Below are 274,348 nucleotides of genomic sequence, written 5' to 3'. Positions count from 1 at the left end.
CAATACTTGCGCAGCAAATGGTTTCGGTATTCGGGTTCACGGAGTAGAAATACACTAGAATTCACTTCTAACATTTTTTTTCAAGAAGCTCCGTAGCTTCCCTTTAATAATAGGCTCCGTGAACATAAAAAAACAGCACCAGAGCTAACTCTGGCCATCTAGGCATACACTGCCGTGATTGTGGGTTCACCTGCCATCCTGTAAAATTTTAGGTAGGAATAGTAACCAATTAACTAGAGAAATTATCGAAGCTGAACATATCGCCAGGAATTATAAAAACTGTATTAGTACACCATCTTTACACCTGACAGAAAAAAATAAAAAAAATTTAGGCGTCAAGGAGATCGGTGCGCGTGATTCGGGAAAGTCGGTAGTGCAAGAGGTAGAAGAAGACAAAGTTTATATAAAAACGAGTTGTTAGTCCGCGCGGTTTGTTTGAATTTCGCTTTATTTTTTGCGTGTAAGTAGTGAGTGTTATTTGCTTTAGTGCGCTGTAGTGTGTGTAAAAATGAGCAACCAACTCGCCCAAGCTGCTAAGTTAACGGGATAACAGCCTTAACCAGTCTGCTAATCACCAAGCGAAACTGTGTTATTTACATTGAAAATAAAGATAATAATGGTTTTATTGACCACACTGCTATTGTAGTTTTGAAGCCGTTTGAGAATAAGCCAGTTAATAGCAACTGCAAAACAGAAGTACGCGTCGAAATGTTGACCAGAATTTTTTTCCTCTGCTGTCGCCTAATACCAACAGTAAACGAAAAAAAAAAAAAAGAAAACATTGCCGCCAGACGTACCCGCGGTGATTGGCGGCGAGTGACCCATTCGTTAGTGCCACCGCGCGCTTATCTAGATAGCGTACGCTTTTGGTAGCAACGCAGACGGCGTGCTGTTGAGATAACTGCCACGACAACCTCACCCTTGAACGTATGATTTTGGGAAATAATAACTGGGCTGCTTTAGAACTCAGATATAATACGGGCGACAAACACGCGTTAACTAAGCGATTCATTTGCTTTCCTCTGCCTGTTTTCGCCTTTGATTTTCGCGAATTGTTTTTGCTGGTTTAAACTCTCATAGCGGCTGATCGCCTTGCGAAATGTAATTTGGAAGAATGAGATACACAACCAGTTATAATAAACGTCAGTAAACACATTTTTGATTGAACAACCAACTCGCCTTTACAGTTACCTCAATATCTAATGTCCATGTAGCCATGTACGGGGGAGGTGTTTTTAAAAGTTCTTGACTTGACACAGAAGTGAAAGCACAGCCACAAAACTTCAGTATAACGCAAGGGTAATTTTAAGATTCCCGCCACCGAAAACGGCGCCTCCGCACCACAAGGTTATCCTGTGGCGGCCGCTGGCAGGGGGCAATTCTCGCAGTCGAGCTGAAAGGAACAAAGTGAAGACACGAGCACGAGCGGTAATGGAAAATTTTTCTGGAACGGGCCTAACTTCGGCAGGCGTCCACCAAGACATTATGACGACGTAGGGACAGGACGCCCCATCTTACAGCACGGTGAAGAATTGGGCCACGCAATTCAAACAAAAACGGGAGAGCCTCGCATCGAATACGGCCCCCACCTCGGAAGACCTGTGGAAGTTACCGCACAAGAGAGCAATGATCATGTGCAAAATAAGGTAATGGTAGACCGCCAAGTAAAAATCCGGACCGTTGCACAGGTCACGGGAACCTTTAAAACAACAGTTTGGCTCATGGCCTAACATCTTGACATGGGCATAGGTCTTCATCAGTTGCGTTCTAAGATTAAATAACGTGTGACCAAAAACACACGCGCTACACCACACCCAGTGAAAATCTCGAGCTACTCAAGTCAAATCGCGTTGGTTTCCGTGCCAGATTTGCGACTGTGGATGAAACTTGGGTCTAATATGTTCAACCCGAACGCAAATCCCAGTCCAAACAGCCGAAACAACCCTCCTTCCCACCGGTGAAGAAGGCTCGTTCTCTTCCATCACCAAGCAAGGTGATGGCCGCATTTCTCTGGGATCAGAGGGCGTGCTTCTCATCGATTACCTTCAGAAAGGTCTTTTTTTATATATAGAGGTTGCACGTGGGTATTTGACGCACGGTAAGGGAAATCATCTTCTTAAAAAATGACCGCATCTCAACGTGGTGAATGATGTTGATTGGGCGAAGCTCTGGTGGTGCTGATGATACTGATTTTGTTCATAGGTAGTGCTGATGGTGCTGATTTTTAGCCCCAGCTCTTGAGTTACTACCACCTCTCAGAGCCCCCTACTCGTCCCGCAGTCGTGGCCGAGTGGTTAAGGCGAGGACTAAAAATCCATTGGGGTCTCCCCGCAGATGTTCGAATCCTGTCGATTGCGCAAACATTTTTTTTCTTTTTTAATACATATGGGATGGCAGTCCATGTGAGCACGGACGCCGGACGGACAAGGCTAGACCCTAAGGAGCTTTGCCCCTAAAAAATCGTATTTTCCTTTTGCGCGCAATAAATACGATCGTTTTTTTCGATAATACCGTAGCAACATTTTCAGCATGTATTGATTTATTTTATTTTTTTTCATTTGCGGTAGGTTTTTTTACACAACCTTAATACGAAAAAGTAACACACAAAAGTGTCGTTGCACAATCAGTGGTTTCTATCGTAGCGATCGTTAAGCGAGATTACTCCTTTACTGGCCGAGTTATTAGAAGCGAGCCGTTAACAAAGACCATTGCGAAAACCCGTTCTCAGACCAGTAAAGCGTTTCTTGTAACCCCCGCAAACGTTATAAAAAAAAAACAACGTCTTCGTCGAAGAAGACTGGCTTGGACGTGACCGGAGGCAAAGTTCTTGTGGGTGTAACAGGGCTGTACTAAAAAAAAAAAAGAGTAGCAAAAACTTGCGACCAAGTGAAGTCTGACCATACCGTTCTTCTACAACCAACCTGACCAGTCACTCGCGTCATTTTTACTTTCTGCCCTTTCTACAGTGGAGCAACTTGAGAAGCAGTCTTTAACTAGAGGCGTGTTCCTGCTATTCGGTGCATCTCTTGAGTTTCTTTTTAAGTTTTTTTCAAGCGCGGTAATAATATGATTAAAACTCAAAGAGTTAGCTTGCGACCACATATTTAGCGTGCATCAAAGCGATTCGCTCTTGTTGTATGCACTTTACTACATGTTCTCTACAAAGTATCCGCGAACGTTGTTTTCATGCTAATAGCACAAAAATAGTTATATCACGCCACGCATTCTAAACTTATGCCACTTAAAATACTAGCGCGTTGCCTGCAGTTGGTTTGAAACACGCGCTTTGCTGTAAGTCGACCTTTTTATAGAAGTGTCATACAACATAGTATTAATATATTATATGCAGCTCGCAGAAAAATATTTTTATTAAAAGTGTTCTCCGAAGATTCTTGCTTTTCTCGGTGGTTGCTCTGCTTTAAAATTGGCTAAACACTGAAAACGTACTTGTAACGGACTGGCTAGCTAAGATGACTAACTTGTACCTAAAATAAGATTTTAAAAAATCCCGCTTTTTTGTATTTATTATTGTCGTCTTAGCTTAAACTTTGTGCTGGCAACAATACAGAGTGACGTCACTGGCAGGCAAGTTCACTAGTTTGGCGACAGAACTTTCTCCCAAGACATTGCGAGGAGTTAATTGTGCGAAATTATTACTGTGGAAGCTCACCTTAGACTCGTTTGCTAGAACGAAACAAATTCGCACGATACTTTGCACTCTAGACTGCCTGTTCGAACTGCCAATCTGTCTGCGTGTGTCCTTACGACTCCAGAAAGAATGGAAATATCTCAACGTTCATTTGGGCGCCGATTTTATTATAAGTTTTCTAAAAGAAACTTCTTCAATTTATAAAATGCTACGTAATTGTTTTCCGTGAAGAGTACGAACCCCGGTTATTCACGAAGTGTTTTCAGTTTGTCTAACTCAAGTGGCTTTTGAATGCTTAACTGAAGGGGAGGTTAGTGGCATGAACATAATTTCCGCTTAATGCGCGGTTGCTAATACGCAACCCTTGGAATGCCTACATATCTTCTTTTTCTGGAAAGCAGGCGGTAACCGACCACTGATCATCACGTTCTGAAAAAAAAAAAGAGTCTGTGAGTTCATTACCTTGCGAAACAGGGAGAAAGGCAATAAGAAATACACTCTTAAAAAAGGGTGTAAAAGTGTGTATTGTTACACCCTTTGTTCCCTATAATTAGGGTGTGTACTTTCCGGTGTTTATTTGTGAGAAAAATCGGCGGATGTTTTTCGGTGTTTATTTATTTTCAAAACACCGGTGTATTTCGGTGGAACGTCTCACGACGAGGCTAAAATCGGTGATTATTGGTGAAAAAAAAACGATTAATCACAGACAAAGATTTCCAATTTTATTCACATAGTTCATACACTTCTTCTCTAGGAAGCAACTATTTCTCACACTTGGTTATTATAGTAGATGCAAGCATACTTTCATGCTTGCATCTACACGCAAGGAACGTGCTGCCGTCATGGCAGCACGTTCCTTGTGGTTCGCAACCCGCATTTATGAAAACGCACGCTCCTGTACGACACGGACGTTGGCAGTGTCCTTCCAGGAACCACAGCAACCTCTAAATACATGGCTTGCACCGACATCACTTGGCCAGACACGATGAGGAAAAGGCACCCTCCACTGCGTTAATTTGTCCACAAAAGTGGGGCATGGGAGACACTATGGGGGAAGGGCGTATGAGAGCTTAGCTTCCACTGCGTTCACTAGACGCTTTTGACCCCCAGAATGGAGGGCGGACTGACGCCACCTGCAAGCCATATATAAACACTGGAAGAATGCAGGATCCACAAGATAACACGTTTGACGAACCTCTACGGGGAAAGGGTTTCGCTAGGTCTTAAACTAGCAACGACCGGTGTTTTTCGGTTTTAACCAGGGCGAAAATATCCAACCGCCGGTGTTTTTCGGTTTTAACCGATTCTATATTTTCGTCACCGACGGATGTTTATCGGTGTTTTTCGGTTAAAACCGGAAAATGCACACCCTACCTATAATACACCCCAAAACTCCGATTCGACGTACAGCGCCCCGTAGTCGAACAGACGGCCCCAAGTTTTACGAGCGGCTTGATAACCGTGGGGTAAAACTTATTAAAATAGCTAATGTACGATTTACTGACTACATAAAAAAAATAATCGGGGTTTTCTTGGCCCCGCTGTAAAAACTCAGTGTTTTCTTTCTGTGGTCTTTGATACGTACCTTAGCTATTTAAAAAGTTATATCGCACCGTTCTCAAGGCTTTCGTAAAATTTGGGGCCGTATGTTCGATCCTAGGGCGCTGTACGTCGAACAGAAGTTTTGAGGTGTATCATATGGGACAAAAGGATGTAAGGTGATACCCTCTTTTTTAGAGTGTAACAAGGGAACACTCCCGGCGAATGATGATTATGTCTGAAAAAGTATGTACCTAGCAACAATGAGCAAGCGTAACGTCGTGATCAGTAACACCCCACAGATCGCACTTCAGGCCATACCACATTTGTGAAAGTGACGCGCTCCGCAAGGTTGCGTGATCTGCACCGTTTCATGGTGTGCAGGGAAATAGACACGCTGACATTTTTCAAGAGTATTTATTTCATAGGTTTGTAACGGTGTAGCTAGGGCTCCGTGTTTTTGTGGTTTATTTTTTTCAACATATTCTTTTTTTTTTACGTCAATGGTATGTGTTGGGCGAAAGATAGGCGCAGCGATCAGACAGCAGAGTGCGTCGTTAGCTTGCTGCGCCCATCGGAAGATGGCACCTTAAGGTTCATCCATCGCTAACTGTTTCTTCTGCGAACACGCCGGCCGTTGACTTTAGCGAGTTTGTTGGTTTCAGTTTTTTTGTTTTTTTTTTCAAGAAAACTAAACATTTGAATTTCAAAAGGTGCAATGCACCACCTTCGGTGAAAGGGGGTGTATGGCACCTTTCACCGAATGTGCATTTCACCTTCAAAAAGTTCAATGCACATTCGGTGTAAGTTTGAGCTTTCTATGCGCAGGCGCCGATTTTTCCGGCTTGTTTTGCAAAGTCAGGTTCACTGGGTGCACCATATCTATATATTATAAGCTTGTTCTTTTCGACTGTGCGGGACACGGGATTGACAGAGCTCTGTGGTGTTCCTTTCCGTTGCAGCTTCGATCCTGTACACGGCGGTGATTCGAGGCAAGGTGGCGCTGCCGTGCGACATCACGCCCCCATCGGCGGACGACGCCGTCGCGCTCGTGCTCTGGTATAAGGACGAAGGGCCGGCGCCTATCTACACGTTGGATGCCCGCCGGGGCCACGTGGACCAGGCTCGGCAGTCGGCCGTCAGCGAGCTTGGCGCCCGGGCCTACTTCAACATGATGAACCGGCCGGCGTTTCTGCAGCTGGACCCCGTCGAGGAAGAAGACGCCGGCGAGTACCGCTGCCGGGTGGACTTCCGCAAGGCGCGCTCCGTGAACACCGTCATCAACCTCAAAGTCATCGGTGAGTCTGTAGCTCTTGCTGGATGGGCTGGTGTTATTAAAAAAAAATGCTAAAGTCCTCAATAAAAAGAAAATTAAACTGTCAATGCAAGCGGTTTGAAAATTCTGTTTTTTTTCAGTTTTATTTGGATCTTAGTACCGGGTCGTTATTCATAATAATTATTTCAACGTCCCCCCCCCCCCCCCCCCCCCGCATGCGTGAAAATCAACTCGTGTATTTTTTTTTTTTTAAATATAATGCATGCTACGTTTACGTTCACCCAAGTTAAGTGCAATAACAAATTTAATTGAACGAAAAGCTACAGAAGTCCGCTCCAAACTTAGATTTTTTTAAACGTGCTTTAGCTTCCCTTTAGCATGGAATGTGTTATAGTGCTGACACCTAATCGTGTCTTGTTTCGCACTCCTAAAACGCAAAAAAAAAGAATGCGGGTGTTAGTCGGGTGTTGATACACCGATCCTCTCATCATTGATTGGATACGAGTACTGCTGAACGTCTTGCTTGAGTAGATACTTCCTCGGAGTGCAGTGAGGGCCAGTATACCCATACCATACTGGCAACCCCTCTAACATGCGCTACATGTATGACTGTCTCAACGCTCAAGCATCAGGCAAGTCTCTCTTTCACACCTCCCTCCCAACAACGCTTTCCCGCCTGAACAGAGTGGGGCAACCCTCCCAGGCTGCTTGAAAAAAAAAAAAAAGAAAGGGGAGACCCCCCCCCTCCTCTTTCTTCCTGTCCGGCACGTTGAAATCCTGCACGGGCGAAAAGCGCTAGACCACCAAAACAGAGCTGCGGTCACGGGAGTAACAAATTCACGTTTTCTCTTTCGCTGTCCCTGGCATCACGTGACGAAAAATAAAGTGACGCTCTACTTTTAGTACAGGCTAAAACAGTAAGCTCCGGGCTTTCGGAAAGAAAGAACAAAAAAAAAAAAAAAAAAAAGAGCTACGGTACATTACACCGACGAGTTGAGGTGGTTTGAGAGCTTGCTAACTTTTTTGTTTTATTATAACTAGCGACGCTGAAGATTTTGGACAAAAGACAGGTCGAAAACAACTACGTAGAGACCTAGCAAGTGACGCGTTGCTGCTGCGTTGGGTATATTAAAGCGTCTAAGAATGTGATAGAGCACTGAGCATCTAGCTCGGGTTTGCATCAGGTTTTACATTAACCCTGCCTTTTCGACGATTGTTCGTAAAATAAGCGTTCTTTTTTTTGCTTCTAACAGTTACCTTTAAATAAGGTTAATATACCATAAAAATTCATAAAAATGTGCCTGAAAGTTAACAACGTTATGCAATTAACCACGAACTAAATAAACAAAGTTTAAAAAAATGAAGGATTTTGTGCAGTTTAATATGATCCTAAGCCCCTTCTTTAAAGGAAATTGAAGGGCCTTCTGTGCGTTCTCATCTTCGGGGTTTACTACGGTTGATGGAACGCCATTTCATCAAAAACGCGTTTTAGAGAATGGGCACGTTTTATCGAAGCTCGGTTGAGAGAGCGCGAACCCTCAGTCCAGACACACCGTTTATCGAAAAAATGACGCTGTTTGAAAAAAGGCTTCCTTACCTCGCGCGTCTATCTCTGGGCTGCGTTTAACCCTCCCCCCCGGGCCCCCGTCATTTACGATGCTTCGCGGCGACAGTCTACGGCAGTTCATTAAAAAATGTTAACTCACCTGACCTATCCGTACGTGCCGCTTCGCGGTGGCCAATTTCGCTAAAAGGAGGCTCATCTCATTTTCTCTAAACTAACTTTCTCTATACAAGGATTCAATAAACTGGGGTCGGTAAAACGGCGTTTGCTAAAACGAGCTTTTTTAAACCGCATGCCTCCCCGTTCTCATTGAAAATAATCGCAAATCAGCTCGTCATCTTGACTCTTAGCACGTCAATCGGCGTGCGCTGGTTGGCCGATATTTTACAAGAGTGCGGTGTGAAGGCTTTTTAAGTGTTCAGGAATAAAGGACATCACCCTGTACCTCCATAATCGTCGAATGTTTTTATTATTATTATTATTTTTATTATTATTACAATTCGAACGTAATGCTAGAGCGACACTACCAAAAATATGCAACCTAATTTTTTTTTTTTCTTTTTAAAATGATTTCGTTACTAAATAAATAACCGTGAAGCTGATATGCACAGAGTAACTGTAAAACTTCCATGACATGTTTTGACTCTGGAAAATTATTTTGCAAAAACATGACGACTTGTGGTGACAATAAATTATTAGGGGTGCTTCGGCAGCGAACCTGAAATTTTCACCATGCATTCCGCAGTGTTCAGTGTTTCGTGTTTCGGGAAAATGATATAGTTTATACAATAACTTTCACAATAAGTTGTTCTGATTGATGTCTAACGCGCACTAGCAAGTGACATTCTAGAATAACTTTGTCCTATAAACCGCACCTTTCCCAAAAGGAAATATTTCGTATCGTGATTCGACGTGTGCCACATGAAAATATATGGAGCATAATAAACCATATGAGACTGCATTCTAATAAACTGAGGAAACGATAAATGATAATGGTCCTAGAAAGCCAATATGACTTTAAGGGTCAGGCACGTGATGCCGCGGCCTACTGCGTTTGAACGTCACCTTGTTGTCACGTGTCTTTCTTTGACGTTCTTATATACATACTGGGTGAGTAGCTTCAGCCGTTTGCCAAGTTATGTTGAAGCGGAGCATCGCTTCCCGTAGCGGACATAGAATGCAACCGCTCCCATACAAAGGAAAGAGCGAAAGATGCCTCGTTGATCAAGGTTGGATTTCCAATAGTTGTTCTCAGCTGGGTCATCAAGTACGATACCAATGTTCCCAGTGTCATTGCATTCGGAAAACTACTGTAGGCCGCAGTTCATAATAGTACACGAAAATAATCTTCTGAATTTTTTCTATGGCTCTCTCGATAGTTGCAATACTAAAAATCTAAGAGCAGAGAAGAGAACCAGATATTAAACATTCCTTATTTGCACCAATGAGGCGGTACTTACACCCAGACTTGTACCGTACGCATTACAAGTAATCAAATTACTTGTAATCGATTACTTTTTGGAGTAATTTTGTAGTCAGTTGATTACTTTTATTAGGCAGTAATCACAACAGTAATCTGATTATTTTTTGAAGTAATAAAATTACTTCTAACCGTTACAACTTTTCCACGGGACCCCCCCCCCCCCCCCCCCCCCCCCGGGGCACACGCCTTTTTTTTATGAAATGACAAAAATAAAATGTAGGAAACGAGGTAAATCTCTTCCCATGTACAGTTTCTGTGGAATGTCCGAAGCCACAGTGCGTGACAAAGGCCATTCAGGACGAAGTTTGAGGAAGCAGAATGTAGCTTTGTGAGTCCTTCGTTCAAACTAGCCCCCTCACGCACACACACACACATACAGAAATAAAAAAAATTAAAAAAAATCCTGCTTAGGGTACCTACTGGCAGCCCGTAGGAGAACCAGAACCGAAGAATGCCTAAACGGATGCAAAATATAACAAAGGCAGTTGAAATATTTCCACATTCCCCCTACTTGGTCTTTGTGACAAGCAATGTTTCGAGTTGAGAAGTGGTCGGGGCGATCTTTTCCGTTAATGGATACTACACATTATCCGTTTCAAATCCTGGAGCTGCTGCTCTTTTGTATAACATTCGAGCTCATCCACATGTGAATAATAAAATGAGCGACGCAAACTTTGAGCGACAATTCTTGCTCAAGCTTAACAAGATCTAGAACCCCCTCCGCTCTCCCCCCCCCCCTCCCCCCTTACAAACACAGACTGGAAAACGTCCAAATCATTAAACGTCTTCAAACGATTTCTATGTTTGCGTCAGCATTGTGAAGGTGCAACGACCACGAAGAGGGAGCCAGTTTTTCTTCTTCAATACTTGTGCAAATGTGAAATGTAGGTTGGAAGTAGTTCATTGTTATGAGCGCTAAAGATGAGTCTTCACACAATAAAGTAATCGGAAAAGTAACGATTACTTCTTTAAGTAATGTCCAATTACTTTTGCCGTCGAGTAATCAAGTAATCTAATCGAATACTTTTTAGCCAAGAGTGATAGTAGTTGTAATCGATTACTTTTTTTTAGTAACGTGTACAAAACTGCTTACACCCCAACATTCGCGTTCATGCCATATCTATTTGGTTCGTATCCCATATTTAGGTGTGTTCTCTCAGACAGGCAATTAGAGGGGGTATTGAAGATTTTATGACATAATGTAAAATGCATGTTTGGTACGGAGATTACCTTATTGGAGGCACATTAATGAACTGCGTTTTGGGTTAGATTAATGGTACAGTATCTGTGTTTTTATAACTTGATACTTTTCCACGGTGGGTAGCGGGGGAGTAAGGAGTGGCGGAAAGAGTTCTAAAGGAACGCTCTCTTTCAAAACGCAGCATATAAATCATACTTGAATTATAGAGGGGAAAAAAGACGGAATAGATTAACCACAATGTCGATCTCGTATTAAAAGGTACGGTCGAGCAAGGAATAGATATGGATCCTCTCATTCCTCATTCTCCATGAAGCGACTTCATCGTTTGCTCATTCATCATCGTTTGGGGGTTTCCATTAAAGTTTAACGACGGTAATCGGAGACGCAGCCATCCGAGCGGGCGAGAATATTCGAGAGGAAAAAAGTACCCTAGTCGTCCGCAACTCTTTATTCCTACTGCGTTTGGTTCATTGTTTAATGTGTATAAATGATCGAATCTTCCATTATAAAAGACGGAAAATGTGCAATAAATCAAGTGCGAGTAACCTTTCATAAATAATCAGATTTTTTTTTTTTTTTGCCGGAGCAGGAAATATTACCATTATCGAACTGCACTGTGTATCATAGTGAACAACATTCTTCGACTACGAAAGCACACGTTATGTAGTGTATTTTATTTATTCCCAAAATAAATACTAATGGCGCGTTCACACTGGAAGCGGATCCGCGGTCGCGAAGCGGATCCGCACGTTCTCAATCGCAAAGTGACTAGGATCGAGCGGTTGGAGCGCGTTTTTGCCAACCGCTTTGGGACCGATTTCTCCCAACCACTTTCACGAACCGCAAAACGGCAACCAATTACAACACGACGCTGACGTGACGTCAGTGACTTACAAAACACGATGGCACCTGCCGCTAGTGAGGCGTCCAGGCGCTGTAGTCCTAGCGTTGTAGTCTTAGCTTTTGACAAATCAACGGAGAAACTTGATGTTCACGTCCATCACTTGAATCCCCCGCGAAAAGAATTCACTCGGTAATTTTAACGGGCTTCGCACCGGTTATTTGGTTCTGGTAAGAGTTTGTTGATTATTCCAGGTGCCACAGCCCAAGTTTGTTAATCTCTGCCTGTAGAACGTCGGAGCCCGCCCCTGATCGACCGAATCGTCAGCTTTTGTACCCACTAGCATAGTCGCGCGAACTATTGAAAGCTTTCGACACCGTGCATGACCACCACAAAGGCCGATAAATACGTCGTGAGCTTGATTGCGTAGCCAACGTACCACCGCGGAGGGGGCAGGGTACCTGCGCTAGCTCGACCTGTAACGTTTACAACTAATAAAATAAATAAAGGGAAGCTACTCAAGGAATAAAGTCTACGTACCAGACAATTCAGAGGTATTCCATACGGCGTTTATTTGCGCTTAATGTCAAACAAATAGTAGACTCGATCGACGAGCGAGTGACGAGAGGAGAGCCCGCCACCAACGAAGACACGGCCGGCTAGCACCGAACACATTCCCCCGCACCACGGTCCACCCCACCTCTCACAACTTTGAAAATGATAAGAGCGAACAACAACGAGGGGGAAAACTGGCCCTTTATTCTGAAAAAAAGGTCAGCTATTCATGCGGGAAGGGTCCACTTCGAAGAAAATGTCGGGGGCATCCTGTTCTGAGTCAGCATGGCGCGCCTAGCTGGGCTTTGTTTGTGGGCGAAGTCGAGGGAATCACAGGCGAGTTTGGCGGGTCCATGCTTCTTTTTTCGCTCCTTGAACTCGTGATGCGCGCGAACATCTCGGAGAAAAATATTCCGAGTGCCAAAATAGCAAAACTTTGGCTTTGGATCTTAAACTAAAGTGGATTTTGGATTGTCAAACATGGTTGCCAAACGCAAGTCTCAAAAGATCACGCGTGATCGCCGAGAAACCGCCAACCGCCTCTCGGTGTGTCTGAAGGCCCATACGCACATTCGCGTTTGAGCGCGGTGCGTTCTGTAGCGGCAAGCGGACGCGTTGCGTTGCGAAGACCGCTTGCGCCAAACTTGTACGCACAGTTGCGTTGACGCGCAGTCAGCCGCAGTCAAGAGCCAATAAGAACGCGCTATCGTCGCTAGTGGCTCACCAATAGTAAGCGAAATCCAAGGCAACATGGCGGCGCACAGCGACAGCGTCGAAGTGTTTGATCTTGGGACAATCTCGCCGGCTTCCCCGACGTTTTGTCAGGCTTGAACCATCGCAGCCTTGGAAAATACAGTCCCCACCGCTCCCCAAAACGAAAAAGCAAGCACTGCGACCTGCGAACCGGATACGTCTCGCCGAGTCGGCCGGGTGGGGCGAGCGAACACGTCACCCCCTCTCCTCTTTCGGCTTCTGATTGGTCGAACGCACCCGAACGCACCGCAACGCTTCGGAAAGTTGAACAAATCTCTACTCGCTTGCGTCGGGCTACCGAGCGTTGCGGGGAGGCGCGCGTCGCTCCGCAAGCGACCGCGCCTGGCCGCAAGGATTCCGGAACGCACTCAAACGCGTTCAAACGCGAATGTGCGTATGGGCCTTGAACGGGGTCGCTCGCGAACCGCATCCGCGACCGCTTCGCGAACGCGGATCCGCTTTCAGTGTGAATGCGCCATAAGGAAGGCTATGGTACACGTTTCTGTCCTCAGCCTGTTTTTCTCGAAGACGAAACAAAACGGGTGGGTTTTTCGCTAAACAAGGCAGTCCGTTTTTCAAGGTTTGGGGACCTTGCCAAAAAACATCGGGCATTGGTTTCACAGTAGTACTTAATACTTTGCTGTATAAAAGAAGCTACTAGCATTATGGAATGTGTTGTTGGATTGAGTTTCGATATCTCATAGAAGTATAATATTAAGAAAGGAAACACATCAAACTGTATACAGGTTTGGGTGAATTTAAGTATAAAATAAAGTTTAATTTCTTAGTTGCATTCTAGAAAGTGTAGATTTAACTTAAAAGATAATGAAAACATGTTTTTTCAAAAGCTGTGAACTCAGTTTAACTTTATAACTAATATCAATTACTTTCGATACACTAAGCTTAGTGAAAGTCAGCATCAGCAGTGTGTCGTTATGATGACTTGAGATAACACTTTATTCTAGAAAACCCTAACAGTCGCACAAAACGTATAGCCGACGTGACACATATGTTTTAAATGGGTTACTTCCAGCGTGCTGCCCGACCTTTTGGCCAAATGTTCTAGCTTGAACACGAACTTTTGTATGTTTTTTTTACTGTGATTGATTGATTGATTATTAGGTGTTTAATGGCGCAAAAAGCAACATAGGCCATGCTGCGCCAAAGAAATAATTTAAAAGACTCTATAGTAAAAGGAAGGAATTACTATGCAGAGGATCTATAACTGGTGCAGGTAGCCAGTTTTTTTTAAGAAAATCTAAAATATCACCAAAAGGAACTAAAGGTTCATCTCCCAGTAAGAAGGCTGGATGAAATGGAAGATATCCAGAAAGTGAAGGGAAACTTGTGTGACGTTCTTGATAAAAACATTTGCAGTGCCATAGAATATGCAGTATAGTTAGCAATTCACCGCAATGCTCACAGACTGGGCTGTCCTCACCACAAAGAAGATGTCCATGGGTGGCACGTGAATGTCCAATTCTCAAACGACACATTAAAACTTCATGGCGACGATCTCTATGGTGCGAACTCTCCCATACCTCCAAACGTGGTTTGATGACATGTAGCTTATTATTTATTTCTTTGTCCCAGTCTTGCTGCCAGGCATAATAAATTGCTTTTTTAAGAACTGGTTTAAAATCTTCTTGAGGCAGCTGAAAGGGTGTTTCCAGAGCATCCTTAACAGAGGCTGCTAGCCTATCTGCCTTCTCATTACCTGAAATTCCCACATGGCTTGGTACCCAGCACAGCTTGATATTGTATCCCATTTGGAAAGCCAGGTTTAACTCTACCCGTACTTGTTGCACGAGCCGATTCTTAGAATCATTGAGAGAACAGAGAGAGAGGATAGCCCTCTGGGAGTCCACAAACAAGATAGCTTTCCTGATGTTGTTGCCTAATATATATTCAATGACCATGAGCACACCATAAAGTTCTACAGTAAAAATGCTGGCAACAGAGTGAAGCCGTCGAGCTTTTACAAAGTGTTATGAATATACAGCTGAACCGACAAAGTGTGGAGTTTTTGCACCATCAGTGAAGAATTGTGCATGGTCCTTATACTTAGCTTGCAAGGTCATAAACTCTTGCTGAAGGACCAGTGGTGCAACAGTTTGCTTATTGTATTTCGCTAGTGACCAGTCACAGGTATAGTGCACCGCCTTCCAAGGAGCAATGCTTCGAACTTTCGTCATCAAGCTACGTTCAGGAAGCGCAAGCTGCAGGGATGCAGACATGAATTGAATGCGGAGGCTTAAATGCCGTACTATACTTGGCTTGTTCTCAAAAAGACGTAAAAAGGAGATACCTGCAAACAACGGAAGGATGGGTGTTCAGGGTCTGGTTTGACTTTATAACTATAGCATAGGCTGAGGAACGGTCTTTGCTTTTCTAGTGGCATTTGGTACGTCTCTGCATACAAACTCGGGACAGGCGACGTTCGAAAGGCCCCCGTGGCAAGTCGAAGTCCAAGGTGATGCACGAGATGCAGCATTTTTAAAGATGACGGTCATGCGAGCCATATACAACCGCACCATGGTCGAGACGGGAACGAACCAGCGAGTTGTAGAGTCGCAGGAGGCACCTCCTGTCAGAACCCCAGGACATGTGTGCAAGCACCTTGAGAACATTGGCAGATTTAAGTCATTTTCGCTTCAGTTCTTTTAGATGGGTCTGAAAAGTGAGCTTCTTATCAAAAATAACATCCAAGAATTTGTGTTCATGCCTAACGGTTACGTCAGTGCCATTCATCTGCAAGCTGGGATCTAGCGACAACCCTCGACGTAATGAAAAAGGCACGCACACTGTTTTTTCTGGTGCAAACCGGAAGCCAGTTTCATCGGCCCACTTACTTATCCTATTTATTGCTATCTGCAATTGGCGCTCCCAAATTGACAAGTTGCATAAGGAGAAAGCGATCTGGACATCGTCTACGTACAATGAATAAAAAACTGATGGTGGTGTAACTGCAGCGAGGCTGTTGATCTTAATTGCGAACAAGGTAACACTCAAGACACCTCCCTGTGGGACGCCGTTTTCCTGTGTAAAAACATCCGAGAGCGTGGATACCAGGCGGACCTGAAAGAAACGGTCTGTCAAGAAGTCTTTTATGCAACGCAGCATGCGACCACGAACACCGCGCCTATATAGGTCCTGAAGTATTCCGTACCGCCATGCCGTATCGTAAGCTTTCTGTAAATCAAAAAAGACAGAAACGCAATGCTGCCGGTTCGCAAAAGCCTCACGCTCGAAAGTCTCCAACCGGACAAGGTGATCTAAGGTTGAGCGACCTATTCTAAAACCACACTGTTTTTTATCGAACATTTTTTTTTGTTCTAGAATGTATACTAGTCTTCTGTTTATAAGCCGTTCATAAGTTTTTCCTAGACAACTAGTCAGTGCTATAAACCGATAACTTGCTGGTAGGGAAAGATCTTTGCCAGACTTCAAGATGGGAATGATGTGTGCTCGCTTCCAGCACTGTGCAAAACAAGAAGCTTCCCATAAATGATTAAAGAAAGACAACAAATTCACCAAGGATTCAGCCGACAAGTGCCTCAGCAGTTCATAATGAATCATATCTGGACCAGGTGCTGACTGCTTCCTTAGTGCAAGGGCTAATTCAAGCTCACACATTGTGAACGGCCGGTTGTAACCAGTATCACTTCCAGAGAAATCAATATGCTGTTTTTCTGCCAAGGACCTGAACTTTTTAAATTTAGTAGAGTAATTTGAAGAACTGGAGACTTCTCGAAAATGATCAGCAAGAATGTCAGCCTGATCTTTTAGTGATGGGGATGATGAAGGAAAAAGGGGGAGGCCGAAGGAGTGATAAGTACCCCGAATTTTCTTAACACGATCCCATACCTCTTTTGCAGGAACAAAACTGTTTAGAGAGGATACATATTTCACCCATGAGGTCTTCTTGGCTTGTTTTCGTGCCCAACGAGCTTTTGCTTTACACTGTTTGAATTTGATCTTGTTCTGAACAGTCGGGTACCGCCGAAACCGTCTCCAAGCCTTATCCTGAGCTTTAATGGTGGTTGTACAGTCCTTGTTGCACCAAGGCTTGCATTTCTTGGGAATATTTCCAGAAGTTCGGGGAACTGACAGAGAAGCAGCATTTATAATATTTTCAGTAAGGTAAAGAGCCGCTTCCTCAGGAGACATAGCTAAAAATACAGTGGGATCGACGACTGCCTCCAGAGAAAATAAAGCCCAGTCGGCTTTATCTAACTTCCACTTGGGAGCACAAGCTCGAAGAGAAGGAAGGGGTACTGAACTTCCTAAAATTACAGGAAAACGGTCGCTACCAAAAGGATTTTCTAAAACCTTCCCAGAAAAACAAGGAAGTAAAGTAGGTGATGATATGAAAGATCAATGGAAGTAAAATTATTATGAGGTGCACTAAAAAAAGTTGGTTGTCTCTTGTTTAAAAGGCAAAGGCCAGATGACAGTAAAAAACGTTCTATGACACCACCACGAGAGTCTTGACGAGCACTGCCCCACATGGGGTGGTGTGCATTAAAATCTCCTAAGATTAAAAAAGGCTGTGGGAGTTGGCCCACAAGCCCTTGCAGGTCATGTAAATGCACTGGAAGGTTTGGTGGAAGGTAAAGCGAAACAATAGTAATTAGGCGGTCAAGCAGAACACGAACCGGTACTGCCTCTAAGGGGGTAGCGAGAGGGACAGGCGCACAGGCAATACCTCTCTGCACAACCACAGCTACTCCACCAGAAGAGGTGTTACAAGAAACACGGTCTTTTCTAAAAACCTGATGTCGCCGTAGTACCTGTGTATGTGTTTCATTAAGATGAGTCTCCTGTAAACAGATGGCAGCAGGCTGGAGCTCATCGAGAAAATTTGACATCATCAATATTACGAAAAAGACCACGGCAGTACCACTGCATTATACCTATATTTTTTAACCATTTAAAACAAAATATGTATAACATACAAATTATATTAAAAAGCTATATTCCTTACGGTTTAAAATCTATTTTCACACACGGTGCACTTTGTTTTTGTTTTTTTTTTTTTTTTTTTTTTTGGGGGGAGGGTTATTCTGTTTCCGATTAGAGTCACCGGAGGCAGAGGGGGTGGATTCTGATCTTGAGAGGAGAGCCTCCTCATCAGATCTCGACCCACCCTCGTCCATGGGCTCGTCTGCAGCTGCTGGCAGCTGGCCCTTGGAGGTCGACTGCCTTGGCACTTCCTCAGGCTTCCTCTGGGGAGCAGAGGTGTGGGGCGGTAGGCCCCGAGAGGTCGAAGCAGCTGGTTGAGCAGGAGACGACATCTCCTGTTCTGGGGTGGATGCTGGCAAAGCAGCATTCACCTTGCGGTTCAGAGGCGGTGCCACCGGCGCCGCTCTCGGGGCTTTAGAGGGGGACCGTGACGGGAGATGCAGGTCGTCCGAAGACGTCTGCATTCCCATCGAAACCACTGGCCGCGCTGGTCCCTGCGCACGGCCTCGGCATAAGACCCTTTCGATACAAAAGCAAAACGCTTCTTTGCCTCAGTGTAGGTAATGTTTTCAGTAACTTTTAATGTAAGAACTTCTTTGTCGTCTTTCCACACAGGGCAAGATCGAGAGTATGCCGGGTGGTTTCCACTAAAGTTCGCACAATGAGGCTCATTATTGCACACATCTGCGACGTGCTCCTTGCTGGAGCACTTTGCGCAGGTTTCTCTTCCCCGACAGTTCCGTGACCCATGGCCGAACCTCTGGCACTTAAAGCACCGTTGAGGGTTCGGCACATAAGGTCGGACCCGGCATTGAAGGTAACCTGCCTTTACAGTCTGCGGCAGAGTGGTGGAGTCGAAAGTCAAAATTATACGTTTTGTCGTCCGTTCCACACCATCACAGCGCATAGTGATCCGTCGTGCATCTATATCCCCTTCACTAGAGAGGCCCTCAATGATATCTGGCTCAGGTGAGTCAAGCAAGTCATCCTCAGAAATGACCCCTTGAACACTGTTCAGTTTGCGGTAAGGACTGACGCTTACTTTGTAGTCGGAGACAAGGTTCAGTTTAAGGAGGGCATCACTTTGCTGCTTTGTGTTGACCTCGACAAGGAGATCATCAGATCCCATCTTCTTTGCATTGTAATTGGCGCCAATAACACCCTCAAGAACTTGGAGACCAGAAAGGGAGAAAGTTTGCCAAGTGGCTTGTCACCTTCCGAGTGCATTACAAGAAACCTCGGGAATTTCTGCAGTACAAAAGATTCTTTCATCGTGTTCAGTGCTTCGGTGCGGCCCCTTTTGGAGGGCCGATCAAAAGGTTTCAGTTTGGAACCCATATGAAGGGGAAGGTTTTTCGGAAACTGTGGTGCACCGCCCACCACCGAGCCCAACAAGGGAATAGGTAACGCTCCATAACAAGAATGGCTTGGCTGAAGACGTTAGGCTATTAGTGCTGCCCAGTCTCTATAACCAAGAGTGATTCTGGACAAAGTGTCTGTCGCACACCCAAGGTTAGCCCTTGTCGCCAAATGAGTTGAAAAGGAAAGAAGAGAAATGAGAAGAGTGAAAAGAAGGAGAAGACAAGGGTGAAAGTAGAGGGGGGATAGGAGAAGTGGCGACTAGACTGAATCATCCTGGCCGGGCTTTACCAGGACTTCCGTCTACGAGAAGCAGGGGCCGAAGTGGTGTATCGCCTCACCAGGGGGGCCCCGAAGGGTCCAAACCTACCCGGGCTCGGTTCACCACCAGGATGCCCTTTTCTCCGGACACGGGAAAGCCACGCACAGCCAGACGTGGGCGGGCGAACCCGCATGGCTCGGGGTCCGTGGAGACGCCACTCTCCAAACACCTGCTTTCACAGGTGCCTCCTGCGGTTATTTTTATTTATTTTTTTTTACTGAAGTTCTTATTATTGTGATCATACATCGGTACAAGACGATACAGTCACAGAACAGATATAGTATTGGGATTCGGCGTTTTCAGTTTGAACCTATATAACCCTATCAAAATGTTTTTAAAGGTCATATTTACGGAAGTCCGGATCGGTAGAGGGGGGGGGGGGGGGTGAAGTCACCACTTAACACCTTCTTTTATAGGTGCGGTGTTGGGATTTGTGTGTGTGTGCGTGTGTGTGTGTGTGTGTGTGTGTGTGTGTGTGTGCGTGCGTGTTTGTGTGTGATATGCTAATTTTTTATTATTTTGTACAATGCGGTGATCGGTTTTGGCGCGCCAGTTCTGCCTTTTTTTTTAACGTAAGGGTTAAGCAAAGTGGATGGTTGGGCCAGTTTGTTCATAGATATGAAATGTAAATTTCTTAAAAAAAATACAAAGACAGAGGCGAAGAATTTACAACACGAGGAGTAAATCGGAAAGCACATGCCTAATATAGGCCTCCAACAACCTGTCAGTCATCAACCTGTCATTCATTAATCTTCACCTTTATCCCGTATTTTATAAGCGATTATGAACCGCCCTGCTTGTTCAATCTTTGTGTCGAGCCAAAATCTTAATGTCATGCAACACAGGCGTGCACGCCATCTGCTACAATGAATGGCGAGATGATCAGTTGCGTAGCTTACGCAGGCTCACGGGCACGGTGCTTAACGCATCTGCCAGTATGACGCAGCAAGAATAAGGTATTTCTTTAAAAAAAAAAAACTCCCGGGGCACACTCAGCAAATTATTTTTGTGTTTGCTGCAGCAAGGATCAGACTAATGCCCGGGGTTGTTCATTTTATGGAAACGTCGGACCATCCGACAAGGGAGCTGAGAAAACCACAGGAACGTTGAAACGGTGGGCCACTCTTTTTATATTATGTGAAACTAGGTGTAAGCAAGGAATAACCGCTGCACTCACATCGGGCCTCTCTCGAGCGGATTTACGTGTTTCTCTGAGCCCTCTTAACAAGCTTTCGGTTACCTCGGTTAAACACCTTTGCGTGAAGCCGGCCTCTTGCAGTTTTGCGATCTGACGCATAAAACTTTCCTGAACTGAATGGTCGCAAGCTTTTCTGAGCAGCTTCTAAGCACGTTGTGGCGAAACTCCTTTTGACTAATTTAGAGTCAACCGACACATGCCGAAGGATAGACTTTTTGAATCTAGGATAAGCCCAACATATGCGCTTTTTAAGGAAACTAAATTTAATATCTAAAATTCGTAACTTTTCCTTAAAAGTGAAAGGAGACCGTTCGCCCATACCCCGAACCCAAGCGACATCTCAAGCATCACATCTTCCGGGGATACTTCAGCTGCCTCGCTAAAAATGAGAAAATCACCTACATATAAAACGTTCATGATCTGGCCATCGTCTCCCGGCTTTCCTAAGATGGCGTTGTCGCAGTCACTTAGAAAAAAAAATATCGCAGAGAACTAGCGCCACGCAAGACACAACACAAAAGCCCTTTCTGTTATCTGAGGCTTTCAATGACCATTTTGTAAGTATATCGAGCACCAAGGACAATTTTAATTCTACTTTTTGTGATGCGAGAAACGAGGCCTCACTATATTTAGAACTAGTTACCGACTGTGAGGTAATTTCTCTCACTTTGCAATTAAGAAATAGCGGGAGCTGCGATGTCGACGGCATCCAGATAATACCAGTGAAGTATGTTTCTGATTTGATAGCTCCATTTCTATGTCATATTTTTAACCTGGCCTCTGGTAACTTCTGTATTTCCAAAACGCATGCAAATAGCTAAAATTTCGGTCTCTATAAAAAAGGAGATCGAAACGAAATGGGAAACTACAGACCCATATCCGTACTACCGGTATTTTCAAAAGCACTCGAAAAAGTGCTTCATGTCCGTTTGACAAATTTCACGAATACAGACTGATTACGGATTCGCAGTTCGGTTTTAGGACAGATCATTCAAGGGAAGCTGCATTACTTGTGCAGAAAGAATTTATTTTGCAAAGTTTTGAAGAAAGAAAAATAGCTTTGGCAGTGTTTCTATATTTTAGTAAAGCCTTTGATTGCCTCGACCACGAAATTTTACTAAAAAAACTTGACATTTATGGCATTTGGGGACACGCGTTACAGATTTTTAGGTCTTATTTAGCGCATCGAGCGCAACATGTTTGCCTGAATGGGAATTTTTTCTCTATGAAACCTATACTTTGCGGTGTTCCTCAGGGCAGTATATTAGGTCCCCTCCTTTTTAACCTCTATGTTAGTGACGTCGTCAACACTAACCCAGACGTCAAATTTGTAAATTACGCCGACGACACAACGCTACTTATTTGTGTCGAGGATCGCGACGTGCTAGTGGACACTGCAAATATGACGCTGTCGAGATTAGAAATTTGAAGCCGGGAAAATTCATTAAAAATTAACAAAAACAAAACTAAAGCTGTACTTTTTCGCACGAGAAATAAATCGATTGGAATAATGAGATATATTACTCTTAACGCAACCCCAATTGAGATTGTGAGCAATTTAAAAGTTTTGGGAGTGATCTTTTCTGAGAATATGTCCTGGGATAATCACATAAATTATATAATTCCCAAACTGTCACGAATAACTGGATTGATAAATCGCCATCGATCAATTTTTGCCAACGAATGTGAAATTACTAATCTACAATTATCTGTTTCATTCGTATTTAAATTATGGCCATCTTGTTTGGGGCTCAACTACCTTATCGAACCTTGAGAAGATATTTTTATTACAAAAAAAAAAATACTGAGGTCCATCGGCGGCGTCTCGTTTGACTCCTATACAGCTGGTCTGTTTAGGGCTTTCCGTGTTATTATTATATACAATTTATACAATTATAGACTTAGTAATATGTTTAAAACGGAAAACAATAGAAATTCAAGTTTTCTTAATAATTTGGTTAATATTTATCTGAAAGAACCGGTTTACCCCGCTCGTCATGCACACCTTTGGGAGATGGTGGCTCGGAGAATAAATTACGGTTCCCAGATAGTTCGATATACGTTGCCTAAATTGCTGAACCAGTTAGAAGAGAGTGAACTGGAATTGAATAGAATATCACCAAAACAACTTGGAGAATATTTTATAAGCTTAGATAGGTAAATTAGCAATGACCTCATCTTTGGTGTAATATTTTTATATATTTTTAATATACATATATATTTATTTCTTTTTGCTTAGTACGTATTTTGCGCTTCTATAGTGTCCTCTTGTTTCACCTTAAACCAGGTTTTGGTATAGAATATCTTTTTTTGTATGTTTTATTTTTTCTTCTCCTGTGCCCTTGCTATTTCGCCTATGTGGGAGGTCGAGGACCTTGTCAAGCTGTACTTTACAGCTTTTTTTTTCGACCTCTGCCATCAGTGTTGATGGGAAATAAACTTACATACTTGCTCACTTATTGTGGACAAACAAGTCCCCCTCAAAGGCAAAATACGTGTAAGATATAAAAAAAAAGTTAAAAGTTCCAGAAAGCTTTTGACACTCACGCGACAGGAGGACCGAAACGCAAAATCTCCGTTTTTATCGATGCATTTCATAACGACACACACAAAAAAAAAATAGATCATACGATATAAAAGGACAAAAAAAAACATAAATTTTCAGCATCTGCTGAACACGCACTGTGAAACCAAAGCGCTCCTTCCTCCAGAAATCCTATTACACACTCCGCATTCCGAACCAAGAATAGATCATACAGCTTCAATGTTCTAAAGTGCTTGCTGGAAAAGCTAGACATCTGTACCTGCCAGGAGCCCCTTTGCGTTACAATCGCTCCAAAGGAATTCTAAAATTTCGCCGTTTTGGCGGAAAAGAAAATGTTCCGATACAGTCCAATGGGCGATCGAACGCTTTTTTCTAATCCCGTCAAATTCAATTCACCTCACAACTCTGTTGCACGAGGCTTAACTTTAGACAAGGGTTTTGGGGTTAATTTTTTTTAAGTTCTTCAGTGCTTAATGTGACCAATCATCAAACATATACCACGTCATCACCACAAAGCCGCCTTGCTTTTTGGAAATGAGGAGCTTCAGATCGTTATCCTTAAAGTAGTTGACGATGTGCGTAGTCTTCTATCCCTCTGTAGATTGGCTCGGCAGGACGTCGACGATATCAGTCACACGCCTCTCCTTGTCCACAGGAGACGCTTTTTCAGCTATCCCTCTTAAAAAGGACAACTTAGCTAATTTACGCAATTTGGGTTCATGGCAGAACTTAGATAACTTTTCCTAGGCTGCCTCGATGTTCAGCGGAAGAACGGCCCTCTTGAAAATAGACTCCTGCTGTCGTGTGGTGCTTTGCTTTTGAGCTCTAAGAACCGTCGCCCTTTCTTGCTGCCACAACACTTCAGTCTACTGGGCTCACAGTAGATTGGGGGTGGTGATTGATGGGGAGGCAGTCGCAACGACGACAGCTAGAGGGAATAGTTTATTTACATCATTTCACAAAAGCCTGTGGACAAACGGATACATACCCCTCCCGTGTGGCCTGGCGGCAGTGCCACCCAGGCCTGAGTTGTGCTCCTCACCAGACACGAATCTGTTTTTTGCCGGCTGCCCCCCAAGAATACAAGAACATTTGAAGAAAGCTACCAGAAGAAGCAGATTCCTCAGAACACTACACGACACACGCCGAGAAAGACAGCTAGAAATGCGCTTCGCGCGATTCTGTGCGCACGCCAAGTGCACTGAAGCCAAGAGCCAACGTTATCGACGACAATGGCAAATAGTAGGTCCGCACTGTAGCGTCATTCCTTGTGAATACTCCCAACTTAGTTCGTTTTCCCCAGAGTTCCGTTTCAGTGATGATATTAACACTGTAAAATTTGATTGACTAGCTGCGTGTGGATCCAAGTAAATCCGCTTTCTATGCTGAAATCAACATTTTTGCTAACGTATGGCACCATGGTAACATTTCTTTTAAGGAGAAAGTTTGGCTTCGAGGAATCATCGTCGGAACCAATTATATAGGCGCACGTTTGGAAAATACTTAGTTCGATGGGTTTTGAGAGCATAGGCATGTGGTTTTGCAACGACGTTTCGAGTGAAGTCGAAGAAAAAATACGATAATTTTATGCTAGGACAGCATTCCCCATATTCACCATGGTTAAATATTGAGCTATTCAGACGTTCGCAATTGATGTCTCACCATCAACTACAAAATCCCTGTTGCATCGCATACTAGACACGTTCTGATTTATTGGAACATAAATATATTTTATATCTGTTTTCAGCGACGATGACACTTCATGTACATTGAGCTAATATTTATATATAATGCTCGAGTAAAACTCAAGTCGGCAGCTTTACGTATTTTCCGCGTTGTATGATGAAGGCGATTATGATGTATACGCGATGTGCTTATGTTAATTCGTGCGCGAAGCGTATAATGCGCTTCTGGAAAAACAAGACAAGAGAAAACAACAAGAACATAACATAAAAGCAGCCGACCGGTCGTATAGGCACGGTGGATGCAAAAATAAAAAATAAAAACAGACTGCAAATGAAAGCCCGGCATTGGCGGCGCACAATGTGCCTGTCACAACAAAATGCGCGTATACGTTAGGATGAAAAACCATCCCCGGTGTAATTGATGGTGACCGACGTCTCGGACTGGCAGCAGCGGAGCCCAGCGCCACAGAAGAGCGGAATGCCCACTTCTCCCTTCGCTTGACCCTCAGACGCTGGCGCTGACGGCGAACAACGCAGGCACGAGAGGCGAAAACAAAATAAAGCTGCCAGAGGGGAATCAGGATCATTAAGGTCGAGCGCTCCTTGCGCTTTTATAGCTCCCGCGGCGAAAGAAAGATACACACGCAAGCGGGAGCGGGAACAGCGCGGAAGGCAGTTATTGCTCTCTTTCGCTATCTGGCTATATGGGCGAGGGCTGGGGCCCTGCTCTAACGACCTACGCGATGATTTTGTTTCTCCAAAACCTTCACTTCGAGGGGCAGAAATTTTCAAGGTTTCCGTCGGACAAAGAAACAAGAAGGCGCCGTACATCCGCAATTTTCGGCCATCTTGCTCCGTTCGCACGTACCGCACGCAGCTATTCCACCGCAGCATGTTCTGGTCGCTTTGTTCTCTATCCAGCTATGCGCTTCCTGTGCGATCTTTTATTTAAGCATTTTATGTTTCAATTCCTCGCGTGCGTGTTGTGTCAGATATAAGTATTTTTAAAGTTTTTTTTCTCCTTTTATTTGGTTAGTTAGTTGTTCTCGTTCGCGATCATCGTGTGCGTGTGCGCTTTGAAACGCGTGCCTATTTGGTCTACAGCCTGTAAAGGTTGAAAAGATTGCTATGGTGACGGTGACATCGAAAAAGAACCAAATACGAGCAAGAGTGACGCGTGCGATCGCCGGCGTCTGACATTATCTCGTTCCTTCCTTTGTCGCTACCATCGTTCCCGCGGCGGCTCGACATCATTAAGCCGGCATTACGCTCCGTGAACTTTTCGTTGTACACACACGAAATGAGATTTTCCGTGAGGCTGCGCAGCTGAGAATTTGCTGTCGCCGGACTTTCTTTTGTGTGTAGGCCTGTTTCGTGCGCGCACGGGTGGAGGTGAGAGCGGTAATTAAATTGCCGCGCTGGGTTTCAGCGTCGCTTCCCTATTTTGCCCCCTCCCCTCCCTTCCTGTCTGTTCCATCTTTCCTGGGCGGCTAGCAAACGTGAAAGTGGAAACCCAGGAGCCTCGGGTCTCATATTACGCGCAGCAGGCCCAGCTCTGGAATCGCGGAGAGTACCGCCGAATTTATGCGGCGCCAATTACATATTCACGGCGGCTTTCGATTCGTCTCGGAGGAAACGTCACACCGCGTTTCATTAGTTTCCGTCTGTGGCAGGTCGGGAATGTTAGCCTGGCACGCCTTGGCGCCGCTTTATTCGAACGTCGCCTAAATGAGAAAGGAAGATTTCTACTCCTATTCTCCGAATTCTCGACAAGGCCCTGAACCGAAAAGAATACCGGTTATTTTTATTTGTGTTTTTGTTACCTAGGAGCGCTTCACGTTATTCCTGAGGTGACCTCAGCAATTTGATCTTCTGTTCCCATGACAGGCAGAAGTGAGGTCACCCTGCCTCATTAGATGTCGAGGCAATCAACTGTGTCCGCGGACAAATTAATACAATAGGGAGTTTTAGAATAACGTACGCAATTTTAGCGCACGCTAGCGCTAAATTTAGCTCTTGATTTAGCGCACGCGACGCAAGAGAGTTTTAGAATAGCGTTTCTCCATCGCGACGCAAAAAAGCCCAAGCATCTCGCGCTTGCGACGCCACCAAGATACAGTAACAATTTTTACTTCACACACAAAATGTTGTAACTTCCGAAAAAAAAAAAGCTACTTGGTCCAGAGTAGCATTTTAGATTTATTTAAACATGAGAATGCGACGCGAGCGGTTGACCGATCGTGTCCGCTTGCGTCGCATCGGCAAGAGAGGTTTCGTGTACTGACCTTCGCACATCGTACCTTCGCCGAGAAATGTTCGCGCGTCGCAAGCATCAAGTTGGCGGTGATCGTTGCCAAACCGAGTCCCGTATTGAAAACCGCAGTCGCGAGGATGCCGCTGACCCCGCACTCACGACGCCGCCAAAGCAGCCGCCAACATAATCCCTGCAAGCCGCCATTTTTTTAACTCTGCTAGTCTTGGCTTTAGCCAACTTGTCATCACGAATCCTCCTTGGAGGAGCGCAAAGACTCTGCGTACGCACGCTATTTCGAAGAAATAGCGCACGCTAAAATTGCGCACGCAAAGCGCAAAACCTGGTTTGCGTTCGGAGCATGGGCAGTGTCGACGACGCTATTCTTTGCGTGCGCAAAGCTTTAGCGTGCGCTATTCTAAAACTCCCTAATATTGTGGCTGATAAATATTTTGGGTCATTCGGTACAACTTAACTTTTAGACGCACAGCCAAAAAGATAGGTATAAGGCAAAAAGCCAAACTAGGCGCATTTGTTACTGAATTATATCAGCAAAAAAGTGCGCGCTATAAAATCGATTCAGCAGTGTCTAGTTATTGTTGGCTAAACCCTGTTTAATACGTTTAAACTTATTTTTTTTAACAAAGGAGCATATCTTTTTGTTTACACAGTCTTTGCTTTTATGCATAATCTTGAATGACTCATTTATATTTGTAGAAGGCCCTCTTTTCTGCTTAAACAAAACATGATTTCGTGAAACAAGGGATCTGTCATGGGAGTCGCGTACAGAATCCAGTTACCTAAACTGTTCCGACTGGAAGGTGTGTATTGGCGCGCAGCTGAGTATGCGGCCGCCACACAAGTGAGCCCGTCTGGCAATCATGCTATACCCTGTTGTGGATGTCCACGTGTCCCGGCGTCAGAAACGCTGCGTGACACTTCTCTTTTAGCTTGCGGCACCAAAACGGCGACGGACGCAAGGTCAACGCCTTCGATGACGGCTTGTGCTGCGAAAGCTCGAACACAAACAGTCCTCGCTTTGGTCCGCGCTAATCCTGGGATATGCCGCCGAGGTTTCGTAGACCTGCTGGCTTGTCCGTGATGAGCTAGCTCATGACCACGTCATACCCATCCTTGCCCGATCACTGAACTTGTTCCGGAGAATAGTACCCTGCGATAATGTAGCTATAACTTCGAACTCTGTTTTTTTTTTTTTTTTTTAATGAATCTTTGTATGCAGAATGGTGAGAAGACGGACGGTTGTACAAGGAATCAGAATAGCCGAGTGCGATGCTCATGTACAGCGTGGCAACACGTAGTACTAGTTAAATGCAGGCCGCTAGCAATAACGTTTTATTTATTATTGTTCAAGTCAGGGTGTCAAACCGAATCCGAACCGAAAACCGGATCAAAACCGTTATTTTTGACCGAACCGGTACAAAACCGAAACCAAAATCGAACGATTCCTACTGAACCCGAACCGGAGCAAAGTTATAATCTGATGTGGTGGTTACCGGTTCAACGAAAGCGGTTCAGGGCCAATTGTGTCAATAATAGACCCTTTCCGAAATTCAGTCTGGCCACTTCAATAGCTATCATCATTGTCATCTTGACGATGCTCAAAAGTGCGGCTGGCCACATTGTACGAGGGAGACGCCGCCAACGCCGCCATGAGCATGTACGGCATCGCGAGTACGAGCACTGCTGCTGCTGGCAGTCTAACAGTCTCGTAGACCACACGTTTGTTGCTCATTTCAGACTTCCAGCTCGGTCGAGGACTGCGCCTGTGGCAGCATTAACGCAGTTGTCGATGTTACAATCGTTCACTACGCTGTCTTCAGTTGCGACTGCGTGGCACATGAAGTCAGCGGTGAAGTCTTCCATAGCGTTGACAGTGGCGATTTCGCCGCTTGCATTCTTCTGGCTCGACGCCCCAGGTGCCGCGTGTCCACCGGTCAGATTGGCGAATGCGTAGCTTTCCTCTTCACTAGCGGGTTCGCTCACCGCGTCTTGTCTGCTTGGATCGGCGATTGCGTAATTCATCACTCCGGCATCAGCGGCGGAAAACTTCGGCGTTGACGGCGGCGCCTGTCGTACTCGTGGTTTCTTTCTGGGCGGCCTTTTCGCGACGTTGAAAGCGAAGATGCTCGGCAGTGCTTCCTGTCTGAGGTATCGACGTTTACTAGCGACGTTTGGAATGTAGCCACCCTCTCGAAAGTGTCCTGAGCAAATCTTAGTGTACTTCGTAATGGAGAAGTGCTTGCCTTCGTCACGTTTTATCGCAACAATCCATTTTTTTCGGAGAGCGGGGTCGGATGGGATGGCGAACAAAGATACCTCTAAAGAAAAAAGTATACAAATTCGCGAGAGGTCACACGAAATGCCCGAATGTTAACGTTATCTCAATTCCCCAAGCCCAGCAACATCGCTTCTGTTAACAAAAAGAAAAGGGTGCAGGTGCATGCTCCCTTCCGTCACGCTAGCGCTTGAGAAGCAGCACGAGACGGCTTATATCATTCCATGCTACTAATCTGGCGGGATTCCGCGAGCGCACCGCCCAACCGCGAGCCAGAGGCATCCTGGAGTCCTTTTTGCTTACACAGCGGCACACAGTAATGAAAAGGCATCGCAGAAGTAGCGTGTGGCGAAGTATCAGCCGCGCAACACTTTCTGTGGCCGCAGTGGTGTCGGTGGTGTAGCGCACGTTGAGCAAGCGCCGATGCGACCATACATGCTTATGGCGGACGCACGCCGCGCCACGCCCACCTGCGAAGCTTCGCAACCGTTCCGGTAGATGGCGCTGAATTTGTAAAATAGTCTATTGGTCTTAATGGGAAAAGTTGCGGGCCTATTTTTTTTTATATTGCCGAGACTAATCTTACATACTGTCAGATAGTTTTACATTCCGTTTTTATTGCATATGTAACAAGAAATATACCATAATAAAAAGCAGAGACACAGAGAGACCGCGTAGCCAGAGAGCTTGCTCAGTTCCTGTCCTTACTTAGGTATCTGGAGATCTTCAACTTTAAATTCTTTCTTGAATTGACCCTGGCGGCGCGGTAGCGGCGCCGGCGGTTTCAAAGCACTCCCTGACCGCTTGGCTACGGAATGTCCAGGTGTCAGAGGGGATTGTGCCGCTCTAGGCACGGAGGCCTACGCGTCCGCGAATGTTTGACCTAAAGATGAACCGCAGTTGCAGTCGGTGAGCCATTTAGCCAATCGAGCACCGAAAGTGCGCCAGGTGACCTTCCGCTTGAGTGCGACACGCTGAAGAAAGGTGGGACCCCGCTGCATCGGCAGTATACTTTGTGGAGTCGCCTCTGGTTCATTTCAATGAAAAATAATTTATTCTTCAACGTTACGCGGCGATGTTTCGCTGACGCGCCGCTCCTTGGAAGGAGGCCGGGAGGAGGAAAGGGGGGGGGGGGGGAGGGGGGACATGAAAATGTTTTTTTTTTATTTGTTTATTGTTTTGCTAGGTTTGTCAGACCAGCGCTGTCAGCAAGTCGGCTGTTCAACTACTTTGTCACTTTTGCTTGAAGTCCATTTTCATCGTCTTCAACTGAGCATTCGAGAAACGTCGTTCGCTGTTTTGGCATAAACGGTGACTGTTATAATATGATCACGGACTCAACGTAAATAATTCATGCTATGTAACTAATTATGAGTTCCTCAGACCTGGTTATTTGCACAGAGCGTTGTTTGTGACAAGTCAAAATGTCAAGAAAAATCATAGCCACGAGATCTTTAGAACTGCGTTTTTCTGCCGGAACCATAAATCGCTGTCAAGATGTAGGCATCTTGCATTACACGTGCGTATAACGTGTCCGGTCATTGACACATCGGCCAGTCTGGCCGATGTATACACGACCACAGCTTAAAACGGGATTCGATAGACTACCCTAACTGCCCACTCGTCGTACTTGTTTCTGTGTTTTACGGCACATTTGTTTTCTCTCGTTCCCCTGTGAGCCACTGTGGGTCATAGCTTCGACATCTTACTGGGCGCCAAAAACAGGCAGCATGTCTAAATAACACGTGCGCGCAAAGCAAAAAAAGAACAAAAACATAGAGAGTGCAAGCAATCCAGCTAGAGACCGTTTTACTGCCTGCAAAATCACAGCCCAGCATGTGCATGTTCGCCTCTTCGGAAATCGAGCAAATCACGCGCTATACGCCCAAACACAAAAGATGGCACCGCCCACAAGCTCTTTTTTGGAAAGGTCTATAGAGCCATCCCGAAATTATGCCCTCGTCTGGCAGAGTTTGAGATACTGCAGAAATGCGTGTGCAAAAGACACTCTAAAAAGGGAAAGCCGATCGCTTCTGCATAGTTCAGTTAAGAACAGTATTATACAATTAATAGCCTTGCCACATTAATGTTTTTTTTGTTTTTTTTTTGCGCACGTCACCGTGAAGGGTGTTCAGATCTGCCTGAAGAGGGAGTAGTTTTGGGATGGGGTCTATTGCAAGTATTTCCTGCTCAGAAAAGACTGCAGGAAGTACTCGGTCAATATCCAAAAGTCGAGTTAGGAACCGGTTCGAACCGGTTCACGCTTATTAAAACCGGTAACCGGAGTGATATTAGGGAGTTGTAGTAGACCGTTCCCGCAGCCCACTAAGCACCCGGATAGCGCTCGGTAATACGCCACAAGACCTTGAACTATGCAGATAAAGCTGGCGGCGCGCATGCGTAGCTGCGGCGTTTTCTTCGGAGATACCGAAGCGGAGGAGAAAAACGAGCTACTAACCTCCCTATTGTGTGCGCTACCCTAAACCGGAACCGAACAGGAACAAAATGGAATGCTACTGAACCCGAACCCGAACCGAACCAAAATAATGACCGGTTCGACGCCTTCATTCAAATTATGTCGACATACTGCGTGATGTGACGCTAGGCAAAGTTTCGAACCGAAATATTTGTGGGTTCGGTTCGGGTTCGGGTTTACTCCTTTCGGTTCGGTTCCGGGTCAGTTCCGAGGAGCAAAAAAATAATGTTTCAAACCGGTTCGAACCGGTTCGAACCGGCTTGAACCGCTAAATTGAGAATATATTTTCCGCGTTGTTCTGGCAACAGACACTATTTACGCCGTGAAACGATCAACTATGTAGTTTCTTCTATCGTCCGTGCAAGTGCCTTCTGCTTTCAGGTACCAAAAAGTTCGTTGTTTCTTTCAGGTTCTTAAAATTCAGTTAACAAAATTTAATTACTTAGTTTCGACGCAACAATAAAATAAAACCTACATTAACGTACACAACATCGTGTTCATAGAACTCAACACCTCTTTGTTTACAAGTCACATGTATTTTACCTGAATCAAAAGTGAAATTATGATCGTGTCCTTGTACTAAGAAATTTATTACAGCATATAAATTCTTAAAATGGGCACCTCGTGGTCATATATATCATAAAATACCGCTTACGAAATACGTTTCGATATATATATATATATCTATGGGCCACACAACTGAGCTAAAAGCAATGAAATTTTCAAAATGTCACGAAAGGTTTAGGACAGTCTATATTCAGTCTATATTTTATATAAACGCCGGGCAGCAATCACAATGATTGTTTTTCTAACAAAATATTGTTTACACTCTTCACCGCGATGCTTACGGCTAATCATGCAGGATGGAGTAAGATAATTTGCTCACCCTAATCTGTACGCACCTCCGCATTCAGACCGAATCTGGGCCAAAATAGCGCTTGCCCAAGTTTCTTATAGAGGATACGCCGGCATAGCCTGGCTTTTGAGTGTTGTTCTTGAAAGATGCCGATCAATTTAATTTGCAAATGAGCATCACCTTTGCGTATTAATTATTTTAACGGGATAGCGTCAAGGAGCTCATGTCGCAGAAAATCCGATGTCGATGGCGTAACTGGAAAATCCTGATTGTTCGATAGGATAGTGCCGTCACAGCTACGTTCTCTCGCGCAGGAACGTCAAACAACCCACAGTGTTCATGTGAAACGTGGCATCACCCGTGGAATGAAAGTGAATAAAACATGACATGGTAAGGCAAATTAAAGGTCGCCGTATGTCTGAAATGGTTTCACATTATAAAGTAATTCCTTTTCCTTAACGAAAACAATTTAAGAATTTTAGGCGGGATTTGAACCCACAATCATTCGGTTGCGAGTCAGACAAGCTCCTGACTAGGCCACGCAAGGCACGCTTGCACGGCAAATGAGTAGGCAATCCGAACGAGGCCCGTTAACGCTATCACGTTCCACTTTTAGAGGAGAAGCTAAAGCGTCCTTCAAGATTTTTTTTGCTAAGTAAGACGAAGTTATAGTTAATAAAATACTGCCTCGGGAGGCTAATGTTATATTCAGTTTGACCTGCAGTTGTTTTGGGCCCTCACTTTACAACTCTCTGCTTTAACAGTCATGCGCTCTAACATTTCTCTAGGCTGCCACATATCATCGCGAGACTGCTGCTATAAATACTGCACAGCTTCACAATTAGGACATCTATTGCTAGTGTTGCGAACATCGCATTGCACCCGTAAGCTGAACTTTTTAACATGGTATGTAAGTGACGTCATCACACTATTTGCTGGTGGTCATTGGGATTTCTTCTTGCTGAGAACATCAAATTAAATGGTGCAAAATGCACGCTGCGGGAGGTTTATGCTCAATGAAATCCAAGTATTTGAAGGGCAAGTATTATTATTCTTAGTGCACCGTCTTGAGAAACGACGCGAGCGTCTGGCACGACAGAAACGCGATTTTTAGCAAGAGTGTTCTTGCGGACAAAGTAGTTTCCGGGGCCACGCCTTTTGGTCTCCGCCGACGATACGGGGAAGAGGAAGCTTTACAACACAGTCCGTTTTTGAAACAAATTTCCCCGCCCCCTTTTTTTCCCGCGCACACACACACGCACGTAAACTTTTTTTTCTTTTTGTTGCTCCTTCAAAAAAAAAAAATTGTTATTCCTGAGAAATTGCCTCCTCCGTTTGGGTGTGTTAATTGGACAAATATATTTGTCGCTTGTTAACAGCAACCCTCCATTTTCTTTATTTTGCACCCGGTGAAGTTTAAGGAGGTCATAAAACGATATTGGGTTGGAATGTTCACGACGTTTCAGAGGCGCCTGTCCCAAGTATACTCGCACAGACCGCCACTCATTCAGAAGCTTCTTTGTTGCGGTGAAATTGCGAGGATAAAATGAGACTATTTTTTTAGTCTTGCATTCGCAAAGATTGATGAAGTAATTGTGGGATCAAAACCACCCGCCTGACGAAAGTCCAGCGCGGCTCATGGATTGGACACGAGACTGCGTCAGCACTCGACTTCGGCTCGTAACAATCAATGCCTCGGCGGACACTCGTGTAGTGGCTCGTGTCCAAACACTGCGGTGATGAGAATAGCTGATCTCTAACAATGCCTGGAGCTCACCACACGTTTCCTTCCTTTCCAACCCCGGCACTTGGGTTGTGATTAACGTTGGAGGCGCAGGATAGACACCACGCCACGTGGCCGCTTGTTCTGGTTCCGAGTTGAGGGATGAGCTATGCTCATATTTCTCAAATTTGTTTTGGCGACATTCATTGCCTAGAAAGAAGAGCTAAGTCAAGTTTATCCAGGCATTAACGTTGGGGAGTGATTCCAGATAGCATTTAGTGAGGGCAGAAAAATCGTTTTAGGGTTCATTTAAACAAAATACAGAGGTGGTCGAAACTTGGGGAATAACTTGAGAACGACGCTCGTGGGAGACTTGGAGCAGCTGCCAAAGTTCGGATGTCTCGCTGAGGTTACTAGGATCTTCCATTTATTGTTTTTTCTCTTTAATATTCCTCCCGTACACACATGTAGCCCTATGTAAAGTCATATTAAGAAGTCTCATATAGTCATTTCAATACTTCTATTCTCGGAGATATCTTTCCGGCGCAGTTCAGCAACAACGAAAGAATGTTCGGGTGCCTCAAGGATGTCAAATTGGTCGTGCAACATTTTTTGTACTTTATATATACTGTTACGGAGTAAGTAACCCCTGACATTGATAGCTTGCGAAAACATTCATTAGGTTTCTGCTCCACACAATGAGAGCTGCAGAAAAAATAAAGGAAAGAGACATTTGTCGATCCCCTCCTAAACTCGCTATTTGAACTAGCGGCCACGTGACCTGACCTTCATCAAATACCGTCAGCGTTCATCCTAGTCATGCACTAGGTTTTGGAAAGCAAAAGCTTGGGCTCAGCTTCAGATATTGTTAGAGTTGGGCAATTTTCATATTTAATTGAACATGAGCCGTTACCCGAATGTTTGGCGATGCTGATTGTCATGAACCCGAGCACTCGACCGGGGGCAGGGATGGGCAAAATACATGCAAATATGTATCGAAATACAAATACAAAATACTTCGTCAAAAATGTATTTAATTACAAATTTAATTATATTTCCAAAAAAGTATTTAAATATAAGATACAAATACAACCAAATGTATTTGGTCCCCTCCAAATACATTCCTCAAAATTTGCGTCATCAACTTCAGGGCACAACGGGTTTCTAGGTATCTCATTTTAATTTTGTATTGCACACTAGGGAGTTACTGTGCGAGGCTCTAGTAGCGTAGTAGAAATATAATCACAAAAAAAAATGTAATTAGCTTGGACGTAATAAGTGAAAAAAGTACAGATCTTCAAGCAGCTTTTTTTGTCGATGACATTTTGGTATAGACCAACAAAGAACCAAGACGACCAAGACGCGCAGCACTAGCTAGATAATTTTTTTATTGTTGCATCTCGCACCAGTTATGAAAATCTGGACGACCCGCACATTTAGAATGTTCCAGGCAAAAATATGGATGGAAATCAGGCTGGAAAGCATCACAGGTTCTCACGGACACTTATCTAGCCAGTCTGCCTGTGAGCGTCGATTTCGTCACTATTCTTGCCCTGGACTAGCACCGTAATCACAAAGTCACTAAACGTTTGTGCTTGATTGAGAGACACTGCATTCGGTGCAGAACGTAGTTTTCTTCCTGCTCTGGACAGTGCCTTTAAAATAAAGCCGGAGGAGAAAAAAAAAAAAAGCCCCATGGCCGAATAAGGCTGGAGACCATATCTTGCATCCACATGCATAAAAACATGTATTTTTACCCACAAAATTGTATTTAATTACAATTGTATTTGAAATACCCACGTATTAGTATTTAAATACACACGTCAAATACATTACCCAATTTGTAATTAAATAAAAATGCAAAATACACAAAGTATTTGAAATACGTATTTCAAATACTTGTATTTGAAATACTGCCCATCCCTGACTGGGGGTTATGAAAATCGCTTGCGTCACGGTGTCACGTGACTCTCGGTGCGAAACCGTGATGTCATGTTACGTCATGTTGTCAACACGGTCAATGCATCTAGTGACTTCCTCAAATTAAATCCAGTTGACGCAGTGAGTCACGTGACGTCACGGGGTCACATGTCATTACTTGACAGCATGTATTAACACCATGACGTCATGTGACAATGTGACACATGGTTAATCATAGTGCCAATACAAGCGTGCCACGAGAACCTACAATTTATTATACATTGCAATTTTGTATATAACGATTTGACCAATGGATAGAAATACAGCTGCCAATTTTTTATTCCTATATATTGGTTGTGTGATACTAACAAAAAACAAAAACATTGCCTTGAACCGTTTTGAACCGGTTACCGCTATATATTTTTTCGGTTTGGTTCAGGTTCAGTTCCAAGATGTCGGCGAAGATCGCTTGGGTTCAGTGGCGGTTCGGCTAAAAATAACCGTTCTGTTCCGGTTTTCGGTTCGGTTGGGTTCCGGTTCGACGCCCTCACGCTAAGTAGTCAAGGGTGCAGAGTTGGCTGGGCTTGGCTGCCGAGCTGACAGAGCTGCCCGTAGCTTCGAATGGGAATGCTGGTGTGATTATCCTAGCGTATCCCATTAATTTCTTAAGTATGTCATTATGCCTTTCTCAGAAAAATATTATGACCAAAGGTCCGCACTTTTTCTTTACTTCAAGTAATGATAGCAATGCTAGTGATATTTATTTTGGTTAAGGAGAGTCGCTTCTCCGCTTTCAATTCACTGTAGACACGCAATAAAAACTGCGTTCACGGTTCACGCTTGTCATACGAGTGGCAAAGTCATAGAAAACTGCCACAACTGCCACGAAGGTTTTCGTTTAATGACAAAAAATCATTATCAAATATTTTATGTTGTTTTATCTTAAACATTAAACAAAAAAGGGTGTTTATTAGGACCTGTATTTGAGGCATGTTGTATGCAAAATATTTTTTTGAATATTTACCCTTCAAAGCGCAGGTGTTAAAAAAGCAATTATAGAAATGCACATTCTTGTGTTGTCTTAAGAGACACAGGATGGGGCAGTTAAATGTAAAATATACTTTGTTTAATTTCGAGATATTCTAGATACTGACTCTTCAAATACAATGCTTAACATGCCATGCGATTGTGAACCATTCCACAAGAACGTAAGCCGATATAATGTATGCACACTAGGGGAAAATGTAAAAAGGAGGTGAAGCGAGCGCGTGTTTCCAAAAGCTGCCGACACTATCTAAGAGAAAAAATCTGAACAGTAACGACGCTATTTTATGCACGAGTGTCATTGCAGCAGCTGTTCAATTTTCGTGATCACTCCCTGCTCGACGAATTAAATGTTGAGTTAACTCTGATATATACTGTGATTTTAGATAAATCTTGAGGCGTTACGCTGCAGAAAGCGAGAGAGAGAGAGAAAGAGCAATTCATTCAATCGGATAACAAAGTTGATTACTCAGCATTTCGGTGTTTGTTAACTGAGATCGTAGGATAATGAACAAAATCTTAGTTTATAATTTGTGTGTATTGTAGCATTTATGTATTTTTCAGCTGTGAGCCAATCAGTAATCTCAAACCTGCTTTTGGGAGCTCGGCCGTTCTGCTGGCTGGAAGAAGACTCCGGTCCCCATTCGCTGTATTTGAAGGATCGCAAAGCAATTTTTAATGTACTAAGAAAGGCTACCTCATCATTTAATTTATTGATGACGCCTATAACCAAAGTCAAAACGATATCACCATCTCTGCTGTACCCGTTTGAACCCTGCGTTTATTATAACCACAAGCATCGGTTTAATCTGGGGGCTCGAAAATTTCTCCGCGAGTCCATGGGAACAGCGCTAACGCATTATAGGAATATGGCGAGCCGTAATGACAAGGTGGCAAATAGTTTTTACCACAGCATCATCACAAACCCCCGTGAATCGAATTATTCGCGCTTACGGCGATGATGGAGGGAGGATTACCGATGTCCTTCATGGAAGGCGACCAATGGCTACTACAACAGATCAAGATCAGTGGGTTTTTTTTTTTTTTTTTGCCTTCGTCGGTGACCTTTTCATCTCTGTAAGAAAGGTGAAAGAAACGTTGGGGCTGGACGTCTGCTGTTATGTAATTCAAAATCAAATCGCTCAGTCCGGCCTGAGAAGCCGCACAGTGGCGCAAAAGCCCCTACTGACGGCAATTCAGAAGGAAAGAAAGCTTGCAGCTTGTAAGCACCCATGAAGGGGGCTGCTGACATATGAGCCACCGTGGTGTTTTGTGACGAGGCTGCCTTCACGACGAAATGGGACCAGCAGCAGCGAGCCTGGCGACCCTACTCGTGTCTGGATGTTATTTTAAAATAACATGTTTCTACTGAGGAGATACGTGACAGTCATTTTAAATATAAAACCCAGAGCATATCTTCCCTTTTTTTGCTTTCACAGCTATCAGTCCCGCTATATGCAGGAGGTGTTTGCTGGTGGCCGCTGTACGGTGAACGTGTGGGGCGGAGTATCCAGGGATGCGCTAGGTCCCCTCGTTAGATGTGACGGAGCTATGACATCTTCAACCTAATACGACATCATCAACAGGGATTTGATCCCCTATGTTCTTGAGGGTTCTTTTCCAGACGGTTGCTTCACGTATCAGAGTGACCTAAGCCCCTTCATCTCTCCCGTCCCGTTCGGAACCACCCAGAAGAGCTCGCCGCAGGCTGTCGTTCAAGCAAAATGGGGCCACCTCCAAGACATGCCATGCTTGCTGGCAAAATTCATTGAGTTTCTTTCAAGGCAAATATGCACAGTGATTGAAGCAAGGGAGGTTTTTCAATATATTAAAATATTTGGAAACGTAAAAAAAGCAATATTCTTGAATATTTGTTCCTGAATTTTTTCAAGGAATAAATGTTTTTGGATTTGGTTCACTTCTTACGGTTTGTATTCTATTTATTATGGTGCATAAAAAAGACAAGGCCCTTAAAACCATGAAGTATAGAAACAATGCCTAATATATTGAAAGACAAAATATCGCAGACATTAGTATATATTTATTAAAACAAAACATAAAATTCTGCACCCAATAGGACACGCTTTTTCTTACGTAATACTTCATACCAAGAGTATATTTCGTAGTGTTGAATAATGCACTCGTGACGAAGATAAAGGCAAAATAAATCATGATATTGAAAACACCGTAGCTTTCTATACAACACAGATTAAAAATGGGTACTAATTCCTTTACCGACGGCTGAATCCCGATTGCTCACACACTGATGGCTCAGCAGGACGACCCTATTGGATGGGCCACAGTCGCTTTCTCTATTTGGCTGTTCTTGAAAACTGCAAACTTCAACTAAAGTCAGCCCCAAATAAGCACTGAGTCAGCAACTGCTGCCTGTCTGAGCCATGGGTGTCAACAAAGGACGAACAGCCGCTCATATTTTGGACACCCGTTTCATGCCTAGTTTTAACATGGATCGTTTGATAGCGCTCGGTGCTTCCGACGCCACGCGCTAGCTTGTCTATTTTCATACTTTGCCCGACTGTAAGTACACGTATTTTCTATATCGGTTCCCTCAAATCTAAAAAAAGTGAAAGCCGTAACGCCGAATTGGAGCGCAGCTCTTGAGGAGGAGGAGGGAAGGGTACTGAGGGGAGGGTAAATCCCTCCTCCTCCTCCTTTTCCCCCTCCTCCCCTCATTCTTTAATATGCTCCGGGGGTCACCTGACCTCGGCGGAAGGGGTCACGTGACCTCGAGGAGGGGGCCACGTGACCTCGGGGGTCAAGTGACCTTGGGGGGTCACGTGGCCTGGATGGGTCACGTGACCTTAGGGGTCACGTGGGGGTCACGTGACCTTGAGGTGACCTTGGAAGGGGTCACGTTACCTCGGGGGGTCACTTGACCTTGGGAGGGGTCACGTGAACTTGAGGTGACCTGGGGGTCACGTGACCTTGGGAGGAGTGACGTGACCTTGGGGGGTCACGTGACCTGGGAGGGGTCATGTGACCTTGGGGTGACCTTGGTTACGCCGACGGCGGTGCCGCTCAAGCGGCCGGAGAAACTGAGCGCGGCCACCCCTGGAGGTGGAGTTGCCGTAGGCCAACGACGTAAACAGCATCCAAAAACGCCGGAAACCCCCCACTCGACCGACCCAATGCATCGGAGCAACGCTTCTGCAGCGGTGCCCAACAGTCTCAACCCAGCGTTCGATCTTGCTGTTTCGCCGCCATCGATGCCTACGACGCTAGCCTCTTTCTATATTGTTTTGGGCACAAGTTGGAACAAATTAAACATCTTGTTTGCTTCTGTTTTTGTCGCGTCCTGAATTGTCATTTGTGACAACATTTTCTTCCATTGGAGTTGTTCTTCTTGTTTGATTACAATTTCAAGACTGTTTTTGTTTTTATTGGACAGCTTATGTAATACATTTCCAGGTAGATATCTGCAAAATATAGGATTTCTTTCTCCAGTTGTTTAGTATATTAGGCAAAAATGGTTTACTTGCAGTTGACATTGAAATATCGCGAATAACGAGTTAAGTTTTAACTGCAATCAGGCTTTTTTTTTCTTCGAACTCTTATTTTCGCCTATATTTGAGGATCTGATTAAAATCTTATTTTCTAAATCCGACAATTCTCAGGTGTTCATATACCTCCCCATTCCTTATCTTCATTTCAAGTTTTCTTTTCTTCTGTGCCAGGGCAGTTTCTTTTTATCCTTGTTAGACTATATTTTTCGACGCCTGCCGTAAAACGAAGTTTACCAAAATCTTTTTTTATATAACATTTTACGTTTTGAGTTGCTGGGGCAAAGTCCATACTACTGTACCCGACTACCTCAAAAACTGAAGAATGTCGTCAGCCTTCTGTTAATGCTTAAGAATTCCGAAGAAAGCCTCATGGAACGCAGGAAATAACAGGCATGGTTGGCCCCTAAATTCTGAGTAACGATAGACAAAAAAAAACTACAATGACCACAGTTTTATTTTACATTTTGCTTTCCTTGCACCGAAAAAAAAAAGAGAATAGGGTGAAGAGTTGGTCACAAAACCCGGGCATATTACGTGAGCTTGTACTGCACATCGTGGGGTAGTCCAGTAATGAGCCCACATGGTCCGCTTCACCACCGAGAACCTTCTCGCATTCTCATATATCTACGTATGATTCTGATGGTAATCGCTGTCTATGATTTTATAGCTAGCGGCGCGGATATAACGCCTGGCTCTCTCTGCAGTTGGCCTAGAGTTTTAAAACGAGGCAGTTCTTGAGACGAGCATCAACGAGGAAAGGCAAAATCACTCGCTTCAATTTGTCTGGGAAAAGGTCGAAGGAGTAGAAATAGCCACGGAATGTCTTTTCCCTTTCCTTGCCGCAAGGCGTTCACGTGTCTTGCTTCTCGAATCGTTCCAAAAAAAATTAACGCGGACGAACATTGAGACCCCGGTACTGATCGCGCCAAGCAACACGTTTTTATAGTTCTTGCCATGTACTTCCTGCTTGTTTTCTTCGCTGACTCTCAGTCGAGGCTTCGCGCCGTGGACGTGGTTCGCTTATGAGCGCGCGGGCGTGATCAATAGAAGCCGGGAAAGCCGAAAATCTTCTTTAGTTGAATGGCACATTTCAGAGCCGTTAGTAGTTTCCCAATCTGGTGTTGTAAACTCGCGTTTTTTTTTTCTCTCTCTCTCTCTTTAACTGACGGCGATTTTGAATAGTTCGGCAAATTTCTGCTACTCTTGGAAGGAACCGCCAGCGAGAGAAACTTTAAAAATGTCTGAACCACTCCGCTCTTCCGTGTTGCCTTTCCTAATGCGAATCTGCAGAAATAAAATCTAATGATCGCAGAGGCTTTATTTTACGAGCTCTTTCTTTTCGTAGCTCAAAGCCGAATCAACGCGTATTCAAAAGTCGTGTTTATTTTTCCAAACAAGAACACCTGTGCAGTGTTGTTACATGCATACTCACACGAACCGCCATATGTTTTGCTATGTCCCATTCACATTGCGAATCGACAGTACTGAAGCATTCTTCGTATATTCGTACTACCAGATCTCAATAAATTAAGTTCTAGTTTTTGTAAGGAGTGTTGAGAAGCTGCGCGGGCAGACTCTGAGGGCGGGGACGCCTGCAAGTCGAGCGTTGACTGAACCAATTAGGGGATAGAGGAGGCCAAGCTAATGGGTTTTATCTCCCCTGCACTCTTTGAACGCGTTCGAACGCCAAACGGCGGCGCTCTGCGTTCTAAAGCGTGCGATGAGAGTAGCAGCTTTCCGTCTACCGACTAATTATTCCACTCATTAGTCAGCGTTTTGGCGTCTCCGGTTGCTCTCGCTTCCTCCGCTCCTTCAACCTCAGCCCGCCTTAAAAGGAAGCCTAGTATAAAAAAAAGAATTTATCAACGTAACTTTAGTTCCAACTGCTCATATCCAGCAGAAGAACAGTTATTGCTGGTGAACTGAAGAGCCCTGAATAGCGAAAAGGTGTTCACTAAATCGCTGTTAAAATATTGCACCCAAGAAGACAAATACTGCTATGCTATTTCACAATGAATGTTCCTTTATTTCTACCATGGCCATTGCATGAACTAACTGTGGCAGTACTTGATAATTGTGTTAACACATGTCTCGTTAATTAGGGCATTTAACTATCGTGCCACTTTAGTTTGCAATGTATAGTTGTTCTCTCAAATTTAAATTTCTGAAGACACGTTGTAGAGAAGAAATTTTATGTAGATCAGGATGAAAATTATCAAAAATTGCCATCTTGAAGTTTTTGCTGTTAAACAAAAATTTCTTTAAAAAACGAAATTGAAAAGTGACCAAATAACGTTTTTTTTATTTCATCCATGAAACACATTACACGTTTACATGTGCCTGCGAAATCGCGCCGGTGCACGTAGACGGGTATAATGTGCATTTATTTCAGCGCCAACAACAAGAAAGTGAAAAATCAAACAATGAAACGACGGCCATAACCCTAGTTAAAGTCCTCCCGGTGGTGTGGGAGGCAGGTTCCGCTTCGATGGTCTGGAGCGTGGTGGCACGAACGTCGCTGAGTGACGGGTCGACTCACTGCTTGCAGAGAACTATGTGCATTTATTTACACTTTAGTTACGAGTCCCAACTTGGGAAATCATCCTGCCTCGTCTAAAGTTTCGACCCCCGTCCCCAATTTCGCTCCGTCAAATCCAAAGTACGAATCCCTCAAAATCCTCTCCGCGCTCTTTTTGTAGGTCCGTGGGGGCCTCCTTTCCCCTCAGGAACCGACCAATCTCTTCAAATTCCGCCACTCCCACGTGGTACACTGTTCTCCAATGGTCGGCGAGCTGTCATCCTGGCGCCCTAACGGTCAAACTTAAATTCCTCGTAGAGTTGTTCTCTGCAATTTTCCCAACCTGACTGGCGCCAACCGCTAAGTTATTGCATCGGGCAAAAAGCGACAATTTTATACAAAGCGGCAAAACCCTCTGCATACACGCACATTCCGTTATAAGCCACAAGCATCTTCCAGCGCGGGCTCTTTCGGTCCCGGTCCGAGTAGACCCCCGAAACCCGAGACGCTTCTTAACGACCGCGGGGGGGACCGCTCCCGCGTCGCGGCCGCTGTGGCCCCGCCGACCCAAACGTAGAAAGCTAAAAAAACACAATGCCGACGCAACTCTGGAAAGATAAACTTTCCTAACCAAAAGAAAACACGTTAATTAATAAGCAGGACTCCTAAATACTTAACTACCCTCGTCCACTGATTTTTGGTTTTATAATTTTTCAGCCTTTCTTTCTAGTGATCAGCCATGTCAAGGTGCTCAATAGTGCATATTCACCGGTAGTATATTTGTGGGCTCGTGGTATACTCCTTCAAGATTGGTAAATGTTAAACCTTTTTTTGTGATACGGAAATAGTAGGTACAATTAGGAGCTTTAGCAGATCACGTTTTGTGGAACAGCATAAAATTAGAAATTGAGGCTGCAGTTTGAATTCTGTCAGAATATAGGGCGTTTAAAAACGGCAACTAAAAACTTCCTAAAAAGTTTAATTTTTTAACAAACTAATTTCGGTGCAACTGTTGAAGCAGTGCTCTTATTTGTTACAAAACCATTAAGCTAACAATTACTTAAAGCAGTGCGTGTAACCCTATCTAAAACTAAACTTGATCCTAATTTGAATCAATCGGTTTAGAAAAATCTTAACTTATATTGGGGGTATCTTATGCTCTTCGCAAAATTATGGAATGCTTCCTAAGCATAGTTTACGGTATTAAAAGCTCTCTTGCAGATTTGGTTTTTCTACTCCTATTGCATTAGCCGCCCTACCCCTTGCAATTATTTCCTTTAACCCCTTTGGTGGGGGTATACCACCTTTCTTTAGCCAATTGAAAATAATACAACTATCTTCTAGTGAATTAGAGTTATTTGGAAGCGCTCCACATTTTTTCACTCTAATGCTGAATGTAATGCTTCAAAATTACGGGCTTATTTGTGTTAAAACCTCAAATATAATCATTATATGCCAGCTGATACTAATAAAACTAGTATGTTCAAGTGTTCTTGTGATATTTACGCTACTGTTGGTTGTAGCTAGAGTAAATTGCGGCATCTAATGTTTACGGGCCGCGTTCACACGGAAATTTCAAACCCAAATAGTGTCACAAAACTCCACCGTGAATATTATAATATTATTATTGTTACAAGCACTGAAAATAACTTGTAATATATAACCACTTTCACGCGATCCAAGTAATACGAAACGATCAAAATCGTGGGTCAAAATGATTGGATTACACCATTTTGAGACAAAAGCGTAAACAAAACCCAATATCGAACTGTCGAAAAGGGGCTGAACAAGGCCTCTCAAGCTACAGGTTTATTTTCGTTGGCAAAATCAAAATATAGAGCACCAACTCGTCCTCACCTACCCCACTTTTGCGTATTTTACAAGAATCATTTATTTCTACCTTACAAAAAAAAAAAACAGTATAAATTTTCGCTATCTGGATTATGGAACTGAAAATCAAACCAGAATTCTTTCTGGAAACCTGAAATGCAGAATGGAGTCAGAGGAATATTTTAGGAAGCATGAAATCCAGATAGAATTCAGATAGATTTCCAGTTTCATAATCCAGATAGCGATACATTTTGTTGGGTTTTTAAGGTGAGATACTGAACCTGTTCTTATCTCTCTCTAGTTAGATAAGGAACGAGGCAATATAGATTGAGCGTAAGTTTCGCGGTTTTTCAAATATCTGCTGAATAATAAAATATTTAAGCTGCGACCCTTCAAATCTCGCCGACACAAATGTTTTTTTTCCTTTATATTATTTTATTTTAACCAATATTTATGTGGTGCTGAGGCACAAAGTATTCTAAGATTAGATTAAAATTATTTATTAACTTGGAGTTCCACAAGAAAGCATTTATTTAAACCTTGATCGATTCACATGTTCCTACCAGATGAAATTATCATAAATGTCCGCATAGCTTGGAAAAATACATTACAAATATTTGAAGAAATATTTTTAATATATTACGTCGTATTCTCTGGTACACAACTACTGTAATTACCGCATTCAAGTGCATGCCTTCATTTTTGCCTAATTATATTTTTTTATTATACTGCTGTCTGAAGGTTTTAACATATTCATGCTTAACAAAGTAACAGCATCGATGCGCTCAGTGTCGAGATTCAACCAGCCAAATTTCTATTAAACTTTTTAGCCTCATTATTTACTTTTATATTTAAGCTTTCTTTGGAATCTGGAGAGCTTCCTATGAACATGCAGACAGCCCAAATAGTGTTTTACAGAAAGGGGGTGTTTTAGATAACATTCATAATTTCAAGGCAATTTCCGTACTTCCGTTAATTTAACCTTTGAAAAACAAGTCCTTACAAAGATTCTCTCTCATCTTGTAGAACTTCTTTTTTTTAATTCCCGACTCAAAATTTTGGCTCCGATGACAACGACTTTACTTGGTTTGCTTTACTAAAAGAAAAACAAGTAATATAAAAAAACATTAGTTTTTGATATCACTTGCAATATTACAAGTAATATTACATTAAACCGCTGGTATATTTTTAGACTTTTCCAAAGACTTCAATTCCATAATCCGTAATATTGTCGTAGCAAAATTAGAATACTATGGTATAGGCGAATATATATTAAATTTGCTAAAATCATAGAGACCCTAACCCGATTTGTATCGATCTCAAACTTTAAATCAGATATATTAGAAATAACAAATGTTCCCGAGGTAGCATACATGGCCTGTTACTTTTTATAGTTTATATAAATTACACTGTAAAGGTTTTCGATGACCCTAAAATCTCATTTGAAAAAAATTGCGTTGACACTGTATGTCTTTAATGGTCAAGATATTTCTTTACTGGAACAAAATGTAGCTGTGGGCTTGACAGAAATTAGACAAATGGACCAAACATAACCTGAAGTTGAGCACGCTAAAAGCTACTGTGATTGTATTCATGAGTAGGAAAACAACTATATTGCCGCGCGCCAAGTAGGCAGCGCGGCCGTAGCCTAACGGTTATTGCGCTTGCCTCCCACGCGAAGGGCCAGGGTTCGATTCCTGGCCGCGGCTATGCATTTTTGTTGACACTGTAATGTGATGTTCTTGTGAAATCGAGAACCGTCTAGCTGATTCGAGGTCAGAATGTTCTACGCGTCGAACCTTCTACGTCGAATGCTCCAGAAGCCAACGTGTGTACAAAAGCGGCTCCGCGGGCAAGCCGGAGTCAGTTTCGCCCCAGCGTTTGACTCTGCTGCTACGCCGACTTCGACGCCCGCGACGCTCTGTTATTATCTTTTTTACCCTTTTATTTTTGGCACAAGTTCGCCACATTAAACGTTAATTTCTTCCTGTTTATTTATTGTTTTTCTTAGTCACCACCGTGACAATATTACCAAGTCCTGTGATTTAGAATAAGAAATAACTAAAATTCACTGATTATATTAGAAGTTTTGGTGTCTGGTCTGTAAATTACGTGTACAGGAGTTAGCACGTCGACTGTTCTTTGTCCAATTTGTTTTAAAAAGGGTTTACTAGCAAATGTTAAATTGTTGTTACAACATTCTCTTAACCTGTCCTTTATATCTTGTTCGCCGCTGAATTATTGTAATTTATTATGGAGGTAAAAAAATCAAAACTAACATAAGCAAAATGCATATTTCACAGAAAAATACCGTGCGTGGTATTGCTAATGTTTGATATTATGACCACGCCAAACAGTTGTTTCTATATTATGAAATAAAACCTCTTCAATATAGCTGAGTATATACTTACTGTAACGTACACGAATTCATAACAGGTTACAAAAATATTTTTCCAACAGCTAAAGAGTTTGACCCCCCCCCCCCCCGCTCTCTAACCGTGATATCAACTCCGCCCTAAAAAATATGTTTGTTTTGCCATCGAGCACCCCGGATTTTAACCAGGAATTAAATCTTTATTTAACTTTCATATTAAGTTAGTTGTTCAAACATGGTGGTAACATCAATGCAATGAGACCGTCGGAAGTGCGGAGACTGTTGTCAGTATTGTTTCTCCTGTATACTTATTTAGTAAACAATATTAGTCCGAAATAAATCTCTTGTGTCACATATTTGCTTTCTTGGCGTTTTTTTTTTGCATTACTTAATATTGCTTCATATTGTGTGTTATTGTATAGACGAAGTGACGTACCATTGTAGAGCACAGCTCTTAGGCGCCCGCTTCTGGCAGGAGCGGTGTCGCCGTCCGCGTACGCGTTGCGTTATGGGACGGTTTCCATAATGACGTCATACGTGATGTCACGTGTGACGCCGCGAAGGTCACGAGTGATGTCGCGAAAGTCAGGAGTGACGTCACGAAGGCCACTCGTGAACGACACGACCTTCAGAGTGACCTTTACAAGGCCTTTAACAGTGACCTTTCGAATGGCACTCGTGACCCTCGTGGCGTCACACGTGACTCGTGACATCAAGCAGGCCACGAGCGACGTCACGTGTAGCGTCATGAGTGACGTCACGATGGTTACGTGTAACGTCACGAGGGAGGAGGGAGGGGAGGAGAAGGGGAGAAGGGAGGAGGTGGAGGAGGAGAGGGAGGAGGATGGAGGAGGGGAGGGAGGGAAGGGGAAGGGGGAGAGGCTACCCTCTTCTCCGTACCCTCTCCTCCGCCTCCTCTAGAGCTGCGCTCTAATTTGGCATTACAAGGACTTGTAAACGTCTTTCATTTTCTTGTATTCTATTTTTATGTGTTCTTGATATTGTCGGCTGCTGCTGTTTTTTGGAATCGCTCGGACAACCGTCTAGCTGTTGATGTAGCTTGTTTTTTCTTTCAATTCTGAAACAAATAAATATTGTTATTATTATTATTATTATTCACATTAATATTATTATTCGAAATTTACTTTCAAACTATGACTTGCAACGAAAGTTTTACAGTAGAATGAATAACTAAGGGTGTGCGAATAGTGGTTCGAATCTAATGGCGCTGTGTCATCCCCAGCATCTATACTACAAACAGAACCGAAAGGTGTCGGTTTCCCCTAGGGATTTGAAAGGTTTAAATGACGCAGCGCCCTTTGATTTGAACCACTATTCGCACACCCCTATAAATATCATAACCACGCGTCTCAAATTAAACGGTTGTCATTTCTGTCAGACAAGTATCTCAAATGCATTCTTATAGTACACACTATACATATATCTGTCGAAGTGTTTAGCGGGCTGATAGGGAAAAATAGAAATAACTTTTATAAAATTTGGTTTATTTTTAGTTTTTCTGACGTGTATTTATTCGTTTGAAAGGCGCGTGCATTAAATGTCTATTGAAAATAATAGTTTGTGAGTTGTGACAAATGTCAGAGTAAGCTATTCTTAAACAATAGCTTTGCTCTGCTAACAGCCGTATTTTATAGAATAATCGTAATTGCAGCTCCTTAGAAATTCCGGGTGCCAAAAGCTGTGAAGGCACACTAATAGAGTATTCATTGTTGATTCAATTTTATACAACCCTCACTTTTGCACCTTTGGTTATGGTCTCGCGTAACCTACACTGCCTTTGAACCGCTGGCATGGTCGCTCAACAACTTAAACTAGAGCAGCAATAAAAAAAAGTCGATTCATTTGACGGGATTCAGTTAGCATAATTTGTCATTTCTAGAAGTAGCAGACAAGTTTAATTGTAATCACAAAATGTGATGAATGCGAGAGTCAATCTAGAAATTTCCTCGAGAGGGAGTGCACATGATAGGATCGTCTTAGGCAGCAGGTTTACATAGTGCGGCACCTTATCACAAACATGTATCCTCAGGATTTTTGTAGATTTTCTCTTGTAATGAAAAGGATCATATTGCTACTGCTAGTGTAGCGTGAAGTTATTATATAATACGCTAACCTAAGCCGTAAAACTTGTTAACCCCTAATACGTTTTCTAGAGAAAGTTCAAGAAAATGCCATGTCACGTTTGTGCTAACAGCATGGCGCAGTGCACTGTGAGAATGCGGAAAGTACATCTGATGACCGGGCATGGAAACCACCGCTCGCGTATCCCAAGCACAAATTAATTTAGATTTTTTTAAGCCACATTAACAGAGACGTAGCGCTATGGTATGAAAATTTTAGGGAAAGCGCGTAGTTAGGTTTTTCTTATGCGTGTCTTTTCCAACAAATTAATTACAGATAGCAGCAAAGTCAGACGTAGAATTTTATTCACCGTTGGCTTTATCCAGATTTCAGGGTTCTAAGGCCCTACGTTTAATTATTTAATTGCTGGGTTTCTTTCTTGAATCTAGTGGCTGTAGTCTGAAAGAATATGTCTGATGTCGGTGGCTCAATCTTCGTTCAGTTCGCATATTCCTGGAGGGTCCAGGACTAAGTTCTTATCTTTTTGTCATTTCCTCTTCTTTTTTTTGTGGACATACGGTGTTAGTTCACTGCCCGTTCTTATCCTCATCATGAATACAGTTTGGTGCCTTTAGAATCCGAATAGGATGGAGTCTGGTTTCTCAGGGAGTGTGCTCTGCATCTTTCTTTGGGTGTTTCTTGGCTTTGGTCACGACGGTGTTTGGGTTGTTATCGTTATAATTGTTTGATACGACGGAGTATTGGTTATCCCGCAGCGACTGCCCAGCAGTGTCGTAGGTGATGACGCGAATATACACTTACGCGACATTGTTGAGGACTCGTTCCCCCGGATGTCGGAGTGACCGGGGATTCATCTAATGACTGCCGTTATGCCGTGTTTCTTGAGAGACTTGGTGGCTCTCTGCATCATTCGTCAGATTCTGAGACTGATTGTCAGGTTTTATTTTATGCCCTCATGGTGTCTTGAGTGTTTTTGTAAAATATGTACCATATTTCCACTTATACTTTACGGATATCGCCCCGAGTACTGCCTACGCTTCCGCTACCTCTGTTACGTCAGAGTCGGTAAGATATGCACGTGGACCCTTCTTGATTAGACGGAAGGCTAAAGCTGAAATTACTTTGTTCGCTAGAGCGTTCATGTAGTAGGTGCTACCTCAGTATCCTTACAGTACTCTCAACCACTCGCTCTTATTTGTCAAAGTATTTATTTCTCCGTTTCTGTGTACGTAGAACCTAATTTCTTTGGAATGGGCAGGGGCGATAATATGTTCATGCGTTTACATAGCGGTAGTTTCTCAGGGGAGTCCTTCGCATTCTCCGTATGTTGACTGAGCAAGCTCTTTATGCCTCCTCAGGTTGAATTGTTCCTCATTTTGGATTTGATGTATTTCCTCTCGTTTCGATCGTAGTACCCCGAAAGTCGGAAAAGGAACGTATATATGCAATTCCTCCAGCTCTACATATCGCGGGACCTCTGCAGTCATTCTCATTGCATTATTTAACAGTACATCTAGTTTTTCCAGCATTGTTTGATTGAGGCAATGACATCGGGTCTCGTTCTTGACCATGGAAATCTCTAGAATTTGGGACAATGTTCAGAATACTGCTTCTCCTGCTCCTCCGAATTTGTGGGCGGTCTCTCAAAAAGTCCCGTTCCTAGTTTCCAAGTCTTGATAATTTTTCGAAACCATGCTGTGTTCCTCGTCATTTCAAAGAGTTTATTGTTGAATGTGAGGTAGACCTTTTAGGGTACCCCGTTGCCGAATATCGTTTTGCTTGTTTTTTGCCAGTCAGCGGGTTAAGCGCATCCGTTGGATGTAGGAATTTATTCTGTCCAGTCCCTTTTGGATGATCACTCGTTGATCTGATTGGTGCCTTTTGTTGGGCCAGATGGTTATGTCGTCTGAATATGCTGTGCGTTGAAGGCCTCCGATTTTCTAGAGCTTCGATGGCAGAGGTACCATGACGAGATTGGACCCAGGTAGCACCGAGTTCTGGGAAAAAACTTGACTTTCGTCTGGGAGTTTAGGGCATTGAAAAGCCCGGAAGCCAAAGTACAGCCAAACCTGACCTCCCTTGGCAACAGTCTGGGTATTTTGGCCCTAATTCGCCAAACAAGTGCCAAACTTAGGCTTCACTGCCTGGTAGTTCGGCTGTCTTCTGGCATCTTTAGGCCTAAATCGCCTAACAAATGCCAGATTTAGGCTTGCTGCCCGGTAGTTCGGGAGATATTTAGCATTTTTGGTCCAAAATCGCCAAACTAATGCCAAAGTTAGGCTTAACGTTTTGACAGTTCGGCTGTCATCTTGCACATTCGGGCCACAATCGCCACAAATGTGCCAGAGTTAGGCTTACTACCTTGTAGTTCGGTTGATATCTGGCATCTTTTGGGCCCAAGTCGCCGAACGGATGCCCAAGTTATGCTTCGCTTCCCGATAGTTCGGCTGTCATCTGGCAGCTACGGGCCAAAGTCGCCAAACAAGTGCCAATGTTAGGCTTCGCTTCCCGATAGTTCGGCTGTCATCTGGCAGCTACGGGCCAAAGTCGCCAAACAAGTGCCAAAGTTAGGCTTCGCTTCCCGATAGTTCGGCTGTCATCTGGCAGCTACGGGCCAAAGTCGCCAAACAAGTGCCAAAGTTAGGCTTCGCTTCCCGATAGTTCGGCTGTCATCTGGCAGCTACGGGCCAAAGTCGCCAAACAAGTGCCAATGTTAGGCTTCGCTTCCCGATAGTTCGGCTGTCATCTGGCAGCTACGGGCCAAAGTCGCCAAACAAGTGCCAATGTTAGGCTTCGCTTCCCGATAGTTCGGCTGTCATCTGGCAGCTACGGGCCAAAGTCGCCAAAAAAGTGCTAATGTTAGGTTTCGCTTCCCGATAGTTCGGCTGTCATCTGGCAGCTACGGGCCAAAGTCGCCAAACAAGTGCTAATGTTAGGCTTCGCTTCCCGATAGTTCGGCTGTCATCTGGCAGCTACGGGCCAAAGTCGCCAAACAAGTGCCAATGTTAGGCTTCGCTTCCCGATAGTTCGGCTGTCATCTGGCAGCTACGGGCCAAAGTCGCCAAACAAGTGCCAATGTTAGGCTTCGCTTCCCGATAGTTCGGCTGTCATCTGGCAGCTACGGGCCAAAGTCGCCAAACAAGTGCCAATGTTAGGCTTCGCTTCCCGATAGTTCGGCTGTCATCTGGCAGCTACGGGCCAAAGTCGCCAAACAAGTGCTAATGTTAGGCTTCGCTTCCCGATAGTTCGGCTGTCATCTGGCAGCTACGGGCCAAAGTCGCCAAACAAGTGCCAATGTTAGGCTTCGCTTCCCGATAGTTCGGCTGTCATCTGGCAGCTACGGGCCAAAGTCGCCAAACAAGTGCCAATGTTATGCTTCGCTTCCCGATAGTTCGGCTGTCATCTGGCAGCTACGGGCCAAAGTCGCCAAACAAGTGCCAATGTTAGGCTTCGCTTCCCGATAGTTCGGCTGTCATCTGGCAGCTACGGGCCAAAGTCGCCAAACAAGTGCTAATGTTAGGCTTCGCTTCCCGATAGTTCGGCTGTCATCTGGCAGCTACGGGCCAAAGTCGCCAAACAAGTGCTAATGTTTGGCTTCGCTTCCCGATAGTTCGGCTGTCATCTGGAAGCTACGGGCCAAAGTCGCCAAACAAGTGCCAATGTTAGGCTTCGCTTCCCGATAGTTCGGCTGTCATCTGGCAGCTACGGGCCAAAGTCGCCAAACAAGTGCCAATGTTAGGCTTCGCTTCCCGATAGTTCGGCTGTCATCTGGCAGCTACGGGCCAAAGTCGCCAAACAAGTGCCAATGTTAGGCTTCGCTTCCCGATAGTTCGGCTGTCATCTGGCAGCTACGGGCCAAAGTCGCCAAACAAGTGCTAATGTTAGGCTTCGCTTCCCGATAGTTCGGCTGTCATCTGGCAGCTACGGGCCAAAGTCGCCAAACAAGTGCCAAAGTTAGGCTTCGCTTCCCGATAGTTCGGCTGTCATCTGGCAGCTACGGGGGAAAGTCGCCAAACACGTGCCAAAGTTAGGCTTTGCTTCCCGATAGTTCCGCTGTCATCGCAGCTATGGGCAAAAGTTGCCAAACAAGTACCAGAACTACGCTTACTGCCTTGGAGTTCGGCTGATGAGGTGTTTGATGTACGCGGGTGGTCTTCATCTTAATTAAATAGAAATCAAGTTTTATTCGGCTGACAACGCTATCTTATTTTGGGTGTCTCTTGATTTTTCCAGTCCAAAAGTTGACTGAATGTATTGACGCGGCTGGACGAGGCTTTGCAAACGCAAATTGTGCCGGATGTTGTACTCGCGCGTAGGTACACACGCCAATATCGGGACGCGCCATGAGACTGCTTCGACAATAAAGCGCGTTTACACCAGCGATGCGATCTAGTCGCGCGATAACTTTTATCCCAAAAGCGACCATCGCGGGCAAAAAGCGACTCGATTTGAGCAGTCGCTTGCTGACTTGACTTTTTGCGATGCCATCTGGTCGCGGAGAGGCTGAGCCAATCAACGGCGTTCGAAGCGAGAGTTTTCGAGAAGCGACCTGCCAACGAAGGCGTTGGACTCGCTCATCGCGCACGCTAGATTGACCATATAATTACTTTATTTTTTATTTTTTGCGATGCCAATTAGTCGGATCGCGCGACTGCTTACATCCCCGGTATGAATCCGCCTTTACAAAAAGTGTCGCCATTGAGCTAGCACTGCGCGAGACTGATGTGCGCACGTCTAAACAAGAGATATCATTATTAGGCGGCGTATTGCAAAAGCGAGCGTGGCTCTGTGCGCGTCTTGCATTGTGATTGAGCAGTGTAAAATCCTAGTGATAACAAAGAGCGAAACCACAGGGGCTCCGTGGCGCGGCTCCCGCATCACACATGGGGAATGAAAATGAAATCACGGAACTTGTACTATTTTAGCGTGTTGGTATTTTTTAAACATTTAGCAAGTGGAGATACAAAAGGGACGATACAGAGAGGACAATCTCAACTTTAACAACATTTATGTTCGGCTTCAAGTTCTAAGCCCGCTCGCTCCGTGGGAGTACCGGAAAGGGACATCTTGGGGAAGGAGAGGAAGCGACGACCGACTCCGAGAACATCAAATGGATGCCAAAAAAGCTGCTTCGGATTTTGAGCACCCGATCGTCATTCAAGAAAGAAAATGTCCCGGCTGCGCTCTTAATTTCGTCGGCACAACAGCCATGGGAGGCCACAGCGAGCGAGTCGGGAGAGAAATAATTGAGGCCTATCGGATGGCGACAAGCCCGCAAAACAAAAGCATTTTTTCCGTTTCGCTCTCAAGAAAGGAGATTATCTCTCTGAGGCCCACAATAGAAGCCGAATGTTGACAGACTAGGCAAGGCGACAAGGTCACCGGCAGAAGTGGCGTTTCCTTCTATGCGTTGTTGATTCCCCTTCGACCTCGCCTTTTACGAATCCTCCCCACCTGCTTTCGTGTCTTCCTGTGGCTGTCAGCAAAGGCGACAAATCAAAAGGGCTGAGCGAAACACGTGACCCGGCGTGATTTCTCTACGCAGGACGCGTAGGACAAAAACGTTTGGACGAAAATTTGTCACGTGACTTTCTCTGTCGCGCTGATGGTATCTCTGTGGCTGTTGTTTTCACCGTTTGCATAGTTATAGAAATAGGCGGGCCACGTAGGCCCGGTTTTTTCGAACTGCGCTCTTCAGTGTTCTGTTGCTTTCGTGGGTTGCAGACGCGGCCATGCTTTTTCGTCGTAAACAGTCGGAATACGTCCATGCCAATTTTTTTGGCAACAGGCATTTTTTTTTCACCGGAGTTCGTGGAATTCTGGTGATGTGTTTGTTGGACACGCTTCGACAAAAACTGCTCTTCGCCGACGACGTGACGTCAGTTGCATGTGTGCAACCTTCTTTTTCGAGTGTGTTTGTGGGGTGCCCTGAGTTGGATTATCCATCTATCAAGGATTACATAATATCGCTCTTTTATTAGTAAGTACACTGCAAGCATGCTTCTGATAGTAGTCCTGCTTTCCTCTCAATCTCCGCGGTTTTTTGTGTGATGAGGTTTGCTTGGCATGAAGACATGTTAATTCTATTTTATAATTTGTTTTTCGTTTTACAGAGAAGTGTGACCTTTGTAGATATGTCGAGAATACACTCTGTGTAATGATAGTGGTTTAATAAACTTCTGGGAGCGATTGAAAAAAATTGTTTGTCCGTATATGCGATTGGATATGCAACAAATGATATGCAACGTACACATACTTGCACGACGTTCGGCGAATGCAGAGCAGATGCATCGTAGTGTATTCACACAATATTGCGCGAATGCTAGGCCGGGGCAGAACGGCTGTACGGCAACACCTGCCGGATATCAAACAGTGGTACAAAACTGGACATCTGAGGAATATTGGAACCGACTTTCGGTTGGTACTGGCACGATACTGCAAAGTATTGCCGGGCTGCTTGGGAACGGAGGTGATCATCTGACCGTCTTGTTTCCAAGGCTTATTTAATTTCATTTTCTTCTGGGGCGCGTGAAAGCACTTCTGTGACACACCAGAGATATTCTAAACTTGGGCAGGCCTCTCGGCTTTCTTTGACACTTTTGGCACTTTTTTTTGGCACTTCAGTGGGTAGCCAGAGAAGAGTCAAACTTCGGCATGCCCCGAATCGTCAAATTTAAATTTACTGCGGCAGTTATGGCTCAAATCTGGCACTTACTTTCGCACAACTGTGGCGGACCAGAGAAAAGCCAAACTCTGCGTGGCCGAAATACCGAAATTAGGCGTTGCTTTGGTAGTTATGGTTTAAGTATGGCACAACTTCGGCACTCCTGTGGTGTACCAGAGAAACACCAAGCTTTGGCGTGTCCGAAATACCCAAATTAGGCGTTGCTCTGGCAGTTATGTCTGAATTATGGCACCAACTTTAGCGCTCCTCTGTCGGACCAGAGAAACGCCAAACCTTGGCCTGCCCCAAATTCCCAGATTAGGATTTACTATAGCAGTTATGACTTAAGAGTGGCACCAACTTTCGCGCTCCTCTGGCGGACCAGAGAAACGCCAAACCTTGGCATGCCCCGAATTCCCGGATTAGGATTTACTATGGCAGTAATGGCTCAAGTAAGGCACCAACTTTGGCACTCCTCTGGCGTACCACAGAACAGCCAAACTTTGGCATGCCCTAGGATCGCCCGACTAAGGCTATAGTTAGGCACCGTACTTTGGCGCTGATGAGTGCCATGGTGCAAAAACCTAACTGCGCCAAAGTTGAGCCCTTATGTTTGCCAGACCTTTGCCCAAGTTGGGCATTGCTCTGGCGTGCTACCTGAGGGTATATGTTGGGTGACAGCACCGACACTTGAGGTCGTCAATACTATTTATCTTGACCAAGCGCATATATTGTCCTATTTTATAGCATATCGACTCACTTTTGAAAGCAGTTTACGAAACTACGGGTTTTACCCGTGATTCCTTCTCTTTTGAGGCTGTTTAAAATCACTTGATGGGGTGAGTTGTCAAAGTATTTCTTGTGATGTGAAGGCGTAAGCAGTATTACTTAGAAGTGGGCCGTAGAAAAGCCTGTACCCACCTGGACGATTACAAACACAGCAAGGGATTTGCGTTGGAGTTACTTTCGGGCCCATTGACCCCCTTAAGTATGACGTCACTGCTCCAAACCAACTTTTGCTAGGGGCGTTGCCATAAATAAACACATGAGATTAGATTTCACTACGAAAGAACGATCACTAAAAATCAGTCTTGAAATGCAAATGTCTAAAATAAATTAATAAAGAAATCCTCGATTTTACACTTACAATGACTGAAGTTTGCCGAGAGTCGGTTGTTGCTGAAATATATTTCATACGGCAACCTCCGGTCCTCGATCTCAAGAAGCCTGCACTAGGCGACGGACGTATGCGCAATAACTGTACGTCGCCTGTAGGTTGCAGTTGTTATAATAGCTTGCATAATGATACAATCTTGATATTTATTGGAAGCATGGAAGGTCTAGAAAAAAATTCATCACGTTTATAGATCTAAAAATGTATTTGCGTGCGATACAAAATACTGTCTAAAGAAGATAACTAGATGCATGGAGATCTGTCAAATATACCGCGAGAGATCCACCCGTTAAGTGCATGATATCAAAGCAACGTCAGAATGTTTTTGTTTTTTTTACAGTTGACGTGGAGTGTGATAAAAGAGGAATTAGTTTAACTCTGATGTGATTGGTGTGAAACTCTAAATTTTGTATTTATGCTCGCAATATGGGTGTGTGTGTTTCATACCTCTACTTACCCTTACACTGAGAAAAAACAAAAGTTGCCCATACTTCCGTTTTCAGCAATACCCCAAATGGCCACAGAAATAGGTAAATACGTGAAGTAACTTTATACCTGTTACGTAGAGTTTGCTTGATCATAAAAGTATGCACCGATAAACATTTGGGCCGTTATAACTTTTAAAATTTTGCTGGCCTGCATGCACTACGACGTAGAAAACCCCACGTCGTCATCGTAACTTACCACCATTACGCGATTCGTGTTCACGGTGTATAAACAAACACTTGTCAAATATATTGCGGAAACAATGCTCCACAGGCAGGCGTTCGCGCTCGTGCACCACGAGCCTCGATTAAAGCTGTGCATGGGCACGCCTTGCTTCCCAAATTCCACTGAAATTGGAGCCCGACAATAGAATTTTTATTCCTCGTCACCAACTTAATTTATCGCAGTCGCATGCTTCATCAGAAAAGACTACATGAACACACGAACACATCGTAACGTCTGCTAGCCAGGCAAATCCGGTTGTGGAACTTTATTACGGGTTCTAATCGTCGCAATGTGACATTGAGATGACAAAACAGTTGTGGCAAAAAGATATTTAGAATGCTCAATATCACTAAACTCAGCGAACAACGTAGGAGACGTTTGAGAAAAAAGGTTAAACCCGTACCGTAACTAGGCAATGAGCACAAAAATCAACTTTTCAGACAAATTATAACCTCGTGCCAAGCTCCAATGCATCTGTTCATATCAACGACCCTAGCAGCGGATTGTTTGGTTCACATCGCCATCTTGTGTCGTCATCACTTGCAGGGTCAATTAGTAACTCCAAAAAAACTGCAAAATAAAAACAAAAGGAAGCTGCATTGCCATCATTATTCTTATTATGAGAGGCGCATAAAAGGGCAGAAAGCAGCAAGGGCCCCGAGCCGTGTTGTGAATAGAGCTGTAGTGCGTTGTGGCGGAACTCTACCAAGTTAATTTAGATGTAATAAACCCCCAGGTCCTAAATATGTTTGTATATAAACGGCATGTCAAGTACTATACTTTTTTGGTAACCCAAGCGTGATAACCGCTTTTTGGAGAAGCACATCTAACAAAAAATTACAGGAAATGCAAGACATAATTTATTATCCTTCATTTCGGTCCATGAAAATAGATTGTATACATTATTTTAGTTTTGTTTAAGTGCCAAATAGATTTTTCTTTTATTTTTACTCTCAAAAAAAGTTACTCGTTTTTTTTTACTGTATAAAAAGACATTTAGTGTACGTTTTGAGCTTGCCGTAAACGGCCAATATTTATTTAATATATAGTACGAGGACTGGTGATTTCGTAGCATATAAATGGACTTCACGATTTCCCAAATCAATGAAAGAGGGCTAACGGTTATAGTATCGGTGGTCGAACCTTTAATCTGAAGTGAATGGCAACCGCACCGAGAGCATATAAAATGTAGACACAAGAAAAAAGAGCTGAAGCGTACATCCATGAAATGTTGTTAACTGTTTTTATTGCTACTGTAATCCCTTGGGAGTGCGTTGAGGTTCACACCCCGCTGCCAGCGAACACGCCAAAACCTTCAAAAAGTCAAAAATATGATCATTACTTCTTGCTATGTTCCTTCCTAGTAATTTAAGAATATTGTAAACAAAAGGCAGCAACGCACGCGCCTACAAATTTCTGAAACTAAAAAAGCCTCAGCTTCCGGAGGCCTCTCGCAATCGTGAAACACGTTCAGTTTACTAAGCGACAGGTTGCGATTATTTTCTGTTTAAAAAGCAGCGAGTTTATCTTTTTGCTCTTAAAGCACATTGCAGAAGTAGCTGAATTGTTTGGCATGGTGGTAGAAAGACCTCAGTAACTATAGTGCTTCACGCTTTCGATAGTTTTCCTAAATTTAATTCTTGAAAAACACTTTTTTTTATCTCATTTTAGGAGTAAAATATCTCCATTCTAGAACAGGAAAGATCGATATCGATTGACATGCGCCATTTCTGAATTACAAAAAACAAAACAGGTTCAACTTCTGAACGGCATATCAGTCGGTCTAAAATCCCCTAGCATGGAATATATTTTTCTTTTGTTCTTCAGAGCGATTTTGGTACTATTTAAAAATAAGTATTTGAGACAACGTTATTGAGGTACAGGTGAACTCAACATTTTTTCTGTCTAAAACAAATTTTACTAAAAAAAACACTTTCTCACCCCGGAAGAAAGTTTGGAAGAATTGAGCATAAAGTTATTCCTTTAAGTAGGTATTGTGGAGCTCGGAAACCAAACAGCATTAAACAAAAACGAAAAGAAAGAAAAGTATCCTCAAATGGAACGTTGACCTACATTATGGTGCAGTTGGATAGCTCACGATGTTTTTTCAGAATGTCTCTATAGTCGCATAGCAATCTGTGCAAGGGACATCTAATTTAATTTCTTCTTAACTATGTTGACCCTCAAAATACGTCGAGCAAAATGTAATGGGAAGGAAATCTCATATATTAGCCCCTAGGATGTTTATATTCATAAAATATTTTTTTCCATTTTCTGTTTGTGTCAGATAGCACATATATGTGTTTCAGTCTCTTTAGGTACTACCATGTTGTTTGATATGTCGTTTTCAATAACGCGTACTGAGTGAAGTCTTGAGATGACTACTGTGCACGTCAAGACTGCTTGGTCCTGCTTCAGACGGCGTTGCCAAGCAACGTTTCTTCTGGGAATTCGGAGACTAGAGGCGTCATGGACGGCCACAAGGGTAGTTAAAATATATTGTGGCGTGAAATGGCTGTGTTCGTAGGTCGGAGTTGTTCCCTAGTTTGCTGAAGGCGTCATACATTTTAAGCGACAAGCAAACAAATTACTCGCCGAAACAAAAAAAATACAATAGCTTTTTAGAAACCTCCTTGCTCTTGAGCCAGTTCGACAACATCAAGATAAAGCTAGGTAACTCCTATTCATTGGCAAATAATATAATGTAGGATACGTTTTCGGCTAATTTATCTCGGTGAAAACGTTAGAAGCAAAAGCGACACATAAAATCATGTCGCGAAAGCGAGAAGCAAATGCGTTACGACCAAGGAACAACATATGGTGCCACCGCCGCAGCAGGGTTTTCCTGTGGAGGGCTCCTTACTCTCATCGGCTGGCGTAATCGATTAGGTGAGCACATGAATAACCAATGAGTCTTGCTGCATAAACGAGTGTGTCAATGTTTACCGACGTAAGAACGTTTTCCGCACACGAGTGTTTTGTTAGTTATGACAAGGATTTCTTTTTTTCCGGAGTTTATTCCCCGTGAAACTCGGAATGTGTTTTGGGACTTTATTTTGGTGGAAAATTCGGTGTTAATCGCAGTTAAATTTCGTTAGATTTCTAATTGCTACAAATTGGGTGTTTACGTTTACTGTGTTCCCGATTTTTTTGTAATTACAGAAATAAATACCCGGCACACAAGTGTATCATACATTCACGAAAAATCCCCTCTATTGAATCATTTTTCTGCAGCTTCATTTGACATTCACGCCCTTGCTCTCAACAATGCAAGTACTCCACGACATAAATATATTTTAAAAAGACGTATTGTCTCAATAACACATGCTACTTTGAAATGACTAAACTCCTGGACGTAGTGGCTGGGAATCATGAAAACTTCAGCTGACCTCTCCCTTTACTGAAATATAGCTTTCAATGTTATAATAACATTACCCCTATTTTCTCCCAGAAGCACATAGTTTGCTCCAAACTGGTAGCCTACATACACAGTAGCTTTTGGATTGACCCAACGTCCCTTTGAGCTGAACGAACTTTTACGAGTTTATATAAAATCAAATCAAAGTTGATAAAAGGCTAACCCCATTATACGCTTTATTTACGAATGCTACTAATACTTATTTGAGGTATTTGGCAGGCTCCTTACAACCATAAATTCACAACCATAACATGATGAAAAAATTGTGTTGTTACAGTAATATAGTTTAAACATCTCTGACCGAAACGGAGTCCGAAGTTTTAAACAAAACAAAATTGCCGTCTTTCAAGACTACCGAAATCGTGCTCTTTTGAAGTTTATTTAAAATAAACTATTTTTATTTTTATTATTCCTTCTTGAAAAACTCCCAGTTTTTCCGAAAAATCGAAATTGACAAAAACATTTCCCGATTTGCGCCTTTTTTCCGGATTTATTCACGCCGTGTAACCGAGCATTCGGTTGCACGTCAAAAGATCCCCTGGTGGTCCAAATTAACCCTCAGTCCTCCGCTGGGGCGTGCCAGTTGCCCATCGTAAGTTTGGCACGAAAAACCCCCAAATTTGACTTTTCAGATTTATTAAAAAAACACCAAATCCTAGCCTTGGCCAATGAACTGTCTAAAATACGGGGTGCTTGGTTAACTCCCAAAAGACTAGCTAAAACAATAATGATTTTATTTTTAATAAAAGAAAAATGTAGACACGTACTGTAGCTACTTCTCCACATAGTCACACCAAAGGTGTATGCAGATATTACGATGTGGCACAAGCTTTTGGATTCCCTCTCCAAAAGAATTTTGCCGCATGATTTTTCAGTCATTTCATCATACTCCTGCAAAATCGCCACTCGCCACATACGTGTAATGCGAATAAAGGAAACCGAATAAAACATCGTCGAGAATGTACAGACGTCTTTGATGACAGGGGTCAGGACAGAACGTCTGTGGCGACTGACGGCCTGGCTGAAATTGTGATGGGATAACTGATAACCCTGGCAAAAAGCTTCTTTGTAGAGCGTATGTAAAATTTGCACGTCATAATAACTGCATACACCTACGCAATTACTATGTTGAGAAGCAGCTAGGGTATGTGGTTAGCCTTTGTGCATATAAATGTTTTTATCATTGCTTTTGTTTTACAAGGTTCATTGAAAAGTTTAAAAAAAGTTTTTTTTTGTTTTTGTTTGTTTAAGAAAGGTACCTAATATGATTTTACAAGTTTTACTAAATATTACATCGAATTAATCGTGCATTGCAGTAAGATTAGTTCCTTTTACTCTATTTGCGACTCCAGCAAAAAGGTCGGCACCTAGAGAGAAATCACCGAACTGAACGAAACAACATCCCATTTGTGGCTTCCGTGATTACATCTTCTTGGCGGTTGTAGCGCTGGATCAGCTGTTCCGATAGCTTTGTTGTTACCGCCGTATAAGCACGTTGCCCTGGTCGCTCTGAACGCAACCTACGTTAGCGCGTCAACCAGACATTATGCGTTTAACATTCATCAGCATCGCAGTCCTTCCATTGCTTTCCCGAAGAAGGTCGAACCTCTGGAAGCTTTCTTACCCCAACACGCCGTCGCAGGTTTGAAACGTATAGAATAAAAATCGAGGCAAACCTTTTTGGGTCTAATACTTGCCTGTTGAAACTGGAGGGTTTTGCGCTGTGCTGGCACATGGCACTAAACGAGCCGTCTAATACCGCCATATTTACCCGATAGTGGCGACCCTCAAAGATCGCTCGAGTCGTGAGTATACTGACGGTTGCAAACGAAACGCACACTTTGTTCATTCATTCGATTTGCCTCTTTAAGATACGTAGCCTTGCGTTGCTATCAATAACATGCTTCCAATATTCGTAATCGGCACGCGCAAACGAAGGCATATAAGTGCATTGTCCTGCAGAATATCGCTACCGCAAATCACGGTTATGAGTAGACGCATTCGAGCTAATGACGAAGCTCAGACTACGATTAGACAAAAAAAAAGTGCAATAGGCGTAGGGCAACGCTCATGACCTTTCACTTGCACCTTTTCCCTGCGCACAACAGATTTTTTGAATCTCGTATTATAAGCTGTGCCATTCTCTGGGGCCCTTCAAATAATCTCAGTGATTGACTGTCTGCGTGTGCAGGAGAAATGCGAACTATTTGACTATTTTTCAGAGCCCACGTGCTGATGTTACAATGCAAAGTGCTTGTGCGGCGCCATGGACATTTTTGGAGCTCGATTATTTCAGCCATCGCAGCGCTCCCACTCCCAGAATACGTTTAAAAGCAAGAAGCGCGGACTAGCTTACGCCTGTAGCCTTCGCTTCCCGTCGTGTTTTTATTCCTTGAAGAGAAACTGGGTAAAAGAAGGAGATTGGAGCGCGCGAGAATTTAGGAGCGCCGAGTTCTGATTGGAAGTACAGTGGGTAGGCGCAAAATGCCAGCTGCCTTTGTGTCTATTCAGTCCTGGAAGGCTTTCCATGGCCGACTGCCAGCAACCGACTTTCAAACACCAGACACTGCGCGAGTTGCAGACAACGCGCTCTTCTACGCTCCGGTTGGAGGGAGAGCGAGGACTGACAAATGCAGCTAGCCTTTACGTTTACCCACTAATCCTTCCAATCAGACCTTTGTGCTCTTACGTCAACGCTCTCTCTTACCCCTTTCTCCCTAAGTTCTCTCCACCTCTCATTTTCTAATATCCTTCAGATACATTTGGTGAAAGGCAGCGCCTCTTGACAGTTGATTTCCCAAGGTGCAATGTCTAGCTACGTAGAAATGTCTAGCTACTCGTATTCTCACGCGTACTTCGGCGTAAGCACTGAACTAGCTCCGAGGGCATCGCAAGCGTAATGCCATTTTTTTTCTGCATGCTTGATTCTGGAGAACACTTCATCCCAAGCTTAGCACCCGGAATGCGTTCGCCGCTTGAACCTCCTCTAGTTAACGGGTGAGTTGTTCTTGCGCATTGTACCGACGCTCGTACGGAGCGCGCAGATACTCGGCGGCAAGCACACATATAGACACTCCGCATACGCAATTAATTCTGGGAACCAGTTTCGTGAGACTGTGCGCAGCTGCGTTCGTCGGTACAAGGTGCTCGCTCGCTTTCCACGAAGTTAGCGGCGGTCTCCGGAGACAAAACTTTTGTGCACGGCGGCACCGAGACCCTTGAGTGTGTTGTCTCAGTCAGGGTCCGGGAATAAGAAGCGAGCACCATTTCGCAGCATCGGTCGTTCCTTTGTGAATAGAAAATGATATTACTAAATATGGGCTCACGTAAAATCGCAGCGTTAATGAGGATTACAGCCGGCGCCGTTCTCTCACGCTATTGGGTTTAACTATGCGACGAATAAATTGAGTGTTTCGCTTCCTACGGACTTTATTATCTAAATATCCATAAGCCTAAGTTAAAAAAAAAATGAATCTCTACACACTAGCGTTTTTTAAACGGATGGATCAAAGCCGCTCCGCTGTACAGCGTGCCTCTGATCGTTCTAAGTGTCGGTTACTTTCTCGCCTTCATATCTTCTACAAATGGGTTTAAGTAACGTCCAGAACTATTAGCTGAGACAAGGGGCCCTTCTATAAAAAATTGAAGGCGGTAATGTGTTACATTGGATAGCAACACGCGCCCCATATGAGCAAACGTTTTTCCAAATATGGAATTCACCGGGTCTTAAGTTGTATTGTTGTCCAAACTCCAAGGACCTGCTTGCGCAGGAGCCCACATGTCTCTTCAGGTAAATTCCTCGACCTCTTCGGCAACTTTGGCCTTTGAAAAGGTCAGAAGCGAAGTTCCAGGACATCTAACACCACATAGAGTAATCAAGGCTTGCAGTCATCCTCCCTTTCCTCTGTAGAACGTCACCACAGCGTGATGGCGCCAAAGCAGAAGTCGGTCCTGAGTCGGATGCAGAACTTGCTTTGAATTGCTGAGGGGACACGGGGAGCAGCCGAACGGTCACATGGCACCCGTGTCCAATCTCTACCTTCGCTTTATCTCACTATGCTTTCATCGAAATTGTAATACACATTCTTTGATTATTTTAGGTGACGTGCAAAGGCACGTCCAAGCTGGGTCGATCCGGCACACCGCGTTTTACGAATTTACGTCCCAGCCTTATCTGGAGTACGGCAAAGTATGTTTGTGGGCTAGTTTGCGCATTTTTCTCCAAGATTAAAACATTGCAATTGGGACAAGAGCGTTCAAATGGTGTGATGTATAACCACGACGGATAACCGTCGTGGTCATACATCACACCATTTTACGAATAACCACGACGGAAACCCTCCTAACATGGTTACTGTCGTGGTTATTCATGTGTAACACATTTACACATCACCTTTCAAACGCCATCGACAACAAAAAACGAGTAGATTGTATATTCTTGGATTTCTGTAAGGCTTTTGACACGGTGCCACATCATTTGTTAATGAATAAGCTTACATTAATAGGATTTAATCAAAATATTATAAATTGGGTTGCTGTATACTTATCTGAGCGAGAACAAAGTGTTGTACTAAATGGCCAAAAATCTTCACCTGTACTTGCAACCTCGGGGGTGCCTCAGGGAAGTGTACCGTGACCTTTGTTATTTCTTAAGTTTATTAACAACATTTCCGAGGGGATGCAGTAAAATATCAATTTATTTGCGGATGATTGTGTATTATACAGAGTTATTGAAAATGACGGAGACGTCTGTATGATGCAAAAAGATTTAGGAATGTTAGAATGTGCGATCATTGGGAAATGGGCTTGCATATAAAAAGAGTGCAAATACATCTTTACAATATATACAAATACAGCACGACTACATATACGATAAAAAATTATAAACTTGAGTGGGTAGATAAATACAGTTATTTGGGAGTTAATTTTTCGAATAATCTAAAATAGAATGACCAGATCGATGATATTGTAGCAAAGGCAACTAAGATGTTAATTTTTATTTTAAGGAATTTTAAGAATACGTCTCATAGCGTAAGGCAAACGTTATATTTAGGAGTATGCCTGTGTTATCTGAGATCCGCCTCAGTGTTACCTAGAGAATAAGTTAGAGCGAATTCAAAATCAGGCGTTAAGGTTTGTCACAGGCGATTATAGTCTGTGCTCAAGCTGTACAGAAATAAAGAACAGCTTGGGTTGGGACCTTTTTAGACTTCGGAGAAAGTGTGTGCGGTTAAAATTATTTCAGAGTATATATCACGGGGAAACAGGCATAGAAAAGGGTCTTTACATTCTCGAACCACACCATGTATATTCAAGGAGGAATCATTCTAAGGCGGTGGCAGAGTATCTCTATCGTACTGACTCTTTTTGTTATTCATTTTTTGTTCAAACCGCCCGGGAGTGGAATGCCCTTCCGGAAGAACTGATAGCTGTTTTCAATAATGACGTCTTTTATGACAGACTGAAGGGAAGCGAGCTGGAGTAAAAATGTAGTACTGAATGATTGTCGATTGCATTACTGAAAATGTCTTTGGAATGCGGTTTTCTTTTCTTCCCCCCTGCATAATGAATAACGGCGGAGCAGGTATTTCTGTAAGTAAATAAATAAATAATAATTTGCTCAACGTGCGAATATGCTAAACAAGCAAAAATCTGAGCGTCCTTATTGCAGAAAGCATTAAAAAAAAACTTTTCTTTTTCGCCGCTAAATATTTTTTTTTGTATTTGAGTTGCGCAACATATTACGACACCCTAACCTTGACATTGAATAATGGACTCCTGGGCAGTCATGCCACAAGATCGTAACCTAAAAAAAAATTTGCTGCTGGGTTACACCACTCTTCTCGGCGTTATAAATTTTTAACCTAGTCGCGCCTACAGTGATTCTGCAATACTTCGCTTTTATGCTCTTGGGGTGTTGGATTTGTCGCGTCCCACTCTTTCTTTTCTTTTACAGACTTTCTGGATTTTCTATACAAAAATAAAAAATATACGTTGAGAAGTTTGCTCTCAAAATTTGCACAAACTTTACCTGAAATGTACGCATTGCTTCAAACCAAAACCTGGAATCTAAGCATTATATTGTTGGGAGGTAAAAATTTTGGCGCACTCCAGGGGCTTATCCAAGTAATCATATCTTTCGTGATTTTGAGTGTTACGAAACACTTTTATTTGCTTTGCCACCATGCCACTGTCGTGGTCTTTCATTGCAGCTGGGCCCTTCTGTTCCAGCACTTTTCGGGGCTACCGCCGTCATATACTGTACACGTTGTTTAAAATATTTACACATTCTATGCGACGCCCAACCTCGACCCTCAACATTATCATAAATACATGACAACTTTGCAGGTAGCAGTAAGTCTTGAAATATTGTTTATGTAATTTTGGGTACTCCAAGTCTGGTCTAGTCGACAGTTTCACCCAGGAATGCACAAGATACCTTTGAACATGACTGGGTGGCTTAATTCGGTAAGGAGATAGGGTTTACCGTGATTGAATATTTTTCTCACTTCATCAGAGTATCTACAAAGTAGTTATTGTGGGATAGGTGACAAAAGATATTCAGAACAAATATCACGAAGGTGGGATATTCTAAGTATTTTGAAACACCTCACAGTTTGCCAAGAGGAGACCGGGGAAAAATCTCTGTTCGTAAAAAAGGCCATTTTTATATTATAGAAATAAGCAAAGGATCTCTAACTGATGTAAGTTAGTCTGAAATATCATGGTAAAAGAAAGCTCCCTGTCAGATGCTGAGAAGTCATGCAACTATTACATAACATTTAAAAAGAAAGAAAAAGGTAGACGCGCTAGAGTAACTCCAAAAGGTGTGTTGCAGTAATAAACAAAACAAAAAATGCCGCTGAAGTGAGCTGTCGTTCTAGGGTAAAATATTATTTGCGAGAAAGCAAACCGGAGACACGACACCCAAAACGAGAGCCATCATAAGTGTTGTCAACCCAGCTCAGTGACCCTAACGAAATGAAACCGGGCAGTCATGAGCCCTTTTCACGACTCTGTTCAGCTAAGCGATTTTATGACCGCTCCTGCTTTTTTATCGGCGGCACCCGCCACGCGCTCTCTAACAACGGAACAAGAAAGGCGCCCCCTAGAACACGGGCTTATTATTTGGCTCGGCACTACACGTGTCCCCTTACTGCCAATAAAATCGCTTAAACGCCGAGGGCTTCCGTTTATAGCGTTCTGCCTGGTAGCGCAGCAGCACAGAAGGGGACCCGTTAGCAGCACCAGGCGGCGCTCGTTAACACCCGAAACGAGGAGGTCAGCGGCCAATCTGCTTCTCTTTGTCACCACCGCCGCAATGCAGTTGTAGTGCGGTTTCTAAATATATTTGATGTAGCGAATTTTTGAGCGATCTTGCTATTTACCCAGACATGCCTTAACCTCGGAATTGAGGTTTGCACAGCATTTTCTTTTTTTTTTTCTTAAATATTTGACCGATGGAGAGCGTTTGATACATCGTACGTCCACCGCTCCAACGACCCCGACCACGTGGAAGTGGTCAGTAAGCAGTTTTAGCATAGCGTTACCGCAGGCTACCATGCGTTGTGGCATTGCAATCGTAAGCTCTCGCTGTCACTTCTAAGCATACCTTTAAGCTCGCGCCAGGAGCATGGCCATGCGTTACCGCTTTACTAAAACTTTCTATTACAGTAGCATAGTGTTACCACGGGCCAACTTGGGCACGACAACGCTCTTCTTTCGCACTGAAGAACACGCCTCGAAGTCGTAGATTGAGCTGCCGGTAGCGACGTGGACATTTAGTAGAACGTACGGTAGAGCTCGACATTGCTAGGGGAAGCTCGTGTCGTCACTTGGAAGTCAGCGCTTAGCTGGGTCCCGCTAGGCCCCTAATCCACAGGGTATGATCTTTTGGTACTTTTTTAATGTGCCTGTAGACAGTTCCCAGCAGTAACGCTGTGCTAAATCTTTATATGAATCGAGCTGAATCGGCGGCAGCTTTGATAGTTTATTTTCATAACCTGTCATTTCTACGTCGTCCGCTATGTCAGCGGCTCATCTCGAAAAAGAAAAGCTACGTTACAACGCAATTTTAATAAGATGAATATCAAAACTTATAGCAGTTTGGAATTTTGCCTGACGCGCGATAAACTATCATAAGGCAGCCGCGGGACGCCAAAGCAATGGCCGGATGTGCTGCTCGCAGAACTCGTCCAGGCACCAACTCCCACAAGCAACGTTTCTAATTTCCGAAGAAAAAATGAGCTCAACGAGTGTTCGCGATCAGCGAAGGGTTTGTTATTCATGGAATGGAGATATTCCCGGGACGCCGTATAGCTGGACGTTGTTCGCGGCGCATGCGCAGTACTAGCTCTAATTTATCGTCTCATCCCAAAGATAATCATGAATGGATGGAACGCACGTTCAACGTGTATAATCTTGTGTTGATTAAAAGCAAGGTAGTTGCTAATGGCACACGATAAGTGTGTTCTAGCTTTGAGCATCCGCCGCAAACAACGACTCACGATATGGCTTCCCGGAGTCTGAATATCTTATTTTGAGATAAAAAAATAGGGACGTGTTTTCTGTAGGGGCTAATAATAATGTTTTACCTTTATACACGGTGTACGATAATAATCGATATGAGCTCGAAGGACCCTACGTGTGTTCGCGGCGGGATACTGTCAATGCCTCCTCTCGGATGCTCTGCGAAGCTCGAATTACCGCTGAGGTCGGGACAAATAGCCTTCGGGCATCGCTGCGATACACTCTACTTCCGCTCGTCGGCTAGTTAACATTGGTCGGGGAAACCACAAAATGGCATGACAATGTTCGCTCACACTTTTCGCACACAAGGTGCTCTACCAAGAAAGACAAAGTGCGTGTTTGTAAAGTTCGTTTTTGTATACTATTTAGGGAACAGGGTTGGCTAAAAACATGAAAAATAGTTTATTTTATTGATTTGGAATTAACAGTTTGCTCAGGACGTGATTCGGCGCCTGATTTTCGTTTGCTCGACATTCTAGTGTTAAAGCTGATGATTTTGCAAAACGAGTGGTGTCCTACACAAACCCCTTTTCTTCACTTCGTCTCATGTGCAACTCTTATTTATCAGAGTGGCTGCAAACCGAAAACTGGCCATTTCTACAAGTTTTTCAAAGCTTCTAAAAACATTTTCTATCAAGAAAAGCTGGCTACTGGTTTTGTTTTTATTGAATAATAATAATAATAACAATAATCCTTATTGGCTCAGGAGAGCCGTGGCACCGCGGAAAGGCGACAGACCGTACCAAGGAGGCCCGCGGTGCCGCGTCAAGTGATTATGATTATGAGATGATATGTACAAGGGGAGAACGGCGACGTATAGATGACAGAGAGGTGCTGACGATGTGAAATAAAGCCCGCGGGTGAGGGCACGGGCCGATGTTGCGGGCGATGTGGGCCCAGTGCTTCCCAGTGGGCCGCTCGCTGGGCGGGTCACCAGTCCAGCTGGCAGAAGTGTCCTGGCAAGCTCTCCAGGGTGGCGCCCGGAGGCCCCGCCGTGCGTTGTCATAGTAGAAGCAAAGCTCTACAGCTTTTCTCGTTGCAGGTTGCTCTTAAAAACACTGGCCAACTTTTAGAAATGACCAGTTGATGGTTGGCTACTACCCTGATAGATAAGCAGAATATTCATGCACAAGACGGAGACTTTGAGTGTGGATCCTATGCATGGATTCTGATATAGGCCCCTTTCGAAGTACTTTCCTCTGCTAGCAGCTATGGAATTTCTGCACATTGACGGACTAAAACCGCAACGCCACGGCACACTTTATGCGTTTGGTTGGAGTAGAAGAGAAATGTACTGACAGAAAACGTTTATGAGCGCAGTGGCGTTTGACTTTCCTCACTGTTTGATTGGCTCATCGGCTCCTGGCCTTGGCCGCGCTCCAACGTTGGTTATCCTAAAATATTACTTGCAAGTTTCACGATGTCAGTTGCTCTGCCAATGTGCAGGTGTTCCGACCTTCTAATAGGCACCAAAATTTCGAACAAAGATCTATAGTGTGATGCGATCTAAGTTTTATTATTTAATGCGTTGAAAAATGATTTTTCGTTTTATAAAAGAGACGGTGCTCTTCGGAGAGAGCATTAAATACGATTCGGCAAAGATGCCTGTCACCGAGCCCAGGGTTCTCAGCTTAGAGAGGCCTATAAACAAGTCTGGGCGTTGCAAAAAAAAAAAATGTAGTGGCCGCTGTTGAGTAATTAGAGCATAAAACAGACTGTGTATAAAGAAAAAACTGGTGAAGCCTTTACTTTTGAAAAAATGCTCTCATGGGTAAACAGAATCCCCAAATGAGTCCATCAACAACGTTATTTGGAGGCGCGCACAAAAAAATGCTATTATTGAATTGCAATAAGAGCCGTTTTTGCATTTCACGGTAGGAGCACTGCGGTAATCAAAGTTCTGAAGTCGTCTACAGTTTGTCCGGTGCACAACGCAGCACAGTAGCTAAGTGCTGTTCGTTGATATATATGTGATTTTGAGCACTGAGCTACGCAGCAGAAGACGAAAGATGTAAAAAAAATAAAATGGGAGGCAAAAAATGAGAAGTGACTATAGTGACAAATATCCGCCTGATACCTATTCAACTGATACTCTAACGTCCTTCGGTAAAGACAATAAATTAAAATAACAGTCTCGTTTCTTTTTAACGAATTATTTCAACGCACAACGTTCTATGTTTAGCATATTATTTGAGACACCAAACGAGAGAATTTTTTTTTAATATTTGCCTTGACATTGAACAGTCATTGTAACTATTTTTTTTTTAAATTCAATTAAAGGTTTTTGTTCTGGTTTCTACAAAAATGTTGAATGCATAGAAGTTGCCCAAAAAATCGGGCTAAACGAAACAAAAAGCATAAAAAAATAAGAACACGTAATGCTGAACAGTATGGGGAAGATATTGAGGTGTTATATATGATACTTGCTGACTAAATTAGTCCTGAACATCACTCAAAATAGTATATTATGGAATTAGGCCTACTCTCTTCCCTTAACTCAGATTAGTTTTGCGTGAGCTAAGAGCTGTGAAACGCGTGGTGGCGAACCAGAAGTTAACACGATGCAAGTGTAGGCGACATCTCTTCGTTCGCTACAACCCAGAAGCTGCGCATCACTCAGCAAGAATCGATTAACGCAATCTTTACCAAAGGAAGTTCCGCCTTGCCACAATATTTTGTCACGCTACCATCGACCTGCTATCTGGTACCTCACCCAGATAATTCGTTTTGTGTTCCTCGGACACGAATGCAATTATGACAGCGCTGACAGAAAAGCTGTGAAAACTTCCGATATCAAGGGAGACGAATGAAAGTAAAGGACAATGCAACGATCGCTAAAGACCCTCAAGGCTACGCATCTGGACCACAGCGTACGTTCAATCTTTGTGGGGCACCTGTCCGGGGGCGCTGGAATAGTCCCGCTTGCCACGCGTCGTTTTAGGTCATGCTGATTGTAAGAGTACACAGCTGTCGAAGATATACTGTGAGACATTGTCGCTTCGTTGTTTTGTCTCCGTTATACTCAATTCATTGCGACTGATACGCAAGCAATGGCCGCTGCGGTAGCACTGTTGTTGGCAGGGCGCAAGTGCAGGCGCTCCACTTCATATAAATCTGGCTGCTACGCATGAGCAGGGCCGGATGCACAAATGCGCAGCGTCGAGAGGTGGGCGCGAATCACTGTGACATACGCGCTTTGCGGGATGCATGGCTACCAATTCGAGGAGTAGCTCGGCAGGCGGCGCACGAAGCATGGATGACCTTGTAACTCGAAGTAACTGCGCAGTCAAAAGCACTCAAATGCTCGCAAACGCAACTGAGGCTTACTCACGTTAGCTGCTAAAAGCAGTCTTCAGGAGCTTACATTTATGTTTTCACGTTGCTCAGACGGCTTGACATGGCACGCGTTGCGTGTTTTTTGTTTTTGCTTTTGCTTTTAAGAGTAGAAGAATAAGTGTTTTCAATTGAAGTTGGGAGAAATGAAAAAAAAAAAAAAAATGTCGGTAATGTTCCTCCGTCGATTGAATGAACCGTGCCCCTTGAATAAAAGCGAAGCATGCGAGTCTTGGACCAAAAAAATAAACAATCTCAATCCGTCGGGGGTACAAAATTGTTTTCGATATGTTACCTTAAGGCGACTTTATTTATTTCATCTGGCCTTCATACTTCTGGATACATATTAGAGTCACAAAACTAGCCATGCCTTAACACGCGTCAGAAAAAACATGTCTGAATAGCAGACCAGTGCTAGGAAACAAGAATAAGGCCCAAATGTTAACACGGAGTCCTATTTTCCCAAAAACGAATGCAGCAGAATTTGACGCCTGCCTTTTTTATTTTGAGTTCTACGCTAAAATGTCAAGTCCAGACTCGGTGTTGAATTTCATTACGGCTTTCCGTGACAGCAGAACTAACAAAATGGTTTTCTTCATTTAAACCGAATATATATATATATATATATATATATATATATATATATGAAAGAAAAGACTATTTCTTAGGACGACGAAAATGTATGAGAGTAAACCTTCTTCCAAGCTTTTAGTGTATTTTTATACATTGGTAGACGTCTCGGCCTGAGTCATGCCTTCATCAGGATATATACATATATATATATATATATATACACATTCCTGGATTCTTAATCAACGTCATCAGAATCATTTAAAAGTTTCGTTGACTCCTAAAAAGCATAAAAATAACATTTCACTGATTGGTCCCAATCCTGTCACTCCACAGATCAGATGCTTTAGTTCGGTGTACTTTCCTCAGATGACGGAGAGAGAGCTTTTGAGGATTACAATTGCCATGCCAATACCTAAAACATCACGATTTGATAATATTAAAATACGAGATATTCGGTATAATGTTGATAACTTAAAACACGTTTTAATGAAAATAATTATTGTCACCTGTCATACCGGAAGAACTCCTAAGATATCTAATACACTTCCACTGTGTAAAAAAATAAAAAAATGAAAGCCGTTTACAACTCCCTGTAACGCCGAATTAGAGCGCAGCACTTGAGGTGGAGGAGGGAAGGATACTGAGTGTCACCTGTTCTCCGGGGGGGATCACGTGACCTGGAAAGTGGTCATGTGACCTGAGGTCACGTGACCTTGGTGGGGTAACGTGACCCCCTCCTTAAGGTAACGTAGGGGTCACGTCACCTCGGGGGGTCACGTGATTTTGCGGGTCACGAGACCTGGGGTGTCACGTAACCCCCCAGAGAAATTGTTCCGCTAAATGTACCGGAAAAATGTCCCCGCTAGATCTAGCGGAAAATTTGGCCCGCTAAATCTAGCGGAGAATTTTTCCGCTAGATTTAGCGGGGAAATTTTTCCGCTAAATTTAGCGGGAAAATTTTTCCGCTAGATATGCGGGTAAAATTTTCCGCTAGATTTAGCGGGGAAAATTTTCCGCTAGATTTAGCGGGGAAAATTTCCTGCTAGATTTAGCGGGGAAATTTTTTCGCTATTTAGCAGGAAATCTTCCGCTATATTCAGCCCGGAAATTTTTCCGCTAGATTTAGTGGGAAAATTTTTCAGCTAGATTTAGGGGGGAAAATTTCCGCTGGTCCGCTAGATTTAGCGGGGAAATTTTCTGCTAAATTTAGCATTTAGCAAATTTAAATTTAGCAAATTTAGCAAAAGTTTTCCGCTAGATTTAGCGGGGAAATTTTTCCGCTAGATTTAGCCGTGAAATTTTTCCGCTAGATTTAACGGGAAAATGTTTCCGCTAGACTTAGCGGGAAATGTTTTCCGCAAGACTTAGCGGGGAAATTTTCCCGCTAAATTTAGCGGGGAAATTTTTCCGCTAGTCCGCTAGATTTAGCGGGGAAAATTTTCTGCTAGTCCGCTAGATTTAGCGGGCAAATTTTCTGTTAAATTTAGCGGGGAAATTGTTCTGCTAGATTTAGCGGGGAAACTTTTCCGCTAGATCCAGAGGGGAAATTTTTCCGCTAGATTTAGCGCGAAAATTTTTCCGCTAAATTTAGCGAGGAAGTTTTTCCGCTAGATTTAGCGGGAATATTTTTCCGCTGAATTTAGCGGGGAAATTTTTCTGCTAGATTTAGCGGGGAAATTTTTCTGATAGATTTGGTGGGGAAATTTTTCTGCTAGATTTAGCGGGGAAATTTTTCCGATAGATTTGGTGGGGAAATTTTTCTGCTAGATTTAGCGGGGAAATTTTTCCGCTAGATTTGGCGGGGAAATTTACCCATAATGCACCGCGCGGTTACGCCGACGCCGCTCAAAACGGGCGGGCGCCTAAGAGCTGCGCTCTAAAAAAATGGAAGCCGTTTACAACTCCCTGTAACGTCGAATTAAAGCGCAGCTCTTGAGGAGGAGGTGGGAAGGGCACCGAGGGTCACATGCTCTCGGGGGGGGGGGGGGGGGGGGGGGCACGTGACCTGGGGGAAATGTCGCGTGACCTCGGGGGGGGGGGGGGGGGGGTCACGTGACCTCACGATTACGCTGACGCCGCTCAAGCCGGGAACGGGCGCCTAAGACCTGCGGTCTAAAACAGTAATTAGGGAGCTACAGGCCCATTTCCATTGTACCTGTATTAGCCCAAAGGATCCAAAAGGGGGCGCAACTAACAATGACCAGTGTTTCTGTTAAATTTAATCTATTTTCTAGCACGCAATATGGTTTTCAGCAGCAAAAGGGTACAATTACACTTTTAGAAGAATTTTCTGATTGTGTTAATGATGCACTAGACAATAATAACACTTTTTATAGATCCATCGAAGGTTTTTGATACCATCGATCATTGTCTGTTACTTGAAAAGTTTTACAGATTAGGTTTCAAGGGACTGTTTCATTACTTTTTTTCACAACTACTTTAACCACAGACTACAAATGTTTAAACATGAATAATATAAGGAGTACAGCTAAAGTTGAATGTGGTATACCGCAAGGCACACTGGGACCAATTTTATTTAATGTTTACATAAATGATTTGGTATTCTACCACTGCAACCTAAGCTAATTCAGTATGCCGATGATACGGTACTAGTTTTACCCTATAAAAACTATGATGGTGATGTTTTAGTCTTCCAAAAAGATGTGAATGGACTAACAGGTTGGTTTACATGGAATGTTATTTCAGTAAATTTCGCCAAAACTAAGCTGCTGTTTTTCCGACATTCTCATACACGAGTTGATATGTCAACTGGAATTTTACTTCATTCAACACCGTGTAACAATTGTTTTGTAAACCTCTGCCATACGATAATTGTATCAAATATCTAGGGTTATACGTGGACGAATATGCATCATGGAGTCAACTTGTAGAATGTGTAACCTAAAGACTACTTGTCGTTTCAGCATATTTGTACAAAATAAGAAGCTCGTGCAGCGTAAAGATAAGACTACTGGTGTATAGGTCGCTATCTGAATCTATTCTATGATACGGAATCACTTTATATGGGCACTGTTCTCGCTACAAGACGAATGTAATAGACAAACTTTTAAAACATATGGTGAAAATATTGCATAGGGAACTTCGTACGGCACTTTAGAGGTGGAAGATAAAACAAAAAAGCTCCAAATTTTATTTTGCAAAGCTTTTTATGGATATGTTGCGTTTAAAAATTATTTATATGATTCTACGTTCAATGTTCCGGTGGACTAGCCTAGGGACCTAAGGCCTTAGGCCCCTAGGGGTTGTAACTCCCAGAATTTACACACGGTATGGAAAACGATGTAGAACTCACTATATTCCCCCTTATTTAATGAGTTCAGTGAGCCTTTAATGATAATAATTGGGATAAAGGTACTAAAAAATAAATAAAAAAGGCTGTCTCTAATTACCTCCACAAACACTGCTTCACTTTAATCTCTGTATACTTGCCTCATGATAATTTCTATAAGTTGTGTTTATTTTGTTTTTTGTCGAATTCGAGTTGTTTTGTATTAATGTTGGTATTGATGGTCACATTATTCTCGTTCCATTTTTGATATTGCTGCATTGATATGTATTTCGCTGTATTGACTGCACCTACGCACACCAGGATACTGCTTTTGTAGGCCAGCATTATATATATATATTTGTACAGTGAATAAAACACATTATCAATATTATATATACAAGAGAAATATATGGACTGAAGAAAAACAAAGAAAGGTTACATTTAGTTTTAAACACTATTCCTCGCTTTTTTGTATATATATATATGTATATATATATATGTATATATATATATATATATATATATATATATATATATATATATATATATATATATATATATATATATATATATATATATATATATATATATATTCTTTAAGCTTTCCAGCTTTGTTTGAAAAAAGGCATGTTAGTTAAACTTGTACGGTCTGTGCAGGTGAGTTTTACGGCCAGGGAGACATAGTATATATTTTCAATCGTAAAGTTCAATCGGCTAATTAATTAAAATTTGTTACTTAACTTTTATGAAATTAAAATAGACATGTGGTCGTAACTAGTAACTTGCTGAGTGTCATCGAAAACAGCTATATCAGTCATTTTCAGAAATACTGAGCGCGTGAGAAGCGTAGTAGTGCACAAAAGCTACCACTCGTGGAGCAGGTATACCAAGATAGTGGTTGAAGAACGCGAATGATTAGGTTAGAGAGTTTTCATTGACCGCGTTTTCCCCTCCGCTTAGCCTTCCGCACCGAAGAAGTTTCTAGTGCGCCTGCGCGCCGATAGCCTTGACTGTAGAGTTCCCGGTATCGTAACGGGCTGCGGAGGGCGTTGCGGGACTCCTCGTTATCATCGCGTTCCGCCACCGCTAGCTTTGCGCCTGCTGCACGAGTGGTAGCTTTGGTGCACCCCCGAGTTTCGCACGAGCCTCACGTCGTTCTAACAAGAGTTGATTCAGTGGTTGTCGGTGACGCTCAGTAAGATGGAGTGAGTAGGCAGCCGAGCTGTTGGATGTTACAGATTTTTGGAAAACCGGAGACGGAGGGGGGGGGGGGGGGGGGGGTGGACGAAAAAGGGGACAATACGTTGAGAAGTTTTGTTTGTTGTCCTTTTTTTTTTGTCCGTGGTCTCCGGTTTTTCAAAAATGCGTTTCTAATTTGTTTCTAAGTTTCTAATTTGAACCATATGGCAATTTTAACTAATTAAAAGTTAATGAACGACTTTTAGTTAATTACCCGACTCATCGCAAATATTAAGCATCCATATAATGTCCCCGTGTCCGTATAACTCACCTCCACATGGCGTATAAGTGTAACTTTCACGGCTTCTTTTAAACAAAACTGTAAAGCTTAAAAAAAGAACACCCTCTATATATAATTTTTCTAACCCTAGTGGCGGACGACCTGTAATCAAAAGGGGCAACGAAAGCAAGAAAGAGAACACCGGAAGGAGTTTTCAAGTCCCTTATGGCGGCAACACTAAAGAGATCCTTGGACTGTTCGACGGTGTCCTGGCTTTCGTTTCCGGGCTGGCTGAGAAGAAAAGCTAGTTAACTTCGCCTAATGGGTTTCTTGCAACCAGAGGTGGCGCCAGCGAAGCGATAACGCCCGCATCGTCCTCCGTCGTCCGTGACAGCGTACGCGGCACTACGCAGATTTGCTTCGGTTCTTGTCGCGAAAGCCGGCCTCACAAAGCAGTGTTAAACACGACGCAGAGACACCCCACATGAACACAGAGATAACGCCCTCGTGCCTGGATTATCCATCGAGCCTCGCCCGCCTACGGTCATGGCGTAGCTGCTGCGCTGGACGCCTACAGCTGTTTTGTTGCTATAACTTTCCTTATGACTGACAAACCCGCAAACAAAGATCTGAAGCTGCTCAGCAAGCGAAGGAAATTGACGTGATATAAAGGAAGGACAAGCGAGAGCTGGTTCCTCGGTGTGTCTTCAAGTTGCAGCTTTCTCGCAGAAAGTGCAGGATCGTTTTGCCCTCTGGGGGTTAGAGCGACGGCTGACTTTAGAATGTTTTGCCAGAACCCGCCTTCGTCTTCCGGTGTGCGGGGTCTTCCCGCAGTTTTGAGTGAGGAGCCGCAGCGCTCCTTTGAGGCGTGTCGGTGGAAACGCGGAAACTATAGCGACTACGAAGTATGGAGGTTGCGTTAACGCTTTTTTCCGATAATGTATGATTTGTTTTTCTCCGTTAACTAGAGTATTTTTTGAGACCGAAGCGTCATTTTTTGTGTTGGTGGTAACACATTACAAGTAACGGAGTTACCGGTGACACATTACTTTTTTCAGTAATTTAGTAATATACTCATTAGCCGCGTTTACATGAATGCGACTTAGTCGCATCGAATCCAGTTGTCGCATTCAATGCGGTCATGTAAACGGCATAATGCGCAAAGAAAGCGCATCGCATTCAAGCCGCCAGACAGAGGTGGATCGAGATGGTGAGTGCGCATTTATTCTGTCCATGTAAATAAACGGAGGTCGCATTGCATTTTAGAACAGGGAGGATAATGGGAAGGCGCTCGCTGCGGGAGCGAGTGAACAGCTGAGAACATGGCGGTGGCCAACCTCGTCGGCGGCGCGGAGAGCGGTATCGTATGGTCGCCCGCAATTTTTTACCGAGAACAAACGCGTGCTTTTATTGCTATCATAAGCAAGCGGAATATAGTGGAGCTGCTCGGTGAGGGCGGGTGAGGGCGGCCCCGTTTAAGACTTGCGAAGTACGACTTGCACGTCAGAAGGGGTTCCAAAGGCTTCGCCGCAAGCACGAACGACACCGAGAGCTCCGAGCAGTGTAGAGCACTGCATGCTAGTGCAGAACGAGCAGCTACTACCTCGGTGCCGTTCCTGGCTGCGCAGGAACCTTTCGGACTCGTGGTACGATTGGTCCTGTCGCGATCGGGGAGGTCTGGCGCGGCGAAGCACGGAGGCTTTCTCAAAGCGTGCGCACACACGTCGCCGCTGGTCCAGAGTGACCCGGCGGCCCGGCGCCCGGCCTGGAGCCCTAAACGCCTGGGTCGCTTGGATTTTGATGCTTCTTCCGTCTCGTAACTTCTTCCGCAGCACCGAAGACAGCGAGCACGATTTTTACGTTCACTGAATGACGGAATGCTTCGAAAAGCCTCCACGTGCGATGCACCGGAAAACGTGGTGCGGCTGGTTCCGGAAGTGCATAACTTCAAGCTTTGACACGGCGTGCCGCCACCTTCGTGTAGGGCTTGGTGCGCAATTCATGTAAACGTTGCCGCGTCGGCTTCGTTAGAGGAACGAGTGGAGTCGATGCGCTAAAGTGGCTTTCGTGTAAACGAGGCTATAACCTTTTCAAAACAGAGACGGGTAACCTACTTACGATACTTATTTCGAGTAACTGGTAGGTAGTTACGTTACTTGTAACATATTCTTCACACAGTTTGAAAAAGTACACCTAAATTGCTTTGTGTGTGTTTCTAGGCGCTAAGATAAATATTTTTTTGCGTTTTTTTTGCGTTCTTTACGTTTTTTTCTCGTGGGTATTACGAGGAAACCGTGAAAAATATAATGTTATAATTTTCAGTTTCTGGATGGACATAACGTTTCTTGAAATATGTCGCTTATGCATAGCTGTAACGTGAAAGAGTGAATCGTGTTAATGCATACCTATAAAAGTAACTCAAAAATATCGTGCGCTATTTTGTAACGGTAACAATTGCGGCAACACGTTCCTTTTGTTTGAAAGCAAGAGTAACGTTTCTCGTTACTTGTTTTCTGTAACGCCTACAGCGCCGCCTCCTTGTCTCCACGGCTCTGCTGATTGTGTAATATGGTCGCTGCTTCTCCTGAATGTTTAGTAGAATTTGATTTATTTAACGCTAGGGCTTATGTTTATGAAGAATGGGTAGACATTTCTTCCCTCGGACCCTGAACGTATAAACGCTGATTTTAATAACGCTTTGAAGAAAACACCTAATAATTTGGTTCGTTTTACGCTAAACGTTGTGGGGTAATTGACGTACCGTGATTTATCCACCAGTACACTCTCTATGCTGAATTAAGCGAAAAAACTGGTATCGCGCGAACTAAACACCAATTTCTGTTTCTACTCAAATTTCAACAGAAAGATGATGTCATGAGATCTGACGTCACGAGACATATACATAAATTCAATTAAGTTGCTAGAATTAGCAACGAAATTGATGTGACAGGACCTGTGCGCTAATTCAGTCTCTCCACTAATTTTAGTGGGCACGTTTTCGCCTGTGAACTCTTGTCACGAAGCCTATACATGTATATAGATTCCCTACTTAATTTAGGAGAGAAACGGACGTTATATATTCTATATACCAAGTCCGTGTATCTGTTAAGTTTTGCTAGGAAATTGATAACAATATACCTCCGAAACGACTCTTTCCCCACAACTCCCGGAAACGACTGCTTAATATTTTTTTCAAAAGATTTAAAAGTCCGTTATGGGTTTCCCCGAGCGAAGTTTGCTTGACTTTCCCCGTTCAACTCGTTGGTGCTGCAATCACAGATTTGACATATCCCCAAAGCTGGGAGCAGGGCGAGTTGTATCGATCACCTGGCTACTACCGGGCTGTGTTAAAGACATCCGAAGGGTGCTTCGGGTGCATGATTTCTTTCAGAAATATGAGATCTTAATGAAGAAATGACGGGACGTCACGAACACTTCTTACTTGTTCAAAATAAATATGCAAAAGCTTCCTTTGCATTAGTTATGCAACCGTGACTAAGAAATGAAAGCAATACTTGTAAACGTTATTTTAATATTTTGGCGTATAAGTTAAAACTTTAGTAAAGATTCAAAGGCGCGGACAAATCAACCGGTTAGTCGTCACAGCATCCGAATATTATTTGCTTCAAACAAAAACAAAAATTCCGGCGTTGGTGAAAGAGCAGAATTGTGAAAGCGTTCCGAAATAAGACATTGTCCTGTACAACTCGTCGCCTATCCTTGCTAGGTCGTGTTATGTGTCATTTTAAACGCGCTTCTTTAAGGTATCACAGCGCGTAAATGTTATCGTTCCTCTCGTCTAAACACTTATGCGCTAAAATTAGGAGGAGGTCTTTATACAAGGTTCACTTCCGGAGCCGATAAGTAATAGCGTTAGAAACGTGGACAGGCCTTTTTTTTCTATTTCTTTCCGGTTTTATGTATGAGTCGCGACGACGTCGTTCTTTATTTAATTCTTTCTTCACTTTTCTCCGAGTTCTGGGAGAACAGTCTGGGTAGGTTCTTCCGTGCATGGAATATGGGTACGCTCAGCCCCTGAAACTTTATGGCCCGCGCGAAGAGAATGCATGGGTAAGCACATCTCAAATTGCCCCGCATAAAGCGACCCTCTGAAAGAAAGCACAAACAAAAGCACAGCAATACAGAGACAACAACTCTGCTTGAGGGCGACAAAATGTGCAGATACGCTTGTGTGCATTGTACCCCATATCAAACACACATCTCAATATTTGCACAAAAACGGCGTGTGTGTTCTTTCGCTGTATAAATATGCGGAGCAGTTCAAGAGTTCGCATCCATTGAAAGATAAATTGGAACCTGAAGCGCAAGTTTTTTCGGACGGGTTCTTGTAAACAAAAAGAAGAGAGAAAAAAATGTTTTTTTTTTCTGTTTTGCCTATGTACAATATCGTTTTTCCCGCACTGTTCCTAACGGTTTCCGCGTAAATTAGTTTTTATTACCGTACCGTTTGAATTTTTATCGGACGAGTTACACCGCTCGGGTGTAATTTCCGTATTTTCCTTCGCGCTCGTTTTGGATTGAAAGCGTCATAAAAATTTGAATGTCTGTAATTTAAAAGTTGCGGTCTTTTACGCCTCCGAGGTTTCCGAAAATTGCGATGATAGCGCTCCCCAATTTTAAACTCGAAAGGCAATAAAGAAACGTAAATACGCAACATTCATTCACGCTTGAGTTCTTTTTAATGCACATTCTGAATAAGAATAGACACGAGAAGTAAATCACAAGTCATTACAGAGGAAGGCAGACATATGTATGAACTTACTTGAAAAAGATGGCGATCATTGAGAGGGCTAATGGCAGATTCACAAAACACACTTCACCGCGATTTGCGTCCGCGCACCGCATTCAACGTGACCGTTACGTCACCGATTCCTACGATCCCACCTCGCCCGCCTACGCGGGGACTGAAATAGCGGCGGGACGTTGACCTGAAAAGCATTTAATCTGGCAACAACACAAGTTGTTATTGCGTTTTGTGTTTGTTTTTTTGACAAACAAAACAAACATGGCGCCGCATTTTTTCCCCCGTTCGGTGGTTCCTTTTGTCACGCGATTTTCGGTTTCCGGAGTGGAAGAATCTGCAGGAACCTTACCTAGCTCACGCGCAGCAGGTTCCGGTACTCCTGCAAGATCGTATCAAACTTCTGTTGAAATTTCACTAATCTAGCTTCGAGATATTTTCTGTACGTCCATCCAGCCTTTGAACCAAGCAAGGCTTTTTTGTGGATGTAATTTACCGAAGTGTTTTGCGCAAGCGTGCGTTTCTTAACTGCATCTCGAAAACGTCGAGTCAGCCGGACAAAAAAGTAGCAGCTTCTTTCGCGAGTGCAACCAAGAATCGCACGAGTAAATGGACCAGCGGGAAGATAAAACAGAATGTTACGCTATTTTTTGTTTTGCTAGTCAAACATTAAAAAGAAAGGTTGTGTTGCTGCCCGGTGAAACGTTTTTCGAGGTAATTCTACTCATAAAAACCGCGGGTGAAGTCGTTGGCGGGTATTTCAAACTCCCAGCCCCCGGTCCGCGGATAAGGTGTTAATCGCAAGAGTTGGGATGTGATGGTCACTGGATACGTGGTCCGAAGACGAAAATCGCAATTCGGTCAGTTGTGTGAATCGCCCGAAAACGGCATTCGAAACGTAAAAAATTAAAGTTGGGTTTTTGTGATAAGTGTACATAATATGCACTCTCGTGATCCCTGGATATGGTGTATTTTGGACAATAAAGGCGCAAAATGGCTCACATTTCAGTAAACACAAGTTCAATATATTGCTCTTATAAATGTTATAAATAGCACGAATACCCATACGGACTTGGTCTATCTTACATACTAAGACACGATACGGTTTACTCTTGTAGTGTTTGGAGCGTTTGGAGTGATAGTCCTGTAACAATAAAAAGATTCAGCCTATATATATATAAAGAAAAATAATGCCAGTGTGCTTACTTGGTCCCAGTTGCGGTGATGTCCGGGTTGTGACTTTCCTCGTCTTAATTGCCGGTTCCCTCATCTCCGTGACGCTAAATAGCAGTTCAACGGGACGTATGTCTTTCTATGCGCGGAAGCAAGGCTTTTCAGCTCGGTCCAGATTTTGTTTTTTTTTTTCGTCGTGATCGACTGTGTTTGCCGGAGTAGATAGACTGCGACTTAAAGTAACGTCATCCCGTAGTCAATGTTTATACATCCCAGTTGTGATTCGGACTTGAGACGAGCGGCGATGGAGAAGTCGCCCTTTCTGCAGCCATGAGGGGCCGAGTAGATGCCGCTCCTGCGACTTAGAAAGGAAACAAATCGGAATAAACTTGGATTTTTGCGGCACAATTAGGTCCTCGGTAATACGCGCGGAGTTCTGTTGTCGATGGACTCTCTCTCCCTGCTTCAGAATTTCACAAACATCGAACACGACCCCTATAACTAAGCGCGCGAAGAGAAAAACAATTAATGAAACTGTTCGACACTGCCGATTGAGAGGACGGAACGTGGCTTATCAGAAAGAAACAGGCGTCCACTGAAACCGCCCTCTATGTGACAGGTGCTTTTTTTTTTTCAGCTGACCTTTTATGTGTACTTTGTGTCACTTCAATTACTACTGCAGAGTACGCTAATGGCGCAAAGAAACCAGCGTGAAAAGTGCATCATCACGTCGGTCATCGTCAGTGCGTTTGCTCTCAGCTGCTAAAGGTATCGCGCAGAGGTAAGGCGCGGCTATCGCGCACCTTTTCTTGTGCGTGACAGCTACAACCAGCGCCATGACAATGCTATTTCTTCCCTATTTATTCCGTCGAACCATAGTGCCGGCTGCGCGATCCGGCAGGACTTGGAGTGAAGCGGATGAGGGAAAGCAATCGCTCCCCCCCCCCCCCCCCCCCCCCCCCAGTTTTAGTGCTGTCCGAAGTAGGGAAACAATTTCCTCTTCTACAGTGTCTCTCACAAGTGCAAGTCAAAGCCAGATGCATCGTATGGAACACACATATGTTTCTTAAGTTGAAAAAGTAACGCAGCATTAAACATATTTACAAATGAAATCAGCCCAACCTCTCGCCGTCTACAGCATGCCAAGCTTTTAGGCGCTCGCTGCCTGGTTGACCAAAAGCTTCGTCATGTTCCAGATTTGTCATAGTCGTCGAGGCACATCTGAGGCGGCACGTCTTGAAGAATAAGCTCACTCATCAACGCACCTTCACCTCCAATCTTCTCGAATCATCCACGAACTTCCGAAGGATCCTAGCTACCCACCTCGGCTCCTCCGATTAGGCAGCGCTTAAGAGGCGATCCCCGTCGGATGCCGAATTCCGCCATGACCAGCCGGGCTTTCTTGGGCCTTTAACCAGATAGCCTGCCTGCCTTCCTGCACAGCCACCTCGCAAAGAATGCGCCGCCGTCCTTCAATATTGCGGCCGAGCAAGCTCGCAGGTGCCGTTCAATTGCCGGGACCGCGCCCCCCGCTGTCTCAAGAGTTGGTGCACACACACGCACAAACGCACGCGTACAGCCACAAGGATCGAGCATCCATTCTTGGTCGGGGTCCTCGATAGCAGACGGTGCCTCATGCAGGTTTAATGGCATATGGAAAGCCCGAACCGCGATGAGTGCTCCCCAATCGATGTTGCCCGTCGTAAACTGAGGACCGCTCCTCCTCAGACGTCCGAGCGGGGCTCCATTGTGTCGCGACGGCCGGATCGAAAGCCCAATCTTTTGCGGGACGTCTGCAGAAATTGTGCCGAGGCTTTATAAAAAGACACTCACAGTCTTTCGTGCGGGCGCCGCGCGCCGCAGCTGTTTGTGCGTGTGCCGGTCGGCGTTTGCCGGCCTGACAGGCCGCCAGCGGACGCTTAGGTGCACCGATGTTTGGGTTTCTATCTCGGTTTTTTGTGTCGCCCGTTGTAACTCAAAAAATAATGCGGTCTTGTCTTTTTTTTTTTTTGTGCTTGCACAGCCCGGTTTAACAAACATCATGCTGATTCTTTTTAGTGAGTTAGATTTTTTCTTGTTGCAGTTCAAATCCGTATGTACTCAAAAATCGATATATCACCGGAAACTTTCAAGAAAGTATGAGCGGAACCTTAAAGAAGACACTGGTTGGGCAGCTCAATAATATTTTTTTTTTAAGTTTTAAGCTTTCGAAGATTACTTTTTCTACCACATGCAATAATGTAAGTTATGCTAAAAAAATGTGAAGACATTTTAATGAGGCCAGGAAGCTATCTCAAGGCTTCGAGAAAGACGAGGGAAAGAAAAATGTAAATACATAAGAAAATTGCCATAATTCGCGCTACTGCACTAAAAGATAAATAATATATTGTATTATTAAATAAGTACTGAAGTCTCGATTAAATTGAAAATTTTGCTCCACTTTACCAAGCCTACGATGGTTATCATATTTAGCCTTCTGTGTCACAAATTCATACTTGCTTTCAGCAATCAAGCGTGCATAGAAGTTACCCGTTTGTGCGTCGTGCGGGGGCAGTCAGGGTTACCGCAGCGTTGCGTGTCGTGGCGCTCGTAACGAATTGTCACAAAAAAAAAAACAAAAAAAAAACTGGAAGTTGTCACCTGCCTTGTATTTAAGGAAATCCCAAAGTAATAATATTAACGTTTCACACGCGCTTCCCACATGTTCAATACTCAAAAATCCCACGTTAGGGGGTGTCTCTCAGCACAGGGAAAACTTAAATATCAGCACGTGAGTATCTCATGCCCGCCGAGGTGGCGATTGCTGAAACACCCCTGGCGTGTTCAAATCCAGAAATAAGGCATTCGTTGGCAGCGTTCGTTACTTCTTTCTTGTCAAAGAAATGCCCCCCCCCCCCCCCCCCCAAAAAAAAAAAAGACAAAAAACACTTGAGTGCTTTCAATTCAGATGTCATATCTTAAATTTTTTCTTCGATTTTTCGCAACAATGCGAGGACGAGGTTCATTATTCTGTGTTTCCCCGCTTCACCGGCGCAGGCACACTGTTATTGTGTTCCCACGATTTGAACGCACATTGCAGCTCGGCAGGCGGCAGAGATTGATGAAATACCGTATTTACAACCCTTTATAGCGGCACCTGAAGCGAGGTGGCGACTCCTTAGAACCATCCACTGCTGATTAACAGTAAAAGCTTCTGAAATTTAATCCGTCACTAGTGTGAAAACATTAGGGTGGCATTCTATGTGCACACGTTATCTCGCATTTTAAACCTTCCAATAAAATTCTTGAGCATCACAGGTGCTCTCTTCAAGTCGGTAATGACATGCGTGTTACCACCCAATGTAAAACTCTTAAATTATGAGTCAAAATTAAATTCTCGGTTATGTCGTTGTCACGTTGTTTGTGGAACTATTAATGCATTATTTTACTCGCACGCAGAAGCTATATTTAATAAGCATAAAGTCATAAAAGACAATATTAGAAATATAAACTTGCCGCAATATATAAGGGATGCGTTAAATTAACAAGTAATCTGTCGCAACGTGCTATTAGCCAAATCGGAAAAAAATAATACTGAATTCGGAGTGCTCAGTGCCACGGTCTGGGCAGTGCCACGTCCTAGAACAAGCCGCCGGCTGCAGAGAGCTTCAGTACACAGTACCCCCACAATTGAATATTTTAAACGGGCAACGCGTTCAGATCAAGCTTGCAAACAGACTACTGTGGCGGCCATTTTTTTCTCTCAATGTGTATTATTCTTCGTTTATACATTAATAATTCGCGTTGAGAATGCATCGCTAAGTTTCCTGGCCATCAAGTTTCAAAATGTAGGTCGAAAGGTCCAAGTCAAGCTGCATTATTGCACTTTTTTTTTACATGTCCCCGCACCCCAATTGTCTGCGTTATATACAAAAAAGTGTATTCGAATTGAAGTTGAATCCCCAAATCCTTTTCTGTCGCGTGCTATATTGTTTATTTCGCAGAATATTGAAGATATAATGTACGCACGTTCCTCGAAAGGATATGGTGAGTAATATCTCTGACACCTCTTCACGCCTTCAGTGGAGGCAATGCTCTTGTACATTTAGAAATGAAGGGAGATTGCAAATAGAATAACCAGTAGTCAATCGCAACGCGTTTCCAATAAAGGAAGAAAGAACAAAGTAGAGAGAGTAAAGATAGCCAACAAATCAGTGTTCCCGCAAACGAGGCGCTATCCTATTCTGTGGACGCACGCTCTCTTCCGTTGGGTTTGGTGGTGTATATTTCCGTCCTGAGAAAAATCTAGGATGCCTCCCTTCGATTAAAGGTATTGTTTGACCAACGAGAAAACGTACACGATTGCAGGATCAGAATTAAAAATAAAGGAAACGTGAAGGAAATATATCAATTTGAATACCTACTGAAAAGGGTCATAAAGCTAGTCTAATATTTCTGGGACGAAAGAGCGCCACAATCATCACAAATAAAGATGATCACGAATTTGTGAGAGATACACATATCGTCTTACATTTTTTTTCGTCCAGTTAGATTCGTTGAGAAACATCTAACTTCTCTGGCCCCGCCGGCCCAGTTGCGAAAGCCCGAAGTCTCGCCTTGAAACATCCTAGAGGTTTCTCTAGTCCATACAAAAGCCTTTCCTCTTCTTTCGCCATCGAGCGAACCTAACCACAGGCGACAGCTCCGGTAAAATCGTTCTTTTTCGTCCCGAACCCTCGGATATACATTGAACGAAATCTGGCAAAGATAAAGTTTCGCGGTGGCTGGGCACGAAACAAGGGCTAGCCGGCTGCGCACATCTCTGCGGCGGCGGAGCGTTGCAGTGTTGCGCAAATTAGGGACGACACCCTACGTCACTTCTCGTTCGCGCTGAATCCGCGCCGTTTCGCCTTAGCACTGCTTTTCCCACCGGACCCTGGCGTATAACAACGTTTTCGAACGTATCGGACCCCGTTCGCAGGCCAGGGGCGCCTCCGCGTAAACTTGCCGAGCAATTTCTTTTTTTTTTCTCCCGCGGTCGGACTAGATCGAAACGGCCCAGATCGATTTTCGATTTTGGGGACGGAGGGACTCGACAATCCTCGCCGCTCTCTCTCTCTTTACTCCCTTTCACGTTACGGTGGACCGGAGCTGACGCTGAGAGCCACCCCAGCCAATCCAGAGTTGTGAAAGTATCAGGTGACTGTGCGCCCCGCACGTCAAAGCACCCCTTACGAGGCCAAGTGACTCTCACGCGGCCTGGGATTGGCCTTCATGTCTTGTGGCATCCTCTGAGGTCCATCGTATGAACAAACAAATTGTGAACTGTTTGCGTGAGGGCATCTAAGTACGTGTGCCATGAAATGTTCGCAGGATTCCTTCAGAATCGGTTGATTCTCGTGTTTATTTCCTTACGGCTGATCTTTTAACGCGGGGAGCTGCATGATAATTATTTCTTGTCTTCCGAACAGTAGCGTGAAAAAAGAAATGTTGAGTGTGTAAAACAAAAATGGGCGCCAGGGTCGTAGTTCGATTCATAGCGGTGATCTATGTTTCTGATGAGTTCGAACTGTGAATCGATCCGGCTATCGACGAGCGAAGTCGCCCAATGTGATATTTTGATTTGGCGCATTATCTGTCGGCACTTCCAAAGCGCCTGCTCTCGAACCCTTCTTGGAAACGGGCCAATACGATACTCCTCGCGCTAAACTTCCGACTCTTTTTTCTTTTTTTTTTTTTTGCAATGTTTATGAACACTTGTTTTTCGGGGTATCAATTTTTATTAACTTCGCTCATTTTGCTTTAGTTTCTTTCCTTCGTTGAGGGGATATTTTGTGGAACAATGATGAATTAATTCGCCACACTTTGGTTTTTATGAATGGTCGTTTCAAGTGGGCGCATGATGCAGCTTTGCTTAATTACTATCCCATCCTCTAAAAATTGTATTTGTGTGCCTGACATGTCTTCTAAATTAAACGGGTTGAAGAAGTCAACTTACAAGGTTAAATGCAAACTTCGGTGCCTCCGACTCGAAGTGCCGTGGTACGAATCGCCTCGTGGTGCGTTCAAATAGCGACTGAGGCGCGCGCATTGTCACGAAGGATGGTGGCTGTGTCGGAGCAGCGTGACTGACATTCAGATTGTACATTGAAGATAACCACTTGGATTCTAGTATATTTCGGGGGCTTCGCTGAAGTGTTGAGCAAAGTGGTACTTACGCAAATTGAGTAAGACCGTGAGAACGAAGCTATCTTTTTTTTTTTTTTAAATCGATCAGATTTTGTCGAGGTAGTAGCGGAGTACGCGTCTATTACATTCTGACTATAGTGTCTGACGTAGAAGAAACGAAAGCACAAGTAAGCAGAGAACTGCTCCCTTCGTAGATATGACTGGAACATTTTGGACATTTGATACTGTTGCGAATAATGCAATAGTTCCTCACTTCCAGAACGCTGATGTGATTTCGTGAATGTCAAACCTCTGAAAGGAAGAACACTTTATGTTTCACACACAACACCGTGGAAATGATCACCATGAAGCAATAAAAGGGGTACGCTAATGAACTAATAATTTCAGTGTTTACACATTTATACTTTTCTTTGTGTATTCTACGCAACGTACGTATAAACTCCATGAAATTTTACAATACAGCCCTGCCCCTCCCCCCCCCCCCCCCCCTACACACACAAATTTTATGTGCTACCCTCTAGAGGGCCTTTATTGGATTATGAAAATGACATTAATAAATACAAGGAAGGGCTCTTAGTTGAATTGTCTCCATCATATTGGTTTTTGCTGTTCTCAATATGTTTTCATATGCAGTGCCACTGCTCTCGTCTCGAAATCCTTGTTATCTTATTTACTGACTTGAATGCAGGTTCCAGTACATAAGCGGCTTAAAAGTGCAACAGGGCTCTTAGTGTTACTGCGACATATCCGAGTTTTTTTGCTGTTTTCTGGCACTTATATACTGCACACAAGGTCAACCAGGGTTGAGTAAAAGAATATCTCAAGAAAACATCAGATAAGTATATTTAGAATATCCATTTAATAGAGCTGCTCATATTATACGACTCGAAAAGAAGCTAAGCTGTTTTACGATTCATATGATCATCAGAATAAAGTTGGGGTGACTGTCTTATCATTAAAGCTGAAACGGAACACAGCTACTATATTTTTTTTTGTAGAACTCCGATGGAATACTTTACCAGTCATGCATTGTGCTCGTAAGTGAATTTTGAAACATTTTAATATATTTAAAAAGTAGGCTCAAGCACTTCGCATATCTTGACTGCTACTCAGATACATACCTCACACTAACACGCTAAATATGGCTAGAAGGCTTCCACTGTATGCTTTAAAGGCTCATGAAACATTTCGACGCTACTTTCGATGTAAAACTTCTAATAAATAACACACACTTCACAAACCGGGGAGCCAAATCCGTCCTTTCGATTTTCAAAGTAAATTATATTTCTGAAAGCCTATCTTTCAAACATGCAAATTTATATGGGCCTGTTAATGCTGCAGGGCACCCGTAAAATGAATAAAACCAAATACTATAACGATTGAAAAACGAAACGGCGACACGCGTTGCTGGGATAACCGCGTAGCCTTAGAGCAGAATGAGCGGGTCATTGTTATTTAAATAATGTATTTAGAACACCAAAACTTAAAAACGTATTCATTCGACTCACAAGCATATGATCAAATCTACAAAGTTTGTTTCATAAGACAAATTATTTAAGACGACCCTGAAATAAGAAATAAGTGATATAGCCTTTGCAAGGGGGACCTGCCGCGATAAAAAAGAGGTCTAAAGAATTGGATTCTTCAAAATTCATGCATGCCAGTGGCATTCCTTAAGTATAGATCTGCTATCCTATACCTATTACCGGTGACTAAACTCACTCCACATATTGAGCGGATTCACGAAGTTCTGCAGACTAACCAAACTGATTCAGTTCAGGGACTTCAGGAGGCTACGACGATATTGGCTACCAGAATACTGACTGAAAATAATTGTGAAGACAAAAAAAAAAAAAAATTTGCTTACAAAAAAAAAATTAGCAAGGTATTTATTTCGCCTTTAGGAGCCGGTGGCAACGGAAGTTCTCACTCACGATTATCTCATCATTATCGACAAATTCCCAAGATATATATATATATATATATATATATATATATGTGCAGATGGCTAAAATATACTGATCCTTATTATAATATTCTATTACACGATCACGTTCAAAGCGTGTTGAAACCACGCTTGATCCACAAAGTGTCAATTTACAGTTTAATTAGTAACTCCATCTACTTCGGAACCAATAATCAAGTTTCTTTTCCGCCTTCTTAAGTCAAAGGCAACGGCTAGGTGTTGTGAAGCAGCAAATGATACTATCGTAAAAACAACACGATGAAGGTGCAGCTGACACTATGCATGGTCCCATGAATATGAGATCAAAAAATTTCCAGCTGACATTCAAATAATACTCGTTCATTAAATGTATTGCATACTTTATTGCAAATGATGTTCGTATACCTGTGATCTTATTTCAGGCTATACTTATTGCTTCTCCTCATTGATTTTTCCTATTATGTTTTGTCTAGTCCCCAGGCCTGGTCCTTCTATTTATTTCAAACCTATCAAATCAATTCTTGTGCATGTCGTTTTCCCAGCGCGTGCAAGCAACCTACTTTTTTCAATCAAACTCAAACCTTTCGCGGGACATTGCTCTACTTTCTGGTTCCCCGCCACGAGTGCATCTTCCCGATTTTCAAAGGAACGCCCGCGTTTCTCTTCAGCACGCTGATTTCCAAATGCGACCGTGCCCGGGTGCAGCACTCGGATGTCTGCTTTGCACTCTTTTTAGCTTGTATTGCACGTATACTCCCGCTTGAAGCGCTGGACGTTTCTGTGAGAGCTTTTTTCTCGCTAATTGAACCACTAGAGCCGCGAGGACCTTGGGCCCGGACAACAATGGGCTCCGCTCTCGACGAAAGAAGGTCCGAGTTTCTTCAGTAATTAAGTCGTTCTCTTTTTTTTTCTTTTTTTCTCTCTCTCTCTTTTCTGTGGCAGTTCCTCCGGGTGAGCCTGTCATCCTGGACGAAGACGGCAAGCAGTTGCAGGGACTGGTGGGTCCGTTCAACGAAGGAGACCCGCTCCAACTCACCTGCCAAGTGGATGTCGGTAAGACGTTCCCCGTTTCGGTACGCCCCAAGTATTGAGGCGGACCGGACCAGCCCCCATTGAGATGTGGAATTAACGTGACGCGATGGCAAAGGGATAGTGACAGGTTTTACTCATTTATTTCCTGGAAGTACCGATTCAGTTCAGTAAAACGACTACATCTAACGGCCTTACATAAATATATGTGTGCTCTTGGTAGCAGTTAAGTTAAGGTTACATGATTAAAACATAATCGGCATGTTTTAATATACTAAAATGCATATACTACATGAAAACACAAGGAATATTCCCCTTTCTCAATCGGCAATCGAAATCGTCAGAGGCATCGCATTCGCTTTCGTGAATCTTAGTCCGTGTCAAAGCCAGTGCAACAGTCTAGTCCTTAAAAAAAAAGGTACTCTGGGAGCCTCAGAGCGACGGCCAGCATTTTGTAAAGAGAACAAGCTTGGTAGGGGCAACCTCTCGTTCCCGTACACAAAAAAAAAAAATATATATATATATATATATAAGGTTTGGAATAGGGGGAGTGCGATTGCAAGATTTGGAAGATAGGTGGATACGAACGGAAAAACGCCCGAAGTCTACACCTAGGCACAGGGGTCACTGACATGGGGTGGTTGTAGCTTCTGCAGTATGGGTGCCTTTGCGAAAACAAAAATAAAAATAATAAAGCAAAACAGAAATAATTTGTTACATAACACTTCTTTTAGCTGTTTGTTAAGCTAATAAGGAGAGGGCGAAAAGAATATCTTAACTACGGTTCAGGCAAAGGCAACAGGAATGGTAAAAAAGACATAACATGACGAGCGACAGCCCTGCACGTGCAGCTAATGTAGAGTTGTGTGCGTTTCGTCGAGAAGCTTATGAATTTCTCTGGTAAAGAAAAACAACACTTTATAAAACCCGCTCCGTGGTTTGGTATTTAGACGGCTACTGCCGGATTTATTGAATGACAGCCATGTGGGACTCTTGGGAACAACAAGCAGGAACAGAGTGAGTCCGTAAAATATTTTGTTTTTATTATTGACTCAATACGCCAACACGTTTTGCATTTCATAAGCGTCCGAGGTATTGGTGATGCTTATTAAAATTTAAAAAAAGAAGCTCCGTGGAGCTTTGCCGCCACGCGACAAGAGCCCCGGCCGCTCTCTTGGGCCGGCTTAAGTAGCCTGCGGGAGATTAACCTGTCTCGGGCGTCGTAGTAGGTTTAACCCGTAGATGCTGTCTCGCCCAAGTAGTCGATTGTTCCCGCAGTGGGCCCGTGGCAGTTTCCCCCTGAAGGAAGAGGGACAGCTGTCCATGAGGGCCGTCTGGTCTCCTCACGTATCTGCGTGTTGCCCAAAACGACGACTCTCACGTCCTGAATTCGCTTGTTCCAGAAAATAATCGAGGAAACAGGCGGTTTCCTCAAGATTAATAGTATGTCGGAATTCAAGATCTGAAGGGGAAGCTCTACCTTTAGAACTAGCTTTCTGATTTTGACAACTCTTTGGTATTTCGGGATAACGTGCAGTCAAAACACGCCGGATTGCAACGATCACGTGCTGGAAACGGGGCTTCACCTGCAGATATTAGGTTGGAAGAGGCTATGGACGCAAAATATTGCCACGTGCCTGCGTTACAGCCAATACAAAAATCGTGCATGGTTTCGGAGGCTTCTTTATTGTGAACTGCGTAAGGCTAGGTTACCGGCCAAAGTTTTTTGAGAACATTCAAAGTATAATTACTTTTTGCGCTGTTAGCTAATCAGAGCGAAAATATTTCGTAAAAAAAAAAATGTAAGGAATGTTCCCTGACAAGATTGCGTGCTCACGTCACAGGACCAACATTAAAGTCAAAATGGCTGTTGACCTTCGGGGTCTCCCTTTATTCTAAGCAGGCCCCTTAAAGTGCTTCATTTCAGTGATGATTACACGAATGCACACTGCCAACAACAATTCTTCTGTTCAATATCTAAATATGTGAACTTTTATCTCATAACATTCTAGCCAGCACACTTATTCTTCCCTTGGCTTGCTGCCGCACGTCAGCTGGCAATATGTTTGTGTTTCCTCTGCTAGCTGTTCAAAGAGATGACGAAGTCAGCTACGCGTTCCTTCCAACAAGTTCGTGCGACGAAAGAGCTACATAAATATACGCGAGACCGCGTTTCTCGAAGAGATCACTTTCGTCAAAGCCAATGTTGACTCACTTAACGATTTCCAAGATATTGACGTGACTGCGTAAGTATAGTTTCGAGCTAAATGTGAATGCTCTGCTCGTTTATGCAATGATTTACCAAATACAAACGGCCCTTTCTGGCGTGACACCCCCCGGATATAGGAGTATTATGGATGTGATGTGATAGGTAGCCGCGGTTGCGACACTAACCGGCACAAATGTGTATCGTTTCGAGAGTAATTTTACAACGAAACTTTGATTTGTTCCTTTGTGACTAAGTATTAGTATTTCCGTAACTGGGTTGACAGGAAACCGTCTTCATCTATTGGCACCTTCCGTCGTCACTGCAGCCAATAACAATACTCACTACTGGTCGGTATGTCAGGGAGGTCAGGGAGAGTCCCGTTATACTGAGCGCTTGTGAAAAGCAAGTGGAAATCATTCGCGGATAGAGATAGCCACCAAGTCTGACTTTCTCTGACCGCCTCGGTCTGGAGCACATAACGCTTCGGCCGTGATAACCTCGTCCGTTGTAACGCCTCTGCAAGTTGTCAGTCGACAAAAAACAACGATCCCTTCAGCGTGTTTTCTCCGTCCTCCTGTGCAGGGTAGGTCCTGGCTGGTAAAGAACTGACGAATCTCCGAAAGCCACAAAAAAAGATGAGAGCCATTACTACGAACAGCACACGCCACCAGATAATGGGGTTCAGCGTCCGAACGCCGGGCCCTGACGCCACAGTTCCCTCTGTGCTAGCAGACGACAACCTTCCTCGCTGCTTGGAGGCAGATAGTGTGTAGAGAAAACGGCAGATGGCCTTTACGTCTATTTACTATCCTTCCGAATTAGATCTTGGAGAATCTTGCAAAAAACATTCGGCGACGTCGGATTCCCGTGCTCTCATTGGGAGAATAACAAGTAAACGTAAAGACTACCTGGCTTTGTTTCTACCCACAGTCTCCCTTCAAACGGAGCAATGAAGACCGTCATCTATACCTCTAGCAGAGGGTGCAGTGGTATCAAAGCCCGGCTTTCGTGCGAAATACGCTGAACGTCCGCGGCGTCTGTTAAGCAAAGCGCAGTGTTAAGTCAGAGGTTAAATTACTCCTTTTGCCAACCTATATGTAACTAACTCTGCTGCTCGCCCAACCGGCACAGACGGTCCCGGAACAGAAACGTATTTTGCGTTGCCTTGGCAGTCAATTTTGTCAGCCACAACAAAGTTTTGGACAGTTCGAAAGAACAAAACACTTATCCCAGCTTATATCATGTATCTCTCTCTCGGGTAAAGTATCTGTATCTTGGGTGCGCCGTCGTGTCCGCTTAGAGCGGCGCAGAACCATCAGCATTCTCTTTCACCACATATAATATCCCCCTGTCCTTGAATTCCCTTCGTATTGACCTTTTATTTGAACCAGTGTAAGAGTATCTGTATCAGATCGCAGCCTGAATACGTAGAGGTATTGAAGAACGTGAAGCGAGTGGCTCTTCCTGTACACCGAAATTTCCAGAGGCAAAACATTTTTGCTTCTTTAGGTGTTGCGTATTCGCGTCTTCAAATTACAAAGATGAAAAGCATTTGTTGACTCAATATTCCCAAAAGTATTGGCTATATATAGCAGGCGTCAAGTTTTAAAACCATTATTATTTCATTTCTAGCATTCATAATTATCTGGTCAAGTCCCAACTAACCCAATATTTGTAATCATCATATGGTTTGCTCAATTCGAGTTATTCATTTTTGGCTTCATACCCTAAATATTGCGTTTTTTTTACCTCCTTCATTTTGGAACTCCGGGTTGCTTAAAGAATTCTTTCCAGCTCAATATTTCAAACGCATAGATAGTTATATTTAAGAGTTAAGCAGACTCATTTTATTGGGAATACTCATCGGTAATCAATGCTAGTAGAATGCAGAAACGTGTGATTGTGCAACGTATTTTTGAATAGTATCCTAATAACTCTACTGAAACTTTAAGGTGACATCTAGTTCCTAGTTCCTTTTTTTCCCACGGTTAAAAAGCAAATTCTAACTGTAAGAACTCTGAATCCTGAAATTGTCTGAGAATAAATGTTTAGCGGAAGTATACGATAAACGATAAAAAGCAAAGTTTAATTCCGCGAACTGCACTATAGAAGGAAGAGCAGCTAGAAGGCGGGAACAAAGCCCCGTCGTCTACACTCAAGTCTAAACAGTCCGAACCGAGGCTTCAGCGGAGCGCGTCCCGAAGAAGGGACCAGATTACTTCGGATGACCGCAGCCCGCAATCTTAGAGACCTCCATTAGCCTCCCTCAAAATCGATAGACTTAGTAGGGGGCCTTCTGTTGCGGAGGTTTAGCCGCTGCCCAAGCGGGACGGATTCCCGCTAAACAGCCCCGACTGAGCCCCGGGCTGTTTCGACCTGCGGTCGCAGGCAAACCGCGACCCGCGGTCACCTGGTGGAAGGACTACGCTCAGCTGGACGAGTCCTACTTCTTCTCGCCCGACGGGGCCCTGGTGAAGAACAAGCTGGAGGTGGGCGCCATCACGAGGAACGACCTGCTGGCCATCCTCACCTGCCAGGCGTCCAACAACAACATCACGGTGCCGGCTTCCAGCTCCATCACCTTGGACCTGAACCGTGAGTTGTTTCCTTATTTGCTTGTATTGGGCTGTTTCGCGTGATACGATGATTCTGAATTTAAAAAATGAAATTCTGCCTCATTTCGGGCTATAAAAAAATTTGGAGCTTCCAGTTCCCCTTGAAACACATTCGAGGGAAACTGGAAAACATTAATTCGGTCAGCGAATCGCAATACTGAACATATCTTTATAGTTTAGAAAACCGTTTGCACTGTAGCACTGACCATTACGTTTCATGATGCTCAGTGCCACCGCGCAAACTGTTATTAAAACTATAGTTTTAAGGAGGTTGTGCAGCAGAAAAGACGGCGTCGGCGGGACAGTAAAGTCCAGGATTGGTGGATAGGGTCATGACGTCACAGCCACATGACCTCTCGCGGGAATTTTAGACAACCCACAGCGCTCACGTGAAACGTGACATTACGCGTGGAATGAAAGTGATTAAAACATGATGTGTAACGCGAATTAAATGTCGCCGCTTCTCTCAAATGGTTTCATTTCATAAAGTCATTAATTTTCCTTAAAGAAACACATTTCAAGAATTTCAGGCGGAAGCGGGATTCGAACCTTCGACCCTTCGGTTGCGGTTCAGATGCCTATTTTTATTGCTTGGTTTGGGCGACAAAGGAAGCACACAGGATGCGTTGTCACTTTCATTTTGGTAAAGAACGACCCTCTTCAACGCTTTTAAGAGAGTGCCTTGTTCAAAACAATTCCGAGGGCGCCTAAGCATTTCTTATGAGTTTCGAAAGCAAAAGCATTATCAGCGTCAAGAGACGCAGAAGCGGCCGCAGCGCAGGGAGGGAGTACGGCCGTGCGCCACGCGGACCGCCCCGCCCGGTATTATGAGACTTCAAAACAATAATGGATTTCGCGTACATGCAGCGCATTCCTACAAGTAGCTTGCCACGTATTCTTCACACGGCGGTCCGGCGGTGACATCACGTTCCCCCAGTACTCAGGCGCGGCGGTCTCAACGGCTCTACGGCTTCCATGACGATGCATCGGCGTTGCTGTGCTTTTCTTTCTGTTTTATTTCTAGGGCGCGTTTGCTTTGACCTCGAGCGGCCTCGTCGGCTTTCGTGACAAAGCATCTGATATGACGCGTCGCAGCCATTGGTACTTTGAATGCCGTTCCGCTCAACCAATGGGCATTTAAGTGTCGTTTTTCGCTGCTACAGAGAACGGCTACAGACGCCGCCGGCTTCGCTCAATGAGACCGTTAATGCTTTCACATTAAAATGGGTGCAAGCCTTACGCCGCAATGAACTCCGCTTCAAGTTCACTTAAAGTATTAATAAGCTGTAAACATTTTCAACATGCGCGACAAATTTAACAAAATACAAGTACACATCCTTTGGCATTAAAGACTACATTCCTGACTGCTATCTGCGATTGCAAACACTAAACAGTCCCAAAAAAAAAGCATGTCATAGGACGCAAAGTTTTTTTTTTTTTTTTTTTTGAATGTCTAGAACAAGGTTGTCCAAACCGCGGCTCGCGAGACGCATGCGGCTCTTCGCTGGACGTGGTGCGGCTCGCGGATCCCCCGTAATGAGCCCCCCCCCCCCCCCCCCTCCCCCCCTTTTGGCGTTTCTCCAGGAAAGAAGGGAAGGATTTCAGAATGAAGTACAGCTTCTTCCATTGCTCGAGAGGACAGGGACTGTCAAAACATGTATGCACTTTGGCTTGGGGTCGAGGAAAGGATCTGTCTCGCGGCCTTTGTCATTCGCCGGTGATACTTGTCCCCTTTAGGTAACAGATGTTCCCTCCATTTTGTTTCTTGTTGAAGGTCACGGAAGCCCGGGTTTATCATAGCTTCCACTAGTCACAGACGTTATATTGAAGTTCACAAAGAACCAGGAACCTTTTCATTGCTATGTTTACCAACTTGCAGTTCCGACCTGCAAGCTGCTTTTTTATGCTTTCGGGGGAGGGGGGGGGGGGGGGGATAACCAGGCAGCGGCGTTTGTTTTGCCCCCCCTTTCGGCGGCCCTTAGAAGTTTCGTGGCTTCCTTTGCGACTCTGAGGCCGGGTCAGCTTGGCCACCCCTGGTCTAGAAAGCATATTTGGTAAAGGGTGATAAAGAAAGGTTTTTCTTTTTCAAAATTCATTGTAGCTTGTGTTAGAATAATTGGGCATCCCAACAAAATACAAAGACATGGTCAAACGCTCTGATTGCTTAAACAACAAAGAGTTGATCGTCCATAAAACAATAAAATTCTTATAATTTAGCCACGCCTTCACAGGAAGCGGGAAACTATGCGGTTTAAAAGAAAAATACTTCACCGTAGGTGGCACGATCATTCGATTTACTCGTTACAGTACACTCTAACCCTGACACGCAGAAAAAAAACACGAAATAACTAAACTGGAGGCAGTGTTTTAGTAAGGTCGCGTGACAGCCTTTTTTAGCTGACCTCAGACAAATATTCAAGCGAAAACTGGACAGAGAAAGGTCACTTTGACAACCACTTTTTTGAGAAACCCACACACTTTGGATGGTGCTCTCGCTAGACAGAGTCAAAGATGAAGTTTATGCAACCTTTTTGTTCAAATTACCACTCGAAGGAACAGATGCACTTAATCAAGTATAAAAAAAAAAAAAAAACGTTGGCATTAGATGGCGCACGAACAAACGAGAAAAGGCCTAGACCCCTTTTTTCACGCGTTGAAAAAGGTGATCTCTCGTCAATTGGCTCCCAAGCCGACTTCCACATAAATACAGCAAATATCCTATGAACGTTTTTTTTATGTTAGTACGCGCACAATGCACAACCTGTTCAACATATTAGAGTTTGGCGATCAAAAACATGTCACATGCTGCTGCTCTCGTAAAAATTGACACGTCTCAGTGCTTCCAGCGTGAAGCCCGGCTGTTTAGTTCGGTCGCGACCCCCGACCAGAACACTTTGCTGTTTTTAAAATCTTGCAAAGGTACGCCGAGGCATTTAGAGGGCGTGAAGCTCCACAGTAGAGATTCATATTCCGAAGGCGCAGTGGCTCACGCACCATGCCAAATCCGCTGCAGTTAACTGAATTTCTGCTGACATCACAAATTTCCTTGACTAGTGACACAGCCTTTGTGGCGCTCCTTTTGCGTTCGCAAAATACAGCAACATCATTTCCGCATTCCGAAAACTTTACCTCAGTTGCTTCTAAAGCTACACCGCGCATATGTTCCTTCGTTAGTACAATCAAACAAAATGGTTCGAAATATAACGCAAACGTTATAAGGAGCACCACTACCTCAGAGAGAAACGTGCAGGAATGGAACGAGTAACATTGTTGTTAATGTTCAAACTTGTTACACATCCCGTACAGGATGTTTAAGAAGTGTCCCAACATTTACATGAAATAAAATTTAAAAAAAGTATTTCGGGGGTGACGTTGTCGAAAGCATTTTTCAGTCAGTCTGGAACACCGCTACTTGGACAACCCCTTGACAACAATGGTCTAGTACGCATCGTGCAACATGTACATTTGTTTGGATGGTGCGCCACTTTACCCAACATGTCTCGTGCTCTCCCGCAGGTTCGCTTGTAGTTAAAACTATGGCAACAGTTTTGTAGTCCACGTTACATTGCGTGATTGGACGGTAGTGAGAAACATATCCGAGCTTAGACACCTCCTCTGACTTGGCAATGAGTACCGTCTGCACTTCCTAAAACGAAAAAGACAATGCATTCACTTTGAATGCTTCTTGAAATATATTCAATAGAAACATAAATATTGAGGGTCTGAAATTATTATAAAATTGTGTGGTTACCCCGACCAGCCCTGGGGACTTGGCTGTAGCAAATTCGTCTATGACCTTTTCGAATTCGTTAAGGGCGATTGGTTCGTTTAGAAAATCACTTGTTTCGTCGGAGAGCCGAGGTAACCGTGCTATCAGCTCTTCCATGTCTCGGAAGCGACTATACTTCATTTCGCCTGAAGTCCAGGCACAGCCGAAGCTAGAAGTTGACGGGACCCATCAGAATGCGTACAAAACGCACCATCATGCTGCTCGGCATGTACCCGTACGTGTTCTATTATCACTGACGCAATCATACAAAGAAATGACCTTGTGAATTGGGTTATTGACGCTGCGTGAAGGGTCCGATTACCTCGTAACGTCGGCTGCGTCTGGACGTAAGCTGAAATGAAGCATAGGTCGACTGGTATAACCGAATAGCTTGCGATATGTTTCCACTACATTTTGCTCTGTTCCCTCGCGTTCACTTCAAGTGGTTTCACCATGGTATATATCTGCAATTTCTTTCTCCAACGCGTGTTTTTTTTTTTTTTTTTTATCTGGAAAAGCATTATTAGACAATTGTTCGCCAAAAAAAAAAAACGTTTACAACTTTGATTATTTACTTGCGCAACTGTAGCGCTTTTGTTCGGCCTGGTTCATTTCTTTTTTTTTTTTTTATAAATTCGATATATTTTGTCTTTTCCCCTGGGCACTCGCATTCCGCTTCTACGAAAGTGCGCAGGTTACGCTGCAGTTTAACTTCTTGTACTCGTTCAGCAAAGCATATCTTAGCTGAGATTTCGATCGCACTTAGGTTTCCCTGTTCTTTAAAGCGTTTACAAACCCTGAAATAATTGGTGTTTTGCGAGGTTAACCACTTCTATTGAAGCTACTTGACCTTTTCTGCAAATTATTAGCTCTTATTCAAACGTGCATTTTATTTCCAGCGTCTACAACTAAACTTGGTGCAGCTCCTTGCGTTGTTGCGGACATTGACTGTGACCAGACAATCGTCACTGAAACACAGTGACTTCACCCGATAATCCGTCAGACAATCAAGTAGTTCACTTGAAAATACGATCGTTCTAGGCGCGCACGGGAAGCTCTCTGAAACTGCGTGTATTTTTTTTTTTGCTTTTATAGTTTTTAGCATGTTCACATAAAACAGGTTAGAATCCTTTGACATGTCCACGAGCACTCCAGAACTTTGGCCATTCTGCAAACATATACAGTTTCTATCTCCGTCTCTCGTCACACAGTTAGGTTCCTCCTTAGCAAACAGGATACCTGGACGAGTTGGTATGTGTTCATAATGGAACAGCGCGAATTTTACAAGGACAGAGGAAGGAACAGGAAAGGACGAGCGCTGACTAACAACTGATCAGCGCTCGTCTTGTCCGGTTCCTTCCGCTGTCCTCGTAAAATTCGCGCTGTTACATTATAAGTTCCTCCATTACAACACAAAACTTATCACAATTCAGAAGAACTCGTTACTTCCCTAAAAAAGACCACCCTCTCATTTGCTCTTTTCGGGGAGTACAAGCATATCACACTCCACTCCAACCTTTCTAACGTAAAAGCACAAAACGCGATCCGTCCTTGCTCGTCTGCCGTTACAGGTAATTCTATCTGTAGAACATACCTTTTAGAAACGAGAAAAAAAACAAACCTGAACGACCGTCCGATCGACTGAAGCATACTTCGTACGCACTGCAGTGAGTAAAAAAAGGAGTGATCTCATTACATCTTCCTCCGTTGAAAGCTTTGTCTCCTTCGCTGCGAAGAAATCTATTCTTTCGGAGTTGAACAAGCGCTGTAGTTGGCACTACTTCTTTTTGGCACTTATGACCACGCAGGTTTAATGTGCCAAAACGAATAAGCTCATACGAGCCTCTTGACATTTATGTGTTTGGCAAGCATGGTTGTAAGTTAACCCAGGATGTTCAAGCGTTCTTGCCTGCTTGTCAATGCCTTGCTGCCGTTCGTACTTTCAGACACTTTCTGCACTCGCGTTCACTGCGTATTCCTCAGGACTGTTCACTTTCTGTCCCGTCTCCCCATCTCGTCCGTAATAATGCGGTGCTTGTTCTCAGTCCGTCTCTTCGGTTCCTGCCACGATTCCCCTTCTCGAACGTCCTCGTCCGTTACGGTGTAGGCCTCGTCCAGCACGCGTTTGGAGCTCTGACATACGGCGTCCATCTCTTCTTCGTCGCTGTCCGTGATGCGTTGTCGCACCCCGTTTTCCTCCGGTCGACCCCCCAGACATGCGGCTGTCATCACTTCTTGGATGTCCGCAGCGAAACTGCCTTTCTCGGCCTCAGTTTGACGTTCCTGAGCAGCAGCCACGCTTCCAGCGTTCACCGCCGCGTTCTGATTGTTCTAGACCCTCTGCGCCTTCGCCCAGCTATTGGAGCCGTCGCCGATGCTTCTTTCACCAGATTCTCTGCCTCATCAACCTCCGTGGCGAATTCAGACGTCTCTTGGTCAACTTGCGTTCCGGCGACTCGCGTACGTTCTTACGCAGCTCGTACCTTCATGACCAAAACTGTGACATTCTGTGCATTTGGGTACCATGCATGCTCGACGTATAGGGCCGGACCGCTCGCAACGTAGACAGAGCGAGCTCGGCCAGGAATTAGAACCAGGGTGTTACAGCCCGCAAACCGCAGCTGGTGCGGCATTCCGTCAACTGCCGTTCCCTCTCTCAGGGTCATGCGGGATACTCTTCTGGTCAACTGGTTGCCAAGAAATACCTAGGCACGCCAAGTCTCCCAGATGACACCGATTATCTTTCCGTTAGGAGCGAGGGCCTCTTGCATTGCTTCGTCCGGGACGCGGTAGGGCACCCAATGCAACCGCACGCGGACCTCTGCGTTGCTGGGGTCTATGACGAGGCAGCGTGTTACTTTCACCTTGAGTTTCTTTGCCTTTTTATTCCCGCCGTATGAAGCGATGTATGAAACGACCCAAACACAACCTCTTCCATGAGGACGCCACACCTTTCCGGCTCGCTTCGAAATCCTGGTGCGGTAAAGCCGGCCTTTAAGAAATCAGTGAAGAAAGGCTGAATTCACCGAGCCGTGGCTGTTCGAAAGCGAAGGCAGCGCAATTTTATATTGTCACGGGTGGTGACCAATAAAGAAGAAATAAACAGGAATAAATAAACGTTTAATGTGGCGAACTTGTGCCAAAAATAAAAGGGTACAAAAGATAATAACAGAGCGTGGCGGGCGTCGAAGTCGGCGTAACAGCAGAGTCGAACGCTGGGGCGAAACTGACTCGAAAAGGTCGCGGGCGGCCTCTTATCTAAGAGTGAGTCACTATCTCGAAGATTCGGCGAAGAAGGTTCGAGTGTAGCGCGCTCGGGGCGTGAATGAACACGCACTTTCTGGAACAACAAAAGCATGGATAAACAATGGAAGTTACGTCTGGAACAAGAATAAACGAGAACTTTCTAGAGGTTCGTGATCGAGCGTTGCTCTCTCAGCCCTGCGCGCGGCAATATTCATATTCAGTCGAGGAATCGGAAAAACCACGGCCACAATTGGCCTCTAACGCTGTTCTCTGCATCCCATCAGCCTTACCTATCGTCCTGCTCGGAAGTCGGAAATGGAAATCATGGTCACGCAGTCCACGCTTGCATGGCTTGGGAACGAGCCTGGGCTTACATGTTTAGCTATCGCGTTCTACTTTTAAAGGGATACTACAACGAAATTTCGTCACTCATTTTTTGGTCTATATGTGTTCAAAGGAGCAGCATCAGATCGAACATACCAATATCTTGTTAAAAAAGCCACGAAAAGGAATTTTAAAACGAGATAAATGATTAGCAAAGAGCACCTGGTGGATGTCGCTAACGCCTCGCGTTTAATGCCCGTCTAGGAACCTTGACAGCTAGTGACGGAGGTTGTCTCGCCTCCGGCCACGACGAGAGAAGAGGGGCAAGAGGAACTTCCCTCTTTCCGAGAATGCCTTTTGTGTGTCGAAGAAGTCGCTATTGTCCCCCTACAACATTATAAAAGTTTAACCCGTCGCTCAAAATTCGTACAAAAGCAGCCGCTTCGGTGGCCATCCTCTCGACGTCAGCCTCGCCGTAGCTTTACTCGTCTTGAGACGACCTACGTCACGATTGCGTTGGATGTCACGTGGTCTCCGCTGGGCCTTCTCCAAGCGCTTGCCAGAGTGGGCCGTTTATAACGAAAAATACAGCCACCAGGCTCAAAATACAAACGTGCGATTGTAATTTACCGATATTGTGGATCATATTTAACCTATTTTTGAACACGACGGGAATATTTCAAATTTCGCTGAAGTATCCCTTTAAAGCGTCTTTTTGTAATTTTTCTCTTAAGTAAAAAAAAAAAAAGATTTTCGACCTCATCATTGGCCGAGCAGCATTGTCTTCATAGAGTGCAGCGATTGGCTCTGCCAAGTGCTTTACAGGAAAGTAGAAACTCTCGATTTTCTTAGAGTGTATATGGTCACTGACACCTTAAGCATTTATGCAAGACACTGCAGTGATTTTTTCAAAGGGAACAGGCGCGACACTTACTTTTTTTGTTAAAGTTTTCCCCGAAATGTAGTAAAGTCGTACAATATTTACACCGTTGAACGCAATTTAGGTAGAGGTCACGGCATGCTCTAAACCCCGCCGTCGGATCAGTGACCCAGCGCATTACTATTGGATTGGCTTGGCTGCTCGGCCGAACACGCTAACAAGCCTAGTATCTCTATTTCGCGACATCCGGTGAGTCTAGTATTGCGTCTGACTGATCCTGCTAGTCAGGCGAGCTGACGCGCGCAACCTCGGTCATCATCTGCAATTTAATCTCCGTGAAACGTCATCTGCGATTTCCGGCAAACGCGGACACGAAAGCTGAGCGTCGGCTTCTGTTGTCGCCTTCGTCCGTATGCTATTCCGTTCCTGTCTCAAAACTTCTTCGACACTCACGAGACGCGACCACGAAAGCGGCGTTTTATTGTTTCGTCATACACGAACCACGGTTTAATAAAGCGTCTGTCAGCGTCTGTCGAGTTTCGGTATAAAGCGACCGAGAGGACAAATAGAAATTAAGGTACGATCATACGGCGTAATGCATCTGGACAGTGGCAGCTTTTTTGTTTATTTTTGTTTACGCTCACGACGTCGCCAAATTTAGTTTTTGCGCTAAATTTAGTGGAGATGTTGTTTTCGAATGTAGGTCCCGTGACGTAGCGTCACGTGACATCAATTTTCCCGCCAAAATTAGTAAGGAAGCGGATTTCGTGCATGGTCACGTGACGTCAATTTGTCCGCTAAGTTTAGCGGGGAACATGAATTCTTCTGTAGGTCCTATGACGTCAGTTCACGTAAAATTAATTTTCCCTCCAAATTTATCGGGGAAACTGAATTGGTGCGTTTTTCAAGTGGCGTGAATTTTTCCGCTAAATTTAGTGGGGAAGATAAATTAGTGCATAAATCACGTGACGTGAATTTTTCCGCTAAATTTAGCAGGCAACCTAAATTTGTCTCTAGGTTCCGTGACGTCATGGCACGTGACAAATGTTTCCGACATACTTAGTGGGAAACTGCATCGATGTACAGGTCACGTGACGCCCATTTTTTCCGCTAGATTTAGCAGGGACACTGAATTGGTTGACGCTCACACCTTCGCGAGACGGGCGGAACCGGCCCATAAGAGCTACCGTTGTTTGAAGGAGCAAAATACAAATTCAGTTTTCCAACCTTGCCCGTTTTTTTTTTCTTTTTCATACGGCATCCGGGAGCAAGGTGAGCGAGCGTTACGACGCACAGTAAAAACGCGACCTAAACATTTTCACCTTGGCGGGCCCAGGTGCACTGCAAAACTTTAGCTACTCGACTTTTGAATGAAAATAACTGGGACATAGGTAGACAAATTGAATACCTGTGCCGATATCTCGATTCCCTCCCCCCAATGGATCGCAAATTTTTACCAGTGTAAGTCTCTTCTCGGTACTGAACGTATGGTTGCAATCACGATGGTTTCACAAATCATAAAGCACAGAGGAGCCGCTTTTACGGGAACCAACACTTTTATTCAGCATCAACACGAGCAAACGAACAAATCAAGCAAGAGCGAGCAACATAGTTGACGTGAAACGCTATGGGCTTAGGTCAATCCCGCTACGAAAACGAGCACTCGCACAGCGCTTCCAAAGGTGCGTACTTCCGACAGTTGTTTGTTGCAAACTACGTCGGTTAAAGAACTCTTCCTCTATTCACGTGAATGAACGCTAAACGACTAGCCCTTATGAAAATAGACGAGCCTAAAGAGCCGAGCTGGTTGAGCACCACGGAGACGCTGGGAGTCATGTTTGTTGTGGTTTTACACTGATGCGGAAAAGGCAGTTTTGGGACAACTTTGAAAACAATAACGACTCTGTATGGATTTTTTTTTCTTTTTGCAACGTAAATATATTCTCCATAGAAAAATTACTACGGTACTGGGAAAGAAGTTTGCAATGAACAGTCCACACGACTATTATCTCTCCAAAAATAAGAGCCGAGAAATGGAACGTAGTTAACTACGTTCCTCGCGCGGGGCGCAGGGCGGTCTACATTCATTTAAATTGCGTCTAACATCGCAAATATTGCGCAAAATAAAATTACTCATTTTTAAAATATTCAGAAAAATATACGTGTGCCAAATAAGCACTTTATTTTTTAATGATTTTTATGACGTGGCGAGGTTCTTATTACTACTCCGAGATGGCGTCATTGGCCGTTAAGAACGTAGAAGAACGTAGTGTGAAGTTGATCTGCTAAGTTGATCTCGCTTCTAGGTCCAGGTACGCCATGGCATTTTGTGAAAGCCACACTTCCGCGCCGCGTCTTCCACCCATGTCCAGCTACGCCGTGGCATCGTTTCAAGCCCACTCTTCGGCTTCGCGTGTCAACACGCCTCTTACTGCTGCTGCGTCGCCCACAGGGCTGGGAATACTTGCATTCTAGCTAGGCATGTCTGTGACTTCTTTAATAAAAGTATGTCGAGTTGTCGGCCCAATTCAGCGTTTAATAAAGGGCTGTAAGCTCTACTTGTTTGAAAATTTAACGATACACGTTTCCCATAGCTTCAATAATTCCACCTCACCTTTATTATGTTATGGAGCAGCCGGCGTCATTTTTACGGCAGCCAAATTTTCCATGATAGTATCTAATTTTGTTTTTGTCGCTATCTCCACGGAGAGTACGGCTACCTTGGAATATCGCAAGTTTTTTTTTCTCTGCACAGTTCAAAGGAGCCCTTTGCTTGGGCAGCGCGATTAGTAAACCCTCACGAATTCGTCTGATTACGTAGTTGGTGAGCACACGAGTGGGCGCCGGTAAAAGGACATGCCACTTTGAAAGCGGCGGGAAATGGAGGAGAGCAAATGATCTCTTAATGGGCAGTTTAGCGTTTGACTGCAATCTCCTTTTCTCTGTACAGATGGAAGAGGAAGAACAATGTTATAAATACACAACTTCTCAGTGCAGCTTTTCTAAAGGTTAGTAAAAAGTCTAAGCGCAGCTATTACTGTCGCGCAATGGTCCTACCACAAGAAATGGCTACCACAAGAAATGGGGTTTAAGCAATTGTTTAAGCAATTGTTTATTTAAAAAGATATTAAATTTTTTAACGAATCATGGAACGTCTTGTATACTTCTGGTCACAACAGCACCTACCACGTGACTTTGAAGACAGAGACAGAGAGAGAGAGCGAGAGATTTGACGTATCAGAGTCGGGCCCGCATTCGCAACGGTCCCTGCGAACCACTAGGTGGCCACGCGGTGACTGCCTGATCGCCAACGCATTGGAGAGGAATCGGTTGTGCAGCAAAAGCCCCGCAGAAAACGACATGCCACTAAGTTCCACGAGTGCGCCATGAGCGTCACGTACAAAATTCTCCTGTTATGTGCTAAGGTGTACGCTGGCCAGACGGGGAGGTGCATCAATGATAGGGCAAGAAAACATGCGTTGGCGATCAGGCAGTCCCCTTCTGGAAACCGAGCGGCCCACTGTGACCATCCAGGAAGGCCACAAGTACCTCAAAGACCATGGGACCAGGCTCCAGGCTAAGAGCAGAGGAGGAAATCCAAGGGAATATCGACTGCCAGAGCACTCTTTGGATATAACCGTTTCCAGATCTCCCGGACGGTGTGGAAGATGTTGGCAGTGCCGGGTCTCACCTTTGGAAACGGAGTTCTCTGCCTGTGGTCCCGCACGCGTCAGTGCCTAGAGGTGCGCCAGAGAGAAGTGGGACGGGCGGCTCTGGGAACCAGCCGAGGAACACCTAACGGGGCAGTGCAGGGGGACACGGGGTGGTCCAGCTACGATGCCAGAGTGGCCTGGGCCAAGGTGGGCTTTGAACGACGCCTCTTCCAAATGCAGGAAGGGCGGTGGGCAAGACAGGCTCTCAAACCTCAAGAGCCTCTCGACTAGGTGGGTGCGACGGACACGCCAGCTGGCCCTCCAGTATCGCATAAACAGCCTTCTACTCTACCCGACTCCAGAACAACAAATGGAAAACATCCACACGAGGGTCAGCGAGACCGATACTCCAGGGTGTGCGCAGAAAGCAGGACAGAAGCCGACACTTGCCTTGTACGCCAGGGAAAAACAGGAAGTGAGGAAAGTAGAATTCATGGACAACGGCAGGGGCAGCGGACTTCTGTTCGACACCCCAGGAGGCATGCTGCGAACGCGCGTGCTTCGAGCCAAGTGCACAGAGATCGACGTGCGATGCACCCTAGGCACACAGTTGGCTGAAAAAACTCTACACATGTCATACTGGAACGCATGGGCCTGCAACCGGAGGTGCCGTGCGGTGGAGCCATGGCGATGGTGTTGGGCTTCCGGGAAATCGATGGAGGGCAACGACAGAGGCGACGACGGCGCCGACAGCACTGTGGGCCGGGGCCCGCGGCCCATACCAGTAGTAGAATGGACAAAAAGAAGATCGTACCACTGGTGGAAGAAAAACCAAGATGAAAATAACAGATAATGTTGGCTAGATCCAGTACGCTGGGATCCCCCGGTACAAAGGGGTCAGCAGCATATCCAAATCGAAATCCAAATCCAAATCGTTGCGAAGGCGGGCCCAACTGTGTAAAGTCGCTTGATACTTCTTTTACGAGTAACAATAACCAAGAGAAATGAGAAAGCACATTTCGCTGGAGCAAAATGGCGTCATTCAGTTCAGACCTCTGCTGCGCACCGCTATTCGCTTCCTAAAACCTGCACCGTCCTCATTCGGTGCCTCAAAGAATGTCGCTACTTGCAGGAAACTCTTATCTAAAGACTTTACAACTCTGAGGTGTGCAGCCGCATTTTAGGTAAGACCTGTGTCATGGGCCTTTACAAAACAAAACCGGCCAGAGAAATTCAGAAAGCCTTCCTGCTTAAGTGCCACCACAACAACTCTTGTGTAAAGCGCACCCCTTTTGCCCTTGTTCAATAAAGAATTCTACTATCTGAAGAACCAATGACGCCAGTATTCGAGGGGTGTGTGTTTTTAACCCATATATTCGTGTTCTGCCAAGTGTGCTTATTTTTATATTTTTTTAAAAGTATGCCATCGAAATATCCCGTTCAGTTGAAAGTTACGCCGCGTCTTGTCCAGTTCACCCTTCGTTTTTGTCCGTGCTGTTTAGGCGTATTACACCATGATGTCAAAAATAGACTTACACTTACGCGTATAGTTACTGACAAAGATAGCTTTAAAAGAAATTACAGGGCTTGTCTTATTTTGTTTGTGCTTTTTATTTCAGGATTTGTTCTTCAACGTTCCTGTTGGCTAGAGATAGGAAGAATAAAAAAAACGTTGTGGGGCTAATTGCAACATTATTGGCTTTACGGCGATCAAGAGATGGTCTGGAATCCATGCCCTGCGTTTCTTAACCTGTCTGAGATTGTAAAAATAAGGTCTACGACGTCACAACGAGCATGATGTTTCGCGTGTTTGCGTCATGGTTATTGCCACACTGCACCTCTCATTCTTTCGCCAAGGCCTAGCGCCGATTTTCTAATTCTCCCAGTTAAATATATCGCAATGATTGTGTTTCCCAGTGCTCTACGGGAAAGTTGATGTAGGGGCATTTTTAGGAGCGCAGCTTCCTCATTTGTGCTATTGCTTGATGCACTCCGGCCATCGGGGGTCATATTTTATTTTCATACTTATCTTGCATAAGCTAAATTAGAGAACCAGGTTCGAAATGATATTAGCTTTGATTAAAAATATCTAAATTTAAATCAAAAAAGAAAATGCGTAATTACTTGTAACAAAGTATTTGTTTTAAACAGTCGCGTAAATAATCGTGTATTATAAGCTTCAAACGTATATTTAGAACCTTCTAGCGCTCCCAAACAAAAATGAAACATACCCTACGTGTTAAAATTATCGACGAAAGCAACAGAAAAATTAGCTCGGTTGCTAAAAGAGACCTAGAGGTGCATGAAATATCCGCACACCGCACACTGGTGATCCGGCTTTCCGACAATTTCCGCAACATATGAATTCACGCCAGGAGCCTGCATAATGTGGCGTTTCGTCGAGATAAGGTTTATCAGCGTAATTGCTCACTCATCTATCTGGCACTAATAAAGAACTACGGAAAGGGTCCCTGAACCGAAGGGCATTTAATTTAATAAATTATCGCTTCCTACGATCGCAAATATTCGCTCGTTAAAGTAGGCGCAACAAAATCAATTAGGAAAACCGACTAACACAATACAAAAAAAAACAAAAAAAAACAAAAAAGAACACCGAGTTCTAGAAAGAAAAATGGCGGTGCAGGCAAAAACAAAAACAGAAAACCAAAGCAAGATATACGTGCGTCGAAGTCGAAATTGCGTTCCACCTGCTAATGTGTTCTACCATCATTACACCCATCATTAGCTTCAAGAAAGCAAATACATCAGGGTCATTTGCTCAGGTAGGAAAAAAACGAAAGACGTAATAGCTATTCAACAGAAAGGAGGGGGGGGGGGGGGGGAGGGGGGGGGGGGGGTCACGCGTAGGTTCCACGTCGTTCCAATTTGCTTACGTTACATAGTTAGTTCCGGCGTGCGTGTGTGTGTGTGTCTGTGTGTATTTGCATGATAAACGCGAAGACGTTTTTAATTCGTTCACGAGGAACTTCGGCTCAGCTTTGGCTGTTGCTGCACTTAAAGATATAAAACAGCAAAAACAGTCCTTCCGAAATATTTTTTTTGCTCGTATGTTGGTGCTTTTTTTTTTTTACTGCGCACGCTACCGTAATGTGAAAACGAACGATTACCGCGTATTGCTCTTGGATCTCTTCCAAGCTTCTTATATTTCCGTTAGTTTTATCGACGCGGATATTCGCGTTAAGTTTCCGAACAGCCGTTACCTTTTTCTCTTTCATAAATGGTCCGACGTGAGGGGTTATTCATAGCATTCAAAATAAAGTGAGTAAGCGGAATTTACTGAATTAAATAGTGCGTGTGTAATTATAACTCAACCTCAAGCAGCATTAATTCTAGTCATAAAAGAGAAAAAATAATTTGTAGTGTTCCAAGTTTGCAGTCCGTGCACTTCGTGTCAACTGATCGTTCGAGTAATTTGCGTATAAACTATAATCACATAAAAGTTCTACGTGCTTATAAGCATAACTGATTGCACGACAAAATATATAAATAATTGCAGATAATTTAAAGGTAACTCACTCCATCTAGATCAAACGAAGTGGGACTGAAAACATAAATATGATGAGTTACAAAGGGAGATTGTTTAAACACCCAAGAGTGTAGAGGACTCTACGTTTATTTATGTATTTAATACCTCAGTTACCGAAACAGATAGAATTTTACTTGCGAATGGCTTATTGCAACCCCTCAAAATGCCCTGTGTCTGGGTCTTCCTTTTTGTCCGTTATCCTGTTGCGCTTTTTAACCACTATGAATCACCAACTGGCACAACACACCACCCTCAAAATACCAATTCAATAAAGTGTTGAAACTTGATTTTTACCCGGAACGAGTATTGAGTAAAATTGACAAAAAACACTCTATGATTTCCCGTACACCTCTTCTTCTAGACAAATGTTCTGTCTCCCCTCACCCCCATTCTTATCATATAGTTTTGATAAGTAATCATCAACCCGAAATGCTTCTGGCCACGTCATGTGCCTTCCACAGCATGCTGATGAGCGATCTATACTACACCACATCATTATTACACATAATAGGCTTCTGATGTATGACCTCAATTATGCAGGTTGTTGCATAATACCTAAATTCCGTGAATATTTCACATGCGTCTAGATCGATGCCAGTTCCAAGATATGCAGACCAACGCATCCCAAATAGTGCGCTCGAGAGACTTGATCCCGAGCTTCTGCGTCATATTCCGGGATAGTGTCTTGTATGTTTTCTAACCCAGCGTAGATGGCGTTTTTAAGTCATCACTCTATACCAGCTTTGTCATTCATCAGATGCATACTGCAGATGGTGTCCCAGCGTGTTCTATACTGGGGAAGCCTGGCTTATTGACAAAGAAAAGTTGCCTTAAAAGTCGAGATAGAACAAAAATCATAGAAATCTTGATGATTAGCTTCATGCCCGCTCGGAGCCACTCTCTTGTATACATTTATTATTATCGAAACACCTTATGACGGCCAAATGTATTCTGAAGAACCGCCGCGGCCATGGCATAATGCTCAGTGCTGTAATCATCGGCATTACCACCTCTTATATAGGCCGATGATATAGCACTAAGGGCTGATAACAGTGCGATCTACAGGAACTAATCAACATTTTTGGTACCGAAGTACAAACCCTAGGTTTAGAGTTTAGAGCACTAAGTCAGCATTTGTGATTTTTAATGATAATCAAAGGGAACAAATAAAAATCTGAGCATTCGTTCTTTAGAGGGTAAATAAATATAGGCACCAAGGCGTGTGGACGCATTACAGTCTCAGTTGTCTTAGTGAGGTTGACAAATATGTAACTTTTAAGGGTAACAGAAATTCATCGCTGACGAAGAATAGAGTTTTGTAGAATTATAACATACATGAGGTGAGGAGGGAAATTTGGAAGGGAGTTATGGCGCTTGATTGCTCCCATCAGCTCGTAACGTCGCCTACGTGTGGACTTAAGTTGCAACGAATTATATGCGCCAAGTCATTCATTATTGCAGTCCTTTCAGATACCTTCAAATTTTTGCGTGTCTTTTCCCCACGCTGAAAGTCTGTCTTTTGAAAAACTCCAACGCTTACTTCTTTCTCGCAGTGTAAGAAAAGCGTGACGCAAAAGAACAAAAAAAAACTATTACCGTCAATTTAATAACAAAAGTAACTCAAAAGTAACGTGGGTTACTTTTTATCAGTAACGGGGACAGTAAGGCCTCACTCACACAGTCGGCGCCTTTTCCATAACGGCACAGTCACGGGTGCACACCGGGGCGGGGACGCGACGGCAGGTGTCCGAACAGGCCGCGCAAGCAAAGCGACGGCGGCCGCGACGGCAGGATTGGATTGGATTGGATCAGATTGCGACGACTGATTATCCGATGGAGGGAATTGTATTCATTCTATTCTAATAGTTCTTTTAAATATGTTAGACGGAAGTGTTTACCGTTTATTTATTCAACTTAAATTACAAAATAAAGAAATAATTCCGCCTGAAAATTAGTGCGCACGTTTCTTTTTTTGTAAATTAATAATTTGCGCCTGCTATTAGCAATTCCCGCCGAAAAGGAACAACAAAAACAACGCAATAAGCGTTGCCTTACTGTTCGCAGCCCGAACGATGAAAAATCTTCCAAACTTAGCTAAACTTTCCTATCTTGTGATTGGTCGGTTTTCGATGACGGCGGGAGTCCGTCATTTGCCGGGACGCCGGGACGCCGGTGCCGTGGAGCACCTTCCTACGTCGCCCGGCACCCAGCGCCGCACAGCTTTCCGGCAAAAACCGGGCCGAAAATCCTCTCCCTTGCCAGGAACGCCCCTCGCGACGGTGCCGGGATAGGAGAGGCGCCGGCTGTGTGAGTGAGGCCTAAACGGGTCCCTCTTATTTTGGGCTAACGTAGGACGGTAACGCGTTCCTTTATATTGCAAATAACGAATAACGTATTTCGTTACTTTTTTTTTCCATAACGCCTACAACACCGGATATACACGTACCGAAAAATGAAAAACGCCGTGACGCTGCGCTTTTTGGCGCTTTTTGGTGCTGTTTTATTAGCCCCATTGGTTTGTAGCTTTGGCTGCACACTTACCTAAGCTGAACCCAAGTTCCGAAGAGGTTGTCACTACAACCGCAGAGGAAACTTTGCAAACTGCAATAACAAAACAAAAATCAGAAGGAAAGTGTGTTCTTATTTTTTTTCTTTTATTAAGCCGATGCGAGAAATATTCGGAATTAGGTATGCAAAAGTTTTGCGTTCGAAATAAAATCGAGTCGTTACAAGGGCGCGTGCGCTAAGCTCAAACCGAGTTTTGGATAAATTAACGCACAACACACTGTTTTTTTTTTTTTTCCTTTGCGCAGGCAATATTTTGTGCATGCCGTTCTAAAACTTGCTACTGAGTCTACATTTTAGAGGCTTACATTCCACTCGCCGGCTTAGCTTTTAGATCTGAATAATATTTTGGCTTCCTCGCTCTCTAAGCTACTCACGAATATCACACTAAGTGGCCTTCCGTCTGCTCGGAGGAAAATGTGATGCACGAATATCCCAATACTCAACTGAGCACCCTTGGGAGTATCTGTTTTTTACAAACATCTAAACTGGGTGAAAATATCACAGTCCGCAAAACCTAATTACCGTGGCGCTGACCAGATTTGCATACTTCAAACGACTGCAGCCACCGCAGCCTCGAGGTTTTTTCTTCTTGAATCGGAAAGGTTAGCTGCCGCCATTTTTTGTCCGGGGCCCCCGAGCGCCAATCGAGACAGCCTTCTCGGTTGCCTCGGTGAACCCGGTGTCTAGGTGCATCCGCAATAACCCTCTTCCTCAGAGACGCAGCTGGACAAAAGAGCGGAGAGTCCGCTATCATCGTCGCCATCCTCCTCATCATCAACACAATAATCATAAGAAGAAGACGAAGAATAACTAAAGATTAACATTTATTTTCACGCGTGAACAAACAGCTCAAGGCCCTCCGTGTGGCAGACAGCAATTAAAACACTAAGAAAGTGAAAAAAAATAAGCCACAGATGTCCAGCTACGCAAGTCATGTACCATCGAGAATACTGCGAAATGTAGTTATATCACAAAAATATTTCAAGATGGAAAATCACACTCTTCAAATTCAAGTTGCATTCTTGTAGTATTAGGTGTTAAAAAAGCGCGTGTGTGTAGAAAAAGGTGTGTAGTTCGAGTGCTACGATGTGAAAACAGGCGGAGCTCAACAAGACAGTCGAGACGACTGTCTTCACTGGCACTCGGCTGTCTTGGAAGTTCACTAGAGGGACATTTCCTAGCGACGGAGACGCGTCCCCGCAACTTAGAAATCGCATGCCTCCTCATACAAGGGACGTCCCAACCACTAGGAGTAATTTTGGCGCTGTAGGCAAGCTCTCTAATGCAGTGTATAGCGGAGTACAATGCATTCTCTCTAGAAAGGTATATGAATCTATTATGTTTCGGAACGTTTACCACAGTCTCGTCATTCGTCAGGAATATGCCATAGTTTCCTACCAGTCAGTGAAAAATAAAATGTTTATTGAAACTTATACGAATTTGTGTTTATTTTTTTTTCCGTTCCACTCTTGCATGGTGCCTCTTTCTTTGTGCATGCTAATCTGGTTATACTGAAGTTATGATATATTTGAAAGATATTACGGCACGTTGGTTTTCGACTGATACATTGGTCAATGATTAGCTGGGGTAGAAATTATTCATTGTATTTTTATTCGGTAGTTTAATTCATGGAACGTAATTTCTTGTTTGTGCTTATGGAAGCTTGCGTGCAATCTACCGCGGGTACGGTAATGTCCCTGTAGCGCGCTTAGGAGCTTCCTTCGCAGTGACAGCGCAATCTCACAATAGCTGTACCGCCCTGTACGGAAGCCTGCGGTAACGCCGCGCTAAAACTCACAAATGCTTCGGCGGATGTTCGAGTTGGGTTCGTACCCAATCACCGCGAGGACGGGGATCGCTGAGCTTCAAATTTATTCCAGGTCCTGGCCTGTGGAAGTGAGATTGAGCAAAGTGCATGGTAGCAAATTTCTATCATATGTTTCAAATTTACATTTTCTGCACCAACGACAGATCTTAGTTAAACTTCTGTAGAGTTTACACAACGACAACTATTCCAATTTTATATTGGCGAATTATTATCTAAAAATATTAAACTGAAAAAAAACTTTATCACGTGTTTTTTTTCTGTCTAAATGTTGTAACAATTCCACGATAAAAAATAACACGCGTACATAACAAATTAATCTAAGGAAGCAGTATAAGCTTTATTCAACTCATATAACATCTCATAACCTGCCAAAGAAGACTTGATATTTCACCTCGACCAGCTCGTATTATACGTGGCAAAACGAGATGTGTCATAAGTTATGTAACTCTCCGGTGTTCACTAATTTATGCACCGCTCATTGTGGCGTGGTGCTCCTAACTTTGATCTAATTTTTTAATATAGTTTTTGCCAATATTTAGGTTTATTGTTTTGGTTTTCAGTGACCTAGGATTTGAGGCCACTAATCATTTGCGCTTTGTACTAACACTCGTTTATCTGTGTAGGATATTTCAAGACTAATGAGAAGGATATACAAAGGCATACTCTAAAGTAAAACGGTTTTGTCTTATACCTCTTGCTAGTGGGACACTAGCGGCGTTGCAGTTAAACCAGTATACCGGAGCTTGAAGTTCAATATGGAACTAAAAATACTTTCTAACTGCTTTACTCAAGCAAACAACAGAAACAACCAACCAGTATTTTCTATTCAGTTACCGTATATTGCGTATGTATGATTTAAAAAAAAAATCAAAATGTGCGAATTACTTTTATAAAACACCAATAAACTACATTGCACAATTTCAACTTTTCGTGATACCAAGAGCAAGACATTATTGTTTTAAGATGCATATAAGAGCTGTTAGGTAGCAACATAACAAACCCGGGACACGAAATAAGTACACACATATCGGAAGTTGCCAAGCTGGTTAGCTTTGATTCTCTGATATGGGCTACTGATCTGCGGCGCAGTGATTGCCACAAAGTAATCGGTTTTATTATGTTGCTAATATTCCCCAGCTCGCCTGTTCCCTAACACTTCTTTCTGTTAGGGAGACCTCCATTTCCCATTCATATCTATTCTGCTCCCGTAGTAGTTTCATATCATGGTTTTCTACCGTTCGCATCCTATGTGCCGTTTTACTGAAAGAGGGCGAGAGAGAAAAGGGGAAAGGGCTACCGGCGCTTTCCTCCTTTCTGATTGTGCAGAAAGAGTGAAAGCCCCGGATGAGAGGCTTCGCCGGTGTTGGATGTCTGCTGTGCCCGAACTTCGTTCGCGCTTTCTTTCCTGTTTTAAACTCGCAAACTTAATTAGAGCCAGAGGCTTCGATGGCAACAGTCCCCCGGTCATCGGGACACCATTGCTGGGTCATAGGGTGCAGAAATAAAAACAGAAAGCATAGAATACTGTCCGAGAACATATGTAGCTTGCAAGGAACCCGGCAAGGCGAGAGCGGCTGCAATGTCTTTGAGCTCCATCGCTTTCCACATGACCCCTGTCTCCAGCGGCAGTGGATTGCGTCCGTAAACCGAAAAGGCGTTTCCTCAACGCCATCCTCTCGACTTCGCTCGGAACATTTCGTGAATGGAGCGCGCACCGAACGCTGTACCGCCGATGAACATGGGGTACGCTCGCAATGTGCGTGCGAGTTTTCTCATGATAACTGTTGTTTCAGTTTGTAAAATTTCGTAACTGAATTTATATTAATAGTCATAATTTGCAGTGCTGACTGACTCGATTTTATCATCTACAACACTTAGTTGAAGGCTCATTTCCGCCGCCGGGTGAGGCTGGAAATTGTTGAAAACGCAGTTCTATTATTTGTTTGTTTGTTTTTTAATCGCGATCTCCTGCGCGATACCAGAGAGCCGGCAAAAGCGCTCCTTGAAGTGCCGCTGGTGGGTTGTTTCCGTTGACTAAGGCGCTTTGAGGCGCTTGATAGTCGCTGCAGGAACGTCTCGTGTGTTGCGATCTGCGTTTTCGAGCCCAGTGTGCACGTTTCTTTGTTTGAGTCATGGTATCCGCCAGTCTGGCCACGGGGGGAACAGCGGCAGCGAACGTGCCAGCGATAGAAATTGGAGGTGAGTACTCAAAATAATGCATCAAATAGTAAAATGATTCGTGACTGCTTCGAGGCCTTCTGCGGTTCGATAAAAGTACATCTAGAGCGTCTTCGTCGTTCATTCACACGGAGATATAAGAACAGGGACACGAAGATAAAGACAGCACAGCAAGACGATATGTAGCAGCTCCGGGCGTTTACAAAGTTAGTTGAGGTTCCCGTTTTGTGTATTGCTTGTTGATTACAACTAAAAGCGGCTACGTTGAAATAGGCTCATTGCAAGCAAAAATGTCTAAATAGTTCATCATTTCCAGTCATGCGGAAAGCAATGGAGCTTAAAAACATTCCAGCCGTACTTGCCTTGCCGGATTCCATGCAAGCTACATATAAGCCCTCGGACAGTATTCGACGCTTTCTGTAGTTATTCGTGCACCCTATCACCCAGCAATGGTGTCCCGATGACCGGGGGACTGTCGCCATCGAAGACCATGGCTCTAATTAAGTTTGGGAGTTTGAAACGTAGAAGAAAGCGCGAACGAAGTTGGGGCACTGCAGACGCCCAACACCGGCCAAGCCTCTCATCCGGGACTTTCACTCTTTCTACACAATCAGAAAGGGGGAAAGCGCCGGTAGCCCTTTCCCCTTTTTCTCTCTCGCTCTCAAAACGGCGCTACCAACGGTAAAACGGTCTATAGGAAGGCTGAGCTCAGGCTAATTTGTTTTGTGATCGAGGTTTACAATTTTTGTTAGCAAAACAAACTCGTTTCTTGCCCAGATTAGTCTGTAGTAGAGGAAGGTGGAAATAAAAATTATGGGCGGTTTAAGTGCAGCGATAATGTTGTAAAAAGTGGCAAACTAAAACAAAATTGAACCAAAGATTATTTCCGACAATATGGCCAATCAATTAAAGATGCCCTGAGGAGGTTTCTGAGATCGCCTAAATATGGCCAAAATTCACTCTGCCGGATCTAAGAATTCCAGAAATCTCCAAATCATGACAATATCCGACCCATTTCCCTAATAAAAAAAAAAAAATCAAACATTTCAACACACGGAGGTCATCTACGGCGATGAGAGGAGCATGTTCCGAATCCAGGATCATTGTCAGCCAAAAGCAGGCAAGGGGTTCTCGCACCTCCGACCGGTGGAATTACTGAGTGATATATCGAATGCGGGCGCCTCGCTGTCCATACAGACCGAACTATGATACAGCCCAGCTAATCGTGCGCTCGAAAGCAGACAAACGAAACAATCTCAGACACTTTAATTAAAAAAAAAAAATTCTAAAATTGTAAAAACGCGGACTATCACGCCGATACAATATTTCTTCCAAAAGACATAGTGCTCTGTTTTCGAGACGGTTATTGCAGTATTATGTTCCCTCTCCGCCAAAAACTAAGATTATTTGGCTACTCATCGTTGCTTTTGTCGTCTAGAAATCTTACACATTTCGCAGTAACAGGGTTTGATATCTGAGCGAAATGTTGCGTTTTCATTGGCGATATGTCGCCCTGGCTGTCTGAACAACGCTCCTCCCATCGCCAGAGATGATCTCTTTGTGTTCGTTCTTTGATATTTCTTTATTTTTTTTAATGGGGAATTCAGCCATTCATCGTTATGATTTGTAAATTTCTAGGATGCTTAGAGCCCGCCGAGTGAGCTATCGTCACGTTTAGGTGATCTAAAAAAAAAAACCTCAGGGCCCCTTTATTTTTACATCAAAAGTGCTCACCTTTAATTCATGTAATGTCCATTTGTTGAATTTCAGGGACTGGAATATTACATACATATTTCTTGAAACCTAGATGAAGGCCCGCCTGATAGGCATTTTCAATTTATTTTCGATACTGTCGGCGCGGCCATAGGCCATTATAAAGATGTCATTTTTTGAAACTATACAATGTATATCAAGAATATTACGTACCTAAGCGATTCAGACATAATCGTGCTCCCATCGTGTTTTATTATTTATATTGTGTTTATTGTCATTGTGTTCTTTTTTTTTAAGAGCGTTTTAATTGTTCAAGAAGTGAACAACGTAATCAACCTAGGTAAGCATCTTAGGTACACTTTATTACACCAACATACATAAAGACAAACCTCAGTCGTGGAAACTTTAAATCACAAAGAAATTTCTAAAATTGGAAACACGCAAAATATCACGCCGATACAATATTTCTTCACATATAACAAGAATAAAGGAAATTAATATCCAAATGTTTGCCTCTGCGTGTGTAAGGCGACCCCCGCGGTTAATGAACCATTAGAGTCTCTCTCAACGAGACCACGAATTTCGGATGTATATAGTTCGAAACAAATTCCCTCACCTATTACTTAAGGGTAATGCTAGCTTCTTTAAGTATAGGGTACGGTAGCTCTACTCACTAAGAACGCGCCCGACCATATTCTCCAGGGCCCAAAATCGTATGACCACTCAGAGTCACTCATCTCCCAGTCCGATTCAGGAGATTCTTCCTGTGTTTGGTTCGGTTGTTACATAACAAACTTCTCGAGCTTCACGACGAAAAGCAAGAGAAAGAAAGAGGGAAACAAAAAAGAATCGAGCACTAAAATTACTAGCAGTTCGTCCCACAACTGTTCAACGCTATATAGCCGACTGGTTCGTCAATCGTCTACGTGACGTGAACTTGAAGGCTAACATTGCGCACTTTGTTCTATTCATTGTCCGTGCTCAAAGTACCCCCCCCCCCCCCTTTCCCCTCTCTCTGTGCCCGTCTCTCTCGTTGGCCCAGACTCGGGACGATCGACCCGCTGGAGACACAGCGAGGTTTACCGTAACGGGCCAGTAATTGAGCGGCGGCTCTGTAACGAAGGATGTGCTAAGCAGCGAGTCGTCGCTTACAGACCGCGCTGGGAGAGGACGCGGAAACGAAGCGAACGTGGAGGAGCACAGCCAGCCCCCGTCGTTCAGCGCCGCGAGCCCAAGAAGAGAGCGGAGTGCGTGCTCGGCTTACAGACGTCGCCGACGTGGACGGCCTGCGAATTCCGGCCGTCGGGTTTTGGCACGTGTGAAAAGATATACGATCGACAATATTGTCTCGTTTGCTATGGCGCCTTCTCTCTGCTCGGTCGGCGGCTCGACGACTGAGACGCGTCCTTCGAATGGAGACGACGCGTGAGAAAAGCGGCAATCGATACGTTCGCTTGCGCTGGACGTGTTTCAAGTGCAAACTCAATATAAAAAAAAAGAACAAAATAAAAATAAATGCTGGCTTCGGTCGCGCGTGCGGCCTGAACTAGGAAGAGCCGGGTGGGTATAGGTGCGTTGAACTGGTTTATTGTTTCTTTAGTGTTGCTAGAATTGAGATGCGAAAAACGTTGTCCGCAATCGGTTAAAAAGGGGCTTACGTTGTTCAGTATTGGCGCTGACAGGTTAGGAGTGTATGGGAAGACCGCTCACCCCTTTCCACTTTAGAAGAACGAACGCTAGAGAGGTGGCGACCTCCTCTCCGTGGCTCCCTGGGCCAAAGTGGAAAGAGGCTGGAGGAGTTTCTCCTTAACTCTTGAACTGTCACCAACTATAGATGAGCAAAAAGACGCGCGTGGCCTTCGTTTGAGTTAAAAAAAAAAAAAAAAATTAAGTCTTAAACCAAACACTTCTTTGAAGCGTTCGGTTCGATCCTATTTTCCAAACCGCATTGGCGCGCAATATGAACAGCGATGTTCCAACAATACATGGGATGCTGGGCGCCCCACTTGTTTCGTGCTCAGGGTAACCTGTCTTCCTCCGTCGCACGCAGTTAAGCCCCTGGACGTGACGATTCAGCCCCCGGAGCGGCCTCTGTCGGCCAACAAGGAGGTGGAGCTGGTGTGCTCGTCGAGCGGGTCCCGGCCCCCGGCGGCGCTGACCTGGTGGAAGGGCGACCAGCAGATCCGGCCGGCCCGGGACGAGGATAGCAAGGGCGGCCTGAGCGCCAGCACCTCGGTGCTCCTCTTCACGCCCACGGTGGACGACAACAACCGCATCCTGTCCTGCAGGGCCGAGAACAAGGCCATCCCGGGCAGCGCGCTCGAAGAAGGGTGGAAGCTGGAGGTCTACTGTGAGTACCAGAGCCGCCTTCGAAGCTATTGTCTCGCGGCCGTGCAGCAATATCGGAATGCTTGAACGCAGATTGTGTTTTATCTGCCGATCCGCGTAGGAAAACTGTCCCCAATTTTCCTTTCACCAACAGGATTCTTCCTCGCCGCCCAGTCTGTGTGTAGTCAGCGCATGTTTGTCCTGTCTTCCTTCTTTGCCCTTTTCCTCTGAGTGCTCTTTTCTTTGTGTTCAACCGTCATGGAAATACCGTAGCGAAGGGCTGTGACCACTCGTGACATCTTGATGTCATGTGAGACCATGGTGCCAAGTGACAGTGTCACATCGCGGGGCACGTTACATTATGATATCACGTTACTTCTTCTCGTCACGTGTCATTATGAAGTCACACAAAACTGTTACGTGAGGTGACAATGTAGCCTCACAGTTTTACGTGACGTCATGATTTCCCGTGATGCAGCTCCGTAATATGGCACCATGAGGTCGCTTGACGTCATAAAAGTCACGTGAATGTGACTTCATCTGAACTATCGCCTCGTGACGTCATGTGACGTCACACATATACAAATAATATTAACCCAGCTCACTCACAGCAGATTTTGTACTTTCCAGGCTTTGTCAGCCTGATAAAGCTAGTGTAAAGGCTGAACTACATAGGGCGAATATTCTGCAAAAAGTCGACGAATTTCGCCCTGCGTTTTGGCTCTGCGTGTTGCATCAGCACAGTGGCTGCTATTTGCCTTGAAACTCGATCGGCACGGCTCATGTGGTGAATACAAGAACTACGCTTTGTTTTACACTTCCTTGGAGCTAAACGAATTCTACGCGCGCGAGGCCAAAGACATGGGAGGTGCCAATGCAGCGCTCACGCACTGGAGTCAACTGCTAAGAGCTCGTGTTCTGTACCCTTTCCCGTGCTCTGCACCCTTAGTGTGGATGCTTTGTCTCTACCCTCAATGAGGGAATCACCACGTGCTTCAAATAGAACCGTGTATAAACAAGAGCACGCTTCCCTAATTTTAATCAGGATCTCAAGATAAATACTCCGTTCACACTCAAGCTGAGACTAGAAGGTCCTCCTTCAGCGCCAGCTCGATGGTTTCACCAGTGCCTTGGTTGCGCGTGCCTGCGCGTTCACACTTGTGTTACCAACGGCAGAAAGCTAGCGCTGTAGGCGGAGCTGCTAGCCTCAGCTGAAGAGTGAAGGAAGCATATATCGCGGGCAAAACGAAAGTGCCGTCGGACGAAGTTCGTCAGTTATTTATTGCATAATTAGTTTCATGGAGTTCGTTCAACCATCATTGTTTCACTTTGCGGGAACTGACGGGCATTAGTGGGGCCCAAGTATTTTCGCGCGCAAAACCAATGACGGAGACGTTCCTTTGTTGCGTTGTAATTTCAAGTATTAAACCAGACTATTTCTCTCAGTCTCCTCTTGAAAAACCCGATGCCATATCCATAGTGTTGACGTAGTCTACAGAGTGCGTCTCATAGATTACCAACACCTGCACCATGCTTTGCCAAACCCTCTTAGTGACTACGATAAACATTGAAGGCGCATTATCGGCGTCATATAACGTAGCTTTATGATTCGGATGCATTTTCTGTCTGCGAGTAGAGGGGGTCAAATCTGATGTCTTTTGTTTGTTTTTGGTTTTGTTTTGCGTTTGTTATTAGTGGAGAACACACTGAGGCGTGTTTCGTATCTTATTAACAAGAAAATAATATTTCTATGCAGTATTTACCAAAATTACTTGAATTGTTTCGCGGCCCCTGTAAGCTTCAAACAGCAGACACGGAGACCAGCCAATCTCATGCGTGTCAAGGGTGCGAACGAACGCGGTTTTGGCAGGCTTTCAATCACTCGTGTTTTCTTAACGTGTAGGAAGACTGCAAGCCTGCCATAGATACCTTCGCGTGCAGGATGCACCTGCTTGTCTTTGGACGGTGTCAGTTTTGTTTTGTTGCTTGTTGCGTCAATAAGCTATCTCTAGGGCTGAAAGGTAATACAACAAAATAACGTAAGCAGAATTGTTAAAAAAATCTTTGTGCGCTTACCATTTTTAAAGCATTCAGAGTGCCGGAACTCGTTTGAAGGAGCGGAGTAACGATCTTTGTAATCTGCGTAAATAACACTTCGAATGACTTTCTTACGTTCTTAACCCATAAAACTCGTGTTGAGGTCGGTTCAGAGTTCTGCGTTTAACTGCGTCATGACTGCTGGCGTCGAGCTGTTGCTGCGGCGACCCTCACGACTAGCCACATGGGGAGGCGCTGTGCTGCTCAACGCGACGCAGGGCCACGCGGTCGACGCAGCTGTATGTTCGGCCCTTTAGCTTTCTCCCCTTGTGCAATGGAAGTCGCAGAAAGTGAAAGGAAAAGAGAAGCGTTCTCCTTCTCAACTCGAAGCCAGAACAAGCGGCCACGTGATCTGGAGCCGATTATGTGCCGCCAATGCTTATTGTAGCCGCGCGTTGGGTTTGGCAAAGCCCAGGGCACGCTCTATGTTCCACACATTGTTAGGATTCGGCTATTGTCGTCATTGAAGCGATTGGGCAAGAATCAAAATTCGAATGCGTGTTGATCTATTGATATTTGCGAGCCCAACTGTTCACGCACTTCGACCTTCAGCCTACGTAATCAAATTTTGCGAAGGAGAGACTGAAAGAACAACGCACGCTTTTATCCTTGAAATTTTACCGGAACAAAGAGGTTTCTTGATTAATGGCGTTGCGTACGAGTATAGTTTGATGCCGCTAGTGCTGGTAAGCTCTAGTAAAGTGAAAAATATTCCAACTGAATCACCGTTCCTTTAATACTTCCGTTGCGAGGAACGACAATCAACACAACGACGATGCATAATTTGCAAGAACAAAATGGCTTCCTCTCGTTCAACCTAAGCTCCTTCAAGTTTCAAAAGAAGTGCAAGGTGCGTCGATGCACGAGGCATGTGCAACGTGCAGCCTTTGGGAATATCAAGCACTGAGCTAGATTTCAGACGCCATGTTCTTCCCAGAAGTGGCGCGGCGGAGGTGTCTCGAGCATTCCAACAACAATGAATGGCGCCACTTTGGCCAGGATAAAATGACTTTAGTCCAATCTAGAGTGCCTTCATACACACGCGCGCTTTTGCTTGAGTGGTGATATCTGAGCCATTTTCCGACCAATCATTTTTTTAATGCATTTTGAACTGCGCGCCATCCGGTGTCACTCAGCTCGAGTGCATAGCTTTGGCTAATGCATAGACGCCATTTTAACGCCCAAGTCACGCACCGAGTGCGCGAGAGCGTCACGGGCTGGCACATTCAGGGCAAAAATTGATGTCTTCACCCTGAGACAGACAGGCATGTAGGCACCCTAGTTCAATCTAGAATTCCTGTACAGGCTCCTACGGGAGCCAGAGTTGCGCGTTCACCCCCGGAGCGCCGACTTTCCTGGACGGCATGCGGAGTCTGCTCCTGACGTGACTAAATACGGCAAAGAGCTGCGCCACACGTTCGAGGCGCGTGGCGCGCTGAAAAGCAGGGGAACGTACGCCGGGGCGCGCACGACGTCTTCTTTCCTGCACGACACTTGCTCCGGCTCCTCACGTGATCGAACCTCGGCGAATAGCGGCGCGGCGGCACGTAGAAAACAGACGCGCAACTCTGGCTCCCGTAGGGAGCCTATATAGGAACTCTAGTTAAATCTTTTGATGAACGCCACCACTCGCTCCTTAATACTCGTTGTTGGTAATTGTAAGGAGCAGCAAAACTGTCTTTTCTCTACGGCCTTTTGGGCGAGTCTGCCTGCGCGGTCCACAAGTGCTTCTTTCAAATGGCGATTGAGCATGAGGTCGAACAATCAGGCCCCCACCTGTTAACCTCAGCTGTGGTAACCCAAAACACAAATTAATTCTTTTTTCCTTGCCCGACGCAGCATTGGACTGACGAAACTGAGCAGAGCGTCAGCGTTCCACTGGTACTCGAGTTTAATTAGAACAGCAGCGATTCAACGGGAGTTCCGCCCAACATCCACACAGCACTAACGTCCAATCGGTGCCCCTTTATTGATCGAGGTAAATGACGTAACAACTTCAGACGATAGTCCTTGCGTTGTGCAAGCGCCGACCTGTGTGGCGAACAAACCGGACGAAGCGGCTTCCATAGTTCGATCTCCTTACCAAGAGTTACGGAACTTTGTCCTATAAAAAAGTCACGCTCCGTTAAACGGGCCTTGATGCAAGCGTGAGAAGCGTGATTTGCAACCTTACCGTGTCGACGTTATTTTTGTCGAAAGGTTTGTTCGCCAAGCTCTCACCGTAGGTTGCACTGACTGGCTCTGAGTACTTTGACAAAAGCTCGCGGTCGTCTTTCTAAGGTGTGTGTAATTGAATTACGATTTTACTTTTTTGATCTCATGTCATTATAATGTCATTTAGAATTTTTATTTACGTGTCGCGATATAGGAGAGGGAATTTTATTTTTGATAATTGATAATTCGAGGGGCTATTGTCTACAGGTTGTATATTTTTCTCTTAAAAGTTATCTTCCAATTAATCTGGCGTTTTGTCCCAACAGAGTCTAGTTTACCACTTTCTGCGAATTTCACAGAAGAACTTGTCCTGAAATGCATCTCATTTCTTTTCTTCTTTTTTTTTAGATGCAATTTATGTTTGACGATATCCGCCGTGGTGCTTGCCGTAGCACCACGCTTTAATGCAAAGAAAAGCAGCTACGAAAAAAAAATCGATTTGGGACAAATCTATTTATTCGTATTTTGTGTTTTCTTGTCAACATTATGGCGCGAAAAGAAAAGCTTGTGCTTCCTTTGTGAGAAAACGATGCAATATTGAACCAATGTAGAAAACGGGCCTAATGGTTTCTTTATCCCTTTAACATTCCCCTTCCCCCCATATTATTATTTATTTAATGTCAAACTACATAAAATTTCGCATTTATTTGGAACTCAATATTTAGAACACTAAAGATCGAGTATCTCTGAGGAGGCCGTAATATAAAAGCGAGCGTATCGATCTACTTATTTTCTCATTATATCTCAGGGCTGCTCCGGAAAAAGATGCTTTTCATCGCGTGCCGTTTGTTTCATTTTAGTTTCCTAGGTCAATAAAAATTTATGTCTTTATTATTTTTATTTATTTTTTAACCAAGCAGCATGCGACTTTTGGATTATTTCTGAGAAAATGAACGTGTTCACCATAGCAGGATTTAAAATAAGGAAACATATTTACCAATCTCTACAACGCAATATTAGAAAGCAGCTCTTGAGGTGGAGGAGGGGACGATACGAAGGGAAGGGTATACAGGAGAAGGAGGGGAGGTAATATATACCCTCCCTTCCTCCTCCGTACCTTCCCTCCTTCTCCTGTGTACTCTCTTATCATCTTCCTTTGTATCCTCCCCTGCTTCTCTTCCATGTCCTCCTCCTCCGCACTCTACCCACCACCTCCTCCGTGCCCAGGAGGAGGGGAGGGTACGGAGGAGGAAGGGAGGATACAGTTCCTCCCCTCCTCCTTCGTACCCTCCCCTCCACCTCTTTCGTAACCTCCCCTCGGTCTCCGTACCCACCCACGCTCCTTTCCATACAATCTCCTCCTCCTTCGTACCCTCCCCCTCCTGCGTACCCTTCTCTCCTTCTCTTCCGTACGCAACCCCTTCTGCGTACCCTCTCCTCCTCCTCCTTCGTACCCTCCTCCTCCTGCGTACCCTTTTCTCCTCCTCTTCCGTACGCAACCCCTTCTGCGTACCCTCCCCTCCTCCTCCTCCATATACTCCCCTCCTCCTCCATATCATCCTCTCCTGCTCTGGTTACACCGACACCAGAAAACACGGGAACGAGCGCCTAAGACCTGCGCTCTAAAAAAAAACAGGCGAGAGGCACCAGTCGAGGGGATATCAAGTGAAATAGCCGGCGCCATTTCGAACTGCCAAATTTTCCATAGCACCATCAATTTTTTTCTTCTTCCAGTGAACCCGTTGTCTTTTCTTTTAGGATGTCTTTCAGTATCTAGAAGCTATCAAAATGCTTCTTTGTAGAGAGTCATAACGCTATTACTTGTGTTATTTTAAAGCGCAGCTCTTAGGCGCCCTTTTCCGGCTTGAGTGGCGTCGCCGTCGGCGTCGGCGTAACCGCGAGCCCCCCTTCCCCGCTCCCCCCCCCCCAGGAACTCGGGAGGACCTCGAGAGGACCTCGTGTTCCTTCGGGAGGACCTCGGGAGGACCTCGGGTTCCTTCAGGAGGACCTTGAGAGGACCTCGGGTACCTTCGGTGACCTTGGGGAGGGGGGGGGAGAAAACGTGACCTCCCCCCCGAGGTCACGTGACCCGCCGAGGTCTCGTGGCCTCCCCCCCTCCCCGAGGTCCTTGGGCGGACCTCGGGTTCCTTCAAGACGACCTCGGAAAGGGGGATGGGTCATATGGGCCCCCCTCCCCCCCACCGAGTTCACGTGACCCCCTTTCCCCTCAGTACCCTTCCCTCCTCCTCCTCAAGAGTTACGCTCTAATTCGGCGTTACAGGCAGTTGTAAACGGCGTTCACTTTTAATTAGAGTGGCGAAGCATCTTTTGAATTCAATACCCCATCGGGCAATATGAGCTGAAACACTTCATCCGGTCTTTTTTTTTTTTGTGCTTGTGGCCCGCACAAGCTTTGTCTGTATATATGTCAAATACTCCAAAGTACAGGACCTCAACATTGCATCCCATTCCTGGTTTAGACGACAGCTCTCTCAAATACAGACATGTGCGGTAAAGCAGCGTGAAGGCTGTTTCAGCTCGTATTGTCAGCAATAGCAGGTTTTCGAACACAGTGTAAGGAAAACGAAGCAACCGAAGCCACTGCAATAATTCTCTTGTGTAATGTGGAAGCCAAGGAATACTTTTCTTTGGTGTAGAATCCTATATTTGGTCACCCGCTTTTAAGTGAACAGATAGTTATCAAAATAAAAATGACCTTAAAGAGTTGTATATTTTCAATATTATTTAGTGCCGTATTGGAATGTATTAATACGCACGCACGAATGGGCAATGATAACAAAACAAATAAAAAAGCTTTCCATAATGTTCCCCCTAATGCAGTGCTCAAGATATAGTATTATCGGTGCCCCATGTAATTCATTACTCATCCTTACAAACGCTACAGCGCACTACAGCAAATTACACTCACTCCTTACACGAAAAATAAAGCAAAATTCAAACAAACCGCGCTGACTAAAAACTCGTTTTTATATATACTTTGTCTTCTTCTACCTCTTGCACTACCGAATTTCCCGAATCACGCGCACCGATCTCCTAGACTCGGGAAAATCGGTAGTGCAAGAGGTAGAAGAAAACAAAGTATATATAAAAACGAGTTGTTAGTCAGCGCGGTTTGTTTGAATTTTGCTTTATTTTTCGTGTGTAAATAGTGAGTGTTAGTTGCTATAGTGCGCTGTAGTGTGTGTAAAAATGAACATCCGACTAGCCCAAACTGCTACGTTAACATTACTCATCATAATGTAGGAATGAGAAAGCCAGTAAATGCGGTATTGAAATAAAGAAAGGCAGTTTTGGGAAAAAATTAACGGATTAGGACGTAGAGGATAATTCAAGGATGCAGTCAAGTTGTTTAAGAACTGACTCTTTTTTTACCCTGGGGTGTGGGGAACAGGAGGACCGGACAACACATGTCCTTCTCTTTCACGCTCTCCAGAGATAAAAGGAAAAACAAAACTTAGAAGAGCCGCTACGCCATGGAGACCCAGAAGGGACAAGCACCCACCACGGGTTTGGTGGGCGCTTCCCATGAGAATCATAGACATCCTATGATTCTCATGGGATGAACCAGCCGCTTCGGTGCTCTTTCTCATTTTTATTGTACGAGTGTTCCCTATCCTTTCAGTACCTGCACAGTACAATGTAACAACACATTTGTTTGTCTCATCGAAACACATACCCTTGCAGAAGAGAAACATGGCTCCGAAAGAACCTATAGGGCTGCTCCTAAGCATAAGACTATCGAGTTGTTTTTGTTATCATCCTCTTTGCCCAAGCCATTCTCGTTTTACATCACAGTTTACCGTGGATTAGACTGCATAGATAACTCTGGCAGAACCCAACATGCTGATGGTCCCTATTCAGCTTGATGGGTTGGCCAGCAATCAAGTGTACTTCACAGAAAAGTGACCACGGGCACTACCTTTTGTTTATTGAGCTTCTCTGTCCCTGACGCTTGTTGCAATGCCTTCCATGCCTTGAGAGTCTGTATGCATACACAAACGAAACACTTAATGCAAATGATGCTATTTTATGTGTAGCAAACAAAAAGATATGCCTAACGTGAGTTTTGTTTTGAGGGGAGTGTGTTGGCTATGGTAGGTGTAAAACATGCGAAAGAATTACACATGGCGTGACGGATAACAAACATATTTCACGATCAAGGTCTGCTGTCTGTATTCTGACCTTCTATTCATACATCTTTCTCGAGTTATAAAGTGTCTTTCGAAATTAATTTAATATTCGAGCCACCTTTCTATGTATTTCTGAATGAAATGAAACGTGGTAAACTAGTCGCAGGGCTGTCGAAGCATCTGCTCAAGATGTTTTAATAAAAACAGGCAGATATTATAAGATATGAACTCTGAAATATCATAAAACTGGCTGGACAATTCTTATATATAAGCTACAATTTACTCAACTGGGATTTACACTCTTGTGCAGGAAATGAACGAGAGGTAGAGGAGGTGAGATTTGGCTAACAGTTTACAGATCATAAAATATTTGCAGGACGGATTTCATCCACAGAATCACGTGCTAAAAACGCTCGCTAAAATGTGTGCAGCGCAATGAAACCACTGTGGTATTTTGTGAACTTTAAAAAATTAAACGATATATTCTATTAACTAAAAAGTATATAACCCTCAATTGGTGCAATTTGTGGATGGAAGATCAGCTTAGGAAAAGTTTCAATTGGGTTGAAAACTTTCAAACTCACCGTCGTCAGTTAGGATTTGAACAAAGGGGTGCTTCTTGAACCCAACACTGCTCGGACACAACATTGCGTAACCACGTGAATTAGGTGGTTCAAAGACACGAAAAACCTTACACTCGCCCGAAAGCGCGATGCTCGCGAGGAGCGATGATCGACGCGTTGACGCTCGACGCACTGAAGGCGAGCGAAAGCGCGAAAGCACCGAGAAGACTCACGGACGCCTACACGACGGTCCACGGGTTTCGCAGCGCACACAGCGCAGGCGCGCAGGCGCGCATGCGCACAGGCAGCATTTTCGTCTCAGAAACGCAAAAAAACATAAAGAAGCCAAAATTTACGAAATACGACGTTGGCACAAACTTTAAAAGAAATTATATCATATATTTAGGAATGCGTAATTTGCATTTAGTGAAATAATATGGCAGTTATTACTTGAGCTAAATGAAGTTTGATTCTTATTGTTTTCTTTAGTTCTGAGCAATGAGCGCCTCCCACCACGCGAGCGCTGCTGTACACCTTGTTGGTGGCGCATCTGTGTTCGCGCCGCGCAATTCGCATTTTGTCCGGAGGTTGTCAAGGAAGGGGGGGGGGGGGGGAGGGTTAGGGGCAGTGGTGAGGCCGTTTAGCTGAATGTTAGCTTCGCCTACGCCGTAGCATTAATTGCGCCTTTCAATTCGCCCGCTCGAGTCAGCCGATTTCGGCCACATGGCGAGTTGTGAACTCTGCCGGATCATTTAAGAAACATTTAGACAAAATTATGTCGTAATATTCGACGTGTGGTCTTCCTAGGTGATACTGAAGAGGCCTTCGTTGTTGTTGCTGTTTTTCAAAACAAATATGAAGCGGAATCTCCCTTTAAGGCCAAGTTAGAGCCATGCCAGCAGCCCAGCAGATGGCCCGGTTCAGTAGAGCGAGACCTCTTCAGCTTACCATCGTATCGGCGCGGCCATGGAAAAGGCTTTCGCGATCCTCGCTGATTTCCTCGAGCACCCATAATTCTTTGTTAAACCGAAACCCAAATACTTTACGAGGGGGAATACAGGACACTCCACGCGAATACAATGGCTTCGGGGACGACAGGTTATGCACACTTTGAATGGGTGGAGATGTCATGGCATTGCAGTTTTCCCCTTTAGGATCGCATGGTGAGCAGCGCCGACTCTCGGTGCGAAATATTTTACTACCGGCCGAACTCCTTTCAGTGTGTGCGCGCTTTTCGGTCGCGGCGTAGGTCGTCTGTTCAATTTAAAAACCTGCTGACACTTTATTGGTGACCTGCGGACACTTTATTGGTAGGATGAGTTCTATGTCTACGTTCTGTATATAAACCGCACGCATGTAGCACAATCAGCGATTATCGAAATTTCTAAGGGCGGTTTTGAAAGCTGCTCTAATAAGTGTGGTTAGTCGTAATTGCACTTCAAAGTAGTACGGAGCAACTAATATTAAGTAACTATGTCGACACGAGAAGCACGTTTAGCAAGCACAGCAATGTATTGTCATCTACTGCACCGCAAAGTATTTGCTACTATGATTATTGCTAAAGCGTCTGAGAAGGCACCTTGAGTAAATGACCCTATTTTTGCGAGCTCGGTATGTCAGGAATTTCCCAAAGTGCTGGTTTCATTAACGTCTCGCTCACACAAAAATTCTGATATCAGGAGTGGGGTTTTGTGTATCAGATACAAGACAATTCAACTGGGTGATCCATTTCTCGCTATTTTCAATCTGCGAATAGATGGTGCTTCGCAGCAGCCCAAGGCAACAGAAAAAATATTCAGAAAGTTGGGAATATCTTTTTATTACTTCATGGATAGTCAACATTAATCCTAATAGACCATGCTGGCCTGGAACAAAGTTGGTTTGGATTATTTTAGTTTATCTACAATGATAACTGAAGGGGCGACAATTTTTCTGTTGAAACAATATTTATTGCACATTGAGCAAATATGCACTGCTTTGCATTCAACAAACAGATCTCTGTTTACACTGACAATAACACCTTGTACAAATATACACAGCTCGGCATTGAACAAACACGGATCATATATATGTTTTTCACACACATTTTGAATAAGGTAGGTCGGCATGAGAAACGCGACGCCGAATGTGTTTACTTACGTGATATGATCTGGAGGGAACCGAAAGAATGACAGGTTTCTGCCCTGCAACGTTTGGTTCTTGCAGTGGAGAACGGAGCACACAGTCCCTCCTGCCATCTTCACTGACTGTTTACAACGGCAAATGCGTCATACTTGGTGCACTAAAACAGGACACTGCAGCGTGTCATTCGCAGAGAAGGACGCCGGCATCAACATGCGGTGACAGGTCGCGCAACGGTGGCCGCTGATAGTCGTCGCGCCCGTGCTTAGCCCGGCGCCCGCATGAACGCCCGCCCGTGTTTGGCGTTGTCGGTGACGCATATCGGTCACGTGTTCTGGCATTAGGAGAAGATGGGAGAGGAGGGGAGGGAAAATAGGGAGAAGGAAACACCGAAATTATCCCGCGCCACCAGGGGAGGAATTGGCGCGGCCATCGCTCCGTCTAATGCAAACGAGCGGAGTGCCCTGTATTCCTCCTAGTGGTTAAACGGTATACAGTTAGAACCATTCCGACCAAAATCACTAAACCGAGCACATCAACGCCAACAAAGGTTCACCACATTTTCTACGCAGCCCATGGGCCCTGAGGCCAAAACGACCAAAACGGTCATAACCGTTGGCGCGAGAAGAGCAGGAAAGGTGATAGGGCGAGAGGCAGCATCAAGGCTAAGCCCCCTCCCCTCCTCAACTAGAAGGAAGGTGAGGGAGCGCTGACGTTTCAACCACCAATCAGACAGCGCCTCATAAGCGTCACCGAGTAGAGAGCCTATAAATTGAAGAGAGGGTCCATCTCAAACCGCTGCGATCGGTCGCGACTCGCATCTACGCATGCGCTGCGTTTACGCGTGGCGAGGGGAACAGCAGGAGGAAAGTCGGAGGCGTTTGCAGACGACCAACGCTCTTGTCACCTCTTCGTAACTCCTATTGCAAACGCGGCCCCTAAAACACATGACCGCGATCGACCAGATGAAAACTCTCTGTAATTCAGGCTCTCTATCACCGTACCCGCTGGCACGCGGCTCTGCCGGCTATGCTTTGGCGAATTAGTGTTCTTTTCCGCTGTGCGGACGCCTGGGACGTCCGCGCCTCCGCGCCTTGACCCACGTTATTAGATTAGCGCAATTACGGAACCTCTCGTAAACACTGCTTGCACGAGCAAAACACCCCCGCCCCCCCACCCCCCCCTCTCACCCCCTTCACTCACCACCACTCCCCTCCCGTCGTTCGACGCGCCGGACGGCCTCTGTGCTAGCAGCAGCGTATTCTATGCAATACGTACGTTTCGAGGAAGAGAGTCTAGATGGTGTTCCAGCTCTCCTCTATGGAACACACATTTATGAAACAAACATCTATGGCCCTTCAAACGACGGGAGGCGGACTGTAGTGACTGGAGGGGCCACCCCCTTCCGCGGGAGTTCTACATTTCAGCTAGTCTATAGTAAAGTTGGCCTTGACGGACGCCGCAGCTAGCCAATTGTCCGATCGAAAACTTGACGAGAAATTAGGCAGTGTTAGAATAGCGCTCGCTAAAGCTATGCGTACGATAAACTTAATGCTGTCGCCCCTCCGCATGCCGCGAACGCTGACTGCGGTTTGAGCTTTAAGTGCGCTATATAGCATAGGCCATTTTTCAGGAATTCCGTGCGTACCCAAAGAGTCTTGGCGATCCTCCAAAGATGATTCGCGATGAGAGGTTGGCTTAAGCCAAGACAAGCGCAGTTAAAAAAATGGCGTATTTCAGGACCATGGGCGACCGCGGCTACAATGAACTAGATTGCGCCTGCGGCCGCCGACGTCGTCGTGAATACAACGTCGGCGGCATCCTCGCTACGGCGGCTGTAAATTCAAGACGGATTTGCATTTCTACGGGAGGTGCACCTCACAATTGGTTCGGAAGATCCAGCAAAGTATCCAACGACCGCTGGCAACTTGCTGCTTCCGACGCGCGAACATTTCTCGGCGAGCTCACGTCGGGTAGGTGTGCGAAGGTACACGAGATTTATCCTGCAAAGGCGATGCAAGCGTACGCGATCGCTCACGTCGCGCTACTCTGTTACTCTGGGACAAAAAAAAAATACTTTTTTCTCGCTCAAGGTACAGCACATTGTGTGTGAAATAAAATGTTTTGTTGTATCTTGGTTGCCGTTGTAAGCGCGAGATTCTAGGGGTTTTTGCGTCGCGGCGGACGAACGTTATCTCCTAGCGAGCGCTGACTCAAGCGCTAAATTTAGCGATAGTGTGCGCCAGTATTTCGTACTTTATTCTAAAACTCCCTACTAAAGCAAAGTACCGCCGTTGACGGAAATTTGACCGGCAACTATTCACCACGACCAACCGATCAGAAGCCCAGCGAAGAGACGCGTGTTTTGCCTAGCACCGAATAGCGCCTTCGTAAAAATCTTCAACTCATCTCGTGCGAAGGCTTTCGTCCCGAACAAGTCGAAAGCAGCAATGACACCCAGGTACATCTCTTCAATTTGGCACCTGCGACCACAAAGAAAATAATAAGAGTATGCTATTTGCACATTTACAGGCATGGTATCACTGTTAAAGGTTTTTTGCGAGTTAAAAATAAAGCTTTTTGAACCTTTAGGCACATAACGTGTTTACACTTAAAGCATTGTAATGGAAAGCTATGTAGCATTTTCAAGATTTGATGTGGAATCTTCAGTGAATTCCCCTTTTGAAACGGCTCTAAAAAGTCATTACACGTTGAGTGTCTTTAATTTTTGTTGACGCATTAGGAACACATCAAAACCATATCAGAAAATCTATATTTCTTATCATAAGGGTATGGGAGCCATTCACCATTATTAATGAACCAAAAAATGAAAGCCCTGTAACGCCGGATCAGAGCGCAGCTCTAGGGGAGGAGGATGGAAGCGTACTCAGGTATAGGTGATACCTTGAAGTCACGTGACCTCAGGGGGGTCATGTGGCGTCAGGTGGTCACGTGACCTCGAAGGGAGGGGGTCACGTGACCTCGGGGGGTGGGGGGTCGCGTGACTTCAAGGGGGTTACGTGACCTTAGGGGGGTCACGTGGCCTCAGGGGGTCACGCGACCTCAGGGGGTCACGTGACCTCGGGGGGGGGGGGGGGTTCACGTGACCTGGGGGTGGGTCAGCGTGACCTGGGGGTCACGTGACCTTGGGGGGGGGGGGTCACGTTTCCTCGCGGTTACGCCGACGGTGATGGTGGCGCCGACGCCGACGCCGCTCAAGCCGGAAACGGGCCCCTAAGAGCTGCGCTCTAAAATAAAGAAATAAAAATAAAAAGTTGCCGAACCAGTGCGTACTAAATAGGTTCGCTGTTCAATCAGTTCGACAAAACCAAATGCCACCAGTGTTGTTTTTTTTTTCCTTTTTGTTGCAATTAATGTGTCATGCTTATTTCACTAACGGCAGTTGCCGCCAGTTGCAGCCAGATGTCGACTATGGAGATGTCTTCGCATTCGAATAAATAGCACTTGAATTGCTGTAAGTATTTTTCGTAAGCTTTCGACACGGTGTCTAACTCAACAAGAGCCAAGTAGGTAACAAAAATGTGTTAGTAGATAGTCGCACACTCTAAATATACTAACGAGTACAATATGCCCTTAAAGAACAATGAAAGAAGTTTCAAGTAAAAGTGTAAAAGATCCACTCAATACAACACGTTGAGTCTCTATTGAAAATGAATAGTTTTTTTGTGAGTCCTATTGAACCTTCACAGGGTATTGGCTACTGCGTTTAATGGAATTTTTAGCAATTCCTTTTTAATTAAAGTTTTGGAAGTAGTGCATCAGTTGAATTTTAGCAAATAAGTTTCAGTAGAATTTTCGCAACCGGTTCAATAAAACCTTTTTTTGCAAAACCACGTTAAAAAAATCTTGCAACGTCTGGGGAATTTTTATTTTATAATTCATTAAAGCATGGAACATGGAGGAAAGAAGCACATTAAGGAAACGAAAACAAACATCATAAAGCACTCGCAACACACTAGTCGCACTCCCCTTGGCTACTCCACCGCTTATATACCCTACATATGAAAGGTATTAATTTGGGCGGTGACTACCTCAGCATTTATTAAGGTTGCCTGTATGCTATCCCCTCCTTGGAAGTCTGATAAATGATAAACACAGTTTTGACTTCATTATACCTTATCCCTTAAAAAAAAAGTATTACGAATCATTTTAGTGCAAGAAATAAACAATGTTCGGTGCAGTCGCTAAATCCACACTTGTTTTTATATCAAATGAGCAAATCGAATGAATGGATACTGAAATCTAAATGAGCAAACTCAATCGCATTCTTAATGAGTAAATTCAAAAGAATATATATAGGGTTCATAATGAGCAAACTCGAACGCATTCTCGATAAGTAAATTCAAAAGAATATATAGTGCATTCTTATGACCAAACTCAATTGCATTACTACCGAATACATTCAATAAAATCAGTGTTGAGTTTCTGATGATCGAACTCAATTGCATTCCTAAAAAGTAAATTCAAAATAATGTATATTAAGTTCTTATTTACTATACTCAATTGCATTCCTAATGACGACCACGTATTAAACAGAATCGATATTGAGTTTCTTATTTCAAACTCATTAAACGTTGAGTTTACACTGAGTTTCAATTGACTCTATTAAAAAGTCAACTGAAACTCATTCATTAATTTTGTAAGGGTAGATAACTTAAAGAAGGGTACTTGAGAACATTTACCGAACAATATTATTAGTGTCCGATACCAGTATGATTTGCTTACGGTTACAGTATAGGCTGGCAACAGTTCAAGTGCATGTACTAGTTTTGTATTCACAAGTATACTTTCAGTATGGCACCGTTCTACTGCATGTATGCTATAAGTACAGTTTCAGTTCGCTTTTAGTAGGGGAGTACACTTTTAGTATAAGGGTGTACCTTATCGGTATACTGATTTTATACTGAGTATTTTTTTTTACCAAGGGAATCCAGAAACTGAAAGGCATTGACTACATGAAACTAGTTGGTCACTGTCCGGTCTTCACACCTATCATGTCACACATGTTAACGGGAGTGCAACGCATATGTAACGCAGTTGTCACACTTCCTTTTTATATTTCACCTAGACTTTTCCGTCTGTGCGATTCTTTGACTTTGTTCCTTCTTTTTCCTCGCTGTTTGCCCTTTTGTCGTCCCGAACCAACCAGCCCACATCACCACCCTAATTTGACCAGCAACACAAAGTTGGCATTCCATACGCTCACAGAAATCACTTTCACCCCTCGTTCATACCTACTGTTTGTGACTGGAACCACCTTTCTGCTCCTATAGACTCAAATAGAGATTACGTTCTCTTTAAAATTGGCTTAGCATGTATCATCATGTTTTCCTATGTGTATAATTATGTTCAAATGTACGTGTATCCCCTCTGCCATGCTTACTCCCTGCGGGTGAAGTAAAATATAGAAGTGCTGATGAACAAGCAATGGTAAATAAGTAATGTCGGAAATGTTTACGTTTCTTAAGCTCCCCCGCTTATATCGCCTGAAAAGTCCATTATTCGTGTTGAGGGTTCTATTTAGATTAGGAAAAGACCAATACAGAAATGAGAACAACCGTGTCGCTGCTCTTTAGCTAGTTGTTTATTTTTAAAAAACCGCCAAATATCGACGTTTGTTTGGGTTCCTGCTTTGCATTTCATAGTCGGCCGGGCAGGGACTACGTTGACTTGATGCCCGAGACTTGAGGCGGCAACGAAGCCAGGACATGAGCTACCTCAACATTTGTTGTATGAATAAACTAGGGCGGTCGCAAAGGCATAAGTATGCGTGGCAAATGTATGATAAGGTAGCTAGTCGTTTCTACGAGATTTATTATATGAACTCCATTGCCGGAAACTTCGGTGCTGTTTTGCCTCATAATTTATAAGGCTTACTGGAATGTAGCAGCGTAAATTTGACATATCAGTAACAAGAAAACTGTGATTTCGTTGCTGAGTTCGTTTCCCTTGTAGCGTCGGCAGTAGCTCACACACATTTATTCGCGAATACGCCTATCCGGCATGCAATTTCACCCGCTCAACGAAAAAGCGCCTTCCTAAAATACGTCATATTTGATGCCGAGAGAAACGGCAAGAGAAGAGGAGATGCGAGAATGGTAGTGGCGCCAGAAAGACGAGGTTTGGTCAGAAATATTTGTGATCAGACGTAGAGGCTAGCTGAGCTAGCTGCTATTGTCTCGAACCACCCTCTTTGTCCTTTGTGACGCAGGGTCTGGCGTTCGAACGCCTCGTTCAGCGTTTGCCGTTCGAACGCCGGGTTCCGTACAAGGAGCAGACGAGATTCTTGTTGGGTATGATTGAAGGGACACATTGGGTAAAGACAAAGCCGGCTCGGCTTTGTCCCTACCCACTAATCCTTCCAACCAGGGCCAAGAGCTCGGATCTCTCTGCACGCTCTCATCTCTTCTTCTTCCGTTTCTGTCCGCATTGCACCACACTTGCGTTTCGTATGCTGCTGAAATGCACCACCCCCATAGATCCCTCCTGGAGAGCGCTAACGATCGCACGGTAAAATAATATTTTTCACTGGAAGAATGTTGTGCACTTACATTTATTATCCCTCCATTTATGTTTAACTTCCAAAAACAAACCTGTGTGCAAGTCCCCTAAGGGCTGCACCCACGGGCAGGTTTCAGATAACTGCAACAGCATAAGCCTTCTAGAACCAATTCAAGCTCGTAAAAAAAAAAGTGTTCTAATTTTTTTTTTATTATTTTAGTTCCTGGTAGCCAAGAACAGAGTTCTGACAGCAATTTTCCCTTTGTTTAGTGACATTAACGAAATGGTGTATGTAATGACATCAATCCTACCCGGGTAATGGAGCAGCACTTGGCATGTTGGTAACAAAGCTTTAGCGAGAAAAAACTAATTATTTTCTTTTCATTTGTTTAGTGTTAGGTAATGAGGTCAGAAAAGAGACAAAACAAGAAACTGATTTGCATGCTTAGCCGGTGATAATGAAATGAATAACTTAACGCTCTTACTTAAAGTGTAATTTGTAAGGACAAGTGGTTGTTGGAGGCGATGTGTGAAATTTAAGGTTTTTAAAATTTTATTTTAGTGTTTTTTATGAAAATGCGTATAGTCACGGGAAGATTGGGAAACTCAAGACGCCCTGGCATCTCATCATCTCTTCGCAGGCCATCAGATTGCGGCCAAACGCAATAAGAACGATTGCGTACGCATTACGAAACAACGAGCGTGACCATAGTAAGCCACGCCCCGCAATTATTCGCATTTTAGTGACCATAACTCTTTTCTTTAATGGTGCTAATTTCTGGAGCAAAAAAAAAAAACTCGAAGAAAAACTAATATATTACAGAACTATGTACTTTAAAACCAAGTATCTTCGTGCAGCATTTGAAACAGTTACTTTATTTTATCCGAACATAACTGGCCGGCAGGCGAGTTGTTTTTACTCTCCGTAATTATATATTTCGGAACCACGAAGAGTCGTTTCAACACATCCACGCACATAATCGTAATGGCTGCAAAAGTAGCAGTTCTCTATTGGAAAACATTCCCGCATAATGAGGAAGGCATGTCAGAGACAATAACGTTGCCTCAGAGGCTTCGTCCCTGGCACCATTGCAGGATGTTCAATTTTTTGCCGAGTGAGAGGAGTCCAATGAGCGGGCAGTGCTCCAAATTCCAGCCAATATCGATACCGCGGTGAAAAGAGATGAACTGAGCAGTTATGATCTGCTGGTCTTGCGTGCAGTCTATTGTTGTGCTGGGATTTTGAACACGCGGAGGCACGTGGAGGCACCGAGCGTGCTCCATATCACCCTAAATTGTGTACGATGTACATAAAGCATTCTACCCCATTTACTTGGCTAATACGAGGACTGCATATAAATACCGTTCCACATTATAAAAAAGAACAAAAAAAAATGAAGGCCTGTTACAACTCCCTGTAACCCCGAATTAGAGCGCAGCTCTTGAGGACGAGGATGGAAGGGTACTGAGGGTCACGTGTTCTTAGGGGGGGGGGTGGGGGTCACGTGACCTGGAGAAGGGGTCGCGTGACCTTGGTGGGGTCACGTGTCTCGGGGGGGGGGGGGAGGGGGGTCAGGTGACCTCCAGGTCACGGGATCCCCCAGAGAAATTTTCCCGCTAGATTTAGCGGAAAAAAATTTATTTAGCGGGGAAACTTTTCCGCTAGGTTTAGCGGGGAAATTTTTCCGCTAGATTTTGTGGAGTAGTAACTGACGAGATTTAGAAAACGATGCGATGAATGCGATATCCGCGGTTAACATATTCGAGTGAGGGCCTTTTCCATTAAGTTGCTGCCCTCTGACCACCGATGGCGGGGATTAGGCAGTTTTAGAATAGCGCACGCTAAAGCTTTGCATGCGTAAAGAATAGCGTCATCCGAACTGCACATGCGCCGAACGCTAATCACGTTTTGCGCTTTGCGTGCGCTATTTTAGCGTACGCTATTTTTTGGAAATTGCGTGCGTACGCCTAGAGTTTTTGCGCTTGTTTGCGCTCCTCCAAGGAGCATTCGTGATGAGAAGTCGGCTAAAGCCAAGACGAGCACAGTTAAAAAGTGCCTGTACCCATGAGAGCGGCGGCGGCTGCTTTGGCGGCGTCGTGAGTGAGACGTTGGCGGCATCCTCCCGACTGACATTTTTAACTCAGGACGACATTGCACTCCATCTATGGGAGGTTCACAGCAGAAACGTTTTGCAAGATTCAGCAAGGTGGGCGGCTATCGCCGGCTGCTTGCGACGCACGAGCGCTTCTCGGCTGCCGAGCCGACGCAAGCGGCTCGGCAGCCGAGCCGCTTGCGCCGGTTGGGTTTAGGGTAATATTTTAATCTAAAATATTACCCTCACCCCCCCCCCTCCCCTAAAAAAAAAAACCTTCTTTTTTCTAATTTACGGCGTTTCGTGTGTGAAACAAAACCTCTTATTGTGTCTTGGTGGCGTGTCAAGCGCCATAAGCTTGGGGTTTTTCGTCCCGGCTGAGAAACACTATTATAAAACACGTAGCGTAAGCAAAAGATAGCGCTAAATTTAGGGCTAGTGTGCGCTAAAATTGCCTACGTTATTCTAAAACATCTTTATTAGGGAGTTTTAGAATAACGTACCCAATTTTAGCGCACGCTAGCGCTAAACGTAGCGCTTGTATTAGCTCACGCGACGCAAGAGAGTTTTAGAATAGCGATTCTCCGCCGCGACGCAAAAGCCGAAGCAGCTCGCGCTTGCGACGCCACCAAGATACAGTCACAATTTTTAATTTACACACGAAATGATGTAACTTTGGAAACAAACAAGATTTTTTTTTTTTTTTGGTTTAGAGTACTATTTTAGATTTGTTTAAACGTGGGAATGCGACGCGAGCGGTTCACAGGTCGTGTCCGCTCGCCTCGGCAAGAGGTCTCGTGTACTGACCTTCGCACATCGTACCTTCGCCGAGAAATGTTCGCGCGTCGCAAGCATCAAGTTGCCGCGGGTTGTTGCCAAACCGCGTACAATGTCGTCCCGTATTGAAAATCGCAGTCGCGAGGATGCCGTCGACGTTGAACTCACGACGCCGCCAAAGCAGCCGCCGACATAATCCTGGAAGCCGCAATTTTTTAACTCTGCTCGTCGTGGCTTTAGCCAACTTCTCATCACGAATCCTCCTTGGAGAAGCGCAAAGACTCTTTGCATGCGCACGCTATTTCCGAGAAATGAAGCACGCTAAAATAGCGCGCGCAAAGCGCAAAACCTGGTTAGCGTTCGGAGCACGCGCAGTGGCGACGACGCTATTCTTTGCGTGCGCAAAGCTTTAGCGTGCGCTATTCTAAAACTTTGCTATAATGTCTTTGCGGAGCGCCAGTTCGTCGACTTCTCGCGCTGGGGATGCGATGATGTCAAAACGCAAAGCTCTTCTCGGTTGACTGAAAAAAATAGTGAGTAGATTTGAAGACATCTAGCATTAGAGGTCTACCCCTTATCATTTCAATCAAAGCCAATCAGAGCTCGGCGTGGTACTGACGTCACCGCAACGCCCGCAAAAGAAGCAGACAACTAGCTGTCTGCATACTACTGCTCCATGAGATGATGGGTGCCAACACTTTGTTTATAAACGGTGATTCGAGTAAAGATTTACTGGGTTCACGAAACGCGAGACAATTGCAATTGAGCACATAAAGTATGCTGCGATTGACAGCAGTATGCTTCGTTGTGGAAAGACATGTTGAAGGAGAATTGCCTTCAGCCAGCGTGCTCAACAATGTTTGCAATGAGCTTTTTGCTTTCAGCCGAATTGATGCAAGAGACGGGTGTGAGGAGATGCGTGCTTTGGTGAACAATTGTGCGAGATGTTGGATGTGTCGCAAAAATAACAGAAATGCTATTTTTCTTAGGCTGAAATGTTCTTTTAGAACGGTGACGCCCGTGACAGCGTCTCCGGTGGAAGAAGCGAAAGTACGTACGCGAAGTGTTCAGTGGGGGCACCGAGAGAGACGAGAACGAAACCTGAGGCCAGATTCAAAAGAGCTTCTTAGTATACAACAACTTAGCTAAGAAATTCGTAAGTTAAGAACATCGTAAGAAGAGGAGAAATCGGTATTCACGAACACGTTCTTAAGTGAGAGTCAAAGTCCAATTTGGGCGCTTTACGTGCCAAACCAACGACGGGCATCTGGCACGCCCCAGCGGAGGACTGAGGATTAATTTGAACCACCTGGGGATCTTTTGACGTGCAACCGAAAGCTCGGTTACACGGCGCCTTCTCCTCAACAAGCCTCCGTCATATTGCGGGCACCTCGGTCGGGATTCGAGCCCGCCACCTGGGGATCGGTAGGCCGGCGCTCTCGCCTCAGAGCCACTGAGGCGGCTCTTAACTGAGAGGAGGAAAGCGACGTTGTCGTACGGAAAAATAAAACTCACCGGTGTTGTTGCTATGGCAACGAAGCCGTCGGCAACACGAACAACCAATCGGAGAGCTTGGCATTTGTTCGGAGCCGTTCGGAGCACGTGGATTTTTCGTAACAAACACAGGCGGTCTTTCTGCCACCGCTTGTCTGGCGTTCGTGTCCGTGCAGTGAGATATCGACGCCAACACAATTTAAACACAATCAAATGCCGAGGCCGGGATGCGTAACCGCCCTCATTGACTGCTACGAACTCGATCACTACGAAGTCAACACAACTGTCATCGTTGGTAAAAGACGGCCCGCAGTCGTTTGCAAAGCGACGTAGATGGAAACAAATTGCTGTGGTGTTTTTCGCGGCCTCGGAGATGCAGTAGCGAGCCGACGTTGAAAACGATACGTTTGAACTACGAGTGTCAGTAAGAGCCACGTAGTGCCTGTTCACACTCGGAGCGGACGCGAACGTTTGATCGAAGCGCTAGATTCGCGCTGTTAGACTGCGAATTGATAAGCGCTTCGGGACCGATCCTTTACAATTGCAACTCGATGCTGACGTGACACCCGGCAAAGAAAGGTTGGACCGGCATTGCGACCCACGAACTGTTATAGCGATCGACAGTGAGGTGCAGTCGTGTCAGAATAAAAGTACACACCGTGTTGCGAAGGTGATTCATACGGCGTTTATTTGAGCTCGATATCACATAAAAGAGAGATAGAATCGATGAGAGCCCCTTTTCGACGACAGCGTTCGTCACCGCTGCCTCGGAAAACAAGGAGATGACAAGAGGAAGAGAGTGACCTCTTAATCTAAAATTGAGTTCAGCGATCAAACTATAATACGGGAAGAATTCACAAGGGTCGCGTGGGCATATTCAGCACGCCAGCCGGTCGTGGGCAGACGGTCTTGGCCAAGGACCGTCAGAGCACCGCTGCACCGAGTCGGAGTGCCTGCTAGGGTTATGCCCAGCTCGCTCGGTCGGGGTCCGTGTAATCGTGGCCGTTGGAGCTTTTCCCGGGTCTTCGTGGATCCAGCGTTCTTGTTCGCTCGTCGTGGTTTGTTTCGAGTACTTTTTACTTTTTTCTTGCTGCTTGAAGTCGGGACGCGTGAGAAGCGCACGTAGAAAAATTAACGTCCGTTGGTTGTCGCGACCAACTGAGCGACGCTGTCGGCCATGCTGATTTGATCGTAAGAACTGCGTAAGACAGCTTCGGAGCTGTCGTAGGATTTCGTCGTAACCTGCTCAAAACTTACGCAAATTTCGTTTCGTGAATACGAATTTGTTCTTAAGTTTTGTCTTACGCACATTTTTGGCGTAAGATCGTTTCGTGAATCTGGCCTCTGGGCAGCTGCAGTGGGGAGGCGAGAGAACGTATTCGCACATCGTGAACACGTGGGTGGATATTTCGCAACGGAGGCTGTCACGGGGGTGAGAAAGGGAAGGGAAAGGGGGGGGGGGGGGGGGGCGGATGGAGTCGCGGGAGGGCACGTGGACCCGGTGAACGCAGCAAGGACGATGGGGAGGCGAAGAGCGCTCTCCCCGTGATCGCGCTGTTTTTTTTAGGAACTTTGGAAGCCTACAGCCGTGAAGGTGACAGAGAGGAGCGAGAAGAGATCTTTGACGTCTGTGAGAAATGACTAAGAGATGGAGAGCAGTGCCTCTGATGTTGAGTGGGGTTTTGCGTTCGTACATGATATTTTTTTTTTTTTTGCCTGGAAGAAGCATTAGCAGCTATTACTGTAAAATGTTTCATTCCCTCACTATTGCCACTACTGTGCCAAAAACAGTGGTAGAACAAAATCGGATACAACGTCGAGCTACATGCGATAGCAGCGCCGCCGCTTCTGGCGCCTTGGAAACTCCGGCACCGTAACTACGTGGACGAGACATACTTCAACGGAGGAAAGAGTGGAGTCGCTTTGCGGCTTCCTCCCGAATGGCCCTATCAAGAAAATCCACCGAAGTGAAAAAGAAAAAAGGAAAAAGATTGAGCAAATACAAGGAAGAGCGTGCGCGCTCGTCGGAGCGCTGAAATCCCAGAGAACTTGCACATCTGGTGCGTTGTTCAAAACGCGCCTATGGCGTCTCTACAGCGTGGGTGAAATGGATTGAACGAAAATTTAAACTGACAGCATAAATCGGTTTCTTAACTTATCGCGCTGGGATTCGCTACAGAGGTGCTCGAAGCAGGTGCATTTATTATTTGAGAGTATGTATACACGAAATTTCCGGAATCAAAAGAAGAAAATAAAAACAGGGTTTGTCGATGAAAAACTTATCCTCTAAGCCTTTTTATCAAAATTGTCAGAAAATCGCTGTGGGCTCTTCTGGCGTCTCCTACAATTGAAAAATATGTGAAATGGGAAGAAAATAATATTGGCCTAACTATTTTTCACTTCATTTAGCCAAAATAAGCGCCAGAATAACACATATTTTTAGTGTCCATGCAAAGTGTAGGAGAAGCATAGGTTTTGTTATTTTCTTGATTTACTGATGCGAGTCAATTTTTCCACAATTTTATGGAGAGCTTCCACCAACTTCATGCATCTCTTTAGTAAAATCCAGTGCGATGAGTAAAGAAACCGATTTATGTGGTCCCTTTATAGTGGGTTTAATCCACTTCGCCCACGCCGTATGTTGGACCACATGATGTGAACCGCGGGAACAAACTCACGTCTACTGCCGCATCCTATCAGTGAGGCGACAAGCGTGTCGTCAGCGTTCGGCTGGCGTCCGCGTTCTCTGGTTTCATAACTGAAGTGAGAGCCGGAAACGGTTAGAATCCGGACTATTAACACTATTAGTGGTCAAAAAACAAAAGTATTGTAATATGAGATTACATGTGGTTACCTAGAGCTCGTTAAGTAAGAGGATCAGCATCGAAGCTAAGAGTGTTTTAGAACCGATTATTAGTGTTTATACAACAAGGACAAAAAAACCTCCCCCCCCCCCCCCAACACACACACCCGCACTAAAATGTCAGCTTGTTTTAATATTTAGTGCGCGAAAGATCATTGCAATGAGGCAAAGTTTCACTTGTTGTTATAATATTAAAAAATGCTCTTTTCTTCTGTGGTGTAAGACAATTGGTGCGTATGTGCTCAAGGCGCGGGGGACGTTATGCACTCCGGAGAAGTAGATGCAGAAGAGCTTTTTGGAGTTCACTCTTTTGCACCCTTGTTCGTGTGTCTCGCAGGCACACAAACGCGGAGAAACACTCAAAGTACCATGTTCGTGAACCTGGCGGGATTACCAGGTGGGAACGGGCAAACGAGGAAACTGCGAACAGTACGAGTTTTAAGCGTTGCTGGACATGGGCGAATTGAAAGGGGCAGAAGGCGAACGGCTAGTTTTGGGTAATGCTACCTGTGCACGAACGCTTATGCAGCCCAGGCAGGATTAAAGGCACGAAACTCGCATTCCTAGCCTTGGCGGTCAGTCTGTGTCAAGGTCACATGAAATGTAGCGTAAGATTAAATACACACTAGTGGCTACCGTAGGGCACTTCCGGAAGCGAGTGACACCAGCGTAATGCGCAAAAGCAGATCTAATATTACAGGTGCAAGGTAATTTGTGAAACTCCGGTTCATGTTAGTGGGCAAACCTTTGCCGCCCCCCCCTTTCCCACTAGGTTCGTGATGTAGTGAAAAATTGGTTTATTTGAAAGACGAGGAGGTTATCCATAACCATGAAACTTGGTTAAGATCTTCGTCTTTCTAATAAACCAAGTCTTTCTCTATAGGCTCCTTGCACAGGACGTCACTTCCGTTGCCCTCCAAAGAAGAGGGGAAGAAGGAGCTCCCCTCTTATCAGGATCCTCCTTTGTGCCTCCCGGATTTGTACAGGCGTCGCTATTCTCCCCCCAGAAGATTATAGAAGATTAACCCGTCACTCAAAATTCTTACAAAAGCAGCTTCCCTCTCCTCCTCTTACTTGGTGTTCAAAAGTGTGCGATGTGACGTCAGTGCAAGAAGCCTATAGCGCGTACTTCGCTCGGTTTCCCAATGGAGAAAAACAAGTATGCTGGGATGTGGAGATCGCATGCTTGACTGTGAATTACTGAAATTTGGACGGTGCACAGATACGTGGTAAGTGAGTTGTACATGATGTCCTGCATATTCTCGTGTAACTAGAACAATAACACCAAAATGTAGCTGGAGATCATCATAATGTGAGGTGCAATTTCACTGAAAGGCAGAAGCGATTAGTCCACAGGGAGCACATAACGCTATCGCTAAAACGACAATCACATAACGGGCCAAAATATGATATTATCCCACGGACAATCCACGTGACCGTCACATCAGAGATCCTGGCGACTCGCGGATCGTCTGCGGACGCGAGCACTAATTTTGCTGAGAGCCTTTTCACTCACGGAATTTTGGCGGCGTACATACTTAAAAATTGTTTTGTCTCGCGACAACAAAAAAAAAACGGATTTTTATTTTGGTTAAACAAAACGAAGATGGAGCACCATTCTGCTATCTCCGTTCACTGGTTCGTCCTGTCGATTAATTCTTAGTTGCCCGCGTGTAGAAGGCGTCAGGAACACATCTCAGCCTATTCGCTGGGGGTTCCGGTATTCCTTTTGTTTGTGTCAAGAAACTTCGAACAAAACTCGTATAGAACGGCGCGAGCTTTTCTAGCTAGACGTTCCTTCAGCCAGAACATTTTCTGTCCGTAGTTTACTGAATGTTGCGGACGAGCGCGTGGGGTCGAGAACATCAATAAACGCCTCTCCCTGAGCCTCCATCGATTCTACGCTGAGCCTCCTCGAGAAGGGCCATACCTATGTTATGATGTGGTTTAGGAAAGTTAATGGCGCTTCGCGCTAAGCCTGCCACGGTCGTCTGTCTGGCTTGGTACGTAATAGCAGCATATAATTATGTTGTTTTGTTTTGGTCGTGATGCGATAGCGCCGCGTCCACAGCGGCAAACGTCGCATTCGGTCTCGGTCGATGGTTTGGCTCATGCCAGCTATCGTCTGCTCTCCTCATTATTCGTGGGAACCACGAGGAGAAGCAAGTTTTACAGACGTGTATGATAAATTCGTTCAGGAATCGGTCCGTTTTGTAAATCTGCCAAAAGCGGTATTTCTGTCGCGCGTTCGCACTGCGACTTCGAAGTATGCTCTTGAGAGCGTGTCGGAAGTTCTACCGTGCCAGCTAGAGCCGTTGCCAGCAGTAGACTGCAGTTTCGCCATGTTAAATCTCTCTAAGGTCCAAGTGAAAATAGACGGCCGTTTTCATTATAGCCACAATACCAATCTTTAACATTCGAACCGAATTACGAAGCGGTGACAACCATTTTTTTTTGCAATGTATTTCCACACTTCGTACGTCGGGCTGCTGTGTAGAAACAACATGTCGCACGTCGCTTTTCTTGCATATGCGGAGTGTACCTCAATCTGCGACATGTTAGTTACCGCGCTATTTACTTACCGCTGCTACCCCATCACTCTTGAGGGATGACCGCTTTGTGCTGTTTGCAGACGCCCCGATAGTGACCCTCCAGCTGGGCAGCAATCTGCGAGACGGCGAGATTCAGGAGGGCCGAGACGTGTACCTCGACTGCAAGATTGTCGCCAACCCTTACACGAGCGACGTGGGCTGGCTCTTCGAGGGCCGGGAGCTGGCCTCCAACGCCACAGCGGGGGTTATCGTGAGCACCCAGAGCCTGGTGCTGCAGCGGGTCCGCAGGGCCCAGAGGGGCCGCTACGCCTGCTCGGCCACCAACAAGGAGGGCCGGGGCGTCAGCAAAGACCTCTACCTCAGGGTGAAGTGTGAGTGCTGCACAAGATTTGTTTAGTCGTATGTGCCGGCTGTTTCATCAGAGCTTTTGAAATTACGAAGCTTTCCTCAAGCCACTGGCGGGAGCAACGCGATCTTCTTTTGTCAAAGTTTCATGCGTAAACTTCCTTCATTCTTTAAGTCGTGTACAATTGTGTGAAAGCTTTGGAAACTTTCCTCGGTGACGTAAAAAACCGTCGTTTGGGGGCCTTGACGCTATTTAGTGCTGCCGCCTGCTAAACTGCCACCCGCAAAGCATTTGTTTTTCCATTCAGGCGTGAACATATGTGTTCCTACTCAAGAACTCGGTCAAAAACCGGTTGATCAAACACTATGTGACACTGCGGCTCATGTCAGCATATTGCCCGAGCAGCATGACGAGTCTCTAAGCATAAAAAAGTTTACTAATTTACCACGGGAGTTGTGACCCCGAGATGTGCACAACCACATTCGTCAAAACATGTTTCGGTCGCACATCTTTAAGGTAAAGTTAACAAGTCCCAATACCGTTCTTCTCAAACATAGTTTGTTGGGGTAAACATTAAGAAGGCGGATACAGATATGCCTCAACCAATGGACAAGCAAACATGAGCAAGGTGTATATTTACCAGAATACCAGGAAATTTATCAAAGTTTTGAACAAACCTAGTGTACCGCAATACTTGACTTACAGTTAAGTCGTAAACAGTTCAATTATCGGCTGTAGATTATTAATTCTAGTCAGTGTTTCTTTTTTATTTTTGTCTTGCATTAGCATATTACTACTTCTAGCCAAAAAAAGGCTATAGAGTCGAAACAAAATTGCGATGAATAAATGAAATCTTTGGTAGAACACGTCATCGTGCATATTAATCCCAAGCGGAATATTAAGTTGCGTGAACCTTATAGTAAACCGGCTTAACAGTATATAGATGAAACGTTACGCTGGGTCTGTTGATAATAATTCTAATAGCATTTAAAGGGTTCCTAGTGTTTGATATATGTGTGATAATTAGTTGCAGCTGAATTATGTGTTGAGGTAAGAGGTAAAATGTCTTACCTGATTTTTTTTATCTCCTACGACGCAAGACAGATCTTAAGATCCTGAGAGGGTCTGCGAAAACTAAGTATGTCTGTAAGATGCGTATAAAACCTTTCTGGGCCGTTATTTCTACATTTACAGCGGTTTTTCTGCAGTTTCTATGACAAAAGTATATTTTTAAGCTTCATGTTTTCTCTATTAGAAATCCGGGGTTATGTTTATATATATATATATATATTTATGTTTTATATATATTTAAAGTCCCAAGAATGGGGTGGTTAAGGAAAAGGGAACTTTTCTTTAGGATCAAACTACCAGCCACGGCAAACGTCAAGAATTGCAAAAAAAAAAAAAAAAGAATTAGCGAGATTTTACGTTAAGCTTTATATTTAATTTACTTTTAGTTTGTGAAAATGAACATACGGTTAAATTAGAAACTTGCAGAGCGTCTACGAAAGCCCCTAAAGCAGCCGAGGTTAGGAAGGCTGAAAACACGAGTGAAGCCTGAGGGTGCGCTAGAATTTCCAGTCGTGCAGCTGGCGGAAGGCCGGGGACGCGAAAACTTGGATGGGAAAGAAATTATCCGCATTTTCGCCTCGAAAGCTTTCCGCCATCTGCGCGTCTGGGGAGTCTAGCGCACTCCCGTACTCCACAGGTGCTTCAAGTCTTCCGGAAAGTATCTGATTTAGGGGTTGTCAATGGCGCTCAGCGAGTTTCTAATTGGAGCGTTATGTTAAGTTAGCCTATATAAACAGGTACATAATTAGTCAGTTTTAGGACAATATTTTGAAGGTTTGTGTAAGTTTTGCAATCCCTGACATCCGCCGTGGCCTGGCAGAATTTGGTTTTCTTTTCTTAATTACCCTATTTATTGGAATTTTGGAAGAAATTCACAGAAAATTCCGGTTTATATGATCCTCTAGCTATGATTGTGACCCTTAGTCTAACGTTTTGTTTTCTTTGACTGAGTGCTTTCTAATTTGAAAGGAGGATCAGCCGAAAACTAGAGAAAACATGAGTAGTATTTCAACGTAGAAAAGAGCTGTTTCGACAGATTTTGAGTGTTGAGTATTATGCAATATGTTACACGGAGGAAGCAGTTTACCGGCGATATATGAAACGAGTGGTTTCTCTCTATAACAAGTTATCAGCTATGATTGAAGCACAAGATCGGAATATAATGAATTTTTTTTTTTATAATATAGTGAAGCCTCGTGAAAGTAAGACTAGTAATCAATGTTTCGGAACTCTTAAAAAAGTGGTTTCCAGCACATTTTTAAGGATGTTGTCAGTTCCATTCAGAAGTGTTTAGCAGGGGTGGAAATAGGTTTCTATATACGTTCAGTGCCGAACAAGCACAACACATCCTTAAGACCGGAGTGGACGGGAAGGATGTGACAGGACACACATCACAATTGAGACGTGTGTCCTGTCCCCATTATTTCCGTCGTCTCCGGGGTCTTAGCGATGTGCAACCTAAACCAACTCGCCTGTTTACTAGCTTTATCATCATAAGCATAAAACCTTTCTTCTAACCCCAAACAAACTGAAGGCTAGAAAGGAAAAAAACGCGGATGATAAAAAGACCGTAAAAACCGCACAGCCGCATTTTCGCATCCAGAGCTTCGTGCAGGTCACGCTTGGACAGCCTTTAGAACGCTACCGCGCTTCCCACGTGCTGCAAGTCTTTCTACATTTTATTGAAATGATGCATCTTAGTGACGCTCAGGAAGTTTGAAATTAGAACCACTAACTTGAAATTAGGTTAAAGCTTTTATCTGAATAACGAATTTATCACGACGATTAGCCTTCTATGTTTTGCCCCCATGGCGATGTACCTAACTTATCGGCACAGCCGGCAATAGTAAAGCTGTCACGGTCTTATAAAAAAATTTAAAAAAAAGCTGCCTCTAAATCTTAGAAAAACACAATGTTCATAGACCTGTCTACGCACGTGAAGATCCATTGAATCAGGCGTATGCACGACTTATATTCCATATAGATTCCGAAATCGTCCATTGAATCACAGATCTAACACAGTGAATCGCTTCGAAAACGTAAACAATACAAAAACTTTGGTCATGTCGTTTGTCCGGCCCCCACCCTCTTTCCTTTGCAAATTTTAAAGCTACGCGGTTCGGTAAGCCTTATCATCAGCTGGAGGCGTTTGTAGATGGATGCAATTCGAGTTCCTGTACAGGCTCCCTACAAGAGCCAGGGTTGCGCGTCTGTTTTCCACGTGCCGCCGCGCCGCTTTTCGTCGAGATCCGATCACGTGAGCAGCCGGATCAAATGCCGTGCAGGATAGTAGACGTTGCACGCGCCTCGGCGTACGTTCTTCTGCTTTTGAGCGCGCCGCGCGCCTTGAACGCGCGGCGCCGCTATTCGCCGAATTCAGTCACGTGAAGAGCGGGATCACTATGCGGGGCAGGAAAGACGGCGCTACGGGAATGAACGCGCCACTCTGGCTCCGGGACCCAAACAGGAACTCTAGATATAATTTGCAAATCACGTGGTGTGTAGGAGGTAAGAAGGCTGCGTATATTTTCTCGCGTGTATATCTACAGTCTGTACACTAAGGCTTAAAACTAATTTTGAGATGTTTCGCGAAAATCGGCCTCTAAATGAATCGCGCTACGATTACCTGCAGAGGTGCGGTATCGCGTAGGCAGTTTGGAGTGAAAATATCATCGACTAAAATTACCTCGTTAAGAAACGGTTAGAACATGTATCGGTCAATTTACGGCGCCATTTCGCAGGCGGTGCTACAACGTTGCTCGCACACTTGTTTGTGCTGCCGAAAAATGGCGCAATAACAGATGTGAGAGAAATCGGTACTTGGACTGATTATTTCCGTAAAGAAAACGAGGGATCTGAGAATATTAAACACCTGAAATCGCTTTTTTTTTTTTGCTTTTTTTTAAATAATCATTTTACTTTGAAAATGGTGCTTTACAGAGAGCGCTCCGCCATGAGGGAAGCGCAGTAAAATTCTCGGAAAATCGCCAACTAAGCTCTGCGCCGGCATGTCCTCATGGCTTCCGGCACCTGCCAGCAGCATCTAAAAAAAAAGAAAAAAAAAAAAAAGAGCACGAACCTTCTGCGAAACGCGGCCGTAAATTTTAAAACACAGATTTTTATTTTTATTCCTTCAACATGGTAAGGTAAATTGTCGTCCTTTATTCTCCATACTTCAAACTCCGCTGCACCTTCGAAGGAAATCGCATGCCATGGGCTGAAAAATCGACTTCTGCATACCATCTGGGTTCGAAGCATTAGGCTATAGACGCTGAGCACGTTTCTAAAACATGTGCGCTTGTAGGGGGTGGATTGAAAGGCGGAGGGGAAGGGGGGGGGGAGGGAGGGAGAGGGAATCTGACGAGGTATTATTTGGGGGAAAAGACAGAAGGACGCCTCTGTCACCTCAAGATTCAACTTAGTGTTCAAAAGCGCTTCGCAGTTTTTCAAGACTTTCAAGTTGCAGCGGTGTCAATCAACGTTTAGAGGTCGGCAGAAATTCGTTCTGGTCTACATTCTGCGGGAGAATCTGCTTCCGGATGTGGAGTCTAAAGTAACCTTTGGGTTCTCACCAAGAAAAGGTTGACGAGGTCACGTCTCGCCGGAAACTGACCAAAATGTATAGAGCTATTTCAAAGGTACGATGAATATTTGTTCACGCTCTTTGATATATATATTCCTATCTGGCTGACAAATTTTTGAACCGACACTATTTTGGGTTCTCACAATTTCATTTCTGCCCACAGCCTCCCCTTCCCATTTCGCACTTCCTCCGACCGCCCTTGGTTCCGGCATCTTTCATTTCTTATCGAACATGTCTGACGCGTGCCGCAGAAGACATAATTTATTACGGTTAATAAAGCTGGAGTTTTCAAACCCAAGACATTTCAATACTCTGGGACAATGAAGCTTCAGTTACTTTATTGCACTACTCCTGGCATATTTGACTGGCTTGTCAATTTACATCACGGAAATGTAGAAAAAAAAAACACCATTGTTTTCTGCTTTATTCTGCATTGATTGCAAGGTAATTTTATTTTCTCTGTTCATATATTTTTTTATATTATCGACGTGCTTTTATATTGGGCGCTCGCGTTTACGTTCTCTTATATATATATATATATATATATATATATATATATATATATATATATAAGAAATATTAAACTCTGGGTCTAGAATGCCGAGTGTCATGGAAGCGAACCGGCAAATATAGATCAAGCAAAAACATAAAATAAATAAAAATAAAAAAAAATGTCACGCCCCGCTTTCGGCATCTTAGTGCGGGCTACCTGCGTTTTTAAAGTTCCTCTTCATGAACCACCTCCTTTCCTCTTGCTTACCTTTAATCTTCAAGACAGCCTGTCTTTTTTTTCAGGTTTGCAAATAACAGTTGTGTTATTTAAGGAAGTTGGTCCAATGTAGCTTGCGCTGAGCGAGCATATTCAGTCTGCTCTCCCCCTCCCCCCGCTTCTGTATTATTCCAGTCTTTCAGGAACGAGGCGAAAAGTCGCAGACACAAAATCGAAATACATATCGTTGAGCAGTAGAAAAAAAAAAAAAAACGCGAACAACATGCATGATTTCTTACCGCCGACGGAGTCAGTCTCGTCTCGCGTCCGACCTAAAAGGTTTTTGGGAAATAAAAAAAAAAAAAAAAGACGCGCGCATTCCTGTCATTTTTCAGCGCATTTGCCATTCAAATTCGCTGTCTGTCCGCTCAGGACGAGTCTGGCCACCGAGCTAATAATAGTCACTGCTCCGCTGTAAAAGAAAGCAAAAAAAAATCGGGTTATTGTTGTAGGTTTTGTAGCGAAACGTTGCCAACGGAATCGCGCGCGAAAAAGGAGGCAGATGCACGGGCGTGTATTGACACACGGGTGAAGGCCCCAAAAATAAATGAAAAAAAAAAAAAACGTTGAAAAGATGAGACGAAAAAATAAATAAAAGGAACGTATCCCGCCAACCGTCTTCGCGTGATCCCGAAGGAGCGAAGGTTATAGCAATTTTATGACACCCTCAAAGTTAACGCTTTGCATCACACCGAATCTAAAAAACAAATAAGGCAAACAAACAAAATCGCTCGCACGATGCATGAAGACGAGGCCTATCCGGCGTTTTCTTCGGCTCCCCTTCAATCTTTGATAACGGAAAAGCCTGCGCCGTTGCCAGGCGCGGGAGCGTCGTTGCGATAGATGCAGCTTGTACCGGTGTCCTCGCTCCTGCGTGCCGGGGTGCTGGCAGCGAGCGGCGTCGACTTTCCGCATCGTTCCCCGGGGATCTGAAACGAGAAAATATTCTGTTGTGACTCGCGAGCGCGTCGAACCCACATCGACCGTCCGACACTTTGCCTCGACGAGTGTTCTCCCAGCCTCCACGCACACATGAGTGCGTGGCGTTCTCGCTGGGGCAGGGGGCTTGCCTCCAAGCTCACCGAGGGTACGAGTATTTTGAGACAGCACTTTCTTCTTGGATAAAATCTTTGAGGGAACGTTTTCGGAAATACTTTCTTTTTTTTGTGTGAGAATATGTGCTTTTTGTATATTGTACTTTCCTGGAAATTTTGGTAGGCTGTCATCGCTGAACTTCACTGAGTTCCTACACGAGTTAGCAAACAGCGATTTGAGTCTTTCCGTTGATAATTTTATTAGAACTATTAATGCGCGCTACTAAAGATATGAATAATATAACTTCTAAAATAAAAAAAAACTCAACGAAGATTGTAATTATCCAGGAATTAGGACGCAAATATTTGCCTTGACTCAAGAAAGATTCTTGACCCTTCCGTTTTCTAAAGTAGCACTCGAAGAGGCAATATCTTCAGTCTGCACAGAATAACTTCGAGGAATGACTATCTAAAATTCCAAATGTCGTTACCGTGTTAAAAGTCATTACCAGTATCACCCCATTTGAAACTGATGAATTCATGGGCTTGGGTGTCTTTATCGACATAATGAGAAAGGCACACTAACAAAATATTAAATAATAAACAAACAAAAATACAATGAACTCAGTACGGCTATGGAAGTGAGAGAAAACCTTGACGGAGTGATTCATTTTGCGTCCAAAGTATTTGCCGTGGACTATAGTTTACAACACCTCCTTTCGAGACGATACTTTGAAAAACTATCAAAAACGCCAATTTTGTACAATGAATGGGCGCTGTAAATATCCTCCTTCTTCAACTCGCAGGAGTCGGATAACCAGTGGTTTTTAGTTCAACACGATTATGATTTTACTTAGCCGACGAATATTGCCATGAGCGTCTCCGAGCAACCGCACCCGTAGCCTAATGGTTAGTGCTTGGCTCCCACGCATCTGTCCAAAATTCAATGCCTGGTAGCAGACGTACCATTTTGTTATTTTTGTAAATGTCACGTTATGGTAAATTCGAGATTCCTGTGGCTTGTTCGATGTCCGAATGTTCTACGGGCCGAACATTCTACGCATATTCTTCCAGAAGCACTCGCGTGTATATAAAGGGCTCCGAGGGGCCACAGGGAGTTAGTCTCGCTCTGGCGCTCGAATTCGCTGCCACGCAGAATTCAAAGCCCACTAGGCTCTGTTGGTATATTGTGTTTTCTTTTTGATTTCGCGCAAGTTCGTCATATTAAACGCTTAGTTTCTTCAGTTATTCACCGTCCGACCATTTGTCATTCGTGACATTTTGGTGGAGCTGCGGGGTTAACGCATGTTCATGCAGCGTGGCCCTCCAAGGGCCCGCACTGCGAGTCCGATCACAAGCTCACAAAGACCCAACAATGAGAAGACCGAAGACCGATCAAGCCGCCTCAACCAAGGCCTTCCCCCCGAATTTGGACGTTTGCCGGCCCATGGCCAAGGAGCCAACGAAGCAGACGATGGACAGCCAGTCGTCGCAGACCTCGGCCACCACCGCCGTCTTGTACCTACCCGTGGCACCACGGACTCCGACGCGTTTCCACGGGGCGATCCGCGAGGACGTCGACTGTGATGTACAAATTAATTTGGGATAATGAAGGTTATATTTATTTAACTGTTGGTTGCAATCGGTTGAGAAGCGTCTTTTTTGGTCTTCGACCGCGCCCAGTCTGTTCTTTTTCAAGCGCCCTGCGATTCTCCGTGGCTGGCTCTCCCTCGCCGGCCTCTCCGGTTCAATCTGCTCGCCGTGGCCTCAACTCAATAGGTCGTGTTTGCAGTACGTGGCGAACACGAACGTAACACACGGCAGTATCTCCCCCTTGATAAAAACTTCATGTTTTCACAGGCGCAGCTGCGTAGGTGGCTAGCGCGCCCGTGTTGATCTTCTGAGAGGAGGAAGGCTACCCTCCATGTCTTGGCCACGTGTGCAATTTAGTGTTGCGGTAGGCGAGCTTGGAGTGCCTGCTTCCGGTGATACAAGATCGTTCTGACTGGAATGAATCGTGTTTGGAAAGTCGTCAACGGAAATCTGAGACGGTGAACCGTTTCGCTGACTAGTACCGCGGGAAGGGGCGAACCCTTTCGATGTTTTGGCGCGCCTGAGGCTATCGTCCTGATTCCGAGATATACCTCTTCCTCCTTGGGTACATGTCTCAGCTGTTCAATGGGCCGTCTTCCAGTATTTCTGTCGTGCATGCGAATCTCACATGTTCGGTTTCCTAGAACTCGGACGACGACGCCTTTGGACCATTTCTTGATGTTCCTGTAGTCTCTTGACAAGACCTGGTCGTTCTAGTAAAGGTGTCGTTCTTTAGAGTTGTGCAAGGCGTGCTGCTTCGTCAATTTTGATCGTGCGACATACTTTATTGATGGTCTAAGACGATCCAACCTTGTGCGAAATTCGTCTCCTGTTGCATGTTGCCGTGTGTTCTGTTCGTGTTGGCCACGTATAGCGAACACGACCTATTGAGCCGAGGGAACGGCAGGCTGATGCAACCGAAGATGCCTGCGGGGAGGCGGGAGCCAAAGAGAAGCACCGAACGCCTGGAAAAGAATAGACTGGGCGCAGTCGCAGACCAAACAAGACGCTTCTCAACGAATTCTAACCTAACAGCAAAGCAAATATATCCTGCATTATCTCGACTTCACCTGTACATCAAAATGGTGATAAGAATGGCATCGATGCAACAAACACAATACACGACATCTATGATTGGCTGAAACACTATAAACCTGTGGCCCGCCTTAACGGGTGGACAGATGAGCCGCGCTTGCAGAATATCGACTTCTTACTGGATGCAATTGCGAGGCACTGGATGAACGATCATAAGGCTTCTTTACCCTATTGAAAATTCCATTAAGCTACGTAATTTGGGACACTGACTGCCAGTCAGCAGCCTTGGTGGAACGTGATGGACCATCAGACGTCATCTGATGGTCCATCAGATGACGTCTGACTGCCACTGCCAAGGGAATTTCATCAACAAGGGCAGCATTTATATAAGAGTAAAGCGATACGCACTCATAAATATCGCCAAATGCCTCGATAAAACAAAATGTTCGAGAAAAAAAAAAGAAAACAAAAAGCAGGACCACCGCGGATCGAACCCGCGACCGCTTGCGTACTAATCGAGCACCTTAACCGCTATGCTACGCACCTTTTTTTTTTTTTTATTGTAAAAGGACGGCTGTTTACATGGGTAAAAAAAACTGCACAGAACAAATTCAGAGCGTCTCATCAGCCGAACTCTGGCATTTGCAGCCGTGTACGTACGTAAGGGAACTTGGATGGCCTCCACGCCTAAGCGTTTTCAGCGATTTGCAATCGCGACTTCCACACCGTCCAGCACTCTAGGTCAGGCTGTAGCGTGGCCTCTAGCAGAGAGTCAACATACATGAAGCCGTCAATGAAGTGGCGCCATGCCGGCTTGCCCCCCTCCACCACATGCAAATGATCGGTCCTCGACCTCCATAGTGCCTGCAGCCCGAGCTGGGCAAGGACTTCCCAGGCTCTGCTCTTCGGACCTGACCCGAACTCTAAGAATTTCACTTTTTTCCAGGTCATATACATGTCTATCCGCAGCACAGCTCTAAGTTCGGCCCAAAACAACTCTGCATTTGTACAATACAGAAAAACGTGTTCAAGGGTTTCTGGCAACGGGCACAGCGCGCAGTTCTGAGACCAAGGTACAAAAAAACCTTTCTTCGCCGACCAAGTCTTCACGCGTAACACCTCCCAATGAAGACGTACAAAAAAATTCTTTGTCCCTACTCTCACTGGATACCGCCGAAGACGCTGGAAGACATTGGACTTAATGATACCTCCGGCACTCATACGGTACAAAGGAGGAGGCGTCAGGGAATCGAGCGTATCCCAGTACAATTTTTTCTTTTTCACCCTTTGAAGATACTCCCTTGAATACCTTGTTTCGAAGAACTCTATTGCGGCCGCTATTTCTTTGTAAAACTTTAGCACCCGGGACCGGGCAGATACTGATACATCCTCCATCCATGATCTCAAGAAGGAGCCTCCGAGATTTCTGATGGATGACAAAATAAGGCAATTCTTCTGATCCCTAAAGAACAGGAAACGCTGAACCAAAAGTTTTAGTTCAACATTGACCAAACCGATCCCGCCCTTTTTTTGGCTTAAAAAAAGGTTGTTGCGTCGCATGCGTTCAAAGTTAGACTCCCAGACAAAGGTCGCGAATATGCGTTGAACTTTAGCAATGTCAAGGGACGCACACGGCACTACCTGCGCTGTGTACCACGCGATCGGAAAAAGAACAGAGTTACAGACATAGGCCCGATGCATCAACGAGGTGTGCCTACCATAACAGTCTATCGTTTTAGACCGCAAGCGGAGCAAGTCCATACCGCCACGGCCCGTGTTTAGCTGCTCAACATCTATGCACACACCCAGATACTTTGATACACTCGACGTTCATGGGATTCCAAGAAAGTTCTCGGGCTTAGAGTCCCAGTGGCCCAGCCAGGCACCCGCAGATTTGTCCGGGTTCATTTCTGCACCCGAGGCTGCGCAGAAATCACTTATGTGCTGCACAACTTCCTGCACTTGAGTTGCCGACGAACACACCACCGCCACATCGTCTGCATACGCCAGGACTTTAACCGACCCTGACGACAAGGTCAGTCCCTTGATTTTCGCATCACTGATAATGGTCCTGCAGAGTGGCTCAAGGTAGAGCCCGAACAAGAACGGCGACAGCGGGCAGCCTTGTCTCACCGATCTGCTCACAGCAATGGGAGCTGTCTTGTTCCCGTTTACGAGCAGGCGGGTTGAGATGTCACTGTAGCATAGCTTCACGTACTGGAGTAAACGCGCGCCAATCCCGCAGGCCTCCAAGAGCGAGAAGAGAAACGAGTGGCACACTCTGTCGAATGCCTTGCAGAGGTCGACCTGCAGCACAGCCAGCGGGCACTGTAGCACCTGCGCAGTCTCGCACACTATGCGCATTTCGTGCAGGTTTGTGGCGATCGTTCTTCCTTTGATGCCGTATGTCTGGTGGTCGCCGATGATGCTGCGAAGCCCGGACTCCAGCCGCTTAGCAAGAATCTTGGCCAAGATCTTATAGTCGCTGGTCAACAAGCTGATCGGTCGAAAGTGACCTACCCCCATCGGGCCCACGACGTGCTTCTTTGGGATGAGTACGGTGATTACCTGACGCATCGACGGCGGCAACAACCCTCTGCGCAGGATGTCGGCGAAGACATCCCGGAGGATTGGGGCCAGTTGCTCCACAAAAGTCTTGTAAAATAGGCTGCCAAGGCCGTCCACACCAGGCGACTTGCGAGGGGCCAGCTCCTTGATGGCTCTCTTGACTTCGTCCACATCAATCTTTCTGTTGATTTGTTCTCTTAGCTCCTCCGATACTCGGGGCATCGGTCCTCCGTATTCCCCACTAAGGCTCTCGTTCTCGGCCGCTGTGAGCAGCGTAGTGTATGCTTTCACAAAAGCGGCCTCAATGTCCTCTTGCCGCGTCACCACGTCCCGGCCTACATGTAGCTTGACAATTCGGTTACGGCCCGCATGCTGTCTTTCCCGTGTTTTAAAAATCTTCCGGGGCTCTTCGTCTCTTTCCAGGGTGAGCGTTCTGCTGCGAATCATTGCGCCCTTGTATTCTTGCTCCAGGAGCTCGACGATTCGGCCCTTGCACTCTCAAATGTCGTCCATGAAGACTCCAGGCGTCTTGTTCTCTTCAACGATTAGAGTGCGAAGGGTCTGCGCCAAGGAGCGCTTTTTAGCTTTCTTGCAAGCCGCTCTCTCCTGGCTGAACCGATAGGCAGCCAGTTTGACGTATTGCTTCAGTTCGTCCCACATAACCGCATCTACGACTTTCCCGTCGCTTTTTTTCCTAATAATCTCTTCTAGCTCGGCTCGCAGCACCTCATCCTCGAGAAGACTTTCATTTAACTTCCATCCGCTCCACCACGACGACGGGTTCTTCGGACGGGCGGCCATCCCCACGGCGACCGTCACAAGGGCATGATCCGAGAAAGCCAGCGGTTGAACGTCGTATGCCGAGCTACCTGCCGCGAGCTCACTCGAGACATAGACGCGGTCCCGCCTTGCATGGCTGCTTCCTTGCCAGTGGGTGTACTCTAGACACGGACCCGCAGCACAATCCTGAACATCTTGCAGGTCGAAGTCGCTCAGGAGTTTTCGAAGTTCCCCGCGGCTCACATCCGACCGCAGCCCCCTTGAGCAGTCTGCCGCGTGCAAGACGCAGTTAAAATCGCCCGCCAGTACCGTTTTGCATGGCGTGTCAACGTATTCACGAAGAGCGATAAAAAATTCTTTTCGCTCAGCAATGTCGTTTGGGGCGTAAACAGAGACCAGCTTATGTAGTTCGCCCCGATACAGGACTTCTACTGCAGAAATACGACCGTTATGATCGGTTTCCCGTTCAGGGCAAATCTCAATGCCTCTTCCCTTCCGGATCAAAACAGACGATCCACCGCTGTGTGCGTTAGCTTTGGACGAAAAGCACTCAAAGTACCTTCTCATGAAGTAGGCCAAGGATTCCACTTGCTGCTCAGTCCCTAGTTTCGTTTCCTGAAGCAGGGCCACATCCACATTTTTTTGTAGAAGCAAGTTCAGTACCCACTGCTTTCTTCCTTGGGCTATGAGGCTCACGCAGTTAAGGGTGGCAATCTGCAAGGCTTTCATTGTTTTGGAGACGTGGGATGGCTAGCCCGGTGCAGGCAAACGAAACCATGTTTCAAAACCACCCTAAGGGATGCTAGCAAGCAGAGGCCGAAGCCGAAGCCGGACGTACCTAAGGCGGGGGTTGACCAGTCCGTCGGCGCTCTTCCGAGGGGGGTGCGCGGCTTAGGGGTGAACCGCTCTTTCCTTGCCAGCGCCGAACGCCACTTGAAGTCCTTGCGCCCGGTGGCGTTGCCGTCTTCTGGGTGCAGGTCGCCCGGTTTCTGGAGAGCATCATCATCGGCCCCCTCCATGTCCGACTCAATTTCGACCAGAGAACCCGCCGTTGCCTCACCCGGCTCTGGGTCTTGAACTTGAGGGACACGGTTGCTCTCCTTGTTCTCGATGGTGATTCGCGGAGCTTTGGCCTGGGGCCGGTCAAGCGTGCTGCTGGAGTCACCCTCTGCTGACGCCTCTATTGCGGTTGTTTCCGCAGGCCGTGTTGAAGGGACGGGGCCGGGGTTTTCGGGCACGGAGCTCCTCGCGGCTGCCTCAGCCTCTTCTTCGTCCATTGCGTGTTCGTCAAATTCCCCCGCTGTGGCAACTTCCGTCACCGCTGCGTAGGTGCGAGCGCAGTTCTCTTTCTCGTGCCCGACGCGGTTGCAGTCCTCGCACCGATGAACACGACAGTCCCTTCGGATGTGGCCCGTCCTCTTGCACCGAAGACAGAGGGGGGCCCTGCCAGGAACCAGGACGAGCACATTGCCTCCTTGCACACCCAGCTGGTGCGGAAGTTTGTTTTTGGTGACGCCGTTCTTGAGGGTCATCTTCACGAACCGCGTGGTGGACTGCACGCCCGCGAAGCCGTCAGCTCTCCACGTGTCGCGGGTGATTTCACTGACCTTTCCGTACTGCTCGAGCGCTCGCCGCACCGAGTCGTCGCTGACGTGAAAGGGGAGCCAGTGAAGCTTGAGGCGCACCTCGCCGTCGTTGGGATCCACGACGAGACACTTCTTGCCTTTTACTTCCAGTTCCCGGGCGTCTAGCAGCTTCCGTGATGCCTCCGGCGACTGGAACGTGAAGAGCCAGACGTGATTCATTTGGTACGCCCCTCCTGCTTTTAAGGCGGGAAGGACGCCCAAGCGATGCAGTTCGTTCTTGAAATCTTCAATCCTGTACGGGCGTCCCGTAACGTCGGCATGAAGAAGCACCGAATTCAAAAACATATCTCCTGTTGGCAGGGGAGGCAGTACGACGCGATACGATTCCGAGGATGATTCAGCCAAGATACCACGGCCGTTTTCGGCCGCTATCGCCGCTCCTTGGGAGCTCATGATCCTGCGACCGCTCGAGACGAGAGCCGGAAACAGAATGACCGCTGTGCTACGCACCGCTAGAGACACTCGATTTGACTATTCGTTTTATACGAGATGCTTCGGCTGCAAATGCAGTTAAGCCGTCAGCATGTTGTGCAAAGCACTCGTACATCACTCGCCGTATTTCACTTCTACTCACCTGCCATGTAGAGTACTTTCGCGTCGTAGAACGATCCTTCTGTTCGCGCGTCATCGGCCCGGTAGACCTGGTACACCTTGCCGTCTTCAACTACACCGCCAAAGTACCTTATATCGCCGGAACTCACAACAGGCTGGGTCTTTTCGAGTAGAAATTCTACTAAAACATAAGACATTGTAGAGCCCGGGCAGGATCGACAAGTTGCAGCAACCGGCCAAACAAAGCGAGTCGAGAGCTATCGTTCATGAAAGCTCGGCGAAGCATTTATGGGCGAAGCGAAGTGCGAAGTATCGTGTTCGGCGCTTCGGCGGGCTTCTGATCAAGGTTGTCGGTCGGTTGCGTGTCATATCTCTAACGTCAGCGGTTTTATGGGCTCAAGTCCCGAAATCGTTTTCTCGTGCATAGATTACTTTTCGTATCCATAGATTTGACGAAATAGTGGTATACGAACGAACTTTACGTCCTTTGACCGTACTTCTGTCTGCACGTCAAAGCTTTCTGACGTACAGTCAGAGACAATCGATGTACAGTCAGAATCACCACCAGGACATTCTGATGGCATTTCGCGGCGGCCGACTGCCACCAGGAAACCATCAGAAAGCCGACAAGCGGGGTCTGACTGAAGTTTGACTGTCGGTCAGAGTAACTTGTTGACCAATCAGACATGCTTGCCGTAAAGTCAGGCACAGTCAGCGGTCCACTAGAAAACATTGACTGCCAAACAGCTTTACATTGATGGATGTTTCCTTCGGGTAACCTCGTGGGAGGTGTGTAAGCTTGAACTCAAGAGGACGTTGGCCCGCCAACAAGGACGCAAGAGAGCCGAACACCTCACTTGAACATGCAACAGGGTTCTCGAGTTAGTAAGAACACGACATTTACAGAAATAACAAAAGGTACGTCCCCAACCAGCTATCAAAACTCGGCCCTTTCCGCGGGAGCCAAGCCTGATAGGCCCGCTTGCTCGAAAACGCGCGTGGCATTACTTCAAGCCATCAAGGCCGCTGGATTAACTCTGAAGCCAACGAAATATTGGTTCGCTTAAAGCGAGCTTTAAGTCACTAGGCCACGTCGTGAGGAGCGAGTGAGTTCGTTCTTGACCCTGAGAAGAAGCGCGCCGTAGCCGCATTTTCTCCGCCGTCGGACAAGAGGGCCATTACAAGATTCCTAGGCCTCTGTGCCTACTAAAGGCGTTTTCGCTCGAGATTTTGTGAAGCTTTCTGCACCACTGCCATACCTTACAAACTATGCCGTAAAGTTTCAGTGGATAGAAGAGCACCAGCGGGTGTTCAACGTGCTTGAACGAAGATTTTAAATACCTCCCGTACTTAGCCATTTCGACCAACACGCACAAAAAAAAGAATCCCACGGACGCAAGTAACACGAGGCTTGTCGCGGTGCTGGAGCAGACACAGGTGGAACGGAGCGGGCAACGGGCTATGTAATCCGGACACTGTCCAAGGCGGAGGAAACTTACTCTAAAACAGAGAAATAATGCCTCGCCGTCGTCTGGGCCATCACCAATTTTCGTCCGTGCATGTACGGAAGTTCGTTCCGAGTGGCTGCCGACCGCCACTCACTCTGCTTTCTCGCGAATCGGAACGAACCCTCAAAATGCCTCGCAAGGTGGAGTCTACGACTGCAGGAGTTAGACATGACAGTGGTGTACAAGTCCGGGCGAAAGCACAGAGACGCCGATTATCTGCCAAGGGTCCCCTTCGAGGCCAGTCCTGCCTGCGCTGAAGACGGCGGCGACGACGAGTGTTTCCTCGGGGCACTAGATGTCAGCGACATGGCAGCACTCGAGATAGATAATCCTTAACTGCGAGGACTAATCGAGCATCTTGAAGGACAAGTAATTGCGGTTCCCCGAATTTCCATACGAACACTGCTAACCTTCTTCATCTGACAAGGTGTGCTGTACAAAGAAAACTTTAGTGACAACAACGCGGCGTGGCTGTGGGTAATCCCTTCCAGTCTTCGAGAAGAGGTATTTGAAGCCTGCCACGATGTCCCAACGGTGGGACACCATGGCCACAGCATGACGTTTGCCAGGATACGCGAGAACTACTACTGGCCCAAGATTGCGAAAACAGTCCATCACTACACCCGATCTTGCCACGAATGTGAACGACTGAAGAAACAACCGACGAGACCGACAGGACTTCTTTTGGCCTATTGCGCCGCCATCTGCCACGTTCCAGCAAATCGGAATGGATTTACTGGACCGTTCCTACAATAGACGCAAGAAAACCGCTAGGTAATCGTCGCGATTGATTATCTCGCACGGTACGGCAAGACAAATGCCCTTCTATAAGGCACGGCTGCTGAAGTCGCCAAGTTTCTCATGGACCCTATCATCCTCCAGGGCGGCCTTCGGGAAGTCGTCATTAGATATCGTGGATCATCCTTATTGGCCCAGCTAACGCAAGATATCCTTCGTCTCTGTAGCATCAGGCACCGTCTAACCACTGTGTATCATCCTCTGACAAATGGACTAACAGAACGGCTGAACAAAACTATCTGCGACATGATCTCCATTTACGTCAACGTAGAGCACAAAACGTGGGACGAGGTGTTACGCTACGTCACGTTTGCCTACAACATGGCGGTGGAAGAAACCACAGGAGTGACACCGTTTCGGCTGGTGTATGTCAGAGAGGAAACAACGATGCTCGACGCAATGCTACCTTACGACACAGAAGATGACGGAACCGACGACGCCCCGTTGATAACCCAATGAGTAGAGGAGGTACACCAACGCGCCCGCCTGCGGATCCATGACCAACACGTGTTGACGCCGGACGGCGCAATCAACCTTCTTCGTTACGACGTCCACATTCAGCCCGGAGCAAGAGTGTGCGTGTTGACACCCATTGGCCTTCGAGGTGTCGGCGATAAGCTGCTAAAATGATACTTCGGACAGTACACAGTACTTCATCGACTCAAGGTTCTGAACTAGGAGGTGATACCTAATGAAACGGGCTTCGTCACACCGCCCTCTACGACTTGAAGTCGTCCACGTAGTGCGCCTAAATCTTGCTAGGCTCGGTAGAGCAGTAAACTGCGTCCTCATACTACGCTCGATAGGACTGTGTTCTACAAGCCTCTGTAGTTTCACATTCTTTTGTTTGTTTTGCTCTGTGTTGTTTTCTTGCACGTTGCATCCAGGGGCTGTTTTCTTAGGGGGGGGGGGGGGTGAGGGAGGAGGAGTAATTCCACAAGCGTCTACGAGCAAGATCTTTCGTGCCCGAATGGTTATCGTGCTGGGCACCAACGTAAAGGGCCGAGAATCGACACCTTTATTTTATGATTTTTTTTCTTTAATCTGTCTCGCATCTGGGGGGAAGGGGGGGAGAAGGGCGGAGGGAGGAAGGTGTGTATAGGGAAGAAGGGCTTGATTTGACATTGTGAAGCGAGTGCCTGAAGAAGTTCTACAGAGCAAACAAACAAGGAAGGCACCCCATCCGCCTGGTATGTCTTGAGTCGGTAATGTTTTCGTACAGAGTTTCTGGCGATGATTTTTCCCTTTTAAAATCCTACCAAGTCGCTCAGTTTCCTACTGTTACCAGCCTAATTAGTTCTTTTTTTTATTACATAATTGGCGAAAAACTTGTTCTTCGTTGGTTCAACTTAATAACCTGTCTAATCTGCAAGAGCAATTGCCGTTGTGGTGTATAAGCATCGTCGTTAAATCTTAAAATATCTTTTATTCTCCAAATTTTATGAAGGGTTTTGGACGCTGAGGTTTTCCAACACATAAATTGCTATTTTTACCACTTGGAAAACTTCGCTGAGGAGTGAAGAAACATGTCACGTTAGCAACAAATTACGAAATATCAAAGTTAATGATGCAACGCAGGTTGCCAAGGCATAAGCAAAAATACGAAAAACGTTTCTTGAAAGATAAAATACGTGATTATTATGCCGTTTCCAGATCTTGAGGGAATTGGTGTATGTCGACACATGCCTCTCCTGCAAATCAGTTTTTTTTTTTTTTTTTTTACGTTGTGTTTTTTTGCACAAATTGGGAGAAGGTAAGAACCTACTTAATCTGCGTTGCCTTTTTTTCGCTATTCACGCGAGCTCGGTTTTGGTTATTCTATGCTAATGAGAGCTGCGATACATTTTAAGAAACGTGCTGTTGTGCGAATTTGGCAATGAGTGTGTCAAGCGCACTTTTCTTTTTTTTCTCTCTCTTTGTTTGTGTGTGTGTGGGGGGGGGGGGCGGGGGTGCAATTTTTTTATTTTTTTACTTACGACCTGCGCTTGTTGAAGAGATTTAACCTCTTCGTTAGAAGTAAGCAATTTTTCGCTGTTCTTATTTTATTTATTTATTTTTTTTTTGTCGCTTGACTTGTTCTTTTTTACTAAAAAAAAAATACAACGAGAACAACCGTTGAGATGTTTTGCAGTAGCTAGTTTTTGTGTTCTTATTTGTTTCTCGCGTAGGCTCGTCGGCGATCGTTTTGGTAATGAGCACTGGTGAAAGACACGGTATTTTGTTTACGGGAAATAAGCCGAATATAGGTTCGAAGTCAAATAATACAAGCTGATTTATCAAACAGATTGAAATGGTTAGCCAGCTTAAACTGAAAGGTTAAAGTTAAAATAAAATATTCCTGTCTAATATAATCTAACCCATTATAATGCTTCCTAACCTCACTTACCAGAACGGCATCAAGAATAACCCAGTCCGACCTATACTGACTCAACACAGCCGAACCCGTTCTCGTGTAACATGTTCAAACTTAAATAAACTTTTCCGAACGTGCATAAGCGATATTCCCAGAACTTAAAAGAGCGGCGTAAAAGATGACATATGGAACCTCCCAATTCAGGCATACGTAAAAAGAGTAAGAAAATAAAAACAACTTGGGGAGAGTTTGGAAGCGTCCAAACAACGCCGGCTACTACAAAACCTGATTGTCAAAAAGGAATAAGACAGCGCTACATTGATAGTAAAAAAGAATAAGTCATAAAGCTCAAGCTATATTTTTTTACATTTTGCATCCTAGAACAAGTAGAACAAAAATGGCTAGTTTTTAGCAAAGCGTGGTGGGCTTGGCTAATGGTTGTTTAAAAATAGGCACACCGCCTCTATGTATGCGCAATGTTAAGCTCATTCGTTGGTACCCGAACTCTCTAAAGTTAAATACTATTGATAGTTTTGTGGTCTTGCTTAACAACACAATCGCTTCGTGAAAGATAAGGAAATTCTGTCCGACAGTGTCTGCCCAATTTTCATACGGAGTATCTTATTGAAGACAGTCTAGGAGTCTACAGTCTAGGAGGATGTGATGCATACTGTATCTTGACATGGGTCACCGCATTCACATGTTGGAGCATCACGCTTTTGTATTCGGGGAATTAAGCGGTTGATACAAAACAATTCAAGTTGTAGTCGATGAACGAGATGATTGTAATTGTTTTTGTTCCAGTTTCGGGAGATAATATAAGGTCTTCCTCAGTATGTAGTAAGACGTGTGTCGAGAAACGTCTGAGTCAACGATTGCTGTTGACAACGGTGTTGTTTAAAGCGTAGAAATTACAAAATGTTTAGATTCACTACAGCCACCCAAACGGCTGCAACGTTTTCGGCAATACGATAGTGGCCGGCAATCTATGAAAGGCGCTGTGAATTTTAGTATTTTTGACATTAATTAATATTATTCGAAATCTGTATAATGCAGGTCTCAAAAAGGAATGCAGGTATGTACCCTTCAGTGCATTGGAACTTTAGAATCTGGCAGCATGAACCAAGCTTGTGGCTGGTCTTCATTAATACTGCATCTTGACACTGTAAACATTGCACGCAACATGGGTACTGTTGAACATCACTCATGCATAAAAAAACACATGTTTAAAACAGACTGTTTATGCAAACATTTAGTGAGCACCCACGGAATGCATGCCCGACATCAAATAGCCCACTCGTACAGAAAAAGGCCTGAGGAAGACAGGTTCATTGGTACTGAAAGAATAAATGCCACACTTCAAAAACTAATCTCAAGATTTCAGGTTTCTATGCAGGTTATATGTGTAAATTATGCTGCAAAAAATAAATAAATGCCGCGAGAGATGCAAGCGTGGACATGTAATTTCCTTTGTGAAGCTCTCTTGTGGTGCTCAGGATGCAAGAAGTAAATGCTTCGTCTTTGCTTCCGGGATGCGCTCTCTCTGCTGGAGATATTCACACGATGGCATACTGTTGGTGGTTTCACATTTACTCGCATGCATCGCCTATACGAAGAGCAGGTCTTCAAAAAATCAACTCTGTCGCATCGGTACGCAGGGTGGGGCACTGCCAATCAAAATGCAACAGAAAGATCGCCCAGACGCTCGGCGATGGCGAGGCAGGCAAGGGCGTGCTATTATTGGTTGAGGTCAGGTGGAAACAAAAGCAGGGGCGGGCACCTTGACGTTAAAGAGATAATGAAACGATATCGGGTTGGAATGCTCCTGACTTTACATAGGCGTGTTGGTCCTAGTCTGGCCCACGTATACTCTCACAGACCGCCACTGATACAGAAGCTTCTATACCAGGGCGAAATCGCTAGAATAATAGGGGTCTGTTTCTTTTAGTCTTGCCTTTGCAAAGCTTGATAACGTAATTGTGGTATCAAAACCACCCGCCCGAGGACAGCCGAGCCCGGCTCATTAATTCGACACGAGAAGTGAGTGAGCCGTCGACTTCGGGTCGTTACAATTAATGCCTCGGCAGACACTCGTGTTGTAGCTCGTGTTGTTGACAATGCCTGGAGCTCAGTTAACACCACCTAGAAAGAAAGTCCTCCGCGTGGTCTCATCTCCCTTTTAGAAAGGTCATAAGTGTTGGATCGCGCAAACTTGGCTCTTGGGCCCGAACCCGAGCTTCGACGCGCTGATTGGACACGAGCCCCAGCCGAACACTGACAGAGCACTCGTGCCCAATCTCAAGCCTCAATCGATCTGACTGGGATGACGCGTTCGTTGGCCTTCTGTTCTAGGTAGTGTTGGCTCAGCACGAGTTTTCTATATTGCCAACCCCAGCGTGTGGCTATATGACTAACGTTGGCGGCATGGAATAAATACCAGGCAACGTGGTCGCGTGTTCTTGCTCCGAGTTGGGGAGATAAACGATGCTCATATTTCTCATATTTTTCTGGCAACTGCTATCAACTAGAAAAAAATAAGGCACGTTTATTGAGCTATTAACGTTAGAGAGTTATTCTAAGTAGTATACAGCGAAACTAAAAAAATCGTTCCATGGCTCCTCTTAACGAGCTCAAGGGGTCCGCAAATATTGGAAGAACTTGCACGCCGTATAGTCGCAGACAGATTAATAAACACGGGGCGTGGCCATTTACGAGCATCGTATTATCGCTCAAGGGACAATCATATCGGGACACAAGACAATAAGAACGTTGAAGAACGATTTACAAGTCAAGAAGAATGAACATCGTCAGTCACACCCGGTGTTTTTTTATGGTGTCGCAGACCATGCGAACAACAACAACAGTCCTGAGTGAGTTAAACAAATACCGAAGGCACCCAATCACGCATTTCTCCCAATGAAGATGTTTGTTTTTGGTATAATATACATTTCAGCTCTAGCTCTAGCTAGGGTTGTGCAATCGATCGATTGACGTATCAATTAATCGATTAATGTATTAATCGCTATTAATCTTTTTAACCGGTGAAGCGGTAAACATTTTACGAATAAAAAAAAGTAAAAAATTAAACTCTTTCAACGTGCAGACGTGGACGAGAACACCTGTATAAGGAGCAGACTTTAGGCAAAATTCTACCCTAGAGTAAACTGTATGGGTGAGTTTTGTAATTCCAGACAAGGGGGTGCAGATGGTTACACGTGTCCCGCCACTTCAATAGCGTGCGAGTGTCCGTTTAGTTTAGCTGAGACTATTGTGAACGATAAAACATGTCGCTCTTGCTTCAGAGCACAACCAATATTTTTGCCTCATGAAGCTAAAGTAATAATTTCTGAGTGTGAGTGTGTTTGAACTGCTCTCAACTACACATCTAGGATGATTCATAATCGAAATTCCATATTGCGCCGTTTATCACATATTAAAAAGAATGTAAATACTACGCATGGCAGTGAACCAGACAGATTAATCGGGTTAAGTGTTTCAATCGACGCCCAGCCCTAGTTCTTAACACGCCTGGAGAGCAACGCCCAGCAATATGACTTCCCGTGAATTACTATCGAGAGTATTATATGATGTATCGCGACGTCCCCGAGATTGTTTGCTCTTGGATCGTCCGCGTTTCTATCTCTCACCTATTTATTTTTCCTTCTCCAAACTTTTCAGATGCGCTACTCAAGGAAAAAAAAAAAAAAAAAAAAAAACAGGAAAGGGGAACTTATTAGTTTGAGGGAAACAAAAGAATAAAACCGAAAGGAAATTAAAAGTTGGTTCCGATAGCGATCCATTTTGTACCCCAGCACCCGCCAGCGTGATTGGTTGCCCGGTGCAACAAATCAGATTGGCTTTTCTTTTCCGTGCTTGCGGGGCTCCGTCAACTTGTCCGATATGGGCTTGGCAACCTTTCGCAGAAATAGCGCGACGAGCAGCCAGGGGCACGAAAAAAGAAGGATGCGCCTCTCGGGGAAAAGGTTATGCGATTCGTTTGTCTCGAACAGTGCGGTGAAACTTCGATTAAGGTCCTTTAGTGGAAGAGCCCACGCTCACAGCAAGCTTCGCTCCGCTATCTGATGGTGCCTGTGGCGCCCAGGTGATCCATCAGTGTCTCCGCTCGCGGTTTTATTCTTCACGGGGCTTTAAAGACGCTAAACTCCTTTCTTTCTTCTTACTCGGAGTAGCCATACAGGCGAGCTTCGCAGAAAATCGTAAATAAAGAAAATTTTCTCGCAAAGAACATTGTTATGTTCATGGAACTCGCTCGGTAACACGCGTAATATACATAAAATCGATTGTAAATTTATTCGGCAATAATCTGGTGACGACCAAATTTACTGTTGTTGTAAGCATCTAAAGTTTTAAAAAGAAAGCCTTCGGTAGTGTTCAAAAAAAAAAAAAAGAGCAAGCGAACTGTGTAAATTCAGAGTATAAAAAGCGAATTGGAGGTCCTGATTATTCTGTGTTTACCAACACGCCCGAGCAATTAAATGCACAAAATGTATTCCCTTTTATAAAGAATTTAGTAATTGACATGGCTACATTCTTTATTTTAATTTTACACCGAGCTTGTGCAGGGTTGGACACATTAAGCAGAAATGCTCCATAGCATTTTCTCTTCTTTTCTTGTTTAGCTCAAATGCTGTTATTAAGATATCTTAGTGCGATAAAATGCGCTCTCGCCATATGTGGGTATGTGGGTATGTGCCTATGCCCTTAGATCTAACATGCCTTCCAGAAACATATTTGATGATGATGTAAATAAAATTGATTGATTGATTGATTGATTGATTGAAAGCTACGCAAAAAGAACAGGTCCATAAAATGACGACGGGAAAAGTATTATTAGCAAATCAGTGAGTCGTTGTTGGGGCTGCTGTAGAAGCAAATTTTTTCTGTGACGTATTCCTCGTCCAATAAATAGAAACAGCATTACCGGCACTAGAAAGTTCTTTCTTTCTCGCCTCTTAGCCGCCATTTGGACTGCTCAATTCCGGTTAGACTCTCTTAACTTCCTGTAAGGAAAAAAAGAAACTGTATTTTTTTTTAATTTTTATTGTTTGAATTGTTTTAGATTAAGCGTAGTAGAACGTCCGTGTTAACTCTTTTTGTTTTGTGCCAAACAAAATTAGCTAAGTTAATTTACAACGCTTAGACAAAAAGAAAAAAAAGAAATCACTGAGTCTCGACATGCCGGAAACGTTCGTGTTGAACATTTGCTCGCGCGGCGGCGGAACACCAAGACTAAAAAGACGATAATTTAACTAGATTCCCGTAGTTGAAGCGGCAGGCGAAGCGAAGACGACGGACCAGCAGCAGTCTGGTCCTTGCGGATGCGTAAAAGGCTGGTGAAAAAGCGGGAAATTTCTTTTTTTTCCCATTTCCTGCGCGAACACCTTCGCACGACCATTAGCTGACCGTCCTAATTAAAAAGTGCTGCAGACAAGTAAGATTGCTCGTAAATTTCGTTCTTCCCAACTCGTGCTCCGCAAGATGTGGTGGTACTTCAATTAAAAATTGAAAACAAGGAAACTAAACTGAAGACTGCAAAGCAAAGAAAACGTCAACTCTTCTTTTTTTCAGTCTTTTAGCTTTATGTTGTTGTGTTCCACCGTTTTCTTCACGTTAGTAAAGATAAAGAAAAAAAATTCTTAGAGTAAAGACAAAAACAAATGACACGTCATTAATTGCGCGTCCAGGTAGGAAGATAGATTCGTTAGTAGCACGCAGTCGCCACCCGATGTTTTCATCGTGGATTTCGGAGAACACTACGCCTGTGGTTAAGACGTCTGTGCACCACGTGAGTTAGCGTGAGATGATTCAGGTTGTTAAAATGTAAAGTAAGAAATTAGATCACTGTTTCTGATATGGCGTTTTTTATTGCTTTCTGCGTGTTAGGTAAAGCAGTCGAATTTCAAGACCGTCCCTTCACGTGACAGATACAGGATGCTTGCCACGACGCCACTGCTTAAGATTTATATTATACTCGCCACTAATTCATTTATTTTGAGAATTAAAAAGAAGAGCAACAATACACACACAGCGATCGTGTTGGCGGCCCAGTGCAAGTGGCAGTTTAGAGGAGCCATGAAACGATTTTACGAGCATCCGTTATTGATAGTTTGAACGAGAGATTTGTCAACTAGCCTTCGCTACCCTTCGCTACCCTGGTCGGGTAATGAGGCATCTTCGCTGGTCAACAAATCGTAGAACTAATTTTTTTCTAACTCGTGTTACTAAAGCCCCGTGATAAAATGCAAGTTTCGCATTTCGTACAAGTAGCGCCAACCATTGTCCTGAGAACGTGCAAAAAACACGTGCCACGTGCGGGTACTCCGCCGCTATTCGCTTCCTAGGGCTGCCCAATTTAGTGCTGTACCACCGTTGGTCTCCAAGGGCTCACAATTCGTACGCCCTCGTGCACTGGCGCATTTGACGCTACATGCATGAAAAAAATCAAGGAGCTCTATTGTGTTCTGTCCCCTGGCGCCACCTGAGTCACCATTACGCTTTTGTTTGTTTTCTTTGTATTCGATTCCTAAATTAGATGCCAGTCAGCTCTTGCGTGTCTGCTACTCATTCTATGGCAGACTAACTTTCGGCTGTACAGACTCACCAACTGTTTCTTACGTGTTGTTTTCTTAGTGTTTTCTTTTTTTTTTGCCTCGTGCACTGCTTCTTTTTTGGTTATGTGTATTTTTTCGATATCTAGAACTAGGTAATTTTCTAGAGCGCAGCTATTAGGCACCTGTTTCCGGCTTGAGCGGCGTCGGCGACGGCGTCGGCGTCGGCGACGGCGTCGGCGTCGCCGTCGCCGTCGCCATCGCCGTCGGCGTAACCGCGCGGTGCATTATGAGTAAACTTCCCCTGATTAATTTAGCGTAAACTTTTCGCCGCTAAATTTGGCGAAAAAATTTCCCCGCTAAATTTTAAAGCAAAATTTCCCCGCTAAATCTAGCGGAAACTTTTCCATGCTAACTTTAGCGAAAAAAAAATTCCCGGCTAACTATAGTAAAAAAAATTCCCCGCTAGATCTAGCGGAAAATGTTTCCCCCTAAGTTTAGCGGAAAACGTTTTCCCGCTAAATGCAGCGGAAAAGAATCCCCGCTAGATCCAGCGGAAAATTTTCCCGCTAAATTTAGCGGAAATAAATTTCCCGCTATATCCTGCGGAAACTTTTCGCCGCTAAATGTAGCAAAAAAATTTCCCTGCTAAATTTAGCGGAAAAACTTCCCTGCTAACCTAGCGGAAAAATTTTCCCGCTACATCTAGCGGAAAACTTGCCCCGCTAAATCTAGCGGAAACATTTTCCCACTAAATTTAGCGGGGAATTTTCCCCGCTAAATTGACCGAAAAAGTTTTTACCTAAATGGGGGTGAACAAGAGAGGAGCAGAGGCATAGCCCCCTCTCCGTACCTTCCAATTCTCCTCCTCAAGAGCTGCGCTCTAATTCGGCGTCACAGGGAGTTGTAAACAGCTTTCTTTTTTTAATTCACGGGGCTTACGTGTGACCATTCTATACCACCGTCACAAATATATTCACTCAATTTCTGAAAACAATTTAAGAGAATATTGCGTAGAAGACACAGATACTCTGAAGGAAATCTATACACTTTTTATACACTGTTTATAGCTGTTTAATCGCTTGTTTATATATTGACATGTTACGAAACTTAGTGTACAAAGAATGTATCAGAATTGTTTAAGAACAAATAAAATTTCTAACACATTCTCTTTTCTTTCCTATGGACAATTCGAGAATAAAATAGTTTCTAAACATCACTCTTAGGTTTGTCATAATATATCCATAGAAATATAAACTCACTCCATGCTTTGGGCACATAGGCGCACATCACAGGTACACGCGCAACAGGATACTCATAAACAGACTTGTACACGTCACTGTGAAAAGTAACCGATAACATTTAGAATTGCAGCCTCAAAATATTAATCGATAAATTACTCTAAAGTAATCGATTACTTGCCACGTTACATTTCATAAACTGCTTTTATTACGGTAGCACATGTATACATTTAAATAGGTGTTCCGCATTTATACATTTCTTTTTTTTTTTGTCCTCTACATCTCGTTCAGTTTCAGCAGCAGTTATATCTCGAAGTTTGCGTCGGTCATCAGCCAACGAATCTTGGTGTCATGAACAGAGCTCCTAGTTTCAGTTGGCACAGTTCATGGAGGGATATTATTCGGGAACTAATATTAGGGACGAAGACATAATTTTGACAAACCCAAGGAAGCGTACCAAATAAGAAGTAAGCATATGGATGTTCCAAAGTGATACCCCCTAAACCAGTGAAACGCTCGTAGGAGCATGCTCATGAATTTCAATACGAACTGTTTCCTGGTTAAAAATTAAAAAAAAAAAAACAGACCAAAGACGCGGACAAGAACTTGATTTTTTCTTAACCTGTTGCCCGGTTTTGCACAGAACTGAGTTACTCCATCATAACTAGCCCCTCTTGCAAAAAAAAAATAGAAACAAATTTGAAAAAAATTTTAAAGGGTAATTTTGTAATCAATTAGAGGAAGAAAGTAATTGAATTACAAGGATCTTTACCCATTAAAGGAGGTAATTGAATCGTTACAAAATTAAAGCAAAATGTAATCGATTACAAGTAATCCATTACTTGTAACGCGTTACGTACAGCTCTGCTCATAATACTAGTAATTAAGGAGTGGTTACTGCTCCACCGCCATACATACCTTGCTCTAGAAGGCTATCATTTAAGCGAGGATTACCCCAGAAGTTAAAGGGATTACAAGTATCTGCCTTTTTTTCTTGCCAATAACTTATACGTTCCTGAACTCTCTCTTCAATTACAAAACATTACTAGAGGGGATAATTACTTGACAAAGACAGAAAGCAGCTTCCTTGAGGAGTTTGCAACTTGGTGTGATGTTTCTCCACACTGCATCATGTTATTTTATCTTCGTGTCTATAGAATATTTATAGACATATGGCGGCAGAAAATCTATAAAAACATCTTGATAAAACTTTTATAAGAGTTCTACTATCGTTACTCTACAGAAAATAATTGAAAAGAAGGGTGTGGAAAATCTTTTGAAAATTCTCGATAAGACGTAAGTGCATAGGGAGTTAAAGTTGTCGCGAAATTTTGGGTAGGATTTTTATAGATTGCCTCAAAATTTATGTGTAAAGGCAATACTAGACGCAAAAAGAGCTGTATATCTTACAGGTTTCATACCAGGCATCCAAGCTGCCAACGTTTATGCTTAAAAGGGTACGAAAGACAACCTCATTTTGTGTACAATTAGTATGTTTTAAGATTTTAAAAAAATAGGTAGATTGCATATTCTCACTTTTTTCACGAGTGTTTTTTTGCAGCAAGTGCTTTCAGATTCCAAAATGCGAAGAGAAATAAAGAATTGGTTGCTTCGTATTCTTTTTCTAAACTTGTTGACTGTCGTCCCACAGTCACTCGTCTGTTAACGACACCATCAAATTACCGTTTTAGACTTTTATTTTTCGAAAACAGAGGACGCAAGACAACGCCAAATGTTTCGGGGGTGCCATCTTAATGGTTCTTAACCCTGGCTCGCTAGTTGTGAAGGACAATTTTAAGAACGAGACCGACAACACGTTTTATGGGATCGCTGAACGCTAGAGAAAACAAGGTGCAAAGGACCGTGAGGAGGATGTAATGTCGCCGGAGGGCTGGCAGGCCGGTCGGATACAACCGGACCACCATATAAACAGGGTGAGATTCGAGACTCCGTTCCAAGTTTTATTCGTGAAGCAGGCCTGATGTCACAAATCTCATCCCTCCCTTTCCTCCTGTGCCCTCTCGTCCAAGCCAAAGGCTGCCCACAAGGTCCCTGTGTTCCCCCTCCTTTGCATACGGCTTAATATCCGTTTTGACTGACGAATTGACAAGTTCGATGGCGTGTGTAAAATACAAGCTGGTAGTAGGTGAATAACGCTTTCTTAACGGCGGCACCGTCAAATATTAAGCTATGATATTAAAAACATTCCTGCTGATGAAAGCATAATAACATCTACTAAAGAGGTCACGATGAACACTACCGTCAATAGCCCCCCAAAATAACACCTCTCAATGCTTTAGGTACGTACCGACGTGATTCATAAAGTTACGCTCAATAAGTCATTTTTTTCGACTTATCATTTGCAGTTCGTTGGCTCAAACGTCTTCGTAAACTGTGTGATTCCTCTTAAAATCATTGTTTTACCACCCAAGACTGCCGTTCGTTCATAGACCTGTCTATTTTCCATTCTTTCCTTTTCTCTCTTACCTCCAATTACTTCCTTTCTTGTAGAAAGTACTGTACAACCGCGAGAACAACTTTACTCTCACCTGCTGGTAATCGGTATTTTTGAAACGTTGTATTTTTTCATGAGCCTGTGAGGGCTGTTTCTATGATGCCGTTTATAAATATCCGTTATATACTGGACGGTCTAAATGTTTTTAATATCTCATTAAAAAAAAGTCTGAAAATACAAGTTCTGCAGGGAGATATGGAGTTTCATTCCACGCGTTCAAATTTACTAGGAAAACATCTCCCGTGGCCTAAATTAATTTACTATAATAAAAAAAAAACTGCATTTTTGGGCAAAAACAACATATTTAAAGCATAACTCTGGTTAATATGCCAACCATATTTAAGGAGTGATTTAGAGCAACAGGGATAACTCTTAGATGTTCTGTGGAGTCTTTTTTCCGTTTATTGATACTTCGGCTTGAAGCTGGCATGGAGCATTAACGGGCAGTCGAGGCAAAACAAAAGAAAACTCGGACATTGTGCTGAAAGTAACAGAAAGGTTGCAATTTGATACTGAATTGAACAGTGTTCGAAAGTCAAATTAATTCTATATCTACAGAGAAAACTAAAACTACGACTTCTCTCAAATACGACGGCGTATGGTACCTTTGTAGGCGGGCGAGTTTTCCAATCTAGTGTGGCTAGATAGCTGCTGTCTTTGACGAGCATTATGCGGCAATGACTGAAATAGTGTTTGTCGTGACATTACTCCCCTATATCGGCGACCGGCTAAGGGGAGATAATGGTGGAGCCCGCAGCTCGAACTCTATCCCTCCATGTACTGCTACGTAGGTGTGGGTTATCTCACTGCTTGCCGCCACTCTGGCTACGAGGCAAAACGCCGGCCTACGGCACCCCATTAAAGATGTTCCAGTGTCGTCTGATTTGTCCGCAATCGGACAGGGACAAAAAATTGGGGACTCTACAGTCTCAGTCAGTGCATATGAGTTCTAGGAAATCCGAAACTTGCACGGTCTAAAGGAGCACGCCGGTTCCTATAGAAATGGCTGTTATATGTAAGATTTTCGTAGAACAACAATACAAGGCTGAGCCTGGGACGCATAAGTAATTTTAATTATATGAAATACGAGTGATATAACAGTCGTGCCTAAATCTTCCACATCAGGAAGGGGTAAGCAAGCACCTTCACTCCGCAAACGATCATCCAGGAGCTAGAGAGTGCGACTCTCACTTCACGGTACCACCATGGCTGAAAGTTCCGAATTCCAGATTATAAGCAAAGAATGGTTATTTAAAACGCTCACATAGTGGTCTATCTTAATCGTCAGTTTTTTTGTTTTTTTTATTTGTTTTTTTGGCGTATGAGGTATTTTATCTGTTCTGGTTCAGCACCCTCGGCCACTTTATGTCGCGAGGATGCTCTAAAGTGGTATTCACACAAGGAAAAAATCCTTCCCTCTGCTCCCTGGGATGCGCATCACGTGGTAATAGCGTTACGATTTTTCGCGTAGCCGCGCTGACGTAGTCTCAGAGTGTTGGGGGAGCTTCTGCTCGAGCTGCGTAAACGCTCGTCCCGCCTTTCTGTGGGATTACTTAGCAATTGGCGGCTTTCTGTTTGCGTGTCAGGCGACTTTGAAGACATTTCTACGCGATATGATGGCGGTGGCATCGGGATCGCTTGTTGTGTCTTGCGCAGCGCATGCCGTCCGAGACACCCGAAGGAATATTCAATATTCATAAATGCCTCCTCAAGCCGCTTTTCATACAAATATTTTCTGATCCAAAATCCTTTGGGTTGCATCCACCACGTTCTTTTAGCGGGAATCAGTTCGTCCTCTTCTGAATCTAACAGCGCTGAGGCCATAATCACATATCCCTTTTTGATGCACTCCTTCCTTTTTCTACTCGCGTCCGCGCACACCGAGCCTTGGTGTCGAGAGTGCGACCGCAAAATGCGTCTGATAACACCAACATCCGTCTCGGCTCTCTGCCCCTTCGCGTGAATGCTTGAGGCGGGAGTGGAAGTTCGGCTTGTTCCGTCGATCACTAACGTTACTCACATTCCTCCGCGAAAACCATATTTCGCATGAAAGGGCCACTAAAAAGAAAACTTTTTTTTTTGCCTAGTCTGGTTTAAACACGCATGTCAAACAATGCATTGTACGCGGAAAAAATCAAATTTCAGAGCAATATTGATGGCGCGAGACGCAATTTAGTCGATAGTCACCTCCCTTCCATTTGTTTTCTTTCTCGGCATTTTGTGCGCGTGTAGAGGAGAAGCTGTGGCAATGGGAAGCTCTGGCCATCACGTTGAGGTGGAGAAAGTGTTTAATCATTCCGTGTCGTCATGAAGTTTTCGCGTATATATAAGAGGTAACAAAAATATATCTCGCGCCGTCAATATTGATTTAATTTTTTCTTTTTTTGCATTTCGCTTAAAATTGATTTTTTTCACGCGTATCCCTCCCAGGCTGTATACAAAAAATATTGTTTTCGTTTCTTTTTCATGGCTCCTAGAAGGAATACTGAACCGAAGCGTGAAGTTTCAAAAATTATGCTCGAGCGATCTTTCCGGGTTGGTAAAGTGACGAAATATGTGATTCATACAGGTCAATGATGATAAGAGTATTGCATTTCATTGAACAAAGTCCTCTGATCGCGCCGAAAGGGTGAACACTCAGCCGGAAGCAGTCAGTGTTGATGACGTCCTTGGTCTAAACCTATGGAGAACGGAAACGACAAGAGCGCTCAATAACGATGCCCGATGTTCATAACTGTTGGAATTAACATTGAGTTATGAAGATGTGAATGCCCCACCAATTTACAGGCGTTCCAAGCAAAAAAAAAAGTCACGCGCTTGAAAAGACTAGAAGCAGTCACGTGCAACTATTCAGCCAGTCCTACCTCTAGAATTCCTTGTCGTCACTGTCCGCTGCTCTAGACCAATATCGTCACTGAACGCTCGTGTTTGACAATGGTAGGCACGCCCTTTAAAGCAGGTTTAGCTTCCTTCGTCCCTTTGCAGTGCACCTTTAAGCTGAAACTGCAGCCAAAGATGACATTGAGACGCGCATTTCTAGCGCGAGCGCTCGCTCTGCGGAAGAACGCTTCAAAGACACGACCTTGAGCTCTCGCGCTTGTGGCATAGGCTGCAGTCTCAGCCTGAGTATGAACAGAGCATAACCGTGGCGGCGCTGACGTATGCTTACTTACTTGCCCTCTCTCTCTCTCTCTCTCTGGCCGTCGCTGCTCGCGCGGGCAAGCCCGTGCAGTTTCAAGCTTGCCAAAGATATGTTCACGCGCACGCTGCACGCATGCAGCATCAGTCGGGCGCGATGCTTGCAATTCACCTTTTTGTGAACGCCAGCGCCACCAGTGAACGCTCGGAGGCATTGTGGGAAGTGTGCGGGTGTCGCGCCTTTTAGCCAAGTCAAGTCTAGACTAGTTGTGCTTTTGCATGGTATGTGGCGCCTGCTACCGCTCGAACGTAAAGCCCATAGTGGTGTTTGAGTTTGTCTTGCCAGTAGCCTCTTGCGCCGCTAAATCAGCTACTCTTCAGAGTAACGACACATGCCCATCTTGTGGCATAAAATAATGGTTGCCAGTTACCTGAAGCTTTTTCTGAAATCTCATGAAACGCTTTTCCGTCCTCCGAAAATGTTCAAACATTTCGCGACAGATCAAAGCAATTTTACATGAGCTTCCTCACACCGAAGCCAATGCTGAGGAAGTCGCACTTTTGATTTATGACGATCAGCAATTGCATCTGCTCTCCACCAACACAAAAAGGCGGAGCCCGAAGCGCTTGGCAGCACTTGGCTGTAAATTGTGATAGGTGTGAGTGCCAGGCCGAGTGTAATAGCATTAAAATTATGGGAACATTCAAAACGAAATTGGAACGCGAGATACATATGGCATTCATGATAAGGGCCCATGGCACGAATGTGTGTATCAGTGCTCCTTCTGTTGCCTTATTCGATAAGGAGCTGAGCTGGCTTTTACTGGTCACTCAACATTGACGGCAGGCTTTCCAGTTGGTTAAATAAGTCCATCTTCTTTGCACATGTGCGGCTTTATTCTTCTTTTTTATGTGTTGCCATCAGCAAAGTTCAGCTACAAGTTACGCCTCGTCCGGTGTGCTTCTTTCTTTGCCCGTGTTTTTAGGCGTATTTACCACCATTCAAAAGTATCAACTAGCCCAACTCGCAGTTTTAATAAGGCGGATCCCACAACACTAAAGGAGAACAGAGTGCCAATAATCTAAGCGTAGCTCGTTTAGTGGCTCAAGTAGCTTCACATACGCCTGTGCCTGTGCACGACACCAGTGTCTCGAGCGGCCCTTGGAAGCAAACGACGGCGCAGTACTGAAATGAGTGGCCCGGAGCACCCACTCGTTGCACGTGCCTTGCGTATTTCCTCAAAAATGGTTGGCGGAACTTGAAAGCATGAATTTTATCAAGGGACTTTACTCGAACAGCAGCACCATTCTTAATAAATTCATGCATCCAGCCGAGCTAACGCTCCTCAAACATTGTAAAAACAAACTGTTTTCTTTTTCTTTCTTTTTGCGAAGGAAAATAAAATGTACCAATTAGCTCAATTGATATTAGTAGCAAAAAAAAAAGTCGTTGGATGCATGAATGAAATCTCGCATTTCTGGCGTGTGTCTCAGGCGCGATAGCCCATTAAAAATAACGGTTGCTCATCTACAAAGATGGTCCATAAAAAAGGAGAGTAGAAAGATGTGCCGTGATTGGGAGTTTCTCACCTCTTGTGGGCAACGCAGCGCAGCACAGGGCACTGCAAACACTGTCGTCTGCCGTGCACTGGGACCACGGTGACTGGGACCCACCGAGAAAACGTAGAAAACGTGGTTCTTGCAGGCGGTACGGCGGTAGCAGCAGACGACGGCGCAGCAACCCTCATTATTCCCATAATGCCTCACGCGCCACCGTCGCAAAGGGCGGACTGCAAGGATTGGCCGAATGCTGAATATGACGTCAACAAACCATTTCTCATCAACGGAAATAAGATTAATGTAAGAACTTCAATTTTTACGCTGTAGGCAGTATGTGCTTCAAAGCATAATTATTTCAAGCTCCCACCATACTAATTACAAACACCATCGAACTTGTTGTTAGCAAGGTAATGACGTCAGGAGAAAAAACCGTAAGAGGGCACCACCAAGACATCTCGCCGCCAATAGGGAGTATTTACGGGACGCCATATTGTAGGACGTTGTTTGCAACGCATGCTCAAAATCGGCTCCCATTTATCATCTTCCACCAACAACGATATTCAGTGCATGGAATGAAATTTGAACGTGCATTCGTGTGCACACCTCGCAGGCAGTGAAGCCAAGGCTATGGGCGCCCGTACGGTTGCGGACCTTAAAACGGAGATTTCAGCGAAATTTTATATATACCCGTCTTGTTCAGAAAAGGGATGAACATGATCCACGCTCTCTATAAAATACAATCGCACGATTGTGCTTAGACCCCGATATCTGCATTTTTTTTTGTTATAAGCCGCCTACTCTGGCAAGCGTTCGGATAGCATCCAGCGGAGAGCATATGACATCCGACGCAATCGTGTCGTAGCATGTCTCAGGACGAGCAAAGGCGCGGCGAGGCTCACGTCGACAAGGTGATTGCAAGCGTGCAATTTGGCCGCCTCCATGTCTGCTTGTGCGGGCAAGTGCGAAAACAAGCTTGCGAAAACTACGTTCACGCGCATGCTCCACGTGCTTCCACGCATGGGGCAGTGAGGCAATAGTTCTAGGCCAGACAGGCATCGCTACTACCTGCACTGCGAAAACTACGTTCACGCGCATGCTGCACGTGCTTCCACGCATGGGGCAGTGAGGCAATAGTTCTAGGCCAGACAGGCATCGCTACTACCTGCACAACGTTCCTAGACGAATATTACAATTTAGGGTGTAGCGAAATCCACTAAATGCCATTTGTTAATCGCTTAATTACGGCAAAGCTGTTTATGGCTAGGGTTCCGTAGATTTTTCATGTGCGTAAACTAAAGCTCTAGGCTCGCACCGCCGCACGCGCCGTACGCGCAGGCCTTCCCCGTATGAAAAATTCAAAGTACAATATACCCAAAATAAAGCATTGACGAACGCCCGTGTAAGTTGCCATTTATTTTAAGCTTTTACTTTAAAACAGTTATTGCTGCAGGCGCCGGCACGTGCGACGCGTGGAACATTATTCCCTGCATTATCCTTGATGCTTGGGTAATTCAGCAGTAGATCTATTCAGTCGATTAGTTATCGATAGGCACCATTTTCAAGATTAGTAGACGCTCAGGTAGATAATCAAGGTTTCTCAAAGATTTGCCGCTGTGCCACCCACGTCGGCCATGTCTACGATCACACCGCCCTCTCTTTGTCGGCGTTCCAAGCCGCTTGCGTGCCTAGTCTCCTTTCCTTGCCCTTTGCCGGGGAGGCGGTCCCGTCACGTGTGTCTACTTTCCGCTGGGTGCCGATCCCTTCGCGCGTGTCTAGTTTCCTCCTGCTCTTCGGGGCGGGTTTGTGTCGTTTTCTAAACAGCTTCGCTGGTCATCCACCTTCCAGAGCGAAATGGCTCGTGAGTTTTGTTTTAAAATTTCTTTTCCCATCTTTCTAACAAGGGCATGGTGTGTTAGTTGTGATGCTGCTTTCTTCGACACGTATAGACTGAGGAATAGGCTCCGAAATTTCGTTCTAGTGTTCCCAGACCCACTAAATGAGCTACGCTTAGAGTATCGGCACTCTGTTCCCTGATATTGTTATGGGCTCCGCGATCTTGATGCTTGTACAGAGCAGTCGAAACTGCCGATTGTAGTTATTTTATTGCGAATTCCTCAGCATTAAATTGTGTTAGGAAGCTCATGTAATATTGCTTTGCAAATTTGCGAACCGTTTAAACGTTTGTGGAGGACGAAGAAGCGTTTCCTGTGATTTCAGCTAAAGCTTCAGATAACTGGCAACCGTGATTTTAAATCTCAAGATGGATATGCGTTGTTACTCTGAAGCGTAGCGTATTTAATGGTTCTAAGTATCATTATAGAGGGATAGTCGAATAAAATATTGTCTTTCATAAAACGAATAAATTACATTGTCATTGCTTAAAGGAATATCATCCGCAGAATATCCGAATTTCGAATCTTCCGCTTCACACGTAATTCGTTCAGATTGCACCTGCAAAACACACTGTATGTTCGTTGGCAACAGCCGAAGCTCTAACGTATCATCGAGCAAAGTAAGCCATCTCAGAGCTCTTGACTGTTGTATCAGTAAAATAACTTTGTTCTAAGAAAAACAAGATAGACGGTGTTAAGGGAAGCTGAATTCTTCGACGATGATCTTTGTACTCACGATCAACCATGTTGTCCAAACCGGAAATACGTCAACACTCGCGACTCTAAGGTGCCATGCCATAGCCTCCTCTATACTCACAAACCCTGGCAGTTCGATGACAAAGCCATAGAGTGCCCAGTTTCAGATTTGGAGGGCGAGGGTCTGGTAGCACAGTGCATTTCTCGGGGTGTCTAAGGTGCCTACATGTCTGTCTGTATGAGGGTGAAGACATCCCTTATTTCCCCGAATGTACTAGCGCATGACGCTCTCGCGCACTCGGTGCGTCACTTGGGCGGTAAAATGGCGTCTATGCGTTAGCCAAAGCTACGTGCTCGTGCTGAGGGACACCAGATTGGGCGCGCTTCAATATGCATAAAAAACAATTGGGCGGAAAAATGACTGAGATGTCATCACTCAAGCAGAACCGCGCGTGTGTATGAGGACACTCTAGGGGAGTCTGGTACTCAGCGCAAAGCTTTTGCAGCGGCGAAGACCCGGAACATGGTTTTTAAACCCGAAGAGAAAAGAAGCGGTAGCGCGAGGAATGCGAAATGCACGAGCGGACATTCCATCACTCGGGACAAGTGTGTTTCTGCGTCTCGCCACAGCGGGGCGCCCGTTACGTGACTCTTGTCTGCCGCTCTGCCTTTTCACTTTCGGCGGCCGCGTAACGTGACGATCTTCCGGGCTTTGTCAGTATAGAGGAGGCAATGGCCATGCCTGATTTGGCGTCGAGACACGACCGGACATGCATACATTGCATGTCCGGACATGCATGCATTCTATCGCTCCGGACAAGTGTATTTCGGCGTCTCGCCGCAGCGGGGCGCCTGTTACATGCCTTTCCTCTTATCCGCTGTCTGCCGCTCTGCCTTTTCACTTTTGGTGGCCGCGTCTCGTGGCGATCCGCCAGGCTATGTCAGAATAGAGGAGGCTATGACAAGCTAGGTACGAGCTCAAGGTGCGAGCAGGTACGAGCGCGCTTGAAAAGCAGGAACGTGCGGAGTTTGCCAAATGGATGAGTGACTCGCCTGGCCTGTCTGGCCGTGCGTGTAACGTGACGTCATGAAGCGAGCTTTCAAGAAGGCCCACAAGGGGTTGCGTACAATATTTCAATATATTAAATTCTGGACACGATCTCGTTTGAACAATATAACTTATAACTCATTGGTGTGCCTTAAATTCAAATACAACCAACAATTTCTACCCCAAAATATTGGTTCAGTAATCCTTTAAAACCATATTAGTTCCTAGAAATGGAGCTCCTCATGGACGATGCGATGCCAACAAACTACCTTACAACTGTCGCCGTCTTAAAATACGAAGTCCTGCCGTATGCGACCTTTTTCGCATGTTTTTCTAAATACTAATTACGCCGGTGCATGTCACATCAACCTCTCTTTCGTATCTATCTTACCTACTGCCAATGGTGCCTTCCCATCGTTCCGTGGTTTGAACTGGTCGGCTCTACGGTCTTCAATTTAGAAGTGTACTTAATTTGAATTGAGTTACGTAGAGCCATGCTGATACGAAACGCGAGCCTATGGACCATTCCAGAGAAAGCCATTGCAATCTGTAATATTTCTTAAAATGGTTGTGGAGGGCACTCTGAACATGCCAAATAGCTTGTGAGTAGAAAATATGGCAGCAGCCCGTACGTCCACAGCCCAATTAGTGCACCCATCGCACGCAGGTGATAAGCCAATCAATGCTGTGTTCGAGTTCGATCGTTCTCCGTCGGGAAAATAACCGTCATTCTGTTCCGTCTAATTTACAGATGCGCCTGTCTGCAAGGCGGGACAGAAGTGGGTGTACGGCGTCTCCAAGCAGGAGTCGGTGTCGGTGCGGTGCGACCTGGACGCCGACCCGTCGGAGGCGAGCTTCCACTGGGTCTTCAACAGCTCGCTGACGGGAAAGCGCATTGACATAATGCAGGGAGTCTCGTCGAGCGGGTCGCGCAGCGTCGTCAGCTACCTGCCCAAGACAGACGACGACTACGGCACACTACTCTGCTGGGGCACCAACTCGGTCGGCATCCAGAGGGACCCCTGCGCCTTCGCAATCGTGCCCGCAGGTGAGAGGGAATCGACGCGCCTCTGGGTAACACCAGTGACACCTCTAGGAATGCGGGCCGTAGTGTTAGATCGTCAACGTCACCAAAAGAAGCAAACATGGGGCAGGGTTTCGACACGAGTGATACGTCACAGTTCGTCTGAGTCCCGCTTTACTCGGTGGCTGGGTTTACACGAATGCGATCATAGAGTATCGAATCGAGCAGGGACGAATATTCGTACCTGTTTGGTTAGTAGCAGGAAGAAGGATAAGAAGTAGGGAGTCAGGGTACGTGTGATATCACAAGCACCCTGCCTTCCTATTTTTTTTTCTTTTATCCATCTACAACGGATCTAAATAGTCAAATTTCGATTCGATGCGCTACGGTGGCATTCATAGGTACGCTCACATGAAGACGATCGTAGCGCACTGAATCGAGCAGGGACCAATCGCACGCAGCCTGTATTCCTGCTTTTTTTTTCTGCCTTTCTGCTACAAATCAAATAAGTCAAATCTTGATTTGATGCGCCACGGAGGCATCCATCAATCTAAAAAAGTCTGTGCGTCTATTTTCACGCACAACACTCGGAGAGCCAATCAGCGCAACTTACGGAGGCAGCTCAGCGAATGACGATGCCGAAACATATATTTAGACCAAAACACGCAGTCTGAGTTCTGACATTAAGCAATGGAAAATGTCACGCTTGCATTGGTTAATGTCCCAACTCAGTCTGCATTTTTTGGTCTAAACATATGTTTCGGCATCGTCATTCGCTGAGCTGCGTCCTTAAGTTGCGCTGATTGGTTCTCCAAGTGTTGTGCGGGAAAGTAGACGCACATGCTTTTTTTAGAGTGTACACGGCATTGTGCCTAGTGCTCTTGAAAGAGACCCTAAACCAAAGACCAAAGCATTCGGCACGCGAAGTTGATCAGGGGTCCTAACAATTCCACTCAACGCCCGCCCTATTGAAAATATTTCTAAAGGGCCCGTCAGCCTTGAAGGATTATGGGACCTCACAGGCCTTCAAAACCCTTCAAAAATACCCCACAGAAAAACCCTTCAAGGATACCCCATAGAAAAACCCTTTAGCCCCACAGCCCTTTAACCCGTCAGGCCCTTTAGCCCATCAACCCTTTAGACGCCCAAATGACTGTGAACCATAGACAAAAATGCAGGTCAAAACACTGAAAATTTATTGCCGACATTTAGTTTTACATGCATATTATAACTCAAAAAGCAACGCTTGTTCAAACCCGGCGCCAGGAGCTGTAGACGAAAGGGATCACATCAAACAGGGACAACTGACATCCTTATCACAAAGAAAAATACCTTTCAAAGTACTCACAATGCCACTGGGTATATTCCTGATGTACGGTAGTTCAGCTAATAAAACCGAGCAGGTGCACCTCACGGACACATACACAGTCTCAGTAAGCACGTTTAGCGAAAACCACAAACTCGTAAGCAGCACCCGCCGCCGTTGAGAAATCCCGAGCACAGTCACGGTTTCGTCCATGATGACGTCGCGCCGGCGTCTTCGGCGTATTCTTTGCTCGCTGGTCTGAAGTCGGACGGACGAAGAGGCGCAAGGAACAAGTCCGGACAGCGGCCGTCATCCACCGTCTCAACACCCACAGTGCCATAATCCCGGTGCGCAGGCACAACATGCGGTGGGACGCTGACCCCGACTGCCAGGCTTTGCAGCGAGTAAGCCGACACCGGCCACCATCTCCTTGAATGCGCTGAACACAAAGGCGCTCGAGCGGTGCTGAAGGCGGCCTGCGCCGAACTATGGTTCACCTGCGGTACCAAGAAAGAAACTGCACGGATCAAAACAGACCAAGGGGCGAGCCCTCAAAACCATGCATGCTCACCTTCCTGGAGGAAATTGGTCCGCTCCAAACATCCAGGCTCGTGGGATAACCGGAACCGCACACGAGCAGAGAGAAAATGGCTATGGCCTCCCCCGCTTGCACACAGCACCCTCCTCCCCCCGACCGCTGGCCTGGCAGCCCTGCACCCTCTCCCCATCGCCGGGCGGAGAGAGGCGATTGCTTTTTGGGGACAGTCCTCCGTGGGGGGACCGGTTCCCGGAACGAGTCGCTCCCGCGTGCGTCCCTGTTCCTGGAAAGCGCGCACTGCTCTCGGCTTGTTCTTTTTTTTTTCTTTTCTTTTTTTCTTGTTTTTTTTTTCTTTTTTTTTTATACATGGTTGCACGTATTTCGCCTCGAGCGGACAGGATTGCGTTCGCCTCAAAACGCCGCTCGGCCAACACCACTCGGCCCGCGGCTCGTCAATTCTCCACATGGGCGGTCGCCCTCAGTAACTCTTTCGCGACCGAACACCCGGGCAGTGACAGACGGGTCCAGGAGCCCACTCGTATTTGATAGAAGAGCAGTAATAAAAATCTGACCGTACTCACACACGATCGGCATTCTCCAAATACTTATTTTTTCCCCCGTAGCGTACAATAAGCAGCTATGTTCATTAATTCTGCGAAATGTGTTTTTTCCACCTGGGCCGTTGCCCACACAGACATATCAAGAGGCCTGAAGGTTTTCCCGACCCCATTAGGAAAGTTCTTGACAGACTCTCAGACATTTCAAGGCATCGTAAAGGGGACTTCAGACATTTCAGGAGAGCCTCTGACGGGGCCAGTGAACCCACCAGGAAATATCGGTGCCCCCGTCAAACATCTCAGAAATTCCTGAAGTCCCTTTCACACCCTTTAAAAAAATCCTGAAGTCCCATCAGAGCGATTTTCAATAGGGCGGCTTGCTCAAGGTCGGCTTGCTCAAAAACATGATGTATGTATGTATGAAAAACTTTATTAAAGGTATATCATGAGGGAGGTAGTTTGAGGTGGCCCGGAGGGGGCCATCTCTCACAAGCACTAGGTGGACTCCTCAGTACAGGAGCCCATTGGCGACTGCCGCGGTTCGGGCTCGGTCAACCAGGGCCTTCTGGCCCTCCAGGTCGGAGCAGTCGAGCAGGGCTGCCTCCCAGTCCTCCCGGGTGGGGTTGGGTTTTGGGACGAGGTTCGGGGTTGATTGGCATGCCCACACCATGTGGAAGATGTCCGAAGACTTCTCCGCACAGTGCGGGCATTTTCCTGTATAAGCAGGATCAAAGTGTTTTAAAACTGCCGGGCACAGCAGGGTTTTGGTGTAGAGACGGAGGAGTGTGCGTTCCTCCGCCTTTGTAAGGCCCTTACAGGGCTTAGGATAAATTGCGTGGCCGAATTGGTATAATTGAGTAATTTCTCGAAAAGTGAGGGCTGGATTGGGTTCCGGATCCATTTCGGAAGGGTCTGAAGGCGTTGCCCGGAGAGTGAGCGCGCGGGCGGCGGCGTCTGCCGTTTCGTTGCCTTCGAGGCCCATGTGAGCAGGAGCCCAGACGATCATTCGAGACGCGGGGGCCCCGAGGTAGTCACTATCTTTAAGGATGCGATACGCAAAGAGAGGAATGTACCCCTGTTCAATATTTCTGCAGGCCCCTCTCGAGTCGGTGATGATGACTCTCGAGTCCTGGTCTGCGGCGGCTAGACCGATGGCGATCTCCTCCGCATGTGTTATGTCTTTAGCTCTGAACGTAAGGCCGTTCACCAGGACGTTTTGGTGGACGACTGCAGCCGTGTACCTCCCCCCATGGTGAGGGCCGGAGGCGTCCACATAGAAGATTCCGGGTTTGGACCCATAGTGGCGGGCCAGTGCCTCCGCCCGCGCAAGGCGCCTGCCACTGTGGTCGTCACGTGTCATGTTGGCTGGAAGAGGGCGCACGTGCAGGGCGCATCTCCAGACTTCGGGGATGCGTACGCGCTCTTCTGTCAGTGTTAGGTGATGGATGTGTAGTCGGGCTAATAGGTGGCGTCCCGACGACGTCTTTGAAAGTCTTGTATATTGATTGGTCAAGTGTGCCTCCTGGAGCTCCGCGAAAGTGTTTACCATCCCCAGGCCCATGAGGCGCTGGTTGGACGTGTTCATCGGGAGATCGAGGGCACGCTTGTACATCTTTCTAAGAAGCACCTCAAGGGCGGTCTCGTCAAACTTGCGCAGGTGGAGGTAAGGAGTCGAGTAGAGGACTCGACTGGTCACGAACGCGTGCGCCAGCCGCAAGGCGTCTTTGCACCGTAACCCACCGCGTTTGTTGGAAACACGGCGGACCATTCGGCCCACCTGGTCCCCCACCTTGCGCAGTTTAGCCAGTGTTGTATCAACCCGCCGATGTTTGTGGATAAAGAGACCAAGCACTCTAATCTCATCGTGTTCGGGTATCGGGCCGCTGGCCAGGGATAATTCCATTTTGGTGGTGCACTTAGGCGACGGGCGAATGTGCACAAATTCGGATTTGGACGTGGAACATTGAAGGCCGCAGCGGCGGGCGTAGGCGTCCACGATCTCCGCCGCTTGCTGCAGGTTGGCCTCAATGTCTCCCACCGACCCGTGTTTGGCCCAAATGGTTATGTCGTCGGCGTACAACGCATGCTGGACGCCTTCGACTTTCGCCAGTTGAGCCGGAAGTTTCATCATGGCCAGATTGAAAAGTAACGGCGAGAGGACCGCGCCCTGTGGTGTTCCTCTCGTTCCCAGTTGATAGGGGCCGTGTTCTTCGTCTTCTATTCGGATAAAAGACTGTCGATCCGAGAGAAATTGCTTGATATACTGAAAGGTGTTAGGTCCACAGTTGGTCTGGGAAAGATGGTGTAGGATAATTTCGTGTGTGACGTTGTCGAAAGCCCCCTGCAAGTCTAGGGCGAGTACTGCCCTATCGTTGAGGGGGCACTCGACAGGGTTGAGAATTTCTCGGTCGAGCTGAAGCAGAACATCCTGCGCGGACCGGTGCTGGCGGAAACCGAACATGGTGTCTGCGAATACATTTTGGTTTTCCAGAAACCCAGACAGCCTGTCCCGCACCATGGTCTCCATCAGCTTTCCCGCACAAGACGTCAGGGAGATGGGGCGGAGGTTGTCTGTGTTTATGGCTTTGCCGGCTTTCGGAATGAAGGTTACCAGGGCGGTCTTCCATTCGAGTGGGATGGGTGTCTCACCAAGCCAAATAGAGTTGATGAAAACGAGGAGGGTTGCATAGGCGGGGTCGGGAAGATTGGCAAGCAGTTTCACAGTTATCATGTCCCGGCCCGGTGCCGTTCCTCGTTTCATTTTAGCTAGGGCCGCCTTCAGGTCGTGCAGCTGGAACGGCTGATCCAGCTCCGCGTTCTCTGAACCCGCATACGAGTACGCAGGCCCTCGGGGGTCCTGTTGGGTGCAAAGGTATTGGTCGCGTAGTGTGCAAGCTAATTTTGAGGTATCTCCATCGAAGCTATGAATAGCTCGTTGGAGATGTTTTTGTGTTTCGGCGCGGGTTTGAGTCGGGTCAATTAGGGCGCGGAAGAGGCGCCACGGGCTCCGGCTAGACATTTGTCTGGCCGCCGTGTTACAGCGGTCCACCCAGTTCGAGTCGGCGAGTTGGACCGCGTACTCTGCCGTTCGCTGGGTGAGCTCGGCGATACGAATTTTGAGCTTTCTATTATGTTTTTGGCGGCGCCATCTGCGGACGAGGCTGTGCCGCGCCTCCCAGAGGCGCAGAAGGTGGTTGTCCACCTCCGGCGTTGCCTCCGAGAGTTGAATATGGGTTTCCGTCGAACGGAGGTGTGTAACCAATCCTTGTGCCCACGCGTGGTATCCTTGTTCGTTGATGGAGGCCGAATTGATGTAGCTTTGCCGGAACTTATTCCAGTCGGGGAGTCGAGCTTGTGCGTGGGGTCTTGCCAATGGTTTAGTCCTTATGGTGATATTGATAAGGCAGTGGTCACTACCAAGGGTTTCCTCGGTGTTGGTCCACTCTGCGTGTCTAATGTTTTTCGTAAAGGTAAGATCCGGACACGTATCCCGGGTCACAGAGTTACCCACTCGCGTTGGATACGCAGGGTCGGTGTGGAGAGTCAGGCCCAGGGTGGACGCAAGTTCCGCTAGCTTGCGTCCCCGCTTCTCCTCACGAACGTACCCCCAGAGCGTACTAGGGGCGTTGAAATCGCCCACAATCACGAGGGAGTCCCTGCCCGCAGCCTTTAGAGCGCGGCTAAAGAGTGCTGCGAACGTTACATTTTTGAGTCTGGGGGAACAGTAGATATTAAGTATGTGGAGGGGTGCATCTTGTTTCTTGAGCGGAAGGAGTGTCACCATCACATACGAATATTCAGTTTGAAGTTCCAAGTCGACTAGATTTGCCGTATAATTTTTATGCACACAGACGCAGGAAGAGGGGTCCTGCTGGAAGGTGATGTAGTTTGTAAGAGTGGCGCCGCTCCCTGGCTCCTGGAGAGCAACCATCGCAGGAAGCGAGTCGAGAGTTGAAAGGAAAAGTCGGAGATTCGCCCGCTTTGCGCGGGAGCGGAAGCCCCGGCAATTCCACTGGACAATTTTGACGGGGGTGGCTGAATTGGTTCTTGGGGAGCGCCTGATCTTAGGGCTGCTCGCCATGGTGAGTTAGGCTAAGGAGGGATGGTAGCGACGCTGCTCCGGAGCCAGCACTCGCGGGGAGGGGGGCGTCCTCCAAACCGGAGAGCGAGCAGCTGTCGTCATCGTCTACATCTGGGGCGCGTCTAGGTTTGAGAGGGCGGCCGGATACGTCCCTGTAGGGACCGCCGGGCCTGCGCGAGGGGCGCAGGGAGTGCGCAATTTGTTGGGCAATCATCGCGGGGATTGTCTCTTGCAATTTGGAGATGGTGTTGACCATCATTGGGATTCGGTTTTCAAAGGCGGTGAATCGGGCGTCAATCGCCGCGAAGCGGGCCTCGAAACGGGCCTCAAATGCGGCCGCCGCACTTGACGCCGCGTTCGGCGCCACGAGCTCACTCTCCATTTCCTCAGCCGCGGGGGGGGAGGGGGGAGGAGGACGCTGGTTCATTTTGGATTCCAATTCGTTAATTTTCTTCAGCAGCTTCTCGTTTTGGGCCCTGAGGGCTGCTATTTGATCTTGCTCGGCGCTGCGCGCCCTTGGGGGGGGAGTGAGAAGTGGGGAGGAGGAGCCAGCCCTACCCGAACCGCTCACCTGATTTCCGTTTTTGACGGCGTCGACCCAGGACCCGGTCTTGCCACGCTTCTCCGCCGCTCGTTTCTCCAGGCCGCCGTGTGGTGGCGACTCCGTCGACGGTCGCTTTCCAGCACCTCCGGTAGGTGGCGCTGGCTTCGTGGTGTTAGAGGTTTCTCGGCGAGACTGGTCGCCGGGAGGCCCAAGATGGCGGCTTTTCTTCTTGGGCGTCATATTCTTTTTTCCTCCCGTCTGGGCGGCCATCTTGGGTGTGCGGAATTTCGCCGCACAGTCGCGAGAGTTGGTGGCATGGGCGCCACCGCACACAGAACACCGGGGAACACAGTTATGAGGGGCCCGCACCCCCTCCACTAGCGGAGCTTGGAGTCCGCAGAGTCCACACGTGTTCGGCTGCAGGTTTGGGCATGCATCCGCGCGATGCCCGACGGCCCCACACTGGCCGCAGGCCGGGATAGTTTTGTAATAGTTTTGCACAGAGACGACCATGTTGTCATAATGCACGTAACGGGGCTTCTCTTTACCCGCGAAGGTGATGCGTGCCTTGTTGGATGTGCCGAATTTTCGGATTTCCACAATGGTACCGGCGCGCCAGCACACTCGGTGTTGAAGGGTTTCGGTGGTGTCCGTGTTACGGACCACGATCACTCCGTGGCATGTGTTGCCGCCGTCCTGTCTCAAATAACCCTGAAGCGGGATTGAGTCCTTCTCAGTGTTGACTGCAAAATCCCCGATGAGCCGGTCGGCCGCCTCGATGTCCGGGGTATGCACGATGATGATGTTTTGGTCTCGCGAGGGCAGAACGGAGATGGCGCGGGCCCGTTCCGGTCCGAGGTACGCCGAGATGGCGGTTCCGTAGCCGGTTTCCGTGAGCACCTCGTGAAGAGAAACACGTTCTCGGGGTTTGAGGACTATAACGTAGTCTTCGGGATCGGGTTTGGGCATTGGGCGCGGCTTCCACTTCGTGAACGCCTTGCCCTTGCTTCCCGTGGCGCGTGTCGCGGGAGCATTCATTTTTCCGACCGACGAGCCGGGGGCCATGGTGTCGCCGGGCGTCGCCATCTCGGCTTTGTCCTGTAAGCGGCGTGCAGCCGCCTGAAGTAAAGCTTGACTCCGAATTTCCGGAAAAACCGTCGGGCTTGCGTCATCGGTGGTGGGAACCGAAGCCCACGCCATCGCCTCAGGGTCGTAGCCGCGTAATGGGAGCGCGGGAGTCGACATTTTTTCCTCGGAGGGCCGACTCTCCAAAAACATGAGGTGCTGCAGTTTGTTAAGTGGCGACGCGAAACGGTCTGTCGCAAACTCCCTCTGTAAGGGCACTCGATTTGACTTCGCCCTTTGAACACGTTTGCTCGTTAAATCGCGGTTACGAAACACTGCACCGAAATAGCAACGGACGCAGAATTCTTAAAAAAAAAAAAAAACAACGCTGAGAAAAAAAAATGTATTTTTTATTTGGTATTTTATGTGGGAAGCAATCAAGAATTCCTCGGGCTTGCACTCACTTCTTACTTTCATGTACTTGGAAATACTTCGCGTACCGCCCACACGCGGAAAGCTACAGACCCGCCTTAGTTATTTATATGATAATTTATTGACGATATCATTGTGCTTTTGTAGCATTTATTCACACTTTAAACAACCATTCGAATGTATAAAAGCAGTTTCGCAATAAAAAAGAGAGGGAGGAGGGAGGGAAAGGTCGAAGTGGGAGAACTTTTAGTGTATAGTTGATGTCACGATGTTTCTTAAATATTAATGAGCGCTTCGCGTGCTACTTTTTTTCGGAGAAACCACATTTCAGGTAGGGGGTTATGTAAGAGAATTGCTGGAACTGAGACAACGTTTTTTAGATAGACCCTCCGGGTCTGTGGCAATATGGCTTGTACGCCGGCAAAGTAAATGCGTCGCACCGACACCTTGGAAGTGGTGAAAGACACGACAAGCACTGTGTGCGCTTTCGGTTCAATTGTTCATTTGGTTCAAGCGAAAGAAGAAAGAAGAGAAGGTGGTCGGCTCCTATTTTTCATAATGATGTAGAAAAACAATGTCAGTACGGGTTCACTCCTTCCCCCTAGCGGGTACGAACCCCCTTCCTGCCAGCATTTTTTTTACGTAACCTCGTTTATTTAAGACAATCTAAAACAGAAATCATCGAAGTCTTTTTTTTTTTTTGTCCAATATTGATGTCTGTGTGGCGTCGCACGCAAGTCTTTTCGAAATAATCGCTTCGTGTCAAGCAACGTTGCGATGGAGATGCTGAAAGAGAAGAATCTGGTTTATGTGCTCAATCGTTTTCAATTCGTAAAGGGCCACCGCTCACCGAAAAATATAATGCACTTTAGAAAGACGGAGAAAAATCGCGATATGGTTTCTTGTTTTTATAGCATATTAGTAAAAACAACTTTAAATCACCCGTGTTTTTATACAAGAACTTTGACATTGCTTCCTATGGTAGATTTACGAGTTTTTTTTTTTGTAAACAAAAATATCATTATTAGTTACTGCATTTGCCAAACATTTTTAGCAGAGACTTGCCATGAAAGAGTCCAGATTTCGTAATCATAGAACGAAGGGTGATGGAACTTTCGCTATACTTCCAAATGCACAAAAAGCTTCCTCTTGAAACACACACTTGCAATAAAGTTATGAAAAAATGTAATTCAAGGACTTGCCAAACTATATCATCAAAATGCTTTTATAAAAAAAAACACTAGGTAATGTTTATAAAAGCCCGTAAGACAAATAAAATATTGAAATAGTATCTATGCTTTAACACCAAAAAGACCGCAGCTGGTAGCATTTAGTAGAGTGATTGTTGTAGAATGTTCAAGCATGGAGGAGAGTGAGCCTGTATCGACGTTCTCTGTTTGCTGTCTTTCTCAGTCAAGTAGGTTCCGTATCTGGTATGCGGGACGAAAAAAACAACAACTTTTTAACTAAGAATATGTGAGAAAATGCAGGTGAGGCAAAACAGGAATCTGTGACAACCACGCATTTTTGTAAACGCGTTCCAGCGGCGTGGAGAAACCAAAACAATGTTTTACCACATACCAGGAGGGACGACATTCAAGATGGCTCCGCCCTTGTGGAAAAGGCCATACTGCGTGCTACATTTCCCAGGAACCACTGCATCCTTGCTCATTTATTTCGCTGATGCAGTATGTGGGCACGCAGATGGAACTAATTGTCTTTTTGTTTTGTTTTTCGTTTTGCAAGAAACTCAGTGACGCCACCTACTGGGTAGCTCCGGCACACTTCCGAGTCCCGTATAGTTCCAATTATTTTACTCATCATTCTGTTATCTTAAGGAGTGATTTAAGTCAAACTATGACACAAGTGGCCATTTCCAGAAGTTAGCGTGTATATTTAACATCGCAAATACTGCGACACCAGCCGTCTAGTTCAGAACCGAAAGTGGTTAGAGTATTAGCACACTTACGCCACCACGTTTCAACTCGCGCGAGAAAGGGCGAATAGGGGCGCTTTGTCCAGCTTATTTTATACGGGGCTCAGAATTTTTGCAACACAAGGCGCGTAAACTGGGTTTTTGCCATCTTTGATCAAAGAGCGGACACAGATTGGGCACGTGGGCTGTGGCAGTTCCCAGATGAGACCTGTGTTCAATAGACCCTTTCCTAAAGTCAATCTACCCACCCTGTTCACAGCCAAACCCGACGCTCTAATGGCGGCTCTACACAGCCTCTCTACACCACAAAATGCGAACAACGTCGAAAACCTAGAGTAGAAAGGGGAAAATATGTTGATTATTTTACATCACGTTCGATTGACAAAATCGAGGGTGCTTGATTTTGCCGATCCTAATCTCCTATCACCGCCATTAGAGCTGTAATATTGGAGATTTTGGGTGTGCCACGAGGTGACTCTGACGTTTCAAAAGGGTTTATTGGTGCTTCACTGCTTGAACACAAGCGCCATTCAAAACCTGACACAGCTTTTGGCTATACGTAATCCAAGCGCTGCATTAAAAACACTAACTAAAATATAATTCCTCCTTTCATAAAGCAACTTAAAGTAAAAAGACTTACTCGTGCTCAAAAAAAAAAAAAAGCTGCCAGTCTTAAGAAGCATGGTGTACGCCGCAAAAAGACAACAGTTACAAAGACACGCACAGAGAAGACATGCGCACAGACGCCACTTAAACTACATTTGAAAAGTGCAGAAAATAAACCAATAGATATCTCGTCGCCTTTATCACGTCTTCGCATGCGCTTGTATGGGGGACACACGCTTTATCATCCATCCACGAAACATCTAAAAAAAATGTAATGTCCGCAATATACATGCCTCATAACGTTTACCAACTTGCCCACCTACAAGTTATTCTAGACTTATCTTAACTTTACTCTGAAATCACAGGAATCGTTCTACCGTCCTCTAGGAACGCTAGCACTACAAGCGAAGTGCTTCAGAGCATGCATCGAAGTGGCAGCGTCAGCTCCCTCTACAACCAGCGTAGCTTGAAAACGCGATGTACTAAAACTCTCTTGTACCACGAGTGGTTCCTGAGACAAAATAAAATTTTCGAATGGTAACTATTGCAAACCGCGTCCGCTTTGCACACCAAAAAGGAAGTGCTCACAAGATAATAAGAAAATTGAGTGCCGGTACTCTAAGCCTAGGCTATTTAGTTACAGTAGTTGTTAAAATGCGTTTCGTGTTCAAAATAACCACTAGGGGCACGACGGTTGGTTTTTTCATAAGAATTCAAACAAAGCAACGCTCATGCGCGTATGTGCACGGTTCGAGCCTCTCAGCTCTCTAGAAAATAGTACGTTGTCTGGAACGTGGCATCGATTTGTTGTTTGAGTGAAAAGAACAACGTTATATGTTGGTCGAGCGGGGCAACATCGACTCCCGCTCAATTTCCAACTGATCGAGGGGTGGGTGATGAAAGTACACAACCCTTAACTTGTTCCACGACGCTTTCGTGAGGGTAGGATTACCTGATGACCTTGCTCACCATGCGGCTATTAGTGACGACGAAAGATTTTGTACGAGAGCTGCTTTTCAAGCGTGAACAAATATATGATCCACGACGTTCTTTTTTTTTCAGTTCGTGGTTTTCATTTAATTAGCCTGCAAGGAGCAGACGGAATTGAGTGAAGCAGTTTGGCTGTGATGGTGTCACTTGCGCGTATCATTCGCAGTGTTCAACTCTGATGATGGTTTCTGGAGCATTCTTTCGTCACTTCACAGAAACAACCAGAAATAAATGATGATATCATCACGCTCTTGAGACGTAAAGTAAGAGTTAAAATAAAAGGCAGCAAAAGTGGAAAATCAGACTTCGCCGGGTGAAGCGCCTCCATGGCCGCGCTACATCTAACGGCCTGTCTGATTAGGCCCATTGAAAACTGCGGTCATGATACCAGCCCTGAATTCTAATGTTGTTGCATATATACTATTTTGAGCGAAGGCGATTAGCGTCGCAACACAGGGACACAAAAGCGGTAGGTAAAAAACGTAAGCAAAATATTCAGAGCGTAATATCCGCTTTACATTTGACCTTGTTGCTAGGCGCGCGCCGCCATAATAAATTAAGATCGTTCTTAAAGCTGTTACGCATTATGCAAACAAATGACAGCGTTTGGATGGCGGTGTGGCACTAATACCTGCGCGGGTTATGTTTCACTGCATGGGTATGCCTTCACTAACTCTTGGCGCCTTTTGCAAAACGGACGGCTCCTAGCGGTTAGATTAGAATTCTATTAAGGCAGGTTCGCTCGCCAGCCTTTTCAAGTGATTTAGATTTTGATAGAGCCTTGTGTTCTAAAGATGAAGGCGCCGTGAAAGTAAGTTTAAAAATAGATTATGGAAGTCACCCATAGTACCATAAAACAGCATTGCATCGCCTTAGTTCTCCACGTGCGAAAAAGCACCAGATTTGTCTTTTTGGCAACTACTTTTCCCCCGTGTAAGAATGACAAAGAAAACAGGAAACCGCGTATTCGGTTTAACGGTGCCGCATCGTGTACATAAAATTAGCTAGCAATTTCAGAGGGTGCTGGTATGCACTGACACGGCCGCGAAACCCAAGCACGAGCGAGAGTTTCACTTGATGTAATGTCCGTCACTTTACTCTGACTGGCAATCGGGAGGTGAATGCACGCCTTCCCGCCAACAGCCCTCCCAAACTGGCAATAGGACATAGAAGACGGTTTGTTTTTCCTGCACCTCTCTTTTTTTTTCTTCTTATTTAACGTTTTTCTGTGCTTTCGTTTCGCGTCTACCTCAACCAACGAGGGTGAGTGCATGTCTGAGTTGTCAACGCGCGCTGTACCTCATTAGGGAGTTTAAGCAAACCGTTACCGTGTTCCGCGTACCGCACTGCAGCAGCATTTGAAGCATGTTCTTAAGTGCGCGCCCGTGTAATACCGTGACCGCGGGGCAAGCGCTTAAAAGCATGCATCAAAGTCTCCGGTAGCACTGGACGCGGAACACGGTAAAGGTTTGCTAAAAGTCCTTATTAATGTTGCCTGGTGAATGGCAACCCAATCCTTAGAGTATAATGATTTTTAAAAGAGAATGGGTCATTTGGCTGTCACCTAACCATATCCCGGCCGGTCTCCTCACTGATAGTACACCGTTGCCAGCCAAACCTCTTCCTCCAGTGTCTGGGTGTTACCCCTTCCGGGTAGGGGATTGAAAACATTACATATTCAGACACACAGCGGCGCTCTGCTCCGTGAAATGAGAGTGCTCTGGGCTTCCTCAGACAAAGAGAGCAAGTGAGAGCGACAGATAAGCGGAGATAACAGGTTAGGCGTGCTCAGTTTGCGCGCTGGAGCACTCGACGTCGTAGGGTAACTACATTTAATATTGGGAGCGGCTGAAACTATAGAGTGAGCTTGCAGTTTAAAGGTGAATACCTCTTGAAGTTCTTGGAAAATGTATCGCTAGCGCGCAAGTGTTGCGGTGTCATGGGATAAGGAGAAAAGCGGTCAAAGGGGTAGAGACTCTCAAACGATCGACCTTTTCGCGACCTGCTCAGAGCGCCTTTTTTGAACGAGACCCACAAACCACGTCACCCTGATCGAGGAGTTCGAAGCACCCAGGCATACGGCGGAGCTGTTGCCGCGTTTCCTTTATTTTTGGCTTTCCACATGTACAAACTACTGCTCATCTTAGTAAAACAGTCTCCGAGAACTTCGTACTCCCGCGGGCATGCTGATGAGGATGACACCCACAAATGGGACATCGACGGAGCGCTCACCCGCTTATCGTACATGAGGAAAGGCAGCGAGGTCAGCCATTGGAACAAAACAATTCGAGGGGTGTTTCGATGCACTCAAAGAGCGGATGAGGCTCTACAGAAAGCGCTGGAATCTCATGACGGCTGAGAATTTTTCCAAGTGCACGTGCGGCCGTGCACACGATATTCATCAGCCGTCTTGTTCTGCCGGCCTTTCACATTCCAGCCAAACCGCCACCAAACAGTCAACAATGGCGAGCCAACCTCAGCCAACAAGGTGCCGCTTTGCACAGATGGAAATATAGCAGGCACGACGCCGCTCGCAGACCCCAGCGAAACCACGTCCAACGTTTTCGGCAAAGCCGACACGAGTACGATTTGAGCTTGAGCATGTGCCCAGGCGCACATAACATTTTGCGTTACCACTGAATTTCTTTTTTTTTTCTTGAAATTTGCATAGGCGTTCTAATCCGCAACAGGCGGATTTTTATTTACTAAAGGCTTTACGTTTAAAGTTGAGGTTCGCATATTGTCACGAATGACAAATGGTGAGGCGGAGAATAACTGAAGAAACCTAACGCTGGGCGACGCGCGTGGCAATATGAGGTACATTTAACTTAGTCCTCACAATTTAACTTCACAGTCGCGGCAGTTGCTTTCCCTGTGTCAACCAATTATCAGAAAGTGTGGCTACCAGTACTGTATTTGGTGGGTTAGTTTTATGAATATCTGGCTCTTCTGGCACTACAATACTAGTCTAGGAGAGGCTTCCTTATTAGCACCTTTAGAAAGCTTCCATGAAGGTAATTCCTTCTTAAATACAAACCTTGATTTACATCAGTATCTATTCTGTGCGCAGCGCCATATAAATGGTGTCCGGAATTTCGGCGGACCACCGTATGAGCAGTTCTCAAGGAAATGTTTTACTGCCTATTGTGAAAAAAAATGCTGGTAAAGAGTGAAGTTTATTTATTATTGTTAGGTACTTGCACTCGTTGGTCTTGATTACACTTACCGCCGAATTCAGAAACCTCACTCAAACTACACTCAAACTGAAGGGCCCCTGCACTTCCTCGAGGAAGGCTCAAGGGCCGGCGCTGGCCAATCGCGACCTCGGATCCGTCCTCGCGATTGGCCAGCGCCGGCGCTCGCGCCTTCCTCGAGGAAGTGGAGGGGCCCTTCAGTTTGAGTGTAGTTTGAGTGAGGTTTCTGAATTCGCCGGTTAATCCGCAGCGGTGGATTTCCAGGATATAATTGTTGAGTGCCTCCCATCACTGCCGTAATTATTCTCCGTTCAGCCGCCCGCATTTTTCCAAAAATTCTGGTACATAAGCAATTTGCACGCGCCCTTTCGATCCCTCTTCCCTACCTTCAAGCTCTCAGGCTCCCTGTCATCTCGGATGCATTTGCGAACCTTCACTGTTTGTTTCACCCACACGAAGAGATGTGCCCGCACTACTTAGCACGGAACGATGCCTCTCTGCCACGTAAACCGGTCCTCTCCCCCTCCTCCACCTCTTCCGATTAGCGACATCCACCTGATTCCACCGAGTTCACACTAAACTGAAATTTCAAGACTGCGAACTGTGATACGCTTGTGAGCCATCTTCGTTCTCGCTATGGGAGGGCGTTCTCTGCTCCGCTTTTGTCTTCCGGGTTCATTCGACGCCATGCGCGCCGGCCCAAGTATGAATGCCTCCATCGATTTGTTTTGGCGCTGGGCGCGCGCATGGCCAGCAGCCGCGCACACATCGCACTGCGGTAATTCTCCTCGGGCAACGGCGGCTCGGACTTGTGGATGCGTGAAGCTGCACCGCTCACTCCTTCCGAGCCGCGATAGGCGGGAGCGTTGTAGGAGGCGCAGCCAAATCATCGGTCTTCCTTTGTGGGCCGCGTTAAATCTTTGCTGGTACGCTTTTTTTCCTCGAACCGCTCGCCTTCGCGTCGCATATATATCTATTTTTTTCTCGTAGCCAGGGGCGATGGGGACAGCAAAACACAGCGTCCCGTCAGTGATGGGAAGTCAGATGCCCGAAGGAAGGAAGCCATGGCGGGTTCACTATTCTTCATTTTACGGGCCCGCGGCCCTCCGCGTCATGATCTTCCTAGATAAATATCACTTAGCTCACGAGGGGAAGCTAGCGCCACCGCCGCAGCTGGGCTGGATATTGAGTAGGTCTTGTAAACGCGGCGTAGTTGTTTTCCTTTTTATCGGGCTGCTCGTTTTCGCGGCTTTGTTTCAGAGCTTCTGCAGATTATATGCGCATATCAGGGGAGGGCCGCTTCTCCGCAGCCTGAACAAACACTCAACCATACTTTTTTTTTTTACTTCTTTTTTATCGAGAAAATTCGAGGAAGGGTTCGTATAAAATTAATATTAAAAAAAGACGGCAAATTTTTTTGACAGGACAAGAGCAAAGGGAGTAAAGAAGAAAGCAGAAGAAGAGAGAAAGCGAAAAAAAAGCATATTAAAAGTCGGTCAGGCGTATGACAGCCGCGTGTGTTCGCCAAACAGGAACAAGGAAAACATAACAATGATTAAGACGATAGACGATCCCTAGTAATCGATATCCCGAAAGAGGAAAGGCGAAAAAAAACAACAAAAAAACGTCAAGATCTCAGCCGGCTGCCCACGTAGTGCGAAACAGCAAAAGCAGAGCAAGGAAAAAACTGTTGGAGGTTTTAAAATATCACTAAAGTGTCTCCTTCCCTCGCAACGTGTTCAGGCAAAAAACGCAATATTTCGCTGCCTATGTTCTACTTAGTTATGGGCTGGTAAGCCTTCTTGTATCAGTTAATAAAATGTACCTCGTATCAGTTCTATTCGTGCAACGAAGAACATCACTTATGCGTGCATTTTCAAGCTGTTTGCTCTTTGGAATAATGGATACGACGTTCTGCTCGTAATATTTCTACTGGAAGCTCCACTTCTCTAATTTTTACGGTTGTAGGTATCCTTATTAATTTTTTTTTTGTCTAGGTTTGACGAGACAAATTACGTTACAGCCTGGTGCCATAATATCAACATTCAGTGGTTAAGAATATGTTCCACTGAAGCCCGTTATGCAACGGCCAATATATAAACAGGCAAAGCAACACAACTTCTTTAATGGCTGATACGATCGTCAAATTATTCGAGGCTATATCTGTTTTCACAATGTTCTAATGTCGGGAAGTTTCTTTTCTTTTAAGGGGCACGCCATGCCCCCGTTGTAGATGAGAAATTTAATCAATTAAGTACGATCGGTAACGTGAGGTACTGCACATGGATCACTCACTCACTAGTGATTGAACATACGACATCCGGCACGATGCTCATTAACACCAAATGTATGGGGAAGGGGTAAAATAAACAGGAATAAGCGGAACACAGTACATACTCAAATCTCTCTGCGTGTGTGTGTAGTCCGTAACTTGTTTTCTTTGTCTTCTTAGCGCTGTTTTGCCTATGTATAGTCATGTACCATCCAGCCCATCCTAATACCGTGCTGCTAAATCTAATGCAGAATGGTGAGACATGTTTAGATTCCACCTTTTTTTTAGTTGGAAGGTTAAATATTATTAAAGTAATGCAGTGGTTTCACCTAGTTTGTACTTCGACGTGAGAAAACAGTTATGTCCGCTGTTTTATCATGTTATTATAAGAGCCCCAGCAATACTCTGGTGTCCGATACCGTGTCTTGAACAAGCGTTCAGGAAACCAAAACAGCGTTCCTTCTCCGGCTCTAAATCATTTCATATAATTTTTTTTTTATTTTTACCCAATTAACTGTCGCTATGCTGTAAACGAAACGTGAAAGCTAATACTGTCGGGTAACTTTGCACATTGGATCAAGCGATGTGTTTTATATGTGTATGTACCTAAAAACCTACACTGGTTTGCTCGAAACATCCATGCCCAGATCCATAGAAAGGTTTTTGAGGAAGCGGGGAAGTGAACACCCACTCTACCGGCTACTAAAATAAGACATTCGTGACCACAAGGGCTAAAAGAAATTCGGCAGAGACATTTAAGACTGCTTACGTGTAGGAATGCGAAAGCCTTCCTACACGGAGCGCATTCCTACAAGCAGCGCGCCACTTCTTCCTTTTTGAGACGGCGCTCCAGCGGTGACATCAACATCCTCCACTGCGCAGGCGCGGCGCTCCCACAGGCTCCACGGCTTCCGTGACGATGCACCTCTGTTGATGTGCTTTTCTTTATGTTTTAAGTTACGAGGCGCGTCCGTTTTGACCTTAAAGGCCGACGTACGACCTTGGTTTTCTGCAGGGAATATAATTCTCTTAGCGCTCCCGGGTTCGAATCCCGACCGAGGTGCCCGCAATATGACGGAGGCTTATTGCGGAGAAGGCGCCGTGCAACCGAGCTTTCGGTTGCACGTCAAAAGATCCCTAGGTGGTGGAAATTAATCCTCAGTCCTCCGCAGGGGCGTGCCAGATGCCCGTGGTAGGTTTGGCACGTAAAACCCCCAAATTTGACTCTTAGCGCTCCCCCTCTCCTAAGCTGCGAGGGAAGTCAAGTTGGGGCAAGGCAAAAAGTGGAGAGGATGTAGGAAAGGAGGAGGTGGGCAAAAGTGGAGAGCGCGAAGTGTACGTCGGCCTTTAAGTGGCCCGCCGGCTTCCGTTACGAAGCATCTGCGTTGCTGGGCTTTTCTTCGTGCTTCATTTTGTCTGAGGCGCGTCCGCTTTGACGAAGCATCTAATATGACGCGTCGAAACTAATGGGACTTTTAAGAAACGTTTCGCTCAGCCCCTGGGCACATAGTTGCCGCTCTTCTGTGCTACAGACGACCGCGACAAACGCCTTCGGCTTCGCTCCTTGGGACCAGTTAATGCTTTCGCATTGAAAATGTGAACGTTGAACTCTTTCGCATTCGTCGTTTTATAATAAAAAAGATATTCAAATGTGCATTAAATCGTAGGAGACATCGCTGTAAGGCAGAGTCTGGAGACTATACGGAGCGCAAGTTCGAATGCTTCGTTTGCAGGGGTTGTGGCGACTTCAGAACACCGAGCTCGAATTGCCTCTGAGAGAAGGAGAGTGGGTAGACCTCAACGCAGCTTGCTTCGTGGTTTAACCACTCTCCTTCAATCGGAGCCAATTACAGCTCGGTGTTCTGACGTCACCACAAACCCATCCAAAAGAAGCAGACGAACTTCCGCTCCCCACACTACGTTTCGCGCTAAGTCGCGGCCGATCAGGATGCGTCAAAAAGTAAAAAGTGCATCGTCATGACACTCGTCATCTACGTGTTTTATATCGCAAACTAGGCCAATCAAACACGGTGAATGAGCCATAATCCATCGTTATTTTTGTGTGTGTGTGTGATTGGTTTCGCCGTATTTGCAAACGTATAAAAACGACAAGCTCAGTGACGATGCACTTTTTTTTTCCGCCGCCTGAATGGCTTTTTCAGCTCTCAACGTCGACTGCGATCGGACTCAGTTTGAAGCAGACTATGGCGTTGGCGCGCGGAAACGGTAAAGAGAAATTATTGAACCGAACTCCGTGTCCGGTTCCTGGATGAATCCCTACGTGCGACGACCCTCCCGGTCGCGAACGAGGAAGCGCATTTTCACACAGGCACACACCGGGGATTAGAGCTTCACATTTCGACGAGTGTTTTCCGACTCCATAAATATTCAGCGGAGACGGCTCTTGCGGCAGCGGGGAACTTCCCGGCATATTTTCAAAAAAGAGCGTTTCGCTTCCCGAAAAATGCTGCGTTTCCCTACGTTGTCCGTGTGTGTGTGTGAACGATCGAGCGCTGGCAACGAGGAGGGCTTGCTTTGCCTGTCATCTCTATTTATTTATTTTTTTCCTTCTTTTTGTTCTAGGAGTGTTCTTCCTTGTTTTTCTTAATGTTCGCGTTGTGTTTTACCGCGTGTAAAAACGCGAAAAGCAGAACAGACGGGGCAAGGGACGAAGAGAATCCCCGGTGTCGGTTTTGTTGTCTTTTTGAGATGGAGCTTTCAGTCTTTGCGGATGAGAGCGCCATCACGTGGTAGCGCCCGCCACCACTGTCGTTCCCCTCGATGACGTTTGCTTTATTTGTTTTCTTTTCTCTCTCGCTCTCTCTAGCTCAACGAGATACGACAGTCGTTCACGCGCAAAAATTCCATTTTCGGTCTGAATTGGATCCGTCCAAAAACGCCACGGGGGGAATACACTCTTCACTGCGGAGGTAGTCGGGCGAATGCAAAGGAAACAATACGATTAAATAAAACGGTCCGAAAAAATGTCGGGGACAAAAAAGGGGAAAATAAATACCAACCTCCACATGCGAGACGAACATTGAAATTCTCCTTCTACGGTATATATATATATTTTTTTTTTCTAGGTCGGAAGGGAAGAATGTTAGACAAAACGGAAGGGAAAGTTAGAGTGAATTAAAAAAATCTTTCAGCTAAATCAAACCGCGCAGGTATTTTTTTATTTCGTTTTTTCATGTTTCGTTAACTTTCTACGCTCCCACTTGTTTGCCTGGCTGAGAAAGAAACTACTAAAAAGAAGGGAGTCTAAAATTTTTGCGCGGACCTAATTAACTCAAGAAACCGCTTCTTTTTTTTTTTTTGCTATTTCGTTTTGTCTTTCTCCTGCGAAGAACGCACTCTATCACACTTTAAACGCGCGCGTTTATTTTCCGCTGCGCTGTTAGGGTGGAGCCCCGGTAATTTAGTAGTGCTCGCACGTTTGGAGCGAACCCGGGCCGCGGGATGCGAGTTTTCAGTCTCTATCGTTGTTATGCGAGGTTTAATTTGTACTTCCGGGCATCACTTCCGCGAAACCTACGGGATAAGTGTGGCAAACTTTAGCCCGCAGTTCTTCGAACGGCGCTGTATAATAATTATCATGTAAATTTCCGCCAGGGAAGCGAGGCTGCCTCCGTCAGCTATCTCATCTCGATGCGTTTTCTAGGCGAATAATCTTCGAGCACCGTCAAACATAGGCAAAACGCAAAATGCCGCATACCATTAGATTTATTCCCGAGGAGTTCGCGCAAGAGGAAACGGACAAAAATGCAACGTAGCAAATGCTTCTCAGGGAGTTCAATATTTCACGTGAATGATATGAATGAATTCAGTGAGAGTTCACGTTCTTCCTCGCCGCCCAGGTAAAGACGCTCCAGAAACATTTATTTGGTATGCATATATAGAAATACGATTCTTTCATTCCTCGATTTATGCTTTTTGGCTCCCACGTGTTTCTTTCGAGGCGCACATCTCATTCGCGGCAAAGCGGCATCTTCTATTTGCATATGGGCTTTCTCATCATGCAGCAGCAACGCTACTGTGAAACTGATTACAAGTGGACACGGAATCTATAATGCTTCCGTGAGTGCATTATGGAAGCAAATACCTCAGAAACCGCAATGACGCTTCAGAAGCTCGTTCTCTATGTGTTTTAATACTTGAATAAAACATTCAGTCACATTTTAATTAGTGGTAAGGCTTTCCTGACGGGGCGTTAGTCATTTCATACTTCTGGAGCTACGTCATGTATGTGCGTCAGTTTTTGAATCCCAGTGAATTGCTAATTAATGACACAGGGGAATTCGATCATGATTCTAAGGTAGCAGCTTGCTAAGAACCGGTTTCTTTAAAGATAAATTTCAGAAAGCGGCACTGTCCACAAAACGCCAAGCACAACAACGTTCCTTAAAGGGTCTTCCAAGCTCTTGTTCAAGAAGCTTGCTTTTGATGGCATATTGTTTGTTTGGTTTTAGTTCATAAAAATGACTCAGATGTCTTAGTGGACTTACAGCAATATAAATAAAAAAGAACCATTTTCTCTTGCCCGGGGCAGGGGGGGGGGGGGGAGGGGGGGGGGCATTTTCTGAAGTCCCACCACCTTTATAAAATGTGGCCAATTAAAATAGTTAATTTCATAGAGATTCGGAACGTTATTATTATGGCTTTTTTTACGGCGAGTTGTGCAAAATATTTTTAGGAAAGCGTCGCATCTTTGCGTGTAGGAGACGTAATATATCAATTGTTGTTTGAGCACGTCCTCTGACGGTATCCCTTGGTGTTTGCTCCAAGGCGCAGAAAGAGGAACGTGTCAGCATCCTTGAGTAGATTTTTAATACAGAAATTTGCCGCCCGTGAGTGTAGTTTCTGCATTTTACTTTTATAATGCTAAGCACGCGTTGCTTGAGTTACCACCAAAAATAGACAATCTCAGAATACACTTGAGTGCCTCTTTAAGGTTTGTCAGTTGATGTCAATATTTTACGAATTCTGGTTTTCTTTTTTTGAGTTCTGAGTAGAGGTATACGAGTGGTGCTTAAAGAACAGGACTGTTTATTCATAGCCTTTCTAGCTTAGGATTCATTCCAAGACTGGTTATCTGTGTGAAATGCGGTGTGGACTCTTTCTTGTAATTTACCTTTCGCTTACTATTTAGATATATTCTCTGCAGCGATAAAATTATCAGGAGCCTAAAAAGACACAACACGAGAAAATACCTTGGTCCCCATTTTTAGAAGAACGCGTAGTAAGTACGTTTGTTACACTGACACATCGATAATATTTAGATATAAGATGTTCGGAAATGGGACGAATCATTTCTCAACCCCGACTGTGTATTCCACTAAGCATAAGCTGCCTCTCCGCGTAAAGTTTTGAAGGACTCTAGAATATCTCTGTGACAGGGTGTATTATCCCCACACGTGAACAGTGGAACGCTCAAAGTAGAAATCGCTGGCACATTGGCCAGTGTTTGAATAGCATTTGGCAAAATGTAATTTGAAGTGAATGTGTTGTACTCTCGAAAAGGTGATAATCATCCGCCAATTAGAAGCACCGGTATTATTGTGAGCTAAAATACATTGTTTTTTATGTATAAATCAGAAAGAGATAAAACGAAATCCTGCTGGGCAGGTCATAGTAAACAGTGAGCTGACCCTTCAACACGTTTGTCGATTACTTGCGTTGAACACGTCACCGATTGTGATCTAGAGACGCATAGTACAGTCGGAAGCAAAAGTTTGCGGGGCACGGGAGCGCGTGCCGAAACGCATCGCCGCGCCGTGCGACGGCGCTCCGCCGCATTTAAAAGCCACGCTTTGCGCATGCGCGCCCTTCGTGCTGGCAGTCATGTCTCTTTCGCTCGCTTCTGTCCGACTCACTCCTGATAACCGGAGTCGGCGCCAGGGGCGCAAGTTGCCGTTTCGCTGGCTGTCATGCCTTGCGTCCTCTTCAGCTGCCTCAGCAGCCACGCTGGGTGAAGGAGCGCCTGGTTACCCTCCCCCCCCCCCCCCCCCCGCCCCCTCTTCCCCGTACGCGACCTCCATGACAAAGCGCGGTGGCTGAGGCGGCTGAAGCAGACGCACAGCATGACAACCAGCGAAGCGCTAACTCGCGCCCCTGGCGCCGACTCCTGTTATCAGGAGGGCGTCGAAAAGAAACGAGCGAAAGAGACATGATTGCGAGCACGAAAGACGCGCATGCGCAAAGCGCGTCTCCTTAAAGCGGCGGCGCGCCGTCGGACGGCGCAGCGATGCATTTCGGCACGCGCTCCCGTGCCCCGCAAACTTTTGCTCCCGACTGTACATGCCTTGATTTAAGCATGGCTTGCGTCCCGTAGGTGAAAGCGCCTGCAGCGTGCAGCTGGAGACCTTTGGCAAGCCTGCAATCGGATGGTTCTTGCTCGCTCGAGCAGAGTCATGGCGTCGGTCAGAGTCCCTGTGTAGAGGCGCGTGTACTTAAGGCCTCAGTTGCGAAGCTGTACCATCCCATTTTTAAAATGCGATAGTATTTTAAAACAAAAATTGTCTTTATTTTGCGCAGTTCCTAAAGTAGAGTTTTCTTAAAAAAACAAAAATTTAAAAAGCCAACCACATGAACACTGGTTCTTTGAAAAAAAAAATAGAGGCAAGAAGTGTGACAAATTTAACGAGGAAGCAGAATTGATGTATGGGTCTCCTGACATCAGATCACGTGATATAAATATTTTGCCAAATTTAGCTGGGAAACTGAATTTGTGGTTAGGTCACGTCACATTAATTTGCTTGCTAAATTTGGCGGGGGAAGAAAATTAATGAATAGGTCTCGTGGCCTCAGGTCACGTGATATCAATTTGCTTTCTAAATATTCTTAACTCCAGCACGTCGCTCTCCCTCTCGCGGACGAATGAAGAACCAACTGGTGGTGGGACGGCGGCGGAAACGGTGGCAGGGGTTGTAGTCCTTATTGTGGCTGTTACCGCATGGTTCTGCTCGGTCTGTTTGTGCTTCGTGCATTTAAAAGAAAAAAGCGAGTGCGTTATAATTGGAATTGTTTATTCCGCTCCGCCACTTTTTATAGTTAACATGTAAATTTTATTAACGCACGTCAACATCTCTGTGAACTGTGATACGCTCCTGCCCTGGAAGCTTCGTATTTATAGCCAAATAAATTAACTTTAACTCATTGACCAGCGTCAGCGAGCAGGCGCACGGAAAGTCCTCGAGAATCTAGACCCCTTCTCTTTCGCCATTTTGCGACTTCCTCCCTGCCATCTCTGGGGCGCTGAAGTTGTGAATAGCTGGGAAACTTAATTGGCGATTAGGTCACGCTAGAACCATGTTTCAGCTAACTTTAGGGGATAAGTTGAGGTTGTCTTTAAAACATTTCATACTTGAATGTACACAATTGTGGGCATTTGACAACGCGTAGCTCTATTGATAATTTAATCACATTTTAGCCAAGTAACCAGCACTGTAATTGAAGTACTTCTGAAGGGTAGACTTTGCTGATTTGCATTTAATTATCGCATACTATGCGAAGAAATATTTATAATGTGTAGATATTCACGGCGCATATTGTCCAAACTTCGTATATCAACAGGCGCAAGTTCATTATTTCTAGAGCAAAGAGAGCACACGTACACAAGGACTTTTTCAGTTGCATCTACCCAAGCCAACTTTATCGAAAGAGTGTTACGTCCCGAAACTCTTTATCAAAAAAGACGCAGGTGTGCACATTGCTCTCGCTGCAACCGTATAGTTCGTCTCCAAAGTGCGAAAGCCAGTACCGTCGGCACTGTTACTAAAACATGCAATCAAAGTCACCATGACACCGCCTCAATTCCGCTCTAGGAATGTCAGCGCAGCTGGCAATAAAACACAATTCTGTCGCTGCATTCGCTCGGCCCCGTTTTCCCAACGCCTATCGGCGCCTCATCATTTTGCTTTCTTCTGCCTCCCTCCTGTCAGCCCCAAGAGCAGCTTTCACAACGGCATATCTTCGCCGTCCGTTCGTTAGGGCCGCGTGATTTCGGGACGGCGCGCAGATTCCTTCGAGTCGCCCGGGAGAGCCAGGGGGTTAATTCGACGGCGACGAAGCGAGAGGCCGGGGAGATGCTAAGCGCGCGGCCCTCCAGGCCAGTCCTCCCATTTTCTTTTTTACCCTGTTTTTGTTCGGGCCTCTCCCCTGTGCCCACATACCATTGTTACGCACGTTCAGGCATCGCGGACGGAGAGGAGGTTGACGAGGAGTCTCTGTTGCAAGTGGCACCTTTCCGAGACATTTGTCGGCCGGAACGCCTCCCATTTCGTGTTGCGTCGACGACGAGTCGCTCGCTGCTCTTTGTTTCAGAGGCGACGGAGAGAGTTCCCGCCCCGCCACGTCATCTCCTGTCGCTGGCGGTTAACTAGACGGCCTCGTCGTGAGCCCCGAGGTGGGGGGAGGCGTGCTAACTCGGGACCCGAAAAACGCGCTCTAAAACTCTGTTTATTTGTGTGTGTGCTTTGTTTTTCTCTCAGGAAGTGACGCGTATGCGATACCTTTTTTGGTGAATAACGGCTGAGCGTGATTGCGCGTTTGCACGGCGCTTGCGTGGAAGTTTTGGGACTAAAAGTTTCGCGTAAGTCATTCGGGGGAGAGGTTCGCGAAAGGAAAATGGTTTTAGCGTCGTCAAGTCCCCCGTGGAGCGAGCGGTACCGCATGAAAAAAGGAATGCTGCAAAGCGGGGGCTTTCATAGAACCCATCGAACACACTAATTAGATCATATTAATTACATTTTTTGTGTCATCACGGGAGACAAGGTGCAACCACTTCTGCATAGTACTTAAACTGAAGACAATAGTGTTTAGTTATCACGTCATTGTACGTGAAGCTACAAGATTATTCTCATCACTGTCTTTTCTCATTGTCATATTTGTTTACTGAGGTGTAAAATCCTCTTCGTTATGCGAAATATGTTTCGTCTCTCGAATAAGCGACGACGGCGCACATGCGTTCACAAACGGATGACTCGGCAGTTTTCACCAGAGTGATAAACGTTGCAAATGTGTCTACACATTTTAGCCTTTATCAAGCAGGTGAAAACTCCGAGTCAACGACCTATGGACCCAAGCGTGACGTCTTCTATCCCGTAAAAGAAAAAAAAATGAAAGACGTTTATAATCTTTTGTAATGCCGAATTAGGGCGTTACTCTTGAGGAGCAGGAGGGGAGGGTACGGGGAGGGGGGTCACCTGGGACGTCACGAGAGTAAAATATTCCCCTGTTCGAAAACCATGCCAAAAATCCTCAGTTCAATCGCGGCAGTATTCTGTGCAGAGATCCACAATATACACGAGTCCTCGTCAAGCCTTATTGAGCTCGATTCACTCGATTCATCGCCGCCATAATAAGATGCAGACGAGGGTATAACCTCACTCTCTCTTTCAGGGACGAACTTTCCTGCCTTTCTAAAGGAACGTAAGCTACGAGATCGTTATTCCCTTAATAAGAAAATAGATAGACAATTTTCGAAAGAGTTTAGGAATGGTACAGCACCGAATCCCTGATAATGTTCAGGATAGCTTTTTATCCCCACTTTTTATGGTGTCTATTCGGCGCTGTACAGGCTGTCACAAAAAAAAAAAAAGAAAAAAAAAAGTTTACAGTTTTTTTGTTTGTTTTTTACCGCAAAAATAAACTAGGCATCGCCAAGCGCTCATTCTCCGCCCAAAGGTAGCGCTTAAGGTCAAAGCTTCAGCTCGATCCGATGCCTTATTACAAAGTGGTAAGTGATTTTCTGAAAAGTTCACTGGGAAAATGGCGGCCGACGGAGTTTTCGGGTACACGGGGCTCTACGTTATTAGGAACCGAAAACGGTAAAAAATGGGCTCCATTTTCCATTAAACTTTTTAGAAAATCACTTATAACTCTTGATTAATTTATCAGATCGGGCTGAAACTTTGGTTGTGGCCTCCAGCGCTACCTTTGGGCGGAGAATGAGTGTTCGGCGATGCCTAGTTTATAGTTGCGGTAAAAAAAAAACCTGTAAATGATTTTTTGTGACAGCCTGTATGCGTGAACCGGCATGGATAGGCCCACAATGAAGCCCAAACAACGTCTCCAGAGATCTGTGATTCAGAAGTATTTATTAAAAATTTGAATTCTCTTACTACCGGCATCTCCAGCATTGTATGCGTGACGCATACTATGATTATTTACAAATGGGCAAACAGACGCCTACTGAGCTACTCACACTGAACGTTGTAACGCGGCTTTGTAAACATGGAGGTGTTCGAATGCCACCTGGGTGCTTTCAGAAAAGCTGGGCCGACCAAGTCTGGTGATCATTTTTCATTCTTACGAAACAAATATATTTTATATACTCCATGCCCATCAGAACAAAACCAAAAAACTGTTCTTGTCTTTGCGGGAAAAAATGTGAAACACACTCTCAGTGCGAGCAACTCCTCGCAAATTGCGCGAAGTAGGCATTTCGGGCAACCCTCCCCGAAACACTGTCGCGGTTTCGGCTCTACTAATATTTAGTCACAAGCTACGTATAAGTAGGATTGACTCAAACTATATGTAGTAAGTGCCGACGATGTTAATTTCCAGAGAAAAATCGGAAATAGGGCACATTCCGCAAAAATACCTAGATTTTATTTTTATTATTTATTTTGCATTTATAAATACAAAAAAAATTAAAACTTTTCGAGCTTGTTGTCCTGTATCTTTTTAATATTGGCTTTAAATACTGTCGTCTTGTGTAGTGGAACAAATCTATGAGAAATGCTCAAACGGGGCCATTTTAATAGTTATGATATATTTTGAAACTCAAATAAACAAAAGATCACCTTTGATTTAGTTTAACTCTTCCACATCAAGGCCAATGATGTGTACTAATTGAATCTGCAAAAACATGTTGCATTATGTTTGCGAGTTTGAATTTATTAAGAAAGAAATAAGACCAAATTGAGGCTACCGCAATACCGTGAGTGTAGAAACGCATAGGTGACAAATTCATAATTTTTACGAAGTGTAAAAACGGTCGATAGTGATCGAAAAAACACATTTACGGCACAGAAGTGGACGATGGTTTTAAAGTTGGAATTTTTATTGAGTTTTTATTGAAGTGTCGGAGAAAATGCGCGGCGGTTCGGAGCGATCGAGACGTACTGTCATGTCGTATGCTTCGCAGGGCCTGTTTTCAATAGCCGGCGTGTTGGGTCTCTGCGTACGCCATGCCACGTATTGGGCAGGAGATTGAACTACAGAGGCGCTTTATTGAGCTCTTGTCTCCACAGCCCGGTGATTACTAACACAGCATAAGAAGAAATTTAACATCGCCTAGCACGGTCTGGGCACGAGCACTTCGCTCTGAACAGTTCTTTTGGTCGTACGAGGTTCGGCCTTCAAATCGCCGCTTTCAATTTCGCTGATCATAGACAAACCAGAACATCTGTTTTGTTGCCCCAGAGCTGAAGCGCACCGCTAAAGGCGTGAGTGTTCGATCTCCTCCCCAATAGAAAGGCGGCTCCGCTGAACACATGTTTTGCCTGGCCCTAAAATGATAAGGCGTAGCGGAACCGGCCCGCCTCTTTACAGAATTCTGGCCGCCGCCACTGTGGACCGTGAAACGCAAACAGAAAGCAAGCACTGAAAAAAAAAAAGTGATTGCACTGACAGGACACTTCCGAGATAACGTTCGCTTTCAGTTGCCTTTCTCGTGGACCATCCGGTGGGCGCTTCGTAAGAATCGTCCGTGAGTAGTCCATACGCCTAGCGGCTCTCCGCGTTTCGACGGCTGAATCGTACAGCTTAAAGCAAGCGTTCTGCGCTGACTATCTCAACAAGCGCAAACAAAAACGAATATATATATTAAAAAAACTTTTACAGTGAGAAGGATTCAGACGTCGCTTTGCTAAAAAAGCATATGCCAGAAGCAGCTCACTCCATCCGAGATGCCGCCGTTTTGTGTCAGAACTGCTTCAGTGGCTTCAAGCAACTCGCCAAAGAATTTCCAGAGACCTCTGAGCCTGGAAAAAGTTTTGTTCCCCAAAAAAGTAGGCGTCTAGCATATCAGACTCGTTCAGTCAACAGAAATATTACCACTGAAATCACGGACTGAGTTGAAATCGCTTTGTCGGAAGCCTTACGTAAGGCGGAAGCAGAAGATTGAGAGCGTTCTCGTTAAGGAAATTTCATCAAGCCTTACTACGGTACAATGCTGGAACGTCGTTCCGGAGTTGTTCATCAACCTAAGGGATGCCGAATGTAATCCCTGGAGAAGGGGAACAAGAGGGACAAAGGACAAACATAAATCTCCAAACACATTGTCTCAAAACTTATATCAGAACGTTTCCTAACCTGTTTTCCTTCATACTCTTGCTCCTTGAAAAGGTTACTGTCTCGTGGATGGCACAAACCGATGCCCCGGTGGCGTTGTCTCAGCGAGCTTGCGCGCGGGGGCCGCCGCCGACCGATCGCCGTCTAGCCGGGCTCGCGGCGCGACATTTTCCTGTACTCGGCCGGGAGCCCGAAAGGTGTACTCGAAGCGTGGAAACGGCGTCATGTAACGAAAGAGAGAGGGCATCTACACCACAAACAGGCAAAAGGCAATGCAAAGGCGTGCGCGAACGTAAACAACGGTAGACAAGTACCTTTACTCACCGCTATAAAATGCGTCCCGCAAGCTCAGTAATCCGCAGCCGTATCCCTTTCCTGCCACTCGTACTTTCTTTAACTTGACGGCTACTATCTTTCGCGGGGCAGGCTAACGAAACCATCGTCGGGATTCGTAGCAATTGCTGCAGCCGAGCGCGGCGCGGTTTACCATTGCTCTCCCAGCAAAGGGCCGTCGAGTCGATCACCAGCATAGTGGTTACCGGCGTTCGACGTCATCATGTGACTAAGGTGCAAGGCATGTATACATCTTGGCACAACATTTCGTGTGCACGTACTGCGCTAGCATCAAGTTTGTGGCTTAAAATAAAATCCACTGGAAAAATAAGAAGTGCTGAAGACATTCGTGAACGGAATATATGTGACCATTCATCTACGAAGTGGTTTATCGGCCAGTGCAGCACATGCCCAACAACTGAAACCCTTACGGCGCATGCCCTGGATGTCCCACATGATGATGAAGTGTTATCCGCAGCCTGGGGGAAAGGAGAGCCGAAAATAAAAAAAAAAGTCCTGCCACGTTTGTGGAACACCTTCGAGACTTCCTGAGAAAATGCATGCCGTATAAAATTGTTCGACGTGAGCCGGGAAAAATGATAAGTGAAGCAAAACAATTCCTAGAGAAAGGTAATGTCCTGCTCTATTTTAGAGCGCAGCTCTTAGGGGCCCGTTTCCGGCTTGAGCGGCGTCGGCGTCGCCGTCGGCGTAACCGCAACCCTCGTAACCCTCGTGAGGGTTACGAGGGTTACGAGGGTTAATCTCATGAGGGTTACCCTCACGAGGATCACGAGGGCCACGAGGGTTACTTACCCTCGTAACCCTCACGAGGGTTACTAACCCTCGTAACCCTCAAAAGGGTTACCTTCACGAGGGTTACTAACCCTCGTAACCCTCGTGAGGGTTACAAGAGTTAGTAATCCTCGTGAGGGTAACCCTCGTGAAGGTAACCCTTTTGAGGGTTACGAGGGTAACCCTTTTGAGGGTTACGAGGGTTAGTAACCCTCGTGAGGGTAACCTTCACGAGGGTTACCCTCACGAGGGTCACGAGGGTTATGAGAGTTACCATCACGAGGGTTACTTACCCTCGTAACCCTCACGAGGGTTACGAGGGTTAGTAACCCTCGTGAGGGTAACCTTCACGAGGGTTACCCGCACGAGGGTCACGAGGGTTATGAGAGTTACCCTTACGAGGGTCACGAGAGTTACCCTCACGAGGATCACGAGAGTTACCCTCACGAGGGTCACGAGAGTTGCCCTCACAAGGGTTACTAGGGTTACCCTCACGAGGGTCACGATGGTTACCCAGGTCAAGTGACCCCCCTGGGGTCACGTGACCTGGGGATACCCCCCGAGGTCACGTGACCCCCGTTGACGTCGTAGCCACTGATGACGTCATCAGTGACGTCACTGATGACGTCACCGGCATCCGCATCGTCATCATCATCCTGATGGCGTCATCAGTGATGCTACTGATGACGTCATCGGCATCGTCACGTGGCCCCAGGTCACGTGACCCCCCGACGTCACGTGACGCCCAAAGGTCACGTGACTCCCACAAGGTCACGTGACCCCCAAGGTCACGTGACCTTCCGCCCCCCGAGGTCACTTGACCCACCCCCCAGTACCCTTCCCTCCTCCTCCTCAAGAGCTGCGCTCTAATTCGGCGTTACAGGGAGTTGTAAACGGCTTTCATTTTTTATTTCGCAGAAAACTGGAAAGTGTTCCTGCTTGATGAACTTTAGTCATATCACTGGCAAAAGACGCAAGCTTCTATCCTCACATACCTGGTGACAACGAAAAAAGAACGCGTAGCTGCGTCTTCATCAGTGATGACCTCAGCCACGATTGCGCCCATGCATGCTACGCCGTTGCGAAAATTCATGAGTGGCTTGAGGACGCTGCACGGCTGTACGCGCATGTGACGTACAGTGCGCCGCAATATGAAAGACCCACTGGGGAGCGCGTGGCTGAGGCGGTGGCTGGCGAGGGCGCTGCGAGCGGTCCGGGCAATTCTATTCTGCATCGAGGGGAGGACGCGCACTCGGGGCTCAGCACAAACTGATAAGCCCGTTGCGCTTTAGCTGAGCCTCGAGTAAGCGTCCTCCCCTCGAAGCAGAATAGAACTGCCCGGAGCGCTCGCAACGCCCCCTCCAGCCACCTCATCGGCCACGCGCTCCTAGTGAGTCTTTCATATTGCGGCGCACTGTGCATCAGTGACGGTGTGGCAAATCATTTTAAGAACCAGCGTGAACTCCATGAGCTCACGAATCCAACTACCTGTCGGTCAAATGACGATTTAAGCTACTGGTTGGGCATGGCAAGAACACCAGCGATGGGATTGGAGGCCACGTCACACACACCATGCAGCTCCGAGCTGCATGGTGGCAGGCCCTCGACGATTGAAAATTTTCAATCGCCGAGGGCCTGCCACATCACCTATTAAGTGTGCGTAAAATATGGTGGACATCCTCAAAACAAAATTACCGAATGTAGCACTAATTCGCCTGCCAAGGCCTCAGGTGCAGGTGCTAAGGAAAATGAAAACGAGAAACTGGGATACCGTCCGGCTAGTGCCTCAAATTCGATCCTGGCATTTCTGGCAGTGAACACGCGTCAGCCCGCTGCGGCACGAATTGCTGGTACCAAGGACGGGAGCATCTACAAAGAAGCAACTTCGGAAATAAAGGCTCACTTCCACCAGCGTCTGGGAGCAGTGCGGCTGCAACAAATGTCGCACAAACCTGATGACAAAGAATTATAAAAACAATTTTACGCAAGGGGTACCCTTCAGTATTTTTCTTCACTTCGCGTTTTACGGCCTGTGGGTACTGTTAAGGAGTGGAACCACTGACCTGCACTGCAGACCACAGCACCCGGGCACTTATCCACGACCAACTCTGTACTTAAGACCACTCCATCTGGAAACACAACAGCACGCACCTCCGGAGGGCCGAGTTTCAATAGCGCCTCATAGCGGGGCCTAGAACTCGGTCTTTTTTCCGAATTTTTCCGCGCTGCACAAGGTTGTGTTGACCAACGTTACTGGAGCAAGCTCAGTTTCACAGCTCCGCCTGCGACGTGGGCCCAGTGGAGGTCACGAGAACTAGCAGCGCTGCGGTCGAGCCTTGCTTCCGGGTTGTCTAGCCTCCAAGTTTGAATAGCAATACTTCAGCTTGGGCGAGTTGTTGATTTATACTAACACTTCACAGCGCACGGAATCAGATGCACACAAAAATGAAGTTCAAACACTCAAAGAAAGAACACTCACAATGCACTGACTCTATCGCTGTGGTATATGACACTTCATCTTCATCATTTTTTTTCTTGCTATTATACCCATGGAAGCAAAAAAAAAAATGAAGAAAAGAAAAAAAGTAAAGCTCTCAACGCGGTGGTAGTAGACGACGCTCAAGACAGGGAAGCAAGATCCGACTGCAGCGCCGCTAGTTCTCGTGAGCGCCACCTGGGCCACTCGCCTCTGCAGGCGAGAATAGGGAGCTGCGAAACTGAGCTTGCTTTAGTAACGTTGGTGTTGACCTCTATGACGTTGCCGGCGCGCGGGCGCAGCTATTACCATCTGGTGTTGGCTGCGAAAACTGAAAAAAAGCAAACTAATTAACGAATTGACTCCTTCAGTATCCTTTACACATAGAAAACTTTTTATTGCGTGAACGAGCTTCAAACCAGAAAGCGCGATCAGCTGGCACGCACCCACGGATAACAGAAAAACCCGATGAAGAAGGAGTTAGATAGGAGGACCGAGTTTTCGTGCCGCCTAGTGAGAACGCCTCTCATTAGGCGGTGCTAAAATTCGGCCCTCAGCCGGGAGCAGGCTCTTCCATAGGGAGGTCCCAGATGGAGTGGTCGTAGGTATAGAGTTGGTCGCGCCTTTACCATCCGCAAACATGCCACGGCGCGAGACTTCTTTTTCATCAACTACCATTGAAAGACTCGCTCCATCCTGAACAACTGGCTGCAGCCAAATTGCTGTCGCCACCACCTCCTGCACTACCAATCAATGGGACCGAAGGCTGCGCAAGCCACGACGTGCGTCAATGGACCGGATATAAAAACGGGAGCTCGAGACCAGGGGACCGCGCGACCAGGGGAACGCTCGGTCCGGTAGAGCCGAGAGCTAACATTCATTCCCTTATCGTTTTAATTATATCATCTAAAACCCTACCCTGCCTTGACGTTGCTGCGTTCTCGTTCCTCCCTCGGGAACCTTACAGTACATGTTCAAAGCTAAAGACGATAAACACAGTTCATCTCCGTGGTGTGAAATGGTTCTGAGATCCTATTATCCCTCCGAAGGCGACTGCGCACGGTGGGGAGAAACGTGACACTCGGGCCCGACCGGCGCGCTCCGTTGTTTACACCAACGCGCGCCGCCGAGCCACGTGGAGTGCGCTAGGGTGGATCGACGTCTTTATGTTTAGGGTTATGCCATTCTTTCTAGATTACGATGCCTACAGCACGCACTCACAGTCGAAACACGAAGAAATCGCCGAACACAAAATGCCGTCACTGTAAAGAGCTCTTAGAGGGAAGGGAGGCGCCCTTTCATGTGTTCCAGCAAAAACAAATACACAAAAGCGTCGGGAACAAAATGGTCAGTTGTAATCACACTAAGCGAAGCGCATACAATGGTGCTTTGCTTAGTGTGGTGCGCGCTCTGCCTACCGTCCGCCTCACGGGTGCCTGCCAGAAGGTCCGGCCGCGTTCCACAGGCACACCGCGGCCGCGGCTCCAATGCCGTGAGGAGGCGCCGCTTCGCCACGCCATATCGTGTTACCACCAGGCAAAAAGCTGTGATAAACATGTGTTAAGCGGAGCCGTTCCGGTCGCTTCCTTTTACGCAGGCTTGTGCTCGTTGTTTGAAAAATGTAATGGATTACAATTACAAATTACCAAGCCTGATGGATTACCATTACAAATTGCCAAGCCTAATGGATTACCATTACAAATGACTGTTGCTGAAAAGTAACGGATTGCTTTACTCGCTACGTTACAAATTACTTTCACGTTAATTTTTCTGTACACTTGTTCAGAAAACAATAGAAACCATTTTCTTATTTAAAAATGTTCCGGAACACTACTTCTCATTTCTCATACGCCCGTATTATGGTAGTCCTCGAAAAAAATAGAATATTATAATTAAGGGAAAGAGTGTAGGTGCACTCCGTTCAAGTGTAAGCTGACAAGGCACCGAAAGCTGCAACCACACCCGCCATCCCGCTAGCTTACAGCCTCCGGAAATGATCCCTGGAATGGTGCATACAAAGCTAGCGGTGCGCATGCTCAGTAGCAGCGTCTACCTCCACCACGAGATTCGGAGTTCAAGAAGCGATCTACCAAAATCACCTTCCTTTCGACTCGGGTGTTTCGCCTTTTACTCACAAGAAAATAAATACTCCACTTGGTTCTAACGTAGCAATTTATAGCCATTGCAGAATGCAGGTGTCCCAGCTTACCTTGATGTGTTTTCGTAGAAGAGATTTTGTTGGTCTTGCTGACGTCAGTGTGTTTTATGACAAGCAAAGTATGCACTGAAACTCTAGTTTTCCGTTCTCCTTAATGCCCTGAATTTTTAGCATCTCATTAAGGGATGGCCATGGAGACGACGGACACTCCATGACCGAAAATTCGACCAGACAGAGAAAAAGTGGCGGTTACGGGTTATCGATTATGCATCGGTTCTCACTTTCATACCAATATTCGTAGAGGCGAGGGGAGGGGAGGTCTTAGACAGCAAGAAAAGCGGTGGCCATCGGCCTCACAAAACAATAGAGGATCACACCACTTTTACGCGTTCTATCTCTCTCTCTCTGTCAGCACTCCTTAATTGGCCTTGCCACCCCCCCCCCCCCCACCCTTTATGTTGGCAGTTGACGGTAAAGTGAAGAGTGGACTCGACCACCATGCCCAGACAAGTAAATCAAAAGAAGTCTTTTCCGTACCCTCAAAGACGATGTTCTTAGCCTCGCGCTGGGCGCCTTTCCGCCGTGCCTCAAGAGCGTGCTAGAATACATAAGCGCACACTAAAGAAAGAGACAATTCGACCCCCTAGCGCGAGGCTATATTGTCCATTCCGCGAGTTGTGAACCCGCGAAAATGTGTACGGTCCCACGTTTGATGTCTGCAGGTGGCGGGAGACGTTGAAAAAGTTGGAAAGGGTGAAACGTTGTAAAAGACAAAAACAAATAAAACGAAGAGTTTTTTCCTGCCCGGGAGAAGAAAAACACGATGGAAGGCGACGAAGAGCCTACTCAGAGTTGTCTTACTTGATCTTTGTCTTTCGTATATTGGTACATGCATTGCCCGTTTTTCTGGTAGTTCTAGTGACCGGTCATACAAAACTACCGTGTTTTTTTGTCTATTCTCCCCATCTTGGTGTTTTTTTATTTTGTTGAACTTGCTTTTTTTATGCTGCAGAATGTTTTGCGCGTATTGGTCCAGTTACTCTACTATGCTCATATTTTTAGAAAGTAACGAATAATTAAAATAATCCGTCACCAATATTTTGTGAAGAAATTACATTACAAATTCCTTCCGAAAAAAGTAACGTGGCAATTACAAAAGTGCTTGGAAAAGTAACAGATTAAAAGTAATCCGTTTCTTGTAACGGATTACTTCCCCAGTCTGTTTTAATGTGGCGTACACAGATATCCTAAATGTCGGTTATTGAAAACGGGCCCTGCAAAGCATGCGACATGAGAGCCTCTCGCTCGCTCCAGACCGCACGAAATTTCTTCAATTCTTATACAAAAACGCACTAAGAATTCTTAATTTAAAACCACCGTCCGCCTCTGTACCGTCAATTTGTTTCTTTTTGACAACCCTCGAGCACTTTTACACTTTGTAAAAGTAATGAATTTGTCATCTATGGACATCTACAAGAACCATTCATGGTGCTGCGGTAGCCATATTTGGGTATATTTCTAGGTTTATAACTTCAAATGCACAAGAAATTTTGCAACATGATTTTGCAGATTCTGTTAGTACCTATCATTGCCTTAATGTGGAAGAGCTAAAAAAAAATCAAAGTCGGCCCTTTTTTTAGTTTCGAAATATCTCGTAGATATTAAAATGCCCCATTTGAGCATTTTTCATGTAATTGTTTTTGCTGCCCAGGACAACCACATGAAGCACCAATATTAACAAGGTACAGGACAACATGCTGGCAAAGTTTGAAAATACTGGAATATGTAGATTCGGAGAAAAAAAATGTAAGTGTTTTGGAGGGATGTGCAATGTTTGCGCATTTTCTTGAAATTAACAACGTCGATACTTAATGATAATCATTTTGAGCTAATTCGCCTTATACATATTTTGTCAGGAAATATTTCTAGGCCGGTAGCCATAAAGTTTCTTTGTTTTTGTTTTTGGGAGAGGTGATGCAGTTGCTAACTTCGCGCAATTCGCAGAACGCGCTTCGCACTGAGAGCATGTTTCTAATTTAGTTTTTCCGCAAGGATAAATTTTTTTTCACCAAAACAGATTTTGATTTTGTTCTCATGGACATTGAATCCGCACAATATTCTTTTTCGTAAAAATTAAAAATGGTGGCCGGGCATGGTCGGCCGAACTTATCGGAAAACACCCACCTAATTCCTTGCGGCTACATTTGTGGACAAGACGGTTACGCGTGAAACCAATAAGCCCCTTGGAAACGCGACGCGGTCCCGACATTTCCCATTAGGGCTAACTCCCTTAAATCCCCTAGAATCCATCTGATACTTTTTTGTGTGTGTGGCGGAGCGGTACAAACAGCTTGAAGATGGTATATCTCTAGTATCGGTTCCTTTATCGGTTTACGTTTATATTATATGAGGTGTTTGATTTAAATTCCAACGGAATGTATAATAAAATACTAGGTGAGCGTTGCACGAGTTCCGTGTTGCCCACGTATTTAGCGGACTCGGTGGACATTAGGTGAGGTGATAATTGTCGCGTTAAGATGGCTAATTAACCAATATCTTTTTAATAACTTTTGAAATTTGGTTTTCGGAGTCGTTGCTATTGCAGTATGCACAATAATTGCTGTTAAAAGCCACACAAATTAAAAATAAAAAATCATGCCAAAATGTATTTCATTTTTTTTCTGATTATCATGGAATAATTTTCCACGTTTTCTTTTTCTTCGCGCTGTTCATAAATTGCTCAAAATAAAGACGCCGCAGGCCCTGTACAAAGTGACACTTAGAAGAGTGACGCAGTGGTTTAAGTTACGTCGTCACTCCTGCCGTCCGCGCACTCACGAAGGCCATGCTGCCGAGATAGTGAAGACAAGATCGAAACGACTACACCACTATTCTATACATTATTGTCGTCTGGGATTGCGGCGCTTTTTTGCGCACAATTTTTTACCCGTCGAAGAAAATACAAAAATTGATAAATGATTATCTAAAAAATGTTACCTGTTTGCAAATCGAAATTCTTGACATTGGCCTGACATTTGGTACTAATTCCAGTTGATACTGGAATTGGAATATGCCACCAAAGACATAATAATTACAAATTTAACTAACGGGTTTAAGTTCATTAGTCAACTTACCCTAACGATCATCCCCTCCCCTAATGTCTGCTGAGCCTGAAAACACACATGGTGAAATCGACACCCGTCTTTCACCCCATTTAAAAATAATATATATATAAATATATATATATATGCTCGAATTAGAATAAAACACTCATTCCACTTGTATGTTCGAGCAAAAGGAAACCGTGCAATCGATAGTCAGCTCTGTATATGTGTATTCCTTCTCCTAGCCTATGTGCTTTCCTTTGCGCTGGCTGTTATCCGTGTAACATGTACCGACTTTCTCAACTACAAACCTCTCTACGAATCATCGCTTTGCTTCTTCTCTTCTTTCCCCAAAAGGTCTGCCGGACTCCGTGATCAACTGCTCCCAGATCAACGCCACCGAGAGCGGCATGTCCCTAGAGTGCGTGGAAGGGCCCTGGGACGGGGGCATGTCCTCCCCGGTGTTCGTCGCCGAGGTGTACGACCTCGAGTCCGGGAGCCTGAAGTCCAACCTGAGCTCACTGCCTGGCACGCCCGCTTTCGTCGTCCGCGGTCTGCCCGGAGGCGCCAGCTTCAGGGTCCTGGTGTACGCGACCAACGGAAAAGGACGTAGCGCCCCATTCATTCTCATGGCCCATACGCTGAGGCCTGCAGAGAAGTTTACCGGTGAGCACGTGCCACTCGGTCAAACTTGGTTCGGTTCGTACATGGTTGACGGGAAACATGACGCACACAACGCCCAACGGTTAAAAAGTGACGTGTGCAAACTTTAATGGTCAGTTTCTTTCCCGGAGAAACTCTCAGTTGAAATTCAAAACCTTGCTTGAAGTAATCTCTTAATCATCCTGTGTAGTACACGAGACTGGCGTAGAGAAGACCAGAAAAGTTCCAGTAAGAAAAGATTAAAATAAACAAGCAACTAACCTTTTTTTATTTTTTCGAGTATGAAATGTCTTACTTTCTACCCTCAGGTTGGGGGACATTACAAAATATGATTAACTATCACCAGCTCGCCCACACACTCACGGTATTTTCGGAATCACTTAATATTTGCATCTTTTTTCACTCTATTTGTAGAAAAAAAAAAAAGGTCAGAATGGATCTAGAGCTTTAGAAACGTGAACTAAAATTAAAATAAAACTTGATTCAGAGGAAGCGACACTAAACAGAGAAAGCTACGAGCAAGGAAAGAAATAAGACACCTTAAAGGAAAAAAAAAGAACGCCGAACACCCATTGTGAACTGCAGCATACATTAAGCTGGCAATGTAGTACTAATTGGTGAACGAATAATAGTAAACTAGTTTCCTGAAAAAGTTCAAAGCGAACGAAAAAGGCGTATCCTGTAAACCGCGCATCGACGATCTGGACTTAAATGAGCCTGAGGAGAGCTTCGGAGAGCACCCCTTGCACTGCTGCAAACTATCGCGAGACGAAGGGAAGGTAGAGTTCCTTGTATGGCCTGGAAGACTCGAGTCTTCCAGACCGCGTCCGATAGAACGCATGAGCGACACGCTTTCTACGCTGTCGAGCTCTATTCCCCTGTCCCACTAGAGCGACAAACAGAAGCAAACGACAGCGACAAGAACCAAACTAGAGTATTTTGTTGATTTGGCAGGCTTTTGGAGTTAAGGCAGCTGTCCTCACACATGAGCCTCATGCACGCGAGGGCATCTATGGCAGGCTTGCAATCATTCGTGCTTACTTCCCGAGAACCGAACGACTAAACGTCTGCTGAACGCACCATGTGTTTGAACATGCAAGCTGCATGTGTTTGAAGCTTGTCGCTGTCGTTTGTTTGTTTGTCGCACTAGTGGTACTCGGACATTATGCTCCGCCGAGGAAGGGGGCTGCCTCCGACGCACCGATATACCGGATTCGCCAAGACAGAAGAGATGGCAGTCACCGTTGTGTCAAAAGCTGTCTACAACGATAGATGGCGGCAGCTACCCCTCCCAATTCAAAGAGGAAGACTCCGGGATTGTGCGCGTCCAGCCGTTCCACTACGAAAAATCTGTTGGCTTCAAGGCCATTGTTTTTTCTGTGGGTAAGATGTATTCTCTAGCAAAGTATTTCCCTTGGTCATTAGCTACCATTCGCGACGTTGGTGTAGCTACAAGCTATGAGTGCATTTTGGGACAGCGGAAAGGGAAACTGTGGCATGCATTACTAGAAGTCTATAAAATAATTCTATAACTGTAGAATATTTTTCACATGGTGAAGAAAGGTGTTGGATTATCTGCCGAGGCAGTTCCTTCCCGTTGCGGTTTCTTAGCCACGTAAATGAATGGGTCAATCAAATATCTTTATATAGAGGGTTGCGTTTACATAGTGTCATTATTCACGTCATCTTTTACGGTTCAGTCTGGCTGCACTTATTATTTGAAATTCATATCCGAGCTTTACAACTGTAATGCACGGTGTATTAGGAAACGTTGCTGAAGGATAACGCAATATCTATTTGCATCGTAGAACATATGCCTCTCCCCTCCTCCTTGGTGACTGAAGCAAGAGCTCCTTTGAAAGACAAATATTTTAAAATTTCCTCTTCTCCTCCGGATATATCGCTGGTGTTTATACCACTTGTGAGATTTGGTAGGCAATATTTATGCGCGAAGTCGTGAAATTTACTGCCCAATAAATTATCTGCGGGCGATGGTCATATGCACTGAGCCAGTTTTTTTTTTATAAATTTATGCATAAAGGTATCAGCAAAGTGTAGCCGAGAGCTTGCATGTCCAGGTTTGAACAACGGTTTTATCTATTAATAATTTTGAATTGATCGATATGAAAGGTCCTGTGCTTGAAAGATATGGTGGTGCATTAGTCTTAGAGCTTAAATAATTTGAATGCTGCCGTCGATATTACACTCGTGTTAGTACTTTTTTTCATCTTAATTTACGTAACATGCCAGAATAGTTCAGCTTAATATATTGGTTCACAGTGGCTTTCCCTGGTAATGCCAGGAACTAAAGTTGAAAAAACAGTGAGTGCTGGTGGGTATTGATCATGATGTAGAAAACCCGAGACTGTGGTAAAATCGGAGAAACTTGGTCGAAGAAGAAAGACAGGAAAAAGTACGTACTTTTCCCCTGTCTTTCTTCTTCGACCAAGTTTCTCTGCTTTTACCACAGTCTCGGGTTTTCTACATCACGAACTAAAGTTATTTTAAGTTTGGAGGAACTTGCACCATTGCATGCATGTTTATATGTTCGTTTTTAATCGGAAGTGAAGCCAATCAGCAAGTCGACATGAAATTATTGACGCTAACGACTATACCTCGAAAGGACTTTCACCTTGCGCGTAAATAACACAGGCTATGAAGACTGTGTGCTTGAAGGAAACCGAGGATACCCACCCTAATACCTTTTCTATTTTTTTTTTTTTTACGAAACGGCTGTTTTAAGCTTGAGAATTACGTTTTGCTTCAATCTCAGCGTCAAACACAAGACTTCGTCAAAACCTCTTAGGGTCGCACAAAAGTACTTTCCATCTCTCGCTAGTTCGTATAGTTGCATTTAAATTGTGTGCGGAAGCAACCATATACTAAATATTTTGGATTAGGGGTGTGTCTGCTGTGCCTATTCAAAATATTGTCCACGTAAAATTAATATAGTCGGATGATCTTTTAAAGTTTACCTCAATGTGCTTTGCTATGGTTACCAACATTCGTATCGGTGGTATTTCAAACTGGCTCTAATTTATCCAGTACCTCAGATTCCTATGATATCTACCCCTGTTTGACAGAATATCGGCTTGTTTCTATGACTGATAATTTCTCAAATTAAACGGGCGGATGTGCTCGTGCCTTATAATTTATAAACACTGCACTAAATCGTGGACAGATCGGAAAGAAACGCTGACTTCTAACTGAATATATATTGGAAGAACAGCCCCGTACATTCTCCGAAATCAAGACGCAAGATATCGTCACATGTTCATAGGGGAGTCCTCTTGATTATTTAGCGTCCAATTTAAAGACGTGTGGTGATTTCGCACGGTACGTGTTTTCTTCTTCTTGTGCTTTTGTTTGTAATGTTTAGTTAAAAGTCAGCTTATATCCCGTATATCTCTTTCCGTTTTGTCCCCGTCGTCTTGCGCGCTGCTTGATCTTTGTGATTCGGAAGCAACTCGCCCGCATCGCCACTTCGATCGCACGTGCCTACAACTAGATTGCGCAACCAAAAAAAATTGATTGGCGGTCGGAGCTTCGGGTCCCAATTAGGAAGGGAAAGTGTACGCATATCTTCAAAAGAAGCTTTAGAGTACTTTTTGCAGTAACCCCCCCCCCCCCCCCTTACCCCCCGCGTTTACTCCTCGAGACACGTGGAAGGAAAGCGAAAGTAAAGGCATAGATTCAAGCACGAAATACTTCGGCGCTCGTGGAGTACTGGCGCCATCTCTTAGAGGGATCGCAAACCATGCTCTTCGGCTACAAAACCTGGCATTCTTCCTAAGTTCTTGCTCTTCACCGGAACATACAATTCGACAATTCAAAGAGTTATTAAACTAAATCAAAAGCTTTTCTTCTTTTTAGCACCCTCATTTTAGGAACATAAGTGAACGTCCGCGAGCGTACTGCCTGTTCTAATGTGAAGATGGTATTACGGCGCTTCTCGTTTGAAAGGGCGAGTGGCGCCATCTTTTGGACATCCCCTGAACTAAGGCTGCTCTTCTTGATGCCTGTGGCGTTCTGGCTGCATCAAGTTCACGCAATGGCCAAGAGATGGCGAGTTTGTCGTGTTCTGTCCAGTTCTGTCGATCGGAGCATATGAGGTACTTTAGGTCTGTTTACCTCTTCCCCTTTCTCGGCCCACCACAATAAACAAATGTTTTGCTTTCGGAGGGAGCTCATGGGGCTCCACGCTTCCTAAAATATTTTTCTCGCACTCTGCAAGGCTTCAATGTCACAAAGATATTCTGAACCGGCTATGCACAAATTTAAATGTTTTAAACAAGTGGTGATATTTCAGGTATAAATAATTGCTCACTTCTTCTGAAGTCCAGGATTATAAAATTTCTAAAGCGCACAGAAGGACGCATAAAATATGAATTTGTAGAACCTAGTTGCTGGGATGTGTAAACTTTAGTCACGCATGAATGCTGAGTTAGGCCATTGCATTTTCTTTTAAGGTGTGCTTGGCATACATTCAAATAGCATAGCTGATACCTGAAGTAGAGGGGATGTAATAAAATAAACTCAACGTTTTACCAATATCAGGTTGTCTGCTACTAGTACTATTTCAGTACTCTTTAAGTGTAAAATACGAAACAGTGTTTGGCAGGAAAAAATATATCAAGTTGAAAACTATAAATATACTTTGAGTTTTCCTAGCGGTTGTGAAAAATGGATGTGGAAACTATAAGTTCGCTGTATTTCGTTTTAAAATATGACGTCCTGAAATGGCACTAATTTTGCCAGTGATTAACGTTCATGAGGTACATATTCAGAATGCCAAAGATGCCCATTTGCAACTACCAAAATATGTGCAAATTGCTTTACATTGCACGTTCTTGTTGCTTTAAAGGTTCACACAGCTTTCCAATATTCTGAAATTTCGAGCCAAAGGTGGTATGAATTCTAAGACATATATGTCAGTTTAGACAGCTATTCAGATACATATGTTCGTCCTCTAGTGACAACTTCCAGTCACTGAGGTATTATACTCCGAATTAGCACGAGCTGTCAATTTTTTTCAGTTGCCTTGGCAGTTGCGTGATCCTGACGTGCTTTGAAACTCTGCAGCCTTTTTTTTTTCTTCAGACAGGTTACATAATTTCAAAAAATGAAAATCCTTATGCAAGTTTCGTGTGTACTAGGTTTCACATTCTTGAGCCCACAACAATGGTGAACCATTCTATCTTAATGCAATACCTACTTTTAAAAGAGGCCTGTCCTAGTGCCTTGGTGAGATCTCTATAAGATTTTAGTGCCCTGTAGAGAGAAAATGGCACAAGGCAAGTACTACCACTGGGTTTAAATCATTGATCACGCAGTGGTAATCTCACGAATGTACGTCAGGACAGTGCTCTTTCTCATCAAGAGCGACAAGCGAAACAACAACAACAACAAAAGAACACTCTGTGAGAAAGCGAAGAGCGTGTGGAGATGAAGTAGTTTCGAAAATAATAAAACACGTCAATGTATAGGAGACAGTGGAGCACAAATCTTCAAATATTTGAAAGTGTTTTCCTTTTCTGTTGCCTTAATTATTTTATTCTTTCAATTTTATTGTCTCTACTTGTAAACTGCGAGAGCACAGCGCAGCTTTTAGCCAGAAGGGCTGAACTCGTATCCTGTTTATAACGCTACACTTATGTCCAATTTACTCAAACTCAGATTATATGTGCTACACACTGGGAGGTACCACAACAAATGACGAAAATGTCTAAGTCTGTTTCCAATATTTCAGAATATCGACTTTTCCTGACTACGGGATAATATTTGGCTTTAAAATGTTTTTTTTTTTTTAGTTGTCAACTTCGAGAAAAAAGGGGACTGTGTTTTTTTGTTTCTTTTTTCTACTCCGTGACTTTCTTTCTTACTCCAATCTCTCACTTTCCGTTGCAGCAGGTGTTCAGGGAATGATCGTAATCCGACCAGTGCTGGGAGTCCTCATTGGCGTCGTCATTGCACTGGTCATTGCTGCAATCGTCGTCATCATATTTATCCGCTGCAAAAAACATGGGCGAAGCAAAGGTAAGTACACCGGACGCGAGGGCGAGATCTTTCTTTAAACATAAATCATTTTGGTGTTTACCAACATGAACCACTGCTTGGGTCCCAAGCGACATCCGGTCGCTTTAACTTGACAAACCTGTGGAGCTCGCTTTGTCACCAGTGCTTGAAAGCATACATGCTGCACAGACAGAAAAGTTGGAGATTTAACGAGGGATTTCGACCGTACGATTTAACGTGTTGGAGGAGATAAGTTCGTTTCCATGACTATTCGAAAAAAATGAAAGAAGTCTCGCACTTCTGTATTTTTTTAGTGTTCTCCTGTAGAATTGGTGGTTAGATGTTTCATCGTCGTCTCAAGCAGTTGTGTGAAGGCGGGCTTTCTTTATTCTTTTTATAAACCGGAAGTCCGCTGGGACGTCAAAGACTCGAGCACTGCCTGGCGGCTTTTGCAAAGAAAGGGGTCATAGAACTTAAATATATTTGAGATGAAAATATGTATCTGAATTATGACTGCGAAACTGCAGTTGCGTATTCAGTGCATTTTTTTTTTCAACCACGAATACTAAACTTATTGACTTCAAAGCGCGCATTTGTCATAACGCCTTGATGACCTGAAAATATATATTACAGAAATATTACCGTTTCATTGTCAAATATAAGGAAAGCTAATCTTAACCATAATTCTTATTATCATACAATTATTAAAAATAAAATTGTTGATTCTCTACACCAGGCTAAACCCCCGGCCCTTTAATCTTATCAACTCCAGCTAGATCATCCACTCACTTGTCATTTTTCGAATGCTCAGTGTGAGCAACCAGAATATGTCTTTTTAGACGGACATTTGCAAACGGTATTTTTAATTCCCTTTCTGACAAAGTACCTTCTATAATGTCCTTACTGCAGGTAAGGTTCTTCTGCAAATAAATGAGTCCGTCCGGACAGCTGTGTACAGCTCCAACTAACCTATGTTTGATCGCAATTTTCTGCTTAACTACAGCACTATTAAAACCACATTCTTGTTTTTTTTTCTTTCCCTTTCGGAGAATCTTACGGTTTTAGTTAAACATATACTGTTTGATTGTGATTATGGGATTTATTATTTGATGTTACTTATCTTTCGAAACGGCAACACGTTTGTTAGGGGAATCATGTTGCAAGTCGGTTAATAAATATATTATTGTCGATATCTTGTGATATTTTAAAACTATTTTATTTGTCGTCAAGCTCTCCATTGACCATAAGCATATTTTTATAGTGAAAATGATGTTTGTTGAACACATTGTTTCAAAAAACAGTATCAACATCATTTTATTGTAAATTATATTTGTTTATATTATAACGGCAAATTTCTTCTACTCTTTGTTATTTCTTTTTGTTGTGTTTTGACCTTTCAATAACAACGCTTCGTTTTTTAGAGATAATTACCGTATTTATCTGCTTTTTAACGTTCTAAAAATCGCTTTTGTTCTATTATGATGTCCAGAGGTCACCGAACCCGTTACAAGCACAAGTATTACAACGTAATATGAAACTCATCATAACAATTTCAACAGTGGAAGGTGGAAAGATGCTGAACCTTGCTATAGGAACCGCTAACTGTAGCAGCAGTCAGTTCTCACTCATGAGCTAATGTGTACTATGGCATGTTTGCTGCTCTTTTTAGTTGTAGTTCTAATATGTAAAATTTTTACCTAATTACCTTACACCTTAGGTAAGCACGTAAAGGTTGCTTTAAAGTAGGTATATGTGGATGTTTTTTTTTTATTTACAGTACTTATGAAAACTAAAATATAAAATTTGTTTGCGCACACAATAGTTAGCTGTTTATAAAAGAAAATTCATCGGTATCAAAGTAAATATTTAGTTACAATCCGCTTTATAGTATTTACTATTGTCGCAAACAAACAATGTAACGTATTGTCTTTTTAAATATCTTTATCCCCTGCTTTTTTTTTTTTTTAATACCCAAGTAATTCATATTGCGGCATGAGCATTTCAGCATCCAACTTCTGGCGGAACGTGTTAAGGTATGGGGACCAGAATAGCCTTATAACATGGTGTGGAATCCTGTATCACTTAGGCTTCTCTACAGTTTTGTTTTACATATTCGATTTGGTTCTATGACTTATATACCCTGTGCTACTTGCATTAGGGAATGTATACACAAAGATTGAAAGAACTGAATGTGGATATCCATGGAGCTACCATGGCTTGAATAATACATGCGTGCAACAAAACTTACATGCTCTGAAAGATGATAAGAAAAATTCAGTCTCACAACTAAATGTTTTTATTTTTTTAACATTTCGCTTTTAGGTTCCCAAAAGGAGAACATGGAAGACAAGTAAGAATTACTTTTCTGAAGTTATATTTTATATAGCAAAGTATTCCATTGTAAATTTGTGCTACAACGTAAGTTGCCAAATGCCGCAGAAAACGGTCTCATCGGCATAACATGCGTGCTGTTCAAAACGAAATATTAGGTCTTGATAATCCTTCAACTGAAACAGAATTAAGTCACATATGATGTGCCTCAACTTGTCAGTGTTTTACCAGAAATACCACTCAAGTATTGACGTAACTTCAAAGCGAAATTATCTTCACTCTCAAATATAACACCCGATCTGCATTCATTCCCTTGATTCTTGCACGAGCTACGACAGTTGCTATCTCACATCCGTGTGCACTATCGTTCGATCTTACTCGCATTGGTCTTGTGGCACAAAAGTCTCAACACGCAGCTGAACAATTATTGTCATAATAGCGCAGATGCTTCTTTTTAATTGTTTTTAAACGATGTTCAGGTTTTCTCTAAAAACAAAATTGCCAATGAGCAAAGGCAAATAAAGTACTAGAATCTATCTTTCAGATCAACGTGTTGAGCACCTTTTCTTCCCTTCTTTCAGTGATCCTTGTGGATCAGGTGTACACAGTTTTCACGTCTTGAAAAGCTAACGTGAGAACAGAATACTGATAACCAGTATGCAAATTAACGTTTCTTTCAGGTCATTAACGCTTCTGAAAAAGGATCCAGATGAGTCGGTGGACCTGGAAGAGAAAGGCCCCGACATAATACCTGCTACAACAGGTAAATTTTGTAAGCTATTTACCTTACTTTTACTTTTATATCTTACGAAAACTAGCAATATTTCGCAGTTCTCTCTTATATTTACCTAAATGAACGTTTGCTAAATAGTGTTGCGAATTTGCTGAACTTCAATAAACCTGTTATATTCAACACTGACAGCGAACTTTATGCATATTTTGGGTTACACGCTTAAAATGTATTTGTAAGTAAAATAAATCTGTGTGCCCTGAAAACTGCAACGCGTTTAGGTTAGGCATTAAGTGAAACATTTTGCTCCGAAATGTCTTCGTCCGCGCGTAACAATGTATTTGTCACCTGAAGTCATAAATAACATGTTGCACTGGTAAAATCAGTTTTTTCGTGGGTTTAAAATGAACCACCTATTCTATATCCATATCTAGCGTAGTATAGTTCAGTGATCGAGCAAACAAGCTATCATGGGTTCTTTCATACAGAATGTTTTTTTTTTCTGTCACATTAAATAAAAAATATGCTACGCTTACATAAACGTTACTAGAACACTCAGTTATGAAACTCGCCGTCGAAACCTGGGCCGCTGGCGTCCACCGAGACCGAGCTAAATACGACTACAGCGCCACTCTTTATCATTTGTCTGTACTGTGGTCACATTGAGCTTTTAGAAAGCATGTTTTTGCGTAAAAACAAACGGAAAATACTCTTTTTGTATGAAACTTGTTGGATTTTATTACAAAATGAAGGGCGCATGATGTTACTATAATCTTTAGTTTGCAAGGTTTTGCGGAACAGTTAATATTGTTTTTATACAACCATGCATCAGCCGGTTCCTTTCAGGTAGCGCGTACCGACCTAGGTGCATTTTAACTTCGATAGACATTCGCGGCGCGTCCGCTGGGGAGACGGGGGTGGCACCCCTGTAACCTCTTCCGCTGTATCTGTTTCGGCACCAAAATGGCCGATTAACGCCAAAACGGAAGTCATGTGCGGTTCCTCGAGTGGCCACCGTGAAAGAAATGGCGGCATTGTGTTCGCCATTAGCTCGGTTCTCGTGGACAGATTAGGGCCACTTTTTCTAAGCAGTCTCTATGGCAGTTTCCCAACTGAGTGGTTCTAGTAACGTTGGCTTACATGCAGCGTCCAAGCGACAGATTCAATTATTCCGCTAAATTTAGCGGTGAAACTGGTGTCAAGTGAAGTAACCAAGTCACGTGGCTTCAAATCGCGTGACGTCAATTTGCTCGTTAAATTTGGCGGAGATATTTATGACACATTGGTGTCATAAATCGACGTCACATCTTTCTTCTCATGTCAAGTTACGTGACATCAATTTCCTCGCTAAATTAAGCGATACAATTGACGCTATGTGATGCAATTGCATCACGTGACAGGATGATTTTGCTATGACGTCAATTTCCGGGATAAATTTAGCAGAGAGATTGATGTGACATCATGGAACGTCAAGTCACGGTCCGTCAATTTACCCACGAGATTTAGCGGGGAAATGGACGTCGCAGCTTCGTCGTCGTGTCACTTGACGTGTCTATAATTTTTCCTGTTGGTGTTTTGTGAAACTGACCTTGCGTGACTCTAGGTCTAATGATTCAGTGACAACGAATACAGCGTAAACCACACGTAAACCACACGTAAACCAACCCAACTTAACATGGCGTTTATCTTATTTCGAACATATTCTTAAAGAAAAAAGAGGGGAGAGTTAGAAGAGTGCCATTTTCACCATGCAGTTATCAGGATCGGCGGACACTAGCCGAGGCAATAAACGCCATGTTAAGTTGGCTAATTTACTAAAATTTGTTCATTAATGTTCCAAATATTAGTTTTAGGAGTCATGTCGCAATTGCAGTGTTAATGGCAATTGCTATCACAGGCCAGTCCAACTTAAAGCTTGGGGAAAATAATTTTTTTAGTAGTAGTCTGGAACTTCTAATGATTTTTAGGTCGAATTAAAAAATGCGTGCTAACAGAGCGCTGTGTGGCCTGCACCCAATGAAGCTTGGAAGAGTGACGTAGAAGTTTTGATTCATATCATCACCATCTCGCCAGCGTGTTCTTGACTGGTGTGCTGGGGACAACAAGTGGCGACGTGACTGAAACGACTGCATCGCACTGCTAAGCGATATTGTGGAAGGCCTTGCGGCGCTGTTTTTGCGCGCAATTTTAATAGCCGTTTAAAATTGTGAAAGTTGAGATCTAAAAAAATGCAACCATATTTTCAGAAACTTATTTTAATTGCTCAGGCCTCTAATAAATATTGCCGTTCATACTGCGATTGCAACATGACTTCTACAACAACTATTTACAAAGTTAGTTAACCACGCTTAGTTAATTAGCCATCCTACCATGACGGTTTTCCCCTCATCTAATGACCGCCGAGCCCGATAAGCACATGATGGAGACGGCACTCGTTCAAATCTCACCCACTTTTATTAACCAGAATATGTTCAATTTAAAATCAAAACACCCAGTATTCATCTGTTCATTCACACCAGAGTCTCTTCGTTCTCCCAGAAAAAAATGTGTGGTTTACGCTCAACGCATGACGTGCTTTTGTCAGCATGATGAAGCTTGTATAAATTTTTTGTTTTATATGGGATACGAAAGGTCGCTTCCCAATCTCCTATCAGTGTGGAACGTGTACATTTGAGGCAAAAGCTTAAGTGGTAGTTGTTGTAGCTCACCAATACAATTGGAAAATACAATGCAAACAAAAACAACAGCACCAAAAAGAAAATAAAAAAAACGTGTAATGTTTGAGGAATGGTGTAGCGCACCGTACAACGTTGTCATAGCCTCAAGAAAAGAGCGTTGAGCGTCGTATTTGGGCGGGTGCGGGCACAAATGAATGCACAAATGTCGTGCGGTGTGTAATATTTTATGTACTCCGTTTCGGAGTACATACAGCGGCAGCATGGCGGTGGCCCTTTCGCTAAGAAACTTCTCTTGTTTTTGGCCTCCTCTAAAAACACCTCATGCACCATAACTGGGTGGAGCGTCGCGGCAAATTCAAAAAGACTAATAAACGTGCTTTTACAGCGGAGCTGTTAAGGGTTAGTTTCCCCAGAATCCTGTCCCCCGCAAAGAAATGAAGACACCGAACTCGAGACACCTACCGCCATCTATGAGCGACGGCGAAAAGCCAGGTATCTAGTTGCTGCCGTCGCTCTTAGATGGCGGCAGCCTTTCCATTCAGGCTCGTTGCAAAGGTCAACACGCTCGTTGCAAAGAGCAAGCGCCGCATAAATAAAAAAAAATGGCTTGCCGACTTGCGCCCGGCCGTTAGTTTCCATTGTACAGCTCCGCTTGCTTTGTTCTTCGCCAGAGTGCAAAGGCTGAAAGTTTTTATCGAATTTAGCTTATTTAAAATTAGGGAGGTATAAAATACACAAATGCTTGAACAAAGAACGTAAGCGCATTCGTTATGGCCTCTATGTTAGTCGCGTAGGTGGCTGTAATTCATTTGAGTGCGCTTACACGGGATGTTAGATTTAAATTTTAATGTGCTTTTAATCATTCAGAAAAATGTGAGATTGGTGTAGAAAAATCAATAAACGTTCAAGTCGAAGAATAAGACAACAGTAGGAGAGCGTCTACAACTATTGTCTTTTCGTTCTACTTTAAAGTTATTTCTATATTCCCGGACTGTTCTCTCATGTTTTACATTATGAGTAATTACCATCAGCTCTCCTGCACAAACACTGTTTTTTTTCTGTTAGATTTAAGGAAGAAAAGAGCTAATAGTTTGAAGAGGGCCGTCTTCATTATATATGCATCAGGATCGGCAGACTTTAGATGAGTAAATAATCGTCATCCTAATTTGAATAATTGACTAAAATTCGTTATTCAACGTTTTATTTTTTTCGTTTCGGGGGTCATGTCGCAATTGCAGTATTGACGGAAAATATTATTACAATCAAGATGAATAAAATATTATTAAAACGAGACAAATTTCTTTTTTTTTTAGATATTAATCGGTCAATGTTCCCGTTTCTCCGCCCCATTTAAAGATGTTTGCGCGAAAGAGCGCTGGAAGCCCTGCCCACAATGACGCTTGGTAGAGTGGCGTTGGCGCTTCAATCACCACGGTACTTTCTTGGCAGCGTACGTGTCCTTGGTGTGCGTGCCGGTGACAGAAATGCCGATGTAATTGAAACGACCGCAGGAACACAGATGCTTCTCACCGGCGTAAACCTTGAATATCTGCGAATTAACAATATAGATAATTAGAACTAACATTTGAACAATTCCGGTGCGCATTACAGGAATAAATATGTATATTTGTTTTATGTTTGAATGTGTGTGTTTGTGCATGGCATTTGGATGCAATATTTAGTTTATCGCGCAAACTTTAAGATGCGGTAGAACGCAACAAATATGTGCTTTTTAATGTTATTTGCAAGAACGCTATAATGCACACACACGAACTCTGCAACCGAGCTGGTGCGGGGTAAAAATATATATTAGTAGCAATGTTAAAGCACTGAGAATAGGCATTGTTTTTAACTGAAATATTATGGGAACGTCTAGTTTGTGTTTTGCAGTGTGTGTTTTCTTATGATATTGTCATAAGAGTTTCTGATACAGGTATGGATCTAAGAACTGCTTCAGAGAGTCATAAATCAATAAGAGAAGCCCAAAACGCATAGCGCCGGTGGTGACGTCCCTAAAAAGGAGAAAAGTCAAAGCCATATCTGATGATAGATATCTACAAAGCGTAGCCTCTCACTGCCAGAGTATGGCGAGGCTGTTAGAAGCTCTACAACGTGCGGCGGTAAGGACTAACACATCTGACACGCCTTGCAAATTTCGAATTCCAAACGTACATACCTGAAAATGGGCAAACGAAAGTAGTTTGGCAAGAAGTTTATTTTATTTTATTCAGAACTCAAGTAAGAGGTTGTAAAACATTGAAAATAGAGCAAAAAGGGCAGCCCTGCATTTCCTATGCCCTATACCGGATGTTTATCGTCTTGACACTGGCTTGTGACCTTGCTCCCAATAGCCATTTCTCATATCTTACGTTGAAAGTACTATATATCGCGGTTATCTTGAACATCACCAGCCTCTGCTATTGGTTTATAGCTTTCTTGAGCTAAGCAAACCCCCCGGAGGCGGACTAATAAGCCAGTATGCAGAAAAGGAACAGGCTGTATAGGGCAATGGAAACAAACAGCCTCCGTTTTTTTTTTTTTACCTTAGAACTGAGCTTTTAAAAATTAACTTTAAACCTTGTGTAGAAACTACACTCGCATGCCCTATTTCAGGAATGTATGTTTTGAATTTGAATTTCGCAAGGTGTGTCAATTCTGGTAGTCCTGACGGCCGCACCCGTACATGTGAAATCTATAGAGTTAATTTTTTTCTCTACTAAGCAAACGTCACTCACCTAAAAGTTTGGTAAAAATTCCCTAGCATTTTCTTTGCTTGCTCAATGGGAAATCTTTCATAAAGAAGACTGGAGTTATGTTTATTATTTTTATACAAGGTTTTACCCATAAAACTAATGCGAAATTTCGTTCTTTTACGCTTTTCACTTCTTTACTTGTTTTCTGAAGACTGGTGCAGGTTGGAACACCGAACATCGCACAAATATTACGATATAAGTAATTTGTTTCACGACATTATAAATGAAAGGAGGATAATTACTGCTTATAGATCTTAAAAATGTTTTCGTTAAAAGCATATTTATGATTTATATATTATAAATACATACATGCTCAGTAGTTTTTTTTTGTGTTGTAAAACTACTTTCTGTGTTTTAGTTTTTGTGCGATTAGACTTTAGCACATCCGGTAGATGCTTTGTCATATGTGCCTTCTAGGATAAATATAAAAATATGAGGAAACTAATGCCTCTGATAGTAAGGGTTTTGAAAAACAAGAATATCAAATTCGATGTTCAATGGAAAATAAAACTTACTCTTGTACACTAATATTTTCAAAATAGAAAGGCGGTAGATATCGCGAGTCAAGTTGTGTATTTAAAACATACTTAATTCTAGACGGAAGGTACATCGACATAGTACCTTTATTTAATAAATTTGTTCTAAATATAAAATTGTACATGATATCTAGAAGTTACTTTGCTATATGTCGGTAGATATGTTTACTGACATTTCGGTTTAATTCTAGTGTTTTCAGGTTACGATGCTGCCCATGAAAAAATGGTGGTGTTGGCAACGGGACTCGACTCGTATACGTCGCCGGTTCAAATGAAAGAAACTCTAGACAGTTTAGGAAATCACAGAACTGCATCGCCAAAGAAGGTGAGCCCAGGGAATTTCCCCTCCCAAGCCTATTTCAGTTAAACATGCACATCTAGTTACGCTATTACATTAATATTTTTACAGGTGTGAGGGGATACCCAGACGACCCCTCTTTTGAATATTAAAATAATAAAAGTATTAGAATCAACCAGTAGACTGAAAGTTGCACATGTTTAAAAAAATGGAACTAGAAATGTTTTAATAATGTTCTTTATTGAGCAAAAATTATATGAAAATTACTCAATTATATATGTTTGTATATATATGCCCCACTCTGAGAATGAAAGCGACTGGTCTCAATGTAATAATATTTCTGTGTAACGTTCACTTGCACTACTCTTAATTGTCAAATGGGTACTTTTCTTCACTAGAGAAAAACTGACTTTCAAAATGTGATTCGAAGTAATGTATTTTGAAGATTGCAGTTCTCTGAACCTGTACTGTGCCCACAGTTATTCAGTATGGGCCTTGTTCAATACCCATGCTGAAGAAAGATTTATACCCTATGTATTCCTCTTTTGTCTCTTGATGAAAAGAATAAGGTAAACACATTTCGTAGTTCAAAACAAACTGTTTGAAAGTTTAGCCAAAATGTAATGATCAGGAACATAAAACGAATCTCGTATATCGATTGCATTTCCTTCCGCATGCAAACTGACAGACCCGAAACGTACATAAGCAATGCTAATTCGTTGGCGTGACACCATCTTACTGCGCATGGTGCCAAAAACACCAAGATGATGATTGGGCGCTAAAGACACTTGGAGACATAAATATTGGTGGCTCCTTAATGAAAAAGAGCTTCAATGTAGACAATAAATAAAATAAAAAGTGCCAGAAACATCGCTCCTTTCCTTTTTAAGTTACTTATTGTAAGCCAAACATCTAATCTTTTACGCGAAGCTCCCCTCGGTCGGCCGCTACGTTAATATCTTGAAGCTGAACTGAAATCACAGCATCAGCGGAAGAGAAATCATTCATCTATTCCTATCGTTGATCTGTCTGGTTACCAGCACCCTAGTGAATCCAATAACATTTGATAATACGCAAATGATGGTGATTACTCAGAGAGATGCGTTTATTTATCTGCGAACTTTCCGCAAACATCTCTGGCGAATCCGCCGAGCGGCATCAACAAACTGGTATCACTCTGGAGTTCTCTACGACTAGTTCTTGAAAGGAAACCCTTCGTTAGTAAAAATAATGGGAGGATGTCGCCCAAAATTTGCGTACAACACGTATTATAAATTCGCGGACTCACAATATTGTTGCAGTGCGTACAACAACTGTAATAATCCTTGAATATAAGCCACCTTAAAAAGATTGGCTAAGTAATAAGGCAAGCAGCAGTGCATTTGCTGTAGCTAAGATATAGTTTTTATTAGATTGTGTTATCACAGTACAAAATAGATGCCGGTGATGATGAAAAATGGTCCTATTATAATTGTATTGTATATCAGTCTTTCAATTTATTTGAACTTCAATTCCAGCAGGTAATTGTGTTCCAAACATCATTTGTCGGTTTTCAGAACACGTGCACCTTGCGCTTTGTTAGAATGAACTTTCTCGAGCTAGAATGTCTTCAGTGTGCCGCTTACATCCATGTGCTTGAGAGATCGTTCGATTGGTTGAGCACAGGCACATGAAAGCCAAGGACAATGGCTATCTGAAAACCATCACTCAAAAATAAAACCACGATAGAGAGTACCAGACAGTGGCGGCGTAAAGAACCAAAAAAGGTCATGACAGAGGTCGGTAAACGGCTCGTGGGACCAGAGCAGTTTATACCGAGAAAACTTGGCCAATTGGCGGAACGTATTGCCCATTAGAACCAACGGATATAGCGATAGCACAAAATGGCGTTACTTCTTTGTCTTTTTTATTCCTCAGAAATCGCATAAAGTTCCTATGAGTGAGAGCCCCAAAATGGCGGACGGAAGTGCTGATTTCACCGGTTGTCAGACTACGACGATGTGGTTGCGGGCTGTCAAGATCTCCATAAGGCAGCCAAAGTGTCTCAATCTAAAAGGATATGAGTGGGACTAACCTGGGTGCACGAACCATTGCACGGGCCCGAGGAGACGCGAGACTTGAGCGATCACCACTGAATGTTTATAATGTATGTATGTATATAGAGCCGGAAGGTTATTCAGCCTGAATAGGTGTCTGGTATCTCGCGTCTGATCTGTAAATAAGAAATTTAGCTAGTGTAGTATAACACCTAGCCCGAGGTTTTTAACGTGCATCACGCAGTAGTGATACACGACCGCTCCCCTACACGATGCTGATCCAGATCGAAAAGGGAAACGGTGAGGATTAAGCACAGGCAGCCCAGAATCCGTGGGTTTTTGCAGCGCGAGCTTTCGCTCCACGTGTTCCGAGCTTACATGCGGTAGATCACTCGGCCACGGGTCTCCCCTATCACCACTGGGATTTCCACCGTTCTTGAGGAAACATCCACCAAGGTAGTTCGCGGCTCACGAGATTCTTAGAGGTTTTTAGGAATGCGAAATTCAACCTTTCTTCCCGGGCTACTTGTGGTGACCAGGGCTTAGACTTCTGGAATGCCCTGAACTCTGCTGCGAACAAATGTTCTCATCGGAGTCACAAATACCATTCATATCCTCCACAAGCTCCTCTGCCCTTGAAAGCTACACGCAATCCAGCCCCATGTTTCAGAGAAGCCCTGAGGAGGTTTATGAGGTCACCTAAATATGACGATAACCGACTGTGCTGGCTTTAAGCATCCTAGAAAGCTTCAAATCATAACGATACGCAGACGTTTTGTCTAAAAAAAAACTATAAAACATCTCAACTCACCGAGGTCGCCTCAGTGTATGGGAGGAGCATGTTCCGAAACCAGGACCACTGTAGGCAAGCGAAGGATCCTCGCGCCTCCTACAGGTGGACCCGCGGAGTTGTAACTCAAATGTGCGCGACTCGTTGCTCGTAAAGTCCCTCGATTAACGCTTTGCTAAATAGTGACAGCCATTGATGTGTCGGCTGGTTCTCCCATTTGTTCGTGCCCGCGTTCCGTTTCTGGTTAGGGGGGACATGGCTGATTTGACGTGATCTCACTCTCGAGTAACGATTTGGCACTTTGACTTTCGAAAAATTATCCAGCGTCTAGCGTTGTTCCATATTAATTGTCACGTGACATGACCCTCCCGGAGTTAGGAAGAACATGGCGGACTGCGCGCCGGCAGATGACAGGAGCTAGGGGAAGAAGGCGGGGCAGGAGGACTTGTTGCTACCTCGCAGCGTCCATCTAAGAACGTTCGTTGCCCGGACAACCCGGACGCTTGGACTTCGGCCAGTTTCTTTAGTCGATAGTTCTGTCATGCAGACAAAGTCAATCGTGTACCATTGCTGTCACGCTTCATCGCGTCATGGCTCTCGCAAACCTGACATCGATGATTCAGCCCAGCGAGCCCGCGCTCGAGAACGGACCATCAGACGACCGAACACATCATTCCCGCGGATGACGAACACAAGCAAACATAGTCCCCTGTTTTTTTTTAAATGATTCTTGCGGCATTACCTTCCCTCTCCACGAGAAAATCACATTTATATGAAGCTAATATTTGCTCTTATCCACATAAGCATGCATATTGTGTTAATAAGAACGTTTGCAATTTCCACGAAATGTCGCATTTCCATTTGTTACTTGTCATCCTGGCTACTGCAACATGTTCTTTTCATCTCCTGAGATGACTTCGGTGTGTCGCGATCTATGATTGCTGTTTCAATAGAACAAATTGCCGCGCGTGATAGAGAGTAAGAATGTCTGGGATACAAGGAGCCCGCACAGTGAGTTATCGCCCTTTTTAGGCCATCTCAGAAACCTCCTCAAGGTCCCTTTAAGCTACCTTCACTCGGGAAAGGCGACGCGGAACTGTGGTTCATGAACGTCGGGCTCGGTTCCGTGACCACCAGATCTCCTCAGTGTCCTCACAGAAGTGCCGGTTCGACTTCGTGGTGCGTGTACTACAACAAACTACCGCCGCGGATGTCCTCGACATTCTTCCTGCCTCACCTGGCGACCGATATGATAACTCTATGGAAGAACTTATTCGTGCTACCGCAGCCTCTGAACAACACCGCCGATGATAGCCGTCTGTTCTTTATCACTGATAATACGGCAAATATTATTTTCTGGTCGATACACGTTCTAAGATTAAGAGTAATGCCTTCATTAACAGTATGCAATCGACGCCGTCACCAAACCTGTTTCTTTCTTTAAGCGGTAAATGGTTCCCCGACCACAACTTTCGGAGAGAGGTCGCTCACGCTGCATATTGTCCAGCATCGTACTTCCTATGGGTGAGTTTAATCGCCAAAGTCACCCGTCCTATTATTGGCACCGAATTCGGTTTATCAATGTTATTGTGAACGTCGGTGCAAGAAGATTATCGACACGGATGGATAAAATAATTCCGATCAAACGATCTACCACTCACTCCACTCGTTTCAAAAATCACGACTGAGTCTTACTGGCGCAACATTATTGGCAAATATTACACCCTAAAGCGTCTACCTGTAACTGAACACCCAGTCAAGTACATCGTCATACATCGCATAAAGACAACCGGTCTACCTGTGTGCTCCCGCAAACGCCGTCTTGCTCCCGACCTCTATCAAGTGGCCAAGACCGGTATCAATCATGTACAGTAAAAGTTGGGCCGGTATTCCCTGCAGGAGCGAACTGACCATCTCAATAGCACATGGTCCTTAGGAAGACAGACAATTGGGAACCGTGCGGGAATGTTAAGGCATTTAACAGGGCCCCCTACCCCATCCCTCACATTGGTGACTTCAGTGGTGCCATTTGAGGTTCAACAATATAATGTAATATAAAACTAATCAAAGCCTATTAGCAAATTTCATTAGTGCCTTCCGATGTTAACACGACCATCTTTATTACACACTTTATGTTATGTGAATTATTTCGCATTGTTTTCAGCTTCCACATGCTGTGAAAAATTTTCAGAACTTTGCCTACTAGAACCTGCGGTGCTCTCGTTCTGTTTTTTAGCTGGACGGCACTCTTGTTATTATCCACACTTCTGAAGACACGAGAAATATCTTGAGACATATATATATATATATATATATATATATATATATATATATATATATATATATACACAACGGGCATGGTGGCGGCAGGCCGAAGGCGTGGGTATATAACTGAGGCGACAAAAACGCTTCGTGAAAACAGCAGCAAGGGACCATTTATTCTTCGCCGTTTCGGCCGGAGTTCGGCCTTCGTCAGGAGGGCCGGACTCCTGCCAAAACGTCGAAGAATAAATCGTCCGTTGTTGCTGTTTTCACCAAGGTTTTTTCTTCTCAGTTTATATATATATATATATAGATTTATATATCTATGTCTCAAGATACTTCTCGTGTCTTCAGGAGTGTGGATTATAACAAGAGTGCCGTCCAGCTAAAAAACAGAACGAGAACACCACAGGGTCTAGTAGGCAAAGTTCTGAAAATTTTTCACAGAATCTGGAAGCTGAAAACAATGCGAAATAATTCACATAACATAACATAACATAAACATAACGTAACATAACATAAAATTAGGCCCCAAAGACGTTTTTGTGAAACTCTCAAAGTCTGAGTTTGGTGTTTCCAAACTTGTGTTTCTTGGCTGTCACCTCGACTTAAATGGAGAAGTCTCAATATAATTCCTAGTGATAACTATCCGGACTTTTCCCGCCCCAACGACACTAACGAAATATTTTTAATATCTCAGCCTACACGAATTCTGTTGAATATATTTACCAGATGCGGCAGCACCACTAAAAGCGTTAAAGACTCTCCTGGAAGGAGTCAAAAGTAAGCCAGCACGCGTCTTGTGACTTCTGCATTCGCTGATGCTAGTTATTTTTCTGATTGAAGAGGTGACTCTCCGTCATGTTTTAATGGTGGACGCTTCTGACATGCAAGTTGGAGCATTGCTTCATGAGTATATTTGTGGTCAATAACGTCCACTTAGATTTTCCTCCAAGACCTCTCTCCCCTTGAAAGACGTTACAGCACCTTCAACTGAGAATCGCATGATATCTACCGCTTAGTCTGGTATTTCTGTCATTTACTCGAAGATCATTTTTATATACACTAACACAATCCACCCCCTTGGCAATGACGCACAGCTCCACGCATTCACCCCTAGAAGTCAGGCACCTTGCTTTTCTTTCTAAATTAAAAGACGTTCGCCACGTTTGTTTTAGAGCGCAGCTCTTAGGGGCCCGTTCCCGGCTTGAGCGGCGTCGCCGTCGCCGTCGCCGTCGCCGTCGCCGTCGGCGTAACCAAGGTCATCCCAAGGTCACGTGACCCCCAAGGTCACGTGACCCCTCCAGGTCACGTGACCCCTCCCAAGGTCATCTCAAGGTCACGTGACCCCACGTCTCCCAAGGTCACGTGACCCCTCGAGGTCACGTGACCCCTCCCAAGGTCATCTCAAGGTCACGTGACCCCAAGACCCCACGTGACCCTTTGAAGGTCACGTGACCCCCAAGTCACGTGACCCCTCTGAGGTCACGTGACCCCCGAGGTCACGTGGTCTCCTCCCCAAGGTCACGTGACCCCCAAGGTCACGTGACCCCTCCCAAGGTCATCTCAAGGTCACGTGACCCCAAGGTGACCCCCACGTGACCCCCAGGTCACGTGACCCCTCTGAGGTCACGTGACCCCTCTGAGGTCACGTGACCCCTCTGAGGTCACGTGACCCCCCGAGGTCACGTGACCCCCCTCCCCGAAGTCACGTGACACCCCCCCCCCCCCGAGGTCACGTGACCGCCCCCCCGGAGCATATTAAAGAATGAGGGGAGGAGGAGGGGTCTACCCTCCCCTCAGTACCCTTCACTCCTCCTCCTCAAGAGCTGCGCTCCAATTCGGCGTTACAGGTATTTGTAAACGGCTTTCACTTTTTCTTTTCGTTTTTTTTTTTTTGTTAACACAAAGTACTTGGTGACGCACATTTAAGGGTAGCTATAAACGCCTCCTTCTCTACGAATTCTTACATCGACTTTTCCCCACAAGAACTGGACTCCGAAATACTCAAACTTAAAACTGTCTATCGAGCTTTCCAGCTCGCTTCCTTTCGCAAGCAACATCAACTTATACAGTTTCTCAAGCCCTATCTGGAGTAAGGCCCATAAATATTATATTTATGCATTATAGGCATCTTTGTTTCGGTCAGGGGATGCGAGCGCGATCGTAAGAAACAACAATGTAATGCTTACTTCGAAAATAAAGCGGCATTGCAGCTTTTGATAACGCACAAGCCAGAGTCGTTTACGAGATTATGACAACGTCTGCTTATGCGTATTAGCATAACGTCTGCAAAACCTAGAACAAGCTGATACAAAAAACGATGCAACTAGTATTTTCAGTGTTCTATACAAACGATAAAGTGCGTTTTTCTGGCCTTATTTGGCATTTTTCTAATAGTTGACAAATTTGTATTCACCAATGAAGTTCCGCCAACTTAGAGTCCACAAACAACATAAAAAAAGCCTTATGATGCACAACCGAGACAGCACCATCAAATGTTCGATTTTCTAACCAGAATCGCTGCGGAAACGTGAAAGCCCACACATGATATGGTTTAAACTGCGCATAAAACGCAGACGAAAGGGAGGAAACACGCAACAGAGGACGAGAACTGCCTCGCAACTAAAGGCTTATTGCAAGAAGCCCAAGCAAATATATATAGAGCAACATAAGCATAATGTAACACACATCCGCCACTCCATCCGCTCGATCACCCAATCGCAACAGTGTATGTCTTCCATCCAGAACGTAAATTGCATATCTCTTTTTAGATAAGGGCAATGATGTTTCTGTCTTAAATTCCAGTATTGCTACAACACCTCCCACATCAGCAAAAGGTGTTGGAGATCATATCGAAAAAATAGAGAGAATGTTTAGGTTCTACGATGGGGGACATATATTAATGCGATAGGAAGCTTGACATCAATCAAGAAATTACAGTATCACTTCACAGACTGAAACCTGCTCACATGAGCAGAAAACCTGTGACTGAGATAACTAACGCCATGAACCTTTAATTTCTCCATAAAGGCTCATGCAGTTGAAACCAGTAGATCGTCTCTGGAACGTAAAGCTACAAGTTACATTGTGTTTCTATGTCGTTTTTTTCTATTCGTTGACTGTTTCATCTAATACGCATTCAGTTGCTATTCAGCGCTTTTTATTTTGCCTGTTCATTCCTCTGCTTCCGTTTTTTTTTCCACCGCCGTTTGAACGATATGTTTTATATATCATCTGGAAGCGACGACCCACGTTCATAACGATGCCGTGCGACCACCACAACAACCAAATATATTCTTTCCAAATATTTTCGCGAGCATTAATATGTTACAGACTTGACATCAATAAAATGTTACCGTACCACCTCACAGACTTGAACCTGCGCATATGACCAACACCCCTGAGACAGAGATAACTAACGCATACGCTTTCATTTCTCGAAAACAAAACACTCATGAAGTTGAAACCAGTAGATCGTCTTCAACTGCCTCTACAGTGGCGGCATCGGCAGAAACTCAGATTATCAGTAGGCCTTGACCTTACTACTATTACGGCTTACGCCAAAATGCCACGCGATGAATTCCCGTCTCATATCAAAGGGGGGGGGGGGGGGGGGGGGGTGGCTCCTGTGGCGGTGCAAAGAACACGACAGGCGGGTGTAAACGGCCATCAGAGCTGACCGGCGGACTCGCACCGTTGCACGGAACCCCAGGAGACATCAGATACGAGCAGTCGTCACGGAAATTGTAAACCTTCCTCGTAGTACTTCCGCCAAGCCAGTTCCCGGCTGTAGTAGTCCCGAGTCTAGGGGATCAATAAGGGTTTATTCCGAGACAACAGGTCGAAAAGACATGAGCAGGTGAAGAAGACGACGATCGTATTTTTCAGCCACATTTCCTTCACCCTAAGGAGGGCTTGTAACGGTCCGGCTCGAGACGGCTGCGAGTCGGATATCTCCTACTTGTTTCAGGCTGCAGTGGACAACACGAATAGACTTGTGTGTCGGTGGCCTCCTATTGGGTGTCATTTTGAGAAGGCCCTGCAGATCCATTGGGAATATTGGAATGTCGGGATCATTGTATGTCATCATTGGTTTCAGGTGGTCTGCAAGAAGCCAACGGTTTTTGTGATTTCCACCTGAAAATTTTTAGACGGCGTTGAAACTTCTTGTAGCAAAGCCTTTTATCCAGTGTTGTTTGTGGAGAGGATTCTTTAGGCAAACATTCTGTTGGATCATGAAGGTAACAGTTCCTTCGTCTTTCAAGGCGGTGTTGGGTTGGGACCGTACCTTGGAAGGCTTCAATAAGTTGAGAACCGTCTGATAGGCGCGGCTGGTGAGCAGTTTACAGGGAGGTTCTCCCGTTTAGGTATGGAGAGTAATCCGGTACTTAAGCAAAAAATCTGGAATGTCTGTCTTCCTCTCTCTTCCGGAGGAACGTCAAAGAGCAGTCGTGAACGTCTTCGCAACATGCTCTGCCTATCCGTTGGACTTGGGGTGGTACGGCGGGGTAAACAGAAGAGTAGTTCTGCCGTTGTCCGTGAAATCTTTAAATTCTGAGCTGATAAGCTGTCGCCCATTATCGGTGCAAGTTGTTCTAGCAGGCCATGACGAAAGAGAATATCCTGCAAAGCGTCGATGGTATCTACCACAACTGTGAATTTCATTACCATAAATGCAGACCATTTGCGGAACGCACCCATAACGTTGAGGTAACTCTGCTTATCCAGGGGTGAAAAGTCAGTGTGAGGCCTCTTCCACGGTAGTTCTGGAGCCTCCTAGTGGTGAACGGGAACCTGGTGCTTGTTGTCGCAAACAATGCTACAACGTTCGCATTGCTGCGTCGTGCGCTCAATGTCTTTGTCGATGTGTGGCCACCAGACGTACGACCCTGCCAACATCTACATCTTTGTTTGTCCCACGTGCCCTTCATGAAGAAGATCGATTACTTTGTGCTGGAACTTCCGTGGAACTACGGTTTGCGAATTCCATAGAATGCAACCGTTGACAATGGTTAATTTAGTTCTCTCCATGGAATGGTGTGAGGTTGGAGTCGGTCAACTTTTCTGGCCAGCCTTAACACATGTACCGGCTGTACTCGAGCGAGGACAGAGTCTAGCACAGTTTCAGTGGCGACGTCCTTTGCCATCACCGGTAACTTTGACAAACTTTGGGTGTGAAGCGCAAGCTCATGTTGTGGGGACACAGGTTATGGTGAAAACTTCGCTTGTCAATTCTTTGTTGAAATACTCGTCGGGACCTTCTGCAAAACGCGATAATATGTTCGCATTTCCGTACCCTGTCGTCGGGACGTGCTCAATCGTCTAGTTGTAGTTCATGAGTATGAGCGTCCAACGTTGAAGTCTGTTCGCCGATGTCATGGGGATGCCCTTCATGGTGCTAAAAATGGTTGTAAGAGGTTTCTGATCAGTGTAGAGCACAGACTTGCGTCCCCAAGGGAACTAGTGAAACCTTCGGACTCCAAAAACGATGGCAAGTGCTTTCTTTTTTATTTGTGCATAATCACACTGATGAATTCAGTGTCTTAGAAGCATGTGCTATCGGACGTTCCTAGCCATTTGATCTTGTGGCACATCACCACGCCCACGCCTTCAGATGATGCATCTGCAGCGAGGTAAACTGGCCCATCAGGGCTGAAGTGAACTAGGGCCTTCGTAGAGGTCTGTTGTTGCTTGATTTTTTCAAACGCATCTACTTACTCGGAGCTTTATTGCCAGGCGGTGTTTATACTCAGTAGCTTGTTCAGTGGCGCACATTTCTCAGAAGTATTCGGAAGAGACTTGCTGTAGTGCTGCGCAATGCCGAAAAGAGGTCTCATCTAACTGATGCTCTTGGGCCCTGGCATATTTAGAATAGCCGAGACTTTTTTTCGTGGAAAGTGGGAAGCCATCTGCGGAAACGACTTGCCCGAGGTACTTTACCCTTTCTTGAAGAGAGGCGAATTTTTCTCTTTTGAGTATGAAGCCGTATTCCTGTAGCCGCTGGCCCACTTGTTGAAGATTCCGGAGGTGTTCAGGAGTATCTCTTTCAGTGACGATGATGTCATCAAGGTAGCAGACAACACCGTCAGGCCCTCCAGTTACCTGGTCTATTGTGCGCTGAAACACTGCTGCGGCGGAAGTGACTCCAAAGGGCATCCCGTTGAATTTGAATAAGCCTTTGTAAGTATTCACCAGGAGAGCCGTTCTTGCCTCTTCATTGAGTTTTACCTGGAGATATGCCTCTGACAAGTCCAGCTTTCTGGATGTGTTGGCTCTATTCAACTCAGTGGAAAGTCATTCTGGACGTGGCAGTCGCTACTGGGTTATGTTGAGCTGAGGATTCACGGTGACACTGAAGTCAACACAAATTCAAACTTATCCATCCCACTTTGGAATAAAAATTATCGGTGTGGCCCACTGCAAGAAGTCCAGGGGCGTGAGAACCGTGTTTTTGACTTTCCTAGCGAAGAAGGCGAGGCTTGCAGAACTTTGGTTTCGCTTCAGGCTTGAACTGAAGGTGGACCTCGTGTTTAGTGCAAGACCCTAAGTCACCGGAGAGTAAAGTCGAAAGCCTTGCCAAGATTGTTTGAAGCGGTGCTTCGGCTTCCAGTTCAACAGATCGAATAAACAATTTGATGAGGTCTATCTTCAGCATGACGATTCACGGCCTTCAAAACAGGTTGTTGTGTCCCTTGTTAGTCACTAACGCGCCGCGCTCTTTGGAGCGTTTTCGAAGCATGACCTGAAACAAGCACTGGTCTTGAACCATGATTGTCTTTCGATTGAAGCAGAAGAGGTTGTAGTTGCATTTCTGCAGGCTGGGTTTTCCAGATTCTGCCACGTGTCAGTGTCTAGGTGTGTCAGCTTAGAACATGTGTATGCTTGGAACCTCACGGGTGTTCCTTAGATCAAGCAAGAGACGAATTCACCAAGTGACTCTAGAGTGCCGAAAAAGTTGGTGATCATTTTCCCCTTTTGCTTCTGCTTGCCAGCTGTCTTACAGCAGGTGGGAAACACGTGACCACCTGCCAGCTTCCCAGCTCGTCGAAAAACCTAGGTCACGAGCTTCCCTGTATGAGCTCAGACTGTTCTGAAGAAGAAGACGATCGTCTATTGCAGTCACAATACCGGCGTCGAAAATTATTCAAAGGTTATCAGTATTGCAGAAAACAACCGTCTTTTTCCATCTAGAAGACAAGTGTCTGTTGCACCATATGATCTGCAAGAGAAAGTCCACCTCCAACACGCGCTGCTTGCTTTCTGTAGTGCTTTCATGAACGTGATCAGAAGACTCCAATGTGTAGTCGATTATTGAAATATCGCACTTGTTTCAAAACTTATACTGCCGATCTCCTTCTTCAACGGAATGTGTAGAAAACGTCTTATGACAAGCGACCAGTCGTGCCCTTCCGTGCCCACAGCGAGAACACTGGTCGGTAGGGTCGAACTAAAATGCTGTGAACACTCACCATTGCATTCATATAGAGCAACCCAAGACAGACTGTTAAACTTGTGTGTTGTATCGATTCTGTGGACTTTCAGCAAATAAACGGTTATATCAGGAAAACTCTGATAAAACAAACCTTCGTGGGGCTGGAGTGTAAATGGAAACAATTAAGCGCTATGCTGCTGAATTGGCAGGTGCCGCGTCCTTCAGATACGTCAGTGGCCCCCAGTGTCGTAGCCAGGTAGAGGGCTCATGGCGCTTCAGCCCTCCCCCACCCCCCGAAACCCAGGCGACCATATAATGTACACGTGCATTTTGACCCCGCCTCCCTCGTCCGCACCCCAAGTAATGGACGTCCCAGCCCCCTCTGTCCCGTCCACCTTCCCCCCCCCCCAAAAAAAAAAAAAGAACATTTCTGAGAACGCCAGTGGTGAGCCTACTAGTGTCCTTTCACATCAAAGGTTGGGGCGAATGTTTTCGCCCTCCTCTACACAGGATAAGCTGACACATACCGTATACATAACTGATTCTAAATTATTGTTGTCCCACAAAACATACTATATTCTGTAGAAGTTTTAGAAAAACAGGGCAGTCTTCCCAAAAAAGCTATATCCTCGCCTTCAGTGGTGGTTTTCTCCTTTCTACTTTTTTTCTGCTTTGCAGCGTTCGCTCCTGTAAAGAGGAAAAAATGAGGGCTTTTGAGAGGAGCTTGTTCAGGCTAATTTTATTCTGGAACTGGCTATTGAAGCGATACGTGAAAGAGAACTTGCAAGCTATTTCAGTGAGCACCACAAGTATAATGACTGATATGTGCATTATTATGATATTCCTTAATAGACACATCCGTTGACCAGAATAAATTAAATGAAGCTCTACAAAAATTGACAAAATGGTGTGACGAATGTGCAATGAAAATAAACACTAAAATATAAATGAACATAACACGAAAAAGAACCAACACATGGGTCCTTTGTAGTAGAATCTGAACAGGAATGCACAGATAAAAAATGTTTCCGATAAAGCACACAAAACAACCTCGGACACTCAGACAAAAGTTGGAGTTTGCAGCTAAAAAGAAATACATGTGCGGTCGCTGACAGCTTCCGAAACGCAAGGCGTGACTTTTCTGTTCCCACTTTTGGCTTCGTGATTTGTTTCTCGGCGTTTTAATCGCCTACTTTCGCAATCTTGTTCCTTGCGGAGGAATAATGGGGAATTCCACTCCTTGTTTTGGTGCCTGCCAGGATCATACTAGACCAAATCCGAGATGAAACATGCAATCGGAACGGAGACGCTCCGCCTCCTGATTCCCAGTGGGACATGTCCACTTATCCGGGATCTGCGGATGCCTTCCGGTCATTCACCTTCCCAAGAATACCCTTCCCTCGGTACCGGCGAGATGTCCTGCAAGAAAGGATGTCACGTGTGCGCGCCGAAGGCTGGCCACGCCGGCTTCCGGTCATATCCGCAGAAATGGCGGAGCGACTTTTCTCAGATCCGTATTGAGATCTGGAGTGAGAGCTGATCCAAAACGAGGAGTCGAACGGGTCCGTCTCGATCCCGAACGCCCGTGAAAAAGACGCGCTCCAGAAAAGTCGATCTCGGCGCGCTCCAAAACACCTAGTGGAATTCGCCATAAGATGCTCGCGACTGCCTTAGGCAATACCCTTCTTAAGCTCTCAACAATCATATTCTCCATTATTAATAAATATTTTAGCAGCCCGCAGCCACGTAGTTTTCATCTCCGGTATACCGAATGAAAAGCAAAACGAAAGCCACTAGAATCTGCGAAAAGTAAAATAAATAATAGAAGTTGCGAAACAAGACTGAGTCTCAGCTGCAGTTTCATCGTGAATCCGTTGCAGTGGTGTGGAGAGTTCAAAACGACGTCCTTCCGAGTACTGGAAGTTAAGTCGTTGAAAAGCGCGACGCCCGCGTATAAAATGTCCGAAAAACCTCGGAGAACATAATGGATGAATAGGACGGCCGCTTTTCGCACATTTCTTACCGAGTTTATTTCTGTGTGCGTGTGTGTGTTCGTGAGTTCCCAAACTTAATCCTTCTCGTCAGGTTTTATCACCAAGCCGCTTTGCTCTTTTCGTCGCGGGAGTCAGAAACTCCCAATAAGGAACGCTTTTTGTGAGAATATCGAACTATAGAGTGGTCTTTGTTCAGCATGCCGAACGCTAACGTAGCCTTCGGTTACGTCACACGAGCACTCCGTCAGAAACACAAACAAATATGTTGCGCTGTTTTCGTCCCTATAAGTAGTTCCCAACTTAGCCGCTAGGGGCGCTACGGTTGAATCTCGTCCCCGGTAGGCAGATTATTCACTCTTCCCTCTGTTTCAGTATTCTTAATTTGTCATCTGCTATCTCTCCTACCCAAGGACTGCAGCGAAGTAACCTACGCGGAGCTGTCTTTCCCCAAGGGGGTGGCAGTCCTGCCGGCGTCTGGCGGCGGCACTCTGCGGAGGACGGCGCTAAGCGCGGCCGCCGTGCTCCCGCCGCAGCTGCCGGACCCGCCCACGGAGTACGCGCGCATCGACTTCCACCGCACATTGCGGCCAGTGCCCGGAAACCTGGGTTTGACGGGGGAGGAGCTCGAGGACGAAGGTGGCAGCACCTGCGAGACCCCGCTCATGGCCAACCGCAGGGAGAGTACCGTCTAGCCCCCACCGCCCCGGGGCATCCGCGGCGGTGCCCGACCAGTGACTTTCCACGTGCGCGTGCGCGGTAAGAAGCATCCGTTACTAAAACTAGGGGCCTTCAACTAGTGGTGAGATAATCGAATAGCGCAGTGTCATTCCTATAGCCCCTGAAAGTGAAGAGGACGCGCCTCACTGACAGGATGATGAAAAAGCACACCCTACCTTTCTCACGCCCTTAGGAAATGTAGTCGTGCGCCTTGTGACCAAGCAGGACAACTTTAGGCGGGCCACGTCAAGCAACGATTGGACACAATCAGGTCGTCAGAGTTCAACAGCGTACTCAAACTTTCGAGCTCTAGGTGCGGTCGAATGAATGCGGCCGCGGACCGTCTCATAGTTCTGAGAAGTTCACGTAAGACGGGGGCTGCCTGCGCAAGCGAACTTTACTGACCGACAATGACAATAATAATTTCTGGAAAAGGTGAAAAAGGGAGGCAAAGGGAAAACGCAAATCTCCAAACACAGCTAAGTGACTGGTGCGCGACCCCCTGCTTCTGGTATTGAAAGAAGGACCTCTCCAGTCTCCACTTCCAGAGGAACGCTCTACCATCTCAGCTAGCAAGGAGTTAGACGTCAGTAGAGCAAACCGGTTTTATCAGCTGGCACCAGTCTAAGACCAACAACGGTGAACGTCCAACAATTTAAGGTTATGATGAAAGCTAACACATCTAAGCCACTTAGTTGTGTTTGGAACGGCCTGCATTTTAATCATATGATGAAAGCAAACGCAGCTAAGTAACAGCTGTGCTTAGAGATCTATGTCTATATTTTGCCCCTTTGTTCCCCTTCTCCAGGAAGTATTATTGTCATCCTTGTCTAGCTCGCTTGCACCTTTTCATTGATTGCATATCATCATAACCTTTAAATGCAGGCCGTTCACCCTTGGTGTTACACTGGTGGCTGCTGAAAAAACCCGCTCGCTCTACTGCCATCTAAATCCTGGTTAGCTCAGTTGGTAGAGCACTCCACTGAATATCAAGAGGTTCTTGGTAGAATACCAGGACCAGGGAATTCTTTCGCTCGTTTCCAAGTCACTTTCCTGTCTTTGGAAATTTCTGTTTGTCCTTTTGTCCCCTTTGTTCCCCTTCTCCGGTGACTATACTTGGGATTCTAGCCCAGCTCGCTTGCACCTTTGCATTGCTTGCATAATCTCCACTTACCGGTCGGTATACCTTGATTCATCAAACTTAAAGGGAAGGTGGGGCACTTCTACATTTGAGAAAAACGCTTGAATTGCGTTCATTTGGCCTTTAGATTAACAGATATCAAAATTGTATTTCAATGCGACGCGCCGGAGAGCCATACGAGCAATTTCAAAATAGGACTGAAGCCCGCCTCCCTAGCCTTGGGCAGCCAAAAGAGCCGTTGATGACGTCACGGACAGCGACTGTCTTTCGCGTTTTTCTCGCGTTTAACAATACTTACGCAGCAAATGGTTTTGGTATTCGGGTTCACGGGGTAAATATACACTAGAATTCACTTTTAACTCATTTTTTCCAAGAAGCTCCGTAGCTTCCCTTTAAGTGCGCAGTCAGAGGACTGAAGAAGTAGAGAGACGTACCCAGACAAAACAACAGAGGAAGTTCATTGCCGCTCACTGCTCTTCAATAGTCAAGCCGATTTTAGCAGACGCACAAGGTGACGATTAGCTTGAGGTTGTACTTTTGGTGCTCTTAGTTTGGCCACATCGGGTCGTAGAGTGGGTTGTGATTTTGCTTAATGTGAAATGAAGTAAAGCTGTGAACACATTTTATTATCTGGAGTAACACTATTTTGTATAACTTTTATTCCTTTTTCTAACATAGAGTGCAACATGTTTGTATGATCGTCTCAAAGTAGACTTGTAAGAACCCTTGTCGAGGCTTAGAAGACTAAAAGCTAAAAATCGCATATACCAAGATATTCAATTGGAGGCATTCTCCAAAATAAGTACACAAAAAAAACACTTAAGTATTTGCCATGTCCTAGTTATTTTAATTTAACCTTTTCTTTAAATTGGGACGAAAGAAAGTAGCTTAATCCTGAAACGTGAAGATTGACTTGGAAAGTGACTATGTACTACATGCTATTCCGATTTCGTCGCACGAAACAAAATAACGGAAATCGAAGTGGCACTGAAACAACAGATTAATGCCACACAAAGAGAGGCTCTGCTGCACATAACCCAAAGTCTAAATTTGTGGGACATAAAGCCTTTCGTCTTCGTCTTTATAACGTCTCTGTGGCACTGTTTATATCCCTGTTTTACAGCCGGTATTCCACAGTGAAAAAACAAAAAAAAATAGCGTGTTCATGGAGCCGACTGTGTGCGCAAACTCTGATGTTCGAACCATACGTTATGAGCGCCTATTTCAGACATAACAGGTTCTTAAATCCACCATGTAAGCACATCATCTGGAAAAACAGACATACAGTTGCACTGTTTCATTGGACTGTTTTATGCAGGACCAATAAACTTTTAGACTTTGGTCTAATCTCGCAAGCCTAGAGAAAGTCCTGAGCCAACATAATTTTAAGTTTGTTTATATTTACGTCACAATGCCTGCGAAAACACTTGATAATTAAATAATTTGATTACTTTGTAGCGCGATGCGTTGTGTGATTCGCAACATTCCATACTGCTTCAGTAGGCAATGTTTATCTAATTTACAAGCTCATAATTGTGCTGAGCAGCTATTCAAGTTCTTAACCAATCCGTCGTCGAATTTTAATTGTGTAATTAATTCGGCTGGTAGTAATGTAAAACTGTGAGAAACTAACATACATACTATTGATGGAATAGCCTCATTGATGAATTAACCTTGCACTTTAGTGAAAATCATATTTTTGCTCGTACATTCACATTCTAAAGGCTCAAAGTACAAATAGTGGAGAAGGAAATGAGATGTGTAAACTATTTCTGATGACGTGAAGTTGCCAGCTACTTACTATTTAAGCAACTTAAATGTTCGAAAACGTAATAATTAAATATACCATGAAATAATAATTTTATATGCACTGTGCTTTACGTATTCTTCATCTATGCTGCTGTATGTAGTCGACCGTGAGACCGGCAAGTAGGGGTGTACTTTGTTACTAAAAGGTTGTGTAGGAAATTATTCGGCGAATAACGCGTTAACTGGTTGTTTGACACGCTTAATTAATGCTTTTTGACACGAATTTCCGAGCATTAATGGCGCCGTTCAGTAATATGTCGAAATTGGCGGCTGCTCATAGCGTTGTGTTTTATCAAGGTGTATTTTAATTACTTTTTCTTCGTTTCTAATTTTGAAAATGTCGGTCCAACCCCTTAAGCCCGATCAAAGGAAAACTCTATTTGTTTCCAAAGGCAGGCAGCATTAAAATGAACAGAGGTAACATTTACTGCTGCCGTTGGCATAGCGCGACACAAAGTGTTGTTTTGAGCAATGTTTTTAACTCTAATATGAAAATCCAGTATAAGGACCTTCCCAACACTGTCCAAAAAATGCTAGAAACCGCTAAACTTCCGACGCAGGAAAAAAGGAGGGGAGGGGGGCTACCGAAAAAAATGTTATAGGATTTAAAACCAGTCGTTTGTACATGTATTTTTCTATCGCTGCAGTAAACAACTCACTTTATGGACAATTTTTTGGTGGAACGGAGATTTCTACAATGAGCAGACGTGACTTCAGTTATGAGGCAGTTTGTTCTGACTCCTTTGAAATGGGATTTAGATGTACTACTAAACAATTATGGACCTTTTCCATGTGTTGCCTTAGTTATTTCTGGCTGAAAGGTCTTTCAATTTTTTAAGTAGTCGTGGCTAGGATCCAAACGTTTACAACTAAACGGATGCTGTTAGTGATGAACATGTCGGTAGGTTGTTAACAAACATGATATTTGGTCTTAATATCAACATATTTTCCTAAACTATTTGCCTGCTAAACCTGATTGATTTATTGATTGATTAGGGGCTTTCTGGCGCAACAGCGACGTGACCATACTGCGCCAAACGTAAATATTTACGCAAAGCAAAGGTACAGTTTTATTTAATGGAGAAGTAAAAGTCAGATACTCGGGAAGAAGACAAAATGCTTATAAGGATTTAATTATCTGTTGTGATCACATACCATATAAAGTGCATGTTGGAAAAGCTAGAACTTATGCAAAAAACCTGTTTTCTCAAGAAACATAACAACACGTTCAAAAGGAATAATCGGCTGCTCACGACTATTTTAAGCGTGTTTGATAGGGTAGTCCAGTAAAAGTGAGAAAGGTTTTTTTGCCAACTCTACGGGTGAATTAATTTGTTTGTCATAACATGCCTTCTAGGCGAAGAGTATATTTATTTTTCCCCAGTTGTAAAGAAGAGCTGGTTATTCCGGTTACGTTTATTGCAGCATTAAACAGCGGAGGAATACCTCATTTTTTTAGTGATGGCCGTGAAAATAATGTTTAAAATAATTCGTTCACGTACTCAAGAAAGAGGCACAAGTCTTTTTTTACAAATAGAATAGTCGCAACCCTTGGTTGCACTGATGATATAATTCGTCAAGCTATACGTTTATGTACTAATAATGCCTTCCATATTGGAATGCGACTTGCTTGGTTTATGAAGTTTGGTAGCCTAGAAAAGCGATGTAAATGTAGCTAGGATGAATATGTGATCGCGTAGCTTTTTCTTAAATAATAAAGATACTGAATATTAACGGAATGTGACAGCTTAGGTGATTACATAAGTGAGTTAATAATTTTGTTAAAAAAAAAAAAAAAAACATTTTATAATTCTGAACCCTCCCGAAATTCGGCACGACGTAAGTTGGAACAATTTATGTTCTGGTAGGGGAAAACTGTCCAAAAAAAAAGGAAGCGTTATGTGGGATGCATAATTAAAAAAAAAAAAAAAATCCGTATGTGTGGTCTTTTCTCGTCTCATAGGTTCAGACAAAACTTAGGAAAGTTGCAAAATGTGGACAACTTTTTTCTCGGTACTCTTAGAAAGTGTACCGAGAAATAAAATGAGACACTCTAGGGGTGCCGCAGTTAACTCATTCAATGAGTGTACATACACTAAACTAATAGGGTTCTTGCACAAAACCATGACGCAACGCCACTACCGGTGTGTAAGCATCACCGAAATCCGCTGGAATCTGTGTTGGAGGCATTCGTCACTGGTTCGCTACGTCTTGCGTGCTTAGGGGCCGTATTCTCCCTGTAGCTTTTCCTCTCACCCGAGGTTTAAAGGGGTCAATTTCGCCGTATTTTTATTTTCCAGCCGTAAAAGTCGGCGACAACGAAGCTATGGCCAACTGGATTGTTTTGTTTTTTTTCTAGAATTCCTGCAATCAATAGGAACCAGTACAAGGCTACGCTCGAGCAATAGGTTCACCTGCGCTACGAAGGGCTTTGACGGATACGCCGGCACACCCTCGACCAGGCGGGTAAAGCGCGAAACACATGTACGACGAAACTGTTCGATCCGACATCCGATCCGACGTCCGATCGCTGCTCCGTCTCGCCGCAAACGATTATCCGAGACACATGCTTTAGACCGAACTTGTGAAGCGTCGCTTTGACGATTCCGATCTGCTCCACCCAGTTCCGTGACATGTGCCTGTTTTCTGACTTCCTACGATCGCCCTTCCGCGGTGGAAGGTACAGGAACGCACGCGTTCCCTCTCCCATTTTGAGCGCTGAATAAAGCTATGCGCGGGCTCTCCCACTCTCCCCGGAAAGGCCAAGGAAAGGGAGGGAGACTCTCAACTGTATCGTTGCTCCTGAATAGCCCACTCCCCAAAACGTGACGTCCTCATGACGTTCCCGCTACCTGCGTCGTCATTGGCCGCGGCGATCTGACTACCGCAACCGCCTCCGGACAGTCGGTCGCATGCCGCTACGCCGCTCCGACGTGGCGACACGACCAAACAAGCCACGTCCGACCGTCTTATTGCCTGATCGGACGTCGGATCGGACAGTTTCGTCGTACATGTGTTTCCCGCTTAAAGACGGGAGCAGAAGGCGGCAAATCCTGGGTGCTAACGTCTCCGGTCCCGAGAGAACGAACGAGAAGGGAAGCGATACAAGAGCATAAAAAGAAAGCAAACGAAGAGTTAGTTGTGTTTGTTTTGCCGCGACAAGTTGAAGTTGCTCGAGCGCTTCTCAACTTTATTTAATTTAGTCATTGCGCCATTCCATTGTTTATACGAAAAGTAAGAGAGAAAATAACAAAGTACAGACCTTTCAGGTGATGGCTTTGCTGCTTCTTTGTGCATATTAAGGCGTCGCCAGCAATATGGGCTCATCGGGACCGCCAACTAGGACCGCCGACGTCCGTTTCTATGCCCTGCCATTCCGAAACGGCCTATCGCTCAAGGTTTTTATATTAACTCTATGATCTCGATAAAAAGGCTTCGTACCCCAACTAAAGATTTGCGGACTGCACTTCGTGTCAAGTGAGGAACCTCTATGTGATTGACTAGGAAAAGAAAATATTCTGAAATGTACCTATACAAAGACGGCTCTATGAGACTAGGGCACTACTGCTGCCGCAATAAGACGCCGAATGCCTCCAACTAGGCGCCACGGCATTGATAGCAGACGACAATGTTGGTTTCGATTTCGAAACTAACCGGAAGTAAAGTAAGGTGCAAGAATCATATTGTTAGATATCTGAAAAAAAAGTAAAATATAAATATGAATAAAAACATTGATATGAATCGAGTTCAGCGTCAATATTAGAGCGCGAAATTAACGTTTCTGTAGGTATGGCAATATTACACTGATATTATTGGGTGTCACTTTCGTATTTCATCCTGCTTGGACAACAGGGCCTATAGTTGTATAAAAAGGCCTCCGTACATTTTACAAAGCTCCCGCGGCCCTAAAAAGCGTATAGAAACAACCATACACGCCAAAAAAGAGAAGTTAATCTGTCCGAATAATTACCCGTTGATATGTAATTTGATCTATATGTAGGCTAACCTTTACTCGTGCACAATATGTATACAATGTAAAATCGGGGGAAAATGAAATGCGAACAGAGGACGGCGTAGCTCGCGGTACAGGCTGCGCCGCCTGGAAGTGAGCCTAGGGGCGAGGGTGCGTGGCCTATTCCGATGTGTTTACGCGCTTCGCTCGACGCTCCCCAAGCTTCGGCATTGAGCCTCTTAGTGCGCGCGAGGAAGCTCGCCGCTAGTAACAACTAAAGTGCACGCTCAGCCAGCGCGAGCTTTAGTTGCTATTAGCGGCGAGCGTCCTAACGCCGCACGCGCCGAGCGAGCAAAGATAGCGGTGATAGCTTTCAGCGCGCTACGCGTAAGAGGCGCAATGCCGAAGTATGGTGGCGCCGAGTGAATGGCGTAAACAGATCGGAGCAGGCCAAGCATCCTCACACATAGGCTCACTTACAGGCGGCGCAGACTGTACCGCAAGCCAGAGCCGTATATGCAGAGAGTTTGGCCATTCGTTGGGAAGTATAGGAGACAAATAAGGAGGCGCAATTGGCCAAAAGCGGGCTGGGCTTGTTCCAGGGCGTCTTCAGAAATTCAAATGCGACGAACCAGAAGCCGGAAATAATACCCTGGCGGTGGCCGCAAAAAAACAAACCTGATAGGTGCATCGGAGTAACTCTCGGTTACTGAAAATATGGTGCACGTGATGTTTCAATCACGCTCATCCAAAATGGTGGTGGAAGAGTGCGACTAGCAGAACGATCGACATAATCCTTACACCAAGCGCCAAGGGCCGGGAATCTACCGTCCGAGCGGTCACACTCTGTCCGAGCAAAACAGAGTTCAGCGGCGCATTCTTTCCTTACATCGTTCTGCATGATCATGATCTAAACATCACGTACACTCTATTTTAACCACAAACAGTTACTACACTTCACTCTTACGCGCTTGTTAAAACCATATACGAACATAAACCTTTGATCATAACTATTTCTCGCTACCACCGCTAGGGGACTCTTTTCGGCTTCTGGATGGTCAAGAGAGCATGCCAAGCCCTCCTCCCGAGTCTGGCGCACGTCCTGGCTCTGCCCGCGCCTCCCATTGTTCAAACTCTCTATATACACGGCTCTGCCGCAAGCCACGCGCTTCTCTGCTTTTGCATTTCATTTTCCCCCAATAGTACGGTAAGGAAGCAGGAGGCTCGTTTTGTGTAGCATTACGTCGCCGCTCCGAAAGCTAGGTTCATGTTCCCTCTTGGACAGTCGTAGTATGAAACTTAATGAGGCTCGTTGCACTAATAACAGCGCGATGCCTTTGTTCAAGAAACTAGCGTGAATAGAACGTCCTGTGTCGACGAGAGAGCCTAAAAAAATGCTCTTAATAACAACACTGCAAAGTTCTCGATATATAGTATGATAACAGTAGACAGCTGACAGATAATATATAATGTCGAAATGTAAAGTGATTTATCTCCTTAATGGTGTATGTTTTTGTTCCTCAGTTCCCTTCGATATTCCTAAATCAATTATTCATATTTTCAACGACACATCAGAAATTGTCCCATTCCCCGGTGTGAAGTTAACAAAATACATTATGCATGATTAAGCACGGTAATAGAGAAAACGTTACATTGGTGCTAAAAAAATTGATATTTGAAATAGCGCCTTTATGCTGCTACATGTTTTTATTTTATACCGGAAAAGTAGCACAGTGGCAACTTTCTCCAAATTACCCGAGACTCAATTTTTTCTTTGCTCATAAGAGCAACGTGGCCTATGTTATTAATTGCCATTTGTTTAGATTATTATTGCTCGATATTTAAAAGCCTGTGAAGGTAGTTAACTCGTAAAAAACAACTTTATTTACACGCTTGGTGTGCAGTTCTGTATAGTATCTCATTTCCTGAGTCTGAACTTAAAATACTTCCACTGTATTTTATTAAAGGTTATGCAATGTAGTGTAGGCTGTTTGAGAATTTTAAACGAAAATGTTAGAGCAGTATGTTTTTTTTTTAATTTCAGTGAGCAACAGGATGGGCCAGCAGGACCTACGTCAGGCTGCAGTGAGATGCTCAACTACAACAGTGCCGCCAATTTTGGTGACTCGGGTGCTGCACACAACAAAGACATTCGCAGCCTCCTCTCGGTGGCCGCCACACAAGCCAAGAGTGAATTCTAGTGCCAGCCAGGACCACAGGCATGCCGTAGCAAGAACTTGGAAAGAAACAATTTAGGGCGTCGAGTTGTGGAGAGTTATATGCGCCGAGCTCTGAGGTGGAGTTTCGGCCAAGTTTACTCCTGAAACACAGCTGCTGTTTGAGAATGCTGTAAGGGTTAAATGATAATTTTTCAGGGAAAACTTTTCTCGGACAGCCCGAGTAATCGATTTTGACATCGAAGGCCATTTTAATGATTTTTTTTAATGAAATTAAGTTTTGCAGCACAACTCTGTCGTCTTGACCAAATGTAGCAAGTCAGGTGTAGTAAACCGCAAATACGTTTCTGATCTCTGTCCACGTGTTTTTAACGTAATCACGTGGACAGTCTAACTGTCCACGTGATCTCTGTGTTTCAGCCTGTCCACGTCTGCATCTAAATTTTTAATAGAGTATTACCTCAAGATCTCTAATAGAGCCCCAAGGCGGGTCTATGCTGTGCCAACAAAATCTGAAGAATATTTATGACACTTTCTAACATGCTACATAATACTTACACTGCGAGGGTAAAGCTATTAAAGATACACAACTTTTTTCCCGCTTAATGAGGTCAATCTTTCAATGGAAATGGAAAGATGTCACCACTAACAGTAATTACTGAGTCAAAAACTATCACATAACTGTGCAGACAAGCACATTTACAATTTAGATTCCGTGGCAAACATGTCCACGATAAACTCATGGGTTCAGTAACCGGACTGTAATACATGCGTGTAGATTTCAGTCCTAAACCATTGCTGAAATCTTGGATGAAGGGAATTTCCCTCTCGCTAATAGGTGTAGTAGGAAGAAAATATAACAGCTCCTCAAACAGCAGGCATGTCTTTTTGGAATACACTTGTGCCTGTGTGTGGTTTGGAGCACGGAGCTTTGTGCTTCAATGAAACGTTGATAATGTCCAAATGAACTGAAAGATACATATAACTAGTCAATAATTCCTTTCTACTGTACAGACACCCTGCTTCCTTGGCAGAAAAGGATGAGAGCACGCATGAATGTACATTGTAATTATTTTCTAACCCCGAGTCCTTCCTGTCTAGGACGTCAACACTTATATTGTTTTGCTGACTTTATTAGCCAATAATGTCGTACAATTTCATTTGATCTTTCTTGAGAACCAGTAGAAGCCACGATGTGAGGCAAAAATTTCCCAGAAAGAGCATGGTAGCTTACCTACGTTATTGGACTTGCTGCAGAACTCATGGGTACGCCTGACGAACGAACCTTTAGTTAGAGTTTCGTTTTGTGTGTTATTAGATGTTATAATTTGCAGCCGCGAACGTAACCTGTTCATTGTTGAACTCGAGCTTTGCGCTCACAATATTTTTTTTTTTATATTTCAGACAACTGCGTGATTTAATTGACATCAAGAGCCGCGTAAGGCAATTTGCGCTTCGAGTGCTAACATAAGCAGTGATAGGACATATCAGATTGTTACGTAAATTTTCAATATCCACCAAATGTCATTTTTGAAGGCATAGGAAGATGCAACCGCGGAATATAACCAGCGAGAAACATTAAAGACACATTCGATATCTATTATTCGTATGATGTAGCCAACAGGTTCTAATCTCTGCCAGAAGCACGTTTTGTTGCAACTGCTAAGTGATGTCATATATTTTTGCATGTTAAAGCGAACACTTAGAATTCAGCTATACTGTGCACATCCTTAGATACCTCTTTACAAGTAACTTGCATAGATACTGGGTGGAGACGAACAATTTGCTTTACCGTTTTAAGGTTGGAAAACATGCAACTTCACATCTGGATAGATTGTCGCAATTGAAATCTTTGAAAACAGTAACTTCAAAATTTTTCGTTCTTCTGGCCATTGCTGCAAAAATTTCAAGGCTTGAGATATTAAAAAAAATACATGCACAAAATAAGCCTTCAGATTGAATGTGACACCCTAAGAATCTAACCGGGGTACGTAATTCGTCAAGCTGCTTTATACTAGAGATACATTTTGTTTAAAACTGTCATTAGTATTTTTTGCAACATCTGATGTTATCTAGTCAAAGCTTTTTCGCAAAAATATATTTTCTTTGTGGCATAGGTCAATTTTAATAAGAAAAAGTGATAGAAAATGGTATACCATTAAATAAAGCTCCAAATTGTTAGTCTAATGAAAGTTGGTCCAGATGAATAACTCCTGAAATAAATGTTCCAGCCTTAACTGTCATTTTAATTGTTTTTACAAAAAATGTGTTGAAATAGAATGCAGTCATTTATTTGTTTTATATTTTTCGTGATATCTCACACAAGGTTCCACTGTGTGATAGTCTAATGTGTTAATCATATAAATTTACGATGAGCATCCAGGTGTTCTAGTCAGTGTGTACATGAAACATTGTCATTTCATGGTGTACATTGCAATCTATTGCATTCTAAAGTCATCATATTGCTCATACCGTTTTCAAACGTTTGTTTGTGTTATCCTAGTAGTACCATGTGTTAGCTTATACTACACCACAGTAGCATTGCTTTGAATCCTCGAGCTGTATTTTCATGATGTGATACAACTCACAAGTGCCTCTTTACATTACACTCACAATGAATAAGAATGATTGAATTGTACAATTTCCAAGAGATACTAAGTGGTAACTTTGTCTGCAGTGGAGGCCGGCAAAGCAGAATCTATGTAAATCATGTTTTAAGTATAAACATTGTGAATAGTGTGAAATATTGAAAGATATGTAGCTTCTCTTGATTTTCTTTTCTACCGCTGATTATGTGAGTGGTACCTAGAATGTACATCAAATGAGATGTTAAATCTCCTGCAAATAAACTAATTTTTTTATGTGTTCAGATGCTACTTATTTATTCACCATCAACGATTTCGGGGAACCTTTCATGGCCAAATAACTCTATTTTGCATTACAAAACAACTTTCCACATTATGTAATAGGAAAATGTACAACTAATCAAATGTACAGTCGGCACGAAATGAAACCCGAACACCGGAACGCGTGGCCGTTGATACAGGCTGCTCCACCTGGAGGGCCCCTGAGAACTTAAGAAAATGCGCCATAGTGCAAGGGTGCGGGTCCTACTAAGATGAGCTCGACCCTTGCGCGGCGCGCCTGGGAGTTCCGCGTTTCGCTGCTGGAGCGCTGTAAGCGCCGTCACATCCGATACAAAAAAGCACTGTCACTCGCTTTGTGTATCAGATTCCCAGCGATATCTCTTCAGCGCTGTCATTCATTATCGCTTTGTGCATCGCAAGGGCGAAATGAAAGTTGAAACATTTCGTGCAGAGAAGACCCGTAGTGCTTGATGACGTGTCACCGGAACCACGCTGGGGCTCCGGTGAACAACGTGCCACGCGCGGTTTCTGAGAAATAGTAAAACGTCATAAACGCGAAATAAAATTTGTTTATTCGCATGACCATACTCTTTATGAAAAACAAAAAAAAAATGCTACAACGGACCGACGCGGATCCTCGGTTTTTATGTCCATGTTTTTGTGCGAGTTTATCAGTCGAATCTTACAAGGCGAGGAATTGCTTGCTGAAGCTCTCTTTGGTAACCACCGTTATGCCAGGCGTATCAATTCCGGAGCGAAATAAATTCATCACCCTGTCTGAGCAGGGCCTATCGCAAAGAGTTATAGCCAGATTAAGCGGCCGCCCGGTGTCGACCGGG

At 44.9% G+C, this 274,348-nt stretch overlaps 1 protein-coding gene across 1 annotated transcript; it reads left to right on the top strand.

The window, feature by feature from the left end:
- The first annotated feature begins 90,873 nt into the window (after positions 1 to 90,873).
- LOC8043461 (roundabout homolog 3) lies at positions 90,874 to 273,511 on the top strand. The gene is made up of 13 exons (XM_042293861.1): positions 90,874 to 90,973; positions 93,991 to 94,101; positions 98,675 to 98,881; positions 124,658 to 124,957; positions 152,403 to 152,693; positions 191,369 to 191,665; positions 230,683 to 230,991; positions 236,896 to 237,024; positions 239,326 to 239,353; positions 240,015 to 240,097; positions 246,223 to 246,356; positions 261,257 to 261,602; positions 270,510 to 273,511. Exons 1-12 carry the CDS (start codon positions 90,874 to 90,876, stop codon positions 261,536 to 261,538), a joined length of 2,271 nt encoding a protein of 756 aa, XP_042149795.1. The 3' UTR covers positions 261,539 to 261,602; positions 270,510 to 273,511.
- The last annotated feature ends 837 nt before the right edge of the window (positions 273,512 to 274,348 follow it).

This window comes from Ixodes scapularis, unplaced genomic scaffold (assembly GCF_016920785.2).
Source record: "Ixodes scapularis isolate PalLabHiFi unplaced genomic scaffold, ASM1692078v2 PGA_scaffold0__279_contigs__length_252992795, whole genome shotgun sequence".
Taxonomy (NCBI): domain Eukaryota; kingdom Metazoa; phylum Arthropoda; class Arachnida; order Ixodida; family Ixodidae; genus Ixodes; species Ixodes scapularis.
Note: the sequence above shows the minus strand (reverse complement) of the source record. Positions and strands in the feature narration are given on the sequence as shown.

Coding starts and splice junctions, on each gene's coding strand:
- LOC8043461 (XM_042293861.1), top strand. CDS start 90,874: ATGTCTTCTAAATTAAACGGGTTGAAGAAGTCAACTTACAAGGTTAAA. Junction 230,992..236,895: donor GCCTGCAGAGAAGTTTACCG/GTGAGCACGTGC, acceptor TTTCCGTTGCAG/CAGGTGTTCAGGGAATGATC. Junction 239,354..240,014: donor AAGGAGAACATGGAAGACAA/GTAAGAATTACT, acceptor CGTTTCTTTCAG/GTCATTAACGCTTCTGAAAA.